The sequence below is a fragment of the Anas acuta genome, chromosome 5, assembly GCF_963932015.1.
Source record: "Anas acuta chromosome 5, bAnaAcu1.1, whole genome shotgun sequence".
Lineage (NCBI taxonomy): Eukaryota > Metazoa > Chordata > Aves > Anseriformes > Anatidae > Anas > Anas acuta.
Genome location: NC_088983.1, coordinates 41,665,800 through 41,922,022, shown reverse-complemented (window position 1 = coordinate 41,922,022; position 256,223 = coordinate 41,665,800). Strand labels below are relative to the sequence as shown.

Below are 256,223 nucleotides of genomic sequence, written 5' to 3'. Positions count from 1 at the left end.
ATTTTGAAAGGCTTGTATAACTCCATTTGTTTTCCAAACAAATTTAATGAGAATAGCTTTCCAAGTCTCTAAAGTATATATTACCATGTATGTAAACAATGAAAAAGAAAATAAATTTAGAAGCATTCATTTATTGGTAGCTATTGGTAGCTATCCTGAACTATTGTTGTGTGTTTTTTAAAAAACATTTATTCAGTAAAAATACAATTTATGATCTACTTACAATGCAAATATACAATCAGGTTAATTACTTTTCAAGAGACCTTCATAAAACATTTTTTAAAAAAGAAAAATAAAAGCTAGCTATTTTCTTTTTCCTTTTTTTTTTTTTTTAATTATCTTTTGCATAACTCTCAACTGCCTTGACTGATCAAGATTATGATCTCACTAATTTTTTTTTTCTTGCTACTAATATGACACATTCTTCTGTGTGATTGTAATTACAAGAGTTTCTTTTTAAAGAATATTTTCCTATTTTGTAAATTTCATTTGCTTTCAATGTGTCCTTTGGGATTCAGGGGTTTTGTTCAAGTAATAAAATTTGAACTTCTTTCCGTGTTTAGCTGTCTTGGACAACGATATGATTTTATGGCCATGTTTGGAAATATTCCCATCACTGATCTGTAAATATGTTAGCTGTAGCAGCATGATAGTAAATTTGTCTTCACCTCTTGTAAAATCCTCCTGCTTTTGATAGGTCCATGCAGCCCTTTAACACCTGTAGAATTCATTATATATAGAAATCATTATAAGTACACATAGTTTGCCAAACTTTGGTTTGTTTTCTAGACCAAAAATATTTTTCATGCCCTAAAGATTCTATTATTTGAAGTCTGCATTTATTTCTGTCTTGGTTCCCTTTATTTACTCTTTTAATAAATCTTTTTCCCTTTAATAAATCTCCCTGTATCCTGTATTGCTTGAACACTAAACTCTCTCTAGGGATTCTCAACTGCAGCATTCAGAGATGTGTTGTCATTATACCTTCTTCACCAAACAGGTAACCAAGATAGTTGTTCAGAGCTATGCATCAGTACTCCACATCCTTTTTTTTTTTTTTTTTTTTTAACATTACAGAGTATTACTTTTCTTTCCCCTCTAACTTTAACTTTGCTATTAATCTTAGATCATGTAATTTCTTTCTCATTATAATTCCTGATATGTTTGTTCCTTTGCATTTTTTTTTCTCTTTTTCACTTACAAAATGTTAAATTGTACCAACATTTGCTGTCAAAGAATATTGAATAATAAATATAAACTACAGAAATACTCTCAAAGTTGAAAGTAACTACTGAAACAAATATTCTCTTGTCCCACGATCAGGTACACATGGTTCCAGTTCATCATACAAATGTATACATAGCTGTTACTTTTTGACCTATTAAATAATTAGGAGATTTTCTATGCAGTTGAATCAATTCCAGAGTGGGATTCAATTTACCTGACTTTCCCTTTCTAAAAGCTGACCCTTCCACTTAATCTACCTATTGAGACTTCTCTATGGCAAGTGAGTGACTTCTCTATGGTGAGTGAGAGTCTGGTACCTCCAGAGGACCATTCATCTCGCTAAATGTAAATATCTAGGGCAGATGTAACACTACTTTCACTGTCTGTGCTTTCTGTGTGCTTGAATCATTAAATAATAAGCTTGAACACTGTCCCAATTGTCAAATTTTGATCTGAAATATCATTGTTCAATGAGAGTGGACCAATGTCATAATGTCATTTTCCCATTTTTCTTCTTTGCCTGCTGGCCCTAGATAATGACATTTTACAAAAATTATTTTTGTTCTATGTCACAAGACTTTAGATATTTTCAGATTTGCAAATAAGATACGTACAGCACGTACAGCATATTTTTAAGCATGCAAATAGTTTTGAAATAATTATTTTTTTTTTGACAGATCAAGTACTTGATGAAAAGTTCCTCTCAGTACCACACCAACAAGCTGAAGTCCATAAGTGAATTGATTTCTCTTAGCAAAACTAGTGATAGAGACAAAAGCTACTTATATTCACAAGACCGTTTATCTCCAAATAGTGTCATAACAATGTTTTCTGTTAAACAGAAAATTAATGTGAAAAAATAATATTTTATACTCTAGGAAGTGAGAGACTTTTTCAATATGAGCCTCATAAAATTCTCATTATTTACAGATGAAACAGTTTGAATTATCTTAATTTTTTTTTTCTGCTTTATCTTCATTTTTTTCTTCATTTTCCATTTCTTCCATTGTTCTTACCAGCAACATTTTCGTTATTTCAAGTTCCTGAACTTATACTGAGTATTTAATTGTCTTGATAGGTTATAACAAAGTGTGTGTAGAATAAGAAGAAGTAGATTGCATTATTTGAATTATTTTCTGAATTACAATAAGAATTAAAGTAAAACTTAATTAAACAAATAAACAAAATGAAAAAAAAAAAAATCTAAATGAAACTTGGGAAATAGAATTCCAGAGAAAATCTGTATTTGTTTTCAGTCTAGTCAATAAATAAATAAATAAATAAATAGATCTTATTTTCAAACTCTTTACTCTTAACAAATCTGAAAATAATTTTCTTGTCATACTTTTAAGCAGTTGCTCATTAACAGTAGAAGTATTAGTCACTCTATTCAGACTTCCCTTTATTCAAGTACCTTTTGAATGTATACACTAAGAAATGCTCCTGTGATACCATAAGAAAATAAGCTTATACTCCATATATGGATAAGGTATAAGTTTCTTAAGTATAAGAACATAAATATAATTTTAAAATGTAATTTTTGAACAATTATTGCTATCCATGATTACAATATGCAACTAGATATTCCATAAGGGAACTATTGTCTAATAACGAGCTTTCGGGTAATTATTGGAAATTTCTTTCTGAAGTAGTGAAAGTGTAACTATGATAAATACAATCAATTAAGAACCAGCTTAATGATTTTTAAAAAGATTTCTTTAATTGAAACGTTAAAAAAATCACACACCAAACATAAGAATCTCAAAATAAGCTACTTTAGTCAAAATTAGTGTAGCTCTGGTAATTTATTTACAGGATATAAATGCATTCCCTCAAAAACTTATTCTCCCAAACCAACAGAGAATTAACATGAAAAGAAGTACTGTAATAGTAGAAAGAGAAACAAGAAATAAGGAACATAGTCAAGTAACCCTGGAAACATTCTGAGTATGAAGTATTTTGATGATACACTGATCATTTAGCCTTGATTTGTATTTTGAAGGTATCAAATCAGAAGTCCAAGACTAAGGTTTAATTGACCTTTGTGCTAAAAGTCTAAAAGTTAAAACTAATATTTTAATGGCTTCTGTAGGAAAAACACCAATTGCTTTTGGGTCTTTCTTTAACCCTTTGGCTTCAGTAAATGACCAATTGTTGCCAACTTTTCTTCTAAGACTCCAATTATCATTCAAAGGCTACAGTTACATAATTTTTTGTTATTATTTTCCATTTCTATGTTTCAGAGCTTAGGTTCTTCCATACAGAACTCTTTTTTTTTCAAAATGGCTCTTTCCACTCTTGTTTCTTACTGAGATCAAGTCAGCACATTATAAAAACTATGAATAGTTTATAGAAAAAACAATAATACTTTATTTGTTTGAATAATTTGCAATCATGATACTGTAACTTTCACTTAGTATATTCATTCTATTTATTCCAGCTATATGCCACTAATGTAAATTATATCGATAATCCTTATTATTAATATTATTTATACTATAAAAGGCATTATTATAATTATTGTAATTATTATAATACTAATCAATAACAAAACTTTGGAACCAGACCTATTTACTGTAGTTAACATATTTGTAGTTAGCATATTTGTGGCACGTGCAGTTGCAACTGTTTTCTATAACATTCAAGGGCTGTATCACCTGTCCATCACATTAAATAGGACAGATGTAACAAAGTGCAGAATAACAATTAAGTTTAGAAATCCAACTGATGTCTTTAACAGTTTATTTGATATTGTATTTTCTAAAAATACATTGCTTTAATAGTATGAAAAAGTATTTGTTGAACCATTACAATTGCATCTGAACATAATAAAATTACACCAAAAATCACATAATGCGGTTCTGAACAAGATGAATGAAAAGTTCTGACACTTCTTTTATCAGAAAATCGCTGGAATAAACTCATGTGTGGTAACCTGTCACTGTATACAACTGAGAGAATCACAGAATGTCTGAGGTTGGAAGGGACTTCTGAAGATCTTCTAGTCCTAAATGACGTGAAACTCAGATGAGCAGCTGTGTTTAAGACAAGAAAATTGATGCTCTTAGATAAGAAGGTTGTTTGCTCTTTGGGATTAATATAATTATTATGCTTTTAGTCCTAAGTAAGGAAAAAGCTTTTTTTATTTTCACCTTGAATAGAAACTAAAAAGCATATACTAATACTTAGTAGTTTGATTCTTCTAACTAGGTCTTGTAAGTACTGAATTGTGGATTCAGAAAAACAGTCTGGCTAAAAAGCAGATGACTTACAAAATGTAGTCCTCTCTAGATTAAGTTTTTAATGAAGTGCATTTTATTTAAGTAGTTTAGCTGAAAGGTTTGACAGAAACCAGTTTCTTTCCTTTTAACATCCAGTAACTTCTAGCACTACTCACAGAAATACAGAAACACTGATAAATTCAGTGGAACTTCCACAGGTCACCTAGTGCCCAGGACTGGGTCCAGTCAGGTTTTGAGTAACTCCATGGATGGAGACTCCACAATCTTTCTGGACAACCTGTTCTAGTACCATCTATACTGTAAGGAAAAGTTTTTCTTATGTTTAAATGGAATGTCCTGCATTTCAGTTTGTTCCTACTGCCCCTTGTCCTTTCCTTGGACACTACAAGGGTGGTGTCATCATATATACATGGATAAGATTCCTCTCTAGCCCAAGTGATACTTTACTCATGAACAAAAAGACAAACATTTCTAAGAAGCTACAACTGGGGGCAGAGGGAGTTCTATCAATAGGAAATCCAACAAAATATATCTAATGGGCAATTCTTGTGAGATAAATGAAGTCAGGTCTAAATCACATAAAAAATTATGCATCCGAAGTAAAATGTCATAAAAATGAAATAATTTTATTTTAAGCATTTACTGCTATTACCAGCTTAATCTTCTCTATATCCCAACAATACTGATGTTTTGATTCTATTTTGACTCACATATTCAGTATGTGTGCAAATAACTTTTTATTTCTGACTTTATGTTGACTGTGCACTAGCTGTTAGACTACAGGATCAAAAATCAGTTATTGTTGATGCATGTTTGTTTATCTGTAAATATGACATCATGCACTAACAGTTTTTGAAATCTATGCAAATAGGCCAATATTAAAGATACGAATTTTTAAATATTTAAGTGATGAATGATAGCAGATCTTTATGATGGAAAACTTTTTTTTAAGAAGTGTCTGACTGGCAGATTTTGGATTTTCTCACCCCATCATTCAAACTCACTTAAAGTAGAAGTCAAGTGCTGGAGATGCCTGGGGACTAGGTAACATTGAGTTATTTGCCCCTTGCTTCTGACACCCAGGATAGTCCTGAGTAGAGTATCTGTTGTGAATTCCACCTTGATTTGACCTTGCTATTGAACATCATGATTGACCATACGTTCCTAAATATCCTGACCCAAGCTATGGAAATATTATCCAAATCTGTTAGGAAAGTGAAGCTGCTGGTGCAGAGAGAAGGTCTCTACAACATCCTGGCTAAAGCAAGCCAGGAGTGAATATACCTGTGACAAGAAGTTATTTTATCCCTTCCTGGCTGCAATGGAAACTGTGTGTTCCTGGATTCTCCCCAGGTTTTTCAGAGAAACCCACAGCCTGGAGGATATAGAATCAACAGCATGCCCACAAACAATGGTGCCAAAAGAATGGTGCCAATTTTTCAGACACCTTAGGATAGACAAATGAGAAAATGAGAGGTTTGGCAGCAGTGATTATGCTTTCAATAGGGAATTCTCCTAAGTGATATCCTAGTTTAGCATAGCTTTTGTTCTTTATTCATAAAATTGAAATAAAATATTTTCTTCATGACATAGTACAATGCTAAGAATACATTTCTAACACCATATTTTTGTAAGGTTAAATATAAGGATAAGTTTCTATTCTAAATCTAAACACATTTATCTATGATGCTTTCCATAAAAAGAATAAAAAAAAATATTTGAATCAGAGCTTTATATCTGTAAACAAAGATCATAACAGTTATAAGAATGTAATCACACATTTCCATGAAGAAGGGTCATGTTGAGTAGGTGCTTCTAACTTTGCAAGTGTAACATAGTGAAACCTAGAGTTATTTTATCTGGACACAAATAAACATGGTATTTTTATTTTATTTTATATATATATTTTTTTTAACACTGGATTTAAAGCCTGATTTAAAATAATTACCTTTAATGGCAGTTCAATAGGGACAGCTGAGAAAAGTCCCAAATTAGGAAAACAAAATACTAATAAAACTTTTAATCAGTCTGTTGAAGGAATGACTGGACAACACATTACATGGGGATATAATTGTCAGTGCTCTCTTTATTTATTTGTTTGTTTGTTTGTTTTTCTTGCTTGTTTTGAAGTTGCCATTGTCTTGTTAATCACCTGAAGAATGAGTTCAGCTTGTTGAAAGTCTCTTCCTGAACATGTATAAGGTTTTGAAGCAAATCAGAGATAGCTTTATGTGTCTGAATCATGCCAGCCTGTGCATGGCTGGCTAAGATTTTTTTGTTTGTTTGTTTTGTTTTGTTTTGTTTTGCTTTAATTTTTATCCAAAGAATGACTTACAAAGAATGACTTTTCTTGCTAGGCAAGAGAAATCTGAATACTGTAACAGCCATAGTTCTCATGTCACATGCTTATCAAATCTAGAATCAGTAGACAGTGAATACTAGATACTATCCTCAGAGAGGATGAGTGCAAATATACTAAATATTTAGAACTCAATGAACAAATTTGAACAAAACTTGATTAGATGGGGTTAGTATAAGGTGGAATGGTCTTAAAAGAGGATAGATTTAGCCTAGACATTAGGAGGAAATTCTTCACTATGTGAAGAACACTGGAACAGATTGCCAATAGATGTTGTGGATGCCCCATCCCTGGAGGTGTTTAAGGCCAGGCTGGATGGGGCCTTGGCCAACCTGGTCTAGTGGGTGGAATCCCTGTCTATGGCAGAGGAGGTGGAGTTAGTTATTCTATGATTCTGTGTGTGCTTTCAGGTTGATATGCCTGAGTGCAAAGATATCACTTCTGATGTGATTCTTGTTGTCTGCAGATAACTGTTTGGCCTTCTACTGATGTCTATATCTTAATCCATACTGGAACTTCTCATTGTAGGCATTCATCACTTTCTTTAACCACCTTCCATAAGAGAATTTATACCAAAGATTTATTTTAAGAACCAAATAAGAAAACCCAATATGACTTTTCTAGCAATTTTTGTCAATATGCTCTAACAATTTTCATAAGATGTAGAAGCTTTGTGGTTTTGTGCTGAATGTACTATCATGTTGCATGTACTTACATAATTCTACTTCATTCTTGTTTTAAGCAATTTTGTTGTTCTACAAGGTTTACTAAACTCTTCTACCGAGGATCTAACATTTTCCTTAGGCTAGTTTATGTATTGACCACCCTAATGTTTTCCTGTATATATTTTAATGAGACATTATACTGTTTTGAAACCTGTCTATCAGTTTCCTTGTTACTTTTATTTAGAAAGCTTTAATGTATGCTGTTGGGTCCTTGTGTTATCTCCCAATCTGTCTTTCTCAAATGCTCACTTAAATATCCTTTTCTGGAAGAAAGAGGCAATATATTCATTGAGCAGCTCTGGAATTATCATTAGTTCTCTTTCACTCACTGGTAATCCAGCAAGTACTGGAATATATGGTGGGCACACTTGTTCTTAAAAAAACTAATTAACTTAATTAATCAATATGCTTGCTTTAAAGGAAGATAATAATTTTGTATATTGTGTTTGAAAAAGAAGATAGCACTAAATTTAAAAAATTAGGGGTCCTTATATTGGCAGGAAAGGAATCAGATTAAAAATAAACTTTGTGATTCATATTCCTCTTTGCAATGAGAAATAAATATATAAAAATTGTATAATATGATCAATATACAAATACAAATAAAAACCTTGATAAACACTCCTACCTTTTTTGCTTCACCACCAAGCTAAATACAACTAAGTATACCTTTTTGTACTTTCTTTATCTTCCTCATATATTTTTATGATCTGTTTCCATAAACCTGAACACATAGTTGTAAAATACTATGCTAGGCTCAGAAAATCAACAGTTTGAGAAAGCAAGATTTCATTTACAAATCTGTGCCAGATAATGGAGGCACAGATGTGTATTTTTTAATTTATTGTTGTTTTCTGAATGAGCCCAAAGTTTTGATATTTCATTCCAGGGTTCAGACTGTTATTCGTAGACAATTCAAAGTCCTCAATTCAATTTGTTATATTGGAGGAGTCCCTAGAGTGAATTATAACTTTATGTTCTGTCTTTCCTCTTACATTTATAATTACTGCTTGTGGTTTTAGTGTATATTTGTTTCAGTGGTTGTCTTCTGTCATATAAAGCATACAGTTAAAGAGCTTTATGTATTATAATGTCTCAAATAAAAATATAGCTGTAGAGTTCCATGGTAACTAAGAAGCAGTAAAGATTTATTTATTTATTTATTTATTTTTAATTCTAAAGTCCCAAATTGCACACATGACTTATAGAAAACATTTTGAATATGCACCACTTGTCATGTATCCATATGACATTTTCTATTAGAGTTGTCACTTCCATTATTTTTTATTTTAACTGAATGGTGATCCTTAGTTCAAGTACCCTGCCCCTGATTATAACAAATGGTCTTACTTTAAATGAAAATTTGCTCCTGTCACACAGAAATCTACTATTATTACATTCTATTGAAATAATTTATTAACATCAAGAATATTAAATGAAGACATAGTGGATATGGATTTTTATTTTTTTTTAATTTAATTAAAGCTCTTTTCTCAGTTATTCAGAAGTCTTCTGGCTATGCTGGAAAACGGTTTGCAGCTCTGCTGAACTATTAGGAAAAAATAAAAAAAAAAAAAAAAGAGAGAGAAACAATTTTATATCTATATGAAAATTTGCTAAGGCTTCTTTCAATTTCATTTTATTTTACATTACCATTGATTTCTTAGAAATGAAAATTAGAATCTCCAAACTATTAGCAAACTGAACACTCCTCAGACACTAAAATTGCCTAAAAGTCAGTGGAGATTTAAAGTACGATAATTTTGTAATCTATTGTATATTCAACTTGTTATGTTAGACAAACCATACTGTACAAGTTCACTGGTTTCACATTATGGCTTTCCTACTGGAAGTAAATTCTGCATAAATCCAGTCTCCTGCTCAATCTCCTCCTCACGTGTATTGGCAGGCTGGTATCATCTATCTCCCTCTGAAGCCTTCCTCAGCTGAGCAAACCCAATTCTCTTAAGAATTCTCCCAAGACAAGTACTCCAGACCCCAATAATCTTGGTGGCCCTCTGGAATCTAGTAATGTTTTTCCTGTAAACTGAACTTGTCTTATAAACTGAGACCCGAAAATGAACACAGTACCTAAGTGTGGGCTAGTGAGTGGCAAGTAGAATACCCCAGATACCAGTATCAGGTCCAATCCCATTTAATATTTTCATTAATGTTCTGGATGATGGGGTAGACCCTTAGTAAATTCATAGATGACACAAAACTGAGGGGAGTGGATGACTCACCAGAGGGTCGTGCTGTCATCCAGAGGGACCTTGAGAGGCTGGTGAGGTGGGCTGGCAAGAATCTCATGAAGTCGATCAAGGAGAAGTGCAGAGAAGTGCACAGGTAGAGGAACAACTCCAGGCACCAGGACATTCTGGGACATTTCCAGTGTCCAGAGGAGGGCTACGAAGATGGTGAAAGGCCTGGAGGGGAAGACGTACGAGGAACGGCTGAGGGCACTGGGCCTGTTCAGCCTGGAGAAGAGGAGGCTAAGGGGAGACCTCATCGCAGTCTACAACTTCCTCGTAAGGGGGTGTTGAGAGGCAGGAGACCTTTTCTCCATTAACACCAGCGACAGGACCCGCGGGAATGGAGTTAAGCTGAGGCAGGGGAAGTTTAGGCTGGACATCAGGAAGGGGTTCTTCACAGAGAGAGTGGTTGCACACTGGAACAGGCTCCCCAGGGAAGTGGTCACTGCACCGAGCCTGACTGAATTTAAGAAGAGATTGGACTGTGCACTTAGTCACATGGTCTGAACTTGGGTAGACCTGTGCGGTGTCAAGAGTTGGACTTGATGATCCTTAAGGGTCCCTTCCAACTCAGGATATTCTATGATTCTATGATTTCCACCCAGCTGGAAAGTAGCTGTGAAGAAAAAGACCCTGACCTCCTGGTAGACACCAAGCTGAACATGAGTCAGTAATGTGCCCTTGCTTTTAAGACTAACAGAATACTTGGCTGCAAAGTACTGCTAGCAGGTCAACAGAGGTGGTCTTTCCTCTCTACTCAGCAGTGGTAAGGCCGCACCTAGAGTGCTGTGTCCAGTGCTGGGGCCCCCAGTACAAGAGACATGGACATACTGGAAAGAGTCCAACAGAGGGTCACCAAGATGAGTAAGGGACTGAAGCATCACTCTGTACTGGGTCTGGCTGGGATGGAATTAAGTTTCCCTGCAACAGCCCATATAGTGCTGTGCTCTGCACTTGTACCTAGAACAGTATTGCTGACACACCGGTGTTTTGTCTATTGCTGTGCAGCACTGGCACAGCATCAGGACTCCCCCGACGCACCACACCCCTACACCCCCTCCCCCACCCCACCCCCACATCAATGATGAGGAAATAACTCAGGATTTTGAGTAAAAAAGAAGATGTCTTGAGGCGCACCTGGGGGACAAAGCAGTCATTGGTCCCAGCCAGCATGGGTTTGTGAAGGGTAGGTCCTGCCTAACTAACCTGATTTCCTTTTATGATAAGATCACCCGTATGGTGGACGAAGGGAAACCAGCTGATGTGATTTTTTTGGACTTCAGCAAGGCTTTTGACACGGTTTCCCATAGGATCCTACTGGACAAAATGTCCACCATACAGCTAAATAAAAACATCGTACGATGGGTGAGCAATTGGCTAACGGGCAGGGCCCAAAGGGTTATAGTGAATGGGGCTGCGTCAGGCTGGCGGGAGGTCACCAGTGGGGTCCCTCAAGGCTCCATTTTAGGACCGGTACTTTTCAATATTTTTATAAATGATCTGGATGTAGGAATAGAAGGTATTTTGAGCAAGTTTGCTGATGACACCTAACTTGGAGGAGTTGTGGACTCGAATGAGGGTGGAAAGGCCTTGCAGAGGGATCTGGATAGGTTGGAGAGCTGGGCGATCACCAACCGCATGAAGTTCAATAAGAGCAAGTGCCGGGTCCTGCACCTGGGACGGGGAAACCCTGGCTGCACGTACAGACTGGGCGATGAGACGCTGGAGAGCAGCCTAGAAGAGAGGGATCTGGGGGTCGTGGTAGACAACAAGTTGAATATGAGCCGGCAGTGTGCCCTGGCAGCCAGGAGGGCCAACCGTGTCCTGGGGTACATCAAGTACTGCATCGCTAGTAGGTCGAGGGAGGTGATTGTCCCGCTCTACTCTGCGCTGGGGCGGCCTCACCTCGAGTACTGTGTGCAGTTCTGGGCACCACAGTATAAAAAGGACATGAAACTGTTGGAGAGTGTCCAGAGGAGGGCTACGAAGATGGTGAAAGGCCTGGAGGGGAAGACGTACGAGGAACGGCTGAGGGCACTGGGCCTGTTCAGCCTGGAGAAGAGGAGGCTGAGGGGAGACCTCATCGCAGTCTACAACTTCCTCGTAAGGGGGTGTTGAGAGGCAGGAGACCTTTTCTCCATTAACACCAGTGACAGGACCCGCGGGAACGGGGTTAAGCTGAGGCAGGGGAAGTTTAGGCTTGACATCAGGAGGGGGTTCTTCACAGAGAGGGTGGTTGCACACTGGAACAGGCTCCCCAGGGAAGTGGTCACTGCACCGAGCCTGACTGAATTTAAGAAGAGATTGGACTGTGCACTTAGTCACATGGTTTGAACTTTTGGGTAGACCTGTGCGGTGTCAAGAGTTGGACTTGATGATCCTTAAGGGTCCCTTCCAACTCAGGATATTCTATGATTCTATGATTCTATGATTCTATGTCAACTAGTTCCACCTAAAAGAAATTGACTTTTTAATATCATCCTTTAGAAAATAAAGGAAATCTTCCTAAGGTTGGACTTTGCTGCAGTATCATGGTTAGTATAAATAAATATATTATTCCTTAAACTTGTTTTCTGCAAATTATCAATTATTTATTGTGTTAAAGAGTTTTTGAGGTTGATAGTAAACCATATTAGAAAGAATCGGTAAGAACTCAGTAAGTTCTTACTTTTCTTAAAAAGTACTTAAGTACTTACTTAAGAGGTACTTACTTAAAGTGTTCTTACTTAAGAAGTACCGAGGAAGTTTTCCTCAATAAGGACTGAGGAAAACTGCAGAGTCATGTTGTGTCATGTATTGTGTCCCCATGCCCCCTCTCCCCCTCTTCCCCCCATCTTTTCCTTAGGATTTCTCTTGAGAAAAAGGGAGTAACACAAAGTAAACATAGGACAATATGTTAATTCAAATGACATGATAATTTGTTATGAAGGGTTAAACTTTTGATTCCTTCACTGGCAGAGCATATGATGAATATAGTCATGCTATATTTTCCTCAACAGAGGTAAACACCTAGTTGACTTAAACTGAGGGTTTTTCCTATGCCAAATATTTTGTTTAATACATTTCTGGAAGATACTAAAGTACAATATTTATAAATGTAAAATAAAATTAAAAATAATAATAATAATAAAGAATCAAAATAGAAAATTCACATAAAAACTCACAGTTTCTTGGCTTGTGAGGTCCTTTTCTAGGCCCATTTTTAATGCTGTAATATGATTTCATGATGGAGAACTGAACATTAAAGTTTCCTTTTCCCATCAGCATTCCTGGATAATAGAAATCCAGGAAGGCCTGGTCTAAGTGAATTGTAGTTCTGAGGGATTCAAAGAGTGGTAGTAGTCAACTTTAATATCTATATCACTGATTTGAAGTTAGATTAAAGGATTCATTCTACTTCTCCACAGATCAGCAGTCTGAGCTGCATGAAAACACTGAACAAGTGTTAGAGAGGCACAAATCCCATTTTCAGTGTGTTGATTCAAGTAACTTCAGAGACATCATAAAGAGAGCATCATCCTTCCTGTCCCATCAGTTAGTTCAGACTTGTTGAAACATAAACTTGTTCTGAATACAGAGTGGAATTTTTGGTAAGTGGTATCCATATTTCATTACATTCACACATTGGTGAAAATGAAAATGTGTTAGTCATTTTTAGATACCTAGCAGGCCCTGTTTACTATTAATATGTTTATTAAAAAACATATTTTAAAATTCACAGAAAAAAAAAAAGAATATAAGACATTGTCTTAGGATTGAAGTACTCTGTTGTTAATATATCTAGATAGAGAAGACAAATATGTAATATAAGTACATGCTAAGGTACTCTGAGAAACACACCTCATAAACAAGTGTTCTACCCTGGGATTTCATTTCTGTTGTATCAAATGATGCATGTAGATTTAATATTTTTTTCTAATGGATCTTTTTTGAGTAGAAATAAATTGTTTAATATAATAGTGTTAAAAAGCAGTGGTCTGTTTGGCTAAGGGAATGATCTTCTTGTATCATCCAACCAATCCAATAATAACCTCGTAAGAAAGAATGTCATGGCTGATCAAAAAATCACTATTACCAGAAAGTAAAATGAAATTTCTGTGTGAATAAAAACTATTTTAATTTCATTGTTATCAGTTTTTAATTTGAACAGCTCTTATCACACATGGCTCCAATACTGAAATTTCATTCCTGCATCAGCACCTCATAGATTCTGACAGACTTGCAGACGATTCACATCTGTAGTTGCCCTGTGCCTGAAAGATTACAGACCACACAAGAAGTTGTTAAAATCATCAGTTATTAAAACTATGTTAAATTCAAAATGTCATCTCTAAAGCTTTTTGAATTTAAAGTTCTTAGTTACATTCTATTTCATTCTGTGCCTAATTAAAACTTATATATATATATATATAATATATATATATATATTATATATATATATATATATAAATTCCTTGCAGAGATCTAAAGGGAAAATATTTACAGGTATACCAGTTTTTGCTAGGAGCTGGTTAATTTTCTTCATAGCAGCTGCTATGGTGCTATGTTTTTGATTTGTGACCCAAACAGCGTTGATAATGCAGAATTATGCAAAATTGTTCAGACAACCCTTGTCATATAGCAGAAACATTTGTAGATACAGTGTTTATCTTCCCAAGTGACCGTTATATGTGATAGAACCCTCATTTCCTGGAAATGGCCAACCATGTGCCATCATTGGAAAGAGTGAATGAAATCCTTAGTTTGTTTTACTTGTGTGTGCAGCTTTTGCTTTACCTAATAAGCTGTCTTTACCTCAAACCACAGATAAAGGAGCACAGACCAGGATGAAATTTCTTTTTAGTATTGACAATTACTTATCAAAAAATCAAGTCCTAGATTCTGACATGGATAAGAACCTAGAAATTACATTTTGATAGTGAAATAGCAGTGATTAGTTGGAAATGGGAAAATCATGTCAAATGAGAGTAGAAAATCACAAAAGAAAAATCACTAAATTCCAGCATAAACCTTGTTCTCAGATTGACCTTTTCCTTAGAATTAGGCTTTATCACTGCTGCTAGAGATCAAACAACTCTCAAAGCCACTAGTGAACTAACAGAACAATCTTTTAATGCATTATCCCAGAATGCTGAGGTTACTTCCTTTTTCTTTTTTTTTTTTTTTTTTTTAATTCCTTTTTGTTGTTTCTTTTTGACTGTTTTTTGTTTGTTTTGTTTCCTTTTGTTGTTTATGTATAGGCACCCACTATTTCCCTCATGAGGACTTGACCTGCAGATTCCCAGAGAATTTTATACTTGTTGACAAATGAGAAATCAAAGCATTCTAATTCGTTTTTCTTATAGATATGAAAGGCAACTTTTCTGGATAGATGAAGTTGCTGCTCTCTGCCTTCTATACAATGTCAGAACTTGGTGGAATGAAATGGGTGGGAGCAAAGAATCTTTGCCTTCATAACTCTGACATCAAGAGCAAGGAGATGTGTTTATAGATATGAAACCAAGAGAGTGATTCAGCCTGAAGAACAGTGGAGAAATAAAAGAGGGAATGCTCTAGATGACTTCTCAGTTGTTTTTTTTTTTTTTTTTTTTTTTTTTTTTTTGTTTGTTTGTTTGTTTGTCTGTTTTCCATTTTATATGAATATTGTCATTACCCCTCTACTCCATTTCATAACAACCTACTTCATTTCGTAACTTTTGTTTCATAACAAACCTCTTTGTACTGTTCTCCAGTCTCTTCACTGCATCTGCAAGCTTTCACACCACCATCGAAGCTCTGCACCTAATCCAGTCACCTTGTAACAAAGTAGTCTGTGCTTCACTGATTGCCCCACATTTCTTCCAAGCCAGTAGGTCTGGTCACCAGCTTTTGAAGCCCTTAAAGATAGCCTGAGGAAGACTTGATGGAAGTGTAGGATTTCCACAAAGCGTTTCTCAGTTCTGAGTCAAGCCCTTAAAAATAATTCATGGACAAAAAAAAATATAAGCCACAGATAAAAATAAATACTCACTATACACAGAACTACAAATGTATTGAAAATAATTGGCAGTAACAGTAACATACAAATATCTTAGTTAATTAATTTCATGATCAAGCAGTATTCAAAGTGCATAATAATAATAACAATCATAATAATAAATAATTGAGTGTTCAGTTAGAGTATCTGCACATATAAATTTTCCCTTATTCTTTTTCATATAAGAAGGGAAAGTTCATTCATTCTTTCCTCCCTTCCTCCTTCCCTTCCTTCCTTCCTTCCTTCCTTCCTTCCTTCCTTCCTTCCTTCCTTCCTTCCTTCCTTCCTTCCTTCCTTCCTTCCTTTCTTTCTAGAGAATTCTGAAACTAGGAAGGTTTTATGACTGCACCTGAGCTTTGCACAGTACAATAATAACATAAATCAATTCCTGTGTTCCCTCCATCACAGGTAGGTAGGGGGGTTCATTGCATTTACAACTTGATGCTGTGATTGTTATAGAAAAGGAAAAATGAAAGAAGAAAAATATTATATTGGTGACTAGAACAAGTCCAATAGATATTTTATCATTTATTTAATGTATTTTGCAATACCTTTCAAAATAAAATCTGATATATATCTTTGTAATTTTTCACTAAGATTTTTAATGTTTCGGAACTGTTGGAGAGCTAACAATCGTTCAGTTTTTGGAGAAGTTGTGGAACAATCTCAACCCAGCAAAATAATTCCAGACAAATAAGACTGACACCTGGGAGTGAAAAAGGAAGCAAATATGATAGCCACAGAATTCACTGCAGGAAGCAACAGTTAACAGAGATTTTGTCTCAAGGAAGAGGTGTTTTACTGTAATTGCTGCTAGATGATCTAACATATACTCTTCTTCTTTACCCAGCCTTGGGTAAAGCCTGGTTACCAGCTGACTGGCTTTAACACCTGAATGCCAAAAAAATGCAATTTTTGAAGTGACATTGCTAATCTATTTGCAGAACACATCACCTGCCACTCGCAACATTGCTTGGGAGGGGGATCCATTAGAAAAAGAAGCTTCAGAGCAGAATAAGGAGCTTTTCTTTCTGCTCACTGTTCTTTTCTCATCTTCTCTTCTTACATTTCAGCAGGTATTTTTCCCACTTCTAGGCTTTATGTTGCAGCAGTGGTGCTGAATGCTGATGAGGCTCTGCTTAATGCAACTTCAGGCAATGCAGAATTCTTGATAGCAGCCTAAGCTTTCAATAGCAGAGAGCATTCACCATTGCTTTTAAAGAATCTCCAGTCAGTGAGTATCTAGACATAAAAGATAATGGAAATAAGATAAATAAGATAAAAAATATTTAATACACACTTGAAAAGAGACCTTATGACAGTAACCAGGTAAAAATGCTAACAGTGTGATCACATACATGAGGCATATGTGCAGCCTGAAAACTATATGCAAGGTTAATGTTTATCTTCTTTCACTTCAATGGCAAAATTTGTTTGGATATTTCCAATCCTACCTTTCTTGTCTCTAAGTAATTAATGCTTCATCAACCCTGTATTTAGCTGTAACATACTGTAACTCTGTATATTTTATATTAAGTAATTCAAACTGAAATACTCAGTTACCTGGCAATCCCAAACTGAATTGTGTTCTCCAAATGCTGTTTAGCTTTAAAAATAATTATAGCACCATACAGACCTTGACAAGCACAAGTGATATTTAAATTATAGATGGGTAGAGCCTGTTAAAGTGAAAATCAAACCTGCTTGAAAAGTCATTTATTAAATATATATCACATTGGCAGGAACACCATTTTGGAAGTTATTCCTTTCTTCCTTTCTTGAATATTTATAAATATTGATTATCACAGACAGTACACTTTCAAAATACAGAATTGATTCTTTACACTATATGGAACCAAAATGCAAATCACTTCTGAAATATTCCAAATTGAAATGCTCCAAAGTCTCCAAAGATTTTCACTTTGGAATGCAAATACAGATCTGAATTTTGAAGCTCAAATCCAGTTTTCTTGAGAAGGAAATATTTCTAAAAGTAGAGAGATTTTCAGGGAGAACAGTAATCAATCTAATAATGAAAACTGTATGCCCTGTATAAGATAAAATGAATACAGATCAGAAGGTGACATACACTTTATTATGCACATTGCTTTTTCAACTATACTAAAAAAAAAAAAAGGAAAAAAAAATATGAGGCTATTCAAATAGTATTTCCAACTAAACTTAAACTTCCATCTAGATTAAAGTCCAGACTTTGCCAAAATCAAAATGGAAAAAAAATCATCTTCATTGTTTTGTATAGGTACAGTTTCCAAGCAGAATCAGAATTTCAGCTTTTTCCCCTCCAGTAGTCTCCATGTAAACCTACATGAAGACCCCCCCCCCCCCCCCCCCAGATGATGCCATTACAGCACATGAATCTTTTGATTAAATAAATCAAAGTCATATACTTCTTGCAGAAGCTGCAATCAACTTTCATTCCCATCTGTTTTAGTATAAGAAAATGCAGATGAGGAATAACACTGAGTTCAGACACACTTGTTCTCTCTGACAATCAGAATGTTGTTGGGATTCAAACAAATTGTTAAAACTAATCTGGGATTACAAAAGTAATTTCAATTGGATTAAAAGAAGATTTAGAAATTAGATCTCAAGGGAAATTTATTTCTGCATCCCTGATTGTGTGAAGACGCACATATGCTCATCTTTACTTGTGCAAATAAACCAGCTGCAGTCAAACGAATAACTCACAAATACGGTCTTTTAAACACATGCACCACAGTTGTCAGCACAGAAACCTTTGTAAAATAGTGCCAAACAATTCACCACAGTTATTACTGCAGGGAAAATGACTTTCTATTCAATTGCATAGATTATTTATGAAAAATGAGATGATAGCTAGCTGAGCATTCTGCCTGAATCCATTCCATGGGATAAATCTCACCTGACTTGTTAATGTGGTGACATCTATGAATCTCATTATCTTAAGCTCTGACTGCTGGACATAAGTTTTACCACAATGACTGCCATGAGAAATATTTAAAAAAAAAAAAAAAAGTATTAAAACCAGAAACACCTACCTTCAGGCGAGTTTACAGCAGTCTGATCTGTTCTTGACATTGTACTCAATAGCTACTGTGGGTTTAGAGCACCTCTTTGTGGCATTTTAGTGAGATGTTACATACCAAAAGAAAATATCATAGGAAAAAAATGTTTCTTACATAACTGCAGACATAAACCTAAAGGGAAAATAAAATAAAAAAAAAAAAAAAAGAAGAAGAGCTTCACTGCTAGAAATAAAAATTAAAAAAAAAAAGCACAATTTTTATATGAGTTATGGAAGAGTAGAAAAAATAAATATGCATAAGAAAGAGAGAGGTCATTCATCATACCTCTGTTTTTTGTAGTTTGTGTAGGCACTCTGTATAGTGTATCATAATAGATGAAAATCAACATACAACATGTATTTTAAAATCTATTGGATGTATATAATAATTGTATTGTCATGTTAGGAATAATAATAAGAATATTTTTGCTTTAAGAATAGTATTCTACATGCATTTCAAAAGTTATGGGGAACTGTTATACCTGATATGTTCAGGGTAAAAGTTTGTCTAAATATTCTTCCATTAAAAATAATAATAATAATAATAATAATAATAATAATAATTAGTTAATTAAAAAAACTACATAAATATGGTGAAATAAAAGTTACGTTTAGTGAATTTCATTACTACCTACTCAGTTCTTCACTGGCTAAATTATTTGTATTCTTTTTATTCACAGAGAAAGACAAAGTCTGGGAAGAAGGAGTGCACACCTTGCTTTCTCACAAGGATCACAAATTTCTCAGGTTTTCTAAGCAGTCTCCGTACATCAGCTTCAAGGCAGCCCAATTATAGGATTTAGAAGTAAGATATTAAGGCAGTGATGTCTGTTTGGACAATATCTCAAGGAATTATACTAAGTTATGCTGTACAAAAGCAGCATTTATTCAGGAATCAGTGACACATATGAAAAGTGTTCTGTTGCAGAAATTAGCATGGGACTAGGGTGGAGCTCAAGTGATCTTTTATAACTGGTGTTTAATTTTTTGTTCGCTTGTTTTGGGGGGGAGGGAATTTCCTAAACTGAACTGCTTTCAAATGTTACCTTTAAAATAAATAATACATTATCTTAATAAAGTATAAATCTATAGTAAAGTATTAGTTTTAATGCGGAGACCATTCAGTTAATATTCAGAGACATATTCAGTTGATAAAAGGGAAAAGCTTAGAGGTTAATAACAGTGGATAAGCCATTGCACCTATAGCCAAACTATAGTATCAATACGAAATGTCTCCCTACTACTGCAGAGAATTATCACTGACAATTTATCTGGCAAGACAAAATATGAGAAAAGACTAAGTCTATTTAAAGTTAAGTATCTGTTTTGCCTTAAATATTTTAACATAAAGCATATTGAAAAAACAGTTTTGGATGTAAGAACATTTTGTCCTTGCCCTGGTAGTACCCAGGGGGAACTTTCTACTTCATATATGATAGAGAATAAATCAGTTCTCAGAAGCAGGACTTTTATGTGTCACTGAACATTCCCAATGGAAATTCATGTACATTTTAATATAAATGAGCATTTATCATTTTTAAAACTTAAATCCCACCATAACTGCCCCGTAACCAGCATTTATGTATAATGCCTTTGTTATTCTGTCAAGCCAATCTTAAGACTTTTTTCCTATTATTGCAGAGACCACTCTTGCAAGGATTATAACTTATGACAAATATGGAAAGATAAGAGATTTGGTATTTATTCTAAAGCTTAAGGCAGCTTTCCTGCTCTTTGAAGCATAAGCCTCTTTTTGAATTGTATCCAAATAGCCAGACGTCTTGTGTGAAAAAATGTCTTACTATGCAAAGGTCTCTGAGATGACCATGGAATGCCAAGGGTATCTTCTCTCCACTGGGATCTTTCAGAAAGAAAAGCAATCTTACTTCAGCTCCATGAGGTTGTTTGAAATTGATTGGTCTGTAAGACTTCGTAATTTTTACTGAAAGTCATTTTATTTAGAAACAATTCTAGGGTTATGTTACACGTTTTTAACCAGAGTAGTAAACTGAATCTGCCAAAAAGTTCTCTGCTGCAATGAGAGAGAATGCAATGGGACAGATCATGAATTTTGTGTCATACAGACCAGATCATTTCGTGTTTCATTATAAATAACTTGAATGTTATTATTCATTATGAATAATGAATGTTATTCATTATGAATAACTTGAATAAATGCCATCATATATAACTTGAAGAAACAGAAAAGTTAAGCAATTATTTATCCCAAAGGCCAGGTTTCAGTGCTATATCAAATCCTCCATCAGTGTAAGATATAGACGTTAAATACCAATACAAATAGCAGATGCACTCTTTACTGTAGATGTGTTTCAATGTACATAATAACATTCAACAACAGATTTCAGATGTGTTAGAAAGAGGAGAAAGTAATCATAACAAATTGGTTTACTGATTTGTTTCGGTTCTTTTTCCCTTCAGGAATTATATGTGATTTGACTGCAATTTTCTAGAATTTATCATTATCTGTTGAATAAGATCTATGAATTATTCTTAATATGTAATTCATTCACAAGCAATTAGTTGGAAGAATTACACATTTAAATTTCTTGGTTAAAAACATGTCTGCTGCCTTTGTAGATGAAGTCAACTGCTAAAATTCAGGCAGTACCTAGAGATTCCCAAACAGGCTCCAAAACAGTTGTATTTCAAGACATACAATAGAGAGAAGACATACATGTCTTCTGGTGTCTATGCATACATGCAAGTGTAAGCTTTTTGCAATTTATACATAAAACCTGTTATTTCATTGTACTCTTACTATGAAAATGATTTCTGAAAAAGGACAGAAGGCGATGCAAGTACAGGCAGAGAAATTATTCTAAAAAATAACTCTCTCTTCTTTTTATTTCCCAGGCTGACTTAGTCCAAAATATTCAGTATTTGCTACCTGCTAAGACTATAGCTGAGAAGTTTGAGGATTGCACTTCAGAAAAGGTCTTTTAAGATTCAAAATAAATCAAGAAACCAAACAACATGGAAAACCAAATGACATGGTCTCTTCTATGTCTTCAGCAAATAACTGTTCTGAAATGATACCTAAGAAAAAGCATACTGTTAACATCATTTATGACATGCCAGAAAACAAATAACAACAGAAACTATATTATTCTAGGAGTGATCTGTTCAGCATTTCCTTGATGTCCTTGAAAGCAATATTAAATCAAATTAGACTGCACAGCATTATGCTGACAATCCTTTCAGAAGAGATGAGACATGACAGAAAGTAGAAATACAGTTACCCAGTGCCAAAAGTGGTTGGCCAACAACATCTTAGTCATTAACATGGAGGCCAGAGAAATTCTCTGGTTCTCAGAGAATTCACCACCCAAGCTAGACTGCTTACAATTTTCTAGCGGTCTATATAAGTCTAAGGTGAGGTAAAAGCACATAGCTCCCATAAAAAGGAGAGCTTTCAGCAAACTCTGTAACCTTGGATCAGGAACCAGGACACTGTCTGCAATATGCCTGAGCTAAACAAATTCTCAAATTCTCAAAATGAAGACCAAAACAACCATTCTTAAAATTGTGGCTAGATTCCAAATGCCAATGCAATGACTTCAGTATCGGGTCTAGAGAGAGTGTGTCTCTGGGAAGATAAGCTTTCAAGCTATATTCACTCTATTATGTACAGTGCCTTCAGCAGTCCATAGAATTAATGTGAACAGATGGGCACAGAAGAAAGAGGAAAGAAAGAAAGAAAGAAAGAAAGAAAGAAAGAAAGAAAGAAAGAAAGAAAGAAAGAAAGAAAGAAAGAAAGAAAGAAAGAAAGAGAAGAAAGAAAGAAAGAAAGAAAGAAAGAAAGAAAGAAAGAAAGAAAGAAAGAAAGAAAGAAAGAAAGAAAGAAAGAAAGAAAGAAAGAAAGAAAGAAAGAAAGAAAGAAAGAAAGGAAGAGAGGAAGGGAGGAAGGGAGGAAGGGAGGAAGGGAGGAAGGGAGGGAGGGAGGGAGGAAGGAAGGAAGGAAAGGAAGGAAGGAAGGAAGGAAGGAAGGAAGGAAGGAAGGAAGGAAGGAAGGAAGGAAGGAAGGAAGGAAGGAAGGAAGGAAGGAAGGAAGGAAGGAAGGAAGGAAGGAAGGAAGGAAGGAAGGAAGGAAGGAGCCTATCTATATAAGATTTTAGCAGAAGATTTTAGCAGTCAGATTCTGGCATGTGCCAGAGTAGTATCGGTCATTTTTTAAAACTACAGAAACATCTTAATTTTTATGCCACTTTTTTATCTTTACTGTTTGTGCTAGAGAATCACATTGCTATCTAAAATGAGTGTTATGCAGCCGACTTAGCCAACATTTCTTCCTACCCTTTTAGAAGTGATTGATGTCAATGTCTGCTGGAAGACTAATAGACAGATGTTAGGAAATTTTGTTTGGGTTGTTTCTTACTAGTAAAAAAAATAATAATAATTAAAATTAAAAATATAATGATAATCAGAATTCTTCACACAATGAATTAAATTTCCCTCTACTGGACATAGCCTGTTATCTGGGGTATTCTCAAAATTATTAGTCATGTTTATTCCCTGACAATTTTGGTTTGCTCTCAACTTCATGGTTAAGGTTGTTTTCTTTATATGAAGGATAAAAAGGATAATAGGGAAGAAGAGTAACACAATAGCAAATCTCAGTTGGCCTCAGAAACTCTAACTGTATACAATATAATTGTATACAATGCCTTTCACACAAAGAGGGGACTTGAATATGTTATTTCACAATCAGTTTTTGCAACAGATTGTGCAATAATCTCTTGTTATTTATCTGATCAGTGGTAACAAGACCTTTAATAGATACATGGCCTCACATTTGTTCAAGAAGGAAGACGATGATTGAGTCTTTGCTTGCTAACAGCTTTCCATATGCAAATCTGTCACTTTTTCATTATTACACAGAACCGTTGGCTGTTCCCAGTGAGAGACAGAATTCAATTTGGCTCTCAAAGTTCTGATTCATGACATTTTATAGCATAAGAAAACTCATAACTTTTGAAGTTTTACACCTCCTATTGAGAACTTATTAGCTGTGTGAGTGACAATTGCCTTAAAGGGGAAAGTTTAAAACAACTGTGAATACAAAAGAAAAAGCAGATAATACATGACATCTTCTGAAAAATGACATAGGCAAGAAAATTATAACAAATATACATTTTTGTTTGTTTGTTTTTTTACCTCTTTGTTTGTTTACCTCTTTGTTATCTATCTATCTATCTATCTATCTATCTATCTATCTATCTATCTATATATTTATATATTCCCAGGACATGTGAAGGAAGAAGTTCCTCAAACAGCGCTATGGTAGCTCTAAGAAGTCTAAGGAAAACATATCTTCATTTCTTTAATTTCTCAATATTGCTAATCTAAGTTTCTATTTAAATAGGCATATTTTTGTTCATTTGAAAACAATTTCAGTTTGGCAGATCCAAGTATTTTATTTCAGTAAGGCAATACTGAAATACAAAATTCTGATTACTTGCAGGAAGATGTTCTACTAGATGTTCTAGATGTTCTGGCTTTTTGATGTCCTAACTGATGGAATGAGTAACAATTACACATTTTTTTCGCACTATATAATTATATTCTGAGAAAAAGCCAGTGTAGGTTTTTCCATTGCCTGAGAACTTTGAGTTAATTTACGCTTTAGACAAATTTCTACTTATGATGTCTGTGTGCAAGCCTGTCTGTGGAGGAAAATAACAAATTCTTGAATATTCTAAACTACTTAGAGTACCATATGTTGCTTTGTCTGCATATGATTTTAGTTTCAGTAAAAGAGGTAATTACAACTATATTTATAGTATAAATATCTACAAATAGATGCTCAGTTTTAATTTTGCAACACAAGAAAAAAAATTAAAAATCAGTATTGTTCTTTGGTTTTGTAAGCAAGTGCAGATAATAAAAAGCACTGCTAAAGTTTAAGTAGTGATTTTAAGAGCAAATTGCCAAGAGGAATTGTACAGGTGTGTATTTTTGAAACACTACTTTATCAAAACTGTACTTTTAATTTAAGGGAAAAATAAATGCCTTTTAAAATTATATTTTGAATGAAAATTTGTTTGCAAATACTTAGTCATTTTGTTTTCAATGTTCTTTGGGGTTTCTTAGGGGTAAGGGAAAGATAACCATGTCTGTATTTTAACATCAGAATTCAAAGATTTGATATCATATTTGTTATAATTAACTGTAATGAATTATGTTGTGTTTCATGTGAATTATATTCTATGCTCTGGAGACTCTTTCTATGCACCATATATTTATTTTGAATGGTGTCTCATGTGTATGGCTTTTTACTGCATTTGAGCCCACTGACAGTTTGGGGGAATCCAGTTGTTTTGCAGATATGAGGCCAGTTGATTGAGCAGTCTTTCATGATTTAGTTAATACCATATACCATATACCATAATACCATACCAACCATTTAATAATTTGGTTTTACCAATGTATGCATATTTATTAAAGTACTACTTGGAAAATATGAATTATTTATATTATTTAACCACTATTAGGCTGCCAGCTAAGCACAGACCCTTCACTTACTGCATAAACACTTCTCTTTCATCTTTTCTGCCTTCTTTCCTTTGCAGTTTTGTGCCCTCAAGGTCACAATACTCTCCACTTCCATCCCTGGCTGTATTTATTCTAGTTCAGAGGGCCACTCCACTGCACTTGTTGCAATTCTTTGAGCAGCAAGGTAGCTGCAACTGTTATCAGTGTATTTTTTTGCTTGGCTCCTGCCTTCAGCCTTGTTTATCACTTCTTTTTCTCCCCTCCTGTCCACTCCAGCATCCTTCCTCCCTCCCCCCTCTGCCCTCCTCATCCACACTTGTACGGCAGGATTTTGTCCTAAAGAAGGCAAGTTTTCATAAGGTTAGTTGCAAGATTAAAATCGTTAAGGTTAAAATCGAGGCAATAAGAAAGACATCACAGTAGCAAAGAGCAAGGATTGTTCTTTCAACATTCGTGAAAATCATAAATGCAGTTGCACACTGCTTTCCCCTATAGGCAATAGATGGCAGCATCTGCCAGTACTGCATTGCATCAGGAGGAGCTGATTATAGGAGCAAAACTGCAGCAAGCTTTTCAGCAAAGACTTTGACAAGCAAAAATCATTATGGATTAACTCCCTTTCCATTAAAGTTAGTTGCATAACTCTCAGTGTCTTTATAGAGAAGGGCTGATCCCTACCTCTGAATATCAAGGCCACTTCCCTGTTAAGGCAACCACATGCCATTCTACCTTAGAACCAGATAGGTATGACTGGTATTTCTCCCATTAGTGCTCAAGAAAGGTTGTTCCATGTCTCTTTAATGTAATGAAATTTTATCTGAAAAATGCACTTAAATTCCTTTTTATTGCTAAATGAATTAAAATCAGTGTCACAATGAACCAAGTGCCCCCAAAACACGGAAGAGATGAACACAGACAATATTAAGCCATGAAATGGTCTAAGGAAGTGCCTACCAGGTCAGATTCTTTTTTTGTACCTTTACTTTGAGCAGACTATTAACATTGGTTTGAAGGTGTTCTCCAGCACTGAAACTGCTTATTTTTCTTTGTTGCAGAACAACTATTACTGTGTTCATATTTACAAATGAAAATCAGTTACCTAAAGAGAACACTGAAGGAGAAGGCTGGCAGGTGATCCTGGTATTTCATGTAGAACCATGCATCATTTCATACAAGAGGAAATGCACCCTAGATGTGGGTAAGAATAACAGAATAAAGTAGGTTGGAAGGGATCTGTTGATGTCATCAAGTCCAACTCCTTGTTCAAAGCAGAGCCAACATTGATATGAGATCAGCTTGCTCAGAGCCTTTTCAACACAAGTTTTGAAAAATTCAGTAGTTGTTATTCCCCAGGCTCTTTGAGAAGAGAAAGAGGACAGACGAAAATAAAATAAAATAAAATAAAATAAAATAAAATAAAATAAAATAAAATAAAATAAAAAAAAATAAAATAAAATAAATATTTTTTTATTTTATAAAATATAAAAATAATGTATCTCAGACAGGTATACTGCAAGTTTTACTAACAGTGTTTATGTGTGTACAAGGGCACATATTCCCTCTCTTTCATGTAGGAGACCTTGTTTCACAGAAATAAATAAAAATAAATAAATAAAATAAAAAATAATAAAAAATAAATCACTGTATAACCATAAAGCTGAAAAAAAATAAATTTAAAAATTTGTGAGTAATAAATTTAAAGTCGTGAATCAAAGACTGTGCTTTGTCCTTTTGTTTGTTACTGCTTGATATTGCAATGGGTAACAGTTCTCTGGAATACTAAGTGAAAAATAAGTTAAATTTTTAGTGCTAGAAAATGCATGTTTTTCCTTTCCCAATGGGAATACTATTTTCTTAATAAGTTCCAAAACTTTCACTATCCACTGAGAAAAGAGCTCTTATTTTAAATTCAAAACTGTCTTAGTTGCAAAAAATACAAGTATTTTAGATGTACTTAGAACAAACACTGAAATTAAATTGAAGTACTCAGTTGACAGAATAAAACTCATTGAGCAGTTGTTTGGTATAAAACACAACTTATAGATTTCATTACAGTCAAGCAAGAGTGTATTAAATACACTGTAAAGTAAAAAGTTTATGTCCTTCAACTATGTAAAAGTCATTGTAAATTGATATTTATTCATAAATATAATGAAATTAAATGGAAAACTGGTTTTGGTTTTGGTTTTGGTTGTTTGTTTGTTTGTTTTAGGAATCATTTTATTAGTGACAGGTACTGTCAGTTTGCTTTTACTGCTTTATCTTGCACAAACTCTCCCAACCTCCAAATTCTCCCAACCTTACATTTAAAGCACAGATTAAATGTAGGTAATTATTGAGATGTTATGGAAGATATGGAAATGAAAGCAAAGGGTTTGCAAGAGAGAGATGATGGGAGGTATTTGTTTCTTATTCTTTAAATTTGTTTCTTATTCTTTAAAAGGTTTAGAAGAGGAATCAGTAAAATGAAGTCAAGAGGTTCTGCAAAGGAATAGTAAAAATATTGAAATAAATATGATTTATTTTTTTTTAGTAAATAAGAATTGCATGTGTTTATATTTTGTGAGAGATATCTCGATCACTCCAATGAACTGACAGAGCTTAGAGGATAGGATTAGAATTCTGCCAGGGGAATGTGAGATTCAGATGGATGCAAATTCTGGGGATGTTAAAAACCTGATGATTTTGAAAGAGCAGCTTCTAGAGTTCATTTTTAAAGGTGCATTAGAGTGGTGTATAGGTGCAAGCTGCCCAAAGAATTAAGATGGGACTAGGACAATTGCCAAGTGCTACTACTGAGTTGAAATAATAGCAAGGAAAATGGTGAACAATATCAGAATGTAAAAGATGTAATGAACTCCTGAGGCTCTGCAGGATTCTCACCTGAGCCTTACATGGCTTTGCATAGTAATAAAGAGAACAGAAGAGTATACAACATATCGAAAAGCTTGCAAAGTCTGAGATGAACACTTGCTCTCCTTGTCCTGGGCATGCCCATTGTGAGTTGGGTACTTGCAGACAGACAGAAATGGTACGGCTGATGGGGTGCAGCATTGGTGGCAGACAGGCAGACCGGCTTTTGTTGCAAACAGCCTCTCTGACTACAGCAACACTTATCGAAGGCCACATTTAGAAAATGACCGTTATTTTTTAGTGAATCAATCATTTCTCTTTCAAAATATCCAGTGAATCACTGGGTACTTGAGATCTAGAACTTGAAGTATTAGATATGTTTCAGTAATTCTATCTACAGAAAAAGAGAGAAAAATAATCTAACTACAAAAATTCTATACTCTCTGAAGTTGGGTGAAGTAAAATGTTGAGTCATTCCTTAATTTTGTAGGTAGAAATATGTGCAAGATAGATGACTTTGAAAGCTGGAAAGTAATTAGATCTTCAAGAGAAAAGTACACTAGGTGTTGTGTATGCAAAAGCTTTCTTTTGTCTTCATTAAATTTAGATATGTCAGATCATGATTTTAAGCTAAATTAATTCAGAAATTCATAATGTTCCAACACCTAGTGTATGTGAATTGTCCTGTATATTAAAATGAATAAGTGCATAAATATTCACTTGTCTGCCTTTATAAATTCTACATCAGAAATGTCCAAAGGTTAATTATTGAGAGGTAAGTATTTAAATAACTGAGATTTCAAGGACTTTAAAAATGTCAGATAATGAGTTTACTTTCTCTGATGCCCAGTATGAATGTTTTGTTTGACATGCATTACATTAGCAGTATCAGAGAGCAGCAGCGTGCTTATGTATACATAGCAATCTAGGTCCTTTATAGTAACTTCTTGAGACAGTCAAACAAACCACTGCCAGTATTTTCCTTCTCTCAAAGTGTATTGTAATTCTTTGGTGTCTGTATATAATTTATGAGGAGGAGAAAGCCATTCTGTCAGCACCCTTGTAGTCAGATAAAATAAATGAGCTCTGCTTTTCCAGACACATTTTGTACTAAGATGGTTATTTAACAGTATATAGCAAATAAAATACAAAGACAAGAACACGGTCAACACAAACGTTCTTTTTGCCCTGCTTCTTTTTCATCAGTGTCCAGTAACAGGTGCTTAGGGAAAAGGTGTATAGGAAACCAGGAATATTTATCTTTTCTCTGGCACACTCACAGACCAGAGAAATGTATACAGCACTGTAGATGTTCCCTAACGCGAAGATCGAATTTAGACTGTCTTGTTTCATAGCCACTGACTGAGTGCTGATTCCATTTCAAAATATGGAAAGATGCAATATTAATAATTATTATAAACAATACTTTGAAATCAGAAATACTTTTAACTTCATCCTCTAGCAATGAGTTTCACATTTTAATAGTGTAAACTATCTATAATACATGAAAAATCTATGTATACTGTTCATTTGACATCTGCTACCTTGGATGTCCTGTACTTCATGCATAGCAAGAGGTAGATAACTTTCTTCACTTACTTATTCTGCGCCATTCTTAACAGTGCAATCCACTGGACTGCAGAAGGCCACATCTTCACTACAAGAATGACAAGCAGTTTGCATGAGCTGCAAAAGATAATTAGTATTTATTGTAAACATTATAACCTACACTACAGCACTATCTCATAGCAATAGAACTGGAGGCAGTTCATAACCCCATCCCTGACTTTGCTTGGATTATTATGTAAAGCAATTTTCCCAGCTGGAAATCAGTCCATTGAGAAGCGATTGGTTCACAATTCAATTTTCAGGATCATGACATAGAAAACACTATGGTAACATTTCCTTGGATGCCCTTCAAGAAGCTTTTAACAGGCAGGGAAATGCACCCTAATGGAAGACTTCATAGACTTCTGAATAAACAAGGAACATTTTTTTCCCCAAGTTTTTAATTTTCACCTTGTTTGTAAATGAAAATTTTATCATTATTTTTACATCTAATTTATTCTTATAATTCAGGACTTCCCCCTCCTCCCCCCATTTCCCTCTATCTACCCAGATAACTCAGCAACTCTGAAAAAAATATATCAAAATGTTAAGGAATATAACAGATTTGTTTGGCTGCACACGCTGTTTGGGGAAAACAGAATTACAGGCAAGAGACCAGGAAGCAACGATTTTTGGTAATGGGTAAACTTCAGTGGCTGATAACAGCTCTGAAATACTGAATAATCATAATGCATAATCATATGGGTAGCTGTCAGAACACAATGAAAGGAAATATCGTACCTTCAGAAATACATAAATTATCCATGTGGAAGATTTCTAAGTAGTTCTGTAATATTGCTGTCATATAAGATAACTCCAAACAATAGTAGTGTGCAGGAGTACTTGAAATAATTTTTTTATGGATGTAATTTTTAATTATGCAATGTCATATATATTTCTTTTATTTGTCTAGTAATCTCTGGAATTATTCCCTGTTCAATTCTGGGAAACAGTACCATGGCTATTCCAATTTTTATTTTAGATTTTACTAATCTAAAACAAAAATATTACAAAAGTTTTGTTTAGACCCTAAATGGTATTCACCAGGGATTTTTTGTTTCATTGTTTTTTTCACTATTAATACTACATGCAAATCTTCTTGCAGAAGGTCTAAGGAGGGAGAGAGGCCAACAGTCACTGATACAGCTGTAGCCTTAGTGTGGATTAATTGCTACATTTTAACTTAGCTAAAGGACAGTAATATTTCTGAAAGCTTAGAAAATCTGGGAAGAGCTAAAAATCTCTCTTCCGTTTACAACTGACTTTGATAATCAGAAGACAGTAAAGTGAATGAAAAAAAAAAAAAAAAAGAAAGAAACAGGAAATTATTAAATATTTATTTTCCTAAGACTATATATTTGGGAGGGGGGGAAGAGGTTGTTTTCACTTAGTTTCACATGTTTCTACATTGGGAAAAAAAAAAAAAAAAAAAAAAAAAAAACTATCACAGATGTGAATAAGAAATGAGTTTATTTATTTGGTTTGAATCACTTCCACTACTCTGTATGAAAAATGTTTGTAAACATTTAGACTTTGTGGAGAAATTTAATGAGTTATAAAAATGGTTTTAATCTCAGGTGTCAATGAAAAGTATAAACTTTTGCTGATAAACATTCAGGCAGAAATTGGCCTTACTGGAAAATGCTATAGTAGAACATCATGTATCTCCAGTCACTGTTAACAAAAGCCTTTCATGTCATACAGTGTTGCTCAGTGTCTCCACCTCTGTGAGGGAGGCTATGAATCTTAGGAGCCCTTGACAATGAATACGCACAGAAATGGAGTCGAAAGATAAGAGTGAACCACAGAGAAAAATGTGCTCATACAACCAATGAGGCCCTACAAAAACACATTTTGAATATGCTAGATCGTAGACATTTTTGATTTTCTATGAAGCTCAATTTTCTCCATAGACAAAGAGCTAAATGAAAACCAGATAACATTTAAATCTTCTTTCAAAAAACAGTTTCAGCTGAAAAATGGGAACTACCTGCAAACTAGATGCAAAAATAAATAAATAAAAACGTGTACAACCAAAAAGTACATTGATGAGAGTAATAACCTAGGATCCCTGTGCAGATCACAGGAGATTCTTATGTGGGGTGATCAAGAGGTGATTAAACACCTGAAATCTTAATCTTCCATTTCCTTTTTTTGTTTGTTTTTGTTTGTTTTGCTTTTTACTTTGTTGTTGTTGTTGTTTTAAAGTCTGTTTTCTATTTTGATTTCTTTTCTCTCAATGTTTCTTTTCAATCAGTCTATTCCAAGTTCAAAATACAGCCATTTACAGCTATGTTGTGTTTTCTATTATAATCCGAGAACCTACTATGTCATTGAAGAAGAGAGGGAACAGTCAACTCCTTAAATTTTGTTGTAGAACTAAGACAAAATGCAAGGCTCAATGTTCTCTAATTTACATGAGACTCTGTCTCTAGCCAGCAATTTATTATAGGCCAAACACACATTTCTGGTCTTTTCTGCTCTAAAATTTGTCAGTTTCTGCCAGTGGAAAAAAAAAAAATAAAAATAATAATATCTGGATTCATCCCTTCACCAACTGAAACTTAATTGTGAATGGAAAAAAATACATCATTATGTTATAGAGAAAGCTGTCTGTGGAGACTTGCAGAAAGAACTAGCCATGCTGATTGTGTAGATGATAAAATGGCAGACAGAGTTCAATTTAGATAAATGTGTTCTGCATGGGGAAAAAACACCTAACTATATATTTGCAAAGATGAGCTATGAACAAGCTATTGCTAGTCAGATAAGAGACCTCAGAATTATAATAGGTCTTAAAGAACATCAGAACATCAATTCTCAGTGACAAGTTAAAAAGACAGTCTGAATGTTGGGAAGATTAGTAGAGACCAAAGCAGAAAGTCTAATTATAGACTAACGGCGGAAATCAGTAATGTGCCTATCAGGAGCTATAAAACATAAAGACATAACCTTTGAAAGCATTGCACTATGGATCAAGAGATGTTTTTGGTAGCCCTGTTCTCATAGTTCTTTCCTACCTTCACACAGTTGTCGACTTTGCTTTGGTACACTATGTCATGTACCTCACAATCAGTCTTACATGGATGCACTGCTGTGCCCAGCAACATCATTTAGGTTCTGTACCATTATTTTACTTCAAGATAGAGCAGCTGAGCTGCCATCCAACAAATTACTAGATGGACAAAAGCAGTTGTCTTTCATGGTTGGAGTCATAACTCTCAAAGTACATATTGGTAATGCTGTCACTCAAACACACTGGTACTCTCCTTGATGATTTAGGGAATTTTAAAAACTAGTTTGTATATATTATTTAAGATTATTTTTTTTTCAGTGAAATTTACTTCCTATGTGGATAGAAGCAGAATAAACAGAATAGCATTATTACTAAACAGAAGTATTCCCAAACAGAATATTTCCATTTTCTCTCAAATTAAGTATTTTTATACTATCACAATTATCTCTCAGGCCTAAAATATTTGCTTATGAAAAATAATTCTGAATGTCCTAAATTTTAATAAAGAGTAATGCTTGAAAGTAACATTTTAAATTATTTAAATGCATAAAAATAGTTCAAATACTTTCTCAGCTTCACTTACAGGGTCCTGTGGGTTTAGGGCTTTTGTGATTTTGTTTTTGTTTTTGTTTTTCCTTTTTTTTTTTTGTATAATTTTTTACAATAAATCTGGCAATGGTTTAGCAGTTTTACACTTTGCCCACTAGAGGGACTTTATGGGAGACTTTCTGCAATATGGAATGATATATGCAATGCCTGGTTATGTTCTTCTCAAGTTCTTCTGGATGTATTTTTCTCTTTCCAGGCTGCAGCTATGGAAATACACCTTAAAAGTGTAGAAAACATGTAAAAAATCTGAATAAAAGAAAAGGAAAAAGAAAACAACAACAACAACAAAAAAAGCTTTCTTAGTCTTTCTAAAGCAAATAAAGAACCCAGGCCTATGCACATTTAAAGACATAATTTTAACACTATTCCACTATTTATCTCTGTTAGCGATGCTAAGTTTTTGCCTAAGTATTTTTTTCTAGTATTGCCTTAAGTTAACACGGAAAAAAAGCTTGTCATGCTTTGAAAATCCTATACTGTGGTCCATGTGGACCTCCATGTGGAGGTCATTGTTAATATATAATTAGAATCTACATTTACAAGTGGAAGGCATATCCCTGTCTGTAGATATATCAAAGTATTCGTATTTTACCATATATATATATATTTATTTTTTAAAAATACACTATAGAACCTTGAATCTCAGTAATCTGACTGTTCCAGATGATCTTAGAATGATCATGAGCTGTCATTATATAACCAGCATTACAAAGGCAAATATAATTTGCCAATCATATCAGTGTTATTACTTACAAAAGAAAATCATTGTATAAGGCTTCACTGAAACCAAGTTTAGCATACAGCATGTAATTCTTGTTGCTGATACTGAGAACAGATTTATTAAATCTGAAAGAAACATGTAGAAGGGACCTTGGTTGTGATTACCAAAACGATGACTTTCTCATGACCAAAAAGAGACTAAGTTTAGCTTACAAATTATTGAGTAGGGAGTTGACTGATATCTCTAAATAAACAAAAGAGAAAACATTTAGGGTAGGAATTATTTAGGTCAATATATTTAACATAGAACCTCTGCTGTAGTTCTATTGAATGTTATGTTCTGCTTTTTTATGAAACACACAATACAGTTTAATTGAGCTTTGCAAGACCATATCTCAGAGAAACATGGCAATGCATAGGCCTATTTAGTATGATCGGGCTCCTCCCAGAGTAAATTGTTAGTGTGGTACTTAGTCTAATTATAAAGTACAAACTATAGTATCCGGTACTTAGTCTAATTATAAAGTACAAACTATAGTATCCGGAACGCTGGTTTTCAGTGCACAGAATACTTACTATCTCTTTGTACCAGATGACTTTCAGACAGAGCGTCACAATCTGCATTTCCAAATACTAACCCAAACAAGAGTGAGCTTTAAAAAGTTCCTTATGCTTTGTTACAGTGTTATGCTCTTGTTGGAGTGAGCCAGCAGTAGGATTTTTCTGCTTTGCTGATTTGGGCCAGCAAAACTGCAGTTTATGTTCAGTTTAACTCCTCTCAATCTTATATCAAATACCTTTTCAGTAAATAGAGTTACACTGTGTATTTTAATGTTATATACACATTCTTTTTCACTAAAAGATTTTTTCTTCAATTTTATTGACAAAAAATGTGTTAGACTTCAACTTTAGTTCCACTTAACCAGATTAGGCAATAAAATTTGTATCTTTATCATTTTAATTAAACATTATCCCTATTCCCTTTCCAAAATAACTTAAATGATATAATTATCACTGGTGGTTCGACCATCTCCGGATGATCAGCAGCACACTACAATCTTTTAAATAAAAGAATTGAAAAGAACAAGACTGAAATGCATTGCTATTCATCTACATAAGTAAGTAGTAAGCTAGTTTTAGTTGGATATATATAATGATTAATAACATAAGTCTTAACATAATAAGTCTTGTATTATATGCCTAAAAGATTTTTTAGATCTTTTTATGATCTTTTTATGTAGATATTCTGCTGATGTGCATGTTGTTTGACATAACGTGTGTGCTCTCGCTAACATTCCCTGTTAAATGCTTGGAGAAACAAAGGCACTTTTCCACAAGAGGGGGCTAATGCTCCTTACCAAGTGAAGCTTCCTCAGAAGCCTGAAAGTTTGGCATACCCCTTCCAAGTGATAATTTTTAATTTAACAATTCTTTTTCATTTAGCTGGACCCTTTATGAGGTACAAGAAAGACAGACAGTCAGGGAAGCTACCAGCTTCTCCACTGGTGAGAGCAGTGAGACCATTGTGAATGAGAGAGAAAGTATTCAGTTTCCAACAGAATTTACACATGAATTGTTTCTATAAAATGAGAACCTCTGGGCCTAGCCACATCATAGTCATTAGATCTTTTCAAAACCAACACTCAGTAATAATAATCTGCTAAGAAAACCTAGCTTAATTCCTCAGAGCTTACACAGCTGTTCAACATACAGCAAGGGGTTAAAATTCCAGCAATGAAAGTTTTATTACCTCAAGAAATGATGGAGATTCAAAACTTATTTCTTCCTGAAATTTTGATCTTAATTAACCAAGTAGTAAAAAGTCAAGATTTCCCATGGAATTCACATTTTGTTCACATTGTATCAACAAATTAAAAAATAAATCAGAGTAAAAATAAAAGAAATAATAATAATAATAATAATAATAATAATAATAATAATAATAATAATAATAATAATAATAATAATAATAATAATAATAATAATAATAAATTCATCAGAGTAAAAATAAAAGAAAAACTATTTCAAACAAAATCTGTCTAAAAGCTGACTGGAGACCCATGCCCTCTTTGTTGTGACAGTTATAAATTCTTAGACTCATGATAAATTCTTTCTTCTGCTATTATTACTTTAGTTATTCTATCATTAGTATTTGCATTATCTTTTCATTAGAGATAAGTTTATAGTTTCTTTCTCCTAAATCAGGACTATAATGGTGAGAAAGGGCTTTAATATTTCTAACATGGCAATTTGTATGAGTTTGTACAAGCTTGAAGGCTTGAAGGCCCATGTCTGACTAATTTAAGGATACATTGATGGCTGAGTTAACAAGTACATTTAGAAAAATGTGCTAAATAAGCGTATTTGCTACTGAACATCTTAATAGGTCCTGAATAGTTCTTGAACACCTAGTTTAATGTACATAGTCCATTTTCCTTTTCTCATATAGACTAGGACAGAATTGAGGCGCAGAGTTGAGGTGCTTCCAAACAAGATGTCTTCTGCGGAGGAAGTTCTATGGTGCACAGCATATCCAAGCCACAGTTGGCATCTCAAGCTCTCATCTCCATTTGACTGGTTCATAAAGTTGGGAGTATCCATACAGTTGTTAAACTATCCTTTCCGCACTCTTTAGCCCTAATGTCTAATCTGTGGTGGTTTGCAAAGGAGTTTCTGTGCTTGCCGGGATACGTTACATTAGTTTTGTGGCAATGCAATTTAGTTTTGGAAGTTGTCTTGCCCTTTTCTACATCTGTAGCCTCCTTCCTGCATCCAGGGGAGAAGCTGTGAAGCTTAACGTTACAAATCTCTTATGCAGAATATAAACCCCACAAAGTTAAGCTAGTTGTTCATCTTGGACGGGGTACGTTTGAATCCAAAACTCATCTTTAGGATAGAAGCAAGGTATTAAGCTCTTTCTGTTAATAGGAACGTGAGTCTTTCTGCCTGGAGCACAATTCAACAGAGCAGTCAACCATTTCTTTAGCTTTGAAGATGCTGAAATGGACCCTGGGTTAAAAAGAACTGGTTCCCAGCCTGCCTCGAAAGGTAGTTGTTTAGTGCTAAAATGTGAGTTTCCTTTCTGGTACGTGAACATCCTAGCCTTAAGATTTTCAGTACTCAGTTGCGGTCCCCAGACTCTCATGTTTTGAGAGGGATTGTACTCCCCTTACCTAATGTGGGAATCCCGTTTTTGTGCCTCAAGGGTCAATGGTGTAAGGCACTTAGAAATCATTGCGGATTGTGGTTGTTGTCAACTGCCACGGAAATTAAGGCCATGCAAGTACCTTCTACTCCTTCTTCTTCCCTTTCATTTGTTGTCCGGTTACTACTCAATATTACATGTTTGGTGAGATGTCCTAAAAAAAGCATTAAATCCTAATGTTAACAACTCTTATTTTTTCTTTCTCTAGGTCTGCCAGTAGCTGACAAGGTAGAAAGATGACCTCTTCTCTTTCGTTCTTGTGAAGTTAGAGGCAGTGCCCATTTAAACTGTGGCCGAGGCTCTGCGATGGTGCAAGTCTATCTTACTCCTTCAAATTCAGTGATGCTGCCGGAGTTTTCAGTAATGAACTTTGAAGGATTCAACTACTCTAAAGGTTTTGCACAGTGGCAATTATCTGAAAACATTCCTACAGGTTTATCTTCTTTGTCTATGTTTGTTTGCTCTCTCCATCTCATTCAAAGCAGTCAGGACTGGTTTGCTTCCCCCTTCTCTGGAAATTTGCACTAGGAACCATTGTTAGAATCAGAATCCTGATCTGAGAGCATGATGAAAAATGTTGCACTCCAACTTGGACATTGGAGAGGAAAATGTTCATGTATACGTCAGTATGGTACTCAAACAGTTGCTTACACCTTTTAACTTTTAAACCTGAGAAGTAACAGGTAGTTTCTACGTTGCCCTCGGGGATAGTGTACTCTTCTGTACTTTGCTTCTATACAAACAGCTCAAAATTTTAAAGTCATGTTGTCGCTCATACCACCAAACAACCTTGCACGGCATTACACGTTCTCCCCCCAGATAGATCTTGCCCTGAATGCGAGACAAGACAAGGAAATAATGCCGGCACGTAAAACTAACTCGTAAATACATCTCTTTTTGGCTTTTTTTGTTTTGTTTTGATGCTTTGTGGGGCTTAGCTGTACTTCAGTGAGAATAATATCTTCTGGTGTGAACTGAAATTATACCTCTATGCCACAATGTCCCTCTATTTTTTTTTTTTTTTTTGGTGGGGGGGGGCTGGGGAAGGGAGAGGAGAGGAGGGTGTTGATAATTCCTTGTGGACACCTGAAGGAGTTGCAAAATAATAAAATTTAGGTGAAGGAAAAGTTCCTTCTCTTAATTTTTGTCGTTGTTTTTCTTTTTTATCTGGTCATAAAATGAAGATCCCATTTTCTGGCTTTTGGCAGACTGCAAGCATGCTGAAACCATTCATGTTATGTAGAATGTATTTGTCTGAAATGATAATATCATACCTATAGTCTGCTGCAGGCTCAAAAGCAGCCTATGCCTCCTGGACTGTTTTACGCCTTTGCTTTTGTTACTACGTCCTTGTTAAGTCTTCAACAGGGAAATGAAATTACCCTATACAGAAGAAACACCATCCAGAAGAAACCTCAGGTGCTAAGGCCTGAACTTTCACTGAAACCAAAGACAGTTATCTTGCTGACGCGAAGAAAGGGGCTTTAATCTATCCTGGTTTGTTTACTAATGAAGGAGCGTGAAAGAGATGCACGTCCTTGTCTCTGAAGAGGAGGTGAAGGAACAGCTAGTGCAAGGAACACAAAATTCAGTTATGCCGAACTAACAGGTGATTGTATCCCAGCTTGGAGACCGCAACACAGAATCACCTAGGTTGGAAGAGACCTCCAAGATCACGTAGTCCAACCTCTGACGTAACACTAACAAGTCTTCCACTAAGCCGTATCCCTAAGCTCCACACCTAAACATCTTTTAAAGACCTCCAGGGATGGTGACTCGACCACTCCCCTGCGCAGCCCGTTCCAATGCCTAACGACCCTTTTGGTGAAGAAGTTGTTCCTAACATCCAGCCTACACCTCCCCGGGTGCAACTTTAGCCCATTCCCCCTCATCCTATCACCAGGCACATGTGAGAACAGACCAACCCCCACCTCGCTACAGCCTCCTTTAAGGTATCTGTAGAGTGCGATAAGGTCACCCCTGAGCCTCCTCTTCTCCAGCCCGAGCAATCCCAGCTCCCTCAGCCACTCCTCGTAAGACTTGTTCTCCAGATCCCTCACCAGCTTTGTTGCCCTTCCCTGGACTCACTGGAGCCCCTCAATATCCTTCTTGTAGCGAGGGGCCCAGAACTGAACATAGTACTTGGGGTGTGGCCTCACCAGAGCCAAGTACAGGGGCACAATGGCTTCCTTAGTCCTGCTGGCCACGCCGTTTCTTGTACGAGCCAGGATGCTGTTGGCCTTCTTGGCCACCTGAGCACACTGCTGGCTCATATTCAGTCGACTAGCCACCAGTACTCCCAGGTCCTTCTCTGCCAGGCAGCTTTCTAACCACTCAGATGGCTTTTCCAACCATCTTCAAACTTTCAGATCTAGAGGAACACTTTGGCTGCAGCCTAAAAGCCACGTGCACGTAAGCTGCCACAAGCCAGCCAACCTTCTTCCCATGACCTGCCAGGAAACAGCAATGTAGGCACATAACCAAATTAAAGCCAAAACTTGCAGCCCAGTCCTTGACCTGAATAGTGAGTGAGGATCCGGAGCTTGGCATTTATGCATGATAGCTTCTACGCAGCCGAAGTAAATACACCCCGGGTGCCCTGAGCTGGAGGACCACGATGGTGGGAATGATCAACTCCCAACCGACCCTGAACATGTGCGGGATTTGCTGCTCCACCTGGATCTATACAAGTCCGTGGGACCGGGTGGGATTCATCTCAGGGTGCTTAAGGAGCTGGCTGACGCCATCGCGGGACCTCTCTCAATTATTTTTCAATGATCTTGTGAATCTGGAGAGGTCCCAGTGGACTGGAAGCTGGTAAATGTCGTACCAATTTTCAAGAAGGGCAAGAAAATAGACCGTGGCAACTACAAGCCTGTCAGTCTCACATCAGCGCCTGGTAAAATTCTGGAGAAGATGATCCTTGAAGTTCTTGAAGCGCACCTGGGGGACACTGCAGTCATTGGTCCCAGCCAACATGGGTTCATGAGGGGTAGGTCCTGCCTAACAAATCTGAATTCCTTTTATGATAAGATCACCCATCTAGTTGATCAAGGGAAACCAGCTGACGTGATCTTTTTTGGACTTGAACAAAGCTTTTGACACGGTTTCCCGTGGGATCCTACTGGACAAAATGTCCAGCATACAACGTAACAAACACATCATACGGTGGGTGAGCAATTGGCTGACAGGCAGGGCTCAAGGGTTTGTGGTAAATGGGGCCACATCAGGCTGGCGCATGGTTACTAGTGGGGTCCCTCAAGGCTCCATTTTAGGGCCGGTCCTCTTCAATGTTTTAATAAACGATTTAGATGTAGGACTAGAAGGTGTTTTGAGCAAATTTGCTGATGCACCAAACTTGGAGGAGTTGTAGACTCAGATGAGGGTGGAAAGGTCTTGCAGAGAGATCTGGGCAGATTGGAGCTGGGCGATCACCAACCGCATGAAGATTAACAAGAGCAAGTGCCGGGTCCTGCACCTGGAATGGGGCAACCCTGGCTATACGTACCGACTGGGTGACGAGATGCTGGAGAACAGCCCCGCAGACAGGAATCCGGGGGTGGTGGTTGACAGCAAGTTGAACATGAGCCAGCAGTGTGCCCTGGCAGCCAGGAGGGCCAACCATATCCTGGGGTGCATCAAGCACGGCATTGCTGGTCAATCAAGGGAAGTGATTGTCCCGCTCTACTCTGCGCTGATGCGGACTCACTTTGAGTACTGCATGAAGTTCTGGGCACCACAGTACAAGAAGGACATTAAACTGCTGGAGAGTGTCAAGAGGAGGGCGACAAAGATGGTGAAGGGCCTAGAGGGGAAGCCGTATGAGGAGCGGCTGAGGTCACTGGGCCTCTTCAGCCTGGGGAAGGGGAGGCTGAGGGGGGACCTCATTGCAGCGTACAACTTCCTCGTGTGGGGGAGTGCAGAGGCAGGTGCTGACCTATTCTCCATAATCACCAGTGATAGGACCCATGAGAACGGTGTTAAGCTGAGGCAGGGAAGGTTTAGGCTGGACGTCAGCAAGAGGTTCTTCACCGAGAGGAGGGTGGTCGCACACTGGAACAGGCTCCCCAGGGAACTAGTCACTGCACCAAGCCTGTCTGAATTTAAGAAGCGATTGGACTGTGCACTTAGTCACGTGGTCTAAACTTTTGGGTAGACCTGTGCGGTGCCAGGAGTTGGACTTGATGATCCTTATGGGTCCCTTCCAGCTCAGGGTATTCTATGATTCTATAAATAGTGTAGTCAGAGGTCATGGGGCTAGATTTAGAAAAGTCCTGCATAAAGAAGGGATCTCAGAGAAGAAAATGTAAATAACATTAATATCAAGAAAAGGAATTCTGATTGCTAAATTCTTTATCTGTCATGACTAGACAGATGAAAATCTATGATGGCAAGTTTGCCTTTAAGGTCATTTTTTTTTTATATTCATTTCTTTTATTTATTTGTATTTATATTTTTAACAGGCTCTGTACTAATTTTGCTCACAGAATGGCTAACAGAAATATGACCCTTGTGCACCTTTTGTAGTTAAATTCATTAGGTCAACTGTAACCACTAAGCCCCTTGTCAGGTTATTTCTACTAGTGATAAGGAGCAATAGACCTTAAAACTTTGAAGCCAGGTAGACGAGCTTATTCCACAAGGTCTCTTGGCTCCACCCTTGTTAAGTGAAACCTGCCAGGTGTGGGTCATTTGACCTTTGCTATATAGGAAGCCTGAGACTGAGGCTTGGGTAGCCTAGGGTGTTTTTCTCTTGTGGTGAATTGGGCTCAGTGTTCCCTACTAGGCTGCTTTTCCTTCATGTTTTCTGCCCTCGCTGTGAAATAGTTTTAGAGACTCTATGAGCTAGTTACATTGGTGGTGCCTTCTTTGGAAAAACCCTGGTGGCACTATTTCACTGCGAAGCACTTTGGAATTGACTCGAGTTCAGAAGACAGCAGGTAAGTGTTCCTGGGTTCTGTGGTTGTTACTGTTGAGGAGTTTGAGTACTTTCTTCACCTTGTCTGTTTTCTGTGAAATTACTTAGGTGGATTCTAAGCTCCCTTCCAAGCACTGGAGGAAAAAAAAAAGGCCTCAGAAGCCCAAGTGCACACAGGTCAGCCTGACATTGAAGAAGGTTCTTAAGTAGAAGGTTCTTAAGTATTTGGAAGATTGAAAAATGGGCTGTGTGAAAAAGGTGCCTTAATGTGAATGCAGATTTTGCCTTGTGGTAAGTAGAAACAGGTTGGGATGGATACTGGTGGAAAGATTGCTACTTTGACTAAGTGGAAATCATGAGAATGTGCTGTTGTTCATCAAAGAAATGCTGTTTTCACAATATGCAGGTCAAAAGCAGTATGAAGAAAGTCTGTCATCTTCCCTTCAGGTCTGGGTCTCAGCTGGGGACTGCTTCCTGAACAGGTCCAGCAACCTGAAGAGAATTGAACTTCCTCCCAAGCTCTATAAACCAGAGTCTCAGCTATCAGGGGTAAGCATCTTTCTGTGCAAGAAAGATGACATCAGAATTGAGGCGCAGGTCATCTGTAAACTAGTAATGAGTTGACAGTCTTTGCCCATAGGTTTTATCCTATGAAGGTACATTACAGGGGAAAAAAAAATCCTTAAGGATTTAACACATAAAATATTAGTATACAACACTTAGAGCTACAATGCTCCATGTTGTGGAGAGAATTCTGTGTGCTAGTAATGAAAATAGATTTCCAATGACACCCACTTAGGTAAAATCAGAAGTGTTCAGAAAGATATAAAAGAAAGCCTGGAGTTCAGAAGAGGTGAAGAAGAAAATATAGACCAGAGTGACACACTGCCACAACACCAAACTAGCAGAAGCTGGGGCCTTGGAAAGGTAATACAATATTTCAGAACTGAATCAATATTTAAAGAAATATTTATAATGTTTTTAAGTACAGGCATGCTTTTAAGTTACACAATTGCCTAACAGCTTTGGCAATGCACCAGCTAAATGGTCAGATCTTGGTAAATATTTGCATTATAGGTTACAGCAGAGCTGCTCATTCTCTGTGTGAACTTGCACATATGTACTTTCATATGAACACAATGTGTTTCCCGTTATAAACTGTGCTAATAAAATGGAAAATGTAAGCATTAGACAAATAGTGGGAGAACTCCAAGTTTATCCTCAAAAAGTGTTTTGACTCTAATAGGAATCTATAAGGAGATTTTATTCATATCAGGGGTTCATTTGTGCTACATACAACTATAAATAGGAGGGAATTAATGTTTTAAATATTTGTATTATGAAATGTATGGTCAACAGGCATGAGGATCACAGATGAGGTCACAGATGTCATTTTAATATTGCAGAACTTCTAGTGAAGGAAAGAAAAAAAAATGGCAGTCCCTTTCAAAGCTAGGACTGCCTGGATGTGGTCCATATGATGACATTTCTGCCAAGGAACAGGAATTCCAGTGTTAAAATCTGGAATGAGTAACCAAAGTACTTGCCAGGAACAATAAGTAAAGAGGAACTGACAAAAGAGAGCTGATCAGTGTTATGCATCACCAACTTTCAAAGCCAGTTAGTAGCTTCTTAATCACAGCCTCATCAGAGAGGTATTATCTATACATCCAAAAAATATATATATATTTTAAATTACTTGTAGAACTAATTTTTAGACTACTGAGTAAAGAGGTAGAAAGCCACTTACATAAGCATTAATACATTAAAAAAAAATCTTTTAGTAATGTGTTAGTATTCAAATCCTTTTACTAAAAGGATTTGAATATTTTCAGTTATTTCTTGTATAAAGTTCCTCCTATCGTAAAAATCATACTTACAAAGTGTTGGAAAAACTTATTTTAATTTTCCATTATTGCCCTACTGTGCAGTAGAGAAATCTAGAAATTGATTTTCTAGAAACTAGCTTTGGCCTAGCAGAGGTATTACAACATGCTGAAAATTGAAGGGTCTGTCTATTGTATGATTCATAAATACCACTACAGATGCCACTGTATAAAGTGGTATATAAAGTATTATATACCACAGAAACACAATGATTTGGTACATACCTGAATTTTATATTCAACATAGGAATACTTGAAATTAAAAATCAGTGTAGTGAAGTTAAAAAAAAAAAATAAAAAAATATTTTGGTGTTATATATTTTAAGCTAACATAAGGAGAAGCACTTCTAGTGACATATTTCATCCAGCTCTGTTGTACTTCTTGAAATACAGCAAAGCACTATTCAGAGACCAAAAGAAGTGCTGTTTCTGTCACTTCCGGGAGATGGATGCCTGAAGTAGTGTGCCCATGAAGGGCAGAGACAGGCAGAAGATGACCACAGTTATCCAGAAAGCTCATGTAAAAGCAATTGTACCTCCTTTTTAAAGGATGTATTGATATCTTTTAGCAATATGAACTGTGAGGAAAGAAACAGAAAAGCAGTCATTTTCTTCAATACTGAACAAAGGAGATGCCATAGTACAAAAAAAAGTGCTACAATTCATTTCAAACACTTGTAGTATTTGTGTATTATTCACTGTCTATAGGGCATACCAGCTTTCATTAAAAACAAACAAATAATAAATTCTAGCTTCTGCAGCTGCCAAGATAAGCTAGAACATGTGACCTCAGTGAGGCTGAGAGATTCACTGCCTGAGAGATTCATTACCTCACAGTTAGTGAGGTAATTAAAATTCCATCCACTTCTACAAACTGTTTGCTTGTTTTTGTCTGATGATTTTATGCCTTTTAATGATCTTTATGACACCTTAGTCATGACTTCTGAATGTTCAAGATGAGCAGCACCAAAGCAATTCTTTTCCTATGCTACATCACTTCTCTGCACCACTGTTCAACACCTGCTGAGAATCTTCCCCAGCTTCAAGAGTAATTTTTGGCAAAAATAAAAAACAACAATGCCATCTCTTTGTGAGAGAATGTAGTGAGGCATGAATTACATTTGTTCCTGCTGTGGTCTTTGCAATATGAATTTGGGATAGAATGAGCAATGAGGTTATACTCTTCTCCTGATGTGTACTCTGACTGAAATTTTATAGTTTTATACCAGCATGTATAGTGGGCCTGTCAGGACAGAGGCACATGCGTCACTTTTGTGGTCCTAGATCATATTCCTTCAGTTTAATAGATTTAACAACTTTCTGGTTTGAAGCAGGTGCTGTTAGTGCCAGGTAGTGCTAGAAGCCTAGCAGACAGTCAGGATTCACATTGATTCTTTCTGTGATTTTTTTTTTATAATTTATTTTTATAATGATAACTGTATTTGTAAGTTCTGACATTGGCAGCAGCTTAAGGTGTTCCTAAGAATGCTTCTACACTCTCTCCATTGGCAGGATAAGCTGTTAATACTGACTTTCATGTTTAACATATTTGGAGTTAATTGGATTGCTTCTCCATCTTCCAGTTGCAATCAGTGATTGCCTGATGACTCTGTGCAGTTATAGCTCATTCATACAGCCCATCACTCATATCACTGATTGCAGAAGAGTCAGTTTCCAGAACACAAATGATTTCTGTGTTGTTTTAATAATAGTTAGATAGTTGGAAAAGATATCTTTTGTGCTGTAGTGCAATATTATGAGCTGAAATTTCTCAGGGAAATTTATGTTGTCTGAAATTATGAAATCAATGGGATACATTTTTGAGATGCTTTGTTAATTTGTCCTAAGAGATCCTTCTTCTATTTTTCTCAAGCTGATGAGATGCATTGATTAAGACATGATGAAAAGACCAGCTAACAATCACAGATCTTCAGGAAGACATAAATGTGGAATATTGCTCGTGGAAATTGAGTATTGAGAAATAGTCAAACTTTTGAAAAGTTAGATAAAATTACTCCATTACTTTTGAAGGGCACAAACATGTGAAATAGTCCAAGTCTTATTTGCAAGAGGAAATACTTCAGCCATTTTCACATATAGGGTTTGAAGCACTATTCTGGTTAGCTTAGATAATGATTAACAGTTCCACCTCTAAATTTGGAAAAGACTGTTGTCCTAACTATCATATTAGTATATGATATCTAATGCCTCTTTCCTGGAAATATCCAGCCCCTGTTTCAGGGTAGGAATCAAAACAAAAGGTATGCAGAAAAGGATTAAGCAATAACCACAAATCTGAATAGAGTTCTTTGTACATAAAAGGTTTCACTAAAATTTACATTCTAAGTGAAGGGAGTTAGGCAGTTAAAAGGCACAAAGACATGCCTCTGTAGAAAATAGCTTATCTTACTGACCCAAATTTCTTATCTTTCCTGAACTTCTAAATTCCTCAAGATTTTTTTATGTTATTTTTTATAATCTATATTTTACAGTTATTTAACTGTGTTCCAAGTATCTGCACATACTTGAATCAGAAGTGTCTTCTGATGTCATGCATTTCCTAAGCATAGGTGAGGACTATTATTTAGCATGTGTATAAATACAAGAAAGAAGACATCTGTGCTTCAAGACTTTATTTTTTCTTTCCTTTCAAACTAGGAGCTATTTTTGGTATAATTAAATCTCAGACGTTATACCTCACAAAGTTCTAGTATATTTGACAAGTTCTGCAAAAGAAATTACATTAACTCTATACTTAAATGCATTTCTTCATTATTTGCAACATGCTAATATTCTATCTCAACTTTCTCTGAAAGTATGTAAATAAATAATTCATAGACACTTTTACTTAAAGGTCAATCCTTTGAAAATAGTCCAAAAATAATAGAGATGCAACTTGGGTGAAACCAAGGTCTTGAATCATTTCTGGCCACATGAATGATTTACTGACTGAGAACACCTTTCTCTTCAAAGGTTTTGGTAAAAATAACTATTTCAAGGTAGAGATATCACACAAAAAAAAAAAAAAGGCACATATGTGTAGGGCTGCTAAGATGACAGGGAACGAAGCAACTATTATATAAGGAAAGACAGAGAACTGGGATCTTTTAGATTTGAGAGAGACATCTTGGGTGGTGGGGGTGCTCATCAATGCATATAAATATCTGATAGGGCTCAGTAAAAATGATGCAGTCAGGTTCTGCTCGGTGGTATAGAGAGAAAGGACAAAAGGCAGTTGGCACTGACCGAAATACAGGAAATTCCACTTAAACAACAACAACAATACTGAGGGTGGTCAATCTGGCACAGGTTGCCCAGAGAGCTGGTGGAGCTTCCATTCTTCAAGATAAGTAAAACCTGTCTTGGTCAACCTGTTCTAGCTGACCTCGCTTTAGCAGGGGAATTCAGCTGCATAATCTCCACAGTCCTTTCCAACCTCAACTATTCTGTGACTGCAGAAACTTTTGGAACTATATGACTATAACACCTTAGTTAAAACACAGTTTTATTAGAGATTAATTATGCTGTCTAGACCTAAAGATTGAAGAAATATAGTCATATCTGTCATGTAGCAATCACTGAAGCATTCTGGAAATTGCTGTGCTGGTACCAGCTGGACAGAAAGACTTGGCTAGTAGATATCAAATCCCTGATTTAGCTAAATGAGCTTGTTCACATTTCTTAAGACACTGTTTAAGTGTCTTCAGAGATAATGTCTTAACATTCTTAATTCCAAGTCTAATACTTCCCTGAAGCGTTCAAGGGAAGGTTGGATTGGGCTTTGTACATCCTCACAAAGGGAGGTGTCCCTGCTCACAGCAGGGGGCTTGAAACTAGAAGGTCCCTTTCAACCCAAAAAAAGTCTATGATTCTATGAATCTAATTTCACACTATAAGATGTGAAATCAAAAAGCACCATCCAGAAGTCAAACACACAGCTTTTATCTGGATGTTATACTCTGCTTCACTACTAAGCTGACAGTAGCAGCAGTCATGTGAAGCAGCCTGTCATTTTTCAGAGTGGGACCAGTCAAGCAGGCCGAGTCTGTGGTGCTGTCAAAGCATTTGATATTCCCCCACTAGAGTGCACAAGAGTTTCAAAAGTGGAAATTAGGAGTCTAAGCGCTTTAAATGTGTTGAAATTTTACCTCATTACTTCTAGGAGGAAATCTAGTTTTAATTAAAGTCACCAAGTAATGAAGAACATAACTGTGCCAGTGATTAATTGACCTCACTCTTTAACTGATATGCCCAATTCTGAAAATAAATTGTAACAAATTGTAAATTATTTAATATAAAGGTGACTGCAATGTTAAGAAGAAGATAGAAGGAAAATGAAATTTCACATAAAAAGACTGTAATACAGCCAGTGAAAAAAAAATAAAAATAAAATAAAAAAAATACATAATTTGTCATTCTTAAGACAACATAAATTGCTGGAGACAATTAGCAGAATGGAGTAATGTGTTGAATATGCTTTGAAATATATCTACCTGGTGCCTTTCAGGGGGTATCATAGAATCCTAGAATGTCCAAGTTGTAAGAGACTCAGAAGGATCATTGAGTCTACCTCCTGGGTCCCCAAAGGACCACACAAAAAATCAGACCACATGTCTGAGAGCGTTGTCCAAATGCTTCTTGAACATAGCTCCATGCAATGGCCACTTCCCTGGAGAGCCTGTTCCAGCACCCAAACACCGTCTGTGTGAAGAGGTTTTTCCTGATACCCAGTCTGAACCTCCCCTTTCACCAGATCAGCACCTCCCTCTCCGCTCCCCTTGTAAGGAAGCTGTAGACCACAGTGTGGTCTCTCCTTCATCTTAATAATTTTAGAGTATCTCGGTATGTTTAGAGATTATAATAGAAATATAGATCAGATTTTCCTTCTAAATGCTGTTGTCAGTGACCAACACACCACCATATTGCAGAGGTCTCCTGCTTTTTTTATTAGTAAACTCTTTCATAATATGGTGTGCTGTATTTGCAGAGGGATTATGAGATTTTCTGAAATGTTCATGGTAAATATCTCTAGTAAATCTGCCACGCCTAAAAAATGCTGGATTTAAAATCCCCATCATCAGAAATCTCAGAACCAAAATACACAATGTTTAATAATTTTCATCTGTAAAGGATAACAAAAAAAATAAAAAAATTGCAATGTCAGTCCAGGCTGTTAATTGCAACATAAAATCAAATGTCATGTATATGTTTTAGAGATTAGTTCATCATCTGATTGTGTTTTCAGGCTCTTGTTTTAAAACAGGTTATATTGATAAACTTGATAAGTATGTAGATAATGTGTACCAAAAACATGCATTGCAGAATAAGGAAATTTAGAATCCAAAATATGTTTTGCATACGAAATGCACAGAATATGAATAGACACAACAAAAGGTAAGAGTGGAAACTTCAAACTGTTCTGGTAGTGATAACAACATCAGCGGTGAGACAGTAAAGATTCTCTTTGTCCACAGAATGATCACAATCAGTTTGCTTAGAAACTTTCTGGAGCTGGTTCAGATTTTTTCCCTCTTCCCATGTGCACAACTTTGTTAATTTCTTCCTACTTCTGTCTCATTAGTGCTATTCAACAAACTACTTAATTAAAGATTTAAGCTCAGATATGAGCTATTTCTTTGCTTAAAGATAAATGCATTCTTTGATGTTTTGTTCGTCTGTAATTTTAAAATTAATTTTCTTTCCTCGCAAGTTCCCTGCCCTCCCACACCCCCTCCCCCCCCCCTTTTTTTTTTTTACTACAAATCTCTGCAGTCAGTGTCAGCACATTCGGAATAATTTGATTATCTGTCATTTCTAACTGATAAGATCCCAATTCTTCTGCCAATGTCAGTGAAAATAGTACGATAGTTCCCAGAAGTAACTTTCTATTCAGCTCTGTTTTCAATATAAACTGATTTATCCCACTGTCTTGTGTGCCTTACACTGTTTCCATGGATTTCTGCTTTAATAAACCCAGACATCAGTCCATTCTCCATCTAACTCTGTGGAATTACTTATTATTTCCTTTAAAAGTTTCTGAATTTCCACTATTGAGAGTGGGTTTTAGTCTTAGATGTGCTTTATACTTATCCTATCCTTGCCCACCTCCCCCACCCCCTTTTTTTTTTTTTTTTTTTTTTGCATTTATAAAGCTAGCAGAGCTTGTTCTATTCTTGAATAAAATAAAAACCACTGAAATGTGAATCTCAGCAAGATACTTTGCATTCATGCTTTATTTTTATCCTTCCAAATTTAAAAACATTAATTTAATTCCTGAAGACCCCTCTTTTACCTTGCCATTCCTTTTCCACTGGCTCACCCCAAAAATCCTGTTTGGTTTCCCCAAGAAAATGTACACAGAGTTTAAACATCCTCCCATTTTCACATGCATGTATTCTCATACTTCAGAGTTCTTTCCCTTATTTCTAAAGAAAGCTTGACAATGTGACTCATTAAAATTGAATACACAACTCCTGTACTTAAAAACCAATTAAGTAGCACAGAATATTTAATTCCACTGAGGGTCCCAGGTTCCTTAGGTGTATCTGGGCATATCTTCCTTAAAGCAATTTCTGGAAGGAAGAAAGGAAGTTAATGAGCTATTCTCCCAAAGGATTTTCTCCTGTTTTCTCTCTGAATACTGCTTGGACCATTAAAATTCATAGAAACTCATACAAATCTAATGTACCACTACACTTATTTATTTCAGCGTACTAAAAGCTCATACTGCTACGATAGCAGTGAAATGAAAAAGTCTAAGTGAATACAAAGTTAGCCTCACCAATTTTTTCTCATTTTCTAGTAGAAGCACATATATCAATTGTCCTACATGGCTAATGTTTTTATTCAATGCTGGCTTAACTAAATGTCTGGTTATTTAAAAAAAAAACAAAAAAAAACGATAACAATAAAAAAATGAATACTTGATGTTAAATTTACAAAAAATGTTTGAGCTTAATTTTGATACCATTATAGGAAGAAAAAAGTTGACAAATATTTCTTGCAAAATGGCCCTACTAAATGAAAATTTCATGAGTTTTAATTGACTGTAATTGGAGCCTTGTGGAATACATAGTATTCAAGAGGTCAGTGACACTGAGCAAGCCATGTCTGCTCTCTTCTCTGCCTTGTATTTAGGGCTTGAGAAGCCCATGCATTAGCATGAGCAGCACTATACAGGAACCCCATGCTGGAATTCCCCATGCTGGCCTGTGCTGTGCAATGGTGAGCATTATGACAGGGGTAACTATCAGGCTTTGAGATGCATGACTTTGTTACACAAAATAAAAGGCATCACAGTATAGGAGGGAAGACCCTCCCTACATAACAGGGTCTGCACAGCATGTTGTGGGAAATCATCTGGGTTCTGTCTGGTGATGCAGGACTGAGTGACCTGAAGGGACATAACATTTATTTGCTACCTATATTCCTCTTTTTATTCTGTCCTATTAAAATGGCACTTTTATTATGCCATTTGTTGTCAGGCCATTTTTATGGAGAGCTGGAAAGAACCCTCGCCCTCTCTCAATTTCTCTCTCTCTCATCTCTGTGTGGAACATGGAATGTCAGATGAAGTCCAAGTTTGTATGCTTATGCAAGGCCATGAGTAGCAAAAGGAAAGTAACGCATATTGCTGAAGATGTGAAACCAGACAAAGTCAACAAAAATTGCACTGTGCAAGCAGATTTTACCTCTTTCTTCCTCCTTGGGTATGCATAACCATAATGTTTTATGTAGTATAGGAGGTGGATGCTCTATTATTAATTATATATCGGTATATATCTGATTTTATCCCCTGTAAAATAAAATATTTAATGTACTATGTGCACCATTACAATGTAACTAGATTTAACCATTGCTGAGAGTTTCTGTTTCTGGGAAGCATTTGTTCTGCAATAATTTGTACAACATGATACTTCAAAAAAAAAAAAAAAATGTCTTGACCCATTCTATGTGATGTATGCCTTTTCTTTTTTAAGTTGAATAGAAACTTTAATATATATATATATTTAAATACTTTTGCTTCATCATCACACAATCTATCTTAGGATATAATGGGACATTACATTTACTATAGACATTGCTAAACTAAAACATCATAAAATAAATGAAAGAAATTAAATATAAATATCAAAAATCCTACCCAAAGAATGTAATTTTTAAGTAGAGGTTTTTTTTTGTTTTTTTTTTTTTTTTTTTTTTTTCCTGCAGAAAAAGTTTCCTAGTTTCCTAAACTAGTTACTAGATATGTCTTGCAGTAGACATGTAGCAAAAAAAATACATATTTTTTAAAAATAAGTTTTGCTAAAAGCTACAGTTCAATGAAAATTTTCCAGCCTTTTCTATTTCTTAAATTAGCATAATAATGGTTGCTACTCAATAGGCTGCTACTGATAGCCACCGACCACATGGCAGGAACACAGTTAAAATCTGTTTGCACTACAATGAGGAGAGACAGTGATAAATTGGTCAAATGCAATAAAGAAAACATAATCCAAAATTACTCAGAATCCCATTTCAGTAGAAAAGTGACTGAGTAGTAAATACTCAGTTTGAAAGTACTGAGAAAACATATGCTGACTATTGAGAATATATATTTCCTCCAGTGGAAAGGAATGCACGTATTTCACAGTCAAAGTGGCCCTTCAAAAATACTAATCTCTAAGCTGGGCTCATTTAGAGATAGCTAATTTCAGAACTGCTACAGTAAAATATGTGATATTGAGAATTGCAAGCCTGGATGAAAATAAATTCAATCTCTCTTCTAACTGGTGTTCCTTTTTCTCCATTTATGAAGCATCAACCCCTAAATATATAAAGAAGCAAAACAACTTCATTCTAGCATTTTTACTATACAAATAATTTACATTTCTGGGAAGTGAAATGATTTTGTTAGCTATGTTCAAGAACAGCAATGTCTAGTCCACAGAATGGAAAAATACAGGTACACTGACATTTCTAATAGCCTTCAAGGGTGTCTCTAAAGCTAGGCTAACCAGAGCATGACTGAACTAACCTGAAATGCTACTCACAGATCAGAAAATGTCCTTCAGATCCCATCAGAAAGTGAAATCTCACATATATCTATAGTCAGCAATTGGGACTTTGGTAGAAGTGAAAGATAAAAGCATTTCATCAATTTGTTTCAGTGCTGTTCAAGCTTTTTTTTTTTTTTATCTTTTCTCAGCATAATTTAATTTGAAATGTTTTACATGAAAGAAATGTAAAAATTTAGATTCATTTGTTTTCTTTCTGTTGCTTATTCAAAATAACTGCCTTTGCTATTCATGATAAAACTATGTATTCATTCAATTCCTAGCAATGTATTACATTACACGTTTTACTTTTTCAGACTGAAATTGCTCTTCTGCCTTTTATACCAACTGAGAATTTTGAGGTATGCATAAGTATTTTGAGGTACGCCATTATGCGTAGGAAGAGAATGAGGAATGAGAAATGAGGTTGGAATTTTCCTCAACTTAAAACATCATTTCTTAATCTCAAAATCTTCAAGTATGTGCATTGTCTTACTGAAGAAGCTTATGCAAGTTATCCTTTTAAGGATGGAGTGAAATATTCTTATGTGCAGTATTTTTTCTGTGAAAGAATTTGCATGCTAGACTGCAGTCTGTTTGTTTCTTTTCATATTTCATCAGAAAATCTTGGATTATTTTTTTTCTATGTGATGTCTGTCTCTAGAAATTAAGTATTAATTGAAATAAATAGGCTATGCAGGAGCTGGTTTGGGATAGTCCTTCCAGCCACTTACAGAAAGCCAGACAGTTGTAGAAATGTGGCTGAAAAATAGCAAAAGCAACCTATGACAGTTATTAAGGTACTCTCTGAGATCCTATATTTAAACCATACTCAAGAACCTATTTACATATTAATCTTCTACTTAAACTATTTCTCTCCTCAGTGATTGTACAACTAATGGCATCAGTGAAAACAAAACAAAAGCAAGAGCATAGACAAACAAAGCAGAATTCAATACCACATCCAAACTATTTCTACTATTAGCCTGCAGTGATTACATTGCAATAATAAAAGTTACCATAACATAAATTCATCAGGAAAGGAGAACCTCTTCATTGAAATGAGTTATTGTCAGTATGTCAGATCCTCTGTAAATTTTGTCTGCCAATTTAATCAACTACATTCAAAGCAGAAATATGCACAGTAAAGTGCAAACCTGAGGCTTGAGGGAACTCTTCTTTCATCTGGCATTGGTCAAGCCAGCCTGACTATGCCTGTGAACATTGATATGCAATGCAGTTTGTGCTTTCAAGGCCCCTAGATGAAGCACTACATTGAGCCTGGAAAGCATAGCTTTATTTAAGCATCACTGCTTAAACTGTTAAAGTTAACTCTCTTTTACCTAGTTATGTATAGAAATAGCTAGAACTAGGCAGGGAGAGAGGGCAGGTGGGACATTTTATTTTTAATTGTAAATCATTGGTGCAGAACAAAAATGGTACCAAAAGTAATTGTTTTATACTTAATGGTTTCTGCAAGAATAAGTCGTGGTTTATTAACACTGATTCACGAAAAATACACCCCTAAAATTATCATTAATGAAAATCCGCATCATATGGTAACCATAATTAGAGAGTCTCAATTTGCATTTCTAATTACAGTAATGAGAATTGTATTCAAAGATATTTGCTTTCTTTGTCTACAGCAAAATCTTATTTAACTACAATTTTGGTTCAAATATTAGCAAAGGAGGCATAGCCAGCGGGTGTCTAAGTCTTTTTGACACTACTGATGAGGCTTAAAACAAGCTGAAGCCTGATGTGTGTTTTGAAATAATACCTTGTAAAAAAAAAAAAAAAAGTACACTGTAGAGTTAAAGGGTAATCTAACATTCCAAAACAAATTATTCTAGCCACATACCCACATTGCCTAGCACTAGAAGGTTAGAGGTATGCTAACTTAGCAGACTGCAGTGTCACTTAAAGATATTGAAGCTAATACTGAATTAGGTGGTTTACATAATGTACATGGGTTGGGACTAATTTGTTTCTCAACTTTTATTACCCTGGGAACAGTGCCAATATGTCCACTTGGCCTTCTGGTACCCAAGTTGTCTCTGAATGAACTAGTATAATCATCTATCCTTTTTCTGTCTGTAGTTCTTCTGGACTGGCTCATGCTCCAGGATAATTTTCAAACTCAAACAAGTCTCATAGGTAAAAATCTTCACATACAGTACAAGGCACTCAGACAATCACAGCACTGAATATACAGGCCCAAGCAGACAAGAATAAATTCATCTCTTAATACTAAAAAATCCACAAAGGAAAGGTTACTTGAAAGATAAGCTAACAATCATGAAACAAAATAAATGCAGAAATTAGGAAAAATCTCAGGCTAAAAAATCATAAACAATTCTGCTTCTAAGTGCTGTGTGTACTGCTTTACAGTGATGGTTAAAAAGGCACCTGCACCTTCTCTGAATAGGAAGAACTCAAAGGTGGGTTTCTCAATTAAAATTTTGTTGCAGTTGCCACTGTGTCTGTAGTAATTAAAAAACAGAATTCCATTAATACATCTACATTTTCTTATTTCCTTAATTTCAAAAAATTCTGGAAGTCTGTGACTGAAGATGAAGACACATTTATTTTGTCAGAAGATAAAATGTTAGCAGTACTGAACATAACTGTAGCCAAATAAAATAAAATAAAATAAAATAAAATAAAATAAAAGCAATCCTTAAAGATAAAGTGACAGGGATCAAAATAAACTATTGTGTAAAAAATTGTCTGTAAATTTGTCAAAGCCCTGGCCAAAGATTGATTTTTAGATACTCAATCATCTGTAGCATTTGAGTTCCATCCAAAGGACTCCATCTGCTTTAAGCTTTCCTGCCTTTCATAAAGCCTGTCCTCTGATGTGCCCTGAGTTTCTTGGCACAAGATGTCAGAAGTACCCTTCTAACATTGATAGCTAGGAACTAGCTGTGGGTAGAAGGCTTTTGCCTGGCAGATCAGACTCATCCAGCAACTTCAAGTCTGTACAAGTACTAGAAAAAAAAAAAAAATATATATATATATATATATATTATATTATATATATAATAAAAAAATATACTATATATATATATATTTTTTTTTTTTGGGGGGGGGAGGGTTTGATTAATTTGTTTGTACACGTATTAGATATTTTAAATTGAAATGTGTGGAGGCCAAAATCACTATATGAAAGCATGGCTGGAGTGTTCTTTCCTACAAGTACAGATCTAGACAAAAACAATAAAATATATACAATTTCTTCATGGTTCTTGAGCATTTTTTAGAAGACCACCAATCTTATATGACTATAGAACATGTGAAAATTTGCCACTTAGCCTTATCTAAGCAAGCAAAATATTTTTCTCTTCCTTCCTGAAAATACTTTCTTTATTATTCTCTCCTTTGTTAAATCTCATTTGTCTGCCCTACCAGCCTTCTTTGTTCAAAAGCATTGTCATATCGCTGCACCTTCAATGGCTTCATGAACACCACTTCTTTTGGGTTCAGAAAATGATTCACCTTTAAGACAGATACCAGATGTCACCATTTACAGTTTAAAAAGAATAATTTAGGACTAAAATGAATTATTATTGTATTGGACTAAATTATCCTGTCATAAAACACAAGGATAAAGATACTATCTTTAGTATCTTTAGATAAAGGATAAAGAAACTATCATCTCTTAAACCACAGAGCAGCTTTACATAATGCAGATCACTCTACAGGGCATACATTAAATAAAGCTGAACAACACTTATGTCTCAGTCTTGTTATCTTTCTGCTCCACTTTTTCGCCTTTCTTGTTTATATTCTCCATGACTTCACATAATCTTTAATTTATGTTTTACCCATCAATAGTAAACTTTTGTAAAAATAAGAGAGGACAAACACTGGATTCTTATTGCCCAGAGCATATTGAATGGTAAGTAATTACTTGTCTCAAAATCATTACCGTTCCTGTTTGAATCTGTAACTTAATATTGGAAGCAAGAGCAGAATATTCTAGTTTTAGTGAAAAATTATTGCCCATCAAATTTCAAGACAAATCAATGTTAAAATAATAATAATAATAATAAAATAATACCTCTACTGAAGAGCAAAGATATTTTCAGTTTTGCTATTGTGATATTACATGCATATTTAACTGAAATCAACAACAAAAAAAGCTGAAGTAACATGAAGAAAAAAAAATTCTCTTCAATGGGAAATCAAAAAGATGGTAGGATGCTTCTGAAATGAGGTGTGGAAAACTGGAATCCTCTATGAACTGCTTTGCTACCCACAGTTAGTGTATGCTATCCAATATTATTTTGGATTAATTAATTAATTAATTTTGTAGTGTTTAAGCTGAATCTAGTAGTGATGCAGAGGCTTGGAGCTCTCCATTGAGGAAGCCAGGTTCACTGGGTTCACTGACTCTCTGTGGCACTGAAAGCAGCTCCCTGGGAAGTGCTCACTGTCACACGCCTGGCAGGATTTATTTTCCTGATCTGCCAGTTGGACATAATTTGCAAGTAGGAGTAACTATCAATTTTCTTTTTTTTTCTTATTCCTGCTATAACCTCATGTATTGAGCAACCCAACATTTTTCTCAGCTTGGCATGCTAACAGAATCATGGAGGAACTTGTTGTTACGGGGAAATTTTTGCAATGTAAATCACTCTAGAAAACTGAAAGAAATGTGATTCACTATAATTAGAGAGAAATTACATGTGTTCTATTTGGTACTAGTCCAGTTTCTTCAACCAAAGGCAGTTGAAGCACACAAAAAATATTTACTGTAGACTTACTTAAAATATTTGAAACAATTTGCATTAATTCCTACATAAACAGCACCCCTGGAATTAGACAGTAAATGATGTCTCTGGCAATAGATAACCAGTAATTACTTTTTCCTGAAACCCCATGAATGTTCTAAATAATGCAGCCACTTCTGTGTTAAAATTTCATGAGCTTGATTGTAATTACTCTTCAGTATGTGACAGTCTTGGCTCTACAATACACTATCACTTAAACAAGGCTTTCTCCCTTTCTCCAGACCTAAAAATAATATCAGCTTTTTTAACATCAGCTTTTTTTTTTTTTTTTTTTTTTGGCTCTGGAGTCATGTAAATATGGATGGAAAATTCACTTTAAATGTTATTAAAAGGTTGCCAACTATGCACAATTACCACATTTGATGTTCCACATTAATTTTGTTTCCTCAAAGTCACTAAGCAAACAAGTGAACAAAAAACTCTAGACAGCCTATTAATGAGAAAGATAACTTTTGCGCATGACTCAGGGCTAGGGGAGGACAAGTTGTGGCCTCATTGCAGAATTACAAGTTCAAAAGTGAACCTCATGGGAAACAGGTGTGTAATGGACCTAGGATGATTTCAGATGACCAATTTGGGGGTTGTGTATAATTTTGAATGCTTTAAGCTGAATCTCTATAAAATCACTGTAATACTCCATGAGTTTACTGCCATGCTTCCCTTATTGGGCTGGCCTAAAGACAGAGTAAAGACCTATTTTTATTTTTATTTTTTCCATATAATGAGTGTGGTTAAATTATTTTAACATCTAGCTTAGCTTTGTATGTGACCATGCTCAAGGACTGTCAGTGATAAATCCCAGAGAAGTACAAAATTCTCCTAGGGAATTATTTTCTACATTTTCTGCATACTGCACTAAGCTTTTTATTTCTCCTGAAGGGACCAAAGAGGAAGGATATAACCCATTCATGTCATGCGAAGATTGAACAAACATATGTTCCCAGAGAGACTTACAGAGAGCAGTCCTAAAACCTTCTGAAATTTTAGTTTGTCACGATAATGACAAACTAGAGTTTTCATTCAGACATTGTACGTTGCAAGTTAGAATGGTAGGGAATATAGGTTTTCCACCTCCTTTATTCTGTTGAGAGGGATAATATTTTTACATTGTTTTACACCTACTAGACTTCAGGCCATTCATTTGCAAATTATACCTCATCTTGAGATCTTCCAGCAGGCTGCAACAACCTCTGTTGTCTGAGTCAGATTCTCATAGGAAGAGCCCAAGCCCTGGAAATTCCTCAGTGCTTCACAGTACCAAAATTAGAAGACATGAAATACAGCCAGATTTTTCCACACAGCTTTCTCCCTGTGTTTGTGGAGATGTTACATATTTAGCAATCTAAGTGTCTTGAACACTTAGAATTTGTGTTTGAATTAATTCTGATTTCAATAGGAGTGTTGCAAGATGTCCTTCTTCCTTTCTGTTTTACCAATTCCAAGAAGCAAATAGAGTTTTAATCTCTCTCTTAACTTTCTCCTTATGTGATTTCTTGAAAGTTGTCACACTCCAACCATGCCTCTTTTCCAATTATTGTTTATAGTTTAATCCCTTTTGGTAGCATTGGGAACAAGGGCACCCGGTCCTACAGGGTGCTTTGCTTCAAGAGGTGCTGGTCTATTATGATCCCGGTGAGAAAAACACTCAGGCTCTGAATGCTATCATTTAAAATGTCATTTATTAAAGCTAATGCTAAAAGAGAATAGCATAGCTAATCTTACATCTGTTTAGGTGGTGGAAAGCTGGAGCAGCGTAGGATTGAACAGCACCCTGACCCACATGCAGCATGCTCTGCAACCCTGGACATCTTCTTATCAGGAACAATACAGCGGGGAATGTGAATCACCTGCTGAAGAGCTAAAGCCAGTGACAGAAATAGGAAAACAGAAGAAAATGTCTGAAGGGGAAAAGGAAAGTTTCCTGAGTGTCTATCTGGGGGGAACAATGGATACCTAATTTTCAAAATACCACTTTTACAGATGCTCTTTTGCAAAATAGGAACAACATTGAACTTCTTTTACTTGTGCAGCTTTTTTAACATTTCAGCCTTCTTGTTTTATTCCCAGACTGCTGAATTGAAGCTTCTAGCTACAGAAAATCAAGATAGTTCACATTGAACAATCTGCCTTTAATTTTCCTTAAGGGTGATATAATCATCAGGTTCAATTCAGCAGAAGTGTAAGCATATGTCTAGCTTTAAATACAGGACAAATAAACTATTAAGCATTTCCATTGCTAGCTTTCTGCATTTATTTCACCTCACACACCCAAGTCAAATTGATGGTTCATTCCAATCACTGAAACATCAAATGCTGTTCATGCATTTAAAAATGTTGTTGACTGGGAGGTCAGATATGGGAGATATTGTAGAGGAGCAAGTGAAAGTAATGATTTTAAATTCAGTTCCTGAATCAGCAAGGCTGATTTTAAAAGATAGAAGTGTGATCCCAGCTAAACAACTTTGGGCCACATTGTTCCTGTTGGTGGGGGCAGAGGAGGTATGTATATATAAATACTTATATGTATATAAGTATCCAGAGAAAATAATGAATACAAAGAACTAGCAACACAGAAATTAAACAGCTTGCATACTAGATATATGTTATTCTACCATACAAATTATAGTATGGATGCTGTTTAGCTTCTCTGTAAATACTGAAATATTTTCTCTGTATGTGCTAAACATGTGTTTCTTTTTTTATTACTATCTTTTATTGCCACCCACCAAACAGAGCTTATTCTGCACAAGTACTACTACTACTCTATCTGTACTGGTTTAAACACTTTGACATTACTCATGTTTTTGAAGATTTTGACAAAATATCAGTGAAACAAAGTAACAAGTCCTCAAGTCTTCCACAGAAAAAGCATGAAATGTAGATTCTTGTTACTGACTGTATGGCTTCAAATTCAGCACATGCTCAAGTACTTCTTGGACCTGTGATCAGCTTTCAGAACCTGCCTGCCTTTTCCAGTTGCCCCTTCATCAATACAGCCTTCGTTAGTCTGAGAAGCGCTGGCTTGTCTATGCAGCAAAAAAAACTTGTTTTGTTTCAATTGAGTCTTTCTGATTCAGACACTTTGCAGATGAATCGGTGAACAATGGTACAGAACATATCTTGAAATCTGCCAGGATAGAGGCACTTTCAGCCCTCACAAGGCATCAGTCCCATACAGGTTAATAACACAACTTCTCTAGTCTCTGTTTTCCTCACTCCTCATATTTATTTGGTTGTTGGAGATTTGAAGACCAGCCTCTAGCACACATTTATTAAAGATTTTCTACATAACCCTGGTTCTCAGACTTCCTCTCTTCCTCTTATTTATTTATTTATTTATTTTTGTCTCCTCAGAGGATTTTTCCTCTGTATAAAACCTACATGACATAAAATAATAATAATAATAATAATAATAATAATAATAATAATAATAATAATAATAATAATAATAATAATAATAATAATAATAATAATAATAATAATAATAATAATAAAGCACTTTCTAGATAGTTTAGCTATTAAAATAGCCTAGCTAAGAACCTGAAGGTAAAAAGAAAGGCCTCCTGAATACAAAATGAGAACTGGGAATATTTCTAAGACAGCTGTCAAGGAAATAGCATGTATTATGTCTATAATGTGCAATGTACATGCAACCTTTTTTTCTAAATAGGATTTAAGGTGGAGGACCCAAAACATATTTTATATCTATGTATTTTAATTATGTCTACCAAATGATATTGTGGCAAGATCATTTATAAAGATGGATGGAAACATTTAAAATATTATTTGGCCCAGGTGAGTTAGTATAACCTCAAAACTGTGTAGTTCAATTCTTCCGCTATACATGAACAGGCTCCCCAGGAACGTAGTCAGCACTAAACCTGTCAAGTTTAAGAAGTGTTTGGATTGTGCTCTTAGTCATATGATCTGAAATTTTGGGCAGGCTTGTGTGGTGCCAGGAGTTGGACTCGGTGATCCTTGTGGGTCCCTTACAACTCTGGATATTCTATGATTCTGTGACAGACACTGTGTGAGAAGAGAATTCAAGCTTGTTTCTTCTGATGCTATCTCTTTTAAAGCAGATTGTGTGAGCCTGAAATCTCCTTACTGTCCTTTGGCACTTGTTGGTTTAAACTTGAAGTACAAGCAAATATTCTATTTTGCTATGCTATTTGATGTGCTGTCACACTGTGACAACAAAATCACTAATTACAACCTAGCTGTCAATTAAAAGATGCAAGTTTAAATTTACTTGTTTCTACATGTACTACAAAAACTAATTAGGACTCAGGATGGGTCTCTGAGGAAAGTACTATTACTAAGTCTGTTAAGAACTGCTAAAATGCAGCCAGAAAAACCTTTCCTTCACTTGGTAGGAGGTCAGGGTTAATAAGCTCCATACGGCAGAGTTCTCCTGCTATTAAATCGCTCAAGAGAGACAAGCTGTTTGAAGTGAAGATGTCAGAGATTAACTGAGGTCAACAACAGAATTCCTGCTTTTGTTGACCTTGCTTATATTCTTAGGAATATAGCCATATTACTTAAGTTATATAAACACAGAATATATAACATATATTGAGCCACTTGCTGAGGTAATCGGCTCCGGGGCAGATGCGTTCTGCAGCGGAGCAGGGGATCGGACAGGCAGGGCTAATTTTTCCGGCACCGAGCCCACTCGAGGGAGCCGCCAGGACCCGGCAGCTCTCGAGAGGGAGGTGAACGAGGCGAGAAGGAGGCGAAGGCGGAGCCAGCAGCGTAGGCGGAGACAATAGCGTCAGTGGCGGGCCATTTAAATCGGGCACCACCGCCATTTCGCAGCCACTTGCCGAGGCGATCGGCTCCGGGGCAGACGTGTTCTGTAGCAGAGAGGGGAATCGGACAGGCAGGGCTCCCACTCGAGGGAACCGCCAGAACACGGCAGCCCTCGCAAGGGAGGCGAACGAGGCGAGAAGGAGGCGTAGGCAGAGCCAGAGCCAGAGCCAGAGCCAGCAGTGACCCCTCCCCGGCCTTTCATAAGCTGCCCCTAGGGAGCGTGAGCGACCAGGATGGGCAAACAGGGCGTGGCGCGTCAGAAGGGCGTGGCGCAGCAGTTTCACACAGGCAGGGCGAGCAGGAAGGGCAGAGCGCCCCCCCCTGCTCATACGAACACCTCCTCTAACGGCGGTTTACCGCTAGCTCAGCTGCAATGGTGTACTCCAGGCACAGTGCTCTCCAGGAAGTCTGTACACACCCAGACCGACTGCCCGCTCAAAAGTGCAGCAGTTCTCCAGGTGCAGGGAGTGCCTGAGCCTGTTGCTACCACCTGCGGGGGACAAAGAGACTGTGTGCGTGAGGTGCGAGGTCAAAAGTGTTAAACGTTATCCTAAAGCATTCCCTGAAATCTCACATTTTTCTCTGTTGAGTTCAAAGGGAGATTAGGATAAAAGTCTGACATGACATTTTATGAAAACACCCAATTGTGTTAACAAATTTTTCAACCATCCCCCTAGGGCTGGAAATACTGGAGGTTACTGTTGTGTATAGCTACATTGCAGTACGTACAAGCACATTTCACTATAAACACTTTAAACTCATGCTGCCTAAAACATGCCCATTACTGAAGGTTTTCATCTTTAATAAAATGGATTCTATTTGCATGAATACTTTGCCCACTGTAGTACTTCAAGGAAATAAGTATTGTAAGGGAAAGTGTCCTACCTCTTTGAAGAAGTGTACTTTGATACAGGAATTGCAATAGATCAGTAAAGTCTGTTTCTTTGGGAAACAGAGGACCACAGATACTCAACACTTTTTGTTTGCTTTTCAAAGTGCCCTCTATGAGCATTCTTCACCTATGTAATGTCCTTGTTAATAAAAAAGGACTGGAGGTCTAACAGATCGATCACCATGATATTTTTTCCAGCTTCAGAGACTGTTCGTAGCTCTTGATTTTCTGTAGACACCTATGTCATTTACTGTGTCAGTGGTTTCTTCACAATATGAGGAAAATCCAGGACAATGAATTGCTGTGGGTGATACCTTTGACTCAGTTGCCATTGATAGGACTCTGGAGAAGTTTCCTCTCAGCTGTCTGCCTATCAGCCAACTCTTTCTCAATATCTGGTAATATGGCTACAAAGAGGGACATATCTTCAGGGATAGAATAAAATATCAATAATATCTCTGGCTTGGCAGCAAGAATCTCCAGGGCCTGCAGTTCTGACCCCTGTTATTTCTGTGGATTCAATTTCATTTTTCCTCTCTTCCAGGCAAGAAGATAGATATTTTCACTATCATAATGCACTACACAAATGTTAACTATTACAGAGAGAGATGACACTGATAACTACAACTACTTGGGAATAAATATAAAAGAGAGGTAAGGAAAATAAAAAGTACTGAAAAAAAAATAAGTATGAGTCAAAGACAAATGCTGGAAAGGACAAAAAAAAAAGAGTAAAAGATGTCTTTCTAAATGTGAAGAAGGAAAAATAAAAAGAAAATAAAAGGAATGGAATGAAAAGAAGATGTAATGAACCATAATAGCACAGAAACAATGGAAACGTGTAAAGCAGATTAAAAAGATGAAACTTTATTAATTAGTGAGTTTATCAGCCGTGACTGATACAATAAATCTATCAACAAGATTGTCTCAACTGCTTAAAGACAATCAAGTTTCTAGTTTCTGCCCTACATTTGTTATAAACAAAAATAGCCAAAATTATTTGTGATGATTCACACACATACCCCAAAGAAATCGGTTCCTTAACGTTTTCTCTGCTCCATAGATTTTTGGTGCTCTATTAATTTTTCTTTTTCATTAAGTTTTGTGAAGCAGGCAGAGATTTTCACACCTGTTGAGCAAGGACTAGCACATTCTGCTAGTGCTAGTCTGCAGCATCAAAAGATGTTGATGCTGTGGTCTTGTTAGTCTCTCTTCCTATTTAGCCTCAGTATTCACTGAAGAGATTTTTCATAGGTATCACTTCACTGATTATCAAAATAAATTTCAAGTCACTTTAAGTATGACTGTGTCTTAAAAAGAATATAAGACTAATTTGACTTTAGAGATCACAGATAATAACCTAAGAGTCACTTAGTCTGAGAACCTGTGTTAGTTTTGATTTCATAAGTAACCACAGAAAAATCATAATTCCCATTGCTATATCAGTGTATTGCTACTTATTGCATTGTTAACTTATTAAGGTATATGGCAATTTACAAATAGGATACACCGGATGGCTTTGAGGGAAACTAGCAGGTGATATAGTCGAACCAGATGAAAAGAAGTGGTTCTTCATACAATCTGTCACAAGCAGCTGGGGATACTAAAAGTACACATGAGCTGAAAAAGACAAAGGTTGCATTCATGGAACAAAAATAATTTAAGGACTACTGGATGTAAAGTGTCCACTTCTGCTTTGGAGTTCCTGAGCTGTAAAATTTTGAGGAGGAGAAGCAGGAAAATTTTATGGGGAGGTGCTACTTGTAGTTGTTCCATATTTATCCTTTCACCATGCTTTCCTAGCTATGCACTAAAGCGACTAAGCAATGAAACTACTGTCATCGCTCCCAACAACTAATTAACCCTGAAGATGATAGCAGGACATCCTTAATCGTGTTGGAGTTCAGCTAGTAATCAACAGCAAAAGTAGAGCATAATTATAACATGTTTTAATCACTAAAATGTACCAAATTTTACAGAGAAACAGTTTATAGGCTTTGGCCCAAGTTCTGTAATGCAGCTGAATAAAATACTTCATATAAGGATTTCCAGTTTTTTACAGCAAACAGTTGATTTAACAATACCTAAATCTTTCAAGTGGAAACAACTGGCTTTGTGAACTTTTTTATTACATTTGTGGAAGTTATTCCATTTAGCAAGTTTAAAATCTATTTCAACTGTATTTTTTGACTTCTGTTATGTCATTTTTACTACAGTAAATGAAAATATTTCAACTTCATAAGTAGAATTTATGTGACACAAAGAAGCTACAATGTAAACAACATTAGTAACTCATCACCTGCACTCTGTGGCATTATATCATAATATGACCTGGCATTATATAGTAGTCAAATCGTATATGAATCTATCATAGAATCAAGTTACAAACTTATTCTCTTTGTGTCTTTGGATTTTATTTTACTATAAATAAATATGTGATTTTATTTTTTTATTATTATTTTTTTCCACAGGAGGTTGCTGTGAGCTCTGAGCACTGTGCAAGTCAGCTGGATGGTTCTAGAGTCAAGCCCAAGTTCCCATCCTCCCATCATTAGCATGGACAACAGAAGATATAAACTTCTGTGCAAACTGAAGCCTAAATTAATACATCATAGATCTAAGAAAAAACTTATACGGTGTTCGAATATGCAAGATGGAAAACTGAGCCCATATTTTTATGATTATTTTTCAGTAGTACAGAGTAGAACAAAATCATAGGTTCATAAGTTGTCTGCTAGAAGGAATACTTCCTGTTACCTCATATTTAATTTTCTTGCCTTGAAATTTTTGTTCCACTGAAAAATAATGCTATACTGCAACTCATTGATCTGAAATATGTTATGGAGCATGTTTTATTCTGCATACGTCACCTCTGAGGCCAAATAAGACATTTGCATAACATACTGCAAACAACTTCTCCATTGAAAGACTATATTCATTGGAAAAATTGAAAAGGAAAAAAAAATCACATGAAACTCATAAAACTGAGATTCCCATATTCAAACAGAAGAGGGAAGTAGAGGGCTTGTGTGAGCACAGCTTCAGTCATTGGGCCTCATCAAGGCTATTTTCAGATTGTTCTAATGATTTAAAATATCCAGAAATTAATGTTTTCTGTGTGGCAAAGGTTGCCCAAGCAAGACTGAAGTGATTTTGAATTTGCTGGGTGACAGGGGAGAATAGAACGAAGGCTTTAAAACACCATACCAATGTCTCCTGCTTGGCCATCTGATACCTACAAGAACACATAACAAACATTGCTTGTTGAAAGCAAGGTTATAGCTGCCATCAATCAGCTGTAAGGCATTCAGCAAGTGTTAACATAGCACTTAGAGGATATAGGCTATCTAGAACATGATGGAGGTCTTAAGGTAGCATTTCTGGTGCTTTGTGAAATACCAGTATTTGAGAACACGTTATCTCATAACTAATGTGGTGGAGGAATCGCTTGGTGTCATTACTATAACAATTATACAACACAGAGTGTGCTGGATGCAGCACATACATGTATGCAAAACCAAAGCTGACCCTTTCCTGATCATATTTTCAATCATGAGTACAAGAGAGAAATGAGAACAGCAAGGACAATGATTGTCATCATGTCAGCATGACAGACATTACATTAAGCTGTCTGATAGTTGTCAAGTTTTAAAAAGCATCTGTTTTCAGACTACCATTTAGTGCTCTGAATACTTCAGACATAGTTTGGGAATATCTATGAGAGAAATAGTGTCCTTGTTTGAAAACGAGGATGGTACACCATAAAGGCTGATGATAACACAGTTCTCATGCTGATTGTTTCAGGCACTGGATAGTAGCAGTTGCACAAGGTAATATGCCTTTCCCTTCCATTTCAGTGCTCCTAGCCAGGAGAGCAGGGTTTCAAATGGGACAGCAGAAAACAGTTCATTAAAGTGTTTTAAAGTCGCTTTTATGGTTTCCATCAGAAATCTTGCTTTTCTATTAAAGCCTATTAAGTTGCAAAAAATATTGTTCACATAAAATATTACAGATCTGTTCAGACTCTTTCATGGTTGTCTTTCTGTGTACTTATCTTCAGTGATTTTTCTGGGGCATGGAAACACAAATGACATTCCATTCTATTCATGTTTTGAGATCAAATGCTTTCAGATGACTTTTGACCCATTGCATGGGCAGTACAATTTTTGGACCATTTTACTGAGCTTCTCAGCATGAAAAGATGTAGACTGTGGAAACTGAGCTGTCAGCCTAATTTGAGAAACAGCAACAGCAGCAGAAAAATAACAAGAGCCAGCTAACCCTTTAGTCAAAGGAGCTAAATACAGCAGCAGCAAATGCAGACCCTGCTGTGAGACAAGCCTTCTTGTGTATTGTTTTCTTGACTCTCTTTTCTGGAACTGATTTGTTAGACAGTGGTGTTATTCCCTATTTGATTTACAAGGAAAATAAAGCCGATAGAGCTAAGCCAGTAGTCTGGCAATCTACCACTAGGTTTTTTATCACTTTTTCCACTATCTACCCCCACTAACTTTGTAATTTAACATGCAGGTTTTGGAGCTTTTGGAATATAACCACCAGGGAGAGGGAGAAGGAGGCAAAGGCAAAGGCAAAGGCAAAGGCAAAGGGAACGGGGAAGGGGAAGGGGAAGGGCAAGGGCAAGGGCAAGGGCAAGGGCAAGGGCAAGGGCAAGGGCAAGGGCAAGGGCAAGGGCAAGGGCAAGGGCAAGGGAAAGGGAAAGGGAAAGGGAAAGGGAAAGGGAAAGGGAAAGGGAAAGGGAAAGGGAAAGGGAAATATACTGTCTTCACTGGTGACACATACTGGCCAATTTTTGGATCTGTAAACCTTCAAGAAATATGGTGTCAGGTTTACAGATATTTCCCCTGAATGGATCCTTTGTAGATATGGGAAGAAGTTCGCTTATTTCTTCACTGCTAATGGAAAGAAGTGTAGGAAGGCTTCCAGTCTGACTTTAGAACATTTTTCATCTCCATTAATATTTGTTAATTATTAAAACTCCTCTAAATACCCAGAAGGAATGTTTTTATTAATGGCTTTGAACTTACTGTTGTTGTTTGTGACCTGTGTTATTACTTGATAAACCAACCCTGGGTAGACATCATCTTCTTCTTCTTTCTTTTCTTCTTTCTTTTCTTCTTCTTCTTCTTCTTCTTCTTCTTCTTCTTCTTCTTCTTCTTCTTCTTCTTCTTCTTCTTCTTCTTCTTCTTCTTCTTCTTCTTTTCTTCTCCTTCTTCTTCTTCTTCTTCTTCTTCTTCTTCTTCTTCTTCTTCTTCTTCTTCTTCTCCTTCTTCTCCTTCTTCTTCTTCTTCTTCTTTCTCCTTCTTTTGTTCTTTCTCTTTTTCCTTTTATTTTTTTTTCTCTTTTTCTTGTTCCTTTTCTCTTTTTAAACAGATACAATTGTGAAAGATGTATTACTGTAACTGTAAATGAAACATCACAATGATCATATCCTGGACAAACACAATATTAAATTAGAAAATGAATAGGCTCAAATGATCAAATAACCAACTACATAGAACAGTATAAGAAATTAGCATAAGCTTATCACTAGCATAAATTTCCTGCAGTCATGATCCCCCCCTCCAGCTCTTTATTTTAGTACATGAACACATGCACTGTCTTCATGGCAGAGGCACCTCCTCCTCTGCAAAGCAGAGTCTGTCAACACTGGAATTCCCTTAATCTTTCTTTGCAATTCTGAGTTTAGTGACATGCAGTGGATATAATGCAATGAAAGTAACATGTAATAGCAAGTTTGCTTCCTTTGTTTTAAACTGACTCTTAAATTCCTGATAGTGTTGTAGTGCATCTACAACATGCAATAGCCCTCTGTGGGGATTTTACTATGTCTTCCCAAACTTAGAGACATAGACATGTGTTGTTTAAAAACTTTTATTCTGCACAGTACTTGTGAGGAAATGAGTACAAGAAATCTCTCTCCCAGGTCATGAGGAGGCTGTTGTCATATTTTCACCACAGACTTTACAGGCGTTGTCCCATTCATTTTGATTAACTAAGACAACCCCCACATCTACCCAAGCTTTTATTACATTATAGCACCATAAGTAAAATAACATGAAACCTCGTACAGGGGAATTTATAGTGCCACTGAGTGAAATGAGCCCTGTGTTTCAGCCAGGGAACAACTGAAGTGGCTCTGCTCCAGGCAGAGGAGTAGTTGCTCTCTTTTTAGGGGGTATTATAGCTCGAGACTAAACCTTTTCTAAATTCATTATGCTCTCATTTGTTCACAGAGGTTCAAGCCTACTATGGTCCACAACAACACCCCGCCCTCCTCAGCCCAAGGAGGCAGGAGAAAAGAGATTGAAGCAGCCAGGTAGATCTCAAGTTTCTGGGTCACTTTGAAGCCAATCCTCAATTAACTTTCCACACCAATGTTATTGCAGTACACAACCTCAGCCTTGCACTCTGTGCTGCACCTAACAATCACCTAAAAAAGCATCCAGTGTTCATCCATCATACTAGGCTAGCCTTCTACATTCCTTTTTGCCTCTCAGAGAGAAGCCATCACAAAACAAAATCATTCTTTCTACAATGACTCACAGCCATCATCAAGTTCTGATCTGAAAACCACCACAGCAATACTCTCACATCAAGAAACCCCTACACAAAATCTGTCACTGCATCACTGGCATATCACTTGGAAACACCTAGATGCAAAGGCACTCTATCCTCACAACAGCAAAAACACTCCAGTTACTACTGCAAAGCTAATTTGACAGTGCAGTGCAATTCTGGTGGCAAAGGTAAAGCAGAACTAGGTTTGAAAGCTGCCTTTTGTATCTTATAGGGCTTGTCTGGCATGGTGTTGTAATGTATAATCACTGCTCTCATTTGGAAGAGAATAGATAGAAAAGCTTTTTAAGCATGCAGAAGGAAACTGCTGTCCAGCACTCTGAAGGCGAGGTTTATTAATTTGTGACAGTTGTTCTGCAGGGAAGCTAGTTTATTGGTTTCCATATCTGTGCAGGTACAGAGAAAAAATACACAAGTTTAATGGATGGTTACTCTAAGTATGCCAACAACCTAACATAGATTGCCTTTTACAAGGATATTCCATTCTCCAAAGCATAGACAGAAACTGTAACTCTACCAAAAAAAAATCAGGAGGAGCTATCTGGAATCATTCTTTTCAAGTAATTATCAAAACAAAGGAGAATATAAACAATACCTTTGTCAGTAAACAATGAAAAACTTAGCATGATGCAAAAGCAGTGGCCACAGAATGTTTCCCCTCATTGGTCCATTCTTTTCCATCATCTCAGCATTTCTTGCCTTCTTCAGAAAGTGGAGAAGGAAACTCAAAATTCCCCCTGCAGATTTCCAGACATTGGAAGCTGGAATTGAAAGTCTCCCACAGACCTTTTTGTGGCATACAAGGAATACCTACAGGCAGAAACCTGTGGCAAAGAAAGCAGCCTTCCAGCAAAGGGGACACATGCTGGCAAACAATCTGCAAGCCAGCCAGAAAGGCAGACAGACCTGTGCCCTGACTGCAGAGAGAGCAGCACCTGTGAGACAGGGCATGAACTAAACTTTTCTCCACAGCAACAGGAACAACTCCCCAAGGGCATTCTGACTTTCAGTTTGGTCACATATTCTCTGGAACATGCAAATCTCTGTTTGAAAAACAAGTTTTGTTTTAATCATAATTTTTGTCAATAACATCTATCTTTCTTTCTTCAGGAATCTAAATAAATAGTTTTTATTGCTTGCAAGATGCCAAAATGCATTTTCCTGGTCAACAAAACTGTACAAAGCATTTATACAGGTCCGGCAATTTCAGCAATTGCATAGACTTTTTGGAGGTGTACAGAATTACTGACATCCCAGTCTTGATTCTCACTCCAAAACTACCAGAATGAATATTCAGATCTTTACAGAAGAATTGAATTGTGTTGCTTGCATTGTCTTTTCTCTCCTTTGCAGAATTTGGATGCTTTTTCTAGAAGAGGGTGTTTTTTCCCTAAAGTTATACTTTTATTTAGCCCTTGAGCAAATCTGGGTCCCACATGCTCAAATCTCCTGTTCTGTAGCCAGCTTTGACCTTTCAGATGCTAAGCAGCTGGGGTCTTTTCCTTTAAGGAAAAAAATGTCTTTTAATGTCTTTTTAAATGTCTTTTTAAATGTCTTTTTTTTTTTCTGTTAGGGCAAAGAATGCCTGTTTTCCATACACCGCTGTATCCTGTATAATATCTCAGCAGAGTTACAGTCCACATGATTAAACTCTTTAATGTCAGGCTCTGGTGGACTGTATTGTTAGTTTCTCAGGAGAAATAAAAGTATTGACAACAATTCTGTTTTCATTAACTTAACTGTCCTGTACTAACCAGTTTCATGTTCTGTTCTCTTTCTAGACAGAAATACTGCCATGTACTCTTCACACAGTGTTGAGTGTACTTCTCTTTTTAAACACCTTTTAATGTTTAACTTTTCATAATTGTCTCCATGCGAGATGTCCTATTGACTTGTGGGGGACTTTTAGAATGTCTATAGTAAAATTGTCATTGATTTGTAATATTAACATGCGAAAGAGAGATCACCCCATCCATCTTTAAATTCTCAGTTTCGCATTATATGCTGTTGTTAAGGCAAAACACACAACTACAATCCATTTATAGAAGACAGTTTGATCACTGCAAAAAGAACTGCTGTTATAGGCTATTAGCTTGCCCACTCAGCCTTGTTACTTGAAGCACAAGTAACAAGTTGCACAAGTTTGCCTCACCGTTAGGACTTTGGAGTGAGCAGACTGCTGTGCTGCTCAGAATCAAGCCATTTTGATTAAGACAATCCCTCCAAACAGGTCCAAACACACTGGAATCAGTCTAATCATACCATCTGTTAATTTGTTGGAGTACCTTATTTGCCCTTTTCAAAATGTGCCCAACCAGCTGTCTAGTGGAAACGTTGCTGTTGATTTCCAGCACCTTAAGGTAAAACAGGTAAGTCAAGTCTCTTGTTCTGGTCAGAGAGCAACAGGAAACTGGTAGGACACTTGATAAATTACCAGTAATTAAGAGACAAAACCTGTCTCCACAGTAAAGATGATGATCTGTTAATGTGAGTGAACAGGAACATTAAGGTCAAATATATACATGTATATACATCTAGGCTTGACAGCCAATCCGTGCTGAATGCACAAACACAGAGAGCCCTTCTGCAGGAAAGTAAACGTGGAACAAAGCAGCACTTGGACTGACTTCAGCAGAAACAGACTTTGTTCAGAAATCACAATCCCACAGGAGACTAACCCATCTCCCAGGTAAAATGACATAGAGTTTTAAGTTATTCTATTTTCTCAACCCTGTAGGAAACTTCAGATGAAATATGTGACAGTGATGGGTCTGAAAATTGATGGGCTGGTAGAACAGTGAGTCATGAAAAAGTCGAAGGCAAGAGTGGAACAATTTGGAAAGCCTTTCTTTCTTGCATATACTTCTACTACTCTACATCTCTGCAATTTTCTCTTACACAGTCTATTTTTTTAAACAACACAAAATAGCCATTGGCATTAAGAAACTGTTCTGAGTAGCAGTTTGGGTGCTGATGTGCTAATAATTAATTCTGTGAAGCAGTTCAGTGAAAAACTAATTATAATTTGTGCTGTGGGCTACAACAAGAGTATCTACTTCTAATGCTTTTTTATGATTTTCTACTACTTTCTTATGCTTTGGGACACTTCAAACAACATTAAACTGTATCTTAACTAGGTACTTGCTGGGAAAGCAATGCTGGGCTTTCATGAGGCTTAATCACGCATTGACTCTGAACTGACACTATCTCCTTGTATTTGCAAGTATTTAATTGCTTCTGAAAGAATTAATTCCTCTAACTTAGCAACAAATTAATACATAATGAAGTTGTTTTTCAAATTTAATTCACGTAATGAAGTCTTTGGTCATAAACATTTAGGGACCAGATATTTATCTGGTCAAATGAACCTAATGCTTGGGAAATAGATGTCTTACTGTCATCTACACCAGAAGAAAGAATTTCTACAAGTAAGAGAAACTAGAGAAGGATTTGAGAAAAAAAGTCTAATTTAAGGAACTGAAAATGTAGTGAAAGATGCAAAATTCCTTACAAAGGAATTTTTCAGGGATTTGAAATGTATCTTTGAGTACTGCGTTTCCTTACAAAGTAATTTTTCAGGGATTTGAAAGGTATCTTTGAATGCTGTGTTTTGGAAAAAGGACAGAGACATTCAGCTGGACACACTAGAATTAACTTTCTCTTATTTTGTCTAAAAGACATAAAATTGACCTCTTTTTGAGGATCTTGCATTAAGCAGCTGCAGCTTTAGTAAAGTCCTATGCTCAGCAGTAGAAATAAGCAGCAGTAAGTAGTAATTTGGACAATAGGCTTTCTTTCCATTTCTTTGACATTTCTTTAAGTATGGATTTGTCTAAGAGCTATTTTTGGACATTGTCCAAGAGCAGTTATACAAGCTTCCTTATTTCAATCTGAAAAATAGTATCAACAACTTTAATAACCATCTCATATTTTAAACACATCCAGTGTTTCCTGGATTTTAATGGTGACTACTGAAACTAATGAACACAAATGGATTTGTTTGAGTTGATTGCAGAAGCTGTTCATATTGGAGTTTGAGAACATGAATCTCTTACACTGGTGAACATTTAAAAGTGTAGAATGTAATGACTTTTATGTACATTGCTTTCGGTATATTTTAATATTAAATATTAAAATTATTTTTATTGGATAATGATATTTCTACCAAAAAAAAAAAAAAGTGAACTATAGCAGAAATCTTCTTCATTTGACAGAAGAGATTTTCCATAGTCAGACTTTCTTCAAAAGTTATCACCACAGGAGTGGTGTTTCTCATACTATTCTATTTCCAGTGTGTTACTGAACCAAACCTGCAGGAAATAAAATGTAAGCTTCTTTTAAGTAAATGATCAGGACTGACTGGTAAAGACTGAATTGTTTCTTTTAGAGACCTTCCCTGGAGAAAAAAAGAATTTCAATTACATTTTGAATGAATCTTACTTCCTTGAGCTGTTTCCTAATGAGTTACAGAAAGTGCAGATTTACAAATCATATCAGAGAACCACCTAATTTGACATCAGCCTCTACATCTACTTTTAGCAGAAAACATTGCAGCAATATTTTATAAAGAAGAAATGTAGCAGCTGGGTGATGGCGAAACGCATACTTGTCTACATATAAATTTCATAGAGAAATCTATATTCAGTCTCTCAGTTTCATAATGCCTAAGATCCAAACGTATTAAACTATGACGATCTAAGCAATGGGAAAAATATTTTAGGGTGACTCAAAGTCTTTGGAACTTTTATTGTCCTCATGCCTTCTATGAGTAGAAGCTACTGTCCTGTTGTGTCACTGAACAGATTCTCAGTCAGTGATCCCTTCCTTTCATCTGTGCACTAACTTCTGATTACACTATGTTAAGTATGTGCTTACAATGGGATCTTAGACTTTTAGGCCTTGTGTTTGCCAGCATCTACTAGTTCCCCCCTGTTTCATTGTGAAGCCCTGTTTGTAAAAGTGATGGGCTGAATGAAACTGACCTGAGTCCCTAATGCACATCTGGACTACTCTACTGTAGGGTGTGCATAAGGTAGCCAGCGCCCAAAATTAGTTGCAAAATTCTAACCACTACTCCCACTTTTCCTTTGATCTTTTACTCAGTAGCTAATTTGTTGGTTCCTAGACAATTGCTGTAGACAACTAAATATATTTGTATATCTCATACCTAAGATAAGGAAATAGATCATTCTAGATCTAGATCTAGATCTCAATAGATCTATTCTAATAGATCATTCTATATTTCCTTATCAGTAAATAAGGAAAATTGATCATTCACTATACTTTACAGTAATGCTGAAGAAAAGTTTTCTTAGATGTATTTTTTGTATGTCCTTTTCAATGTTTAGATGATCCAAATAAGCAGGAATTACTCTCAAGAACAAGACAGATCTTTAATTTCATTATCACCTGCGCAGTTCTGTAATCTGTCATTAATACACTATTCAATTTTCATATAACAGGTAAGTTTTTAATAACAGCTAATTCATATTTTAGAAATAAAAGTCAAAACTATTAATATCCCACTAGGTAGCTAAGCACAGAAAGGCAAGGTGACATAGTCAGGGACATACAAGTGAAAAGTCCAGTGCTATCTCATATGCCAAGTACAACAGAAAGTGAAATCCAACTACTTATTTTCCTATATAAATTATTTTTTTCTACAAATGTTAATATTCTTTCTCTTTTTCACTTCTCATCCTAACACAGAAGTCAATTCTCTCATTACTGATCCTAGAAATCTATGTATAAGAAAAATCATATATATTATTTATTTTACATATGTAAAAATATGTATAAAAATTATTTTTTTAGAGGTTAGTACCTGGATTTCAATAACTGATTCCAAGTACAATCTTATTTTGTTTTCATGCATAAACCAGACTTCAAAAAGTCGTAAACAAGCAGCAAGAAATAATCATTTTCCTCTATCTCAAATCAATATTCAATGCCTACAAAAATATTTCTCTAAGAATTCCCTATGCTCAGAAACCAAAGGAGAATATAAAAAGTATTTCATTCAGCTTCCTCTTCAAACAATTTCTGCAGAACTAAACGTTTCTCTGAAACAAAACATTTTTTGTGTATGCAGGAGAAATGCATTAACAATCTGCAATAATGCCACATGTGAATTCTCACTATAATATAAAGCAACATTGGCTCAATGCATAAAACTGACTTTCCATTCTCTCTACAAAATAAATTCTCTAGGGAATGTCACAACAATGCTGTGGCTTGACACAGCAGGCAGCTCAGCACCACACAGCCATTCGCTCACCCTCCCACTGTCCCCTGCCCCCACCCCCCCCAGTGCGATATGAGACAGAATCAGGAAAAAAAAAAAAAAAAAAGATTTTTACTTTTACTGTACAAAAGGGTTGAGATAAAGACAGTTTAATAGGGAAGAAAATAAAAGGAAATAACAATAATTAATAATAATAACAATCACAAAGCAAGTGATGCACAATGCAGTCGCTCGCTATCCACTGACTGATGTCCAGCACATCCCCAAACATTGGTTCCTCCCCACCCTGGCTAGCCACCCCATATTAATTGTTCAGCATGATGCCATATGGTATGGGACATCACTTTGTCCAGTTTGGGTCAGCTGTTCTGCTTCTGTCCCTTCCCTGCGCCTCGTGCAGTTCCAGCCTCCTTGCTGGTAGGGCGGTGTGAGAAGCTGAAAACTCGTAACTTTTACTTATTGTAAGCACTGCTCTGCAACAATTAAAACATCAGCATGTTATCAACATTATTATTATACTAAATCCAAAACACAGCACCATATCAGCTATTAGGAGGAAAATTAACTCTACCCTAGCCGAAACCAGGACAGGCAATGAAAAATTCACCCCAGCTATTTTCAAAATGTTATTTCTTGCACTAATTGTAATTTATTCATCAACTTGTTTACTATGCAAATCAATACTCTAGGGAAAAAAAATAATGAATCTGCAACAACATAGACTTTTATTTCTAATGCTCTGCTACATTTACTCAAAAGTTTTATAAGGAACTGTGGTGAGTCAGATGGTGTCTCCAAATAGAACTGTTAGAACAATTTAAAAATGTATATTCAATTAGTTTTACTGGGGGTTAACCTTGGCTAAGGGCCAAACTCCCTCTCAGCTCTTGCTCACTCCCCCTCCTCAGTAGGACAGGGGGAGAAAATAGGATGAGTCAGGATAAAGACAGGGAGATTGCTCACCAATTACTGTTGCAGGCAAAAGAGATTTGACTAGGGGAAAATTAATGTATTGTCAATTACAATAGATTCAGGTAGTGAGAAGCAAAGACAAACATTAAAAACAAAAGCTTGTCTTCCTCCTTTACATGCTCAATTTCACACCAGACTACTCCACCACCGAAGAGTGGTGCAGGGCAGTGGGGAGAGGGTTATGGTCAGAACATGACAGCTTCTCTCTTCTCCTTCCCTCTCACACTTTTCCCCTGCCTCAGTGTGGACTCAGCCCATAGAGTGCAGTCCTTCAGGGAAAAGCCTGCTCCAGTTTGGGCATAGTTCTCATCAGGAGAATCTGCTCAAGTGTGGTCTCTTCTAAGGGTGCTGTGGTGCTTGAAGCACCTCCTCTGCCTTTAGGTGGGTCTGGCACAGGGCAACCCCTGTCCTCCTCCCACAGCAACCAACCTTGGAGCCCCCCCAAACTGCTAAAACCTTGCCAGTACATTCATGCATGTGTTACGACAGTTTCATAAAGAACTATGGAGTAAGGACATCATGGTTTTAAAATTCTTTTAAAGATCAAGGGCCAGATCATGTGTCTCCTAGCTGACATTGATTAAGACAACATATCTGAGACAGCCCTAAAATGTATATTTTGTTTGTACTAAATACATAAATACATACTAAATACAAGAAACTTTGAGGGCACAGTTGCCCTCAGAAATGGAGAGTGTGAGCCAAAACAGGTTCACACATAATTACATAATTACATTACAGGCTGAATGATCTTCTTTCTGTTTTTTTTTTGTTTTTTTTTTGTTTTTTTTCCTGATTGAGCCAAACATGCTGCTGGGCTGCTACATGCCCTTTGTACTCTTTGTTAGATAAAGCAGGTCTTCTCTCTAGTTGACTACCCTGTGATTTCTGTTGTCATTAAATGACACAAATTAATTAACAGATACATCAGGCTTGTCCAAATAAATCACACCTGAGCACTTTCTCTGTTTTCCTAGAGAGAAGTAAAAATAAGCTGTAGAAAAATTAAAGCAACTCAGTTCAAATAAAGTATCCTTATTCTATAGCTTTAATAACTCCTTTTGTGTTTATTATATATCTTCCTGTAATTGTTTCCCTATCATATAACCTTCACCTTGGGAACACCACCCCACACCCACCTTGGATTCCAGGGTAGTATTTTTCCAGACTTGATCAAACTTTAAAGAGTTTCATAAATTCAACTGAACACTGAAATTCAGGTGCCTAACTGTATTTGAATTAAATGGATGCTGTTTTCAACACTGTAAATAGTATTACTGAGAATGCAGAACAAAGATACAGACCAGATGTATCTGAAAGGCTGTGTTCATTGTGCTGGTTACAAGCAATTCGATGGTGTTTTCCCAGGTATAATAATAGCAATATGTTAGTCAAAGAACAATTTTTGTGATTTTGTTTTGACATTATCTAGCAGGGTTTGTGTGCTTTAATTCTCCAGTGATTAGCATCTATATTAACTTAGAGCTTTAGTTTGTATGGCATAAAAAGCAGGCTTCTTGTTCTCTTTATTTCAGTAACAAACTCCAGAGAATTACCCCATAAAGTTGAACCTGAAAAAAAGGAACAAAGATAGAACCCCATCTGGAACCCAAACTGATTCATAACTAATTTGGTGGCTTTTGAAAGCTTTGGGTTGGCAATGCAGGATTGAAGATTCCATAGTACCAGTTGTTGATTTCTTTTCACATTTTGGGGATGTGTGGAGAGAATTATTACTTTGCTTGAATTAAGATGTGTCGTACAGAGAAGAGAGCAATTTTTAAGAGTGAAGAGCAACTTGAATAGCTATTCGATATATTAAGTGAAATAATGGTGCTGACCAAGCAGAAACTGTTTGAAAAGATGAGGAAGAGCTGTATGTCTGGAACAGTTATTCTCTGAGGAAGTTCAGTGGATTGTGCCAGACAGAAAAGAAAACTTGCTTCAAAGGAGAGAATAAAAACTAGAAAACTAGTAAAAAAAAAAAAAAAAAAAATGGTTGCTATTGCACAATAAGGCAAATTATGTCAAATATTTTATCTGATGTCCATTTTTTATTTAAACATGCAATATCTAGCTACAATGTATCAATAAAAATTAATGAACTTGATGGCTTTTATAATATATGTACATCTTTTGATGCAAATGTCCCTGAAAATGTATGCAAGCACAAACCCTAAGTGTTAATTAAATTTTAGATCAAATTGTTTAAAGAGTCACATAGGTGGTGGTTGTTGTTCAATAAATGCTTTTAGTGAGCATAAAATGGCAGATATTGGTAAAAAACATTCTTGGTCATTGCTAATAACAAGTTCCTAAGCTCATTCCTCCTATCTCCTACACCGGCAAAAATGACTTTGTGCTTATATAGTGAACTGGGTCAGAGACCAGAGATCAGATAAATATGGAAGGGAGAAAGAGGGAGGAATAATTTTCTGTCAGATCAGATCCTGCATCCGATACACTGCCTTATCACGTGAACAACTTTATGACACAACTGAGCCATGAGAGTAGGCAGTACACAGGTATATAGTAAGCACGACTTCTTTAGGCAGAAGTGGCAACCTATAATTGCTGAAGTGATTGCTGATAAATTCCATTTTGAGAAGCACCAGATTCAGTCTGTGGTATGAGTTTACTCTTCTGGTTCCAGTATTTTCTAAAATAATTGTCAGGCTGACTTTTTATTAGAAGTATTTATTTATAAAAGAATTATCTATGAAAGTAAATCAGATCCAGTAAGCATATCAGTTATCCAGTAAGGCTAACAAAGTATAAGATATAAAAACCTTATTTCTCTTATTGTTTGATTTTTTTTTTTTTTTCCTTATGTTACATGTTTCTTTCTTGCTCTTTAGCCTGAATTTTACCGTTTTAGTCTCTACTTAGTGATACATTAGAAGCTATACTGATAAGGTAATTTAAGATCTGTTTTTTAACCTTCTCAGCTATATGCAGGTTACCCTGTCTGTATACCTAATGAACCCAAGCATCCAGTTGATCATGACATTTATTTACGTTTTATACATCAGTTCAGAAGCCAATGTTGTGAGCAATGACCTATAGTGAAAATTTTTCAACAGATTTATGTCAAATGAAAATTAATGCTCACTTTCTAACAGCTCCTACTGGATTGTTGAGCAAGCAACAATCTTACATTAAATTCTTGACCTGACTTATTTCTGGCAATTGCAGAAGCTGAAGGAATGTATCATGAAGCCAATTTATGCTCTGCGTATAGCTGCTAAATACAGGTCACTGTTTCTATCGAGTGAGAAATTCCTTGACTTTTCCTTTTTCTTTCTTCTTTTATGATAACATTTTCTGTAGGAGATTCTTCTGTTTAGCAGCCCCAGCGCCATCAGCAAATTCAAATTTCTGCAATCCAATGCACAACTTAAAAGATTATTTAACTGAAACCTTCATTTTTTGCTTCCTCTACTATAATCTGGCATAAAAATTATTAATTTATCAGGAAATTAGGAAATATTTTCTCTTCAGACAGTAATTTTATGCTGTTGATAATCTCCTTTGTTGAGTAAAACCTTGTATAAAGAAATGAAACCAAGTCTATTTTGGTTCTTATGTGCCAGTAACAGATGACAACATATAAAATATTGCATATATCTGCTCAGATTTCCTGTTGCAGTGAAGAGGCAGAAAAGTACCATTGATCACCACTGCAGATGAATCTTGTCTTTCTTAAATGACAGCAGAACTAGAACTTGCTATCTAGGTCCATACCAAAACCAATTTGGGAACCTTGCTTCTGTGCATGGTGGAAAACAAGATACAACATGAAATTTCACAGGCCAGAAAAAAGTGATATGAACAATTGTTACACATTAGAATTCTTCAGATATCATCAAATTATGTCTGGAAAGTTGCCAAGCAAAAAAGGTCATGGGGGTACTGGTGGACAGTTGGCTAAATATGAGGCAGCAGTGTGCCCAGGTGACAAAGAAGGCCAATGCCATCCTGGCTTGTGCCAGGAATAGTGGGGGCTGGAGGACCAGGGAGGTGATTGTCCCCCTGTACTTGGCTCTGGTGAGGCTGTACCTCAAGTACTGTGTTCAGTTTTGGACCCTTTGATACAAGAAGAATAATGAGGCGCTGGAATGCCTTCAGAGTAGAGCAACAAAGCAGGTGAAAAGAGTAGACAACAAGACATATGAGGAGCAAATGTGGAAATTGGGGTTGTTTAGTCTGGAGAAGAGCTGAGGGGAGACCTTATCACTCTATACAACTACCTGAAAGGAAACTGCAGTGAGGAGAGTATCAGTTTCTTTTCTCAGGTGACAAGCGATAGGATGCAAAACAATGGCCTCAAGTTACACCAGGGAAGCTCAGGTTGGATATCAGGAAGACTTTCTTCACAGAAAGAGTGTTTAGGCATTGTTACAGGCTGCCCAGGGAAGTGGCAGAGATCTCATCCCTGGAATTATTTAAGAGACATGTAGATGTGGCTCCTAGGGATAGGGTTAAGTGGTGGACTTGGTAGTAATAGGTGATGGTTGGACTTACTTGATGATCTTAGGGGTCCTTTCCAACCTAAACGATTCAATGATTTATGGAAGTTATTTTTGGACAAGTGGGCAAAATATGCAAAGGAGTGTGTCAGAGTCTCCTCTGCAGTCCTCTGCCCTCTGCCTCACATAATTATGACAGCCTGATTTTGTGGGACCTTTCTGGTCCCAGGTTAGGATGAACATATGGCCATCCAGAGGAAATAAATAAGTGAGGTGTTATCTTTGGTACAGGTACTGCATTGTGGATCAGCCCAGACTAAGCACATTATCACTCCTTCTCCAACATGAAGAGTTTTACCATTTGTCGTGGGGCTTTCTGGAGCTGAAGTGCTTTTTAATTCTGGTTTTACTTCCAGGAGGGTATCTCAGGCTGTTTAGGAGATTTTAAAAGGGATTTCAAATAAAAGTTTGGTTTTGGTTTCATTTTCCTGTAAGATTTCTGCATTAGTGCCAACTCACAGGTGTTGTGGCTATGCATATATTGAGGAAAACAGGCTCAAAGATGCAACATAATCCTTTAAGAAAAGTGGTGTGCTTTTCACTCTACAGCTTACTCCCTGGTAATTTATAAAGACAAGTGAAAGAATAATATCAGCCCTTTCTGGCAGTGGAGCACCATGTTTTAACACTCTCATATTTCAAGTCTATAATGCCTAAGACTGTGTCTGCATATTATGCAGATCTGCAGGTGAGAAGTGTTTTCTGTGTCCTTTTCTGTTCCTCATTAACATCTATGCAAGGACAGCTGCAGCTTAGCCTCTCAGGAATCATAGAGATTAACTATCCACTGTTCTTGGAGACAACCATATCAGCTGCAACATAGATTTTACTGGTTTGAAGCTTAGATAGAGAATGAAAGTGCTAAGGCATAGAAGTGCGAATGTAGAGCAGGAATAATTTTCAAGGTAAGATACAGGCAATTTGGTGCCTGCAATTAAAACAATAGAAACAAGTATCTAGAAACAAGTAACTTGCAAACTAAATTTCCAATCTATCATGCAAATTGTCTTTTATTTTTCATTAATCTCATTTTTATAGAAAGAAATAGTGCTAAATTCTTTAATATGTGTCTGTTTCATGCATTTATTCCAGGGTTTATGAATGCTCATATTAGCTCTGAGTAGGTGGCTGGGTGGCTGCTGGAATGGGCACTGACACTGATACCAGGATGCCTTAGCATTTCTTTCATGCGTTTCCCTCCTAGCCAGAGAAGAACTTCTCCACCCCCTCATCCAGGCTACTAAAGCAAGCCCAACACTTTTGGTATAGGCAGAACAGAGGTTTGGTTACTTGTCTTGCTCCAGCTGCAGTGATAATTGGAGGGCTGTCCAAGTCATACACTTACTCATCACATGATTACATAACTATTTTTTTCTTTTTTCCCTTTTCCTGGTCCTCATTTTCTCCATCAGTGTACCTCTTTTCCTCCTCCAAAATAAGCAATCTAGCCCAAATTTGGCCCCAGTTATATCTGTAATCAAATTTGATATTTTTGATACCATTACCTAGGTAATCTCAACCTTATATATAATTATCAACATGCCGTTGGCTTGCAGGATTGTACTCCTCTGAAATTAGGTGTGGTATTTAGACATTTCTCACGGTGAGTCACAGAATGATTTAGGTCAAAAGGCACCTCCAGAGGACATCTAGGTCAATACCCTGCTCAGAGCAGATCTAATTTTATCAGGTTTCCCAAGGCCAAGTCTAGTCAAGCCTTGAACACCTTGAAGGCTGGAGATCCACAACCTGTCCCTCACAGGAAAATAAATAAATAAATAAATAAATAACTTTAAAAAAATCGTTATAACTAGCATTTTTCATATTCCAGTCTGTGTCTGTTAAGGTCTCTCCAAAAGCTTTCTCTTCTCAAGGCTGAACAAACCCAATTATTTTGGTTTCTTCTAGTACGTCCCATCCTTTTTCTTGGGAGAGACAGCCTGCATGGCACTACCTTGTCGGCTCCTGTCAGCTTCACACACTATTATCTGTCTCATCTAGAAAAAAAAAATAATAATAATAAAATAATAAAATAATAATAATAATAATAATAATAATAATAATAATAATAATAATAATAATAATAATAAAAAACAACATGACATTTACTTTTGGGTGTGAATAACAAAAACTCATTACCCTGGCAGCTATAAAAAAGAATTACAGCATTCATAAAAAGAATGCCTACAACTGATCCTATAAAAAAAACAACTATTGAGCATATTTTTAAGCCTCACAGAATTCTAAACATTTGTTCAAGCATTTTTCTAAATGTAAATAAATTTGGTTTGATTTTACAACGATAGATGAGCTCCAACTAGAGAAAATAAGGTTTGACTTTTTCAATTAAAGAAAAATATGAATGTATAGAAAAACTGTTTTCAACGCAGTCTACAACTTCCTCGTAAGGGGGTGTCAAGAGGCAGGAGACCTTTTCTCCATTAACACCAGTGACAGGACCCGCGGGAACGGGGTTAAGCTGAGGCAGGGGAAATTTAGGCTTGACATCAGGAGGGGGTTCTTCACAGAGAGGGTGGTTGCACACTGGAAAAGGCTCCCCAGGGAAGTGGTCACTGCACCGAGCCGGTCTGAATTTAAGAAGAGATTGGACTGTGCACTTAGTCACATGGTCTGAACTTTTGGGTAGACCTGTGCGGTGTCAAGAGTTGGACTTGATGATCCTTAAGGGTCCCTTCCAACTCAGGATATTCTATGATTCTATGATTCTATGATTTTTGAATGAGCTTTATATTACACTTAGGAAATTTCTGTACATGTAAGAAAGGAAGATTAGTTACAAAACTATTTTTAAAATTGCACATACCACATTTATATTCATAATGTCTCTTGGAATTAAACTATAAATATTTATGAATTAATGTTATTAATTCTGTAGCAAAACAGATTTTCACTTAAATATTTCTGAAATAAGACTGTTTTCTTGGATAATAGAATACAAATGATTAAATAAATAATGTTCACTTATAATAAATATCTAACATGATAGTTTACAAATAAATGTTTGATCTACTTTTTATTGCTATCACATATCCTACTAAATTGTGTACTATAGAAAGGATCATTATAGTAGGATAAAGCTATTAAACTGGCAAACTAAACCTTTAAATAATATGTGATATTGGAGTATTTTTTGCCTGAACAAATCAAGCTTAATCCTACAAGGGGGCCAGCTTCTTAGACACTCAATAAAACCAAAGAAAATACCTTCAGAACCTGATTTAGCCTATTAATGTACTGCCTTCCACAAGTGTTAATTGCCATGGGACTTAAGAAGGGAACTACACTTCTGCTAAAATTAATGGCAACATAATTTCTTAAAACTTTATTTCTGTGAATTATTTTTCTCTGTGCAATATATTACATGCTACAGAAGAGATCTCCAGAGACTTAAGAGCAAGTATCAGCAATTTACAACTAAGTACTAGCTGATTACCACTTAATTATTATTAGACGTTAGCTAATACTGTATTAATTCTGTCCATGAAAGATAACATTAAAGTATGTAACAGATGAAAAGTTTATATCCACCAATATGGGGAGCTCATATGACATTAGAGGATTAAATGCAGTTTGTTTAGGAGCCTTGCTAGGTTACTTGCTTGTGATGCGTAGATTCTTGACAAGGTTTAAATAAAAAGGAACACCTTTGTACCGTAGCCAAAGCTTCCAGAATTTCTGTTTTAGGTCTCTCCTCTTCTATTGGTCAGAAGACTGAGAAAATAGACTTAGATATGAAAGAGGACTGCCAATATTTCATTATTATTTTTTAATTTAAAAAAAAAAAAGTAACCAAGTAACGAGCATACAAGCTTGCCTATACACATAATTTCATATTTTGCCCCAGAAGACAGTGGGGAAAAAGAAAAAACAAACAAACAAACAAACAAACAAAAAAGTAATGAAAAATAAAAATCTTCCAGTGATGGAAAACTTTGTTTCCTATATAATTTTAACAGGATTTTTCATCTTTAGCAACTTGAAATGGAAACTATTCCCTTTTTACAGCCAATCTAGGAATAACTTGCCAGGCCATGAAAAAGAATGAGACACCCATTTTCTTAAAAGACAACACCCAGTATGACAGAAACAAGTTTTGAAAGTGAACACAGTGGTTCAGAAGGTGGCACTGTTCCCCTTGCTGAGTTTAAATGCTGGCACGTGTACTGGGACAGGGTACAGCTATCTCTAATGATCCACTAATGTATATAACAAGGAAATGGAAAACTAACATGTATTTTGCTTAATGTTTTGCTTATCACAATGTGAGCCAAGTAATATCCTATTGCAACTCATTATGTCTGTTACCTCTACCTTCCCTGCTTATAGGATGCAAAATCACCTCTTCACATTAGAGAAATACAGGCAGGCAACAGAATTTCATCAAGAATATATATATTTTTTATTGTTTTTCTCAAGGATAGGCATTTGTGATATGGTCTTTTATGTTTGTTCTGACCACAAATATACACCAGACTCAATAAATAGAATATCTCCTATTTCTGTCTTATCTCACCTCTGTAAACTAGTTTATTATTGCTTTACCTAATAAATAAAACAATATTTATAGCTTTTAGTAGTTTTCAAAAAGGAAAATAATCCACTTTCTAGCTGTAATGCATTAACTGAAAAGCTGTAAAATAACAGATGTCAGTGCAGATTGGATTTATTTTTCCAATATGCTTTTAAATGAATGAATGTGAAGCTGTTAATACTTGTTGTATCCTAGAAAGTTGGTTATATTTACGTGATTTTGATGTGTGTTTTTAATGCAGTCACATATGTGGGAGGTAACTGATGTCTGGCAGTTCCCCAAAAGAGCTTTGCTGCTATGAGCTTGTCATTTAGGATGACAGCCATCTTTCCTTTCCTATTTATTTTGTGATTTTTTTGAATCAGATTTATTTTTTTTTTCCACAGTTAAATACTGAATTTAGCATTTCTACTCACATTAGAGCTCAATAGTCAGATAAGTGTTCCAACATTGCAATAGCAACAAAGGAAATAAGGTACATATATATTTTTCCTGGGAGACATTCTAGTCTCCTGAAATGGTCTTGTATTGTTGAATATAGATATACTTTCCTCTTGATACAGATAAAGAAATGGATGATGGTGCAGCACATGAAAGCATCTTGAGAATACTGTAAAATGAGATCCACTAGTCATCCTGCAAAGGTTATGATCTGGAAAAATAACATTGTAAAGAATGACATCCCACTACTCTGTATACATTCTTGAATACTGCGGAGTCAAATATGCTTACTTTAATGGCAATTACTTTTTTTTTTTTTTTTCACTTTAGTATTAATACAACTATATGAAAAAGATGGACTGCAATTTTCCTCCTACATCATCCGAATTGTCAGCTTAGTTCTGTCTGCAGAATCCTCATTAGTAAGGGAACTGTAGGGACAGAACAGCTTGCTTTTTTCAGATTCCAGATGGAGTTTGTAAATTTGACAGGTGGGGAAAAGAAATGAGTGGGAAAGAAAAATGTTCATACTTGTAAAATGACAAAAATCTGCCTAGAAAGTCTTGAGAAAATGAATATTGGACACACCAGGTTTGTATACTACATCTTTCCTGAGTATATCAGCATTTGAAGAGTTAATCATTCAAAAATACTTGTAACTAATATCCAAATAATGTGCAATTAGAAATATATAAAATGCATACCAGCTGAAATTGTTGCCCTTGAATACGTTACTTTGCATAAAGACTTGCACTAGTAGGTGTCTCATTTGAACTTAATTTTCATGTATTCTCCATGTACAAAATATTTTTCTGCTGTAGAAATACCAGTCTTAGGGATGCAACTTATATGTTTCTAAAATTCAATTCCCTAATGTGTTTTCAGCCATCAAATAGCTATGCAGACCCAGTGGAATGCACTTTTTACTTTGCTTCACTGAGTTTTTTAAGATTTCACATTTAATAAGGACTTTCAATACACTGGATCCCTTTCTGAGATTGCAAGCATGACATTGTGATTTTCCAGATATGGGTATGAGACAAAACTGCACAGGGATCAAACTAGGTAGTCCTCTATCTGGAGGTCAGTACTTTTCTGCCTGCTTACTTCACACCTGACTATGCTGCCCATCTTGAAATGAATCAGACTAAAATATATACAACAGTTTGTATAAATCATACTTTGAGTCCATGATCATTTTCAGATACTGAAGGAAATGGAAAGGAAGTCAGATTGCAGGCTTAAATGCTAAGCTTTGTACTACAAGACAATCAGTTTCTGTATTTCCCAAATGTATTTGAAAAGCAAAAGGTAAGGTTAGAGCATGACAAAATTTGAATGTATGATGCTGAAATATATGAGTGAAAAATCAAATTTCCTTTTGTAGTCTGTGAACATATACATGGACATACCTGATTGTACTGCAAATCCAAACTAAGTAGCTATGCCACACTGCTGGCAACAGCAGGTGGATATAGACCAATAAAAAATATAAAATAAAGAAACGTAATCTCTGAAGGGTGAACAAAAGTTACTGACCTTAGGTGTATTCACGTGCTTAACTTTGAGAACATGAGTCATCATGCTGACTTTAGTAACATTATTCTAATGTTTCAGAAAAGACAATCCACTAAGGCTCTTGCAGCCTCAGGATGTAAAACAATGCCTTGAAGTACGTATTCTGTAAACAGAAACAGTCTGAAGTCTGGTGAGAAGAGACTGAATGATTTATTTTTTTCTTAGTTATGGAATGCAAAACTTCTCTTTGGGGCTTTAACTGTTTTTTGAGGTGCAAATGGACATGAGGAGGAACAAGTGCCCTCCTCAGAAGCATTAAGATTGGTCATAAAGATCATGAGAAGCAGGTTGCTGGTACATCTAGTAGTATTAATGTGCTAGTGAGTCTTTGTTAAGGAAATCAGTAAATAGAGAACAGGAAAGAAAAATCAGGGTTGATGCTTCTCTGCCTTCTTTGGTTTGGAGGTGGGTTTACTTATCAGGATCACAACAAAATTTACCTGCTATCTGCAATTATTCAGATATAGATGATTTACTTGATCTAACTTATTTTTCTGTAGCCGTTGGCCTTTCACTGTTTGGACTTGCATTTACTACAGCAAGTATCTTATGGCCTTCTATGCCTAGGGGTTTGCAGAGCAGTTGTGGAATTCTGAACCAAAAATTTTACTTCCTGGCTATCTATCATTTTAGGAAGATGAACTACATCACCTATGTGGTTTCTTCCATCCTATTTGGGAATAATTGGAGTGAAATACCTGATGATGCTGAAGCAATTCCATTAATTTTAATATGTCTGGGTTAAATTTTAATTTACTTTAATTTCATTTTATAGGCAAGCTACTGTGTTTCCATCTGTGAAGTTTCCTATATATTTACATATATATATGAATAAATATATGTATTTATATATTCTATACAAATATATGCATTTTATACATTATATATGCTAATATTTAAAAATATATAGAAGTAATCCATGTCATATATATATAATATGTGTGTGTGTGTTTGTACAAATATATATACTTCTAGATCATAGCATGTCATGCTACAGACTTTAGATGGCTTTTAAGCTCCTCCAGAGCATTAATAAATATATGATGGGTAAAATAAACAGCTATGTGTCACTGTGTTGAGCTCTACAGTACTTTATGGCATTTAAGATTCACAGTACAAGTAACTCACAACATTCTTTTATGTCACTTATGATCCTAACCTTGACCTTTTTAAAGAGTGACGTGCACACACACACACCACTTAGTTTAACTAAAAGAAAATGGAATATGATTATATTGAAAATAAGCAAGTTAATCCTGAAAAATAATACACTCCTTACCGTATTTCAAGATATTAAGACAGAAAACTTTCTTTCTGTCAGCTTGTCACTTTTGTATTACACTACTAAATTGAAATTAAAAAAAATAATAATAATAATCTAAGTTCCCTCTAAAAATTTGCACCATTTTCCTGTTTTGTATACCATTGGTCTTGGAATACATGTAATTTATGAGTATTACATTTTCTTATTATGGGTTTTCTTATTGCATGTTTCACTTGAGGTTTCAAGAGGGAACCAAACACTGCTGAGTTTAGGATACAAACACTGCAGGAGAAAACTGAAATGCAAGGAATGTTACATGGGGTCAGGGCAAAGGTCTATCTAATCCCAGCAATGGCTGGAAACAAATGCATAAGGAAAAAGTACAAGAGCCAGGGTGTTTATATGTTCCTTCCCCTCCTTGATTCTGGTACATCAGTACAGCTGGAGGTTTAAAAGCAGAATGTTGTACCTAATATGTCAGTGCGATTATCTTCCAAAATTATCTTCTCCTACTTCTTTTAAAACATTAAAAGGTTTGTATTTATTTTTTCCTTAGAGTGTTTTACCCTTAAGCTTTAAAGTTTACCCTTAAGCTTTCAAGCTCAGTGTGTTTTACCTACCTGTATTAGAGTATGAATCAAGATGACTGTGCTTTTGCCTAACAGAATTGTCCCTGAAGCTGTGAGTGTGTCAAATGCAGTCAAAACACCTAGAAAAACTGATAAGTAAAAAGCTGTTTCTATAGACCAAAACAGGCTCCTGGCAGAGTTACAAAATCCAGATATAAATTCCTTCTGACCACAAAAGGCCTGCTTCTGGGTCACAGAACAGCAAGTGCTTTCAAGGAATACAAGACTCACGATTTTGCTCTTAGTGGAATGCAAACTTCTAAAGGCAAAATGCCTGCATCCCACATTCAGGAAGAACTATGACTCCTTCATATTTACAAAGAAATATTAAACTCCTAGATATCCTCTGTGGAAAAATGCATATGCTGTGAAAATATGTGTCCTGCCTCTGCAACCAGAAAGCATTGCACTAATGCCTGTATAAACTGTGGAAAAATATTTGGGACTTGCTATACTATGTTGTACACCAGAAATTCCTCAGATTTTTTTGTTACAGTTTGTTATATTTGCTGAAGTTGGATTGAGAAAGCAAAATACCTTTTGAAGTAGTATGCCACACCTTGTTGTCTTCAAAGTGCACAGAAGGAAAAGGAGTGTTCACAGGTTGACTCAAAGAATTCTGATTTCTATACTGATTACTGATTTTGCATCTTTATGGATTAATCTAATCTCTTTAGGAAACAGACATACTATTTATTCTCACAGAGGCCCTAGGTCAAGATTTATTAAAAGCATGCTTTTGAATTTTTCAGATTAATATACCATTGAAATGCTAAATGTCCTTACTAATTAAAGAAATTGCAGCCTATGTAGCCAAGGTAAAATGTATTTCATAAACTTATGCTGGAATCAAAAGCCACTGTATTTGTTTCCAGAGCACGTATTAGTGGTATGTAGTAAGAACTACCCATGTTTCACTAATTTTGTTTCCAACCAAAAAACAGGTATTCTAAAAATATGCTTAAAATATTATTTGGGCAGCCTCTGAAAGCACTCAGCTTCAAATTAGTCATCAAGTACTGTGTTATAATTATAGTGCCTTAACATGCTGGATGTGGGGATCCATGGTGGTTCTCTTTGCTGAAGCACAGCCAATGGCTCCAGGACGGCCCTCCACCTTTGCAATTCTAAACATGCTGTTTGGAAGCATGCTGAAGATACTGTGTAGCTTATTTTTTTAACAACAAATGTCCACGACAAGTGTGACTAGGCTTGCTAGGTGCCCTGGGAGGCTGCACCTTAGTTGCCAAACAGAGTGAGAAAATCGCTTCAGATTTCTTTACATGACATAGTAGGTATAAGCCCTTTTAATGGGCTTTACCCATTTTGATAGGGACTCCATACTAGTCTGGAGAATTAAGAGGAAATTTGTTGTATCAAATCACTGGTGATTTTGCTGTCTTCTTCAGTAGCTGTCTTACACCACCACACCACCAGAGGCCCAAATGTGCTTATCAGCTTGTTTTACCAGTGCTTCCTGGTTAGCTCACATACTGGCACCAGTATCATGTTGGGTTTGAACTCTAAAACAGTGAGTTTGGTTTCCATCTGACAAGAGTATCTTCTTTCTCCAGAAGTATCCCCTAAGCCTCAGGACCCTCCCTCTTCTTCCACTTCTATCTAAGTTAGCTTTACGTGCACTAAAACTGTCACACAGAGAAGCCTGAAAAACAACCCTCTCCTTTCTGAGGCAAACCCATATTTCAGGTAACCAGCAACCACTTGACATGTACAGACCTTTTTTTCTCAGTCTATGAATGCCTGCATTATACACTGGTTTTGGAATATTTGGCATATAAAAAAATTTCTTAGGTGGTCCCCACAAATGCCTTGATCACCACCATACTTCAGCTTCCACTGAAAACTGAACTGTACGTAGTAGCAATCTGCTCTATGCAGAGATAGAAGACGCAACATGCAATCCAAGCACTCTGATGTTTGGCAAAGATGTGTATGTTGGTGTCAGAACATGATATAAAGAATTTTGTTTTGTTCCTCTGTCCCCTTGTCAATCCCAGATGAAACTTCATATTTTTCTCCAACTCTCTTTTCTCTCTTTCCCTGTTCTAGAATGGCCAAGACATCTCCAGATTTGGCAGCTTGGAGAAAATCACCTATATTTTTATCCAGAAGTTGCACAATGTGCTGGGGACAGGCTGCTATGCTTCAGTGATCTCCCTCATGGCTTCTCCAATTTTTTGGCCGATAGTGGAACTCCTGCCAGATGGAGAGGTATTTAGCATGCAGAAGGAATGCTGGATAGCATGGAAGTCTGGAAAAACATGTAACAACGGGAAAATTCTGAAGTAGCAAGTCATACATGTGATGCCTCCATCTAAGGAAAAGAAGCACACAAAGCACATCTGTTGCAGACAAGCCAACCATACAGCTGGAGTTCAGATGTTCATCCTAGTTTCCAACAAGGCAAGGAGCTTGTGATGAATTCACCATTGTCTCTCATCAGGAGAAATATAACAGGGGTTAGTAGAGCATCCAAGACCAAGAAAAGAAAAAAGCAGACCTTTCCTTTCCTATTTCTACTTGCTTACACTTCTTAGCCTTTCCTTTTCTAGAGGAATAGATAGAATAGCCCTGAGTCTCTTTCAGAAACCAGGATCTGATCTCCAATGTGGAGTTCAGCTACATTAAGGTCACTTGTGCTTTCTCAATGGAAATAAAAGTAGACTTCCACAGTCAACATCATCTAAGGCAATGCAAGAAATGTTTTCAAAGTATGGCAACATATTGAAATTATTTTTATGTCACAATAGCCCACAAAGACATTAAAACAAACAAACAAACAAACAAAAAACTTCAAGTTTAAAATTTTCTTCATTTATCTGAGAATGGAATTTTAGTTTTTTTTTTCCTGTGATTTAAAAATCAAGTAAAATATAATATTGTTAGACTTGTCTGCCACTGAAAATCAGGAGTCTGAGTTCCTGCCCCATCCTTCTTTTACTCATGAAAGTATATGTTCACTATTGTAAACAGTGTGTTTTTAAGGCAATTTTATCTTATTTGCAGGTTTCTACTTTTCTGAAGCAATGCAGAACTCAGGTATCAGTATTCTTATATGCATATTGACCAAGTCACATTTTTAACTTTTGAAAAAGGATTTCACATATACTGGGGGCAGAAAATCCAAGGGATGGTCTCTTTTGTATCCACTCCTCACAGAGATGATGGGCAAGAGATTTCCAAGTGGTGAATGCCACCTCCTCAGTTATTTAGCCAAATGATAGTCAACAGCAAGCTTGCTGGCTTCCAGCAAATATCTGTCCTTGGAGGTCAATTGTTTACTTCAGCTGCTAAAGGTGAACTCAGCACAGACTTACATGGACATCAGCTCTTTTATCCAGAAGCTCTCCTGTCACTGATGTCCTGTCCTGTCCCTACAGCCCTCAGTCTGTATCTTTTTCACGGTCCTGGGTATCTGCAGCAGATGTCTGCACCTCTGCATGTTTATGAGACAGAAATCTGGCAGACAGATTCACTTCACTGCACAACTCCATAACCACTCGTAGGTCTGCTGTCAGGTTTCAGACTGGAAAGACTTCTAAAAAGCACTGTGGAAATGACTGGGCTAAAAGATACCAGTATCCTGGTAGCAATGTGACTCATTGTTTGGGAATTTGCTGCAGGGCTGACCTCAGATATGGGAAAGTCTATGAACCAGCTGCAAAAAGCCCTCCTCAATGTGCCATGCAGAGGAAAAACATCAGGCAATCTGGAAAAGCAGGCCACATGTTCACAGAGCATGCAGGTGTATATGCCATATTATGTGCTCTCTTTATTCATACCTGATCCTATATGGATCTGTACTACTTAATGATCTGGGAGTATACAGGTCCCCTATAAATGAAAATGGATGCGTGGCCTTAGATGCAAAGAGAACCCTTTCTTTCCAAAAACCTTTTCTCTAGTTTAGTTTACCTTTCTGTTATGTTAAATTATAATTCTAGCCATTCCTCTCATTTTTATCATCTGAGAACAAAATCACAGTTCATTGAGTATTTCAAATTCAAATGTGTTCTGAAAAAAAATATAGAATTTCATGAAGTTTTCAGTTTATTTATTTTGAATGGTCTTAACTTCTTAAAGGACATGGTGAAGTTATCTGTATATAATGTTATGCACGATTACAGTGTATTCTTTATTATCTTGGGGAGAAGGCTTTACTATCACAAACACTTGCATCTTACACTGTTGCACACCAGAATATTAAAGACATACAGATAAAAGATGCCAATTGAAAAGAATAAATGTCTTTTGGCCTACAGGCTAAAAGTAGGGGAGGGACTTTGAAATCTTATGTCTGTATGAAAAGCTGAACAAAAATATATATATGTATTTCCAATCTTAGAAATATTTTCACTGGTATACAAGGAAAACATTTACTTTATTAAAGGAAAATGAATAGAAAATTTGGGGAAGGTTGCTAGATGAAAAGATAAGCAACCTCATTGAAATTGGCTAGTTACAAGAACCCAGTGAAGTCAAAGTGCACATTTCAGAGCTGGGCCAGATCACCCTGTAGAATAGTTGTCATCAGCACTGATGATGAAATGGAAAAAGGTAAGTTAGCTGCAGTGATATTCTTATTCTCAGAACACAAACTTTTAAAATTAACATTTGGATATAAGCAAGAGCATATTATTTCATGTTTTTCTCTTGCTCAGTTGTCCTTTTAACTTAGGGATATTTTTTTGCCTGACTACTTTCTTCTACTCCCCCATAGTGAGAACCAAGCATTATGTGACAAAACCTGGGAGGAGAGGGAGAGAGAAAAAAAATAATAATAATTAAAAAAAAAAAATGCCTTTAGGCACAAAAGCTAGTAAATACAGCAAATTTCCAAAAGTTTTTTTCACTTAAATAAGATGGTGTTAATTAATGCTGATTTTAGCACTGCTTATCTAGACACTAAATTGCTTATAAAAGAGAGATTTTACCTTTTTTTTTTTTTTTTTTTTTTTTTTTTTGCCTGACAGAGCTATGCAGGTTATAAATAGCACCATAGTGAAACAATGACACCATGACAATGTGCCAGATGACAATTATATAGCCTAGAAATGGAACAGAAATGAATTGCATGTACAATATCTTCTCACATGCTCTCATTTTCTACACAAATTCTCTTTCCTTACCTATCCTGTAAAATAACATTAGTCTTGAAAGAGGAATATTTAACATAATGCAGAGTTACTTCACTTTGGAGATATGCTACCATAGATCTGGGGTTGGAAAGTGAGGGGTTGGGAGCAATTGCATTGTTGAAAAAAAATCTGGATTATATTCATTACATGTATTCAACATTAATTCTCTTTCTTCAATGGATTTATAATAAAAGGTTACTCCAAAATTTTATCATTAATTACAGGTACTGAAAGTATTTTGAAAACAACTGACTCAAGACATTGGTTGTGTTAAGTTTAGTTATTGATTTATTATTTAATTATCTCTTCTCTTTCACAGACTGAGAATGTTTTACTGTTTTTGCTTCCCTTAGCTTGCAGGGAGTAAAGTGTAGCTGAGAGCAACCAATCTGGAATCCTTTATTTATTTATTTCAGAAGTGTTAACAATAAAGCTTAATGAAGACAAAGCTTAGGTTGCAAAGAGGGTCTGCCTCACTTATCCTAACAAACATTTATAATTAACATTAATAATGATATGAAAGGAAGTTAGTTTGATTATTGTTACTATTATTCTGAGAATTAAAAATTCTCAGATGAATTGCACTTTGAATTAATCTCTGAGTATTCAGAGCAAACTTCAAGTACCTAGGAAGCTTATAAGCCTTCTCAGGAAGTTAGCATCACTAGACATTATATAGGTGTGTAGTAAAATCAATTTTCTTATATGAAGGAAAAGTAATTTATTCTTTTTGAAAGCCTAAAGCCCAAACATTTTTAAAGCACCTTTCATTACACATGGTCAAATCCTTAAAATATTGCATTGTAAATGCATTCACCTTTTTGTCTTTTTTTTTCCCCTAAATTTATTCTGTCTGTGTATATTGGCTACATACAGCTGTCGAATCAGCATTATTACTCTTTAAAGAAACCTGATGGTGCTGTCAATTGTGTTATTTGGTAAGTGATTTCTGGTATAAGTAAAATCATGGGATCAATTAGACTTCACCTTCGAAAGAAATACACTGGATATCTATTGCTTTATTTTTCTGTGCATATATATATATGCATATATATGTATGCTGGTTTTGACATATGTTGTTGTAGTGGGTTTACGTGGCAAAGTTTTGGTAGCAGGGGGCCATAGGGGTGGTTTCTGTGAGAAAGATCTAGAAGCTGCCCCATGTTTGGGAAGGGCCCTATTGTTTTCCAGATCTGAGCCAATAAGCAATGTTGTTTTGCGCCTCTGTGAGAGCATATTTAAGACAGGAAAAAAACGCTGCACCACACAGCAGCTGGGAGGGAGAGAGCAGTGAGAAACGGCCTTGCAGGCACCAAGGTCAGTGTAGAAGGAGGGGGAGAGGTGCTCCAGGCGCCGGAGCAGAAGTCCCCTGCGGCCTGTGGTGAGGACCATGGTGAAGCAGGATGTCCCCCTGCAGCCCATGGAGTACCACGGTGGAGCAGGGTTCCATGCTGTAGCCCATGGAGGAGACCACGGTGGAGCAGGTGGCCCTGCACCGATGGAGGCTGCCGCCTGTGGAAGACCCCTGCCCGAGCAGATTCCGGGCCGGACCTGTAGCCCGTGGAGAGGAGACCACGGGCAGGTGAGGAGCAGGTGACCTGGCAGGAGCTGCTGCCCGTGGGGGAGCCAGGTTGGAGCAGTTTGCTCCTGAGGGATGGACCCTGTGGTACGGACCTATATCTGGAGCAGTTCTGGAAGAGCTGCTGCCTGTGGGAAGCCCACGCCGGATCAGTTCATCAAGGACTGCATCCCGTGGGTGGGACCCCACAGCACAGGGGACGAGAGTGACCAAGAAGGAGTGGCAGAGAAGAAGTGCTGTAGACTGACCATAACCCCCATTCCCCCATTCCCCTGCGCCGCTCGGGGGGAGGAGGTGGAAGAGGGTGGATGGGGGGGGGGAAGGTGCTTTTGGTTTCTTTCCTTTGTTTCTCACTTCTCTAGCTTGTTAGTAATGAGCAATAAATCCTACTATCTTCTTATGCTGAGTCTGTTTTGCCCGTTACAATAATTATTGCGTGATTTTCTCGTCCTTATCTCAACCCTTGAGCCCTTTTCACATATTTTCTCCCCATTCCTCTTTGAGGAGGGGGAGTGAGAGAGCGGCTGTGGTGGAGCTCACTCGAGCTGAACCACAACAGTTGTCTGACTAGCTCCCTCAGGGAATGGTGTTATTAACCAGCTAACAAGGAGTGCAAAATTATCTATTGAGCATTTGATTCGTTGTCAGAATACACAAGCCCATTTCATCTGACTTTTTTCAAATGCTTGGAGGGGATGGGTACTACACAGTGTATGATTTGAAATTTTATTTTCTTAAATATAAGATAAAATTCAAAAGTTATTGAGTATACTTTAAAATTTGTTAAGCTTGCTACTGTTTTTTTACTGTATGCAGTCAGATACCTTTAAAAGTTTGAGATATTTACAGTGCTTGAACTGATCAAACTCCAAGGCTCTTCTCTCTGAAGTCTCTTCTCCTGACGGTCCAGGTGGGTAACAGAGGGTAAGTACACAGCTTCACAATGCTCGGGCCTCACCACACAAGACTGTTCCACCTCTAGCACAGAAATCCCCAGGCACCTGTACTGAGCCTTTGAGGACTGTTATTAGCTCAGGAAGCTAATAATGTTCAATTATCTCCCCATAAATGCACACATAAATATATATGTATATAGGTTACAGATACAGATATATACATAAAAACATATGTTCATTAAATAGGCTATGAATTTCATTCTTAAGACCACTGATTCGATTCTTTCTGCCTCTAAAGACAAGATTTACTTTATTGTCATTGATATGGGCAATGTATTTTACAGCTTTCAGATTGTAATTTGGATTCTGTCCAATAATCCTAATCATGCTAAAACAGCACATTCTCCCCTCACACATACTTTCCTATCTGTTCATCTGTCCAAGGAACCTGTTCACAGAAATTGTGACTAATATAATTTCCATGTAACCTCTAGCACTTGCTAACACTGGACCTCCTTTAGTGGTAACTAGTTAGCAGAGCCTATAGTTGATTTTATTAGAAACAGATTTAAATCTAGTCCTGAATTTAACACAATTTACTTCAAATATTAAGTTTACCATACAGAGAACTTTGACATTATTTTTAATTTGATGTGTTCTCAGAAAAAGCAGACAGATGGTAAACGGTGGAAAAAGGAAGGCAAAAAAAACAAAGGAGGGGGGGGGCAGGAACTCAGGGAATGTGCTTGTATTTGTATGTGCATACCTGTACTCAGTTATGGGCCCAGGCACTTGCACACACAAACAACATTCATCTGTCCTGCACGGTCAGCTGAAAGGCAAGACAGTTTGATCGCTGTTCTATTTTCTCTGCATCCTCCAGCATGTAGTATACCTTCAGTTATCTGTCTATACTATCTTTAAATCTTGTTATTATCAAGATGTTTCAAATATGATCTTTAACTTGAGGAAAATACATTTCTTATATGTTTTATGTTTTAAATATAAAATCACATATTGGTTTATGCTCAAAAAAAAAAAAAAAAAAAAAAAAAAAAAAAGGCCCATAATCATTGCCATGATAAAAAATGAAAAATGAAAGGTTTTCTGCAAAAACAAAAATTTTCAAAATCAGTTGGAATATTTTTCCATTCACAGATTCAAGTTGAATTGAACAAGAAGGTAATCTAGGAAGTGATTTAGGGAGGAATACTACAGAGCTAATAAAATATTCTCCAAGTGCTTTGTAGAAGCATCATAGAAGCATCCAATTCTGTCTGCTTTTTCTCCACTTTATCGTAAAATTTATTTTTCAAATAATTTATAGGTACAGATTGCTGGGTACTCTCAACTCCAAAGCTAGAAATAAAAAATAAAAAATAAAATCCACAGCTCTCATTGTTTTAAAATTAACTGTTATGAAAACACATTTCTAACAGTTCTGAACTCCTCACATTTCATACTCAGCCCAATGACCTTTAGCACTAGTCTCCACATGGCTATGATACTAAGCATTTAGTGATGATAAACGGAAAGGCATGCCACACAAATGATAGATAATTTGCTGTTGCATTCCCCATACCGTATTACAAATCACACTACAATTTCTGTGGTCAAGTCATGTCCATCATCAGGCCAGGCAGCAGGTGACATCACACCTGTGAACTCCCCTAGTAAGCATTACACATAGATCTTATCTACTGTTCAAGAGAAACCTGCAATTAGCGTATAAGCCAATCAGGTCTAATAAAATGTTACAGTCTTCATAGTCTCATAAGCAAGCACTAAGCAAAACCTTTTAAACCTCCTACTGGTGTCTAACCCACAGCATGACTTGAAAAGGACATCATGAGAACTTTAGGAAAATGTCACAAACTCTTCCAAGACCTCTGAGGTTCACTTGTGCTTCTTGCTGCATGTTCCAAAGCTTTCTGAAATATCTCTGGTATTGAAAGACAATTCTTCTTTGTCTCATTTTTAGGTAGGTATCTTTAAACTGGTCCCTGCACATCCTGTGACAATAAACTTTCGTGCATTTATTTGAGGAAGCTGAGCAGTTCTAATGTATCCTAGTATTTTGAGATTCTGATTTTACGCATACACACACACACCTATATATATACACCTTGATGTTATCTTAATTAGATTTGAATCAAGGGCTATTTCTTTTGGACTGTGTTTATTCTTAATTAAACACTGTAATTTTCAGTTGGAGATAAGACTTAGGGGAGATCTGGGTTTGCAGCTAGGGATATTACTTTTAATCTAAACAGGAAATTAATAAACATCAGAACATACCAGTGAAAAAACTGCTTTTTCTGCGAACACTAATAATTCCTATTAATTCTGTGTAGCAGGTTGTACACAATTTCTTTTTGTTAATCAATATTTATTAATACTGAGCACTTCCAGAAGAAAATATCATTCAGCACGGATGACAGAAACTATATTTTTATGTTAAAAACTTATTTGTATATTTTGAGAAATACCGGTGGAATCCTGCCAATTTATTTTCTTACTTATGCATGCATTCTTTCATCATCAGAAAAAGCAATACTGCTCATTTCATTCTGAAGCAAAAAGAAAACCAGAGTTACAGTCCTTCAAACAACACGCTGGGGATATGCTATATTTTTGTAGGATACACACTGCTCATTTCAGATGACTAGTTCCTGCCTTTATCTACTCTGAGTGAGGGTCTACCCCTACTGCTGCCAGCCCTCCACAGCCACCACCTGTGACTCTTCTGGCTGGCTGCTTGCCCACAAGGTAACAGCAACACCACTGGCTCTAGAGCCTGACCCTGCCACCTACCACATCCCCTGACTCACTTCGTTACTTGTAAACACAAGCTTGGATTTGCTATGCGGGGTTTTCTGATCTGAGGGCTCTGGCAATTAGCAAGAATAGCACTGCATGCAAGTGATTGCAGAAAACAATTCTGGCTTTAACTGTGCTGCAGCCTGAGAAATCCAAATGTCTGAGACACAGCTTCCCCCTCCACATAGTTCATTGTACCATGCACTTTCTTATGAGTTGTTATCACTATCTTGCACCTGTCAAGCCTTTAAATTGGCTAATGACTTTAGCTATGTACATGAACACCAGCACTTGTTGTTAGCAGCCTCGTTCATTCAGTTTATGCTATCTATCTTTAAATGTTATGTTTGAACATTTCCAGCCTGCTCAGCTTCCCATATAGTACTCAGGTGTCTGCATGGTCTTCTGTTAGTCCTGTGATGGACTACAGACATCCTGCTCATTACTCTTTTATCAAGCTGGTTATCAGTGACAGTCCTAGGTACTCCAGTGGTACAGCTGCACAGCTGTAATAGATTTCCTGCTTTCCAGGCCTGCACTTGGAGGCAATATTTCTGGGAAGCAGTTTATTGTCCGAAATTTGATTTTAAGAATCTTGTTTATCTCATGTACAAGCCACTTCCACAATCTCATCTGCTCCTGGAGAAAAGGCTAAATTTTGCTTTTGGATATTTGGATGTGTCTTAGGCCCGGATAGCCATCAGGAAGATCTCGGTAGCTCTGTTTCAGTGGAATTTCAGAATCTGGACCTCCCCTCTGATCCCACAGGACCACAGAATGTACGGAGAAGAAGCTCAGTGTCTTTTTTTCTGAGAACTCAGCCCTGCCAACTCTTGTGGCTCTGAAGAGACGTGCTTTGGCAGAATTATTGAAAGTGGTTTAAGACAGTATCACTTGCCAGGTTTAAGCTCTGTCTCCTGGCCAGAGACTGCTGTAAAGGATGTTTAGGTCAGAAGTGAGGTTAGTTAACACTGAGGTAGCAGAATATGGATTTGGGTAGGAGAGACAAAAATGCATGACCTGTTCTACTGTGAAGACAGTAACCTCTGTGAAAGAGTCTGGCATACTGCTGTGGGCACTAGGCTCTCAAATTTATTCATTTAATTCTACCAGACATCACTTGGCAGAACCCTTCGGCACTCAAAGTATTTTACATGGTTGATTGACAGATCTCTGTATGAGTTATATGTACATGTAAATGCACTTACTTGCCTGGACCTCTTTGGCACGAAGGCTGAAGTCTGTTGGACAGTTTTGGTGTGTTAATCTAAGTAATAAATATATCCAGTTGTAGGATGGGAGCAATGGCTTAGCACACATGCCACTTGGCCTGACAAGGCCCAAGGACATTGAAGAAGGCATTTTACAGAAACACTACAAGTCACTGTAAATGTTTAAACATAAACTGAAGTCCATCAACATAATTCAGCATTTCTACTAGCAACAGTTAACTTACCAAAAGTAAATACCATCAGATCAAAAGATGATGGGAGCAAAATTGAGACATATCTGAAAGGCCTGAGAGTAGCTGCGAAATTAAAAGCTGGATTTCAAGTTCTGCTCTAATTTGAAATATATCACCTGCAGAGAATCTACGGGGAAAGAAAAGAAAGAAACAACCACCACAAAACACTAGAATAAGAATAAAGGAAAAAAAAACATTGAAGGGCTGACAAGTGTCATTTTGATTGTTCCCAAAAGCATATTCAGCTTTTTTTCATCTTGGTTTCTGGCATTAGGCAATTAAATGACCTTCTCAGCTTGTGTTACTGTTCTATGTGGTTGTGGAGACATTAGCAAAGTTTAAAAGACTCGGTATTTATGTACTAGATAAAAATAGATCACATTTCTGGACATTCCCAAGTTTATCCTTCTGAAAAATGACAGTCATGAACTCTTGAAAGGACTCAGTATGGCAACAGTTCTGATTGTCCCTGCTACTATGTGAAGAAGTAACCTTGTTTGCAGCTTTGCCTCTTGGAACTGTGGCCTGTGTTCCCGTGTCCTTCTCAGGGCTGTGCATCCAGCCACAGGACCGGGAAGCCGGAGACATTTAGCTGTAACAGAAATTGGGCTCACTCACACAAAACAGATCTATCTTTTGGAAATTTATTCTTAAAAACTGAAGGCCACTGGGGGCTGAACATCTTTACATTTAAGATGAGGAGGAAGTAAGGCGTTTGTGGGTGGCTGTTGCCTCCAACAAAAGTTGATCGGCCTGTTTCCAAGACACCCGTGCAAAAGCTATTGAAATTAACATGAGTCATTCACTGGATTTCAGAGCACTTTTAAGGGAGGCCTGAAGGAGCAGCAGTATGTCAGACTGTAATGGTCTGAGAGACTGAGGCCCTTGTGAGCAACAGCCACTGCACTGCATCGGTAACCATTGGATTAAATGATGGGGACAAAACACACAGTGAGCAACCAATAACAGTACATTTTGTGTAACAAGCGGAAACTGTACTAACTACAGTTCACGTTGACAATCACACAAAAATGCAGTGTTATAAACATTGCAAAATACAGCACCAAAATATTTTGATACATGGAGAGTGTTTATTTTCATACTGGGCAGCACATTGTCTTTAAGCACTGGGTTCTCAGCGCTGCCACCGTGAAGAGTGGCAGCAGTCCCAGCTCTGTGGCATGGGGCCGGACACCTCATAGCACCAGATGCGGGGCGTGTGGCGACAAACTCTTTGCAGCCTCGATCTCTGGCTGTGGGCCGGGGTCTGATGCTCCAGCAGAACGTGATGGTGCTGCCCTCAGGGTCCCAGTGTGAGCCTGGGCAGTCGATCCCATTCTTTCCTGACGGGAGGTTCCCCGTCGGTGTTTCCGTGCTGTTGTTCCACCTGGGCGCTGTTTGGGCAGGCAGAGCCCGCCCCACACCGCCGGTACTGCGCTCCAGTTTTCCTGCAAAACTCACGAGAGCGCTAAAAGGCTGCTTAACCGAGTTGTTCGGTTAAAAAAAAAAAAAAAAAAAAAAAAAAAAAAGCTGCTTTAGCGAGTAACTCCGCTCCGCAGCTTTGTCCGCCCGAACTCCTGCAGCCGGGGCTCGGCGCTGACGTTGCCCGGCGAGGCTCCTTTGTCCCCTCCCCGCCGGCAGGTCCCAAACTCTGGTCCCAGCGCGTTGGTTTCCTCCCGCGGCCCGGAGCCTCTTCCTGTCCCCACTGCCGCCACCTCCACCGCGCAACGCCCGCTGAGCCGCCGGTTCGAGGCCGGCCCGGGCCGGGACCGGGGCCAGCGCCGGCGCCGAGGCCGCGTGCCTGCCGGCCGGCGGGGCTCTGTCTGCCGGCCGGCGGGGGTCCCTCGGTCGGCGGGCGGCGCGGATTGGCGCAGCCGGCGCACGTGGGGCCGCCCTCACGCCTCGGCGCTGGCAGCGCGGCGGCCGCCGCCACGGGAGCTCCGTGCGGGGCGGCGCGGCACCCGGCCGCGGCGAGGAGGGCGGCGGGACCCAGCCGAGCCGAGCCGAGCGCAGCCGGCACGAAGGTGAGCGGGGGGCGGCCGCGGCGCGCTGGGGGATCCCCGGGGGGAGCCCGGCAGGGTGGGCTGTCGGAGCACACCCCAAAACCTGCGCGACGCCGGCGGTGGGGGTCCCCGGGTTACCCCCGGTGAGCTGCTTCGAGGGGTGGAGGGCGGCGTACAGCCGGCCGGGAACGTTCAGAGGGATCGGCTGGGCTGCTTCCAACTGATGGGTTAGGGGTAACCTTGACAGCCCGGGGGAGCCGCCGCCGCTGCCCTCCCTGCTTTCTGCTCTCAGCGGCTCCGTTAATGGGAAAGTAAAACTTGGAGCGCCTGGCTGCTTCTGTCGGCATCGCCGGGGCACTGCCGCTGCTGAAGTCTGAAGTTCGAGGAAATATTATTGACCTTTATTTAGAGAAACGTGCGGGGCTGCTTTCACCTCGTTTTGCCCTCCGCCAGGCAGAGGAGTTTGCATTTCGCGAGTTGCATCCCTTTTAGAAGCCCTGCGTCTTTCCATAAATGTAAGCGAGCTTTCGGGATATCTCCAGCTTGGCTGTTTTCCCTTTATGAGTCAGAAACAGTGTTACAGCTTTTCATTGCTTGAACGGGATCCACAGCCCCGTGGCATTCCTTTTAAGAGTTTTAAGAGTTCCTGCTCATGCGGTGGGAATAATCTGGCATCTCTTTGTGTTTGGCGTTACTGAGGACAGGAGCAATCCTTTCTCGTTGAGCAAGGCTGGAGGATGTCAGCGTGGTGTCTCAGTTCTCTTTGGATTACAACATCTCCAGGCTGCAGCATCTAGTTATGGAAGAGATCTTGGTGCTCTGCCATCCCTCTCATAAGAGAGGGGCAAACAGGCAGCACTGAAATTGCACCTTGGTGGTGATGTACTCTTTTTCTAACAAGTCATAGGTTGCTTTTCCTTATATCACTTCCAAGCATACCTTGGCTCTTGAATTGTTCAGTGAGCGTAGTTGGTTTAAAGAGTCCTTGAAAACTCCAAATGTGGTGGGCTCTGAAGTAACAAACAAACAAACAAACAAAAAGACATGTTTGGGATAGCTTGAATGAATAATCACAATGATGAGTTGGTTTTCTTATCCTCCCCCCTTCCTCCTCCCCCCCCCCCCCAAATACAGTTTTACAGCTTCTTGCCCTTAGGAAGAATGATCTTCCTTGGGGATGATGGTACTCTGCTTGATACATTACTGGAGGAAAGCTCTCTTTCAGTAAAATGTTTTAGGGCCTTTCTACCTGGGGGGATGCAGTTACTGCATAGTTGTGCCACATTAATTTCCCTTGTGCACATTCTTGATTTACATTAAGAATATGCCTTAAAAGTTGGATGCTACCTTTTAAAGATGCATTAAATTAAATCAAGGAAAAAGGAAGCACTGTGACGTTTTCAAGGCAGGGTGAAAGCACTCCTTTGGGAGTTACCCCAAGCACCATTTTGTGATAGCTTCCTCAGGTGAAGGAATTGCCAGGTGGAAAAAGTCTTGAAGAACTGTGCTATGGAAAGTAGGTGTTCTTTTACCACTGTGTACGAGTGTTTGCTGTGGGGATTGAGACTGCTTTGAGTTACACATGTTGATTTCACATCTCCATTTTCTTTATCTTCACATTCCTGAGTGTCCCCTCCGTATGCAGTCTGGATCTGAACACTTTGAGTTAGGGAGGCATGATGAGAATGCAGTTGAAGTGTGCTATGGGAGGCCCAGGGATAGTAACTGCTTAGGGCTTTTTTTTTTCTAGATGTGGATTCAGATCATGTCACCTCTTTTTTGTGCATGTGTGATTTTTTACGAAGTAAGGATGTGTTTGAAAATAAGCTAACTGTAAAATCTTTAGTATGAAGGGGGTTTTGTCCCCTCCCAATTGTGTATTTGTTCATTATGTAGGCTACTCATACTAGAAGCTCACTTCCTAAATAAGAATCCCTCAGTAGATACTTTGTACTGTTGTTAGTGGATTAGAGCGTAAATTTTAGAGACCTTAAAAATACCTTTTATCAAAAATGTGCAGTTTTTAAAAAATATGGGACAGAAGATCTGTGTTGCATTATGAATAAAATCCTGTAAAAACAGATTCTATAGAGCAGTAGCCATAGGTCTGTTTTTTGAAGGAGGTAAGCTGTTTGAATAATAGTGCATTTGTTCTTTCTTCCTCTTTTCATCCTCTGTAACTTAACATTCCTTTTCAGTGTACAGCTGGTAAGTTAGCCTTGCCAAGGTTGTACAAAAGTGTTTTAATCACAGTTTTGGAAGCCAGTGTTTGGATAACATGATGATAGATGACAAATTAGTTTCTCCTGTTTTTAACCAAACAGGAATGCTCTAGCTAATGTGTATACAGAGACAAATCAAGTCCTTCAAGAGAACACTTAATTTTCATACTCTTGATTGGCAGTCTGTAGTGATGTTGGGGATTTGAAAAACAGATGAACTGAAAATCTGTGGCATTAATTTTTATCATAGCCAGATATGCCAGTGAATTCATTAATACACTTTTGGATATGACTGCAGCATGCAGTACTGTGTTAACTGTATATAAGTGTCTAAATTTAGTTGTTTGGTTTATTTCTTGTTGTTTGGAGTCAGGATACACAGACTAGGGCTATAATCTAAACTAGGATCTTAGCAGTGCTGATGAGTATCACCTGATTGTTTCTGGTAGTTTGTAGTATAACATTGGTTCTCTAACTTGGTTCTACAAGTCTTTAATTGAGAATAAGTAAACCTTTTTTTATTTTTGAAAAAGTATGCTGGTATCTGAGACAATTTTTTTAAATAATAACATCAATTACAAACAATATGTTAACAAGAGACAGAAAAGGCGTAAGTGTCATAGAGCATTTGAACTCTCATGTAAGTGGGGGAACTCTGGTTTAAGGGGACGAGGGAAGGGCAATGCCTCCTATTCCTGCCTTTTTCCTTTTTTTTTTTTTTTCTGCAATCCTCTGACTAAAGTGCTACGTCAGAAATGAATGATGGTTTCTCAGGAAGCAAATGTATTTTTAAGGCTATATATAGCAGAAATAAACTTGTGAAATGTATTCACTGAGTAATAGAGGGAAGAACAGAGACTAGACAATTTTTCAAAATCAGTGCATTCAAACTCTTTTAGACTCCTGATACCCTCCCGCCATCCCCAGAGGTCGTGTTCTGGAAATCTGTTTTCTTTCTCCTGTGTACGTTTCTTGAAGACCCAGTTGAGTTTTGTCATACAGTGTTTGTTGTGACAGCCCAGACTACATAGCTGAACATTAAGGTAAAGCTTGGGCATGTTTTTCCATCCCAATCTTAGGCAGACATCCCCTGCACCTGAGTTCTTTGACTTTGAAACACAGAATGATGCTGTGGGGCTTCTTTGTCACAAGTATGAAAGGTCCTAATTCCTTGCCAGTTAGGATTGTGTGACTGTAGATTAGCTCAAGAGTGTTCTCTTTTCTTCCTTTCCCTTCCATATTTTTTATTAGGCAAATAGTATTGGGAAAAGCATCTTGGCTGTCCTTGAGTGCTGCAAGTTTGGGAGCAGTTTGGACTGCAGTGCTCCTGGAAGGGTGGGCTGTAGTCTTTGGAAGATTTCATAGACATTGGATTTTTTTTATGCTTGGAAGATCTACCTTTGACAATGTTAAGGCAAACATATTTAACTTCTGAATTTTTATATGCAGATTTCAGTTAGTGATAATACAGTTACAGTAACCCCAGGGAAAAAAATCTAGACATTTCTGATCTGTAACATTTTGATTTCCATAATAAAATAAGGATTATGAGAGCTCAGTGGAGCAAAATTATGATTGCTCAGTGGAGCAAAATTCATACCAGTGGTTATGAACATGAGTTATTAAAGGTTTTAGTGTCATGAGCTGATATAGATCAAAGTCCAGCACTTAAAGGCGTTTCTTTCTTGCCCTTTAAACTTGGTTCTATTCTCGCTGTGGGCATGAGAGCAATGCCAGCTCCAGGAGTTTTCTTTTTTTTTTTTTCCCCTGTGCCTTGGCAGAATAGCTGGCATGGTAGACTTTAGACACTTTCTCTTCATTATCTTTTCCTAGAGATCGCATGTGATTTTACATCTGTGAAGTTTCCAAGTAGCATAAAACTCAAGTGATGTAATTACAGCTAGATTTGTTAATGACAGGGGGAAAAAGCAAATTATATATGTCTGTATGAAACACTTCAGATGGAGAGACTTTGCAAAGCAGTTTTCAAGGTAGGTTCAGTTTGTCTTGTTTCCACATAAACCAGTTCAGCTAAACCTGCCTTAGTAATAAATAGTAAATGTGCATGGAGAGGAGTTAACCAACTACCACTCCAGTTAAACTGAATCAAAACTAACCTGGTTAAGTGATGAATAAAGTTGTGCTGGAAACAGTTCATTTTGCGTGAAGCATTGCTGTAAAGTAAAGTTAGAAATAGAATTTTTATAAAATTCGGTGTTTGTCTGCAGTTAATCTGTGGAAAAAAGTCCTGTAAGTATTTTTCCTTTCTTCTTGGTAACTGTGCTGGTCAACAAGCTTGTTATTTATGGAGTTTGGTTTTGAGTCTCCTTTTCACAGATGATTCTTTGCTATACATGCTGGCTGTCAGAAAGCATTTTTCATATCTTGCAATTAGTTGATTATAGAATGAAAAGAGTAATTCCCTAATTTGGCTCTACTTTTTTTTTCAGGATAGTAAAAGTGCAAAATTGGAAAGTGTTTCAGTTCCACTTCAACCTTGCTGGTGTAATTTTGAGGAAGGGAAGAGCAAACATTTGGCCATATGCAATCCACACTTGGAAACTCCCTCTTGGCAGTTAGAAGTTCAAGGATGTTAACAAGCTGTCTCTTGAATCGTTTGCTTTGTGGGCCATTATGCAAGGACATCAACTTGCCCTCTTGATTTAAAGATGCTTAGGTAATCATTAGTATTAGTATAGAGAAAGAAAAGATATAATCAATTAATTACTGGCAGATTTCAGATGGTGGATTTCTGTGAGTTCATTTATTTTCTTGAACTTGTATGGCAGTTTCCTAATGCTGTAATAAAGAGCAACTGAATATACTGATATGCACAGGGGTTAGTGACTAATCTGTTAGCAACTTTGTGATTTCTGTATAAAACACTTCAATTAGTTTTATAGGGAATTCATTCACTGTGGGTTAACAAACAGTTCTGTAATCTAACATTATACACTTGGTTACTCTGTGGGACACACTGTTGGGGTCTTAGTCTTTCAGTCTTGTTGCATTGAAGAACAGATGGGTTTTCAAAGGAGGTGTGTTCCATTTACTCCTAGCAATGCAAAGGACTTCTTACCGGCTTCGTGGTGGCCCTCAGCTCCTTGCTGATACGCAGCTTCTGTACCTTTTGTTGTTACTAGTTCTTTCTTCACTGAATGCAAGTTATGTGATGCAGAGAGACAAAAAATTGTCTGGTGTCAGTATGCATCTTTCCACTGGGAATGACCAATAAAAGAACATATCTTCAGCTGTCTTTTGTCTTTGAAAGCCAGATTTAGAGGTAGATATCAAAACTCAGAATTCGCACCTTAGTTTTATTAATTTTAAAATATATATCTACACAAAAGTGATTGCCTGAAGAAAGCAATATGACATAAAAACATAAAAAGGAAGATCACAGAATCACAGATGGGTTGAAAGAGACCTCTGGAGGTCATCTTGTCCAGCCCCCCCGATTGGTTCTTGTTTTTGAGATGATTGGAATTTGTTTTGCAGATCTATCATACCTTTCTCTTTAGAAGAAAAGCTGTGCTAAGATTAGCTTTTGTTTGTTTTGTAGGATGTTGAAAGGAAATTGCTATTTGTAAATTTTGATGTTGACTGGTTCAGAGAGAATAACAAACCTAAGAGATTTTGTTTTGTTCTTTTCCCAGTGCTTTGTATACAGATTGCCAACTGAGGTCAGGGAGGCATTCACAAACAGCATGGAGTTTTAATTTACCAGATCTGAAACTTTCTGAAGTTATCTTTTTTTTTTTCTGAGCCATCTTAAACTGGGAACTTCCATTATACCACAGGTGACTTTCAGAAACAGTAATATTACTTCCCTCCTGCCTCCCTGTGGCTTCTGACCTTAATGCGTTGCTCTCATGTTAGGAGGTTGCATTAACAATCCACGTTGTATTAAAAGTGGTGGAAGAGTGATTTCATTTCTAGACAGAATGAATGAAGTTCTTAGTTAATAGACCTGAAACTGTGAAATAAACAAATTACTTATTTTTATCGCATTCAGTACAGATGTTCAATTACAATATCAACACACTTCCAGTATGCCCTTTGGGGAAGGATTATTCTTGACTGATTTTAATTCAACCTAACAAAAATGAAACCATGTGTCAGTTTACTTAAATTTTAAAAACATCAGTTTCACTGTAGCCTGTATATACTTGCAGCTGTTCAGAAGTGTGTGTCAGAGCAGCAAAGAATGGTTCAGTGCTGTGTCAGGTGCTGGATACTTCCTGCATCATTGGTAATGTAGTAAGGTTTGTATTTGAAAAATGCAACCCAAAGTGAATATGTATGTGTGTTTATTTTTTTTTTTTTATTTCTGTACAACAAACTAATCTGAGTACATTATGTTAGCAGACGGAGGTTGCTTTAAGGTAAGATATTTAGGTCACTTTCAATTTACCAGGGCCTGAAGTATACATTTGTAATTGGTTGTGGACAATTCTGACTTAACTCTTACAGAAATTAAAGAAGAGGCTGTAGTTGATTTGACTGGGAACTGAACATAGTACCTGGGCGTGTTTCATCCTGTGGAGTTGCTTCACTTTTCTAGCTCGTATGGTTTTAGGTAGGTTTCAGGCAGTGCTTTAGTATGTAAATATGGGACTAAGTGATATGCATTTTTCAAATGCTAAGATGGTAGTTATGTAATCTGTTCTTGAAACGCCCAAATATACGATTAAGGATTGTTCTCATGATGATGATTTGTACCATATGAAGGTTTTCATTACCCTGTAATAGAAACAAAGTGCATTTGTGGTTCAGTCTGTGCTTAAAATTTGAGTCCTTTATGTCAGGCCTTGTCTTGCACTGCATGTTATGAGTTTATACTGTGACACCTAATTATCTCCAGGTCTATGGTGTCTGTGTTTCCTGTCTAGTCAGTGGAAGTAGTTGGAAGCCTTAAGGGCATGAATTGGAGCATTGTAGTGTTTCACAAAATAGTAATGGCATTACTTCAGTAAGCAGTGTGAGAAAGCATGGGCAGAAATAGCTTTTATGTGAGTTGGGAATAATCATAGAATCATTAAGGTTGGAAAGGACTGGGTTCTGTCCTGTTTACACATGTTAGCCCACCACTCTCCATGTAAGCCCCAAGTTGATACTGAGTTGTGAGTGGTTCTTTTTCCCAGCTCTGTGGATCCGCTGCTGGGCAACATCTCTGTTTGAGCTGGGAAAGCCTTATGAAGGTAAGAGAATTCATTGATCTATGAAGCTTCTTTGAATTATACTAGGACTGATAATTTATATTTAATGCCTTGATGGGATTTCAGATATTATGTTTAATATTTAAAAGTAAAAGTAAAACCTATGTGTCTTGTGGTATTTTCACTATAAGCACTTATCTGACAGAAGATTAATATACCAGCTCTTATAGGAGTGAGAAACTAAAAGCTTATACTTTGATTAAGAAATTTAGTAAATGTGAGCTTTGTATAGGGCACCCTTAGATCATCAGAAGAATCAAGTAAAAGATTCAGGTTCTGTTCAGTTGCTAGGCAGTGTTTCAGTTGGGGGGGCAAACAGCATGTGGTTAAAATTTTAAACACTGGTAGTTTTCTTTTATTTATTTGCAAGTCATGAGCTTTAGCCTTCTAAAAAGAGAACTTTAAAGATACCAGATGAAAGCTGACAAATATCTTGATACTATCATCTTATTTTCCATGAAAGAAAAAAAAAAGTGTACATGTGATATGTGTACACACACATATTAGTCTTAGTCACAGGTAAAATAAAACTGTTTTTTTTTTTTTAATGTTGTCATTGTGAAAGAGCCACTGATAGTTTTGAATGGAAGAATATCCTATTCCTAGTTACTTGTGTATTAATCTACTAATGCTTCTTACAGAAGTGACTACTTATGCATGAGAGTGTGCAGAGGTCTGGGCTTAGGTAAAGCTTGATCCTGGTGTCACTGGAGTGTAATTACAATGCTCTCCTGTGGTTATTAGGTGGGTGACAAGAATGTTTGCAACTCTGCTTCCCCTCCCTCTCCACTAACTAATTAGGGAGCTGACTGCTTTGTGGATGTTTGGGTAAATGAAACTGGGAATTCTCCAGTGATACCAGACGCTCGTTTATTTGATGTTTGTCCCCTATGGAAGCTTGTGAAGCCGTGTACTGTCAAGTCAAGATGCTGAGTTACCATATGATTAGATGCTTGTTTTGAATAGTAATAGCTGAAGTGAATGATATGCAATCTTCAAATTATCTACCTGAAATCTTTGGAGAGACTTTAAGTACTGTTTTTTGTTTGTGTGCAGAAATAATATTGTTATTCATTCAAAAGCTAGCTATGTACAGTTTCGGATTTGTTCTTTGTTTTGTATTGATTTACTGGGAAAAGTGGAGGGAGGGGGTTGTCTTTGCCAGCAGTCCAGGTAGCACTTTGAATGCTAAGTGGGCCTTCCCTACAGCTCTCCTCTGGAGAAGTAATGGGGCTGAGGAATGCAGCTGTGCAACATGTAGTCTGAGTGTTCATCAGTGGCTGTCACCTGGGGTTGCACAAGTGCTTCCCAAATGCCAAGTTTTTCAATACATCCGGGAGCTAGGTGTGGTTAACCCCAGTTTACTGCTGAAGTGCGTGACCTTACATGAGTTGTTTAGGGTCATGCCACTTCAGTCATAATCCATCATTCTTTTTCCATTTTTAAAGATTGCCATTGTATCAGACTTAATTTTTATCTTTTTAAGCAATCCAGAAAAAGACTTGAAGTGCACCTCAGTGAGCATTTGAAGTCCCTTGGTATTTGAAGCCATGGATTTATGCCATGTAGAACCTTGCCCAGTTGATAATACAAACTTCTTCCGCTTTCCATTTTATAACAAAACAGTTATTTATGTTTCTAGAATAAAATAGGCAATGGTGTATGTGGACTACTACGTTTCCTGCATGTGTCTGCTGTATTTTGCTCTGTCATCTGACCTACTTTGTGTAGATACCCTGCACAAGAAGGAAACAAATTTCGCAGGTGCAGCAATAAAAGCCACCCATGTGAACGCTTAGGTGTGGGTATTTCTTAGTGACTTGTTCCTGATTTGGTAGCCAGAATTAAAGGAGTGCATTTGCTCACTTCCTGCTGTTGACACAGCAGTAAATCCAGAGTTAGCTTTCTGTATGTTCCTTCCATTATGCAGATTTATGTCATGTTCTTGCAACACAGGCTTCCCTGAACTTCAAGACATGTTTTGAAGTTAGTCTCATGCTTTGATAAGAGAGCTCTTATCTGTTTCTGCCTGTTTGTTTCAAACCCATCCCTTCCAAAAGGTGTCATGAGAAAGATGTGACAGTTTTTCTCCCTCCAATATTGAAAGGGAATCCTGCTTTCCTGAAAGAGTGAAAAATGTACTTTTGCTGGTAGTGAGAGAGAAATATCCTTCTTATTTCATTGTGTGCTAACATGAGAGTAGTGGGGATCAAAAAAGTTTAACCTGAATGGTGATACAATGTCTTGTAATAAGCTCTTCTGAATAAATTGTTCTGAAAATGGCAGATACTATAAGACTTGAGAAAATACAGCAGTCCCACTGTAAACACAACCAAGATAGAAGGAGGTGAGAATTCAGTACCTCAGGAACACAAGACAAGTGCATGAAGAGCCTTTATCACACTGAGGTATGGAAGCTGGTAGGGCTGTTTATCTGACTAATGAACCAGTGGCACTGGTTCAGCTGTCCTTCTCAGCAATGATTATTCCCATGACCTGGGCCTGCATGTTACCCTGTCTAATCTCGCTCTTAACATCTTCAACCTTTATCATTTTCACTACTCTTTCAGTAGTTCTCATCATTTCATTTTGTTCTTGTCTTTTGAATGTGTCTTTAATTATCAGCCTGCTCTCTTTCAGACGTCATTTGGTGGTCCCCTGTGCCTTCTTAAAGGACTTTGTATGTGTGTATTTCCCTGTTGTGTTTCACCTTGAGCATAAAATTCTGCATCTGTGGAGAGAAGATTTTGACTAGAGATTGATTCTTCCATGGACAAGCTAGTCCTCCTCTGCTCCCCTCCCCTCCCCTCTCCCACCATACTCCTTCATACTTCTTCAGCTTATCTTAACGCTGTCTTTTAGGAAGGGGAGAATGTGACTTCTCTAGCTCTTTGTTTCTCTGTGGTTTTCACTTCTCTTCTCTTTCACATTTAATTTTTTTTTTCTTTCTTGTGGGAGGTGCATAGTTTAAATGAAACAAAGTTGTTGGTGATAAGGGATGGAAGGCAAGTGTTCTGTAAATACCACTGTGGTACATTCTGTGTCTTTCCAGATCTGCTACACTGTAGCAGGAGGTTGTGAAATATTTTACACTCATTGAGTAAATAGTAGCTGTTAAAATAAACACCCTTATCCAGGTCTGGGTAGCTTTTTCTAGAAAAACCTTGAACAAAAAGCTGGGAAAATAATATATAGAGTAAGGGGTTGAATTTGAGAATGCAGAATGGACAGAGGGCCCTGGAGATATGTTAGATAGGTAACTAATGGTTGTTCCTTCTGCTATATTGGAGCAAAAGAAGTCAATGCAGTGCTATTGTGGAAAGGTGAAAATAGAAATACGTGTTTGTTAAAGGAAAAGACAAATTTTGGATGGTGAGTGTTTTTTTTTTACCTCTAAGTGTAGTGTTTACAAGTCTAAGATAGTATGTACTTTAATACCATGCAGAGTATTCTCTATCTATAAAGCCTAAAATTGGATTAATGCAGATGTAAAGACAAGAGAAATAGACCCGTTAGTTATCTTTTAATCTTTCATTGAAAGGAGCAATTGATTTCATTGTAAGATTATCTGTATCACAAGGTACAGGGTACTGAATAGCTGCCTCATGCACTTGTTAGCTTTTTCTCTTGTTCCAGGAAGTCTGAGCACTTTAAACACTGTTAATATATTCATCATACTTATATATTTTTATTAAGAAAATTTCTATTTGTTACCCATAGCAATTTATTTTACCATACATATGTAAATTAATTAGACATCATCTATTTCTGAGACTTCTGCTTTTTTAGAGAGAAACTCATATCTTTTCATGTCTATAATGTACTTTTTTTTTGGTGTTTTATGTTTCATTCTAGTTTGAAAAATAGTCCTTGAATTGAATATGGATTTTCTAAACTTAGGTATCTGTAAAAATCTTCTCTTATATAGATTATGAAGCTGAATAAAACCAATGGTCAATTTGCAGAGCTTCACTTTTAATATTAATAGTACACAAAAGAGCTTAGAACAGAAGTAACCTGAGATAAATTCTGGATTGATAATTTGAGTGCTGGTAAATGATTTATTGATTGGGTTGATTGAGAAAAGACACATTTTTTGTCTTTGGACTGAACAGAGAGCTGAGGCAATAAGTATTTCTTGGAAGATTTTTTTCTGAAGTTTTATTAACACTGTATCCTTACTTGATTCCAGATGGAATTTTTCAGTTCTCTTTGGGATTTCTATGAAATTGTTCTTTCTACAGCAAGCAGATATTCTCTAATCTCAAGTATATAAATGATGCTAGAATTGTCAAGCTGAGCGAGCAACTTAAAATAATGAGTTGCAAAGAATTCAAAGTATGCATCTGGCTATTAGGGCCATACCCACACTTTTCTGATATCATCCTTTTTTGAAAAAATCTCTCTCTCTTCACTTACTGTGCAGATGGCCATACAAAAGATTGCTCTTTCAAGAGAGAATGAAACGTCACTAGGCATAGTAGCTAAAAGCACAAAATGCACTTAACTCTGTCCTTCTCAATCTCTAAATCTCTCTGTCATGTGGATTAAAAAGCAGCTCTCATACAGATGAATCCTTTGACAAATTGATATCCTTGTAAAAATTAAATGAAAGCCTTTTAAGAAGTTGCAAGAGCAATGACTGTATCATTCTGTCTGCCTGCACTCGTGTATACCTTGTGTTATAGATACCGATTTTCCCAGAGTTGCCTGTCTTTTTTTTTTAACAACACTTTGTGTATGAAATTTTCTTGGAGAGACAGAAGATTCTCAAATGGAAGATTCATTGAAGAGTTATTCTGTTCTTAAAACTTGACATAATCAAATCTTAGAAAGTGACAACTGTCATACTAATATAATATGTATTAACATATTAATGATTATATCTGTGATAAAAAATATGGTTGAATCTTCCTTGCATTGGGAAGGATACGTGTGCTAGGAAGAGATGATAAATGTAAACATTTATCTTTGATGCTTTAAATATCTGTCCAAAGATCTCTGAGGAATTTTTCCAGTTGATGCACACAGTGGGCACAGAACATCATTAACCTTTGTCATGCTTTTAGCCCAGCAGGCAGCTAATTACCACACAGCCGCTTACTCACTTCCCCACAGTGGGGTTGGAGAGAGAATCAGAAAGGTAAAGTGCAAGAACTCATGGGCTGAGACAAAGACAGTTTACTAGGTAAAGAAAAAGCTGCACACACCAGCAAAGCAAACTCAGGAGTTCATTCTCTACTTTCCATCGGCAGGCAGGGATTCAGCCACTCCCAGGAAAGCAGGCCTCATCTCACATAATGGTTCCTTGGGAAGGCAAACTCCATCCCTCCAGACATTCCCCTCTTCCTTTCTTTCCCCCAGCTGTTATTGCTGAGCATGTCACCATGTGGTGTGAGACATCCCTATGGCCAGTCTGCGTCAGCTGTCCTGGCTGTGTCCCCTCCAGCTCCTTGTGCACCCCCAGCCTCCCCAGTGGCAGGGCAGCACAAGAATCAATGTCCTTGTCTCTGTGTGAGCACTGTTCTGCAACAATTAAACTATTGCTGTGTTATCTCGACTATTTTCATTCAGAATTCAAAACACAGCATCATACCAGCCTCTGCAAAGAAAACTAGTTCTATTTTAGCCAAAAACATGACAACATTAAAGAGACTTCTTCCTATAGTACAGGATCTGATGAATTTGACTCCAACGAATGCATGATAGTTCAGGGTTCTCCTCCTCTCAAAGAAATCTATTTCTCTGTTTTTAAAAGTCTGTTCTGTCCCCATTGCAGGCTTGTCTTCCTGGGAAAATATAGTTCTTTTCTTTCTTCCTATTCCAGTTTCATTCTCCTTATCCTGGTCATGCAACTGAGTTACTTTTATCTCTTTTTCCCTCCCTTCACCAAATCTCACTTTAGAAAGGATGGTTAAGAAGACTGTAGTTGCAGCAGGATGCCTCCTCAGATTACAGCATGATTATTCTGAAATTTTATTACTAAAAAGAAGACTTCAAATTAAAAGAAAAGTGTTAAGCTATCAGCACAAATAATGTTTAAGATGATGTAGAGTATCATGCATGTTAAGATGAAGAATATTGATCGCAAAACAATATTAACAACAGTAATTGCAATAGGATTTTAACAATTCTAGGATTTTCTAGCTTATGAAAACTTAGTTGAAAATGCTTTTGTTTTGACTTCAGCTTACATTCTTACAGCTGTTTGCCCTTCTCACTGTATAGTACCCTGATAGTGCTCAAAAATCCCTGAGTTGAGCCATTTTTCTTCCCTTTCAGAAGAGAACAGAGAAGACAATTGTTTTGTGTGAATACAGCTCTAGAACTGCGTACATGGAAATACTAGATCTGAATTGTTCTTATTGCAGTTGTGAGAAGGCACCAAAGTAGTAAATTCTATTGTGCAACAGTAAAGACAGCTAAAGGACAGTAAACATTTAGGTTTTCTCTTGAATCAGATGTGTATTTTTTATTTAACAAGGCTTCATGCTTTTGGAGTGGAAGAGTGGGGAACTTGGGGCAATTCTACGGTGAGGAGCAATTTGAGTTTCTATGTATACCTTTTTTATTTTTTATTTTTTAAACCTTGGATTTGCTGGTTGTCAAATACCTTGCAGCAGTTAATGTATTTACAAAAGGTAGAAGGAATACCACATACATCTTGAATGCTTAGCAAACATTTGTCCTTTACTTTAGACAAGCTCACAAGTGTCAGAATAAACTTATAAGGCTCCAAATGTGCTGGTATACTAAAAGCATTAGTAACCTCAGCTGGAACACAGCTGTACGAAAGCATCTGAATATTATCCTTCTATGAAAGGACAGAAGCTAAACTATAAAATAACGTATATATTTTACCCACACTGCTGCACAGGGTCACTGCAAAGCAATCCTTCTGAGCTGGATTGTAGGCAATGTCAAGATGATAGGAAGGTAGGTATGAGTGGTGAAGAAGTACCCCTGTTACTGACAGCTTTTTCTCTGCAAAACAGGGAAATCCAGTTTGAACTACTGAAAGAACTGGGGTAGGCACAGTTCTCCTGACTTCTTAAAAAATAAGATTCTGAGGAGGGCAAGTTGTCCTTCCAGAAGGCAGAGAAAACCTAGTTGCAATAGAAGGGCCTAGTTTTTCCTGCTTGTCTGTGAAATGTAACTAGCATCTCTGCAGTTCAAGGAAGGAGAAGAGAGAATTGGGCAACATCTTTGTGAGAGCTGTGGAGTCCACAACAACTAGGTTTGAGAGTGTTGTAAGAAACAATTCTGTAATCTGATGACAGAGTATGTCCAGGGAACAGTGCTGTGCTTTAGCTTGGGGTCTTCTCAACTTATGAGAATGAAAAACAAATTACATGGGCTCAAGGGGAAAATACAATTTATCAGACTTCATTGTCATTGAGGACAGCAGTAGTAGCCAGAACTGCTTGTTGATTTCAAGCAAACTAGGTAGTGTCATTTTATGTGATTCTAGGTCTTTTGGGATTTCTAATCTTGTTTATGAAACACGGGTAGCTTGAGGAGGTTGTGGGTGTGTGTTTCACATGGGGCCTTTTCTCCCTTTCTCTCATCTACTCCCTCTCCATTCATATTTTGAAGTTACACCAGATTTTTACTGCGAGCTTCATTCATAAGTGGCTGCACATGTGTAGGCTTCACCTCTCCTCCCTACTGAAATAACGCTCAGGAAAGTAAGGTAATTATTGTGCTCACTGAAAGTATGTTGTCAAGTAATAGCAACAAGACCATTTTATTAAGGCTTAAAACTGTGCTAGGTTGCTCTCTCATCAAAACACTCTTCTTCAAAGAAAACAGATTTTTAGTTCTCATTTTATGAAGTATTCAAAAATGTAGTCTACTAGCATATTTGAATTGGAAGAAATAGGCTCAACAGTCTGGTTAGTTAAGTATTTTTCCTGGAATTAAAGTTATGTAAGAAATGGCAGCTGGGACACTTCTCTGTTACTGCACCTCATTCAGGGAGCACACCCAAAAAGTCAATAAACTCAGACTAGTGTGGATCCGAGCAAGTAATGTTCCAAGGTTATGGCATTCAGATAAAATGCTTTGCTCCTAATTCTTTTTCTTCTATACCACCTGCAAAGTGCTGAAAAAAATGTTACATACATTAAAAAAAATTACATACATAAATTGGGCTTTTAGATAAATTATTTATTCACCTATATCAACTAAAGTTGCTATCCATTCTTTCCTGTATGTTGAGATAGAGAGAAATTTGGGGGGTTGAATTGTATTAAAATACAATGTACAGGTAGTCCTTTATGGAAAGGGGTCTGCTGAAAAAATTGTCAGCCAATGGGTAGGAAACTGGTGCTGAGGCTTGTTAAAGGATATGGATTGCTTAGGGCATTCCTCAAAAGTGTATCTAAATAGTAAGCACAGGTCAGGAGTTACAGCTCAACTGATTTGGAGTAGAGATATTGAGCAGAATGTACTACTCATGGTAAAAAATTATATTTCCTTTGTGTCTGAATTATAATAATGGCAAAAGGTACAGAATGTTGGTGCTGATTTAGCATAGAGGCTAACTTTATTCTAAAACTACATAATAAGAAGCAATGTTGCAGTAGCACTGAGGAAACAAACAGTTCCTGGCAGACGCTAGAAGGAATTATATTGATAAAGTTAGTTGTGTGAATTTATTTATTTATTTATTTATTTATTTACGAGGTGGAGGTTGTGGTGCCTCATAAAGGAAGATCTCTGAAATTTTCTGTTAATGTGAACAACAGTGAGACTTCCAGGATATGGTTCTCTAAAAATTCACTCTCATAAGGCAAGTGAATGCTTCATTGCAACCATTTTTTATTTTTTTTTAGTCTTTTGATCTACAAGTCAGTAGACATCAATCTCAGTGATTCAAGCTCATGATTGTTTGAATTTTAATAGAAGCATTGGTGTCATATTGAAGCTTCTGTAATGCCAGTGGTGGTTGTTTAATGGAGTTTACTTCCATAAATCTATTTCTAAATTTTAGACTTCATTAGTAGTGCAGATACTTCACACAATCTTAGAACCCCATTCTTCTGAATTGTTTTTCCACGTGGTTTCTGGCCAGTGGACTCTGTGTTGCCCTGTCTGAGCAGGGTGTTGTGCCAGGGGACCTCCAGAGGTCCCTTACAATGTTAACCATTATGTGATATCCTTGTTTCAGAGTAAATGAAGAAGGCCCATTTGGCTACTGTTTTCTACGAGTAGCCATGGGAATATTCCCGGATATTTCCAATCTAGCCTTTGCATACTATTTTTTTCTTTCCTTCTTGGTTTAATAACATGCTGGCTAGAAACCATACAACCACTCTGTCAAAATACTGTCTTAGGAGCGGAAAAGGGATGCTGATGCAGGTCAGCAGAAAGATGCTAAAGTAAATGAACTTCCACGTCTAATGTTTTATTTCAGTATATTTTCAGTGTGTCTGTGTTCACTCAGAACAGAATTATAACTAATTAAGATTGACCTTTCCGTTTTCATGGTTTTGTGGGGTGTTTTTGGAACATCTTGTTTCTATTAGTAAGCCACCTGTTAGGCTGAAGTATTGAGGTTTATCAGTCAAGTTCGTAGTGTTTTTGTTCCTTTTCCTTACAGAAAAAGATATGCTGTCTGCTCATAGGTGACCTATTTGTTTTGTGTGATGATGCCAGAAGGTGATAACTGGCACCTCGCTTTTCCATAAAATTTAAGGATGCTTTTTAATGAATTTCCTTTGCTGTTCTTTAAGGGAATTAATTCACATATCACAAGAAACTGCATGGAGGTTATGTACAGTATTGCATGGCTGTTTCTCTTTTGGCAATGCTTAGTAAGCATGTTTCATGATCCCAGTAATTCTGTTCAGACTAAGCCTAATTTTGGAAAAAAGAAAAACTGATGTGTTGTCTCTGTCTGGACTCAAGGCAAAAACTTTGTAACTGAGGGAATACATGGTTTGTGTTTGAAGAAATTAATATCTAAAAGGAAAACTTCAACATGAGTTGGAATCTTATGTTTTTAGTTTGATTTCAGCTGTTATTGAAGAGGGACTGTAATTTAACACTTCATTTAACCTTTCTTCATGAATATGCTCTAACTATGTCTCTGGTCTCTCTCTCTGTTTGGATATTTGATGACTCTCATTGTGGATTTTCAATTATACGAAAATGGCAACTTTAGTATAAGTGGCAGTTTTTGAATCCATTTTCAAATAGACACTTAAGATTTTTGTTCAGATTCTTGTAGATTGCTTTAATGCTGTCACACTGCTCTGATGGGTTCATAGAGTCTTGTAGCAGCTGGAAAAGAGTCTGTCTTTTATAACACTTATCAACATCGCTTTTTTACAGTCCATACAGCAAGCCATCTACTTCTTGCTGTGAAAGTGCTGAGCTATTCTAGTTTAGGCGCATGTGACCTGTGAGTCTGTTGGACACCTCTACCCTATGCATAAGCACTGCAATTACCTCATGCTTATGTGTCACAGGCACGGGCGCTACCCCAGTGCATAACACAGAATGCGTATGTAAGAGAGGAATGCCTGGTGGAGCAGTTCAATTAAGTGTGGTGCAAATAGGACACATGCATCTTTCAGACATGAACTGTATATTCTGCAACTAGTACTGATGGTTGTCTTCTGGACTGATGTATCTATTGTTTTGATTGGTCAAATCCTGATTATCAAGTACAAAATAGAAAAGTATTTTTTTTGTTTTTTTTTTTTTAATGTAGATTTGGAAGACTGAGATGTAGGTTTTATTCAAATTCTGATCAAACTAGTTTAAGATCAGCACAAGGACAATGTTTTCTTATTTTTAAATGCCAATTTATTAATCCTACTACTGCTTTTTAAGATACCTGTGCATGTCACATAGGCATGCAGCTTGGTGGTGGTTGTGAGTTTGAACTACTGCAGGTGGCTCAAGCAGTAGAAATGACATTAGTAGGTAAGTGGGTAAAAAGATATTGAAACTCTTGGTTTTATATCCTGGAGGAAAAAAACACCTCTGCAAGGAGGTTACCTTGGGGTGGCTTTAAAAATATTTTGGACAAATACTAGTTGTAAATGTGTGCTGGAGTCCTCCCTAGGAGGGACCGGATCTTTTGAAGTGCTTTCCAGACCTGTTTTTCAGAATTTCCATGAGTTCAGCTGCTTTCTGGAGCAAAAACTTCCACAGTCTTCTAGTCCTACCTCCCAGAAACAGAAGTTGGCCAGTTGTTTCCAGTTTCTACCATCTGATTGTTTCTACCATCAGTAATTCTTCATGGGTAGTATACCTGGCATAGGTGCTAGTTCATTTAAAAAGAGAAAATAGCAATAGAGCAATCTCAGTGTTGCTTCTCTATGCAAGAGAGATGGCTAAGCAGAATGGGTTTGTTTTATCAACAAGTGGATATATATTGGTTACAATGGGCAGTTATGCTTTCCATTTCATACAAACAAACCAAAAGCAGAGAAAACCTGTGTGAAATAATGAAATCCTTGAAATTCACCAAGGAATTCACTGTGGAATTATGAAATTCAACGTCAAAATTTTATATGATTGTTCATGGGGAAGTGACAGTCTCATGTTTTCATGGAAATGCTCTTATGTATAGCCAGCATTTTGAGAGGTTAATTAATCTGTTAACATTTGTAACCATTGTCTTATCGATAGTTACTTACTAGTGATCTATGCAATATTTTTTAACTGCATAAATTTCTCAGAAAAAAATGATACCAAAATGTTAATTTCACTGTTTCACTTGTCAAAGAGCTATGCTATTTGGACTTCTTTGTTCAGATGTGGTTATAGTTGCAAGGATTTATTTATTGACTGATTTGTTTGTAATTCCTTTAAGTTTCCAAGACCAAGTCTCCTTGGCATTCAGAAGATTGCCATTACTGACCTATACTGAAATAGAACCATATTGAACTGTGAAGCAAGACTGTTTCTTGCATAATTCTCCTTTCAGGCCTGCTTGGTTTATCTTCTCCTAGGATGGAGTTATGCCCTGAAGATGTTGATAAATATTGATAAGGGTTGTTGCAGTCTGAGCAGTTACTTATATTATGCTTGAACTGTTCCTGTGTTTGAATAAGAAGGAATTTTTATTGACACTGGTATGATGTGTCAGGCTCAGTAATTACCATACTGTTGTTAGAGGGGATATCCATCTCATTATCTTGATTTCACGTGAAAGAGCTGCAAGGCTTGGCAGGCCCTTTGTCTCATTTTTTATTTTATTTTATTTATTTATTTATTTATTTTAACATGCTGTTATTAGGTTAGAGTTGCTTGTGTCCTTTTTCTTTCTCACTAAATTTCAGCACAGACTTGGTCAGCGTAAGAACATTCTTATGATGCTGAAGAGTGTTTTGAGGATTATCATCCTTCAGTTTTATTCTGTGCTTTCCGACTTTCCTACAGAAAGCATCCTGGCTGAGAGACAGTGTGGCCTTTCTCAGTCAAAGCCAAATCATGCTGCCTCTGTCCTTCTGCAGAAGTCTAGCAGTCTTCCCTCTGAAGATTGTATCTGCAGGTCTGAGGTCCTTATTGCCCTTGCTAAACACAAAGAAGCACAAAGTTTTCAGTTCACTGATGTAGCTTTGTGATGCGTGCTAACAGCCTTCCCTCTGTTCAGCTGCTGTGCTAGGTGGTCCGTTACCTAATTGCTTTTTTCTTTGAAAATGAAAAACAGCTCAGTCTGGCTAATGTGGCTGAATAGGAGATAGTACTCTGCAAGCTAGTGTTGAGGTGTGTGTGGGATAAGCTTCCTCCATCATGCTTCTCTGCTCTCCCTGGTTTGCTGTCATGTCGGTAGCCTCCACTCTCAGGTGATTTGCAGTCTGTTATTTAAAACCTTCTGAAAGCAAGTAAAAAATCAATACTGTTTGCTTGATTTCTTCTTTTGTTTTTCCCGTTCTCTGTCACAATGAGACTTGAAATAGCTGCGTGATAACAAAAGGATCCAGTATAGACTCTGGATCCTGCTTGTTTGTTAGTAAATTTGCTCAAGCTGTTGCTGATGTACATTGTCCTTGTGCAAATAGTTACTTTTGAGCCACTCTTCTGTTTCCTGTGTTGATTGAACTGCCTAGGCACCCCATGGTCCTATAACTGCTAAGACTATTCAAAATGCCTATTTAAATATGAAGTTTTTTTGTTTGCTTTACATTTAAAAAAGTAAAGGATTGCAGAAACACCAGTGGCTGTTGGCTGTGCAGGAGGCTGGATTGATGGTACTGTGTGTTGTTTTTTTTTTTTTTTTTTAACACACACAGAATGCGAACAAATTGGTAATCCTTTTTGAAAACATAAACCATAGTTCTTTAAAATACTTTACTAGCCAAATCTTTTGACATGAGTATCCTAAATTTCTTTTGTATAACAAGACTTGTTTTTCTGCTGCTAGCAGTATCTAAGTAGAAGAAGCTAGTAGTGGTATATATTTATCTTGTTATGGACACTGTGTAAAGGAAACAGTTTGGTGGAAGTATTTTATCTGATGTATCAGAACAGCCTACTCCATTTGGAAGAAATGGTTTTCTGATTTATTTTAAGGTAGAGGGTAGACAAAGAGTGGCATAATTTCAATATTGCCTTTCAAAGCTCTGAAACTAGATTCATTTTGATTCTTATTGGGGAGAATAAAATGGGAACATGTTACAAAATTACATCTCTAAAGCCAGTACTTACTTCTCTGGCTAACAGGAAGTGATCTGCTGATGGAAATGCTGGTGTCCTGAACTCTGCACAATACAGCTGTGTTGTAGCTATTACGTTCAGTGCCTTTTGCATCTTTGTCAGGTAGCTGGCAGTGCAGTTACCAGACCTGAATGTCACAGTCACACGTTGTTAGCTTTGCTGCGGAAAGGGAAAATAAAGGCTGGTAGGGAAGTGGTGATTCTAATGTTGTTTTTGTATTGGTCATATCAAAATAGGCATTTTACTAAGGAATTGCTGGGTGCCTCATACAGTGGTACTAAATTCTTAAGTCTCCAACTCAAATTCCATCTGTTTGATCAGAATTATTAGTCTTAGTTTGGGCTACTCCTATATCTCACATTAAAAGTATGCACTGGTTATTAAAAACCTTCAGCATTTCAACTGTTTGGATGTATGTCTCCTCTTACATTTGGTATGAAAAGCTGGGGGGGGGGGGGGGGGGGAGGAAAGCTTTCTTTTTAGGATTGAACCTTATCTAAGGCAATGAATAAAGAACTGAGATCCCCTTAGATGCTAGTGGAAAGTAATATAGTAAGCATAAATAGGATATTTTGGAATTATAAGTTTCTGAAGGTGTTTGGAGCTGATTTGCAGTCCTGTGGATTTCACTGAGATTTAAGTGCTCAGACCTTGTTAATGTTTTGACCTGCCAGGTTTTCTTCACTGAAATGCAAATTAGACACACCTTAGAGTAGTGTTGTGAAAGAAACCGGATAAAAAGGAGGAAGTATTATGTTAGAAAACAATGAGCCATGTGCAAAGGAGGATACAGTGATGACAGGGTGGGGGAGGAGATACGTATACACAGGTAAATATATCTCCGTTGAACTGGTTAATGCTGTGATTCTGTGCGTTTTAGGGTTAGACAAAAACAAATGTTTACAGAGGGAGGAGGCAAACACCATGTAGTGGTTCCTAATTTAAGTTAGTGCAACGCCACCAATATTAGGCCAGTATGTAACGAAAAACACTGTATTAAAAAATTAACAAGTTTTTCTAGATGAAAACACTCTACTGTTTGGAGATCTGATATCAAACTAAACAATTCTGAAAGTTATCGATTATTTGAGAAACTGTACTTGGGTCTTATTTGCTTCTTGTGACATTAAAATAACAAAATATTATTTTAATGTTTAGTTTTTGATGCCTAAGACCTATGGAAATAAACTTTAAAGTTCAAAACCTGTATATTTAGAAGCTTCAGAGTTTTGCAGCTCATAATTGGGGAAGTAATTCTTTATTGGCAAGAGAATGTTTTATTTTTCTTAAATAAATTTTTCAAACATCTTCAGCATCAACTGCCATTTCAGTTTTGAGACAATAGTGTTAAAAAGGATAAGGCAGGAGCATGACTGAGGTTTCTGTCATGCTTTATTTCCTGCATACAAAATGAAGCCTGATATTTTATGAGCAAGACATACTAAAGTAATTAATTCATCATAAACAAAACAGCTGTCTCCCAGAAGAAGAAAAAAAATGGAAGAAAAAAATGCTGGGGATAAGAATGAGTCATAGGTTTGGGAACTATGCTAGTCTCTGTGCAGTGAGATCACCAGAAGACTTAAGGGTTTTCACTGTGCTTTCCAAGACGAAAAAACGTGTTGTGAAGTCAGTAAAACCTTCTTTTTATCCATTAGGTTTTGAAATACTGGCTAGTGAGGATACTACATCCCTGTATTCTCTGCATTCTGTGCAGTAGTGCCTAAGCTCAGAGCCATCTTTTCCTGGCTCTGAGCAAGTATGACTGCACTCCGATTAGAGAATTAGATGCTGTCAGATTGTCTCAGGCCAGTGGTCAGGTAGAAGAAGAAAATGACTCTCAAATTCTTGGGCTTGCACGGGAAACAGGGAACAAAGGACATTTCTTCTCCCTGCCCCAAAAAAATATTTCAAGTGAACAGTATTGAAACAATGGGTTTATTTTTTCACTGAGAAGTCATTCAGTGAGGATAACCCCCAGTGAAGTTCTCTGCTTTGCAGCCATTGTTGCCTGCATGTGGCAAATTACAGTTTATGAAACAAAACGGTATTAGTAACTGTACACAGACTTGTTCTCTGAACTGTCACCAGCATTAGCTGTTTCATCTCTTGCTCACAGAATACACTCTCTGTGGTTAAGTACTAGTTCCAGGAATTGCAACATACTGTGGATGTGTCTTGCAGAAGTAGAATTCCCTAAGTGTTTCATAGAAAATACTCTCAAGATATTTTCTCAAGAAAAGCATAGGCCAAATCATATTATGCTTACCCCATGCTTCATATTATGCTTACCCTTTCTTGACCATAATCTGTAAGAATGCAGCAAGCAAATGTAATGTTCATCAACTCTATTGCGTATATTTTAAAGATCCAGCCTTCTTATCTGGAATTTGTACCATCCTTTTTTCATTGTTGGGACCAAGCCTTTCTGCCATTGGCATGTTCTTTGTAAAACAAGTAAACATTAGCATCTAAACAACCTAGAGTTCACCATGGTAGGGCATGCAGAGGATCACAGTTGAGAAATAGTGAAGGGGACATAATAAGCAACATGAAAGAATACCTACCCCATATCCCTCCCTTTTCTCGTCCCCCCACCTTGTAAACTGTAAATTTAACTTAAAATTAAAAATTCTTAAAGTAAAATTCATAGCAGGCACTTGTGTTTTGCCAGTGGAAACTATTAACAAGCACATGAATGACAAGAAGGTAAGTGGGAAGACCCCACTGTAGTAAATTATGCTTGACCAACCTGATTACCTTCTGTGATGAAAGAACTTCCTTAGTGCATGAGAGGAGAGCTGTAGAGAATGGACAAAATGAGGATATATGTATACCTAGTGCAATTTATTTATTCCTGTTCTGATGTTATAGCACTTTGAGAAGTAGGGCTTTGCCTCCCTTTTTCCATAGCTCCCATTCATTTTGTTTTGTCACTGGAAGAGTGTGGGTTCTGTCTTACCCTGCTCTCATTCCTTCTAGGAGATGGTGATGTGTGTGTGTGTGGGGGGGGGAAGTTTTACCTTTTCATCTTGAATGTAAAGATTGTTTTTAACTCTCTTGTGGCAAAATGTTTAACGACTGTACTACCTACCAAGAACTTTCTAATCTAGCACTTCTTGCATTTAGGACTATACTGTGCTTTTTTTGTTGTTGTTGTTTGATTGTTTTTTAATTGATATTTCAGTAGATGTTCTCAGTGTCTTTCTTCTTCCTTTCTTTATTGCAAGCTGGGATTGCCCTCTTCTGTAAGTTTCTTGTCTTTGCCTACACCATTTTGACAAACATACAGTTTTTTTATCCTTCCATGTAACCATGCCTAGTTAGTATCTAGATTGCAAACCTGTTAAGGTGGCTGTAGTGGGTTTTTTCTTTATTTTGTACTCAGTGTTGCTCTTTGTAACGTGGATGAACCAGGCATTGAAATGAGCCGTGGTCTTGGAAGTCGGTCTTGGAACTTTTGGAATTTGTTTTTCAATTTCTTTGCTAAATTTTGGTAGCCACTATCAAGTGAACTTGTTTGAAATAAATTGTCATAGTGCTTTAGTCTAATGAGTGGACAAGTTTCCACTGGGTTCTTCCATGGATTCTGGAACCATGTTTATTTAAATTCTGTCCATGTGGAAAAAAATTTAAAGTAAAAGGTAAATTGAAGTTTGACTTGGATTATTCATTATTATATTAACTTTTTTTTTTCTTGAAGTTGATTTTGTAGGTGGGTGGTTTTAAGGAGTTAGTATAAGGAGATAATGCTACTGATACCTTTGTTTGTTTTGCTTTGTCTTGAGCTTCTCTGTCCCATAATATACGAAAGGAAAAGTTTACAGCAAAGATTACTTTGTCTACTATATCAGAGTCTAATAGCAGTGGGTAGAGCTTGGTGTGAGTAGAGCTAGAGCAGACATGTCCTGTGGAGTATTGAAAAAGAAAAATCAAAGCTGTGGAGAGGAGTCTATAGGTTCATTGCACCAGGCCATCATAACTGATGCCTCAGAAACGATGAGGATTCAAGAGCAATCAAGTTCCTGAGTATAGTTCTCAGGCTTGTTTCTAAAGGCATCTACAGAGCTGAGAGTGTAGTCTCAAGACTGAGTTAACACAGTGAGCTGTAGATTATTGCCCAGAGTAGTACATGTTCTCATGAATTCCAGTGTTGATACTAATGATGTGCAGCTGCAAATTTTAGTAGAGGATTAATGTTCTGATGAATCAACAAAAAGCTGAGAGATGAAAGAGGCTGACCACTTCATTTGGCAGCATCCCACAGTTAAACTGGCATAAGCTGGTGCTGAAGAGCAGCTTTTGGCTGAGGACAGGATTAAATTGATTTCTTTGTGAAATAGTTTTCCTACCTATAATCGGGTATGTCTAACTTTGAGCTATTCTATGTATTGATACTCTTGCGTAGTGGTAGCTTGGTTTTGCACACATGGAGGATTTTTTTCATAAAGCTGTTTATGCTGGAAGAAGAATATTACGTTTAAGATAAGCATGTATTTATTCACTTGGATTCTTTTTGTAGTCTGGACACCATGGTAGAGGATTCATGGCTCTCAGTTGTTAAAGATGTAATCTATTTCTTCATGTTACTCTGGCAGAAAGTATCTGTTGGATAAAAATCTTAAGATTGTGTGGGTTATGTGCTTGTTCTTTCAATTGGATGCAGTTTTATCTAATGGTGTTGCTAAGGAGTGTGCCTTTTGGTGTTTTTGTTAGATGGTTCCTGGCATTAAAAAGTCTGGAGATGTCGTTTTCTTTGTAATATCAATGTTTACAGCTCAGCACTAGATATGGGATGTATTAAGTTGACTTTGGCACAGAACCATTGCAGAGGGTCTGTTGCTGTGGTAGTTAATTTTTATACTTCTGAAATTGATACGGAGAAATTTTTATCCAGATGAAAATGTATATTTCTAAACTCGATGTACTTCTGGAGCTATGGCTATCTTTGTATAAACCTATGAAGATGTTTTGAGAGATGTTGTTTTAGGGTCTATAACTGTGCCCACCATTTAGAGAGAATGTAAATTATTCATAGGTAAGTTGTGAGTGGGAGGATATCTGATGCATTGATTGGGCTGGGATCAGTTTGAAAAATGCCGTTGGTTTGTTTTAAAGCAGCACTCCTGCATTGACACAAATGGTTAGATGCCTAAGAGTTATAAATGTAAGTTCTATAAGAAAGAAGCATAGAGTGAAATGAGTGTTGCAGGGTTTTTGTGTTGTGTGACCTCTCATATAATACCCCTTCCTCCCCCAATGTTTTTTACACAAGTGTAGGTGTAATTGTTTCAGTGTACCTTCTCATGCCATGCTGTACTGTAGTTAGACATGTAAAACATAATCCTTGAAAATGAAAGCATTGAGGGAAAGGTATACTACCATCTCTCTTTTGGGAAAATGTAAAAACATGATAGAAAACTTACTGCTTTGTGTCTGGGCTGTTTAGGTTCCTGTCTCTTGTGCATCTCTGTACTGTAATTTCAGTGTAAAACTAGAAAATGTAACAGTGTGTTGTACAGGTATCCATATATTGATTAACACAGCACTGATCTTTAAGAGTTTTTTGTTTTTTTTTTTTTATCTAAAAGTTACTGCTTTATGTAGATTCATAAACTTGATGAAAACTTTCATATCCTCAGGAAATCACTTGTGATATCTCGTGGTGTGTTTATATACATACATATTTTTTAATCTGGTTTCCAAAGGGTTATCATCACCTGACAAGATGATTTCTCGCTGCCACCTACATGTTTAATGGAAATTTTCTATCTGTTAAAATAGAATGCTAATTTGCAATCGGTGGTAGAACTATGAAAGCATCAAGGGAGAGGAAAAAGCCAACAGTTTCCTTTCTAGCTTTCTCATATTTCTGTAAGACTAAACAACAAGATATTCATTTTAAAAAAAGAACTCTTTAAGTGTATAAGGTCAGTTTGCAGTAGTTTTTCCATTAATGTTGTCAGGAGTGCCGAGTCAAACAATCCAACATAGTTGGAGGGGGGACAGGGAGATGGATAGTGTTTCTAATGATTTCTGAGATAACATCCCTTGAACAAAACACTTAACAAAGCCTTTTTTTTTTTTTTTTTTTTTTTTTTTTTTTTTTTGTAGTTTTCTTCAATTTGTAAGTCTTCTGGGAGTTTTGCAAGCTTAATTGGGCTCCCCATTTTGAAATATCTGATACTTACACTTGGGGGATTCATGGGAAGTAGTATGCAATAAGTCAGAAATGTCTTCAACTTGTTATTTGCCAGAAAATCATAGTTAACTGATAGAATATATCAGGACACTACTAACAGATGGTTTACTACTTTTGCATGTTTTTTGTTTTCACTCAAGTAAAATGTTGGTGTAATGCTTAAAGCATTACAGAGGTCTCTCTGCCCATACAAAGATTTTGGTATCTAAGAACTGGGTGATGGAAGAAGTCTTTTGACAATAGCCAGTAGGTATTGATATATTTAATTCTTAAAATAATTATATATTTTGTCAGTAAGTGATTTTTTGCTGACGTATTTGGAGTGATTGAAAAAAATGTTTTTATTTACCTGAAAAAGCTGATTCACCTTGTGTGGGTGAAGTAGAACACTTCAATTACTTGGAGTTATGTTTCATCCCCTTGTATTGCTCTGCTTTTGTACTTTTCCCTGGTGTTAAAAGTAATATAAAAGGAACATCCCTTGAGTTTACTGAGATTACTTCCTTTTTCCTCAAGATGTGGGTGTTGCAGATTAGAAAATTGAAAATTGAGCCTGAGAGACCCAAGTTTGTTTCTGGCTTCTCTTTGAGATACTTGATTTTATAGATGATGGCAATGTGAAAAAAACTTACAGTTTATACCAATACTAGTTACATCAGTATGAGTGGAAATAAAACTTAAGTTTTTGGAAACATGATGATGGAAGAGTATATGAAATGCACTGGTTGTAGTAAGCCATTGGTAAAAGCACTGTAAGATTGCTGAAGCAGGTTTTTTCTTCAAAACACCTTCAACTAACACTGCAGTAATTTCCTCTCTCTTTAGCAACCTGTATGCTAAATTATGAGTCCATTTAACACCTGGTTATTCAGTAATTAGCTAAACAGTACTTGCAGAGTTTGTCCTTGTTGAGCAGCTGTGATTGTTCATGCTAATAAGGGAAAATTGTGTTCCTCTGAGACATCTTTGCCAGAGTAGCTCCCCAGACTTAATGTGCTCTAGTTGCACGGGACATACTGCAGTAATAGCATTGCATAGCATTTTTGGATATTCTCATTTGCAACAGGTTCTGATGGATTTTAGTGCAGAAATCAGAGTATATGCTAACAGAGCCTAATTTCCAGCTTTCCCTTTTGCCATGCCTCTGTTTTGCCCAACAAATAATAGAATCAGTACACCAAGAAATTTGTTCCTATCTTGAGACATGTCCTTTCTTATCAATGAGAAACCTCTTATGAAGTCCTGTGTTTCACCATTCTTTATTTGGTTCAATTTTGTGGATTCCTTTTTGCAAGTTTTGGTTTTGAAAAAAAAAATGTTTAGGTTGTCTTCAGCCAGCCAATTTCACACTTCCATCAGTTTGGTAGAAGTTCCTGACATTTCAGAATCTGTCTTTTAATCATTGCTTCATGATCAGTACAAGCTAACACTGCTGGTGCCTAAGGCAATCCCAGTGTTATCCCTGCTTTTCCTTCCCCTGTGCTGTCACAATCAGCTGTGTAGTGAATTGAGTCAGGGAGCTGTTCTGAGTAAAACCAAAACTAATTACTATTTTTCTTCTTTTAAACTGGGTTAAACCTGGATTAATTCTCTTGTCTAATTCACTGCACTACCATATAAGCACTTTTTCTTTAAGGAAGAAAAGGGCACAGGGAAATTGATCATTTCTGACAGCACAGATGCACTAGGTGGGCATTAATTAATTGTGAAACACCAGAAACATCTGAAAGAAGCTCTGGAACACTACAAATGGCAGTCCTTCAAACTGGTTTTTCTTTCATTAGGGAAAGGGGGCTGCTGTTTCTCTCCACGGTTCTTAAATTTCATTTTTTAATAGTTTTTCTTTCCAGATAAATTCGATGAACAATGGAATAAAACCTATTTTTTAAGGAATTAGAGGGTGACTAGAGAGATCTCAATTGATTTGTTTCTATGATAAGGTATTAGACCATGTGAGTAAGTTAGAACTGGCAGATAGATCACAACTTTAAGGATGCCTTAGATATGGTCTCATGTGATATGAGTCACGAGTGAACTAGAGAAATGCAGTTTATATGGAAATAGCATAAGATGTAGGAACAGAAGAATGATTGTAGAACTGTTTTCAGAGGAGTTGGTATCTTTCTTGTTCTAACTGGAGGAGTAAAGGGAGGCTGCGTTAGCTCCCAAACCGTTACTGACTAAAATGATGGAACACAGAATGTGCATACTAACTTTCAGTGGGTGTCAATCCAGAGAGATCTGCAAATGTGGAAAGGCAGGCTTGGAATTCAAAATGATCTTACAGTATTGAAGAAATAGCCTAAAAGTAGTAAATACAGAAATCTCTTGTTAAGTGGGAGTAATGAGTTACTTAGCTGTCAAATGAGAAACAAGTTGTGTAGTAGTAATTCTTCAGAAGAAGATCTGAAGAATGTAGTAGACAATGGCTTTTGTTCTCATCTACATCTTTTGCTGATATTTTGGAGAAGTGCTTCCAGTTGACTTTGCCTTAAAAGAAGCTTGAGGACTGCTGTCCAAAAAAGATGTAAGCTCATGGGAGGGAGTCTAGAGAGGTCAGGTGTCTGGAAGCAGAAATCTGTGAGGAATGACAGAAGGAACTGTGGTAACAGCCCACAAAGTCTAAAGGCAGATTTAATAACTGGTCTTAACAGCTAAAAATGCCTAAAAGGTCATAAAAATTAAGCTGACATCTTAAGACTATGATTTTCAGTGTTGCTATGTGGAAGTAGTAGCTCTTGCTGCTATGAATGTCCTGATGTCCTTAAGTAATAAATATAACTTCCCACAAATGCAAATGTGGTATCTCTGGGGCTTTGTTATAACATCTGGCAGTTCCTGAGTTTCTCTGTGAATCTCTTTGTGAGGTTAAAAACATTCCTGTTGCAAAAAGATAATTCCAAGGGCAGTATTCCAAACCAGTTCTTGGTTGTCCTTTAATAAAACAGTTCATGCTTTGAATAGTGTTGCTTAATGTGGTATTTTCTCTCCATATTTTCAAACTTGTGCTTCCTCAAACAATTGTGACTTTCAGTTCTGGGACTCTTCTAATATGAAAATACAGTAACCCGTATCCACCCACATGTCTTCTTGTACCATCTCCTATATAATTTTGTATACCTTTTGGGCAGAGTTCAGACAGTCTCAAAAAAGCACAGTCATCCTGCATCTTCTGCTTTTGCTAACATCTGTCTCGAGGAAGTAAGAGTAATTGATGTTGTGTGATCCCTCTTGCTCTCTCAGTTTTAATAGACTGGGGCACAGCTCAGGAATGAAAACAGCTGCTCTGTCTTATGCACAAAAGTGGATGTGGTCCTCCTTAAACACTTGTACAATTCCAGTGATATGCATGGTAATCTCTCATTGTAAGCGTGTGCTTGGAGATTGTGTGTGTGTGTAATGGAGGGAGGTATACAAAGCTTCTAGGTGAACTTTTTGAAAAAGATAGTTATGGTCTGCCAGATTGAGGCACTTGACGATGTAGACTAAAAGAACATTTCTGGTTTGCATACCCATTTCTTTATAAATACCATTTAGAACTCTTGATGGTATAAGTCTTTTTAGTGCTGTAGCTCCTTGCAAGTTGCACAGAACTTAATCATATTCCTTTGGAATGAAAGGTTCACCCTGCTTAGGGTGAAGAACCATGTCAAACATTGATATTTTAGTTGCTTATTGCTTCTATTAGACATTAAAATATTACAACCATGTACTTTGCCACTCCTGTGTATTGTTTTTTTGTTTCCTTGATTAAAAGCATCACATGTTCTCAAGCCATGAAGTATGGTACCCAGCATGTCCTTTCCCATTCCATTCAACTTATTCTAGAAGCCCTTTGAGAGTCATAGATCATTCAAAGCAGGATGCTTTGGGGTCAAAACAAAACAAAACAAACAAAAAAAAAAAGAATGCTGGGATTCTGTTGAACACCTGTAACCAATCCATAGTTTGGTTAAAAACAGTTAAGGGTTGTAATTCTTACCTGCAGTATGGCTACCAGACACTGGATCATGTGTTTGACTGGCCTCTGTGGGATTCACTTAAGGGGCTTCTTTGTTGTTTATCTTTTGTTTTAGATGTATCTTGCTGATTTGTTGTTTTAGATTTAGGAGCCATTGCTCTCCGAAGTCTGCTCGTGTCCAATTCAGCTTGATTGGGCCAGCAGATTGTTTAGTAATTATACTGCTAAGTAAAAACACATTTTGTGTGACTGAATTGCCACTTAACTTGCTGGCTGCACAAATATATTTACAATTCCATAATTTTCATATTTTAGAATTAATTTTTATTTTAGAATTTATTCAGATGAACCACTCATCACTGAGAGCTTATTTGAAAAAGTAAATTGGAAATGTGACTGCAAACAAAAGCTCTGGAGAGTGCTCCCCCTGCCCAGTAAATACTTGGAAAAGCCTGGAACTCTTGTTATTAGGGTGTAATAGATATTTTTTTTTCTGGCCTGTACAATGGTTTCCGCTAATTAAAAATTTCTCAAAGAAACTCTATTTTCACTAATGGAGGGATCACAGAAGATACTCTGATCTGTTATTTCAATCCTTTTAAAGATTTTTACCTCAAAGTTTTAAAGCAAAGTTGGTCTACTGGTTAATCCTTGTTTGCAGAGCTAACTAAACTAGGTGTTATGCTTCTAGGATAATGTTAACTTAAAATTATCTACTGCAGACCGGCTCTAGAAACTGTATGTTCTAACATTTGGTTTTGGAGGACTTACACGTTATTTGTCTTTGTTGTGCTATGATGCTATACTTCTCCAAAGATGTAATAGCTAGTTGTTCGAGACAACAGGAAATACAAAACTTTTGATGAATGGAAATGATCAAACACATAGTCTCAACATTTCTAGCAAGTAAATACCAGATAATTATCAGAATAGAAGAAGCTGGGCCTTTAATAATGTTGTCTTACAAAGATGTCTGAAGTCGAGGTCTTCTGTCAGGATGGCTAAAAGCGAATTTGAGTGCTTGTTAAAGCTATCGGTGCAGTCCAGCAGTAGTTAGTTGCACACTGTACGCAGAATTGCAGTGGTTACCCTGTCCTGCGAGCCCACCCCTGCTTGTGATTAAACAGTATCTTTGCATGTAATGACGCTTAACATGCTGAACATTTTTTTTTAATCATTCACTCTCTTGTTTCTTATTTCTTCTTGCTGACTTACAAGTTCTGCATGCTGAGGATTAGTTTCCCCAGTGTGTCTGTGTACCATTACCGCAGCACGGATATTGCAACTCCCTTTCTTTGCACTTGTTTGCGTGGCCCTAGAAAACATCTGGGTGTAAAGATAAGTCAGGTGCGTGTTGGCAGGCTGCCGGAAAGCCGTCTGAATTTTTGGCTGACCAGCAAACTATTTCAGCTCATTGTTTCTGAACGTGTGGGATCTCTTCAAGTATCTTCTTAGTTTTATTTAATATAGTTTTAGAAATTACCTTTAATTCCTACTTCCTCCTCTGTTCCATATACTGTGGACTGGTCAGCTTGTTCTTAGGAGGAAATTTTACTGATACAAATGCCATGGGAAAGCATTGTAGCACAGAAGGGTTTGAGGTGATGCAGTGTACATCACGCACTAGATCAAATCTGCACGGAAACCTCTTCTCTCTGGCATTTGTGTAGTGCTGCGGGTGCAGTGAGCATCCAGACATCCTGCTCCATAGGACTGCAGTGGCTGGAGTGAACACCCACAGGAGGAAAATGGAATTTTCTTTGTTCAGCCAAGAGCATCATTAGAATAATTGAGCAGAATCAAGTATGTAGAACAAAGGAAGTGTGTGAGGCAGGTTAGTGTGGGCTCTTTACTAAGACTCTTGCATTTACTGAAATACTTAAATCCCCCTTGCCTCAGAGGGGTAGGGCCTTAGGGCCTGGTCTGCCCTGCCCCTGTCAGGAATGTTTTGAGCAAAAACTCTTCTGCCTTCCCACTGCTCAGAGAGCCTGCAATAACATTTTTTACTTTAAGGCATTTTATATTTAAGCATGTTTCCAGAATTACTTTTTTGGCCTAGATATTGAAATGGATACTTCTGAAGGAAATGTGAATTTATCCAGGATGCCTTTAGGTAAATACATACTGAGACCAGCACCTTTTCTTTTTTTTTTTTTTTTTTTTTTTTTTTGCTGAGGCACCAAGCAGCTGACATGAGAACTGTCGTGTACAAAACAGAACCATTCACTGGGAAAGATCAGGTTGTTGTCCCGTTATAACCACAAGTCAGGTGGTTAAGGAATGGTTTATAGAGGTCAGCGCTTCAGTCCCTCAGGGTTATTATGATTCCCCCAACTATTGGGTAAGACCTATGCGATTAAATTCAGAGGAGACTCTGTGATTAAAAAGGATCGCTCCACAGCCCTGTATAAATTGCCTAAATTTTCACAGATGTGTATTTATGAGTTGGATCCTCTTGGATAGATTGCAGAGAGGTGGATGTTGAGTCATATATAGAAACAAATCCATTTTAAAGGGAACCACCACTCCAAATCTATCCAAAAGAGAATCCAAAAAGAGAAGAGATACTTCATATTTTGGATGCTTGAATCTGTCTCTACATTCACAGGGGGCTGATGTCTGGAATTGATAGTGATGGCTTCCATCCTCCAAACTGCATTCTGAATCTCTCTCTTTGTATCAAACAAAAAGGACAACAAAATATTGTTAAGCAGTAAAATAAGAACAGTCCAGAACTGATACAAAAAAAAAATCACATCATGGCTTACATTTTTTAGTTTATCCATATATTTTTAATTTTGCCTTTTACTTGTTTTTAATCTATTGACACTCCCTGCCCCAGGAGTTGCATAGGCCTTTCTGACAAGTAAGCTCAGGGTTTGAAATCCTCATAGTGTTAGTAATGCGTGCTTAATAATACAGTCATGTGTTACCAATAATACAGTACATATTAATAATGATAACAATCCTAATGATTTTAATCCAGGCAATATTGCCTACCTTCCTTTTTCCATCTCTGAAAAAGATAATTGTAATAGAAAGTCAATATGCAGTAATTCAACTATTTCTACATCTACGTGTGTGTGTGTGTATATATATATATATATATATATATATAAAATATACATACATACACAAAGATGTATAAAAATTATGACAACCTGGACAGGTAATTAAAAATGAAGGTAAGAGAAAAGCTGCTGCAGGAGGCTGAGTAATTTTTATTATTATCAACCCCCTCCCCCCCCCCCCCCAGCTGAATTTTCCCTATTCAGTTTTCAGCAGAGCTTTGATATTAAGTCAAACACCAAGAGTCTGGGGATGAATTGCTTTCCTGGCATTCTTAATAATTTCCTATGCTTTGTGAGAAAGGAGATTTTTTTATTTTTTTTCTTCTCAGTTGTAATTAGATTGCTTTTCTGTAAAGTTCAGTAGACTTCTGATGGCCAAAATAACCTTCGTTAAAATAGCATAAGTTAAAGTGGGGGGAGAAATACTTACATTCCAAAGTATTTGAATTCACACACAGTGGAAATCCACACAGTAGTGGAAAACTGGTAATGATTTGAATTCTTCATGGAGCTAATGCCAAGAACACTATTATATAAATAAATCTGCATGTACTACATGAAGTATTGCATGTACAGCCAGCATCTTTTTTTTAATTAAAAGAGGTTTTTGTTGGAGGATGGAAAAAATTGAGAGTTACGCGTATTCATTGAGCAAGTCTTCCTTATTTTTTTTAGTAAAACAAATAAAAATACTGTACTAAAAATGCTTTTGAAAAAGAGGAGTGCTGGAATGTTTTGCATATTTAACCAAAGGTTATATTAAATTCTTTTACATAGATCCACCAGTAAATATGGAGAAGGTTACTTATTTATACCTAGCTGCTGGTTTTTGAACTATGAGAAACAATTCAATACAAACTATACTTACTGACAGCTGAATCTCAGAAGTCTGTTAACACATAAGGATATAACTGTTGGGTTGGTGTTTTTTCTTGTTTGTTTTGTCTGTGCTAATGTCGGTTTCCATATTAGATTCAGAAATCATGTCAAGTATTAGATTAATCTTGTTATTCTGGCGTTTGAGAGAGCTATATATGTTGAGAATGATTCTTAAACTAAATCTTGAAGTATTATATGAAAGCTTTGAAGCTATAAAGAAATATTTACTGCTACAAACAACTTTAGGTAAGAAAAATTGAAAATAGGGGGCACTGAATTTAGTGCAATCACTCCTTTCTTTATAAATATATTCTCTTAATCAAGGAGACGTTTTACATCACAGACTGTTTTTGAAATCATGATTATTTTGCAGTGCATAAATCTGAAAATGTCTGAGAACAGCAGTGGTCCGACAGTCTAGTTGCAGAATTAACAGCCTCAGATTGTGGCTAGCTAGAGAACCTTTTTCTGTAACACAAGTTTATTTTTTACCTGAGAGAATGTGTTGGTTTTCCCATAGAGCCACTTATTAGAATTAGTTTAAGCATGTGAAGGTCTGACACTGAAGTTATTTTGGTAAAGATATCAGTCTTTATCTCAGCCAGAAGGAGCTCTTTGTGATTAAAATCATAGTTATTAACAGTGACCTTGAATTTTAAATAAATAAATAAAATAGTCCTAACATGCCAACAGCTCACATGCTGGTATATACTGCAGTTATTTCCATAATACAGAACAGGGGAAAATTCTGGTACGATGACCACAAATGTGAAAACAGCCTTTTCTAAGTAACTTACAGGTTACTTACAAAAGAATCTTTTGGATTCTTTTTTCCATGTTGATATTTGTTGTTAAAGGATAGGTAACTTTCATGGTAGCAGTTAAAAAATCACATCTTTTTGGAAAGCTGAGCATTCTTTCTTGCAAAAAAACCTTTTTCTCAAATTGGTCTAGATTTATCTTTTACAGGGGCCACTTTTAAATGAAATTGATTTATTATTTTTTTTGGTAGGAATGTATGTAAAATGACTTCATGCTATGACTTATCAGAATTTGCACAGCTCTAATGTTGGTTAACTGTTCTGAAACTGGAGAGTGCTATTGCAGTTGTGTGGTTTTTGTTTGTTTGTTTGTTTATTTTTTGTTTTGGCAAAGGATTCTATTTGCACCCCAAAATAAATAGCTTGTTAACTTGATTTGGACCAAATTGTGTTCTCTCACCTCCATGAACACAGGTATTGAAAACAAAACCATAACAGTATCATAAATAGGTACCAACAAAATGCTGAAACTGAAAATGCTAAGACAATTCATTTGCTGATTCTGCGTAAACTAATATGATGGTTCCATGACTCTCTTGAATTTATTATCTAATCTGACCAGAATTTGTGTTTCTCTTGTGATTAAATTGTGGCAAATATCATCTGCCAATATCATCCCACAGGTAGAATTCATGGCTTCATTAGTTGAGACCTGAATGACCATCTTTAACTTTCCTCTAGAAAGCCTGAAAAGCATGCATCTGTTACTTGTGTAATAAAAAAATGAAAATGTATCAGGAGACCTCTCATTAATTTGTGATGCAGATTTAGAGGTTCTATGAGTTTTTCTAATTATTATTATTTTATTTTAAATTCTGTATTACATAGTGTCTGAAAAAGATATACTGGAGATATTTTGTGCTCTGTTTATATAAATGAACTTCGAGTCGGAAACAAAAGATCAAGTAAGGAGAAAGCTGAAGGTAGCAGTGTCAGCATGGGACTGGTGGTTCTTGGAGATAAGGAATGTTCCTGTTAGGACAGGCATTGAGCAAATAGAAAATGGTCAGAGTGAAAAATAAGTTAGGCTTGAGACATCAAAACGAACCTTGTTCATTTTAAACTTCTCTGAATAAATAATTATAGGGCAAGTGATTTAAAAAGTATATGAGGATCAAAAAAGAGGATTGCTTCTGGCTATGAAGTTTCTTTAGATTTAGCAGTCTGTTAGTGGGACCTACATACTTATTAACAGATTTCACTGGAGAGTTATTTTGAGTTATAAACTCTGTCATCATAAAATCAGAGTTATATCAGCTCTGTGACTGAGTTCTCTATTCTTTTGTTAGGTTCCTCTGTAAGTTGTGTTCAGATGCACATTTCTTTTGCTGGACACGCCTGAATAAGCAGCTTTCCTCCTGCTCCTTCCCTGTTATGTTTTTTTTTCTCTCCAAATGTCTCTCCTAAATTGATTGTGCTATTATGTGATGAAACAAATTGAGGAACTGACCTGGGTTAAAATTACTTGGCAAAAATGAAGAGGTGTGGTTTTGTCTAAGCTGATTTTTCTGATGCTGTTTTCCTGTGCAGTTGCCCAATCGGCAATTACAGAGGAGTTGAGGGGATAAGTTATTAAAGCTGCAAGAATTGCAGGAGCTGCTTAAGGAGAAGCCCTGTGACTGAAAGCAATGGTCCTGAAAGAATAGTCTTACAGAGATTTTAGGCTTCATGTATTTTCTGTGAATGCTGCTACTTATGCTGCATACTGGCAGTATAACTGCCAGTATGACCTAGCTCAGAGTGGAAGCTGATGAATTTGACCACAGGCTCAGTTCAGTCCTTGTGTACATGGGACAGATGAATTTTCCACCAGTTACCAGAGAAAGAATTAATGAAGCTTTTATGCAGAATGAATTTAGTTACAAAATCTTCTCAGTGAAGAATTTGGATCACACTGAAGTGCTAGTATGGACTGCTCATGCCCAAAATAGGCTAGTTTGAGAGTTTGTGTGGGTAACAACAAATAACTTCATGGATGACTACTTTGAAAATTCTGCCTCACAGTATATGAAATTCTCTTGTAAATTCTTTAAATCATTAAAGACTTTATTTGAAGTTCAGAGGTTCTAATGTAAGTCAGCTGGATTTCCATGTAGCTTTGGAGTAGTTCCTAATACTTTTACTTATGATTTTATTTTTAGAGAGTGTGAGTCTGCTATATCTGATCTACAATGAATGCCAAATCTGCAATCAACAAAGAAATATTTGCCCCACATGATGAAAGGATGCTGGGAGCTGTCCAAGTAAAAAGAAGAACAAAAAAAAAGATTCCTTTTCTAGCTACTGGGGGTCAGGGTGAATATTTAACGTACATCTGCCTGTCAGGTAAGATTAAAGATTTGGACATCCATTTGTCTGTTTTGGTATTTTTGATTAACTGATTAGATGTTATCCCATAGCTGCAAGGTGCTGGGTGACTTGAATCTTAATAATGGAAGCAGAGAATAATGGCACTTGAAATACAGGCTATTAATATTTATACCATATAATAAATTGAACAGGTGGTTTCATTGTTCAAAAAATGAAGTGTTCTCACAGCATAGCTGCAGAATATGAACAAATAGAGTAATTGGAAACAGTCCTTGCTTATTGATGTTAAGATCTTTCTTGGAGGGCTGAACTTCATATTGTTTGTTTCTGCTTTTTATGCCCTGAAATTTCTAGTTTGAAGCAAATATATTCTTTTCATATTTGCCCCTGTGTTACAAACTTTTTGGGTCTTTTAAATATGCAACTTTCAGTTAAAATATTTTCTGTTCAATGATACACAGCACTACTGTTGTGTTTGATCTCCTGACTTTAAAAGGGGTGAAGAAGGATATAGTTTGTTTGAAGAAGAAAATGATGTATAGTGATCAGTTTTGAGGTCTCACAGGGAACAGGGAAATGATCTATTGCTGCTAATGTGCTCAGGTGAAATTCATTTGAGCTTCTCCAAAGTCAGACCAGTACCAATGAAAGTCTGAGTTTTGTGGAACAGACTATGTAGTAGTAGTTGTCTGTTTAGCATCTGTTGTGCTTGGTATATATTTATCCTTTCTAATAAAGGTAAATGTACATTTATTTATTTTAGTGAAAATAAATGAATGAATTTCATATTTAAATGAAATTCATTGATTGGGTAACCTGTGGTTAACTATGGTCACAGATTTTTGGCAGTATTTTTTCTTTTAAGAATGTAATTTGGCTTATGCTTTGAATACTTTCTGGTTATTATAATTGAAAGTAAGATAAATTTTACCAGGATTATGTCTTGAAGCAGTTGGACAGTTGTTTGTGATACTTGTTTGTCTGTAGATTACACCTGTTTTCAAACTTAGCATGGAATTCAGTTGCTTGTTAGGCATTCAGTGCAGTTCTAGATTTCTAGAAATACCCAGCCCTTCCTCCAGGTACCTCTCTCTCAGGAATGCAGAAGTCCCCCTGTATTTTCTGTGTCTGCCAAGTGAGTGTGTGTGATTATCTTTGATATCCTAAGGTGCTTTAGGCATATTTTTGAGTATCAGTTGCCTCCTTAGAGGGTGTGTATCTCACTGCAAGTAAAACTAGCAGTCACAGGAAGAAGTGCTCTTGTGAAGTTCAGAATACTGATACTGTTTCTGAAGTAAATGAAAGATTATGTTTCATGGACTTTGTCAAATTTCTTTCCACAGAAAATTATATTAAACCTTTCAAAATGTAGGGTGTAAAACTCAGTGACTCTACAGCTGTTAAGACATCACACACATGCACAGAAAATGTACATTTATTAAATATGTTGCCAAATAACATTTGTATATGTATGTACAAGTACTTATGTTAAATATAAGCTGCAGAGTATCTGTACACACACACTGAGGACAGTAAGACAAAACAGATTCAACACTTCTTGCTGAGTATTCTGCTTGCCATTCTTCCCATGTACGGTAGTTTCAAGGAAGAGTTTGATTCACCTCGTCTTTTCCCTGAGGTTGTGGTTTGGATACCCTTTTAAGATGTAAGGATTGCAGGCCTCAATTCCCCCAGGTTGTGAAGGAAGCTGAATCTAGGTCTTCCATCTTTGAAATAAATGTTCAGATCACTAACTTGTTTTGAAGCAAAGGTTCAACTCTTACTCATTTGGCAGTCAATTTTTAAGAGTCTTGAAGATGTTACATGATCTTAGATGCATCTAATGCCATTCTGCAACAGGATAATGCATAATGAGTAGGGAAGAAACAGCAGATGTCCTGATTTCAGCAGAGTTTCTCATTGATGACAAAGAGAAATATTCAGGGTCTAAATAAAACTACTGTATGTTGGTCACTGAAAAGCTGCATAATTGAACTAGGAGAGTTTTGTGTGGCTTGCTGTTAGTGAGGTTCTGCAGGGGAATGAGACTTTGTTATTAAGATATTTAATAATAATAAAGCCTATGCTATCAAACATAATGTATGATCAGTAATTTCAATTGACTGAAGAGGCTTGGGAGGGGACTGCCTGGCTGTATTCATGTTTGAGGACAGATTCAGAATTCCAGAGTGATCAAAAAGTTGATTAATGCAATAGGGTCAAGTGCAATTAGTTATTTAGTCAAGAACAATCAATAGCACAAAACTAAAGGGTGAGGAAAAAATGCTTCTGCCACTGAGGTTAAAGGAAATTGTGACAAGGATAAACTGTTTTGCTCTTCCCAATGGCTATGAAGTGATAATGGTTTTAGCTGCAACGAGTAGTTCTGTTATATTTTTAAAAAGTAAATAAAAGTAAAATATAATTTAGTAAGGATATATGGGAATGGCAGTTGTGCTGTGTCCCCAGATGGTCTAAGATGAACTATATATGGGGGTTAAAGAATGTACTTGGTGACTTTCCATTTTTTCTGTGATTCAGTGCAAATTATTAGAAGCACTGACGGCTAGCTCTAGATATTAGTTTCCACTTCAAATGATGTATGCTTTAATGCTGTGTTGCAACACCTATCTTAGAAACAACTTTATAAGCCCTTTACTCTTGTCCCACTTTTTCCCCAGGTTTTGCGACATATTAGATAAATGTAGTGAGTAGAATATATATGTTCTTAGTTTTCTTAGACTGATTTGTGTGGCCTTTACTAGAAGGAATATGATAATTTACAGGCTAGAGCTTAATATGTCAGTTGAAAGAATCCCCTTAGAAACCAATTTGTTATGAGGATTATAAATGTTTGGGGATATAAAATGTCCTGCCTACTTATAATTTCATTCAAGATGGGGCACAGAAATCTAGACGTCAACCATTGTAAAAGCTATTTCTATATTCTACTGTTTGTAGCTGAAAAAATTACACTGTTAACAGTTGTTTTCCTTTTCTCTTTTGAATTTAAAATACATTATATCACAATTGTTGTCTACCCACATTTTTGTAAATGAGGATAGAGATCCTGAGCAGGGGGACTGTATCACTGCCACCTGTAGGACTCAAATAGCTGGGATAGTAAAGCATTAGAACAGTCAAATGATGAAAACAGTGAGATGGGAGAGTAAGAATGATTATTTCAATTTTTTATTTGAAGTATGTACTGGGCTTCATATTTGACAATACTAAATATTGGTTAGAAGGAAATACCTATTGATGCTCCAAAAATGTGTACATAATGCTGTCAGCTGCAACTGAAGGTGGATTAACATAAGGATGCTGTAGAAGGACTGTTTACTGCAACTGTGGAGACATGCAACCTGGAGCTCATTGTAGTGGCAGGGCTGACAAAGTTAGACTGGGAAGCATAGCCAAGAGAAATCTTCTCAGAGATATTTAGTTGAAGAACAGCAAGCAAGGAGTAGACAGATGGGAAACACAGAGGCTGTAGGCAGAACAGAGAAGACGAAAACTGGGATTTTTTTTTTTATGTAGGAAAGAATTTGACACAGCGAAAAAGCAAGAAATTCAGAGCTGAAAGTGGATATTTATCACCTCCTCCACACTAGCAGACCTAGTGACAGTTATTGGATCAGATCTAAGCTTTAAATTTGTCACCATTGTCTTATGTAATTGAAACATAAATGTTTAAAATAGTTTTTAGCCTTATTTAGAATGCTGAATTAAATATGAAATACTTAAAGGTCACTTCAGAGATACAGGATGCTGGCCATCTCTCCTACCTGCTTGTGTGCAGTTCTGTGTGTTATTTCCTTTGACATGATATCATTATGGCTTCTAAGTAACTTTTAATATTAAAAAGGTTTTTAATTTCGTATAGTGCATTGGAAGTGTTCCAGTTTATGCGTATGGATGTGGCATTGACCTTTTCAGGACTAAAACTGTATTGCTGTTGCAATAAACTGAATGAACCAGATTGTTCCTTTTGAACCTGAATTCCTGTGTGTGATAACACTTAGCTGTTCCACTTTTTCTAGTCCTAGTTAAAAGCTTGGAATTTGAGTGTAAGTTTTAAAAGTTAATACTGTTTAAAACTGGGAGTGGAACCCTTTTTTTCTTTGCTGTCTCCAAATGAAATTAACGTATTAACATTGGATGGCTTTCATGTGAAAGTACAATCTATTGAGTGATGGGAAAAAAAAAAAAAAGCCCCAAAAGTGCACAGAAATTGTTAAGAAACAACATACAGGTATAACATATATTCATTTTTTTCTTTCTTCATTAAAATTTAACCTCATTGACCATGTCACAGTTATTTTCAAACAACAGGCAGCAAATAGCTTAAAAAGCTATTTGCAGTTACCACAGTATGCGGAGGTGTTGTTTTTTTGTTTTTTTTTTTCCTGTTTCTGAGTATACAGAGAGACAGGTCTACCTTATTAGCTTAAATAGTTTTGTGAATACCCTCAGTTTGTGCTCTTACAGCACATTTACTTCAGCTAATATCTAACCACACTGCTTGGTTATGCTTCCAACATAAGCATCGTATTCTATTTTTGTCTCAAGAGCCATAAAGTTGTCTTTCCAAATATAAACTTGTTATTCCTTCTAAACAGATGGCTCATGGAATAGAATATTACCTAGGAATGGCCTATATCTCTTCTTCCTTTGAAGGTAACTTGACATGGCAGTCAGAAATTCCCCATAATTTCATGGGGATTTCCAGTGCTGATTATATGTAATTGACCTGTCCAATTTTCAGTTCAGTGACCATACAGAAAGTAGTGGAAAGGAGTTTCAGATCAAAATAATTCATTTTTTCTCCTATATCTTCTCATTTTTTCTTGTCAGTTTTGGTCCTGTACTGAAGTGACCATCTGCCAATTTATTTTTTTCATGTTGAAGAAAACGTTCCTTTTTCAGGAGCTTGTAGTGCAGAGGATTCTCATGTTTCTTTCTTGGGTTGTGAGAAACAAAAGTGAATTTCCTTTTTCTGTTTGCTTTCAAGGATAATGCTGTACTCACCTCATCATAGGGTGTAATGAGTAATTTTTTGGGACAGTTTCCTCTGTTTAAATGTTGTACTGGGGAGTGAGAATGATACTTCAGTATTAATGGTCAGACATAGTGTGTTCAATTTGGAGGTGGATCTGGCCTACATGGATGTCAGGCCCTCTACTGCATGTTTAATTACGTATGCAAAGTAGTACATCATCTACATGAGAGATTCAGTCAGCTCAGAAGAACATGAATACTAAATGGCGGTTTGTTCTTCTGCAAGTTTTGTGTGACTTTGAGAGCTGTTTGAAGACAACTGCAGGGCAGTTGTGGTGGTTTCCCTAACCCCACAGATTTCCAGGTTGGTACAACAGGTGGAACATCTGGGCATGCATTGGTATGTGTGTTTGATCAGGGAAGATATCTCCGGTAGCTGTACTCAGCACAAGGGCTGCCAGTTACAAATCATGGCTTTAAGGTGTAAAAATTCATATTCTGTGTCCCAGTGTACTGTGTTTATGTGGTAAGGCTTTGGTAGCAGGGGGCCGCAGGGGTATTATCTGTGAACACAGCCCAGCAGCTGCCCTGTGTCAGACAAGAGCTGGTTCCAAAAGGGACCCGCTGCTGGCCAGAGCTGAGCCAGTGAGGGAAGCTGTTTGTGCCTCTGGGAGATTAGATTTATGAAAGGCAAAATATATAAAATAAAATACCCTGCTGGGCAAGAGCTGCTAGGAGAGGGGAGTGGAAAATGTAGAAAGAAACAACACTGCAGACAAGGTCATTGAAGAAGGAGGGCAGAAGGTGCTCCAGGCACACAGCCAAAGATCCCCTGCAGCCTGTGGAAAGGCCCCTGGTGGAGCAGGCTGTCCCTCTGCAGCCTGTGGGTCCCACATGGAGCAAATCTCCACGCTGCAGCCCATGGAGGAGGAGCAGATAGAGCAGGTGGATGTGGCCACATGAAGCCTGCACCCCATGGAGAGCCCTCACAGGAGCAGGTTCCAAGCCAGAGCTTGGAGTCTGTGGAGAGGAGTCCGTGTAAGAGTAAGCAGATTATCTGTTGAGGGTGCTGCACATGGGGGACCCAGGTTAGAGCAGTTTGCTCCTAGTGGGTGGACCCCATGGTACGAACCCATATTGGAGCAGTTCTTGAAGAGCTGCTGTCTGTGGGAAGCCCCCACAGGATCAGTTCGGGAAGGATGTCATGCTGTTGGAGGGACCCATGTGTTGCAGTGGCAGAGTGACCATGAAGGAGCGCATAAGTGCTATAGACTGACCGCAGCCCCCATTCCCTGTTCCTTTTCACCACTTGAGAGGAGGAGGTGGAAGAGGGGGGGGGCTTTTTAGTTTGCTTTTAGTCCCTCAGTGCTCTAGCTTGTTACTAATAGACAACAAATTACATTAATCTCTCTTGAATCTGTTTTGCCCATGACAGTAACTGGTGAGTGATCTTCCTGTCCTCGTCCAGACCCTTGAGCCCTTTTTCATTGTATTTTCTTGCCCTCTTCCTTTGAGGAAGGGGTGTGAGAGAGCAGTTGTGGTGGAGTTTAGCTAGCTAGCCATCAGGATGAAGCCACCGCAGTAAGAGAAGAGGAATATTATGTATTCCTCTATCTTGGATGAGTTCATTGGATACTAACCATCACTACAGAAAAGCGTAGTTCCAGTTCTTCACCTAACATTTTTTCATTTTATATGATACCTGATAACTTTCTGATGGCCTATGGAGAAACTAGTGCAGAATTCAATGGACAGGACTTTGCTGTGCAGAAAATGAAAGTAGTGTTCCTTCTGTATTGGCAGCTTTCTATGTCAAAGCACAGATTCATTGGAGACTTTCTCCTGTTGACTACTGATCCCTCTAAGCCCTCTGTGTGTAGTCAGTACCTGCTTTTGCTTCCAATTAGACTCAGGTGTAACCTATACAGATTTTGTGCAACTTCAGCATTCATGTTGACCAAGTCAATGATAATTTGCTAGTGTGAGTGGAGTTACTATTACAGCATTCTGTGGTTTCCAACATATGCAATTCAATGGCAACTGCTTTGTGTTTTTTCTGGAATTCTGTGGGCTGATGCCTCTCACTGCCTTCGTGGTGCCTACGCTGATGTTCATGTATCTATATAGTGAGTTGACTATCAGCTTATTGAAACTTTTTGTCATTAGTGTGCAGCTGAGCTGGTGCAAATGCATAAGCAAGGCTCTCTGGCCTTGCTTCGTGAACTTCATGAACTTGCGTTGTTATGAAACCATTTAGACAAGCATTACAGTTGTGAAAAGCAAAGTACAATGAGGAAGATGCTACATGGAAAACTTTTTTAAACAGTAAGAATAGCAAATAATCGGTGTAGATAGCTTTGAAAAAATGTATAATCTGTCATGGAGACCTTTGGGAAGAAGCTGTAGAATTGTGCCAGGAGTTGCATGAAAGGTGACAGATTTTGCCTTCAAGATAGAAAAAGAGGCTTTGAGAGATCACTTGGGTTTACTTCTAGACACTTTTTTTTTGATGACCTCATGATTGCATAGAGGACATTTTTCAGAGTAGCTTCAGGGCAGAAGAAAATAGTCAATACTTATATCATATATGAAATGGCATATAAATCTTGTTTCCATATTTCCATTTTCAATACTTTCAAATTTGAATATCTGGAAAATAATTTTCTGGGTGCATATAGCACACTATATAATACTTAGTTGAAAATTGAAGCTTATAGAAGACAAATTTGTATATTTATTTTTAGTCCTTCTAGCCATGGATCAGTCTTGAAAAAACAGCTTTCCTGTGGAAATACTTAATTTACTGAAGAAGCTTTCTAGGAAGCAAGTTGAAATATGTAAGCTACATATACATAAAATTTAAGGGAATTTGCGAGAATACCTTAAAGTTAGGAGGTTATGGCAAACATTGAAAAGTGCTGAGAAGTATGTTCTTTTCAGTATGTATGTTTTTTGCTTCAAAACTTTGAGTGTCTGCATGGTGGAATAGGCTCATTACACTTTCTTCTTTGCTTTGCTTCATTAATTTAGAGGCATCTTGTTTGATCATTCCAATGCTTTCTGTTCTACTTTTGAGTGAGGAGATAATGCCTTCTTGTGATTGTGTACATGACAGATTACTCTATTTTCTTTACCACTTAGTGTGTTTTAGGCTGGTGTTCATATTTTTTTGCTTAGCAAAGTTATTTCTACTGATATTTAATGATTTTTTTTAAATTTTATACTATTATGAAAAAAAAAGAAACAGGCTTACTGACACCTGTAAGATTGATATGAAAGCAATTTCTACATAACAAATTTGCAGTTAGAAAACATGCTTATACCATCAAATATGCAAGAATGATTATGGGCTTTCATTTTCCCCTTATTAATGTTTTTTCATAAGTCAATCTGAATGGAATTAGAATCCCTTTTAAATGCTGTAGAATTGAAGCAAATGGGCCTTTTCAATACCCCCACCTTGTCTTTACTAGGGTTTCTTTTAACGTTGATTAACCACTTTAGGAATTTGGATGAATTCTGACACTTTCTCTGCCTTTACTTCACCTTTTATAATAGCTACCTAAAAATCATCAACAGCTTTTGATTTAAAACTCTTGAAAATATTTAAATTTTGTTAATTCTGAAGTATTTTAAAAATTAAATAGAAGTGTGATTATGCAGAGGCATAGTGTTATCAATGTTATCATTAGCCTTTTTATTGAGTAAACTAGGGACCATTACAGCCTTGATGATATTTTTTTTCAAATGAAACAAATTACAAGGGATGTCTCAGACCTTGTCTTCTCTAACATGAGCCTTTAACAATACATGTGTTAAGGTGTTAGCTGTTTTTCTGGTTTGTTTTGCTTTAAACAACAATATCAACATCAGTTTTGAACTGTGCTTAGTGGTGCAAATTCAAATCCTTTTTTTTCTATAACCTGGAACAGAAATTAATAACAATAATAATATTTAAAAAAAAAGCAAGCAAAAAAAAAAAAAAAGATTCTTTTCCTACCAGTTCTTCAAAGGAAAATGTTCCTGAACATCACCATCCCATCTTGGGATTGTCTTCTTTAAGACAAAGTTTTAATATTCTAGATACCTATAGGGCAAATGTGTGTCTTCAATGTTATGCTCAATGACCTATATTAAATGTTCTGTGTTGACTGTTAAGTTGGGTAAAGGAGAGTACGGATATTTTTGAATTGTTGCTTAACATGGTTGGATTCAGACAGTATTCATATATGTATCTGTATAAATATACACTGAATACATACATACGTATGCATATGTATACATACGTATGAAGTTTTCATCTGTGCTTAGCTACTAGCTTCAGGGCTTGTTGAAAATGTAGCAGCAGTTGTTTGCAGTAATGCTGGTTGATACTAACTGATAGTGCTCAAACATAGCCTGTATGGTAGCTCAGAAGACTGACAGCACTGACAAAGGTAACGTTCCTCTCAAAACCAGTTTCCCTGTTGCGTCACAGCCTCATGATTTTGCCAAGATGTTGACATTGTGGGTGCACAGCTCATATGAAAATGTCAAAATATAATTACCTTCATCTACTTCCAATAGTGACTGTGATAGATTGTGATACTGAATGGAGTTCTTAGCCAAGCCTCTCCTTTATCAGAATTTGTTTTGGTTTTGATAGGTATTTTTGATATTTTAACTCCGTAGTACTCAAAAGGATTTTTAGAAATCTAAAAACCACTTTATCTTAATGCTAATAAATGCTAACTTCCATTAAATAAAAGGAATTTCAAAAATTAATTCATGTAAGGGTCTTTGAAAATCTTTACCCGTGATCAAATTACATAGGTAGAAAACTGGTGGCTGTTGTGTGGGAGCTGGATTAACTTTCTGTTCTTCATTATCAATCTTTTTTGTATTTATTTAAAATAGAGGAAGGAAGATTAATGTATTTCTTTGGTAGGTGGGCTAATTTATTGATCGTATTCAGAGTAATATTGTAATATACATTGATGCTATGATCCTTTCTGACTGTGTCCAGTTGTTCAATTTAAGGTAACCAATTCTTTTTCCATAAGAATTTTGCTTAAGAGGGAATCTTGTTATAGGAAATCTACAGAACTGTCTACTTAAAAGCATCTGGTCAGATTGGTTTTTCCTTTCTTCTGAAAGCGGAGAAATAATGTATGTATGCTCCCATGCATACATCCTTCCAGTACAGTACTTGGTCTAATTTACATGCAGGAAATGCTTTCTAAATTGCACGCTAAAGGTGTGCAGTTCTGTGTCTGACCGTTTGATGTTTCATAGAATTGCCAGTGGTTTTGCACTTTGATTTTTTTTTTCTTTTTATTTTTTTCCAGAATAGAACCGTAGCAGGTTGAAGCTTGACAGTTACCTATTGTGCATCGCTTTGTTTTATGAAATGATACATAGATCCAAGGAACTTGTATTACTAATACTACCTTCAGCTTTACTCAGAATTGAACTTTTGGAGTTGTTTTTCCCTCCACCTCACACACACGTGTGTTCCTTGGAACAACTCACAAAATACGAAATCAGATGATTTTGGAAGGAAGAAAAACAGAAAGAAAAAAAAATCACACACACACACACAAAAAAAAAATAATCACCAAGCAAAACAAAACCATAGAAATCCAGAAAACACGGTGGGAAAAGTAAGGAATCAAATCTGTTTCTTTAGTCAGACATAACTTTTGTAATAATCAAAAGGCTATCCCTTTTGGTTTAATATTCATAAATATGAAGCATGTATTGATGCAGTAAATTACAAACCTGTATGTTGGAAGTTTTACACTGGACGCTGTATGTTGTCCTGTTCATCACAACTGAATCTTAATGAGGTTATTCTTAGCTGGAATTTGTAGCCCTTCCATGGAGGCATCCCAGAATTACTAGGAAGTTTTACAGAAAGTGGTTGAGTTGCAGCATTCCTTTCCCATCCTTCCATGTTCAGAGGAGGTTGGCAACTGTATTCCTTTATCCATTCATTGGAATTATTTATGCTGGGTGGGTTAGCATTTCTAAAGAGTTGGAAGTAGCTTCCTTCAGCACATGCAACATATTTCACTGCAGTGTTTTGCCCAGAACACGGCAGATGCTTGCATCAAGTTTACTGCCAGGTTAAAATGTTTGAATGTCATGCTGTCTTTTGGAGGTGGTTCATTCATTCGTTGTCCAAGTGAGATTTTGGCGGGGGTTAATGCTATCTTATATGTGATAAAAATGCAGAGCTAGAATTAAGGATATACTGAACAGTATTTTGTGGTAACTGCTCCTTCAAGTTGAAGTATGGAACCATGAACATAAGACCTGTGTATTTGCTAACTGCTAGCATTAGAGGAAACAGTTGTCATTTTACCATGACGATTAAAATTGGTGTGTTTTGCTTTGAGGTAGGGTTCAGTTTAAACAGTTTTCTTAGTTTTCATGGTACTGGAGAGTGGCCTTTACAATACTCCACCTCCTTGTGATGTGAATTATTGAACTTTAATCATATGGGGTCGAAAGCATCTTGATCGTTTCCTTGCAGTTGCATTTCAGAAAGCATTTCTGCCAACTACTGTGTAGTTTTTCTCTTTGTAGCTTCTAAAGAAGGCTATAAGTTTTCTCCCTGACCATTGATTGCTGTGTCACAGACTTTGAGCAGATAAACATCAGACTAAAATCTTATCCTTTTATAGTACTCCAAGCTATAGGAATTGAATCCAGTATGTTGTCATAATTATGCTCTTTGAATTCTGCACAATCAAATAACTTTCAGTGTAGACCAGCCCATAAGAAGTACTTAAAAAAGAAAATGCAAAGCCAATTAGAATATTTCATCTGGCTCTTTACTTTTGCTTTTACTGTTGCTTTGCCTGAGATGACTAATGCAGTCCTGTTCTCTAAATATTTTGTTTGTGAATTTTACTTATAAATAATAATAGAAGTGAGTTAAATAGAAACAGAACAGGTCAGGACCAATAACCTGGCTTGCTGCTGTGATTTGCCTGCATCCCCGGTTCATCCAAACTGTTGCCGCAGGACCTTCAATACTGCTCAAGTAGCAGACCGTTTAGGAAACCCTGTAGGGAAGGAGGTTTGAGCTAATTCTGTCCATTTCTCCCTCAGTGGTGTAATATCCAAATATTTCTAACTGTAACTGTAATACATGTATGTATGCATATGTGCTATCTGAAATAAATGTTCTGTATTTACAGCAGCCAACTTTTTCCCTCCAGTCTGCTTAGACTAAGATTTTTACATAACTTGGATTTTGTAATCTGATTATGCATATCCTAACAAGAAGGGAAAAAAAACAACAAATGAAGGGTGGGGAGGCTGAGAGAATATAAACTATGTAAAGTTTTGTTGGCCCTGTATCAAGGAGGATCTACCCATTTGTCCAAGTTAAAACAATCTCTAGTAGCTGTTTAGCTGGAACTGCTTCATAGAGAAAGTCTGCCCCACCCTTTCAGTGGTGCTTTTGCTGTGTTTATTAGAGCTCAACAGTACATAATAACCTTCTGTAGCCTCAGGGAATGATCGAGTTACAGCTGTACTGCAGCTCAAATTTTCTAACAGTAGTGTTTGGAAGAATGCCTCATTTAGGTGAAATTTTCCTCATAGCCTTTTGGCCTCATTTTCCATTATAGTAGTTTAAACAGCTACCTTCATCTTTGAATGGTTCTTCTGAAACGCAGATCACTTCTCTCTAAGCAGATGAGTACTGTGAAACTACAATATCTGTGAATATAAGAAAATCTGTGTTACATTTTTTTCATTGCTTTACAGACATCTCATTTACTATGTCAGAGCATTGTCTTGAGACACATGCAAATTTAGTTGTTTTCAATAGGGGACTAAATCTTGATTATTTGGTCTTCTTGAAGGTTGCTTGACACAGTGTTTTCTCTTTTCTGTTGAGGTATTTTAGGCTAATGAAGGACCTTACAAGATTTAAGGTAAATCCCCTTTTTAGGGTGTTGGTCTGAGATACCGTTATAATATTATGGAATATATGCATCACATGGTGAAGTTCCTTAGGCAATTTTATCTGCCTAAAACTAGGTGGCTATTAAAAAATTGCTTGAAGAGTCTAGTTGTCCATCTGTATTGTCTCCTCAGATATTCAGAGGACAGGCTCAGCTGGAAGAGAAGCTGCAACATAAACTTCTTGCTGGATGAAATAACTACTAAATGCTTTTCGTGGATAATATGATATCAGCCCCTGCTGAGTTAGTTATCTTAAATCTCTGCCTCTTGTCACTCTTTGGAAAACAGTAGTGATTGTAGGAGCTGTTTTCTGTGACTGGATCAATGTCCGGAAGAGAACAGAACTTTTGATTTAAAAGAATATTTTCTTGCATAATTTATACAAAGTATGCTTTTCCTGAGTGAGGTGAAAAAAATAAAAGTAGAAATAAACAAAAGCTTTCAGCCTCCAGTTAAAACATTCATCTGCAATAATGGCAGATTATTAAAGAATTGTTGATGGCTCAAGCACTTATTTTTTCTTAAAGTTGTCTAAAATATTGTCCAGTATGATTTTTTGACAGCTAGAACTTGTTAGATCTACTTGGAAACAACAACAGCCTATGTAGAGAACTTTTGAAAAAGTTCTGGAATGATTTTCTCCTTAATTCTTGTATTCAGATGTCATGGTTTCTTTAAGAATAGGTTTCTTATATTTAGCCCCCCATAAACGTAGCATACAAGTACATACAAACTATCCATCAACTGTACCATCTGCCTGATGAAGTGCTGGTTGTTTACCCAGTGATCATTGTGTAATTGAAACTACTTGAGAAGCAAAAGGACAAAAATGAGCCTCAACTATGGACAACATAAAATTGAAAAAGTTTTGAAGGGATGCTATGAAATTTGTAAGGAGTTGAAAAAAGAGGATTTGAAAGGTTCTAAACTGGTAGATAGACCACTGCATTTCACTAATTAGAAAGTCATGAAGTATTATTTTTTTATTCATTTTGACTCTCAAACACCATTCTAATTTGTTAGTAAATTTGCAGTGCACTGTGGTTTTAAAATAAAATGTTTTCTTGCTAAATTAAAAAAGATGTAAAAAAGAAATCTTGCCTTTGAATCAGCTTCTTGAAATAAATATTGTTCTGTTTCATATCAGATTGTTGAAAACTGTTGATAAGGAGAGATTTTTTTTTTCTTTATCTGGAAACACATGTAGCCTAATAAAGCATTTTTGTGCTAATGTCAAATAGCTTCTTTTCTTGGAAGAAAGGTTTAGTAGGGGAAGAGCAGAAGAGAAAGAGTTACTGTGTAACCACAAATTAGTAGAAATAAGGACTTCTCTTGACTCCAATAACGTATAATAATGTGATGATGCATTTTGAAAAACAGGTTGTTCAATCCATTCTGAAATCCTCTGAGAAATAAAGCACTTAATTGTTAACCTCCAGTGGCAGTGGGTTGTTTTTTTGTTTGTTTGTTGTTTTTGTTGTTGTTGTTTTATCTAGTTCATGGGAAACAACATAGATTTCATTAAAGGCTCTAACTACCTTTTAAACATTACAAAACCTACTTTTTTTTTTAGTGATATTTCAGTACTTCTGTTACACTAATTAAATAGTGTATCAAAAAATTAGTGTGTAGTAAGACAATTATCATTCAAGTAGTCTGCTTAAATGATTCAGAACAGCAGTGTAATCAGTAGAATTATTAAGTCAAGAATTGTATTAGTTCTTCATTTAGATAAATAGCAGGAACATGTCTCCAGGACTTGAGTAATCAGGGTTGTGTTATTGCTTTGTACCACTTTGGACTCAATGTTGAATGGAGAAAATTTCATAATTAGAAATTTTTACAGAAATCCCATGAGAGCTGTAGAAAAAGTCTCTGCACTGAATAATCGTGGCAAGATTATGGAAAAGATCCTCCTGGAAACAATGTCAAGGCACATGCAAGACAAGGAGGTGATCCAAGACAGCCAGCATGGTTTCACTAAGGGCAAATCGTGCCTGAGCAGTGTGGTGGCCTTTTGTGTTGGAGTGACTACGTCAATTGACAAACACAGACCAATCGATATCATCTACCTAGACTTCTTCAAGGCTTTTGACAACAGTCCCACATGACATCCTGGCCTCCAAACTGGAGAGAGATGTATTTGATGGGCGGACCATTCAGTGGATAAGGAATTGGCTTGAAGGTCACACCCAGAGAGTGGTAATCAATGGATCTATGTCCAGGTGGAGGCTACTGACAAGTGGTGTATCTCAGGGGTCTGTCCTCGGACCAGTTTAGTATCTTCATCAATGACATAGTGGGATTGAGTGTACCCTTAGCACATTTGCAGATGACAGCAAGCTGAGTGGTGCAGTTGATACCCCAGAAGGAAGGGATGCCCCTTGAGAATTGGGCCCATGTGAACCTAATGAGGTTCAACAAGTCTAAATGCAGGGTTGCTGCACCTGGCCTGGAGGAATCCCGGACAGAATTATAAGCTGGGAGAACTCATTAAGAGCAGCCCTGCAGAGAAGGACTTGGGGGTTCTGGTGGATGAAAGGCTCAACATGAGCCAGCAGTATGTGCTTGCAGCCCAGAAGGCCAACTGTGTCCTGGGCTGCATCAGCAGCAGGGTGGCCAGCACATCAAGAGAAGGGATTGTGCCCTCCTACTCTGCACTTGTAAGGCCCCCCCCTAGAGTACTGTGTCCAGGCCTGGGGCCTCAAGCACAGGAAAGATGTGGACCTTTTAGAGTGAGTCCAGAAGAGGGCTATAAGGATGATTGGAGGCCCGGAGCACCTCTCCTATGAAGAAAGGCTGAGAGAGATGGGAATGTTCAGCCTGGAGAAGAGAAAGCTCCTGGGAGACCTCATTGCAGCTTTTCAACACTTAAAGAGGACTTAAAAAAGGAGGGGGGAGTGACTCTGCTCAATTAAATAATGACAGGACAAGGGAAAATGGTTTTAAACTAAAACCATTAGTTTAAGCTAAAACCATTAGTGGCAGGAAAGAGTTGGGAGACTAGTTGGGAGACTTTTGCATCATTATTCTGTCAAAGGACACAAACGGTATGTAAATACACATAACTTCCCTTTTTAAAGAGGGAAGGGGGAAAGATGGCAAAGTAGCCAGACTCTTCAGGCTTTCTTCTTGTGTTCTTTCTATCAGTTTCCCTTTTCCACTCTCATCTTTCTTGCAATCACTAAGTAGATCTGAGGAATGGGTATTTTTCTTTTCATAGAATCATAGAATATCACAAGTTGGAAGGGACCCATAAGGATCATCAAGTCCAACTCCTGGCACCGTACAGGTCTACCCAAAAGTTTAGACCATGTGACTAAGAGTACAATCCAGTTTTTGTTAACATCATTCAGCTTTGTTGGGTAGACAGCACCAGTATGCACTATAAAACTTAGGAAGTTAGTTGTCTTGAAAAGCAGGGAAAATGTAGTTTTATAAATCTTGAAATGTATAGGAAATACGAGAATATGTGTTGATGGAAGTCAGACAATTATTGTTGTCATTTTCCTTCCTGTTCAACAAAATTTCCTGAGCCCATAATAAGGATCTCTGAATATTTAAAAGGAAAGATCAGTCTAGGGAATATTTGTGTGAGCTTAAGTTGCACCCCATAGAATCTCTAACCGAATTCTTCAGCAAGTCTGGAGACTAGTCTGCTTATACAATAGCAGAAATCCTTTGTCCTGGGCATATCATTTTTATCAAGTTCACTCAGACAGGTGTACAATGACTTTACAGAAAGATTTCATGACTACAGAAGAGACAGGTTGCTGGAGAGGAGGGAGAATGATTACTTCTGCAATATGATTGTATCAGCATGCTTCAGTGGAATGATTTTTGTAGTTGATGTTATTTAGTGGTATTTTTTTCTGGCATTAGCTGCAAGTAAAATTGAATAACAGTGAGGAAATGAACTTGACACCTCTTCTAGAAAAAGAGGAAGCCACTTCGTTTTCCAGAAAGTCAATTTTCAAAATTTGGTTTGAAAATTTCATGCTTGCTAGGTAGACGTCAGCTGTTCCTTGTGTGCATCTGTCACTTAAAATTGTTAGAGGTACGTTCCATGTCAGACTTTAAATTTTCAGCATGGTAGACCTTGAGTGAAAAAAAAAAAGCTTTTTAAATTTTTAAATTCCCTCTGAACTATGACAGTCATAGTATGTATCAAATATTCTGGCAAATTTTAAAAGTATATTTTTGAAAAGAAAACCCTATTTGTTTTCTCTACTATCTAGCAATTATGCACAGCTATTGTTTTCTGAAAGAAAATGAGTAGGGCAAGATTATGCCAGGTAAAGACAAAAATACCACCCTTCTTTCAAGTATGTCCTGTTATTTTTAATTTTGTTCCATTAGTTTGGAATGTATCAAAACATCTCTCTCCACGGATGTGTTTAACTGCATCATACTACTCTTGAGGGGAAAAGTATCAGAAGATACAATTGTTTTCAGAAACCCTTTGAAGATAAGTCAAAGTTTCACTGACATTTCTCAGAATAAAAATAGATGTTCACTTTCTTATCAAGTCTATTTATTAGAAATATTAATAGAAGGCCCAATAATATAGCAGGCAAAAAAAAAAAAGATCAGTGTAAGAGTGTTTTCATGCAAATGACACGTAAAATTTAAATCTCTTTAGGAAGAGATGAAGTGTGATGTGATGCTAAATTGTCTAATGTACTCAAAAAAAAGAAAAAAAAAGAGTTCTGTCTGTCTCTGCTTTTCCTATTTTAAGTATTTTTTCTGTAACCTATGGTTTCAGACTGTTTCAGCTCAGTCTCAGTCACTTTTTTAATAAATTTCATAAAAGCTGTTCTCATTTCTTTGCTTACTGTGAACGTATTCAAACATTTATGCTTTCTAATTAACTTTTTATTTTTAAATCTGTGTGGCTTCAGAACCCTCGATTGCTGATTCAGGGGGAATAATTTAATTTCATGCTGTCCTTCCCATTTTGCATTTCTAAAATGCATTCAAAGGCTGGAAAACGTTTGAAATGCCCTTTTTATGTGAGTAGTTTTTATAAAAACTGTTGCAGACAGCTTCTTTTAGTCTTCTTATTCATGGATAACTCTAGCAAGGTTTTTCCTAATTGTTTCTACTTCCAAATTTTCTGTTTCTTCATGGCTAATTAATTGGATTATTTCTGCTACCATATATATATATGTGTGTGTGTGTGTATATATATATATATATATATATATATGCAGCCTCTTTCTAACTATTTTCTGACACCTGATTGTCTCTTATGATTGTGTTAGACTGCAACACCTTCTTGGAGAAATTTCTGTCACTAAACATAGTTCCTCACTTCAAGTTAATTCTCATTTTAATTTTGCGCACTTCCTTCCTGAATGTGACTATTCACTAGTAACATGCCATTGTCAACCTGCCTCTGTTTCTGCTTAACTTAACTTCCAGATGTTGAACTTTACACAAGAGTCTAAGTTTTTTTTTTAAACAGAAATAGCACTGTCTTTCTTTCTCAACCATTGCTTATCTCAACCTCTCTTATTCCTAGCCCCGACTAGTAATATTGATGTTTGTCTTTTAATGTCATGTGATTATTCCATCTCCTTTTACCTTCTTTGCTCTTTTAAAGCAGTCCATTCCTCTGACTCTTCTGTGTTATAGCCGTACTCTTTAATTCTCAATACTACTTCTGCTCCGTTGGACCATATTTTTGTTTTGCTTTGCTTTGTTTTTTTCTTTTCCTTTGTTTCTAGAATCCTGCTACAGCTGCAAACCCAGGCTTCCGTTATAGCAGTTCTGTGAAAATTTGATATCCTATCACTTGGCATCGTTCCCTGCTCAGGAGGAATCATTTGGAGTTTAGAACTCCTGTTCCTTCTTCTCCCTGCACTCATTGCCTTCAGCACTTTTGGATGTTTGCTGTTTTCTGTTGGGTTTTGTGAATTCCATGCTCTGATTGTGTGCCTCTAATTTGAGGTCAAAAGGTATCATTCAGTTGATTTGTGTAATAATTAATGTACTTTCTCATGAGCAGAAGGGCAGAGAGGTTGTTCCTGAAAGACATTTATTTTTGACCACAGAGACTGGTTTTAAAAATCTAGGAAATTAAGAAATTAAGAATCTTGCTGATCTATATTTTCAACTCTGAATGAGTGGATGATTAGGACGTGTTTGTGTGGATGGATCATTGGAAACAACTGCTACATTCTCTTATTTATTTTTTTTTTGATTCAGCTGTAAGTTTCTAACATAGCTAGTTCTGATTTTTCTTCCTTTTCACTTGTTACAACATATTACTAAATCCTCCAGCAGTGCAAAGAGAGCTTTTGTTGGCTCTACAGTTGTTCATACTTTCCTTCTTTTTTGCGTATTAATCTCAAGAGAAAGAGAATTCACAGCTTCTTCCCCTCTTTTTACACAGTGGTCTGCATAAATAAATGCATACGCTTTTTTTTTTTTTTTTTGAAAAAAAGGTATGTTATATCATCCATTTGTTGAAGCTACATTGAACAACACAGGAAAGGAATACAAATTGATCTCTTTTGACACATCTATCCTCATATATTTTAAAACTAAATTCAGTCATAGTTCCTCTGTTTGTTATAAACTGTCTCACAGCATTTCTTGAAAAAGATTGCAGATAAAATTTGAGTAATATGGTGACTTAATTTTTTCCATAAAATGCTTTCTCTGATAGCGTGACAAGTTAATAACACAGTTTGTCAAACATCTGTGTGTATATAGAAAACAGAATAAAAGAAATGCAAATTATTTGGGTCTTAAAGTGATGCCAAAGCAGATAATTTCTCTTACACCATAACAAGAATGCATCATTTTGAGGGCTGATTTAAAATTAAATAAAACTATTTTACCTAAGTATGTAAATTATTCTGAAAGGATAAATGTTTTCTTTCATTTTTAGCATTATACAAATACCTCAAGAACTGGATGGTTTTTATATTCAATAAATTCTGGATATTTAATAGTGCACATATAACTTTGTCAGGCTATGTCTTGACTATATGCTTCATCTGTCAAAGCAATCTGACTCAGAGTACACATAGAATTTCCTAGAATAGGAATAACTTGACTGACATGCCCTTTATTTAAGATGTTATTTTTACTGAGCCAGTAGTTTCATAGCCTAGTTATCAATATTCCTGAAACAAAGACAGTTACCACCAAGTTGCTAAGTGACTGTAAACTTGCATAAGTGGTAAGTAGTACTGTAAGGACAAGAAGTAGACAGCTCACTTTTAATGGTTCTGGTATAAAGCTAAGAATACATGTATTTGTCTGACTTCTCAAGTTCTTGTTTGACACTGATGTGGATACAACTGTGATGGAAATCAGTTTTATCTTACTGGACTGTAGGTACCATGAGATATGTTAGAAGAACCTTGGGATCATAATGTGGCCCATTGCAGGGCCACCTTCCACAGGGAATGCTGCTTCCATATTACCCAAAGAGGTTGGCTTGTGCTCTGATACACATGTGGGAAGGCATTCTTAATGTTTCACTAATTACACTGCTACAAGCAGACTGAGGCAGGCAAAAGGAGATTGATTTATTAAACTGATGAATATCCAAACATACAAAACCTGTGCTGGTAGGATCCTAGGATCAGGACAGGGTCATGATATTTGAGGAGCAAAAGGTAATTGTTATACATATCTCTAAGAAATAGTGTGTCCTTGGAAAGCAAACACTAAGTGATGTAATGAATATTGTCCTTTTTTTACCTGGACATCTTTAGAGCTGTTTTGTTTTGTAGAAACAGAGAAAATATTCTTAAATGGCTTTTGTCATTTTTGCCTGAAATTACTTTTGTCTTGCACCAGGAGTGCTTGACACACAGCTGATAACAGTATCTGATAACAGACTTCTAAAGAATTTCATATGGTTTTCTACCAGCTTCAGTGCAACACTTGTTTGAGGTCCATTGTCAAAGGAAGTTGGTGAGGTGTCAAGAAGCATACTCCAGACAAAGGGGAGTGGAGAAAGAGAAGAGAGCTGCAGCATATCTGTTCATATCTGCAGCAACTATATCCTACTGACAGTACAGCCAACCTATAAAATTAGATGAATACTACCATATCCAGTTCCACCAAGTCTTGTGTTATTTTGCTGCATTTGTTCAGAATGTCATTAAAGTTATTACACAGCTGTTTAGGTGTCTGTGTCCAACCTTCTGTTTGATTGCATTCAAACTTGGTTATTGCTGTTCCACAGAAGCTCTAGCAGGGATAATAGCACACTATTTGAGATGTGTTTGTTGTGTTTTTTTTTGTTTGTTTGTTTGTTTGTTTTTGTTGCCTTGTTTTGTTTTAAGATAAAGCATTTGTATTTATTTTGCTAGGAAACCTTGACCTCTTGTTCATATAAATGTTTTGATATGGTGCAGGAGAACAGAAATTATTATTTTCCCAACAGAAATTCCTAGTCTCAGGAGTTCTGAGCCACTACTTCACCCAACTAATGGGATATTCAGTGTACTCTGACGTACTGTATGGAACATCTTCCTTTGAAGACTGAAAGGTTTTGGATAAGTATGCTGTAAGGTCCTGCCATTCTGATTCCTGTTTCACATAGGAAAAGGAAACGTTTACTTCCAGTTGTATGTGGTATATAAACATTAAGAAAAAAGAGCCCCGAGACCTAAATCCTGTTATCTAGAACCTCCATCTGTGATAACTGTGGTCTTGTAATGGTAAATTATTCATCAGCAAGATCGTTTTAGTCAGAGGTTATGGATTACATAAGATAAGTATTGTTTATCATAATTTAGTAATAAAATCTAATAATTTCCTGCTCGCATGCTGTTGTATTTTTTAACTCTACAGGGTCATCCACATGATAATCATTCTTGGCTGTATCTCATCTGTATTATGTATTCCACAAGATCTCTGCTGGTGACATTTGTATAAGCTTTCAAGATGCAGCTGCTGCTTATGTTGTTAAATCCTTTTCATTATGTATTCTTTTGAATAAGTTAAGCAACAATGGCAAGAGTGAAGTCTGGGCTAAACAACTGCAATTTGTGTAGTACTGTCCAGTATACTATGACCAATTTTAAATTTCAGCATTATTAATATACCCAGAATCCACTATGAATGTGCTATATAACTTCTAAAATTAAACTTCTTAAAGCTGAGCTTCATAGGATGGTACAATGAATTCGTAAAAAGGCTGGGATTCTTATTGAAGTTAACTATTACACTGTATTGGCAAAAGGAAGCCCTCAGGGTAATATTAATCTGAGGACAATGGTGGTAGTTACAGTATGAGATTGTAGTTTAAAAATAAACCGGTGATAAATCCACATATCTTTAGCACTGGCTGTTAGAATTTATTATTTGTTCACAGAAAGTCTCCTAAACAAGAGAGCCACCCCTCTGCAAAACCGTACTTATAGTATCATGCATTTTCTAATCTCTAAAGAAACAACCCTATCTGAGAGTTGTTCAGCACAAAAACTTGTCTGCGCTGCATGTGTGGAAGGCTAAGAAATTCCAGGAACTCTAAGTAGATATTGAGATGGTTGACTTTTCTCCAACACGTACAAACAGGAAAAAAATGTAAATATCAGTCAAGTATCAGTTTGTTTCTGCTTAGAGTACTTGAGCTACCTGGTATGCATCATTCAAAATCCTGTGGGCTTTTGAATCCATGTTTATTTGCTCCATTGAGAGGAATATAGGCAGCTCTCATAACTCTTTATCTTTCTCAGTAACTCAGATGAGATTTTGTGCTAGTGAGGAGGAATCCAGGCAACCTGAAGCAGAATTCCTGTATTTCTAAGTATTTCCAGACCTAGCATGTATAAATGCACATGTATTGCAAGTCCTGCAGTACATTTTATGATCTTTGTGCATGTGATTGATGCATATACTGTACAGGTGTTTTTGGGATCTCGGGATATTATTCAATCTCCTCATCTCACTTGAGCAATAAATTTGTGGTAGATCATGAATGTAGTAGATCCTCTTTCTTCATACGTAAAACACAGTATCTTAAGCAACTTTATATAAGTGGGGTTTCTCATTCCTATCTGAACAAGAATATCCCTAGCAATGACCCAGAGAACTTGCCACAGCATTGACACAGGCACACACTGACGTATTTATGCTCTTGTTAACTGTAATGATTGGATGAGTTTTGTAATATATTCAGTGACGCTTATTGTTTCAAGGTTGTAAGGCTTTAATTACATATCACGTTTTGGCATTGTTAGCGGCAGTTAGGTCCAAGTCCTAACTGCCAGTTCTGGTGTGGGAAGGGGTATTCTCGCACTTCATAGTCGATGCTTTTGCTAAAGAGAGTAGCTTCTGGGTAATCCAGTAGTAAAAAGTAGATTAGATATTCCTCCTGAACAAAAACTGTACTTAACAATAGCTCCAAAACATGACTATTTGCTGGAATAAATAATCCCCTTATAAAATTTCGTATATTAAGCTGTCATGATTTTAGAAGCAGATTCACAAGAAGCCCAATTTTTAATCTGTCTAGTCCTCTCCTGTAGCATAGATCACAGAATACTGCCCTGATGTTAAATTGAAATTTAGTCATCTGTTATCCAGGGGTTACTGATTGACACAGTCCTGGTCATGGAAAGCGAGGTATTAGCTCAATAGTGTATTGGGGGATGCGTCTCAATGCAAAGAACACAGGTCTGAAAGGAGCCTGCAGAGCAAGTCTTTTCAGCATGAGTCTTCACTCTTAATGTTTTGATGGTAGCTCTGGGGGTTGCAATTTTCTCCCTCTCCGATGGCACTGCAGTTTGTGCAGTTGCATACTGACCTACAGGAGCTAACTCAACTGCAAACTAATTTCTTTTCATGCATTTTTTTTAGCTTGCTCACTTATGATTCCTTTTGTGACTGTGAAACCCGCAGTATGGGACAAAGTAAATGCTGAGACAACCGGAGGAGACAGCTGACAGCAGTACCTGACTTAAGCCATAGAATTACTGAGCTTCTAAGCACTCTCTGTGCTGTCTCTGCTCTGCAGCTCTTGGTGCTGCTACAAATCCTGCACAAACTGATTCCAGTCATTTGTCCAGAGTTGTATTTGAGATTCGTAAGATCAAGTGAGGTCCTTGATAAACAAACAAGACAGTAAAAGTGAAATTATATATATATATAATTTATATACACACAAATTTTTGTATAACATTGTGTAAATGTTATTTACACACAATATATATATTGTATTATATATATATATATATATATATTTACACACAATATATATATTGTGTGTAAATATATATATATATATATATATATATATATATATATTGTGTGTATATATTGTGTGTAAATTGTAACAAGAACAAAGTGAAATTCACATGGTGGAGGTATTAGGCAAGGAGATTTCCTAAGCAGTAACTATAACCATTATATCATTATTTACTTCAGATGTGCTTTTTTCAAAGATTAGAATGGTAGTTTGCAGAGAGTGCCTCTAAAGAATTTGTCATATACTACTATATCTATTCCAAAGGAGCTAAGGGACACAGCTGCCCATTAAATAAAGACGATGTGGGCAAGCTGCTCAGTATTCTCAGCCACAGAAGGGTTGTTCACAACCCAGATAAGTATTCCAAGCTGGTCACTCAAGCCTCTCAAAGCATCTCAGCAATTGTTGCGTGTGTCCCATTGTGAAGATGATGCCTGTCATATAGGCATTTAACCTTGCCAGATTTATGTGAAATGTGGGCTATATTTTATTTGCCACTAATTTAAGATTTAGTATGTATCAACCTTGTTTGTAGGTGGTCTCAAATCTTCATGTTTATAATTTATTGCAATATCTTAATTTTGTATTTATTGGAAAAGTCACTGTATAATTATCCTCCATCCTCATCTTCCTCAGGATAAATGTTTTGATTGGCAGTATTGGGCTAGTTAGGGGAGAACATCTGGCATTATTACTTTTGCTGTCACATTCTAATCCTTTTGAATGTCTCATGGTAGAATACAAGTACAGAACTGCTTCCTTCTTAAGCAAAAGTATTGCTTCAGATTACATCCCTTGTCCTGCATTTATCTGCAAGCATGATGCTAACGTGTTCCATGGGTATAAAAGAAAGTTATATAGCTTGAAGGACTTTATTACTGCACAGAAGACCTTCCTGCAAAGCAGCAGGTTATTTAAAATGAAATCAATGACTTGTGGACAATTTCACAAACACAGAAGGGTGGAAAAGTTTCTGCCATTTTTTGAGATCACTTCTTTAATGTTCAGTGTGTGTGGGTGATGTAGCTGTGAATCATCACTTGACTGATGATGCATTTCACCTTTGCTTAAAAGAAATTGATGTGGTTCAATTACTTGCTTTAAAGTAATCTGATCCCAGTTATTTTCTTCTGGCCACTTACAATATCTATTATTCTGGGAAAGGTACGTCCTAATTCAACACAAAAAAACAGCAGTATGAGACATCCCTTTAAGCTATAATTAAAAACAAGAAGCCTTATTATTCCTGTATTATTGTCCAGTAATCTTTGAGCGTTTGTGATCTATTGAGACGCTTTTTTAAGCACTCTGTTCATCCCTACTGTAGCTGCTGTTATGCTTCACGCTTTTGAGTTTGACAATGGAGATTGAGAGATTGAGATAAAACCCTTTCAAAATGGATGGGGCTGTTCAGCGCCCTTCCCCTGTAATCTTAGTCCTTGCATCCTTTCAATCCAAATGTCTTTTCCCTTTTTCCCTGATGTTACTTGTAGTTTCTGTAGCTATTCAGTTTACTCTGGATCACATTAAATTTCTTGTGTTGGCAGTCTTTGCAATTATACTGTATTCAGTAAATCTCTGACAAGGCTAAATTGACTTCTGAAGAGCCTTTTGAAGGCCTCATTACCATTAGTTTTTGTCCTGACATGCTAATAGGAACATATTCCTGCACTTCTAGCAGTGCCAGAGAATTAAGTGCTTGAATACCTGTCCTTATGCAGTATAAATTTTCTGGGTTAATGTTTATTTCTCTTTGTTTCAAATAGCATATTCTTTACAGTCATGGTAGAATTGGGTCTGTATAACCCCTGGAACTGGGATGCAGATGTGGTTGCATAAGAAAAATTAAACCAATTGATAAAGCAACATACTGCTTGTACTCTTTCTAGCTGGCAAAATGTATTTAGGTTCATAGGTAACTGTAGATTTAAGATTTCTAGTTCATATAAGGGTAAACCATTTCAGTATTCTCAGCCCTGGGAAGAGAACAGCAAGGTTCACTGATTGTCCCTTACCATGGTGATGGGAGGTTTTTGTCAGCAAATATCATAGACAGCTGTGTAGTAGTTAGAGAAGTCAGGTTATGCATGCTAATTACTTTATCACAGAGTTTCACAGATATCCTGATGTCCAATTTATAATTTTTTGAACAGTTTGAATTCTGAAGCAAAACTTGTTGATTCTTGAAAATGTAATGACGGAAAAGGTGCCAGGGAAGAAAGAATATTCTAAGAATAATGCTTCACTGTTGTTTGTTTGCTTTTATGCATAATTTTTATTGTTTACCCTTTGATTTCTGAAATCTTCACATAAAGAGGTTGAGAGGGGCTATTAAGTCCTTTAAAGTGATGGGTCCTATTTCTTTAACTTTTATTTGATTATTTCAAAGGGAAGCAAAGTACATTGGTTTTATTAAAGCATCTTACTCAGCAGTAGGATGCTCTTTCTGTACTGAAACTTCAGTATTTTAAGCAGGTTACAAGCTAGGAATAATTACTGGATGGAAGCAGCAGAAATCTGTGAAACAATGAAAGATTTCTCATTAAGGGAATTAGTCTCAAGGGTAGGTTGGTTTTGGTCTTTTCTTTTTTCTTTTAAGATGCTATGTCTTATTCCTACTATTAATGCATACGTAAGTACTGAACGCTGGTAAATTTTTAAAACTTATATTTCAAGGAGACTTCTGTGGTGGTGTTCTCTCTTAAATTTTAGTCTGAAGCAGCTTAAAAATTAGAATGGCTTTGTTGCTCATTTTCTTTTTTTTTATTTATATTTTTTACTTAGGCTTGGACTCAAACTTCCCACTGATTGTCCAGGTTAGTTTTCATGGGAGGCAGGGTTCCGACCTGCAGGAGCTACGGTAGCTCTTGCAAATATGATGCTACTATAAATTCACAAAGATGCGAACATGAATCTTTATGGTGTGGAGCAAATCCTTTGGCTCTTCTATGTGAAACTAAAAACTGAACTAAATACCTAAAGAACTTTTAAGTTGCTGGGGTTTTGCATTTTCAACTATATTTTTTTACCTTTCAGTTCTGTTTCTGGTTCATAACACTGTTCTGAATTGAAATTTGTATACTCAATGAAGATGAAAGGGAAAAAAAATCTATTATGGAAAGTAAAGGTTCATTGAATAAGGTGTGTGTTTGCAGGGATCAATCTGTGAAAATTAATATTTTTACTGCTTTTGTGGAATACTTGTTTCTCTTTAATGGAAGTTTTGTCACAGTGTTTCTGTCCTGCTTTTTTCTTTTCAGATAAATTTAATAAATACTACATCAGACTTTTGTAGAAGGAAAGTATGGAAGCACACTGTACCTCCTTAATGGGTTGAGAAGAGCAGAGGTAAAAGCCAGCTATAGATGTACCATGTTTGACCTGCTTTGAATTACCTCTGTCCACTGAAAATGTGTGCTTATCTGCAGGAAACAAAGTTCTTAAGTGATTCATTAGGCAAGAACTTTTTGTACCAAAATTGATTCCTACAGCCAATCATAAATTGTAAGCCATGGTAACATGGTAATAAAGCAGGACTTGATACAGTGCAGCAAGTTCTTCCAGGCTGAGCAAATCAAAGCAGTTACTTATGTCTGAAGCAGGATATGGTTTGACACTGCATGGTTGAAATCTTTCTCAGTTTAAACAAGAAATTAGCCTTAGGCCAAGAGTATAGAACAGTGGCTTGGAACTGTTTTCCTCCTGAAACATCAGCCAGAGATGTTGGCTGGTGATAGCTGGCTGTGAAATGGTGCAGAAGAGGAACCGTTAAGGAAAAAGATTGTGCCAAAACTTCCTGTCTTGTTCTCTTCTTATCTTGACTAAAGAAAGTTGTCATGCTGTTGTTGCAGGACTCAGATAGGAAAGGGAAGTGTTACAAGTCTGAACTCTGCAGACAGTACTGGCATATAATAAAAATGTGCAGTTCAGTTAAGCATTAAGAAACAGTGATATAGTGGGCACTAACAGTGAATTTCCCAGCTCAACTTCCGGGAACGGCATACAGCTGAGCTCAGTAAAAGAAATAACCTTTTTTTCTAGATGAAAGATACTTTCCCTTGCTTGTACCAGTATACCCAAGACTTCTGTAGTATTCTTTTCAGCTCAGCATCTTGCTTAAGCCTTCAGTCCTGTAAGGGCTTCAGAGAAAGCAGCTAAGAAATACTTCTCTCAGTATTATTTGTTTTGGTTTAGTTTTTGTTTTTCTCTGAGTCAACAAAGTATTTACTATCTTTCAAGGAAACATACATTAAACATGTTTACATTATGTAGTATAGTGGGGTTTGTCTGAATAGCTTAGTTGATACTCCTCTATAAGGAAGAAGTAGTTTGTCTATGGTTAGTGTACGCAGTGTAGCAATGCTGAGAAACAGCCATCTAGTCCTGCTTTCCTTGATACTGGCTAATAATACCTGGAAAGCAAATATAAGAAAAGGGCACTTTAATTATGAACTGTGTGCATAAATACAGTGTTTTTGTTTTTGTTTTTGTTTTTTATTATTATTATTAAACTAATTTGATGCCTTATAGTTACTTTGAGAATTTTTGAGAAAAGGGAGTAGTTCTTCCGTATTCTTCATCTTCTTGCCATCCTTAAAGTTAGGAATTAAACTCCTCCACTGCCTTCACTCTGTAAGTGCTTGGTTTGTCTTGATACTACATAGCAAATGTAGCTTCAGAAGATGTTGTCCAATAGCTTTCTTTTTCCTTATATAAACTTAATATCTTAAGTCTCTTCTAAAATGTATTTTCAATTTATGTAGCATAAGAAAATGCATCAATATTTCATCTCACCTCTTAGATGTCTTGTTAATTTTGATCAATATTCAGATTTTTTCTGAATTGCTGTAATTGCTGTTCAGTAATATGGATATGCTTCATGAACACATCACTCAGGACACAGTCCCACTTTTGAGGGTTTGCTACAGGTATTAATAAATTAACAAATGCAACTGTCTTTTTATAGTATTTAATAACTTTATTATATACTTCAAATGCATTTTATACCAGGCTTTTTATTTTAGAAGGGCAAACTTATGTGTTTGAGGAGAACATGGCTAATTATTGGGGTCTCTAGCTACTACTATTAGGATTTGATATGTCTACGATTTTCAGCAAGCTGTGAAAGAGTTTTATTTCAGATAGCATAATGGTTTAAAGAAACTGAAAAAGCTATGGAGTTATTGCTGCCAGCACTATAGTTCAAGCTCAAGCTATATAGTTCAAGCTATAGTTCAGTTACGTTCACATCTTAAATAATAAATTTTGATGTAGTTTTAAGCCATTGAGAAACGTCTGATACATATAAACCAAGTAATTTACAGTAAGGACAGCAGATACATTTTGTTTTTTGCTGTACCATTTTACTGGTTTTATCCATGAGTATTTAGGCATGGGGCTAAGAGGGTAATTATAGGAAAGCCTTCGTAGTGTAGACAGCAGACAAGCCACCGTTCCTGTTGATTTTTTACCTGTAAATTATGCATTAGCTAGGAGCAAATTTTTGAACAATGAGGTTTAAAATGACAGAATATATTAATACAGTGTATTAGAGAATAGGAAGATCAAGAAAATGTTCTCTTCTATGTGTGGTATCAGTTTAGTTAGGCTCTTTCAGAATGGTGTCTGATTTAGGGGGTATGAAAGCAGGGAACAAAAAAGAAACCCTTAAAGGGTCATAACCAAGTGATGATGTTTAAAAAGGCAAATATAGACACAAAAATGCATGTAGTTAACATGGTAATAAATTTCATAACAGTAATATAGGGGTTGGTTTGCAAAATGCTTACATTTCAGTTAGACCTGGTGTTTGGAAATTTTTAAGTTTCGTGATGTGAATTTGAGTGTGAATGGGAAGAAGCGGGGGAACAAGTAATTTGGTAGAAGTGTTCTGGAGTTTTGTTTTTCTTTTACTTAATTCTCTCACTTCAAAGTAACTGCAGTTTTTAGAGTAGTCAGCACACTAAAAATAGTTGTGACGTAAACGTTAAGAATATAGAATGTATTTGAACAGAAGTAAATGCTGATGCTAAGATGGCAGGTAGTTGAATAACAGCATTATTTCTGACTGGTAGGTACATAAATTATGTGTACATTTAGAGTCCATTCGAGCTTTCACTGTAGGCTTATGTAACCATTACTTAAGTTGAAATGTGTAAATTCTCTGCTTACTGTAAGGCTCTTAGACTCAATGTGTGGTGTTAAATAACTGGTCTGATCTGAAGTGTTAGGCCTGTAGCCTTCTGTAATTAAGTAACATTGAAAGAGGCTATTGGTTAGGGTAAAAAATTTATATTATGCAAAACTCATACCAAAAGCAAAAGATTACTAGCTCACTGCTTCAGACTACAACAGTAAATCTATGTATTGATTTGAATGGAATTTATAAATCTTGATGTAAATCTAATAGTGACATTATGGGAATGCAGTCACATAGAAGACTAGCAAAAGTTTCAATTCTCTACCTTTCCATCCTTGCAAGCAAATAGGTACTTTGGGTTGAACATCAGGACTGCAAGGTGAGGGGAAGAGCTGGCCGAACCATAGGGGTCCAGGGTGTGATTCTGACCTCAGTGTCTCAGAGTCCCTCCGTCCAGCAGTGAATGATATTATGCAGAGGCCGATCCTAGTTCGTGCACTTGTCTATGACCAGGACCATGGGATGTGTTGTGTTTCCCTCAGTTTGCAGATGATACCAGACTGGAGGGGAGCAGTCGATAGATGGGGAGGGGATAGGACTGTTAACAGGCTGCCTCTAGTTGGAGGAACGGGACGACGGGCACCTTGTGACATTCAGCAAAGGCAAACATGAAGTGCCCAAGGCTGTCACTGATACCAGTGAACATCTTTTCCTCAAGACTGGGTTTGGAGATGTCTCCAAGTCCTGAATCAACTCTGCTTTTAATGACAGGTGCATTACAAAGGAACTAGGATGCCGGTAAATGCAGAGCACTTAGAGAGAGGGAAGCTTCTATTATGACAAAACTGAAGTGATTTTATCCTTGCTCCTGAGAACTATTGTCCAAAGTATTGCTGCTGGGTCATAAATTTGTTTATTATCTTATTCAACATTTAGTAGTGAAGTGTTGCAAGACTGTAAGAATATCATGCTGTGAGAGAAATGGCACTTGAATTTAACCTTCCCAAATCAATTAGTCTCCCTTTAAGGAAATTCCACAGCAATTTCTTATTTGTTGAAGTTGATAATTGAAGCTTACTTTACAATTATAGCTTTCCTGTATTCATTGAGAAGCTATTGGTTAGACATGGTTTTATTTAGTGTGTTCATGTACCTCAATGTAGAACAGGTGGACCTAAAGTTGTGTGTTTTAGGTTAAGTGTTGTTGAAGCTGAACACAAATCATCTATTTTTTTCCATGTGATGTCTGCAGCAAGCGTACTGAGACTATATTGCTGTGGACACAAAATATAAGTAGTCTCATTTCAGGACTCCTCTTTCAAATAAGTCTGAATAATTATTTTGACCTGGCCTAGTTTGATTCTTCTGGTTCCAGGTTGGAAGAAACCAAATGCATGCTTCGAGAGGGTTTCTTGTGAGATATGTGGAGTGCTATAGGTTATCTGTGCTGTTACCTCAAATGCACTAGGATGGACTGAAAAAGAAGTTCATCATGAGACAAGAAAATGTCATGAGGCAAGAAAACTGCACTTTCAGTTTTCACTTTGAAGGTTGTGCATCTCTTTAGGGGTGGTTGTAATTATAGTTCATAATTTCAAACGTGTTTAGAAAACCCTCTGGAATTTGTTGCATTTTATCACATCTTAACAGTGCCAGTTACCAGATTTGCCTGAGTTTATGCTGGTCTGCACCTCATTTCTTACCACAGAGAAGCTATAATTTGGCCAGAAGAATTAAGTACGGGGAGGCATAATGAGCAGTTCATCCATTTTAGAATAAATTGCACTAATTGCAATGTGCAATGATTATATAGTGACAACAGTAGGAACAAATCTGCAAGGTGTTACAGTGTTGCTTGTAGCTTGTTCTCTTTATGTTCAGACTTCGGTTTCACATGATGAGACATTTAATGGCACACTGCTTGTTTGTTTGCTTATTTTTGGCAGCATTTCTGCATACCCAGATTCTTAACTTTTTTTGCTGTTTAAAGTGATCCTACTCTATTTCTCCCTGGGTTGGGGAGGTGTTTGTCTTCCATATACTGGAACCTTTTTTCAGTATTGGAGCACTGTGGTTTTCTTCTTCTGATAAGGTGTTTGTTTGTGGGGATAAATCATTTTTTATTTAATTGCAGTAGTACTAGTTTCCTCTGTTACTAAAAGCAAACAAACAAAACATCAGGACAATAGCTCTACACCTCTGTAGCTATCATACCAACAATCACAGCGTGGTTCTAAGTTACAAAGGCATACCTGCTGCCCAAAGTTTGTGTCCTGGTTGTATAGTTGCCCCTTGAAAGGGGCGAACATAGTGAAAATGTTTTTGTATCAGAACCAGTGTGACCAGCAGGGCTAGTGAGGTGATCATCCCCCTGTACTTGGCTCTGGTGAGGCCGCACCTCGAGTACTGGGTTCAGTTTTGGGCCCCTCGCTACAAGAAGGACATCGAGGTGCTTGAGCGGGTCCAGAGAAGGGCGACAAAGCTGGTGAGGGGCCTGGAGAGCAAGTCCTATGAGGAGTAGCTGAGGGAGCTGGGCTTGTTCAGCCTGGAGGAAAGGAGGCTCAGGGGTGACCTTATTGCTCTTTACAGATACCTTAAAGGAGGCTGTAGCGAGGTGGGGGTTGGTCTGTTCTCCCATGTGCCTGGTGACAGGACGAGGGGGAATGGGCTAGAGTTGCGACAGGGGAGTTTTAGGCTGGATGTTAGGAAGAACTTCTTTACTGAAAGGGTTGTTAGACACTGGAACAGGCTGCCCAGGGAAGTGGTGGAGTCACCATCCCTGGAAGTCTTTAAAAGACGTTTAGATGTAGAGCTTAGGGATATGGTTTAGTGGGGACTGTTAGCGTTAGGTCAGAGGTTGGACTCGATGATCTTGAGGTCTCTTCCAACCTAGAAATTCTGTGTGATTCTGTGATTCCGTGAATATTCGGTATTCCTGATTTCTTTGATCTATATCTTCATTTTTCAGATCTGCCCTTTTTATTCATTTCACTTTTGAAGTCTTTCAACTGAGTTTTTTTTTTTTTTTTCCTTCCTCCTGGTTTTAATTTGGCTGTAAATATAAATGCATTACTCATGCACACAAATTGTAAAAGAAAACATACAGTTTTCCCATCTCAAGGACTGATATCAGAGTCCTGTGTCTGGAAACACTATGGATATCACTGAAAAAAAATAAAATAAAATCCTGTGCATGTGTTTCCTTTATCTTGTCTCTTGTTTACTGCCCATTCACTTACACTTTGACTGGTTGTTTTCCGGTAGGAAATTGATCTAATTCAGTCATGGAAAACACACACCGTCTTCAAATAATTCACATTTATCTGTGTGGACAGAAACAGTCTGAAGAATGATGAAAAAAACAAAACAAAAAAACACTAGTACTTCTAACAGTCAAGGTTTGATTTCAGTTTTGGTGGTGGGGTCATTTTTGGTACTGCTTTTTTTGTTTGTGTGGGGTTTTTAGCAAAGCAGATGCATAGGCTTAAATTTTATGAGTAAATTGAGCTTTAGAGTTTTGATGTTTTATATTTTTCTGAGGAAGACTTTTTTTCTCTTTGTTTGCCACAGCAGACCAATCTAAAGTGAGATTGTATTCAAACACTAATCTGCTGCTATGTTTCAAATGAGGCATTAGTATTCCTTCCCTGTCCATAAACCTTGACGTAGAGGACCAGAACCTTCAGCTCAGTTGACCCTGTGTAAAGATGATTAATAGCCCTTCCAAAGGCCACCCCGGTTGTTCATAAAACATGGCTGTTGATGTCTTCTTTTTCAGCTTCTGAGGTATCTATCCTTCACTAATCTATTCTGATAAATTCTGATTCCATCATTCAGCCTCTAAAAGCAGAGTACTAATATCTATGCAAGAGAAATGTTGAAAATAATGGCAAGTTGTCCTGTGAAGGAGGAGGAGTTTTTTAATTATACCTTATTGGCAAAGGGAGAGTGGCTTTATTTTTGATGTTTCAGAAAAAAAATGATATATCAGTAAAGTCTGCTTGACAGTCTTAAATTGTCTTTGGTGGTAGAAAGAAGTACATGGGTTTTGTTGGGTTTATTTATTTATTTTAATGAAGTATAGAGAACAGCAACATGGTGACAGTAATTTGTAAAATAAAATAATAAAAAAACAAAAACCAAGAAACTATATAATCTGTTTGGGTGGTTACAGTACTTTTGCCAGTGAGATATTTACTGTTTTCAGTTTTTCTTTGAAAAAATAGTTGTTGTCACAGGTAGGCATAGATGCAACCCAACTAAAGCAGTAGCAAACTATTAATCCACTGAAGAGCAAACAATGAAGCCTGTCTGATGTAGAATGCACAAATCTTATTGTGAAATATAGTCACATCATATGGATTTTAACAAACCTGTTTGATAAAAAAGTAAAGGAAGTTATGATCCTAAAAGATACAGGAAGTTATGATCTTAAAGACATTGCTAGTGATCGTGGCAATTACTTGCAAACAGGTCTTTTCAGTTACAACCAATGTGTCTCTAGGGTGGTAATAAGTTTGTGTTCCTTTTGGTGGATTTGGTGTGGAATTATAAGAATCATTTTTGTTTGATTTTCTGAAATGTAATTAAAAAATGTTTTCCCCCATAATAGCCCAGTACAATAAGTACAGTACAATAAAAAAAAAGGTTGATGAACAGCATGTCAGCTGCTATCAAGATCTATAATGTGCAAAGAAGTAAGGTTAAGCTGCTCATTTTTATGCTCTAAAATAAATTAATGAAGAAAACTTCTTTTGTAGCACTGACCGCATAGATTGTTTATTTTTTGGAGCAGTTTTTAGAGGAAAAGTTTCCAGAAGAACTACTATGAACGGTAAAATACATTACCACAAATGAAAAATTAATGCTGTATTACCATAGTGAATTATTAAGGTTTTTAAGATATTCTTTTCTACTTAAAATGTTAGAGTTATTTCTGCATTCTGCTGTGGGCTTTTGAGACATTTGTGTCTGCAGTATATCAACATTTTTCTCATTAATCATAAGTCATTTGTATCCTAAACCTGTTTTAGATTTTTTTCTTTGGTTTAAAGTGTCATGTGCTATGTTATGGTCAGGACAAAGTTCAGGTTAGGTCTTTGTATCTTTGCAGTAAAGAGATTAAATCTGAAACCAAAATTAATTTAATTGATAGACTCATAAATAAACAGAAGACAATAGTCTTCCATATTAATGGCAAGAAGATTAGGGGCCAATAAGCACTCTATGGCGTATACTCATATGAGGACTATGCCTATGAAGCAGCAGTATATAATCCTGTAATGTAAAGAGCTATGCATCGTAAAATACATAAATTAATAGTCCTTAAATGGAAAAGAAAAGCAAAGTTGGAAAAAAAAAAAAAAAAAAAGGAGCTGGTGGTATGCACTTGAGTTGTTTAGTCTTACCTTTGTATGTATGCCCATATGCAAACATAGCAAGGAAGGTAATTAGCTGGATGTACATAAAAAATAAAAATAAAAAAAATTGTATTTACTATACAACATTTATTATTATTTGAGCAGTCTGAGAATGTACCTTTTCAAAGTACGTTTTCAAAATAGTTGTTTAAATACATAGTCATCAATCACTCCTCTATGTGACTTCAGGAAGTTAGCCTGTTATGTGAATTTTTGAAGACATGGCTCAGGTAATCTTCCAATCTGTGACAGTGGTTTTCACCTTAAACTTCTGCTAGTCAATATTTTGGGGTATGGAAGTTGTTAGGAAAGTCCTTCAGCCATCCTCTAACCGCATATCAAAATGAGACCTATGTGCACATAACTCTGTCCCATCACAAAATGGATGATGGCCTGTTACTTTCTGCAACAAATTTTCACCAGATTCTGGGGTTTGTTTTTCTTTAACGGCTAGGAAGGCTCTCTGTTATCCTTGGAAAAGAGAGGCAACTGATGCTTTTTGAAACTTTCTGTGAAAGTTTTCCTGATGAACAGTACAGATGAGAAAGTGACAGTGCTGATTGCAGCTATCACTTAAGTCAAATTTTCAGCCCTGCCATTTCAAGATTGTGCATATGAGAATAGTTTTGTTGAAATAAAACTATTAGACGTAAAAGAGGCAGTTGATGCATGTTTGGTGTTCTTCAAACTGAAATGTCTTCAACTGGAAGCATCACAAGATACTTTTTCTTAGGATCCTCCCCCAATGTATGTACAGAAGGAAGCACCTACTTACAGAATAAATTGATCCTAAAACCCCTTTGCATTCATTCACTGTCATATAAAATGGGACGATATGAGACAGTTATATTTAATGAATATAAATAAAATTGAAATTGTTTTCAAAGGAGCTCCTTCAACTGCCAGTGGGAATCTATGATGTGCACTTACAGTTCATCTCTCAATAGTTAACTGAAAGTTTTCTGTTTTCAGTCTTTTCCAAATAAAAGTGTCTTTACTTATAAGAATTAGATCCATTTACTGACTCTAGCTGCAATAGAAAATTTTCTTCAGAGCAGCCTGTATGGTGCTGTGTATGGGATTTGTGAATGAAATGGTGTTGATAACACCTGCGTTTTGGCTGTTGTGGGCAGTTCTTACACAGCATCAAGGCCTTCATGTTTTCCCCACTACGCTCCTCTCCTTTACGCCAAGCAAGTGAGCTGGGAGTAAGCAAGAAGTTGGGAGGGGACACAGCTGGGAAAGCTGATCCAAATTGGCCAAATATATAAATGCCGTGCCATATAACTCAGCCATAATACTGGGGGTAGAGAGAGAAAAAGGCAGGGGGCTGTCTTCCAACGTGGTTGTGGCTTGGCTGGACACTGATCTGCTTGTGATGGGGGGCCTTTGTGTCACTTTCTGTTGTTTTCTTCAGTTATTGAACCGTCTTTATCTGGATCCAAGAGTTTTCTTGTTTTTGCTCTTCCCTAGCAGAACAGGAGAGAGAAATGGTGGGGGAGCGAGCGGCTGGCTGGGTGCTTGACTGCTGACTGGGATCAACTCACCACAGCTGTGGGTACAAGAAAAAGCTATGAAAGGGACAAACCCCTGTTTCAACAGTGTCATCAGAGTAGTACGGTTCAGATTACTCTCTTTAGTGTTTCTGCCAGCAGTTCTTTCATTGTTTTTTTTCCGAAAATGCAAAGAATGCAATGGAATAAGAAGGATATATTCCATATAACCAGTTTAGAAATACGTAAGCTTAGTATGCACTGATGCATGAAGCGAATGCTTCATGCATCAGTGAAAAAGAAAAAATCAGTGAAAAAGAAAAAATTATAACAGCTTAATGTTAACTCTCTGAATGTTTCAAACCATTGGATGCTAAATCTATATATAAATAATACTTTAAGTGACAGTCAAAGAAATATATTTTCAGTTAGGATTGGACAGTTTTTCAATAAGAGTCTGTCTTTCCTTGAGGTAGGTGGAAGTTCAGAGTGTGGATTTTATGTATGAAGTGAATTGCTTGTGTTGAATCAGCAACATGCAATTCTTTACTATTTTCAGGATCCCTATGAGAGGATTTTGGTAGAGCTTTTCCCAGTTTTTACTCCTGTGTCTTACAGGAAGTTTAGACGTGAGAATCATTCTGTGTTGTGTGACTTTGAGAAATTCATTCTCTGAGTATCATCTATAAAACGGTAATACTACTTATTTTATGGTGGTGCTCTGAGATTCAGTGCTTTGCATAGGACTTAGAGACAATAGAATAAGAACTACAATAACAATTCAGTCACTAAATATTTTAGTAGATGTTCTAGTCCCTTACAAAGAAATCCTTTATGTTAATAAAAGTAACCATATGCAATATTTCATATTTATTTCAAGTATTTAAAATACTACATGCAGTAACTCAGTGCTATCTGCTCATAGCACCTTCACATAAAATCTACTCCAGCATAGTTGTGAAATTTGTAATGTAGAGTGTATAGTGAAAATTTTTCTTGCAGTTCAAACACATTTCTAGAGTCTCATGAGGGATCGATTCCTTCTGAGCATTTGATCTTTAAGCATACCTAGGATCCAAGTATTAAGAAAAATGAGTGTCTGTTTATGTAAGACCTGATGTGCTGTAATCCCAGATGTCTAAAAACTATTTCTCATAGCATGTTTTGCTGTTAATTTCAGCAAATGCTATGAAGTAACTATTGAAGTAACTAAGCAGTCTTTAATATATGTGTAGTATAAATTATCTGTGTAGTAGGAAACGAGATGTTAACTTGCTTTTGAAGAAGAACACTCTTCAAAATATTGTTCTTCTTCAACTAAGAATTCTGCAGAGTTTTCTGGGGGAGCTTTTTTTGTTTGTATCCATACTAGTGATAGAATACTTTTCCTTAGTTCATATACTAGCAATGCTTCTATGCTCTCTCTTTACAACCTTTTAGTATGAAAATGGAAGATGTGTATCACTTGATCTGCTGACCTGAAGTCTTACTGGCTATCTAATTATTTCTTTCCCACAAAAATCATATCGCTTAGATGCACTTCCAATTAATGAGATCAGGAACTCAGAAGCTTGCTTTTTGGACATGTTGATTATTTTGGAACATGCAGTCAGTATTTATCACTCACTTCTGGATTTGTCTGCAGCTCCTTGGTCATTTTCAGTGCAGTGCATTACAGGCTTCTAGCTCAGTCTCTAAGTGAGGGTTAGTATAGCACAAGTACCAAAGTACAGGTGTGCTTCAGTTTCTAGGCACTTCAATTATCTCCCTCATGTCTGCAAGCTGAAACAATCTTAGTGGGTAGCTATGATAAATCAAGTGCAAAGAAAGTTTAAAAATGTTACTGTTACACAAATTTTAAATGGAGATTGAACATAAAGCATGGTGGAAAGGGATAAAGGGTAAATACACAACCAAAACATTGGGCCCTAGTTCAGCAAGACACTTTTTTCTGGAAAATATATTTTCAGCATTTTTGAACATAGCTTTCAGTTCCACTTGGTTTTCAAATCACTGTATTCTTTAAGACTTTAAATTTTTAAATATTCCTTCCATCCCATGCTCTCAAAGTGCTTTGCAGACTAAATTGGAATAAAAATAGGTGGTGATGAGTTCTGACCCTGAAATGGTGTTGAATAGGAAATAGTGCCTGAATATCTTGGCAAGGAACAATACTATGTCTATTCAGATAACTGAAACTGTAGGGAATGTTTGCGAAGGTTTTAGGAAGTCTTGATTTAGTGGTTCATGTCAAGAATATGTGTTGGTTGATACCCACTGAAAAGTTGAGGGCTTTGCCATTGAACTTGGTGTTTGCAAGAGCAAGGATTGAAGAGACTTATTGGTGGGTGGAGAAGAACAGCACTATAGGCATTGGAAGTGTGACAAGGATGCTGTCTGCTGAACTGTCTGTAAAACACTGCACAGTATTCCATACTGTGGAGTTTTTTGGTCTCACCTCTTAACCATCTCAATAGTGTTTAATAAGTAAATTTGCAAGGACTGGCGGCTAATGTTGTTTTGTTGCTTTCATGCTTCTTAAAGCTGTTAAAAATTGCCGGGTATGAATGCATTTCAAAAGTGCGCATACACACACTACTCTGTGGAATACTGTTGGATAGGTAGGATATCAAAATAAGACTTATTGATACGTAAAATATTATTTGGATATTTTGAAGACACATATAACAGATGAACATTCTCCTAAATCTAGTAGTAGCAGTGCTGGTGGTAAGAAGTGGTGATAGTCATATTTTTATGAACTTAATACAAGTTCAGAATGTTCATTATTATACTCACTTTAGAGATTTTCCTACTTTTACATCTCAGGCAGTGCGCTACCTGAAATGTGGGTATTGCTTGCTGTATTCATTTTAGTTGTATGCAGAAAATAATTCAGACCTCTTAAAAAAAAAAAGTCAGCATGTGAAAACGTCCCTTCATTGCAGTTATTACACTTCTAGGCATAAAATGCAAGAAGGGACGGATATTAGGTTTCTATTGTGTAAATGCATTGTGGGTTATATATACTCTGGTAAAGTACTTTCTAGGTTGAGATTATTTATTTTTTTTTTCTGTTAGTGAATGGATAAGATTTAAATAACTGACTTCAGTTAAAATTGTATGATGATAACTTGGTACTGCAGTTGTTGGACCACTCATTTTTCTTCCTACTTGGTCTTTTCCTTCAGTAACACTCTGTATTCTTTCACAGATGTGTTTGTGAATTTTTGGTTTGGTTTGGTTTCTGGTTTTTTGTTTGATTTAACTTCATAATCTGAAATTGTTGAAGTGCACTTTTATAGTTGCTTATACTGAGAACTGGATGCTATCATGCCACATGTGAATGTGATTTTTTTTTTTTGTAGAATTGTCATCAGAAACTTAGTCATGAATATGCAAGAATCTTTCCACCAAGGTTCTGTCTTAGGCCCCTATGTAGTAGAAGATAAGGATTTTGTATTGAACAGTTACAGTAGAATCCTTAGGTGCATCTGCTGTATGCAAAGTATTTATGCAAAGTATTTACAGGTAGTCTCTTTTACTGTCTTTCAAGTGTTTGATTAATTCAAAATCAAGGAAAAAGCACAGTTTTAAAAATCATTTTTTTAAAAAAAACCTCCTGCAAATATCTATTCTATGCAATGAATATTCTATTGCAATGGTTCCTTTTACATTCTAGAATCTTAAGTCATTGAGCAATTTATTCCAGCACCTGAAGACTGTCCAGTTATCTAAGCAAACTTACAAATGGAAAACTATTCCCTAATACAGTACTTTTTTGTGAGATACTGAGAACAAATTGGAACTTCAGTTTTCCAGAGCCTCTTCCTGCCCCTCAGGACACTTGCTGTGAGGTTCAAACATTGTTTTCAGGCTGATGAGGTAATTCCTAGTGTACTCCCTGCATGCGGATGCACATCTGTTAAATTGGATGGGAATTATGCCAAATTCCACTTTTTAAGAGAAGTACTTAAGTGGTATTGTCTTTAACCATAGTTGCTGGTGCTGAAATGACTAGAATGTAGCAAAAAGAATACCTCAAGACACATTCATGGACATTCAGTGTGGTCAATATTTTCAGACTTGATTTCTAAAGTAGATTGAAGTGAGATTTTCTGAAGTATGCAGGAGTGTTTGCAAGGCTATGTAAAGTATCCTCAGCAATGTTTGTGTAGGTTGCCATCTTCATTTTAATGAAAAGAAAGTGAATAATATTGAAACTGTAAGTGATGCAGGCTAATTCTCAGTCACCAAATAACTTCTAGTTTTGAGGTGAGGCTCCACCATGCTAGAATGAGGTAAAATGCTAATGCAGAATGCTTTTAGCCAGGATCAACAGTAGTTCTGGGCTGGTTGAGAGGTCTCTGATGATGACTTTGGTCCCTGGGTTGTAAGGAAGTTATCTTTCTTCCCTGGGACATGGCAGACATACCTAATACCTTTTTGTGCAGCCGCAATGCCTTGGTAGATAGATCTGTCTGAGCACTATCTTGTTCCTCTTAGCTAGATTTTAATTTAAAAACATCTAAAGAACTCTTTTTTTTTTTTTATATTTGAGTGGAAATAATTCCAGTTGCAGTTGACTATCTGTATGCAGGAAAAAGGAGGTGGGAAGAGTTTGAAAGTTGGCTGCTCTGCAATGTGGAATAGTAAAAGGCAATTCCAACAAAACCTGGAAGTTCAGTCATCATTCTGGAAGTGAATATGTGTTTAATAAGATTCCTTTCCAAATATTTGCAGTTAAGCAGAAGCATTTTCTCTGGCTATAAAACAAAGTCTGCCATTCCTTCCACTGTTAACTGCATCTGTTTATACAACAGTGCCAAAATGAAAAACAATTACTTTGGTATCAATACATTAAACTATATAAAGAATAATTTTAAAAAGCCATTAATTTATAACTGTAATGCTTCTACTTCTCTAGCTTTAAAAGTTTGGTAGGAATAAAAAAAGAGGCTGTCAAACTGCAGTGGCTGGATTTTATATGATGTTATGGGAGTGGGGGGGTTAAAGTGATTAAATAGGCATAACAAAAAGCATTTATAAGGGCATGTATATACATTGTTCTGTGAAAATAAAAAATGGAGAACCAGGTGAAAAACTGAAGGGAAGGGCACTGGTACTGGGAAAGAGTTTGTTGTTAATGCACTTCGTGGTATGTTTGGAAAGCATACACGCACTCATATATCACTTCACATTGTCTTACGCAACATAAACTGTGTTTTCATGTATGTATTGTAACCCAAAGTATTTTTTTCCTTTGAAGACACAACAAAAATATTCCTTAAATTGTATTTTGAACAATGTAGGATGAAATCTTACTTAGAGATACATATTGCTTCCCTTGCCATATATTTTATCTGGAAAGCAGTGAGGCTGGCATCTTATTCTGGACAGTAATACAGAAGGTGTTTATTTAAGCAGGTGGGTAACACAAACTGTTTTTTGTTTGACCTTCTGGGAAGGACTCCGGGAAAAAGTATGTGTTTAAACTTAGGATTGGTTTGCCTCTGTTGCATTTGAAAACTTTTCCTTGTATTTTTCAAATTGGTGTCAAAATGTACTGTCATGCCTGAAGAAATGGAAGAAATTCATCTTTGATTAAACTGCTGTGTATTTAGGGTCATTGACATCCACTTGCCCTATTTAGTAAGTGGAGAAGATGGGAGCTATGCAGCTGTTCTATGCTTTTAGCTCTTTACATTTCTGATGGTGACAAAAAGCAGAATTGCCGAAGAAAGGAAAGAGGAAAATGGGTAAAAGTAGGAAATGCAATTCTAAGAAATGAAGTGACTTACAAGCCATTTTGACACCTGGCAACCCTTGAGGAGCAAGCAGGCATTTAAAAAAGCCTCCTATCCCTTGCTTCATTTTTAGCTCCTTTTGCTTATTTTTGGTAAGGATTCAAGTCTTTCTCAGCTCACACTGTTGAATGGAAGAGTAAATAGGAAGTGCAAGATGCAGAAAGTCAGGACTTGTGGGAGTGCAAGGCCAAGAACACAAGTTTTAATTTGTGCAGTGCTTGTGATAACTACCAATGCAAAATAAGGATGAGAATAATATTGAGGTGAAAGTTTAGTAGGTATTTTGCGACTTTGGGGGAGGTGATGGAGAGGTAAAGTCTATAAGGTTCTGGAAAAGTATAAGGTTCTGGAAGATCCTGCGTATGTTCTCTTCTCATTCTGTTAATACCCTATATTGTTCAGGTATCTAACCTGGGATCTCTTCTGTCCCACACACTTTTTAAATGAAACCTGTTCCCCAGAAAAAACGTTTGTTTTTTTTTTTTTACAACTAGTCCCAAGAACTATATACTATATACAAATAACTATATGCAGTTCTGAAGAACTGTATCTGCATAGAACTCTTAGTGGAACTACCTATTTTCAGTTGCGAGCATTTTTTTTTTTTTTTCTGTGCCTAAAATTAATTTTGGAGGTGACCTGGCTACTCAGTAGCACCGTCTCAGAGCATCTCTTTGTATTAGTAGCTGAGGTCTAAGAATAGTGGTGGGTCTCAAGGTTGCAGGAAGTTGGACAACCACAGTGGTAAGGCTCAAAGTTCTGCAAGAATTAATTTGGTCCCTGTGTTAAATCAGTATTTAGTTGAAAATGCTTTGTGAAAATATAATGTAAATTTCGGTATTCAAACTGAAAACTGGAATTCATAGCAAAGCTCACAACTGTCATGTGAAGCTGCCTAGAAATAGTTTTCCTGAAATCCACATGGTATGCGAAGAAAATTTCATGCATCTGGTCCTTATTCATTAGTACCTAAGTATGCTAGAATGCACCTTATTTAATTAATCAGCTTTATTTGCCTGACTGTTGAAAAGCTATTTGGGGAAATTCGGGAAGTCTTTTATTTGAGCCTTTGTCCATTTCCAAAATGAAATCTGTCGTGTGTTTCTTTAAACATTTGAGACATTTCTACCAGTTACTCTTGCCTTGTTCTCTGAATACAAAACCTCAGACTTGTGCAATGGAGAAGCAATTGAACAGAGGAAAAGAAAGGTCACTATTCTTTTGAAGGTCAGAAACTACAGATCACCTGACTAACTAGTAGCCATAGCTTGCTAGAATTCTGCACAAGACTGTCAGAATTTTAGTCAATGAGCTTTTGCAAGCGTATGAAACGGTTGTTCCTTTGGAGGCTGGTACTGAAGGGACTTGTTGAATTAGAATTAGATTTAATTGCACAAACAGAACTCTGGAGGGAAAAGGCAGCTTTTCAATATGTAACCCTGGAGAACTGAAAAGTATGGAGGAGTAATTACCTCTTTCACGGTCCGTTCATAACCTACTTTTTTTTTTCTTTAGGAGTGGGGTTTAAAAAGAAAGCATTTCTACCACAAGTGCCAAGTCATTTTTATTTATTAGAAAATCTGTATAAAATCTGTATCTGATATTAAATACTATGTTAATAAAAATGTGCTGCTTCTTTTAAATTTACTCTTTTTATTGTGATTGACTGAAAAGTTTCGAAAACTCTTGGCATCTAACTCTGAGAAGTTTTTGCTTTAGGGCAACATTTCTACAACAGGGTAGGAATTATTAAATTCTAGATGCAGTGACAATGAACTTGCATCGCATTGCCATGGTATCCAGTTCAACATTTTCCTCACCAAAGATTTATTTTAAAGAAGTGTTTAGGCTCTCTTGCATTTTAAAGATTATTTTCCCCATCGTTATTATTATTATTATATGATATATATTATACATTATTATTATATATTATATAATTATGTCATATAATATATATTATTATGCTATAAATTATATTATATGATATATAATATATGATTATATAATGATATTATATTATTGTTATTATTATCTGTTATTATTAACAGCTACTTTTCATCATTGGTTATTTGTGAGCTGAGGGATGAATATCCACTGCAGCTCTACAGGATGTGATATACAGCTAGCTTATGTTGACCTAACATTAAATTGATAGGTAGTTTTGTATTGAACTACAGATACAGCCAAGTATATTCAGTAGAACTCTTCACTCAAAAGCAAGCTTCAGTCTGTCAGTCTTACAAATTAAAGTAACTTTTTACTAATTTTATTTTTTTTTCTCCTACTTCATTTGCACTATTACCTTTTCTGAAGAACTAGTGACACAATAGCAATAAAAGCTTGGGCTACTGTAAGAGCTATGGAGTACTTGTGTAGTGTCCAGTTATTTAAAAAATAAAAATTTAAAAAATCCTGTTATAATGTGAACAGATGCAGCAATCGCTAACTGCTTCAAGAGTGTACTTAATTTCTCCCTTCAGTAGATACTTCAATCACTCAGCAGTTTAGAAATACACTGAGATATGACTAGAAATTCTGTGAGGCAATCAAACCATTTTTCATAAGATTCCTAATTACCTAAAGAGTTTAAAAGTTATTTAATAAACATACCCAAATTTAAAGAACATCCAAAGCTAAACACGGATATACAGAGTCAAGGCTTCAAGTAAAGATGTTTTTTAGATATGCATTTCAAATATGGTACAGTAAATTTCATAATGGGATGGTTTAGAACCTTCACACTATAACTCAGGAACAGGTATTTCGTTGCAGGTATTTAAGAAATTATCACTTCTCATCGTTTTGTCTTTTCTGTACATGATGTACATTTCAGAAAACTGACAAAAAAAATATATTCTGGGTTGCAGATGCAATGAATTTTGACTGTGACTTTTGTCTGCCTTAGCTTTCTTTCTGTGTGAAGAGCTGTATAGATTCATTGATTCTAGTGACATGTGGCACTGGATTCTAGCTTAGGTCTGGAGTTCAAATACATTCATTTTAGTGTGCTCTAAATTATGGGAGCAGTGACTTTATTAACTGTCACAACATGATCTAAACTTAATTATTTCTGCCTCTTAGTTTTGTTCTGCTTTTGAAACAGAGTGTTTTACTTAAATACATGTCCTTAAACTTTAACAACCTCTTTGAAACTTAATGCTGTGTCTTGTTTTTATTTATGACACAAAAGAGTTAGTAATGTCTTAAATCCCAGAAGTAATGCTGTTTCTGGCTGAGTGCTTTTTGGTTATTTGTTAATATACTGTTGTGGTGGTGTTTTTTTCTTTTTTTTTTTTTTCTTTTAAGGAAAGGTGCTCAGTGTCTTCAGTTGTAAATTGCTATAGTTGACTTTTCACACATTCTTTCTTAACTTAATGTTAAGTGTATATTCCCAGAAATCAGATACATAAATCTGTTTTCCCTGTGTCATCATCAGATGCACATAAATACTGTGTGGACCTATCTATTGATGATTTTTCAAGCAAATATGTTTTGTCCGCACTGTTCCAACTTCATATTTTCAAGGTCTAATGTTCTTCTACCAAAGCAAACAAACAAAAGCAAACAGTAACACACACACACACACACGTACGCACACACACACACACACACACAAAATTGAAGCATAATTTTAACATTGTCTTTTATTAAGGTAGATAAAGATTTTAGCAAACACATCTGTATGACTTGTCAGAAAGTGTGGCTAGGAGCATGGAATTGCTTCCATTTTTTTTTCAAATTTTTTCAGGTCTATGAAAAGATTTCTTACATGTTTGCAATTTAACACCCACTCAGTGGCTTGTGTGAAAGTGCTGTAGTTTGCAAAGCAATGTAATGAGCAGCTGGTGAGGATGGCTTTTCCAGCTTCAAGGGAGTCTGTGCAGAGTTTTAATGACTTCCATGCTACTGTCAAGCTGTCATGGAGGCTTTAAATGAAGGCTTTAAAGCATGTTTGGTGGGTTTGTTGGTAGTTGTGCTTAGAATGTTCTGGAACATCTAGCTTTTTCCCCTAATACAGAGACACAAAAGGTGAAATCCAACTAAGTCTATTTTGCTACAGACAATAATTACAAATGAGAGACCTAAGGCAAACTGCCAGTATTCCAAGAGTGGTACAACAGCTAACTTAAGACCAAATTTTTATCTAAAACAACAACTGAGATGTTCAAGAGCCTTATAAGTTCTGTAGGACTCAGCCTTTCCAAGCTTTAGTGTGTTGTGGGTGATATAGGACCAGTCTTCCACTCAAGATGTTTTTATACTTTATCACTAATAGGAATTTTCAAGACTTGCTGAAGCTTAGACACTCAATGTGATCTTTTTGCTGAAATGGTGACTACTAGCAGCTCCAGCTGAAGAGAAAGCTGCTGTTCATTGATTGTTAAAAGTGCTATACAGAGAAATTTAAATAATTAGATTATTCAAATAGGAAAATGTAAAATTAGTCAAGCAATACATGGAGTTTTTGACATTGTTTCACCATCAAATCTGTAAAATCTGATATTTTTCACCTTGAAAGAATAAAGTACCTCTGTTTTGCAAAAACACCAGAATGTATGTCACGTATGAGCCTTCAGAGCAGTGAGAAGTTTGTTGAAATCAAATTTAGGGTTGTAGATCTCACAATCTGTTATCCATAAGATTCTGAGAAAAAAAATAACATTTGATTATACGATTGTTTTGTTTAGTGCTTCCTATTTTTAAATGCTTTGTTTTGCAACACTGCTGGTGTTGATTCTATACGTGGCTTACATATAGTATGCACGTTTTTACTTTTAACATGTCTAATTCAGCTGTATGTTATTGTGTAAATTTTCATAGAAGTGAATAAACCACAGAAGGAATAAACCAGAGATCCTAAAATTTGAGCCACTCTTAGATAGCCTTCTACTATTAGTATTACATAGAAAATATATGGAACTGAGTCCAACATAAGAGAAAATGTATGGAACTAAAGTTTCATATTTCAGAGAGGTCCAAGCATGGAGACCATTGAGCAATCACTGAATCTTTAATACTCATCTCACTCACTTCTAGTCTTTGCATTTCAATAGTTATTCTGATCTAAGTTTGCTGCTACTTTTCTGATACTGTGTTGATTTCCCCTGTTCTGTAACATTTGACCTGCGATTCTGAATCACATGCTATGTCAATTTGATTCTCAGTGTTTCAGCTGCTGATTAAGAGACTTCTGGCAATGTGTTCATTATATTGTCATCAATAATCTTGTCAATTTATTGAGTCCAGCTGTGCTTTCTAGTCTGAGGTAATTTCTCAGAAACAATTATCTACCATGTAGAACATTAATATCTGATTTGATTTAATGTACTAAATCTTCCATGTAAATAAATTTTCTGTTAATAACAAATTAAGTTCCCGTAAAGCTGCTTAAGCTTTTACCATAGCCATACACTGAAAATACGTAAATCTGAGATATTGAAAAAGAACTTATCATATTAATCAGAAATTCTGTTCTAAAGTACATTGAACATCAAGCCATGGACCTCTGCAATAGTAAATTTTCATCCTAAAAAGCAATGTTAGCTCTTTTCACCATGTGCAATGATGAGGCATTATATCAATATTTAGTTACTGTACACCTGTGCCCCTGAGTGCAGAAGCATATGCAGTATGTGTCTTCAGCTTTAGAAGCCTGTTAGCTTGTTAGTTTTCCTGGTAATTTGGGTAAAGTGAGTGCACAAAAAGAAGCAATCCTTACTACATAAGTCTTGATTATTTAAGAAGCCTTCTTTAACTGCCAGCATCTAAAACCAAAGAGGAAAGTAACCATTCCCAATATTACTCTTTTTGGAGGGCCATATGGATTAAAAGGATTTTAGGAAATAGATCTTAGCATGGAAAACAAATAACACACTAGCCTTAGTATACTGTGTGGTACAATCATTCAAAAAAAAATTATTTTTTCACTGAGAGTGAAAATATGTTTTTAAGTTGACTTAACATACATCAGCAGAAAAATAACATGAATGTAATAGTGAGTGTGATTATATAAAACACCTAAAATTGTTTTAAACAAATTTACAGTGGTTTAAAGTATGTGTAGTTATACTGATGAAAAGAAAATGCATTTATATAGTACAGGAAGCCATTTTTCCTGCTGTTGAAAAGTTAGCTGTAATGTTTAAGTACTCTTTGAATACCTGATGCTGAGTTAAGGATGCACTATTTTGAGTATTTTATATTGACTTTTTTTTTCCCCCAAAAGCAGAACTTTCATGTATGACTTATTCCCATTGTTTATAATTTTTAACATACTTTGTTTGTAACATGCAAGACTGTTCTTTTTTATGGGCTTCGATTATGGTACCTACTATTTGGAGGAACAGGATGGAACGGTTTCCACAGGCTGTTGTTGGTTTGGTGGGTTTACTATCTTAGTGCAGTAAGTGTGTATACTTAAGTCTGACTGTAACATGGGAATTGATGTCATAGATGTTAGATGAATGAGAGCTACATGTAGCATCTTATGAAAAGACTGGAGAAACCTGTAGCTTTTTCAGTCCTTCACCAATATTGAAGTCAGTCCAAAGTAACAGTTAAATAAATACATTCATGCGTATATGGACAGTTGTCACGTTTGTTCTCTTATCTCAAAAAGGAAAAAAAAAAAAAAAAGAGAGAGAAATAAACGAATAAGAGGCTGTATTTGAGAATTAGCATCTTTAACTCAGCATCAGGCATTCAAAGCATACTTAAACATTAGCTAATTAGCATGGTGAAACAAAAATACTAAGGTCACAGTAAAAATGCAGACAGGAAGAGCTCAGCTTTAGTTATGTTTTTTACAAACCGTTGGGAAATAAAGCTGATAATGGCTGTAGTGTATCTAATTATGAGTTGTATAACGCTTTTGAGAAATTGTACCATCACATATAGAAAATACACTGTCAAAATTGCTACTGATATGGTGAACTAAACAACACGTTTCTGAAATATTAAATCCATTTCAGTTGCATGCTTTTTCTTTTATATGTTTAGTGACAAACAAGAAACCAGCTCAAGCTTCTATTACGAAGGTCAAGCAATTTGAAGGCTCTACATCTTTTGTCAGGAGAACGCAGTGGATGCTCGAGCAGCTACGCCAGGTCAATGGTATAGATCCTAACCGGGTAAGTCTGAACGGTTATGGCAAATGAAAACTGAACTTTTAACACCTGATTCACAAATCAGTTACATCTTTCATTATTCAAATGGCAGATGGAATGATGAGATACAGGATTAAATGCAAATTCTCAAAAAAGAAATAACTTAGTATGGTATGTGAAATAGATTTTAATGGGAAAGATGGGAGGAGGCCAAAGCTCATAATCAGGTATTTTCTTCTTTCCTTCCTGTCTTCCCCTACTCTTCCTCCTGTTCACTCTCTTCTTTGTAAAGAAAAATAAGAGCTGTGTTTGTCTTGTCTTCAGCTATAAGCCTCTCGGGTTCCATTTTGGCATGCAGCTCTGTTGTAAGAGAAGTAAGCAGAAGCAAAGACAAGAGAGGTTACTGAGGTTCAAGTGCATGGAAATATTTTGAATCTTGCTTTTTTTTCTAGGACAGTCCTCTCCTCAGATTCTTCTGCAGTTTTTATCATTCTGTACAAAGGGCTGTGATGTAGTTTATTTGCTAGTTTAAATTTAAAGCAATTTTTTCTTTTTGATTTAAAACAAAAATTAAAGCAAACAAAACCCCACAAAGTGTTTTGGAACTCCTTCCAGAATTTTTGCCTCAAACATATTTTTTTAATGTGGAATATACAGAGTGCCTTGAGCTGTCTTGACAAAGCCACACAAATATGTAATAAGCTTACGAATACAAATCAGAAAATGATCACAAAGCAACTTAACTGTGTTCGTTGTACAGCAGAATGTTTGTAGATAACTCCATTGGTTTGCTCAGGGCTGTACTCTGATCAGCTGCCTAAATCTTAGCGGCTTAGTGGTGTTTCAGTATAGTCTTGTTAACAAAAATGAAGCCTTTGGAGTTTTGTGGAATTTTCTTTGAGTAAAGGAGCACTGAAAATGAGAGCAATGATAATGCAGATATGGGATATGAGTTTTAGGCCCTTTCCCATCAACTGTTAAGCAACTCTCTAAATAGCAGCTTGAGGTACTTTCACATTGAAAGTCCTATCAAATTCTTCAACTTATACACATTCCTTTAGGACTTGTTTTCCTGTGATTCCTAGTGCCACTGACTCAAAATAGTTTTTTGTATTAGTTTACGAAATGAATTCTAGCAAATATCACTAAATGTATAGCAGCAGTACTCTTACAGAATCCATTTACTTTTGTTGTTGATGCATGGTACGGAGGTGGGGTGTTATTTTATTCTGGCACTGCTCTTTTGTTCTTGTTATCCTGAGATCTATACAACAGTTTATGGTAATAAGTTAAACACAATAACTGCAACTTGCTATTTATTTTCCTTTTTTGGGTGAATATAAAGAGCAGAACCACATCTTCTATAATACATTGCGAGAGCAATTTTGAGACTGAGAGGCTGAACACATTAAAATAAAAATGCCTATGTTAATACAGAAGAAACATAGTAACTATATAGCTGTAGCTAAAAATGATTTCTTATGAGATTCCAACTTCTAATTCCTTGGTCTAAAACCCATTATTTTCAGGTATTTTTTTCATAGCTGAATATTCCTCACTAAAAGAAAAAAATGTATGTGAGAAAAATATCCTGCCTGTGTTTTCATCCAAAAATGTGCAAAAGAACAATAATCGCAGGATGGTCTTTAGTTGCATGATCTTTGTCTTTTTTTCCTACATAACTGCTTTTTAAACAATGGCAGTTCTACATCTTTTTCCAAATCATTAATAAAACCGAAGTAGTAGTAATGTGTTTTTTTTTCTTCTAGGATTCCCCAGAATTTGATTTACTATTTGAAAATGCTTTTGACCAGTGGGTAGCAAGCACAGCTTCAGAAAAATGCACATTCTTTCAGGTTCTTCATCACACTTGTCAGCGATACCTGACAGACAAGAAACCAGAATTTATCAACTGCCAATCTAAAATTATGGGAGGTAAGTCAGTTGAAGCTGGAGCACTTACAATTGAAGCTGGAGTACACAACCATGCAGTTGGACATGAAATGATTTTCACCTGAGTTATTTTATGTTCAAATGAGCTTGGTACCTATCTACATCTTGAAATCATGGGTCTGAATACGCTGATTTCACAGTGGTGAAATACAGGCTTCACAGTTTCTCCATCAAGCACCACTTCAAATTCTTACAATATTTTTTTCTTATGTTTAGTTCTAGAGGTAATATCCCCTATCTGCCTTGTGAGAAGTCATTTTTCTCCCCCTCTTAGTAGCATTCAATTTGTTTCCAAAAATATTTCTGGGCTGCCTGGAATATTTCCCACACAAATCTGTTCTACAGGGTCATTTCCTAACAAGTGTTCCCAAAAGTGTTTATTACCAAATTCCTGTAGGTTTTTTGAAATTTACTTTGATCTTGACAGAAATCAGTTAAGTTTTATTTTCATAATTTGTTTATCCTAAGGTATCCATCTGATGTCTATCCAGTATTAGACATCACGTTTAAAAAGAAAGAAATAAAGGGAGAGGGCAGACGCAGGGGGACACCATCTGGTCGATATATAGAATTGTTGTTTACCATCTGCTTCATGAACCACAAACACTGCTTTGGGGGAGGATTTTTCACTTATTTCACAAAATATTCTTTGGGAAAATAAATCTTACGGAAGATAGGTTACCTTATTTCTAAAAATAGTCACCTTTTTATCTGCTCTAAACCAGAACACTTCTAAAACCTTTTATGCCTTCTCTGTTCCACTCAGCTGGAATAAAAAGTTACTTTTGCTTTTTCAGTGAGTTTTGTAACATTTGATATCTCTAAGCTGAGATGCACAGGCTGGCTTGGGGTTTGATTTGTTTGTTTTCCCCCAAGATATCAAATACAGATGCTGCCAGCCTTACTCAAATCTTTCTGGTAGTTCTATCTTATAAAACTAGTATCTATTCCAGTACACCATCAGAAGTACATTTTGTGCACCCACCTTTGCTTTTACAGCAAAATTTTGCTGTAACTTTGTCTTCCATCCCTTTCTTCTAAAATACCAATGGTAAAACCTGGGGAAGGGGGGATCATCTCCAGTTTGGCGCATACGTTTTAGGTAGTGACACTGAGGTTACCACCAACTTTGCAGTCAGAGCTGTTCTGTCAATCATATTTTGCTTTTAGTGTCTTCTAAAACTAAGATAAAAGGCACAAAATTTTCTTCTAAATGTCCTTTTTTTTCCTTCCTGTTCCATTAATCTTCTTTCCATCATCTTCAAAAGCTTTTGGATTACATTATATTTAAAACCTCAAAATGTATTTATCTTACAGAGGCATGCTTCCTGTGCTGAGTAAAAATAGAAAAATAACTGTCATTGCAACTTTGAAATATCTCCAGTTAAAGGCAGCCCTCCTTCATGATACGTAGTGCCATGAAGTTAGTTTGGTTTACTAGTTTATTCTAGTTGGTCAATTACTTTGAGGCAAACAGAGAAATTCAGTGACCAGAAATAACACTATTCATTGACTTTAGAAGCTCTTCTGTTAGTTAGTAGTTCACTGGTTCAGACGCTCAGCATCTGCAGTTCTGCTAGTTCTCCTAGTAAGCCCAGAGATGGGCCAACAACACACCAAAATCCAGTTAGTCTGAAACCTGCAGTATCAGAGATGTGCATGAAAAATACAGGGAAGTATGTAACAGATTTCAAATTCATCCTCACTGGAGAAAACAGGGCATCAGTATAGCCAAGCAAGCCAAACAATGTATACCTGAGGATATATCTTGAATTACATTACAATCAGTTTAGAATTTGCAACTCTTCCCCTCCATTTTCCCCGGGTAATTAACCAAAGCAATAGATTCAAATCATTCTGAAACCTTAGCACTGTCAGATTATGGAGGAAGCTTGTCACTTTGTGCCCTTTATGTTTTAAAGTAGCCTTTGTTTTAAGTGATATTCTTTTGACTTTTCTGGGGGATATGCACAGTAATTTCCTCTTGGATGGTTTAACTTCTAATACCAAACCAGTATGTTTTAAATAAATGATTACAATATATGCTTACGTAATGTTCTAGATATGCACATCAAAGATGTAACTGTAACTATACATATTCTCTTAAAAAAAAAAAAAAAAAAAAAAAAAAGACCTAACTTCTTCCCAACCGGAACTGAAGATGAATGAACTTGAAGGGTTTGTTTACAAGCTTATTAATTGAGCCTTAGTCCTTCCTAAGGGATGCAAGTGAAGAAAGTGAAATTCATGCTGTTTCTGCAGAAAGTGCTTAAGAGCTTATCCTTAAGTGAATAGGTGTCATCCTGTGGAACTGGAGACCCTCTTCATTGACTTCCTGAATTTACTACACGTGCACACACACACACTTCCTCCTACTGGCCTGATTCTTCTTTTCCAGAACTATTTTTTGTGTTGAGTATGGTGTAAGGGTGTAGTCTGTGGAGTTACATAGTCTATGCGGTTTTCTGTAACTTGCTTAATGACATTAATTATAGTGATAATGAGAACTGATGAAAGGAGTGGGTGCTAATTCTCAGAACAAAGAACAAATTAAAATTTGCAAAGACTGTAATGAGATTCTTCCCAGTATTATCTTGTATGAAGTAGTTTATTTTTTGTTTGGAATAGGCCTCTCTATTGCTTACATGTGATTTCTAGATGTTGCTTTGGGAAGTGGAAGACAGGCATTTGGAAAGAGGTTTTTTTGATTCAAGTAGGAAATACTTTCTCCTTCCAGGTCTTTCTGATGTATTGGCTCCAATACTGGCATATGTCTAATCTGAGGCATTGTTGTGTTATGTTAATTAAGTAACCAAGCTAATCATTTTTTTTATTTAAACACATTACTGATGTTAAAAAAAAAAAAAAAAAAGAGAGAGAAAGTTTGAGGTGAGCAGTGAGCTGAATATTTTTATTCACAGATTATGATCATTATAAAAACTTAATTGTTGACCTAATATTAGGCTGATACTAAGAATGCATTTGGTCTTTATATTTCTGGGTAGAACCCCGTAGACACAGTGTTTGAAACCTCAGATTCTGTGCCAGTAACAATTAGCAGTTGCTGCCACCTTTAGACACACATCAGAAGTGCAGAATCCTTGGAAAGACAGTTTGAAGGAAGATAATGTTCCGGTATTATTTTGTTTGTTTGTTTGTTTGCTTGTCCTACAAGCTTTGGTCACCCTGTCAAATAAATTAAAATATTCTTAGAAGTTCGAAGTAGTGATATCTTTGCCTCTAACCTTTCCTCTAGGACAGCTGGCAAGAGTTACTAATGGATCATTTTTTCTCTTCTCCAAAAATATATTGCCAGTGTGAGAATAGTAATGAGTTTCTTTTTTCGTAAGCTATTGATGCATCTTAGCTTCAGCAATCTAGGAATAGGGCTTTATGATGTTTTCATTAATTCTTTGGACTTATTTGAAGATGAAATTTCTACATGAAAAAGCCAGTTTGCATTCAGTTTTAGAATGCAGAGCTATACTATTTTAGAAAGTAGGCCACTGGGTCTTATTTCCAAATAAAAACAAGGACAAACAGTTATTGCAAGGCTGTATTTTGGAAAGCAGATTTCACAGAGGTTTTAAAGTTTGTTAGTAACTACAAGCTTTAAAGCAAAATATTTTTGTTCATGTTGTCTGAAAACCTTCTGTATGTTGAAAGAGATGTTCATGTGGTGGATGATATGTGGTAGAATACCACGTTTGGGACCTGGTAAACATATAGTAGTTTTTACCATACTGCGCAAGTTTTATGAATAACTAAATGAGACAAATGGAATTAGGATGGGAAGAAAGACTATTGCTCCCCCGCCCCCCCCCAGCCTCATTCCTTTTAAAATGGATGATTTTTCTTTTAGAAGAAAAAGTATCCGATACTTTTTTTCCACCTCTTACCTGATATAGTCATAGAAGAAATGTGTGCTTGAGCATATTACCCTTACAGACTTCTACTTGTAAATTAATTCTGATGCAGGTGACTTTGACAGATCTAAACTAAAAAAAAAAAAAAAAAAAATCTATCACTTCATTTTGGCAGCATATTAGTATTTTCAAATTACTGACCTGATTAATCTTAGCAATGTTTCTTTATGGGAACTGCAAAATTCTTTGCATTGCGTTAAGATATTTTTTGCCAAGAAAATAAAGGTCAATGTCAGTCTAGAGACTGAAATATTATAAATTATTTTCTTTTTATTATAAATTATTTTCTTTTTACTGTCAGAGACCACTTCAGGCACTTGTTTTTTTTTTTTTCCTTATAAAATTAGCTGCTTATATAAAAACTTCTAAAAGATTAGCTATCCACAGATACGAATATAATAATTTTAATAATATGCAAACTTTGGAAGTAATCTATTATGCTCTTGTTCTTCTGATCATCAAGAAAAGTAGTAATTATTGAGCCCTCATTGTGAGTAGTTATTACAGTTCTCCTATTGCAATACTACATATCTTTGAGAAGGTGGTAATGCATACTGGTAGATACACAAGTAGACAGACCACAAGTCTGATCCACTCTGACAATTATATTTACTTGCTGTTTTTCTCTCCTTTATAAATCAAATACAGTTGATTTATAATGCAGTGCTACTGAACTGCTATATTTTATCTGTAATATGTTCCAGCACCTTTGAGCCATAAGCTTGTTTGTATTTTGTTTTGTTGTGTGTCTGTGCCTCTGTTGTGATTTTTTTTTTTCCCTAGGAAATTACTGCATTTAAACTGAATGTGTTGTTTATTGTGGCTTGACAGTTACTGTACTGTTGGTTTGGTTGTTGTGAGTTTTTTTTGTTTGTTTTTTGGCATGAATTCTGCTTGAAAAAATGCTTGCGTGTGAAAGAAAGTGAACAGTCTGTAAAATCAAATTGACAGAGAAATCAGTTTCTGAATGTCAGTCATGTTAGCAATCTGATTCCAGGACGAAGTAGTGTCACAGCTCCATCTATGACAACAATAAGCTTGTGTGGTTCCACTGTTGCAGTTCAGTGAAGACAAGAGATCAAATCCTCCAGTTGTAATGAAAGTTACTGTATCTGAGATGAAATACAACTGCCCAGACTCAAACTAATGATGTCATTGATGAGAACTTTGCGACATCTTTGAAGTACTCCCTCTGGGGAGCTGAGATTTGCTTTACATTTCTAAAGAAAATTGCTGAAGAAAAGTTAATTTGATAGCCATTTCAGAATGCCCGTTGTAGCATGACAGTAATTTTCTAAGGGTATAATTTACTGATTTTCTGTCTTTGTCTTCACAGTATTTAAACTCCCTCATAAAATTCAAAACGGATCAGATTTGCATCACCTTCACTCAATATGGACCTAACGCATTGTATTGCATCTCTGCAGCTGTAGAATATCTTGTGGGGATAAGAGGCACGACACTGGCATCGCTGTATTGATTTCCAGGGGCAGAGTCAGATCAAGTCTGAAATAACAATCACTAAAAACACCTAACTCTCACATTGTTGAAGGTATAAATGAGAAGCTGGTCCAAACTACTGCAAGACCAGTTTCACGTACTAATCGTGATAGATCCTGTGCTGCTATCAGACTCTGAACAAATTCTGTAGTAATTTGTCTCATCTCTACATTCCATTAGAAATGTTTCTTCAATGAAAGGATACATAGCTGTTGAATTTACGTTAGTATTTTCTATTCCATCTGCACTGCCAGACCTCTGACAAGATAAACATCAAATGACTTCTTTGCCTCTTTGGCAAAAAGAGGCAAAAGCACATAACCAGCACATAACCTTGGTTTACATGTATGTATGTATCTATATAACCAATATTTTTTCTTGTCCTTCTCCTCTCCTTCCCTCCCTCTAGAGGACTAAAGCTGAAATGGTGCATTAAAGCCAGTTTTGGATTTGGACAGGAAGGTATGAAAAGCAGAGTTCTCTCAAGTGTCTTCTTAAGCTTGCAGTTAGGAATGTCATTGCTGTTCTGACCTGAACAGATTATTTAATAGTATATCCTTCCACTCCTACTGAATAAATGTTCAGTAATATCTTTCAGACTTACCTTACACCCCTCCAGGAACCATAGCAGAATTCTCTTCGTTCACAATGAACTTTCAGCTCACTTTATTTTTTTTCTTTTTTTTTATATGCTTTTTTAGGCAAAATATCAAATTAAATGTATTTTTAGATGTATTAGATTTAATTCAATGTGTCTAAAAATATCTCTACTTCAAAATAATCTGCAATATTTGCCTGCATTTTTTTTATTCAGAACTGTTCTTATCCGCTGTTGGCATTAATGAACATTAAAAGATTCATTTGTGTGCGGAGAAATTGCCTAACCCACATCAAAAAAGTGGAAACTAGTGTAATCAGTCCTAATTTCAGGTGACTTGTTATTCTGATACCTATGCTACTTTCCCATGTAGAATCAGACTTTTACAAAGCTGGAACATTGATCTGTGACTTGAGAGTACAATGACTTGTGATGTTGTCTGATCAGTATAAGCTAACAAAGTGCAGTCTGACACCTTTGTGCTATCACTGCACCTCTAACTGAACACAGGATGTTCAGATAGAAACTGATCTGCCTGAAAATTGTTCTCTTCTGTTTATGCTCTGGCCTTTTTGTTCGGCGTGGATTTTCAGCTAGGTCAGTTTCTCAATCTGGTCATCCATCTGGCTGTGAAGTTACAAGTGCAGATACAAGGAAGACAATAGAAATGTGCAAGTGGTATGGGGCACCTGCAGAGGGGCAAGGCTGGCAGTTGTAGAGGTTCACATTGGCTTAAACTAGCTGTGAAACCCTATTACACTTTCAATTTGTCTGCCTCTTCTCTCTCCTCGATTTCTCTTTGCCCATATTACTTTCTTCCTTGTATTTTTCTAGAAAAAGTATTTTCTGGGAAACAGGGAGGACAGTGTGGAGGAACAAACCTGTATACGACTTTTATCACAATAGGTACCAGACTGTGGTAGCTAATGCTTCTTTTGACAGTCACAAACTTTCCAAATTCAGGTGCAAAGACCTACAGAAGTGTTTTGTTTACTTTTAGAAAAGGTGGATGTCTGTAGAAATCCTTCACTTCAGGCTGAGCTAGGAGACTTCTAAATTTTAAGTCTCAAAGTTAATTTGGGAAGGACATTATTCTTCAAAGATAAATTGAGAAAATAATATTCTGATTTCAGTCTGCTGATTCAAGTATTTTAAATTGTAATTAAATTAATAAGTTTAGTAAAGGTACTACTTTAGTGAATGTTCTGTATTTCAGAACACTTGGTCATCCTTTCTGGCTGATAATTTAAATATTGAAATTATCTAGAGACTAACTGGGGGGGTGATGTTGGGAGGGTGAGAATGTGGTGGTGAAGATGTTTCCTAAGTGCTTTCTAAAGGAAGAACAGCACTAAATAGCACTATACTGTACATCTTCTTCCCTTCTTCAGACTATTTTACTGCTTACAAAAAAACATTTCTTTTTTTATCTGCAAATTGTTCAATATCTTTCTCTTCTCTCCCAAGACCCTTAGATTTGTATTGATACTATAATTACACAATGCCTTTGGCTATTAGGTGATTAGTGCACAGGCAGTCAACAAAACACAAAACAGTAAAAATAAAGGAAAGCCATTCTTCACTTTGTTTCCAAATTTCTGTTCAACTTGTAGTGACAACAGTATATCCTAGTGTAAATCATACATTGTCATACAGGCGGTCTTGTTAATCAATTTGAACTGATTGCTGTTATACTTTTAACTGTACTTTATTCATTGATGCAGCTCCAGTTTTATGCCATTCAGTGGGAACAATATATAGCTCATTTTCTTATATAAATAGTTTTGGTGTGATGAACAGAACTTCTTAATTACCATAGCAATTCATGGTTATTTCCTTCTGGAAACAGAAGGTAATTGCTAAATGCTGTGTTAATGCATGTGCAATTAAAAATTAAATGCTTGTGTTTACAAATCAGTCACTGTAAAGTCTTATCACTGATGTACAGATAAAGCTCTGGATTAAACTGAAATACTTTTTATATGGCTAATAGAGAATGTGATGAACCTTTTATGAATGTGTGTTAAAACAGATCATGCAAACTGCAATAATGATATCTCAGGAGCCCAATTAGTTTCATCATTAAATAGACCAATTTCCATACTGATTGATGATAGTGTCTGTTTATCTTTCAGGTACTGTGTATGACAGGTTAAGAATGTTCTTTGTGCATTCTCTGATGCAGCTTGTGATAAGAAGGAAAATAAAAATTATAAATGAGGCTGACAGGAGCTGTGTGGTGATTCCTGCAAAGTTTTGTTTCTTCAGTTTTTCTGTCCATCAGCAAGTAATGTTTCCAGAATTACTGGTCTGAAGCACTTTCCCGAAGGCCACTCTGCCTCTCCATTGTTTCTACATCTTTGGGCCCAATCTGTTACGTATAATTGTACAGGTCACTAACAGAATTTTCGAAGGAGAAAGGAGAATTTAATTCCAGCAGTTCATATTCTGCTACAAGAAATTCAAAATGAAATGTCTGACTTGCTAAGCAAACTGGATTACCAAGCTGTGTAGCTATTAATCAGTTTGGAAATCTGAATGTCAGAAAATAAGACAATTTCAGATAAAAGGACAAAATATCATAGAGAAAAAAGAAAGCTATATTAAAAGCCACCCTATTATGCCACTTATTTGAGTAACTAAAAATAAGTAGTATGCTTCTGTGCTTTTATATATAGCAAACATACTGTTGAAAAACATAGAATGAAATCCAACATCTTTCTTGATTTTAGTTTTACTGAAATTGACCTAAACATACACATTTTGCTGATATTAGAAATTAATATTAACCTAATTCTTTAGATTAAACTCAATATAAATGCGTATTTTCCCCGTGTCATCTGGCAGTATTTATTTGCTCCACCTAGTGCGTGAGTCAGCAAATACTGCTGGGTTAAAAATACAGGTTGTGTGCTTGCCCTTAATAGTGACTTGAAAAGAGTTGTTTCATAAAATGATGAAGTATCTTTACTTCTCTATTTTCCTTTCTTGTTTATTTGAAAGAGAAAAGTCTGTAGTCTTAACTGCTGGGATCTGCTCTACACAGCCAAAGAAAGTTGCATATGCTTCAAAAACTGGAACACTTATGCATACCATAGTTGGGGGGGTGGTGGAACAAACACCACAAGTATGTGACTCTACATACAATGAAGACTGTAGGCATGCAAAATCTGCAAACACAGTACCTTCTAGATGAACAGTCTGGGAATTATGCAAGTGGCCTCCTACTAAAAGCAACCCAGAACATCAGCTGATCCATACACATATTTTGGTCGTATTTATCTCAACTTGCAAGTGTTACAAAATCTCTTTCCTGAGAAGATGTTACATGAAAAGGGGTTTCAAGTCTGTTGTTGAGGGGACTCTGTATCTGATCTAATAGGTGAGACCTGAAACCTTCAAAGAGACAGAAAAAAAAAAAGTTAATAGTTTTCACATTAGTAGAAACTAAGCAATGATGAAAGACAGTTTTACCAGACTCTAGGAAAGAGGTACTGACTACTACTCTATTTATCTATTTATTTTTAAGTGATTGTCAGTTGACGGGAAGAAGTTTACATCTAAGCGGGTACAGCTCAGGCAGTTTTGGTATTCAGTCAGAGAACTAACTTCTCTAGAAATTTTGCATCATGTAGTTACCTCCTGAAGAAAAGCTTGAAATTTTTACAAGTTATAAGAAGAATGCTATGTGATTAGTTCATAGGAATGATTCTCCAGTATATCCAGTACAAATTTTGCTATTCGGGGATACAAATGTAAGGACAGTCAATCATACCAGAAACCACCTACATATGCCCTAGAAATATACTGATTAAATTTAGTAGGGTACTGAGATATGGATTTCTGTGTTCCTCATAGATTAGCATGGATTTTATTTTTTTGGTTTGCTGATGTTTCAGGTCAGCAATCTGTATTAACTAATATTCACCAATAAATTTTAAGATGATGTCAAGATGGTGATGAGTTTTATAAAGCTCTCTACACACTTTGATTCCCTTAAATTCAGTGGAAGCTTTCTGGTTGTGTAAAGTACCAACAGAGTTAATCCAGTGTTTGGGAGTTTTTAAAAATATTTTCCTAGAAAACTAATGCTGATTTTAGATCAAGCCATGAAAAAAAAAAGGAAACCATTTCCAATGCATTATTGCCCAGTACATGTGTTTACAGGAAAAGTGACCTGAACAAAAGCCAAAATAAGCTTCTTAGAAAAATCAGTGGAACTGGCTTTAAACAAGCAAATTATGAACAAAGTAATGACTGACTGAAGAACTGTTGAAGTAAGAAAGTGCATGATACTTAAAGTGGTTTCACTGGTTTTGTCAGACTCCTCAGGGGCTGAAGAGAAACCACTTGAAAAGTGGTTCACTTACATCTTGACAAATTCCAGCACACAATATTCTTAAATATTCATCTCTTCAGTATTAATGCCAATTTTCTTTTCTAAATGCAACTTATTTTTTCCTTACAGAAGTAAATAAATAAAAACATCTGTAGATGTGTCACATCCTGTACATTTTGTGTTTTTAATTAGTAATGTGAATAGTGTAACAACATTGGCAGGCATGATACTGCATGGCATGCCTATCAAGTGTTGGCTTGATATTTCTTTAATTGATTCATCATTCATGAGTCAATGTGTGTAGGTTCTTAGGTCCCTTCCATCTCCTCCCCTTCTCCCCCCCCCCCAATAACTTAGTAATAGTTTTTATTTAGTTCAATAAATCTGGAAGATATTGTTTATTCACAGGAATTAGTGCATGTAGCTTGCGCTGCTGTATCATAGGCTACTTGGAGCAAATTCTGGTTTCACTCTTCATTGTTTGTTTGCAGTTTCTAAGGAAAGAAGTATTATCTGTAACATTAGTCTCAATGGATCTTTTGTTCTTGGCTTTCCTCATGAAAATTAGTAGCAAAATAACCATTCAAAATAATTTTAGGGTTTTATTTATTAACCTGAGAATATTTTTCAGTAGAAACACTTTTCAGATTAATTATAAAATTAGTAGGTAGGTGTTTGTTTTCAGTTGTCTTTGTATGTCTGTAAGAATAACAGACTGTTGTAACACAGATTTGCTGTGGTGCTCACATAAGTTTTGTGTATTGAACTAGTTTTATAGTTTCATCAGCATAATGCATTTAACTATTGCATATTTGTTTTTAATTCTGTGAAAAAAGGGATCTGGGTGAATGTAACATTCAGGGTCCTAGTTCAGAAAATTAGCAGTGACAGTGTGCCTCCTGGTTAATACTCTGTGTATTGGCCTTTTGACTCTCACAGTGCCTTTGTATATGTCCAGATTATTGATTCCCTGTGAGGTAGATTGTTTTAAAGCTTTTGGAGTTCTAATGAAAGCTACCAAGGAACTCTCATACTACCATATTGTGGAAAGTTTAATTTTTACTAGTCCTTTTGCTGAAAAGAATAAAGGATAGGACATGATTTTTTGTTATGCATGGGTTCTAATACATATACCAGTTCATGCTGATGATGTGCAACTTTACATAAGGAGTTTTCAGTTTGTACTGCTGTATGTGTTGTTAACATTCATTGTCAGTTCCTTCAAGAAAGAGAATAAGCCATTTCTTGGGGCTCCTACACTGTATGCCAGAGAAGAATCAGATAAATTATTAAGCAGATGTGGATGATAAGGCTAAGGGTTTAGATGATACCGAGTCTTACTTTGGCTTTAAATATGAAGGTTTCAATTTAATTCAGTATGCTGTGACATGGAGCATAACCACTGTTTCACATGGAGAAGGGATGAAGATAGATCAAAGCAGCATAAGTAGCAATAGTGTTTGGGTGGAATTGTAAATGAAAGATGATTATTATGATTATAGTACAGAAGAAAATGGTGCACTCCTACAGAATTGTCCTGCAGAGTTTTTCATTTATTCTACAGGGACATAGTGTGACTGTTTCAAAGAAAGTTACTCTATATAAAGAGTGTTTGGAAGAAGCTGTGCACTTGTAATCTGTGTCATGGATATAATAGAGTAAGCTCCTGAAATGGTGTAAGACCACGACACTATAAAAAAAACAAACAAACAAACAAAAAAACCTGTTTCCTTATATTTCCCAAGTACTACGTTGCAATACTGTCTTTTTTATGACACAATTTGATTGAAAAAACAGTAACTTATCCCCGTATCGATAACTGAACTAGATGACAAACATGACAAACTGGCAGATAACACATTAACTCAAGAACATTATAAATGAAAATATATTATTTACATTTATACTTTGTGTGTAATATAAAGTATATCTGCATTTGTGTATTTTAACAGCTTATTTTGATATTGCAGGAAACAGCATACTGCATTCAGCAGCAGACAGTGTGACAAGTGCAGTGCAGAAGGCAAGTCAAGCTTTGAATGAGCGTGGTGAAAGGCTAGGTCGAGCAGAAGAAAAGACAGAGGAGCTGAAAAACAGTGCTCAGCAGTTTGCAGAAACTGCACACAAGGTAGGACTTTGGGACAAGGCTCTCACATTCCAAGTCACACATTCCTTTCTCATGAGGAAGCTCTAGAAAGAAATACAGTCAGTCACTGTTTAGAAACAGCATACACTTTTCCTTGTAATTGTTCCTCATTTGGCTGATTTCTGATTTATAAATTCTGTGAATGGATCTGAGGTTTACTGCATTTCTACTTGGATTGAAATGAAACTACCTGTCCTAACCTTTCTGAAGCATATTTCAAATCCATCTTTCCACTCCTTTTATAAGAGGTTGTATATAGGAACAATTGGTACCTTCAGGCTGTTTGTTTTAGTTTGCTGTGGGTTTTTTTGGTACAAAAAATATTCCATATTAGGATCCAATTTTGCAATTCTACTGTCTGTTCTGTGATTAAGTGGAGAGCAGGGAGTAACAAATACTGTCAAAGAGCATTCTGGATGCTCTTCCAGAATTCTGTTATTAAGTAAGAATTTCTTCATGCTTCCTTCTAACACTGAGATGGGAGAAGATAGATCTACCTTCTGATTTAAGGAAACAGCTACACATTCCTGCAAGAATGATTGCTTTACAATCAGAAATGCTGATAATGCTGCTCACACAAAATAGGAACTAACTTCTTCAGAGCATAGATTCTTTAATCTATTAGTTTCTGATCCCAGTCTCTAATCTGGCAATTTCTTTTTATTTTTTTTTTTATTTTTTAGCTTTAGATAGGCAAGCAGTTCATTGCTACATTAGTGTGACAAAAATATTAATGAGCTGGTGGTCAAGAACTGAGGCTTCAGACGTTCTTTAGTCATATATTGAATGTCTGCCTGATGTCACAGTGGAGGAAGTAGGGGAAAAAAGTAATACAGAAGAGCCAAATCTGAAGAGCAGCTAGACAAACCTATTGTGTCTAGACATACCTTTTTACATTGATGTGAATACCCACCCCTTTTTTATGTACATTTTAAGATATCTTGGTTTTACTACTAGTAAAAATTCCAGTCAATCTGCTTGTTGGCAGTCTTATTTTTGTTTTATTTTACTTTATTGTATTTCATTTATATACCAAGTTTTGAGGATATTTATTTTCAGTATGACTCAAACTGATTAAGTGCTATGTTGATAAATGATAACAAAACCATGACACCCTTTTATGTAAGGATATAAGAATATCTTAGGTTGCTCAGAATATCCTTAAGTGTAAATTTAACATTACAGTGATTAAAAAGTCATCTGTTAAAAGGCCATGGCAAAAACAATAGGAAAAAAAATGAGGATCATTTTTCAAAAGGAATCAGTACTTTTGCAGTAATTATTATCAATAACTGCATTTCAGATACATACTTTTCAATAATTTATGGCATATTTTTGGTGGTTTTTATGGGGAGTTTTCTGTTTGTTTTTTATTCATTTTGATGTTTATTTGTTTGTTTTTAAACAACTGGTGCATATGGAATGAGATAATGCTAGTGTTGAGAAGGCTTTAAAATTCAGCTGTGTATCAGTAAACTGTTGTGAAATTGTCCGGCTCTGTACAGACTGCAAAAACACACTGTGTACAGCAATATAGTGAAATTATTGTTAATCCACCTTTGATTAGAAGTCATAGGCTTGTGACTGTTTCTGAAGAGGTATCTTTTTATATCTGCAAATGTTATGAGGATTTTGAGTAACAGTTCCATCTCAGGAACATATGGATATTGGCTATTTTTGTGGAAGATATTGATAATACTGTGCCTGTTGCTTCTGCATGTGCATAATGGTGTTCAACTTCCATCTATCTCTGTGACAGAAGTTGTGGGCATCTAAAGAATTTGATTTGTTGACTTTATAATACATCCACAGCAGGCAGAATGATTTTCAAAAAAAAAATTTTTTTAAAAAAAAGCTAAATGTTATAAACGAGGTCTCAACTCAATCTGAATTTTGTAATATTTATAAAACAAATATTTCTAAAAGGTATAAAAGGCAAGTAAACAGCGCTGGGTGTGCGGGGAGTCTATGCTCCACCAACACGCACACACAAACATCAAACATTATAAATATACAGAACATTGCTTTACATACTAAACACAAGTATGCCTATACATACGTACAATCAGGAAAGGTAACAAACAATCCTCTAAGTTTCATGACTTACTAAACTCGAGTACACCTATACATATGCGATTCAGTGATTCAAAGATCGAAGCCGAAATTCCTTTAAGTGGTATATTCTTTACTGCAGCACTGGATGCACGGGGGATCTCTCCACCTATCGTGCATACCCAAAGCAGAAAGCAGTCTTGAATTTATACAATCAAACAATATTCTACAAGCGCCTATACATATTCATCACCTATCCCCGCCTTCCCTCGCTTTTCATGCTAATTAGCCTTTTGGCACCTTGCGCCTGCATAGAGCCTCCCAAGAATTGTGGGCAGGGGTCTTTGGGAGGAAGACCCCGAGTCTTCCTCACAGTGTACTTTTCACCTTTGGCCAGGAATCTGCTGAGTTGGCAGGTTTCTTAATTGCAAGAGCTGGTTGTTGCTAATTCTTCCGTTTGTTGTATCTTTATAATGAATTCCATTGTCCAGTTTCAAGATTTATAGTCCTTACATTTGTTTCTCCGTCCGTCTGCCGCTTCCTTATCATGAGTTCCAGTGTCTTGTTTTGAGATATACAGTCCTTGTCTGGGGATTGTCCTTGCCTCCCCAATGCCTCCTTAATCATCAGAAAAGGTAAGAAACAATCCTCCAAGTTCCATGACTTGACAGTCTCCATTTTCCACTCCTTTTCTTGATTACATACAAGTCTCCATTTTCCATTCCCTTTGAACAATATGTCTTGCTTTAAGTTGTCAAGCAATTCGGTCTTCAGGCCTTATGTATCCCGTTCTTCCCGGATCGAAGAAAAGCATATCCATCTCCTTTTCAAGGCCAATTGGGCCTGGGTCAAAAGGCACGTCCAGGTCAACAGGGGGCATAACAGCAAAAGCCTTCAATGGCAGTAGCTGTGGGGGGCCCATGGCGTAGCAGTTGGATCAGTAAAGGAGCCCGCAGCTCCCTCACTGTCTGGCAAACCACACGTTTCTGACTGTGGTCCCACAGGGCTCTTTAAGGCCTCAGAGACTGCTCGCCAGGTGTCGAGCAGTCCCACTGCAACCTTGCCGTTTTTAGTTGCAGAGTCCCACACCTTGACCTCAGTTTGGTTTCATATTTCAGGCTCATAATCTGTCCAATTGTTAATAAGGAGAATAAGCTGTAAGGTTACCAGGACAGTCTTTGTTCCTAAGGACGTATGATTCCCCATAATGCGCAACTCCTTACTATCGAGGGGCAGTTGTGTGCACAGGTCAGCTTCTCTCAGCTCGAGCTTCTCTCCAGCTCCAGTGCACCTATTTCCAGTGACTTTCTGTACAAGCTTCTCTGAGTGGTTTGCTGAGTTTGGCTGGACCTATCTTCATGAGGCAATCAAAGTGCCTGTTCCTGTCCTGGTCTCCATTCTGCCAGCCTGTTCCTCTTCACTTCTTTTTCCTGCTTCTTTATTGATGTAACTTCATCGTGCTGCCGTTTTTTTTTTTTTTTTTTTTTTTATCTTGAAGGCAGGCTCCCCTCTTATACCCTTCTCTCCACAGCAGTTCTTTTCAAAACAACTTTTCATTGGTCAAACAACTTTGAATGTAACAACAACAGCAAACACCCAGAAACTTCCATGCCTTAACGGCTGGAGAACAAGAGACCAGCTGGAGAACAAGAAACCCTGAGACTGCATGGAGTCTCCTGAATCACCCTTCTTTGTTCCCTCAAAACTCTCTTATATTCCTGATGGCCTCGTTGTTTAGAGTCTAATATAGAGTCTCGACTCAAATTACCAGTCCATATATAACATAAACACTTTCTGAACACAAGCAACTATTTTAGTTGGCAAATTTGATGCTTTTGCTGCCTAGGACATACTTTAGGCTTTTTCATGCTTATGCCAAACGGTGCTGCTTTGTTGCGTTAGGACCAGAAGTCCTGGATTGATACTTTGCAGTTCTATACAAGCCAATTCTCAGGACCCATGGATTTATCTCATCAGGTCCTGTGAGCTTTCAGGTTCCTTATATGATCTCAAACCTGATCATCTCCTACAGTGAGCGGTTAATCTTTCTCCCAGTCCCTGCCTTTGCCTTCTGGGGCCCAGGCTATGTGGCTGGATCTCTTGCTAGTGAAGACTGAGGCAGAAGAGTCATTGAGTACCTCAGCCTTTTCCATACCCCAGGTAACCAAGTCTCCCATTTCCTTATGGAGAGGGCCTACAATTTCCCTAGTCTATTTCCCTAGTCTTTTATGGCTAGATCCTTGAGTATGAAAGGTTCGTGTCAATTAAATTTGAGTTATTTGTTAGTCCTCATTTCACTGTTAGCAAATGACATGTTAGCTGCACCTACCAGTGCAGGATCCTAGATAACTCATCTCAGCTTTATATAGCATGCTATTATCTACAGATACCTTTTTTTATATTATACAGAGTCTAAAACTAAGTTCTCTAGTTGATTTGGCAAAGTCAGTTTGCCTGCAGTTTTTATACAGGATTTATCTCACTTTAGCTCTTTCTTCTCTCTTATTCCTAGTTTTCAGTCCATTTTTAATTATTTGAACTATTCAGTAATTGTAGAGGTAGAAAGACAATCCTTAAAAAAATCCTTAAAATCAATCCTTAATTTTTCATCATCATGACAAAACCAGAGCTGCTGAACAGGTGTTTTAAACTCTCTAGAATTTCTGATTGTAATAATCCAAATCATTAGGCCTAAATGACCTTTCTTACATGCATATCTCTGTATCTGGGCTCTTGCTTACCCACATAGTTCTCATCACACATAGCAAAATAATGGAACATTGGGAAACATAGCTCTGAAAACAGATAAATTCTGCCTCTTCACCATAGCAAACGGAAACTTTTAGATATCTAGCACAGAGACAATTTGTTTGCCTATCTCTGTGCAAAGAAGTTCACGATTTCTGGCTTCTTTTGGAGAATCCAGTTTAGAAACTCTTCTGATCCAAACTAGCAATGTTAGCTTTATATAGCCATTGGTACAAATGATGCCTCTCTAATTCTTTTTTTCCTTTTTTTTTTTTTTTCTAGCTTGCAATGAAGCACAAATGCTGAGATACTGCCCAATGCTGAAATCTTCCTGAGAGAAACTGAAAAGTCTAGATTCAGCAGTTTTTACAGGAGATTAAGACTTGTGTGCTTTTTTCCTTCCAGTTCAGTGGAAATGCATCCTTTCAATTTCTGTGCAGGAAAAAATGTTGCATTTCTACCTTTTTGACTTACATTTTGTTCCTTTTTTTGTGATACTGCTACACAGTCCAGCAGTACTTTGTACCTGTATTTCTGTTGTTACAGGAGCCTAAAGCAAATGGGAACTGGACCAAATGACAAGCTGATCAGGATTAAAATAATATTCTTCCCCAATACTCCTTCCTGATACTGTATGATACTTTTTCCTGATATTGTATAGCAAAGTTGTTAACTGGGTGTTGACGTTTGTGTGGAAATAAAATCCAAAGAAGGGATACACTTTCCTTCATTTTATGTAGCATCAGCAGAATTTGAATGTTGGAGTTGATCACCTGAGGTTGTAACTATGGTGGAGATTACTGCTTTTTCCTGGGAAACACTCTTACCCTACCCAGTGTAGGAAGTTTTGCATGTGCCATCACCAGCATTCAGAAATGCATATTTGAATTTCATAGGGGAATCATTTGAAGGCGTTTGAATATTTCTATTTTACCTTCCAGATGGATTATTTGAGCAGTAGAGTGAAACATAAAGAATGTATGCTTGAAGTTTCAACACTGAGAAAGGAAGTAAATTATGCGTTTAAACACACATAGCTGTGCCTCAAACAGTCAAGTATTTAGCAATCTGCTGTAAAATAACATTTCATTTTCTTTATACCTATGATTCTCTGGCCTAAAGGCCTACATAATTGAGAATTCATTTTCCACATCATATTTTTCATAATCTTTAATAAAGTAAGAATTTTTGGGAACACTCCTGAGAAATTTGGTTAGAATGACTTTTGTCTTTAGTTAATCATCTGATTTTTAAAATGGAGGCTTTGAAAAAGCATATCTCAGTATATTAGAATCGTACCTTCTAGTTTGTTTCATTTTTCAACATTTACATTATCACTGGAAGAGTGACTCCATACATCATATTATATGCACTGTATGCAATATATGGCCTGTAATCTTTTACAAAGATAAGCAGGTTACTCTTTTTTCTTTTTTACTTCACAGATGATTTTGTAACATTTTTAAAACATTCTAATATGCTTTAAAATTAAAAAACAAAACAAAAAAAACCTGCTTTGTTTGTTTGTTTTACACCATTAAGGAAGAAATAGAAATCCTAGCAGAAGTTTCAGCCTTCATCTTCCAGAGATGCAGCTCTTTAAAAGCAATGCACGTCAGAATCTTCTGTCCTCATCTTACCAGAGATCCAGAAAGCTGTCATTAAATGAATGTACTGTAGTTTTCATTTTCAATGTAGAATTAGATATTTGCATTATTAATGACACTTTAAACAGTCTAAAGTCCTCAGAGCAGTGCTTGAAAGAAAGATAAAAGCTGCTGTAGTCATTGAGAATATTTTGGTTACTGTAAGCTGAAGCAACTTAAATTCTGTCTTGGAAACACTCATCATTAAAAGATGTTTGGCTTAGGGAAACATTCTTATATGAACTTAGAGACATCACATTGTTAAAACTGATTGCATTCAAACTTTACGTCTACTTTTTCATATATTTTAAACTGTTTTATATGAAGCTTGTTATTTAACATCACAGTGGGAATTGACAGAAGGCGTAAATTTGTCATCTGTGTAGTACCATACGATCATTTAGACAGATTTAGCATCAGCTCTAACAGTTACCACATCGTGCACTGTCAATTGAAAAGGAGTTTGGCCAGCTCTGTGTTACAAGTCAGAACAGGCTCATTAACAACATGAGCTCTGCACACTCAGTCAAGTTACTTACAATTAATGCTTGCCCTGGAAATGTCAGTAGCTTTCTGAGTGCCATTGTAATGACTATGGATATTTCTGCAAATCAATCAGGAAAACAGTCCCTCATTGGAAATTAAATTTCTACTAGAGACAAAATGTTAGACTAATTTTTAAAAATAGCTGCATTAGAATTCAGTCTGGGAGTACATATTTGACCACATAGGTTCTGTCAACTTCTTTTCCACTCTTTTTTTTTTTTTCTTAAACTTTATCCTGCTGCTAACTTCCAAGTCCATCTCCTGAGAGAAGGAAGGAATAGATTTTGAACTGCTGCCATCTAGCTGGCCTTCTGAGCTTGTCAATAATTCAGAAGACACGTTGAAACCCCAGATCAGATAAACCTGAAAAGAATTACTTGTCTAAACTGAGATAAAAAGGCATAGGTTTTCAGGTGTTTACATGAGTATCAGCTGAACAGGTCAAGGTCACAGCTGCACTGCTAAGTTCTAGGTCATTTGTGAGCTGAACTGTTCTAAGGCATTGCTTTAATCTTAATGATAGTTTTTCAGGATTTTTTTTATATATCCTCCAGTAAAATGTATTGTGTTATGTATCATAACTCAGGACTTTTATCTCACCATCAAAAGCCATTTACTGTGGGAATTCTGAGTAACCTAGTGTTATTGAATGAAGGAAAAGGGGGTTATTTGTGTGTTCACTTTGTTCTTGCTATTCATTAAACTACTATATTTGGTAGTTTTTAGAAGAAAAAAATTAGAGGTGTATAAATGTCTATCCGAAGGTAAATCTTAGAGCACTGCAATTTCCTTCTGGAACTTAGCTTGTAGTGTATACAATATAGTATTAGATAGTCATGTATATAACATATACTATGATTCAGGTTAATGTTTCATATGAAAGAATGTATTTGTAAATTGTAACAACATCAATAGTTTCTTTATCCTTTTAAAGTTCTGCAAAGAATAAAAATAATGCATTGTTAGACTTGAAACTACTGTACTGCAAACTCTGTCTTAAAAGGCTACTTTTGTGTCTAGCAAAAGTTGTGCATTATGTGAAATATTAACCAAAATGTGCTCTCTAAAAAGTGATCTTAAAGGTTTTGCTATGATATGGCAGAATTGTAATACTTGCTGGTATCTATTGTAACCAATTCCTCAAGAAGTTCTCAGAGATGTAGAAATTTTGTGCCATTATGGGTAAAAAAATAAATAAGAATGGGACCTGCTCTCTAGGGTAATTACTGGAAACCATAGTTTTGTCATTAAATACTTTAACTGTGATCAAAAGAAAGCTGTCCTTGGATTTTTTCTATATGTCTATTAGAATTTGTTCATTCAAAATACAAATTATTTTAAAAAACATCTTTCTCTTTCACTCTAGGAGAATAACAGAACTGAACAAAAAATTAGTTTCCACTAAGATGAAAGGTTTTTTGGGGGGGGGAGGGGAGTAATGGGAACTAGGTAGAATGATTTCGTGTCCAAGGAGATTCCAGACCATACTTAACACAAGCAAGAATCCAACGTAAAAGCAGGTTGATAAGAATTCCATGTTAAATTTTATTTCAATTTTCTATAAAATGCTTATTGATAAATTGTTGTTTTCTTTTGCTCGTCTACTTTTACTGATATTTTTTTAATCAAAATAAAAGCAATTCTGATTGTCCGGTGGGAATTAAGCTATAAAGGCTGTGTTCTTAAACTTCTATAAACACAGAGAAGCAATCCATATAATAAAATGAGGGCTGCTTGTAGATTTACATCAAGTATGAACTGATTCTGATGCCATCTGTTTGTTTTGGTTTTTTTTCCAGGCTTTTACAAGGTCTGTACTATTTCAGCTACTAAGAGAAATTTGCTAGAACGCTTGTCAAAAGTCTGATGTTGAACACAGTATGTGCTCAGTGCCCAAACTGCTTGAAACTTTTACTAAAAAGAAATAGATCTCTGGTGGATCGGAACAGAAATTGGTCAGAAGAGCATTTTATTATAATTAACAAATCATAATTTGGCCAATCTAAAGAAGTTCTTTTCTATACAGTGGTGAGCAGATCAGTAAGATGTAACCAGTATTCACTAAGGATGTCTCAGGTTAAGAAATTGCTTTAATTTTTTTTTCAAAACTAATCACATGAAAGTGGTCAACTACCAGTGGGCTAAGGACATGGACTTACCTAAAAATTGTTTTTTTCCAGTAATTCTAAAACTGAGCAACCAGTTCATAGCTCATAACCCCAGCTTGTTTTGTGTGTCATATGAAGCACTGAATGATATGTTTCAACTCTTTTTTTTTTTCTTTTTTTTTTCTGAGTGTTTCTTTTTATTTGCTGTTATCTCATAAAATCTGCATTGTCACAATGACTGGGTAACTCCAGACTGAGTGTAAGCATACTGTTTCATGTATCTTGATTCATCATCAATGTTAGGCCTAAGTATTCTGGGTATAAAAGTAAACTTGTTAGCTAGGGAAATTGTATGGCTTTAGAAACATAGAAGATAGACATCTAACAAAATTCCAAATGATGTTTTAAGTCCTTTCACAGCTCTCTGATGGTAGCTAAAATGATAGTTACTTTTGCAGGGGAACTGACGTTCTAGCCCATATTGTGTTGAAGTTTCGTTGCTGCTAAAGATGGGAGGACAATGTTTTGTTTGATCATAAGTGTTCTCGTCTGAATAGAACAGAAAGGAAACCTGGATAAAAAAAAAAAAAAAAAAAAAAAAAAAAAAAAAAAAAAAAAACAGATTTTGGCAATGTTTCATAATATATCAAAATGAAAATCTTTGTATGGAACTAAAATTAATTAACAAGCTGGTTTCCAGTCAAATCAATGAGTCAGGTTTTTTTTTCTCTCTCCCCACCCCCATCGCATTTCAGAAAGGTACAAGAAAGCTTTCTTTGCATAATAAATTTATAGCATGATCAGAAAAGAAGGATTTCTACAAAAAAACATTTGAGGGAAGTATTAAGATTTTAATGAGAATCGTCTTTCTTTCCAAAATGTTTACCATTTTTATTAAACATGGCATCTATTAACATTTACAACAGCTGTGAGATCCTTTATGTAGCTATGGTTGGCCCTCTGATAAAAAGCATTTGGCTTTAATAATAAATTGCTACATTCAGTTGTTTGAGCCTTGTAATAGAGTTTAGCTCAGTCTGAAGCATTCCGATATTGCTTTTTAGGGATAAAGTATGAGTACTATTCATACTGCGAATCAAGAGCAGCTAAATTCTGAGGTGAGAGTGGACAAGATGAGGAGCATCTTGAGCAAGTCAGAAGAGGTTATAAAGTAACTGCCAAGTGAACTCTGTGAGCTCAAGTGAGCCAAGCAGCTCCAATGAAAAAGAACAGCAGTGGTGGAGAGCTTGCCATTAGTGTTTTCTCACAAGTCGGCAGAGAACCATCTGTGCTTTTAGCAGCCAGTTCTAGCAAAATTCTTTCAGGATGTTCCCAAGTAGTCTTTGCACCTATGTATTGAGAAATGAGTGCCATGGGTTTTTATCTCATCTGTTCGTTTCTGTTGCTTTTCCACGTGCAGTCCTTCAGCATTTCCGACAAGCTGAAAACAGGTCTGTTAAGTCAGAGCACTCAAACAGGATGACAGGTACTATTCTTCATGGAGAACATGAACAGTCGTAGAGCTGCCAGTGTCTGGCTGAAATAATAGCTGTACATACAGGATCATTTGTAAGACAGATGGCTGAGAAAGGTACCATTTATCTGCCAGGCAAGGTTTCATAACCCTTAGCATCCATTCATGAGGGAAGCATCATTAACAGCTAGATGTTGCCAATTACCTCATCTTAGTGTTAAAATCCTTTCTTCTGAAGTCTCTATTCAATCTCCGCAACCACACTGAAAGAGGAAAAGGAGGTGGGGCGAGGTAGGGTATGTTTTCATGTTCATTGACATGGTAATGCTTCACAGAACGCACTCCTCTGTCTTTACATGTAAACAGTCTTTGAACAGTCTTTCCATATTCAGTAACATATTTCTCTCTTACTGGCACACTTGCAACTCCCTCATCCTAAGAGGTGGCTCCATGGCTTGCCTCTCATTTTTTTAAGACCATTTTGAAGCATGATCTTTAGCCCTTGCTTGCCCTTTGGTGTTTAACAGCATTTGTGTTATTTATTGACTGCAGTTTGTTACTGTTTGTAGATGAAGACGGAGACGTGTATTGCACATAAAATGAGAACTCTCTATAAGGGCAAAGTTGTAGTGAAAGACTGAGGAGGAGAAGATTTGTTAAATGTCAGATGTACATAGTGCTAGGCTAGTTGTGCTCTTCCTTAGTCTTACTAAAGGTTTTTTCCAAAGTCTGGGCAGAGGCTGTAATAATACAACATATTTATCTTCAATGTAACATTTTTCACCCTTCTGTAACAATTCAAAGAGAAATATCATCTTTATTTTTTTTTTATATTTTTATTATTATAAACTAAGGTTTGCAAGTAAGTAATTTAAAATAAAATAATGGTCAGGATAATATAATAATAGGGACCCGAGAATATAAAAACCAGATTCTCTTGTGCATCAGAAATAACAGCAGGCTTCTGGCAAAGACTTTTTTTTTTTTCTCCTGCTCCAGCAATATATCTTTCATAGTTGCACTCTGCAAAGCCTGTGAAGCATGACCAGTTGTTGCAATTTTTTTTTTTTCTGGAGAGAGACCCAGGGGTCGCAACACTAGGGAAGGCTGGGCAAAGAAGGCAGTAAAACTGCATCACTTCTCTACTTGGATTTTACAAGCACCACAAGAACTGCTCAAGCAGTTCTCTGACAGTTGCTGGTTTAGTGTAAGGGACAAAAGCGTCTGTGTCAGAGGCACACAGACTGCATTGTCGGTATCAACTTGCATTAAATATTGCCCTTTTGAAGCACACTGAACCCTCCCTCCTAAATGGACAATATAATTCAAGGAAAAGAAGCCAAATCCTAATAAATATTTAAAATATTCATATTCTGCAATACTGTAGTGGTATGTGCCATAGCAATTCATATTGCAAACAGTATTTCAGGAAGACAAATTTAAGTTGTTTTCTTAACTCAGATGAATAAATTTAAAAAGCTGTTCAAATTCTTTCCTGTCCCTACTTCTGGAATTGAGAAATAAGGCATTGGGGTTGAGAATTGAAGTGAAAGACACTGTGCTATGAAAGCACAACATAGAATAGGATGAAAAGTACTTTTAAAAACAAGACTTAACCACTACCTGTGTGTTAATGATGCCCGATAGGGCAGACATGCAGTGAACACAGGAGGCATAGACAGCAAAATATTATGGAAAACAAATTAGGATAGACTGTAACACCTGGCTCTCAAAGGGCTGCAGAACTCTATATCTGAGGGAAGAAGTGACAGTCTGTGAACAGGATGTGATTTATGGTTGTCAAGAAAGAAATAAGGTAATCGTGTACCATTAAATTTCCTAAGATCTTGCAGAAATACTTACAAATAGAAAAGTGGGTAATGCTTATCTTATTATAATAGCTTAGCTGTCTCTAATGAACAGGGCAGGGCTTCATTTTAAGTTATACTCATAACAACATTAACTGGACCATTTTCAATTTACATGCACTAAACTGTTGGTATGTTTTCCATTTCTAATCAAATGCTAAGATAACATTTACCTTTCATTTGGGTTAAATGTCTTAATTTTCATTCTAACTGGTCAAAAATATTATCCCTTCCATACAAAAATATCTTTGCAGTGTTGATAGTTTATTATTTCACCAGCTCTGCTGTTTCCTTGTCCTGTAGTGAGATTACATGAAAATTTTCAGTATCTCCTGTCTTCAGAGTTCTTTGGTTCTGAGATTCATAAAAATGTTACTTCTTGAATGACACAAAGCTCTTACTTCTTTTTTGTTAATTTACAACAGTTTTTATATGAGTGCATGGTGGGTTTAGTGACTGTTAACTCATGTATTTCTCCAATGATTTATCAAACCAGTGTAGTGTTGCCAAGTTCCAATCAAATTCTTTATAATGATAAATAAATATTATTTTTTGTTTTGCTAAAAATTGAATTTTAAACCATTCTTTCACCATTCCAAGGACTGTAAAGCAGCAGACTGGCGTTATGCCAGGTAGGCAGTAATTCCACAAGTCAGATTGCAAGTGCATCAGGGAATTCTAGAAATCTCTCCAAGTAAAATACCTTCAGGATTTTTGTTGCTAAGAAAGTCAATGTGAAACAATGATGGAAAGGCTTTGGGAATGGTAGTAATAAGGTATTTTATTTTTTAAAATTGAAAGGAATAAAGAGAATGACTGGTTGGAATCCCAAGAGAGCACTGAGCAGAAGCATTCTAGGCAGTGAATAATAGGTAAGGGTTATTCTGTATGAACGATTGGATGTAGGCTTGTTTGTAAAAATCATAGACTCCCTGACAATTTTTGTGCTTCATCAAAAAATGCTATATAAAGTTACAGATTCCTGCCACATGTACAACTTAAAAGCAATGCCTCTACTGTTTCATTTTCTTTATCCATAGACTCATAGAAAAGTTGAAACTCAGGCAGGATACTGATAATCTTCCACTGTTATTTGCACTGCAGTTGCCTTGAACATACACGTTCAACTACACAAACAAGACAAAGGTCAAGGGAAACTTAATCTCTCCTTAAATCCGGTTCAGTCCAGGAAGACTGATGGATAGACTATGGAATTAGGTCCCTTGGTTTCGGAACATGATCCACTGCTTCAGCTCTGAGATTTCTGTGAGTTTCAGTATAGTACATTGTCCTGAAATCTCTGAGTCTCTGAATAGGATTTGTAAAAACCAACATGCAATCCAGGTAAACCTTCAAAGATTTCATATTATGCTTCTAAAAACAAAGAAAATATGCAGGTACACTTTTAATGTGTCTTTTACTGAAGACTAGACTATTTGTACAGATGACCGTTAAAAATTCATTTTAATGGATCAAGTTAGCAAAAACATATTACTATATGAAAATACCTATTTGCCAGACATACCTGTGGGTTAACTACTCATTATAAAAATACTCATGTTCAAATCAAATACAAGAATATTTTCCAGCAAGAAGATGCAAATCATATAGCTTTCACCCTATCAGTTGTGGCTGATCCCTAGGAAGATGTTATAGGTACATTAGAAGCAATTGATATCATGGTTTAATGAGCTCCCTAGTTACATTCTGACCACTAACTGGATTTAGGCTTCACTAATAAAACAGATGTGCTTAAATTGCTCATGTAGGTATCTAGCTTTTTCTGTGTTTTAAGCAGTAAATTCCATTTAACCATGTAAACCTAGTCTTTTTGTGGATTTTTCAAGACCCTGTCAAAACAGTTCTGAATAAAGAAAGGAACAATGTTCTCTGTAGAAAGTATGCTGAGCTGAAAAGAGAGAATAACATAAGTAGGTACTATTTCTACTGTCAAAAGGCACTTATTGAGTTAATTGGCCTATTTACTACAATGAAAAGGAAAATGCAATTTCTTATAATGTTTGATAATTCTATCATGCTGATTAATAGGAGCAATAATGATAATGTGTTTTGTTCCCTGTGTACTATGTAGACAATGAGATCCTAGAGGAAAATCCAAAAATAACTGGAATCTCTTAACTAGAAAAAATATATATTGCCATAGTGATATTTTGTTGTCCTAAATTAAGTGCTATATACAAAAAAAGTTGATCCTTCAGTTGTTGGTATTGAAAGGGTGTGCAACTATACTCTCATTTCTAAGGGTGGAAAATGTGTTTTAGAAATTTATAATTTATCAGAGATTAAAAGTTATTTGAGCAAGCTACATATAGAAAACTGCTCTGTCAAGTGAGAAACTGATTATTTCCTTTATGAAGTATCAGAGAAAGAAAAAATTTAGTGGTAAGAAATTGTATGTGTTTGTTTTGTTTTGTTTTGTTTTGTTTTACTATATTTTTAACCACCTTAGTTTAACAGCCTCACTCTAGTTCTATTGATTTATCATCCCAACATTTTTTATTATGTACTGTAACATATACTGTCAAGTATGTGTGTCAAAATTTACATAAGGTGTGTTCCTCTTCAACAAATATTTACATATTTTCAAGTATTTCAAACCCTCTTTGAAAAGGTGTATCCTACCCTCATCGTGACTTCTGCTGTAGGCATTCATGTTCATCAGCCATTTGCTTTAAGAGAAATTCTCTGAAATATTTTCATCTATGATAGTATGTGTTTAATTGCTTTTTTGCTGATGATGCCTTTCTGTGTGTATTAGACATATTTTGTCAACCTTCTGCAGTATCTTCCACAAGCTCCTCATGAGTTTTTCTCTTTTCCGATTTCATATGCGTAATTAGAATAATGGAGCAGGGCTGAAACATAAAAATATTGATGTAGTATATGTTTTGTTTTGTTTGTTTGTTTTTTTAATATTTATTAGTCATTTGGAATTGAAATAATATAAATATTCCTACAGCCTTCCAATAAAATTATTCAAGTGAGGCCATCAACAGTTAGTTCTTTACCTTCATAAAAAATCAGATCTCTTATAACAAAAATGCAGTGCGATATGACATCAAATTCAAGATTGATGAAATGGCACTTTGGATATTTTCAAGACATTTTGAAACTGCCTCAAGTATCCATGTGTATGCAGAGACTAGACTCTTCCTTTTATGCAATTGGATTTATAAATTATTTTAAGTTTATTGCTTCAAGCTACTTGACTGGTCCAATACTGGATCCAAAACAATACTGTTTTTTGGTGGGAAATATTAAAGTGAGGCTATGAATGATCATATATACTTTAAAGTAATGAAAAGTCATGATTAAGGCTATCCACTTCATGTCAATGTAAACTAAATTCTCAAATTTAACTATTTTTAATTAGTCAGCCGCCAAATATAAATATTTTTTTTCCTTAATTTTCTGAGCATGACTATTCCCCGAAGAAAAGACTGAAAAATACAAAAATAATATTGCTTCATTATCCTTTTTTCTTTTTTCCTCCTAAATCAGTATGTGTGATTTTTTACACGGAATTATTAAATCATGACATGTCTTTTGAAGTAATTAAAACTGATAAACAGTTCTATTTATCAGTGGTCTTTTAACAACCACCACAGCTATGCTAGACAGTTATGATGTCTGTTATATGGTTCTGAAAAAGCTGTTTCTCTCCCAAGTACAATATTTAATGTATAAATTATTAGGAAAGTCACTTGTAGAAAATAAAATAAAAAAAAAAATAAAAAAAGGGAAAACTTAATGACCATACCAGCTAACTTTACTGTTGTAGTTGTCACCTCTTATTTCATGGTCATTCTGTTTCAGATGCAATTATTTTACATTGTCACTTCTGTTTTAGCTTATGCTCTGCCATCTTCTAACAGCATTTTTTTTTCTATAGTTCTTCAATAACATTCTGTACATTAAGCTAGGACAAATGTTTTTTTCTATGTTACAATAACAAAGAAAATATGAAGAGAAACAATAGAAACAAATTTATTTTGTTAAGAAACATGAGGAATCTAGGATTGTTCTTGCTAATTAATGGTAACTGACAAATCATCATACTTATCAACATACTTATCTATTACATAATTTGATTGCCTAGTATTGGGATATAAATTTTAAGTTAAACAAAGCTCTAAAATCCCTAAATTCTTTTGAATATGTATATTTCTTACTCTCTAAATGTAATATGCAAAAAAATAGAATTAAGTTAATGCATTAGTTACTTTTTTATGTAGAAAAAATAGAGTGGTTTCTTCATCAGAATTTAATCTGTTCTTTCGGTTGTATCTCTGAACTATAATGTAGTAACTGTCCTTCAAAATTGAAGTTGCTAGTCAGGTAGAGTTAGTTAACTATTTTTTCCTAAACATTCTTCACAAGTAATGTGACTCCTCACCTTGCCTTACATATCTACTATTGATTAGCTGCTTTCTGTTAAATTCTACTTCTGTGCAGCAGCAAAGGGCAGATATAAGAATTCTGACAGATTGATTGGGATGTGCAGGATGCAGTTCAAGGACATAATAGCTCTGACCTTCAGCTGAGAAGCCAAACCAAGTTTCTGTGTGAAGTATATTCTCTAATTACCCAAACAATTACATTGATATTTTATCTGATTTCAGAGATAAATGTGGCATTTATGTAAGTTGCTATATGTGGTAAGAAAAGTTACACAAAGAAGAGTTAATCATTCCTGCCATCTTAAAAAAAAAAAAAAAAAAAAAAAAAAGACAATTTTGAAATATTGAATTTGAACTTATTTTGAAAAATAAGTTAAATAAAGTTGCTAGAAATAATATAGGAATACAATGCAAAGGACATAGTTATAACAAACTTATATTGACATCATTGCATATCTAGCAGACAAGGCACCTGACTTAGAAAAAATAGTAAAGGAGTCTTGTCTCTTGGAAAAAAGAGCTATGAATATGGTAAGTCTCAAAATGCTTTTTGGTTCAAATGCATAGATATTAAGTTTGTATTTGGGAGTGAAACAGGCTAAAAAATCCCAACAACAAAAGATATTAATGGCACATTCCAGGTAATATAAATAAAGGGCAGAAGATGAATAATATAACTGTAAGAACTCCCAAGTAGTATTTATTGAGCTCAATGATATCTGAATATGTCACTAAAAAAAATAATGAGAATGTACAGCGGGATATTGAATTGTCAGCCAACCTTACACACCATGAAAATGTGGACATCAAGAAAGAGGAGTAAGAAATGCCTGGAAGTGGTTTGGTTACCTGTGTCCTGGAAGTATCTCAGAAGTGTCTTCGAACTGTATGTCAATCTGAGGAAGAAAAAAAAAATGAAGAGGAGTCTGTACTGTTCTTTAAAAAACATCATAACATCAATATCATGTTTACATACATTGTAAGACAGTAGAGGTAGATGACAGTTGGACACCAGAGGTTCCTGTATGGAAAAAAGAGCAGTATTCTATAATACTGTGTGTTCTCATCTGGGTGTGTAATTTAGGAGTTAACAGATAGCACTCCACCAAGTGTAGAGATATGAAAAAGGAAAACAAAAACAACAAAACCTCACCCTGGTCAAAACTAACCCAAGACAAAGTTAGTAGCATTTCTGTTCATTTATTGTATATTTTATTATGACTATGTTAATAGACTTGCTATTACTGAAACAACTCAAGATCCACAGAGAGAGACAAAGAAAAGAATTTAACTAGTAGTCATAAGAGCTCTATTTTCCTGCTTACAATATGATATGCCTGTATCTCAGACCTCTAAAGATTTCAAAATGTTAGGTCTGATGTGTTCAGAATTTCTATTTTGACAATGGAAGTTGTCTTACATCTATTCCTATATTCCATTTCTAATACTCTGAGGTCCAAAGATTTTGCTATCATTCTGATGAACAAAAGAGCCTAGAAATAGTTTTTAACTTCCAGCAAGTTAACTAGCATTACAAACAATGTTTGCTTGGGGTTTGGTGGTGGAGTTAAGATGTGGTTCTGTGATTGCTGAGATCTAGTTGTGAGTAAATGACAACTGTTAAAAAAAAACACTATTCTGCGTGTAACTTATTTCAAAGCAAGATACTGGTTTGCTGTGTCATGAGGTTATCCTGGCTCTTATTAGATATAAATGTAAGCACGCTCACTTCAGTCCACTTAAGTGGCAATAATTAGATGCCATTGTTTTCACATCAGTGTTGATTATTGTTGCTGTCAGAGATGAAGACTACAAAATAAATGGTGTGAGTTCTGAAACCAGAAATGCTAGAGATATATTTATCTACTTTTGGGCAGGCAACCTCAATATCCTTTTTATCCATAGCATTAATGGTGCTGTGAATTCTGATCTCTTTTCTATTAGCTGTTCACTTAAATAGACTCAATCAAACTGTATTTTACGTAATCATTATCCTTGTACTGGTTCCTTAAATGTACTCATTACATTGTGATTTAAATTAGATTGTAATTGACCTTTCCTGGAGGACTGCTTTAAAGTGTCAGTTCAGTATAGGGCACAGTAGAAAAATCTGTTCAGGTTACTCTGAAGTACTTCACTCTCTATGCAGAGAAGTTCTGAGGAACCTTGAAAATTATGAAAAAAAATTGAAATGAAAAGTTATGAAAAATTATGAGGAATTAAAAATATGAAGATCAAGGTAAAGGAAAAACAGTAAAATTGACTGCCTTATCACACTTTTAAAAGGTCTTGGACTGTGTAACAGAATGTAGTAAGCAGGGTCTGAAGTTCTCAGTTGCCTTTCATCAAGGCTGACACGTTAAGATCTTGGTAAGGGTAACTGAACAGTTATGTTGAAAAAGTGAAAAATAAAAATAAAATAAAAATCAAACAACATTGCATAGCTCCACAGAAACCAAAAATACCACAACTTTGTACCCAGCAGAATTAGTGTGTTATTTTACAATGGTTTCCTTTCTTATTTTATTCATATTTATTATTAAGTATGAATGAAAAAATATATTTATAAATGCAAAGAATCTCAGAAAGTGATTAATAAACTGCACATAAACATATTCTATGCTGCCTACAGAAGATTTTGAAGAACTACTCTTTTGTGTTACATTTCAAAACATCCAGAGCAAAAGACAGAGATAAGATTGAAGCTTATATATCAATATTAAATAACTTGAGCTGTGTCCATTGCAATAAATGTCTCTAGGAATCACACAGAAGTTGTGCAAATCAGTATCTCATGTTGCCTGCTGGGATGAAAGTAAAGAGCCAGCCATTTTGGTCCAAGAGTTCAGATGCCAGTTTTGCAAAAGCTAGTGATGGTAAGGAATACCTCCTTGTTTGAACTAGAGGTTGTCCCAGTCCCAGCAGCCTCTGAAAGTCATTTGATCTTATAGTTGGAGACCACATTACCTCAACTAACAGAGGTAAGGTGAAGAGATAACAACACAACAGGCCTTCAGGAACCGAGGTACCTGAAATTGGAAGATTGTCCACTAAAATTGCTTATAATCTATCTGTTATTTAGCCAAATAAATGAACTTCTATCTGAAGAAATTTGTGTCTGATACCATATGATCCATACTAGTCATTTTTAAAGTAAATATGAAAAATAGATTGCAAACTTTCCAGGCATTTGAAGGTTTTACACTGTAGTTTCTGCAAATTTTGTGAAATAGTCACATAAATCTACTTGAATACATTCTACCCAATATTAGGATTTTTTCTTTTTTATTAATTATGCTTACGTCTTACCCAATTCTCAGGCCTCTTAAAACACATGCAAAATTTTTGAGTAAATATTTGTTGATTATTTTAATTCAGTCCTACAGACTTTGGTCTATATCTTGTACATTTATTTCCTGAATGTTGGTGCTCACATATATACCTTGAGTTGCATTTCTGTTTAAACAAGATTAACCCTGCGAGGATACCTGTGGTTCTAATCAGTGATCAAATAGGCATTTCTTAACTCCAGTGAAAGGAAATAAGTGTTGTTGTTACTGCATATCAAAAGATTAAATTGAAAATATGTATCCAGTTGCTAGTTTTGTCTTTTAAAAAACAAGAGTGTTCAGAAATGAATTACTAATCATGATATTTTTTCACTTTTTTTTTGAAACATGATTAATTACATTAATAAAATATTGTATTAAGAAATTGTGCTTGCAGTTAATTAGTTAAACTTTTTTCTTCACCTTTTTTTCATTCTTCTTTGCTATACTTTAACATAAGAATTTTTACATTATACTTTGCAGGTTTAAATAGAAGGTCATGCTTGGTAAAGGTCTAGTTTAAATCATGTCCATTAAAATAACTCCTACTGTTCTGCAAGTGATTGGAACAGTGGGTACATTTGCTGAAATCTATTTTTCTTCTTCCTGCTAGAATGTATCAAAAAGAAACGGGATTAAAAAAAAAAAAAAAAAGTGTCCTTTCTACCATGGAGTTCAAATTTAAAAGGATAACACTTTAAAGATATTTTTGGAAGTATGCTTAAGGAGCTACACTTGTACCTGATAAAACTCTTTATCTAAGGGAGGGTGATTTTGGTCAAATAATACTGAGTTCCTGGATCCTGTGTTTTTACTCTCCGGTGGTAACCCGCTGTTTTCAGAAAGCAGATCCTTCTTTTTAAGATAAGGTATTAATTCAATCCAGAAGACAAATCACCTCAGTACTTCTAAGCTCACACTTTATAACCATCTGTGTTCATCAGTAAAACCACTTCCATATCATCTTCAGTGATGCAGTAACTGCATTTACACTAATGTATGTGAGAGGAAAATTCAGCTTAAGATATCTTCATTAACAGAACTTCATCCTCTTAGTTGACTGTGCAGAAGCAAAAGAAAACTCTACATTTATATCTTATATACAATTAAAATGTAGATCAAATGTTGAACATAAGAAGTATGACAATTTGTCTTGCTGTTTCCTTTAATATTTTTCCATTCAATTACTTAAATAACTTCACTGTAGTTACCACATACATATTAATAGTGAGAAATGTAGCATTTAGACAGGAGATTCAAGATGGAGTCAGACCACTTTTGTTCATTACAGTTCCCAGTGTGCAGTCTGTAAAAGCAAAGCTGTCATCTTCAGTAGTCTTTATTTTAATCCACAATCAAAGTATCTCTGATCAAATTATCTTTGCAATCTTAATTGCATGTAATATTACTCCTCTCCTAACTTAAACTAAATAAAAAAAACACATATACTAATAAACTAATAGTAATTATGTCAAAATGTTTGGGAAAACTTTTAGGCTTGAGATGCTTTTATGCATATATATATATATATATGAAATATGATATATAATATAGATATATAGATAGAAATCATATAGATATAGAGAGAGAGATCACAGAGAGAAATATAGATATAATATATAGATAGATAGATATATCATGAGGAAGAAATGCTATTCAAAGGGACCTGGACAGGCTGAAGAAGTGGGCCTATATGAACCACATGAGGTTCAACAAGTCCAAGTGCAAGGCATTGCACATGGGTCAGGGCAACCCCAGACAGGAGTACAGACTGGCAGAAGAAATCATTGAGAACAGCCTTGCAGAGAAGGTCTTGGGGGTTCTGGTAGACAAAAAGCTCAACATGAGCCAGCAGTGTGTGCTTGCAGCCCAGAAGGCCAACTTTTTCCTGGGCTGCATCAGCAACAGGGTGGCCAGCACATCAAAAGAAGGGATTGTGCCCTCCTACTGTGCCCACTTTTAAGGCCCCCCCCCAGAGTACTGCGTCCAGGCCTAGGGCTTCTAGCACAGGAAAGATGTGGACCTTTAGTCCAGAAGTGTGCTACAAGGATGATTGGGGGCCTGGAGCACCTCTCCGATGAAGAAAGGCTAAGAGAGCTTGCAATGTTCAACCTGGAGAAGGGAAGGCTCTGGAGACCTCGTTGTGGCCTTTCAATACCTAAAGGGGTCTTATTAAAGAGATCAAGAAGGACTCTTTACACGAGTAGGTAATGATAGGAAAAGGGGGAATTGTCTTAAACTAAAAGAGAATAGATTTAGATCAGACATTAGGAGGAAGTTCTTCACCCTGAGAGTAGTGAAGCACTGGAATGGGTTGCCAAAAGAAGATGTGGATGCCCCATCCCTGGAGGTGTTCACAACCAGGATGGACGATGACCTGGGCAACCTGATCTAATGGGTGACATCCCTGCCTATGGTTGGGGTAGGGAAGGGGAAATTAAATGATCTTTGAGGTCCCTTCCAACCCGAGCCATTCTATGATAAGTAGAGCATATGTATGTGTCTGTGTATATCTATCCATGTACACACTAAATATCTAAGATCAATAATTTAAAATTTGGGAAGGGACAGTGTCTTTATGTACTGTCATTTTGAAACTGATGTTCTTAGTCTTGTGATTCAGTATTTTGCAATCATGTCACCAACTTGTTTTTTCTCCACAGATCTCTGGCTTAATTCCAGGTATGATAGTATTGCAAAGGTAGCAACTTGGCTTAATTCCAGGTACAGTAGTATTGCAAAGGTAGCAGCCTTGTGCAACTTTGTCTTTTTGGCCTTTTACAAACATAGTGTCTGGAAAATGAGGTAAACGGTTTCAGGTAAATGCTTCCCTGGATAGTGCAATTCTGTTCCTACAGTGTTCCTTTCTGATACCCAGAATAACTTGAGTTGCACTTTCCCAACTATATACAGATACAGCTCTACTTCAGCAACAGTAGGTATTAGAAAATGCTTGGCAGCACAAAAATTCAACTTCAATAAGTGTTCCAATTTATGAACCTAAACCTAATGATGTTTTTTGTCTATCATCTTCAAAGTGGGAAATACTGTTTCACAGTATAGTAAGTACTGTGAAAATCAATACTTTTTGTGAAGGACTTGGATTTTGTACAGAGATAAATTCCACAGAGAACTTGTAGCAAAACTCATCACTCACTGTTCAGAATAGTATTCAAATGATGGATCACACACAAGGTATGGACTGACATGATACACACTGAGATGAAAAAAATCAGAATTGCTGTTTTATTGTTTGTTTTCTGAAACAAAGGACAATTAAATGTATATATATATACGTTTGCAACTGTATTGAAGAACAGCCATTAAAATGGTCAAATTAAAGTTTATTGATTTAATACATGACTGTGATGTGTATTAGTTATGCTTACTGCCCCTTATTTTCTCTGTGCATGTTGTGTGCATTCAGCTACAAAATACTTATTTTAAGAAAGAATGCAAGAAATAAAACTTTTATTTCTTCTTGTTTCACCTAGTGTTTTCCTTCAAAGCTAAGAGCCATGACAGGAAAGAAAGAAAATATAAGGAATTAACTGCCTATGTTCTTCATTTCTTCAATGGCAGAGGTTAAGCAATACTAGGAAATGACTTATGCAAATTAGACACTAACCCCTTCTATCTTTCACTCTATTTCCTTTTGTATCAGTCATTCCCACCAATACACAAAACCTAAGAATTTAGACATTAATGACAGCAGTAAAAGTGCTGTAGCCCTGATGAATCAGTAGCTACCTTCAGAAAAGTCTGTCTCATTAACCCTGAAAATAATAAACATAGATGAAAACAGTAAACTTGATAGTGTAATAAGAAACTTTTCTCTTTCAAAAACAGAAGTTATTTTCCTGAAAAAAAATCATTTTAATTTGAGTCCAGATTTAATTGAAGTGCCATATTGAAGTGAATGGATCTTCAACTAGAAGAATTTAATCTCTAAATATTTCTAATTTATTGCCTTTTAATCTGAATGGGCAAGTTTAATGCAAGCTATTACCTCTATTGTGTTTGGAGTAGCCATTAGCTACTTTGATAGCTGTTTCTTTAAAGGTGAAAAATCAACTGTAATTAAACATATCTTTTATCTGCTTTTCCTCTGCATAATACAATATTAATAATGTAGAGTTTAAATATCTTTAGAAAATCCTGCTAGATATATCAGTTCCAGAAACTTTAATCACAACTCTTGTACCATGGAAATAACAGATCTATGGGATCCAAATAGTGTCCAAATACAGTAAAATGGTGGTGATGTACAAGAAAGTGCACCATTGTTAATAAAAATTAATTCACATAATATCTGATTTCTTTCTTTACTATCAGTAGGGTGTTCATCCTCTGCCATTATATTCAAGAGATATTTACGTCTGCTCTCCTCTTGTTCAACTTAATTGATGGTATCACAGCTTAGAAATATTTCAATTCTGATTTTGGATTCTGTATCAAAAATAATAATAATTTAAGAAAAAAGTAAAATACTGTCTTGTATGCAATTAAATGACAAATATTAAATATGCATTTTTAAAAGTACAGAGTATGTAAGATGTGCAAGGAAATGTTTGTTACAGTGAGACATGGTTGTTATTTTTTTGAGACTGGTTTTGGACTGTCAGCATAAAACCGGGTCATACATATAACCTTTACTTCACAGCCATGTGTGTTACACTGGTGTTAAGAAGGAAAGATGAAAAATCATTTCATAATCACAGGTCTACAGCAACCATAACTTTAAGATGTATTGAATGTTTTCTTACAAAAATTAATGGCGTTACTTTTTTTTTTTCTTTTTCACCAAAATAATAGACTTGTATAATGTAAGGGAAATTGCTATTGTACAGTACAGCTGGATCCTGAAAAGTCATGGGTGTATATTTATTCCATGTGGATCAGCTTCCATGACCAAAAAAAAATTAAAAAAAATGTACACAGAGTAACATCTATATAGTTATCTGCTAGTAGCAGACAAAATGAGATGATAAGTCTATCTCATTTTGAGCAGACAAAATGAGATACTATTACAAATTTTATTACAAATTTTATATATTGTATTAATCTTGTTATAAATAATTCCAGAAGTATATGGAGTTCCACTGATAAAAGAATTATTCAGAAGAGTCAAGCCATACTTTCATGTTTCTTTACTTACATTTAAATGTCACTGTTTTACATGTAAGTCTCAACATTCTGAAAACATGTAATTCTTTGTTTTGCAGTCTGGAAGCTGTGTTTTAAAAAGAAAAGTATTATTAATAAAGAAATCAGAGCTCAGAAATAAAAAAGTAATTACCTTAAAAGTCAGGCATTAGGAAAGGAAGAGTTTGCTGGTAGGAGGGACATCTGAGATTTTTCTGTTCTGCTTTGGAGCTATAGTTCAGAAACTCTTGAGATGTAGAGCTATATTTTAGTACTTCATCTAAATACATCAAGTAAAGCAAAAATAAATAAATAAATAAATAAATAAGCTGAATTGGGCTATTAATATTTTTCTGCACAAAGAAAGAGTCCACTTCTATACTTTTTATTACGAAACACAGTCCTAAAGCCTGAAGATTCTGAAACAAAATCTACTTTGACATCCTGCTAATAGCTGTTCAGATTGAACATTTTCATGTGCCCAGATGGTTCAAAGGATAGATGTCTCCTGTTCTGTGAAATTGGTTTGCAGCCTCTGGATTACTTGTTTTGGAAAGGCTGCTGTCTTCGAACAGTTCATGGAATCCTTTTAGAGACTGGATAAGCTTGCCTTGGTTCCTTAAGGCTTTTTTATTTTTATTATTGTGTGTGTGTGTGTGTGTGTGTGTGTGTGTGTGTGCGCGTGTGTATTAAGCCTGGCACAACCGGGGCTGCTCCCTTTTGATCATGCATTCTGGACAAGGACTACAGTTCATTTACTGCTTCTCAAGTGACCGTGTCAAAGTACATTATAGAGCATGATGTCTGAGGAGGTGTTTCTACTATCTGCGCTAAGCAGACACATTTGCAAATTCATGAGCTCTTTTTGAAATTCATGAGCCATTCTCTGCCCAGTTTTTCATTTTGTTTTCTACAATAGAATATTCAGATCATTTAACTGTCATTTTTTCTTCTTCTGAAAGCACATTACCACAACCTTTTTAAATGGAAAACGAACAATAAAACTATATATATATATATAAAATAAATAAAAGGTAAAACAAACATATATGAGTTATGGTCTTTCTCCTTATCCACAATTCCTTCTTCATTCAATGCATTCTCAACTGAAATCATGGTGCATATGCAATTTCCATTCAATTCCTCAGCTTTTATTTACCTGATTTTGTTTGTTTGTTTGTTTTGTTTTTGACAGACAAAAACTTTGTCACTGGAACTTACCACAAAGAAGGATAATTCGCTATAAAAAATAGGGACATGAATTGTACCTGATTATGGATTCATGATTATGAATGGTGTGCCTCTTTTTGTTCAGTACTACTCCATTGTCTGAACATCTCTTCTGATAAATGCCATCTGCTACTCACACTGAGTAGGTTTCCTGAGGAAACTTGTTTCGAGCTTGATAGGCAGGCTAAGCAAGTTTTTTGTTTAACTCCAGTTAGTGCCAGTTAGTGGATTGCCTGTGTCATGTGGTTGAAACATTTTCTTGAAGAATGAAGAATTCTTCAGTGAAGAATTCAAACTCAAAATCAGAGATCCATGACTCAAGAGCTCTGACTACTCAGGGAGAAAACCTGGTGCAATTGGTATATGTGCTATCTGACCTGTAACTGGCTCAGAAACTACTTACTTAGTCAAAAGGCACAGGCAGCAAATGTGTCACTAAAAGTGTCAGTGTAATACTGTCAGGAAGGCTGGCAAAACAGAACTTATCTACAAAGCTATGTTGACTTCACAGAATCACAGAATTTCTAGGTTGGAAGAGACCTCAAGATCATCGAGTCCAACCTCTGACCTAACACTAACAGTCCCCACTAAACCATATCCCTAAGCTCTACATCTAAACGTCTTTTAAAGACCTCCAGGGATGGTGACTCCACCACCTCCCTGGGCAAAATAAATTACACAACATTTCATGTGGCTTCATGTGACTTCATGTGGCACAGACTGAAACTTCTCACAGGTATACTGTTGGGATACAGAGACTCTTCATAGATCTTACAGCCCTCAAACCTTTCAAGATTTTGAGCCTGTTGTTGGCCTGATGCCTTGGGCTCTCAATACAGATTGTTCTGGGAAGGAGGACTATGAGTGAGACCTAGGAGCTGGGCAGTCGGATTATGACAGCCTTTCTGAAATATTTCATGTCAGATTATTTTAGTCCTACAATGAAAAATTAATCCTGATATTAAATAAATGTATCTTTAATATTATTTACCAAATTAAACTAATAGAAGTTCCAAAGTGGTTTTGTAAATGTTTTAGAAGTTCTCTATGTGAGATGTTTTAGTTCTCTAATGATAACCGCAAAAGTGTGTGGAAAAAACAAAACAAAACAAAACAATCTCACTGGAAATTATATGAATCTCATACTCTGTCTAGACATTTTTCACAAATCTTTCTCATGTCTCCTAAATTCCACACAAGGAGAAACTCTGTTCCAGACTCCTCAGTGTGTCTGAAAACATGTTTCTGGAAGTTTGTTTTGCTGCTGTTTAAAGGTGACCTTGGAGTATCAGAGATAGCTCATGCTGCTGAGTCAATTGTTGCCATTATCGTGTGCTGGCTGCAGCTTGCAGCAGTATAATAGCACCATCACTGTTGGCAGAATTCCCTTTATGCATTAGTATGAAATAATATATACAAAGCTTGTGTAGTCAATAAAGATGTAAAGGCTGGAAAATACAGGAAAATGTTTAATTTGTTCATATCCTTGGGTTCATTGAATTGGCTCAATGACTGGTTTTAAAATAACTGAGTTGATGTATCAACCCCAAAACATTCCTATGCTAGAAGCAGCAGCAAAGCGTACTTTATAAATTCAATGTCAGATTTTCTTGTGACATACTGCCCTCTTGTGCATCAGTAACTTTGTTATAGAGGTAATCTTAGAAGACCGTTTACAGTTTCCCAAAATGCAGGCCTGATATCAATCTTGTGAATATAACAACTTGCCAAACATTCCCCAGAGTATGAAGGACCATGTAACAGTACAGACTGAAGACTGACCAGCTAGAACACAGTTCTGCAGAAGAGGACCTAGAGGTCTTGATGAATAAAGAGCTGGACACTACTCAGCAATGTGTTAAAGTAGTAAAAAAATAATAAATAAAATAAAATAAAATAAAATAAAATAAAATAAAATAAAATAAAATAAAATAAAATAAAATAAAATAAAATAAAATAAAATAAAATAAAATAAAATAAAATAAAATAATAAAATAAAATAAAATAAGCTGCTGAAATATAGGAAACAGCTCTGGGGATCCTTCTCTTCTGTTTTGACACTTGTGAGACTGCACCAGAAGTTCTGCGTCTGGTTCTGGGCTCCTCGGGACACCTACACTTACTGATGTTCTGAAGCAAGTCCAGCAGCTAGAACCAAGGTGGTGGGCTCTGGAGCACAGAATGTATGAGAAAGGGCTTGTGCAGTGTAGAGAAAAGGCCAAGAGGAGATCTTAGAGCTGCTGGGAGTGGACTGGACAGAGCTGAGGGAATGGAAACTCCCTGGGGACCTGCAAGGACTGCAGTGTTTGCTGCCTGTAAGTTGTATGCAGTCAAGCCAGCAACTTTTTAAAATTGTTTTCCTGTTTGGGCTAGTCATCTTGCATCTTCTCTCTTTAAAGTGCTAAAAACTATGATTTGTATTCTACAATGGCATTAAAATTTTGCATTTAAACCTCCTTTTGTCTGTCTGTGGAGAAAGTACAAGGAGGATCTTGACACCTTAGAGTTCCAGCAAACCAGTGAAAATTTCTTCCTTACATTTCAGTTCCTGTTGCAGTGATATTTGTTACGTACAAGATGGAATGTCTTCACCAAGAGAGATTGTGTTCCTTTGCCTATAAACTTTTCTGCTTGTAGGATAATGTGGAATCAAGCTTACCCAAGCAACAACAATTAAAAGATACAAAGCTGGAATTTTCATACCTCAGAACATATGGTAACCATTAAGCTCTATGGTAAAAGGATATCACAATCCCCTTCTCATTCACATTTATTAGACAGATGAATGCCAGCTACTTCCAGTACCAGTACCACAGGTGAAATGAACTATACATCTTATTAATGAATGTCATAATGGGCTAGATGAAAGTTATAGCTGCTGTTATTTATGTTTGGCAAGAGAGTTATAGCTGTAGTTATTTACATTTGGCAAGAATTATTTTAACTGAGGCAGGGCTTGTGGAAGAGGGCACGAAATTTTATGCATCTCAATTTAATATGTAATATTTGGCAATAAGTGTTCATGCAACCACTTTAGATACTTACAGCTTTTTGTTGATATAGCCCTAGCTGAAATGGTAACTTCTTAAAAGGACACTGGAGAGCTTTAATCCTTTTGAAAAATGTAATGCTATCTTTGAATTTAAATTAGAAAACTATGTGATAGTTTAAAAATAATTCATAATTCCCTTATTTATGGTAAAGTTTGGCTCTTTTACCTTCATGAGAAAGTAAGAAATCCTAATCCAGCTATTCAACAATCAGTCATATACCACATCTGTATGAAACTGTTACATAATTTATTGGAACTGAGGTATACGACTGCACAAATTTCTCATGTGATAACATTTCTACTCTAAAGAAAACCTTCCTTTGCCAGTAGAAAAAACAGTGATTTGGAGAGGAAAGAAAAGATCTTATATGTAAACAGTAACTGCTTAAAATATATAGAGGAAAACTCTCTTACACTTTGCATACTGTGTATTATACAGTATATTGTATGTTGAAAGCATAGTGCATACTGTGGTGGTTTGGGATAACAACTGACTACAGTGGTCTTCTTTGCTAGCCAATGTTATCACACTCTAGTTTCATGGGAGGAAGCTTTTTTTTTTTTGCTTTTTTTTTCTTCAAAGGCCTTTTTGTGAATCTGTAAAATGAAAAAAAAAAAAAAAAAAGCCTAATAGTAGAAGGTGGGAGGCTGGTATGTTGGTGTGATTCTGAGACCCTGAACAGGAACTGGAGAGTGTGTGAAAGCAGAGTGTGGGTTTTCTAGATCCCAGGTGGACATGTGTGACAAGACCATGTCCAGACTCCATATAAGATGATTTAGAGTGGCAGTCTTGCTTTTTACTGTCTTTAAAGGAACCCTAAAGACAATAGATAATGAGGTAAATTTGAACTTCACCTCACCCCCGCAACCTCTGTCAGCAAAAGGACTTCAGGAAGTTGATGTGGCCTCTTCCCTCCTCCCCCAGCTTATTCCATCATAATATTATTAGCAATCATCAAGAGAGATTGGTTGTAAGTGCATTAATGTAATTCTGTCCAAAAGTTTTAAATCAGCAAATATTATTTTCAGAAGCCACTTTAACCATGACTATTTTATTATTAAAAATAAACTCAGTCATTTCAAATGCATTTATTCCATCATTAGCAGGAGATTTGTCACAAATAATGCTATTCGATTTTAATCCATTTGGAGATGTACTTGGGGGAAAGTCAATGCAAAACAAAATAAAGATTGTAAGCCCAGGAGTAATAAAGTAAAGTTGGTGTCAAATTCTGACATGTAGGTGGATATTTCTCCAGAAGAGCTGGAAATCACTTGGGATCAAATATTGTGAAAACCAAATAACAAAAGATGTTTTAGTGTTGTTAAAACAAACAAACAAACAAACAAAAAAACAAACTTAAAACGTCTATTTTCTTGAGTCAAATGGCAGTTCAGTATTACTTGTATAAAATAGTGAAAGCAAACCTGACACTATTATAGCTATTTTTGAGTAGATTATGTTATTATGCAAATAATAATTTGTCTTTAATTTCTACATCATATTGAGCCCAGCTCTGAAAAAGACTGTGTCAGTGTTTAAGCTTATGCATTTAATCATGTTGGCTATTCTTATCCATTTCGTGTGCAATGGCTATAATTATAGCCAATGGCACATTGCTAATGGCACAAATAATTATAGCCATTGCACACAAAAGAATATGGCCCTATCCTGAAACTTACCCAGGTACAATTTGACAGGATCCTCTAGTGTCACTGAGCTCTACTACTGCACTTGTTTTGGAAAAAGTATTATCTGGCCTGTAGAGTGAAGTCTTTTCAACAAGACTGAAGTCCATGTTAAAATCACATTTTGTTTCTGCAGATAAAAACCAACCAAACAAACAAAACATTACACTTCCAACTGCAGAGATTATTTACTGCCTACTTTCAAAGGTACTTAGAATAATCTAATCAGTAATCTTGTGGCCATTGCAGATTTCAGCAATGCCAAGTTCCAATATATATATTAATACTCCATTAATACTCTCAGTTTATCCCATGAAACATGAAGAAACATGAGAAAAACTTTCTGTTTCATTTCATTCAGCATGAACAGATATAGTGCTATATAGATATAGATATATAGATAGTGCAGATATAGTTCTATGATATAGAACAGTTTAAATAAACAGAACATTTTTTATTTGTAAGATAAAGGGAGAGAACAAGGTATCTGAAGAAGAGAGAATTCTGCCAATGCAAATATGTCTACATCTCACCTGGTAGGTTTTTAAATACAAAGAAAGCAAAACATTTACTTTTTTTATGACAAAGAATGATGATGATAATGTGTTAACTGAAGGAGATACATGAAAGTTTGAAAGCAATTAAGTATCAGATTACAGATTCATTAACTAGGATATCATTTTAACCTTGTAGGGTTGGATAATCTTACTGAAATTTTAATAGAAAAGATAAACCCGAATGCTTCCATGAGTTTGATTTCAAGTTAATAAATAATCAGATTTTAAACATATGAATGTCTTAATTTATCCTCTGTTACTTAAATTATGCTGAACAAAATTGAACAATGCCCTTATCAAATCAAAGTTACAACTGCAATCAAATTAAACGCATCAGTAATATAGAATAAAGAAAAGAGGCACACTGACTCATCAGGGAAGCTCGAAACAGAAAGTTACTCTGTATTTGTCAGGCACTAACACAGTAAGCTTTTTTTATGTCATAAGAATTATGACATCAAGGCCATCTGAACAGCCATTTATTCAGTGGCTTTATTCAGTTTAATTCCCCTGTTTTGAATTTCTTATAATTTCCAGTTGCTTTTAGATGGTAGAATAATTTCAGATGAACACATTTTCTCAATTCAATGTATTGTCTGCTAGATGGAAGGATAACGTGCATATTATCACTGGAACACAGTCACATGTAAATTATGAACATCCTGAATTTGTGGTCGTCACACCATCAAAGTGAAGAGTGCAATTAAGTTCTGATTCTGGTCAGTACGTTGTATAACCAACCCTTGGTCTCTTCCATTATCATTGTTTGCCTATCCATTTCTGGATTCTCCACCACAAGCATTAGCATCAGTTGTCTTTCTTCAGTGGTCTGGTAGCCATATATACATATATAGTGTATATGTTTTGATTCACTTTGTCGCTCAATCTCTCCCTTGAAATAAACTTATCAAAATTTGCCACCTTATAACAAAATCCCATAGAGAACATGGGATGAAATCAGTTTAGAATAAAGTGGAAGTTGTCCCTTTTTAAACCAAAATGGATGTGCACAAGAAGTGTTATATTAAATCAAAGAGGACTGAGTAAGTTAGTTTACATCCTCACATTCCTCATCATCTGCTGTGGGGTGCCTTAGATCAAAGGTCTTGTAATTTCCTGGCATGAATGGTATGAGCTTGAATTATGACCTAACTGCCATCACTGTCCCTTAATTCATGCATGCTTCCTGTTTACCCATCTATTTGTATTTATGTTGTCCTGCTTGTTCTCAAAATAGTTTTAGAACTGCAATGGTTTGAGGGAATGTGGTCTGTGGACAAAAGGTACATTTTCTTGCATTGACTGACTGTAAACATGAATGATGGAATTGCATATGCTGTAGACTGCTCAGATAGGTCTGCTTCTTCCATAATTTCCTTCCCTAGAAGTTCCAGTTTACTTATGTCAAGTTTCTGAGTCAGCAGAACAAGATGCCAGAAGTAGTTTGGGTTTTGCTATTTTTTCTACATCTGAGGGCCCTGAGACACAAAGGGAAAAGATGATGTAGCTCTAATAAATTTGTAGATCTAAAAGCAAAAGCTTCCATTTAAAGGAAGGAAAAGGTCATTGCCAAGTACTCATTTCACTGAGTATCAGAAGGAAAAGTGGAAACAGAGGTATACTACTTTTCCAGTTTCTCCACGTACATTATATCCTATGACTGAAACCTCTGTTACTGTCAATTATTTTGGTCCTAATTTATATGCCCTGAGGATTTTGTCTGGGCCCTTGGCTGCCCAGAAATAGATTATCAAGACAAAATTATTATCAGTCAAGACTGGTCCCATCACTTTCCTTGGCACATAGATTCAAAATCTGTTAGTGTTTTCAGGAATGTGCATCTTTCACTGGTAGTCAACATATATATATTTTTTTTCTTTTTAAAGTGTCATTCTGTAACAATATTTATATTTAATGTATATGAATAAATATTAATTTATTTCTCCTTTCTCATACCTATGTGCTCATGCACTCACAAGGAGCTCTTTTGCTAAAACCTTTGCAATATTTGCAAACATTTGGCACATCCTCACTTATACTTTTTCTTGTAAGTGAAATGTTCAAGAATGTTTTCTTGTAAGTGAAACATTTTTTTTGACACTTTTAGCATATAGTCTTTAGAATTTTGTTTGATATAGCTGTTACATTTATTCCTTTCAATATAGATTTTAAGTAATTTTTGATTAAACATTCACAAAAATAACTTCAGAGTAGCTAATTTCCTATTTTAAATTCAATATGAGTGTCAGGAAAAAAAACAGCCTTCTAACATAGGCACTTATTTATATTTTATCTTATTTTTATTACTGTTTCTCTGATGGTTGAATTAAAATATTGCATTAGTGATATATTCTATATTCAAAAACAAAACAAAACAAACAAAACTTTTGAACTTTTGAGTTTGATAATTATTTAAAATAATATATATATATATATATATATATATATATATATATTTTTTTTTTCCAGATTTATATTATAATTTGAACATGAGACAGCTCCCAAGTTGAATTTCTAAACTTGGCATGAGACCTGTAAGGAGCTGTAAGGAGCATATGTGCCAAGGCAGGGGCAGCTGTAGGTCCAGATCAAATAGTTGCCTAAGGCAGCAGCAGAGAGGCAGCAAAATCACAATGACAACAGAGCAACTACTCAAAGCACCATCTGCTGTGCAGAGATTTTACTGTATTCTCTGCCTCAATAATGAGAAAACGTATCCTGCTCATCTCCTCCTGGCCTTGGTTTTCTCTCATCCTCCTGCTGATAGACAAAGGAGGTCTGGCAGCAAAAGAACATTCCAGTGTGGAGGTGAAGAATGACCTCTCTCTCCTTCAACTCTCTTCCCTCAGGCAGCCATGCTACATTGGGTCAGAAAGTCCAAGCAGGTATTTATTATTTTGTCATCATTAATTTTGCTTCACTGTTGTGAAACCTTGAGGCTGCCGCTGACAAAATCAATTTATTGACTTCTGTACCATTTAACTCTTTTTGGCTGAGTTAGTAAATTTTCATTAGAACAGCTAGTATGATGCCATGTTTTGGATGTGTGACCAAAACGGTTTTAATGCCAATAACACCCATGTTTTAGATATGGCTAGCAGTTCTTTCACAGTATCAAAGCCTTCTTTGCTCCTCATGCTGCCCTCAGCAAATAGACTGGGGGTGCACAAGAAGCCAGGACAGCTGATACCAACTGACTCAAATTCATTTGAAATTATTTAATGCATTACAATTACAAAGAAGATGATGGACAGCACCCAACTGCTTTTTGAAAGCTACATTAGATCTGTGACTCTTTGGAGAAATTTAAAATCTAGTTACTAAAACTGGAGAAAAAATGTTTAAACAAACAGTAATGTAAAGATATTTAAATGAAACATCTGAGTTAACAGTAATATTTGTCTTAAACTGCCTACTTCAGAGTGGAAACTGTGGAGGTTGCTTTATTATCAACTATTTTGTTTCAGTGAAAGTGAAAAATTATTTCTTGTTATGTCCATAGAAATAGACAACATATTGGGTTTAATTATTAATATGATTACCTATGGGAAATATTGCACTTCTATTTCCATACCTGGAAGTATATATATATATTTCTATATTGGTTCAGCGTTCCAGAAGACAAATAATTGTGATGAGAGAAAGTATGTCTTTCAAGGACTTAGTTTTCTTGTGAATAATTTTGTCTTTATGTTAAAAGTTCCAGAAAGTTACCTTTTATGAGCATAATTTGACTAGATATGTAACCTACACATGAACAAAATAAAATGATTGAGCATATTCTTTATATTCATTAAATAGTAGATGGTTTCTGATTATAAATACTGTCTCTTGCAGAGAAAAACAGGAAGTAACTGTTGAATACAGATTTTTTTTATTTTCATTTTTTTTCATTTTGTTGTTTATTTTATTTTATTTTATTTTATTTTATTTTATTTTATTTTATTTTATTTTATTTTATTTTATTTTATTTTATTTTATTTTATTTTATTTTAACTGCTTCTGAATAATTAATGTCCCTGGAACATTTTCAATGATCTCTTGTATATACATTAAAAGCATAATACCAGCCTCTTTCTTGCTCTATTTCTTTTTCATTAAAAATCTACAATCTGTTTTAACACCACTTTCACTATGTGATCTGGGTCTCTCTTTTGGATTCTGGCCTGGCAAGCTTCTGGTCCAGACACAGACATCCTGGTTACAGCTGGGAGACAGCCCTGTCTTCCATTACAGAGTTACAGCTTCCTGAGTGGGACTAATGCTAACTACATAAGCATGAAGCTCCTCTGTTCTCTCCCCTATCAAAGTCATAAAGGTCAGCTTAAGCATCTGCTTGACATACATCAGCCCAAAGATAAAAGAGCAGTCTCACCTGGGATGTGCCTCTCTCTGCCAGCACTTCTCTTTTTTGTTCCTCTTGTAGAAAGGAAGCTTCAACCTGTGACCTGTATCTGCTCCTCTGTTCTAGATCTCACTAATGTCAATGGTTCACAAAGCTGATACTGCTCAAGCACAGGGCAGGTAACCATACACTGTCTCCTGTAACAAGTTGTCATCCTCCAGATGCCCAAGCTCCTACTTATGTATATATAGAAGCAATGTGAAGGAGATAGGTCGGATTATAAGACATAAGTCTGATTGTAGGTAGAGACTGAATGAACAGAAGATGAGCTAGGACTGGAATACATGCTTCCACCATGCTAAATGTCCAAAGTTGGAATAGTATGTGTCTGCATAATACCTCTTAGGTATTATAAAAATAAATACAAAATAATGCAGAAAATGTAGGAACATTTCTACTCATGGTCCATTTCTGCTGTATTCTGTACCAAAGCTCATCATCACTTTAAAAAATGTTGACAGCTCTTTTTTTTCTGTTAACAGTAGAGCTATTTCCTGTTTTTGGGAGATGGGAAAATGTGACATTCTTGTGAGTTAATAAATAAAAATATTTTTATTGGTAACAATGTATTTATATCACATGGTCTAAAATGTTGTTGGTTTGTAAAAGGAAAAGTGATAGGATAAGTAATAATTTACCTGTCACAGAAAGTCTTGATATCAAAGAAAATCCAGTGAATATTTTATTTGTAAATGAGAGTAACTAGAAGCTGACAGCTGTGGTGACAAAGTAATTTTTTCTAATCTTACTGAAGTTCTTGTTCAAAAAGTTATTTTCCTTGGATTTAATCCAATTCATATTGGAGTCACTAGAATAAGTCCACTGATTTCAGTATTACTTTGATGTATCTCTATGATCCAGCTGTGATAAAAATCATGAGAAAGCAAGCAATTTGATTCTGACAGATTTTTATGTTAATAATTCAAAAAGAATATCCCATAATAAGAAAATTAGTATAAAACACAGTAAAAGACATGTTGTACCTAAAATTACAAAAGAGATGACAGTTCAAAAATTCTCAGCTTTGTGACTTTATGAGTATTTGTCTGCTTTTAAAGACACGAGAACAGGAGAAACAATAGTGTAAAACAGAAGAGCAAGTATATTGTCATCCAGCTTTTTTATTGTAATTTATGAAAAAAAAAAAAAAAAAAAAAAAAAAAAAAAAGCTAGTTGCTTAGTCTAATTCAGAATGCAATGCTTATTCAAACAGGGCATGTTATACCAGGTGTCTCAGACACCGCAGGCAAGACTAGGAAAGAAGCCCAGTGGTGAATTGCACTGTTTCCACCTGGTGGAAGAAGCTGTTAATGTACAGCATTAAGAGGTGGTGGTGATGAACAATTTAATATCTCTTAGTTGTTAAAGTCCAGTGTTAAATTGCAGTTTGCATTCACAAAGGACTAATTCAATTGCTGTCTAAGATGACCTTCATGTTTGCTAACTTAATTGCTGTCTAAAATGACTACTCATCCTGCCTCTGGTGTCAGCATAATCAACAGGCAAAAGGAGCTGCTGATATTTGTATGGTCTGAATGCTGGGATTACATTGACTGTTCCAAATGATACTTTCATGCCAATGAAATTAATGTATTCTAACTATTTTAATTACTGTCTGTTCAGGAAATAAAAGGACAAATAAATTACTTCCTTATTTTATTTCCTTCTCTTCCTTTTTAGGTGAGATGTAAAGATAATGCACTCCAGCAATGGTATCCACAGATGGATGATTATAGCTAAGAATATTGCTCTAGAGAGACAAGTATTTGATTGAAGACCTATTTCTCTCTTTTTTGACCTTTAACACTGGCTAGTCTCTGATAGTCTCTTGCTCTCCCTCTCCCTCAATCATTATAAGATAATTGTGATTTACACAAGGCAGCAGGATAGACAGAAAGAAATCAAGCATTGTAGTGGTCAATATTCCAACACTTCTATAAACCTTGTGCTTACAGCCCCTTAGATTCACAATCTAAACAAGGAAATGATGTTAACTGAAAACAAGTTTGACACAAGGATTTCATAGATGGTTTCACAAAGTTTGAGCAAAGTTGTTGGATACCACCTTGAATTTTTACCAGGATTTGAAAACATCATCTGAAGTAACTTAGCAAATCACTTTTGGTAGTGATTCCTTGAAATTTGCTTCAGGAGTGAATAAGAAGAATTTTAATAGGATTACATATGTGCAAGAAGTTTAACAGTATTTCATCTGGAAAGTTCAAATACATACATATCATTACTCTGTGATCTGATTTTCATCTCTACTGTTTCACACAGGAAAATTCTATATTCAAATCTTTCTAAAATTAAGCTATCATAAAGATTCTGAGTCCTGTACTTTATACATTCTGCCACCACTGGATTTCTTTCCACCTTCTTTGAAATTGACTATTATACAGAGTAATGATAATTTGCTGCTGGTAAAAAACAAGTCACTGTTTTCAGCCCAGCTACATAGCAGTTCATAGTGTTCACAGATCACTGGAATTTACCTTCTCTTATCCAGGTAGTTTATAGTTGTTTCTGAATCAAGGAATTGCCATTTGTTATCTCTCATAATATTGACCTTTCTTAACTTGAATCTTACGTAGCAGCAAAACCAGCAGCACCTAGCTTGGATTCAAGATGTTTTAAATAAAGGGTTGATACGTTCATCTGGGATTGGGTCACTACTAGATCATTGATGTTTTAGAATTATTTTGCATACAATTATTTTTTCTTTTCATCAATTATTATTTTTGTTGTACAATGTATAGTTATGTAGCGATGAGGACATTATTTTACCTTTTGAGATAAAATTTAGAAAGTTTTATAATGCCATAAGAAAGGATCTATCTGACAAAATGCTATTTCATAATATCTTCATAACGGGAATTCTAGAGAAAGAAAACAATTGTACAGTAATTACATTTGGAGAGAGTTGCAAATTAGAAAAGATTGCAAACCTGAGAAAAGACAGGAATTACTGCATAGAGTTTGAGGAAATTGGGCTATATATGAGCTATGAAAAATTCAATTTAGATAAACGCAAAGCAATACTTATAGAATACTAATAACAAATATATATATATATTAAAATAGCTGATGACAGATCAGGAAAATTGGGAAATATTCTTTAATAAATAAAGTCTGTGGAAAAACAGCAGGAGCTGTTGAGAATCTCCTCTAGGAATTTCTATCGCCATAAAGACTTGGACTGAGATTTCTTCAGAAGAATAGTGTGAAATATATTTATTGCTGAAAAAATAATTTTTAGTCCTTATCTCCAGCATGGCTGATAGCATTTCTTTTTTTCTTTATTTATTTCTTTGTTTCTTTCTTTATTTATTTATTTAGATCTAGACTTATGAGATGCAAATAATTTTTATAGTTTTATCACCCAGAAGAAAAATCATGAGATATGACTGCTCAACCCATCACATAAAACAAAGCAACTACTGAATAACTCCATATAGTGAGGTTTGCAGCCATACCATTTAACTAATGGACAATCACCACCAACAAAATTTTTATATATATATATATATATATTTTTTTTCTAAAATCAAGAAGAAAACAGCTATTATGTTATTTTTCCTGACAGTTTAGTCAGTGTGCTTTCTGAGAAATACAGCATGTTGATTCTGCCTAAACAGTATGTGAGTCCATGGCAAGATTCCAGATACACTGTTTTTATGATGGGCAACCCTAAGGATTTCATTTATTGACATATGTATTGGAGGGCAGAGTGGATTTTGTCAAAGAATCAAAACTGATTTAAACCTTCTGTTTCGACTGTGACTACTGAATGCACACACCATATTTCACTCAAGTTAGGAGATTAGGGAAGTGTCAGCTCTATAGCATGGCATGGTGATGGTTGCACACACTTCTATTTCATGTCTGTGCCATCCTGGTTCAGGCAATGCTAAAAAGCAGACCTAACTGGACACAAACACTGTAAAACCATCCAAAGTCATGCCTTACCAGGAACTAAACCAACTATCCAAGCACATGAAATCCTAAGCAGAGACAGTGTCTTTGAGAAACTACTAATAAGAAAGAGAAAAAAAAAAAAAAAAAAAAAAAAAAAACATAATGTTTGCATGACTGTAGAAAGAAGTTTGACTACACATCAACAAGCTGCACTATAAATAGTTTCAGCCACTAGAGCCCATTGAGCTCTCCTGTAAGGCAGCAGGTTTCACAGCGGTGATGTCCCTTTGAGCAAGGATGTCTTTCAAGCTTACTCCTCAAGGTTGAAAGATTCTTTACCAAGCATCTGATGTTTACAAAGAGGTACAGAACACTTTTATATGTATGCAACTTTCATATACACCAAACTTAAGTGACATTTTGTCTACATCTATCTGGCTTAATTGTTAAACATGTAATAAGAGAGGGTATGACCACTGCTTAACCACAATAGAGTACTTGACTTTCATCTATGTGTCATCATTAATTCTGCTTTATCATTGATTAATTGATTTTTGACAGAAACTGTTTTTAATAATTCATGTGCAACTGAAACAAGTTAGCAACTTCCAGGCTAGACAGAAGCAACACAGCAGCATGAGTGTGGCATGTCATGTGAGCCATTTGGCTTTTCAGAGAGATTGTTTCCAAACTGAAGCTCCTGAATATAGGCAGAGTGAGGCTGGGAATGTCTACTTAATGTACACACATTGTACATGAAGAAATGTTGAGGCACCCTTGCTTAACTCCTCCACAGGTGTAAGTAGTCCGTCTTTTTGTTACTGAAGGAAATCTTAATCTTAGTCTATCACTATGTCAACATGAATTGCCTTTCCAAAGACAAGAATTTATAAGCATCTTTGCTTTTGTATAGGTTACTTGTTTGCAACCATTCTTATACAGTTTTTAGGAGTTAAATAATCACTGTACATCTTTTAACCAATTTTGCTTACAGACTTTTCATTGATTTGAAACTTGAAGGCTTTTGGAATTTGCTAATTTTTTAGGATTGAGGATAAACTCATGATTTTAACACAATTTCTTAAATCCCACATATGAAAAGTAATAATAAATTTAGGAGATTTTTTAGGGAAAAAATGTAACTAGAAAGTAACAAAACTTGAGGAAAAAAATAGGAAATGTGATAAAATATGGATAACACATTTGCTTTCTAAAAAGCAAAGGCTCACAGACTTTGTGATTTATACTGGAAAGCAATTTTCTTTCATCAATGCAATTAAAAAGGAGGATTTAGCAGTGATAATGATCTATTGCAGATTTTTCAGTGCCTAGCTTGAGAATTATCTTGTAGCTTCACTTACTGTAAAAATATATTTTCACTTTTATTCATCTCATTCTGCATAATACAGAAAAGCAGTCCTATCAATACTAAAGGAGAGCAGAGTTTTGCTGGAAAAAAATAGTAATCTAGCATGAAATCTATCATGAAGGAAAGGTTAGAAATCAGAGTGTACACACATAAGAAAAAGATTATAAAATTCATAATTATCAAATAGATCTGTATTTGTTATATGAAAAGAGAGGCATGAGTCAGGGAGGGCTGGTACAGGGAATTCAGTAATGTAACTGCATGATTAAGCAAAGCATTCAAAAGATTCAGTGACTCAGGACAGATCTACAGATTTGCAAATTATTTCAATTTGGGGAAGATCTGAAAAGACTGTTTCATTTTTTTCAAGGTATTTTTCAGTTCTTCCCATCCTAAATCATTCGTCTCTTTTCCAGCAGGTGAAAGATCTGGAGGGAAGTAAGGGAATAGCTATGGCACAGAAACCAATTGGAGATATCATCTCCAATACATCCTATTAGACTATCAGATGTACAGTGCAGCAGAAATCAAAGAATTCAACATCTAATGAAAGTCTGACAAGTAGACACACTCTTGGCTATGCCATTTATTTGAACTGGAAATTTCACTGCAAAGAATAATGCTGCATTTTTGTCACATTCACCTTTATTCAACTATCTGAGACCAGAGTATCAGAATTTAAAATAATGACAGATTCTCCTATTATAGTCTTACTCAGAAACTTCTAATGTATTGTTTGTATTTTTCACCAGTGATGACAGCTTCATGACAATTTTGACTAAAAATCAGGGCTTCACTGGTTTGGAATTCTATACTTAGTAACTCATTAGAAATCCCTGGAAATAATTTGTCATTATACACCACCAAATATGGTGAGTAAATTTTTGTGAGCCACTAGATGGTGCCAGGTGTATTGGTATATGCTTAAAAAAAAAAAAAAGCCAACGTAATATTTCTTCACAAACTATTGCTAGGATGCTTCTAGGTATTTTTTCACATCTGGAGACGGACTTCTTATATGGCGGCAAGACCCAAGGTATCTTGAGAGTTAATTTGATACTTTTGCTATGAAGAAAAAATTCTAGCCATTTAGTTAACTTCTGAAGTTGGCATTTCATTATTTATTTTTAGTGCATGTGAGATCTTCTGTCACTTGACATCCAGCATTGACTTGACACTACTTCAGGGTAAATTGTATGCTTTCAGTTATGAACTACATTCCATTTTGAAAAATTTGCTTATTTTTTCTCATTTAGGTTGTATTATTTATTTGCTTATTTTGGATAATGACCAGAGAGGTATATGAAGATATAAACAGAGGAAGGCTAAAATGATCAGTCAGGTAAATTACTGAATATTGAAAAGGCCAAAGTAACAAAGTGTAGCACTATAACTCATAGAGCTTGTGATTCATTTAATTCCTGAAAGCTCAATTTTTGATCAAGCTATATTAGAAACAAAAAATCAACCAGAACATTTTTTTTTTTCTTCCTAACATTTTTTTTTTTCTTCCTAACAAACATTGGAGAGACGATAATTAAGTTGTATAAATTTACTGTGTTCTCAAAGACGTCATAAAATCAGGCTGTTTACTTACTGCTCTCCTTTAGATTCTGTCAAGACTGACACTTAATGGAGTACCTTCTCTGAATTACAGGAAGGGGGTGAAGGTAGTAATTCACCTAGTACCATTATTTCTATTCCCATCCCAATATATATAACATGATGTTACAATAAGTGCTTTAGGTTAGTTTATTTCGACTGAGAAATAAAGCCAGGTCTCTTTCCTCCCATCATCTCAGTAATCCCCAGTTTCAATGGCTATGTATAATTTGTCACCCTTGAGGTGACTATTGATGTAAATATATTTCTCTGAAGATTTTGAAAATTCTCCTTTCTAAAATAACTTTTCTGTTTAACAATCTGTCCCACCATGTTATATATGATCGAGAATGTTACCTAAATGAATGCGTCAGTATGCATCCTTTAGTACCTTACTGTTGCTGATTTATTAGTAACACTTCTGGTATGTCATAAGAGTATGAAGACAAACTTATATAATAAATATATATATATATAAAAATATATTTGAAAAACTTGGAGAAAAGAAAAACACACAGAGACAGAAGGTACTATCTCTCTTACTAATAATCAAAAAAAAAAAAAAAAAGTTTTGTTTTTGGTGAGAAGAATGTCTATGACCTTTAGATAGATTTAACAAGACTGTAGCTGCCCCTCTCAGCCTTTCTCATGACCCTAAAGAAACTCAGCTCCTTGTCACAGAGCATACACTCCAGCCTCTCTAATCATCTTGGTGGCCCTCCAGCAGTCTTTCTTCAGTTTACCAGAATCTGCTAGTGCTGGGGGTCTCACCCTGGGCTCTGTACACCAGATGTTGCCTCCTGAGTACCGAGCATGCAGCAGAGAGCAACCACTTCCTTGGACCAGCTGGCTGTGGTCCAGCTGTCTGCCCGGCACACAGTCAGCCCCATCACCACAAGAGTACACTACTGACTCTCATTCAATTGTTATAGCAAAATGATCATGCAAGATCCCCTTGGTTAGATCAGAAGCAGGATCTCATATAATCACAAAAGTTTCCAGGGAAATGCTCGTATTATTGCCAGACCTTTTCCCATTGCAGCTTTTGATGCAGCTGTGTGCCAGCTCCATAAAATAAAATAAAATAAAATAAAATAAAATAAAATAAAATAAAATAAAATAAAATAAAATAAAACAAAATAAAAAACACAATAGTACTGGCTGCCTCGTTGCCAGTCTGTTTGGTACTAGTGAAAATCAGTCCTGAGGGAGGGAAAGCCCCTGGGGAAGGCATATTTTAATTTTGGTAAACCAAAAATATATTTTTAGGAGTCAAACTTTTTGTGAGTGATTTTTGAGTTGGCTGGAGATTTCTTGATTTATTTGCATGTAGGGACATAAAGCTTATTTTCTCACTAGCCTTAGACTATACTGTAGCTGAAAAACTACATTAGTATCTCATTGTTAGGCCAATATCCAAGAAGAGCATCTTATGGCCAAGGCTTGAAGCAACTCCCTTGGCTACAAAGCATGAAGTTCCTCAGGGTCCTTTATTTGTGCCCTCATAAGTTGGGCTTGTTTAATTTAGATTGATTTGTTTTATTTTGGTGTGTGTGTTTATTGTTATTGTTGTTTTGGGTGTGTATTTATTTATTTGTTTGTTTTTGTTTTAAACCTCTTACTTTTTAGAAAGTGAACCCTAAAGAAAAACAAAAATTTAGCTAAATAGATTTTCAACTGACCACAGAGCATAGCCATGATAAAAATAACCATTAATTTCACAAGCCAAGAATCTAGAAAGTGAAAGTCTACTTTAATCTCCCAGGCTACTGAAATGGTCCAAATACTTGGACTTGCTATAAGCACTTCACATTACAAACTGGTTGGTTGCTGCAGGAGACTGGCCTATGGGAAGTGATCTATGGGTGAGGGTTAACATTTTAAGCCTGGATAGGGCCATCAAGATTCAACCATGTGTGATGTGCTGAAAAGGTCTGTGCAAAAAAAAACATTATGCCCAAACAAAATATCCATCTCACTGTGAGAAACACTCCATAGCCAATAACTTAGGCTCAGGCGAGGATCTCAGTGAAGTAGTAATTTATTCGCAATTGCAATGGCAGGCGCCCCACAAGCAGGAGAGTGCATCTACTAGTTCCAAACTATATAAACATATATATATAAACATATACTTTTTGATGACAGGACCCTCCCCTGTTTCCCCACTGAGTGGGTAATCCAGGTTCACAATTTATCTGATGCTTCACAAACAATTCATGGCCTTCAGTAGCCGGCCTATTAAATTTCTATTTCCTTTTGCCATTTTTACTGTTTGAAGTGGTAATGTTTCTTCACTTATCTGACTTGACTTAACACCATGATTTTCACCTAATTGTCCTAAGGAGTCTGGTTGTCTGCATTTTACAAGGTCACCTGCTTAAGCTTTCTTATTACTGTAAGCATATCTCAGTACCACATTCCTTCCTTCTAAACAATGTAACTCTGCAAAAACAACATTTCTATTCCTACATCACTCTCCCACGTTTATCTGCAAACCATCTGCAAGTTCTTTTCTCTGTTTTTGTTTGTTTGTTTGTTTTGTTGAGTTGTTGTAGTTGTTTGTTTGTTTTGTTGTTTTTTGTTTAAGAGAATGCAAGCATGTTTCACAAATTTCTATCCCACTGGAAATAATATGTCAGCTTTTTTTAGGACAAATGTGTTATTTGATTAGCCTGATAACATTTTAGAAATGTTGCTTTCTCCCGAGGCTCAGTGTAGTCTTGCTTATTTCAAGTGTTAAAAATGCCTGAGCAGCCTTTTGCCCCTTCAGATGAATATGCTTTATGGCATATTACTAAATTTATGAGAAAAATTAAGAAGTATGTCTCAGACTGCCATCTTCACACTAGCTTCTTCTGCTCTCTGAGCTGTCTATTCTACATTCAGTCTTAGGTTCTTGTTTTTGCTTTTGTTTTCTTTCTTTCTTTATTGTTGTTGTTGTTGTTGTTTCACCAGTTGACAAAATATACATTTTCTTTAATGTCATGTAAAGCTATTTAACTCCTACATTATTCTGGATATTCTGTCATATAGCAGCCTGTATATGCATTTTATTCCTGTTCCTTATCACACCATCAGCTGGACCAAAAATCTTCTTTGTTTGTCTATTTCTAAATGATCCCAAGAATTGAAAACACTACAATTAGTACTTCCCAGATTGCTAACAGAGGGAATGGTGCAAAAAAATATTTATGGATTTTCATATTATAGTTTAGCTAAAACTGTAATGGTAAACAGACTGTTTTAAAGTCCAAGGCCTCATAACAAAACTAATTGAGTAACAGTATGAAAACAATCTTGATAAGAAAGCTACCTCTTTTTGAACTCCTTTTATTTACCTTTCTCGATACAGAGCACCTTCCTAGCCATTTCTTTCCAACACCATTCATATACGATCTCTTATATATAACACAGACTTCTCTAATCTGAAAATTTCATTTCTCTTGTAAAAAATCGGTTCTGCCTCAGAGATTTATCCTCATATATAACCAATGAAAAGCTTATCAAAGCATTTGCCACAGGTGGTTAAATAAAATAAAATAAAATAAAATAAAATAAAATAAAATAAAATAAAATAAAATAAAATAAAATAAAATAAAATAAAATAAAATAAAATAAATAAAAGCCTCCAAACTCTAATCTAGTTCTATGGGGCAGACATCACCACTCTATGCATTCTCCCATGCTTAGCCTCAGCTGGGACAAATTACTGGAGACAAGGTGACCCAGGAAGATTCAGGAAGCAAAACCTGTTGCCAGCAGTATCTACACAACAGCTGAGCATTGTCACAAGAACAACAGTTGAGTTGGTGCAAGAGTGGACACACTGTCTCTTATTATCAACATTTTAGGGATAAGGATGTGTGGGGTCTTACATTGGATCCCTCTTTAATATTTACTAATATTATAGAGTAGTCGTTTTAGAAACATGCAATACCACACAATTCAAAGGTAAGGTTATGAGGGCATCAGTGTAAGTCGTTATCACAAAAAGAATTGAGGAAAAACATTCAGCACAAATATTCAGAATATGCATTCAACAAAACTTTATTAGGAATGGGAGAAGGATATGTAGGAGTAAACAGGTTTGGGATTAACCTGTTTAAGCAGGATAAAAGTAATGAAGTATATTGAATCAATAGCTGAGATGATGACAGACTGCACAAAACAGAGTACAAGTAGCACTGTCACAGTGTGAAGAACATTGAGAGTTTGATGGGTCTTGGAAGGCCATTACTGAGGGCTGAAGTGCTTCAGTTATGTGCACGCATCCCTAGCAATGTCATACAACTGTCATAATGCAGCGTCAAGCTTTCAGTTTAGAGTTATTTTAATAGCTGATGTCAGGAAGCAGCTTGCATCAGTGAAGATCTTTATTCAAAATTAAACTGCAATCATGTTGCACTGCTTGCTTATTTTAAACTGATGGAAATCAGAAAAACACTTCTTGTTACTGCATTACTATATTTCATATACTTCTCACACTTCAGCTTCTTAATGTTTAATACTGTAGCTCTTTTCTTCTGGACTTTTATTGTTATATTGTGTATCACAACTATATTAGAATACAGCAGAGGGCACTAATGGTGCACATGCACAGCTGTGGAGCAAATCCACAATTTCAGCAACATGAAATTAGGACAGCATATGTCCACAAGTATATATTTACTCATTCACCAGTGTCGGATCTTTTTGTTCTAAGGGCCTGGTGTTAGAATCATACCTGACTAAATAACCTTAGAAACAAATAAAAATTGAAAGGAGGAATATTCAGATCACTAATTATTTCAAACTTCTTGCATGTATCAAACTTATTAAAAAGAACATGGCAAAGGGAAAAAAAAAAATAAGAAAAATGAACAAACCCTGTCATTTAAATTGTGCTTAAACAGTATGTTTTAAATCTTTGAACATCTTTTTCTGGGGCATCTTAGGTTTTAGTTCCCATCATCTGTGTGAACTCATAACAAATCATGATTTTAATATTTAAATCACAGAACAACTTTTGAAAGCTTCACTTGTGCTTTAAAAAGATATATGATACTATACAACACACTTGGTGCATTCTCTGATGAACATTCAAAGGGAAGGTTTGTTTCTATTTCCAGATCTGCTTCTGAATTGTACTTTGACTTTAGGCAAATGACTACTTGGTTTCTGTATGGTTGCAAATTGGTGATTCCTAGTGAAGTGGTTTATAATTCTTGGATTAAATGCCTTTTATTAGTATAAATATTCTTAGTATAAATATATAAATATTTATATAATATAAATATTCATTAGTATAAATATTCTAAATATTTTTATATAAATATACTAAATATATTAGTATAAATATTTCAGCATCGGTTGATAGTCACTGAAATTTTTATTATTAGACTGATTTCCTTTGTTTTTAAAATAGCATTTTTGGATGGATAAAGATTTGAACTCTGGGAAGTTTAACTATTCAAGTAGTTTGCCACCTGTTTCTATAGAGACAAAGGCAGATGTTAGATTATTTCACACTAGGTGTAACTGTATTTTTAGGAATGTGAATAAGTAGCTACAGGAATGACTTGTCAAAGTGGTTTCTCCATCTTATTCATTAATGTATCTACTTTTATCTCTGAAAGATT

At 36.1% G+C, this 256,223-nt stretch overlaps 1 protein-coding gene and 1 long non-coding RNA gene across 5 annotated transcripts; both read left to right on the top strand.

The window, feature by feature from the left end:
• Window positions 1-42,107: 42,107 nt before the first annotated feature.
• On the top strand, window positions 42,108-53,800 carry LOC137857634 (uncharacterized). 2 transcript variants are annotated; one of them, XR_011097196.1, is made up of 5 exons: window positions 42,108-42,349; window positions 42,436-42,618; window positions 42,734-42,876; window positions 43,127-43,254; window positions 53,566-53,800. It is a non-coding gene; the product is annotated as an uncharacterized lncRNA (long non-coding RNA). The 2 variants fall into 2 exon arrangements; XR_011097195.1 differs by lacking the exon at window positions 53,566-53,800 and adding an exon at window positions 44,607-45,087.
• A 49,987-nt stretch (window positions 53,801-103,787) lies between these two features.
• STXBP6 (syntaxin binding protein 6) lies at window positions 103,788-215,714 on the top strand. 3 transcript variants are annotated; one of them, XM_068684375.1, is made up of 8 exons: window positions 103,788-104,497; window positions 107,598-107,741; window positions 109,149-109,375; window positions 142,670-142,853; window positions 192,878-193,008; window positions 194,754-194,919; window positions 207,271-207,428; window positions 212,529-215,714. In XM_068684375.1, the coding sequence occupies exons 4-8, from the start codon at window positions 142,700-142,702 to the stop codon at window positions 212,550-212,552; spliced, it is 633 nt and encodes a 210-aa protein (XP_068540476.1). In that variant the 5' UTR covers window positions 103,788-104,497; window positions 107,598-107,741; window positions 109,149-109,375; window positions 142,670-142,699; the 3' UTR covers window positions 212,553-215,714. The 3 variants fall into 3 exon arrangements, with proteins under 3 accessions (XP_068540476.1, XP_068540475.1, XP_068540473.1); XM_068684374.1 differs by lacking the exon at window positions 107,598-107,741; XM_068684372.1 differs by lacking the exons at window positions 107,598-107,741; window positions 109,149-109,375 and having other exon boundaries at window positions 103,792-104,497.
• The last annotated feature ends 40,509 nt before the right edge of the window (window positions 215,715-256,223 follow it).

What these genes read in the sequence shown, in the direction of transcription:
- STXBP6 (XM_068684374.1), top strand. Translation starts at nt 142,700, where the DNA reads ATGAATGCCAAATCTGCAATCAACAAAGAAATATTTGCCCCACATGAT. An exon ending in ATGGTATAGATCCTAACCGG is followed by an intron (nt 193,009 to 194,753) that starts GTAAGTCTGAAC and finishes TTTTTCTTCTAG; the next exon opens with GATTCCCCAGAATTTGATTT. An exon ending in TTGCAGAAACTGCACACAAG is followed by an intron (nt 207,429 to 212,528) that starts GTAGGACTTTGG and finishes TTTTTTTTCTAG; the next exon opens with CTTGCAATGAAGCACAAATG.